We start from the raw sequence: 288,358 nt of genomic DNA, 5'->3' as shown, positions 1-288,358 counted from the left end.
CATGTGATGCATCACCCTATGGTATTGGAGCGGTGCTGTCGCACAAATTCCCAGACAGGTTGGAGAGGCCAGTAGCCTTTGCGTCTCAGTCACTAACCTCAGCCGAGCGCAACTACGCCCAGATTGACAGGGAGGCCCTCAGCCTAATATGGGGAGTAAAAAAATTCAACCACTATCTGCATGGGCAGAAGTTCACCTTGCTGACTGACCACCAACCACTTGTCTCCATCTTTAATCCTAAGAAGGGCGTTCCAGTGGTGACGGCACAACGGTTACAAAGATGGTCCCTGTTTCTAGGGGCGAATCAATATGAAATAGAATATAAAGGCACGAAACAGCATGGAAACGCTGATGGGCTATCACGCCTGCCACTGCCTACTGTGGAGGAAGCACCAGCAGTGGACCCTATCGAGATATTTTATTCGTCTATAATTGAACGATTGCCAGTAACGAACACGGATATAGAGAAGGAGACCCGCAATGATCCGACGCTGTCTCGGGTATATGATTTGACGGTGAGGGGATGGCCAACACATGGCGACTCACTGTTGCCAGCATTCTCATCCAGAAGAGAACAGCTGTCAGTATGCCAGGGGACAGTGATGTGTGGATCCAGAGTGGTGATTCCACCCAAGTTAAGGGAGAGAGTGCTAAATGAGCTACATGTAGGTCATCTGGGGGGAGTGAAAATGAAAAGCCTTGCTAGGGCTTATGTGTGGTGGCCGGGAATTGATCAACAAATCGAAGACCTAACCAAGAGCTGCTCAGGATGCCAGAAGGTCCAAAATGCATCACCACATGCCCCTCTACACCCATGGGAGTGGCCCTCCTCTCCATGGCAACGGGTGCATGTTGATTTTGCTGGTCCATTCATGGACTCAATGTTCTTAATAGCAGTGGATGCTCATTCGAAGTGGCCTGAGGTGATAAAAATGTCCTCAACCACTACAGAGAAAACGATTGCAGTCCTACGGACCATATTTGCCAGAAATGGCTTGCCAGAGCAGATTTGCTCTGATAATGGACCACAGTTTGTGTCCGAAGAGTTTCGAAAATTTATGAGAAGGAATGGGGTAAGGCATTTCACATCCGCCCCGTATCATCCAGCCACAAATGGATTGGCTGAGAGGTTCATACAAACCTTTAAGAAGGCGATAAAGGCCATGTGCGCCGATGAAATTCCACTACAGCATAAGGTGGACAATTGCTTATTAGCCTACCGAAACGTGACACATGCAGTTACCAACTAGACCCCGGCCATGATGTTCTTTAACCGAAGGTTGCGATCTCGTCTGGACTTGCTTAGACCAAATGTGCGAAGAAATGTTGAGGATAAATAATTCCAGCACATCAATGAGAAGCCGACAAGGAGCTTCAATGTAGGACAACCAGTCTTGGCCCGTGACTACCGAACAGAGAAATGGCAACCCGGAACGATATGCACACAGCAGGGGCCATTAATGTACACAGTGGATGTCGGGGAGAACATTGTGAGACGCCACGTTGATCAGACCTTAGCGTCACAGGGACGAGTCAATCCCATGTCTTGCGTACCTGGGGATGAACCCGACATACCAGTAGCATCTACCTCCGAACCAGTAGCAGTGGAACCCGATGAACTAACCGATGAAAAGGGGCCAGAATCGCCTCCGCAACAAGAACAAGAACCTCAGGAAAGGCGCTATCCTGAAAGGATCAGGAAGCCGCCCCAAAGACTGAATCTATAAATGGACTATTGTTGTTTAATGTACATGTTAAAGTGTTCATTTTTATTTGAATATTATGGGTACTACTAATCTAAAAGGGGAGGAATTGTAGTGTATGTACCTTTAAGAGAGAACTACTTTTACAGCTCCTGTGTACTGTAGTACCGGCAGTGACCACACCTGTATATAAGCCTTGAGCATGTCTCTGTACCCCAGTCTTGAGACTACCCTACTCCAGTAAATAACTGTTGATTGTTAAGTTACAGCATCCGTGTGGTTATTGAAAAACATCATACTCTCAGAATCACGGATCTAACAGAGGTGATCGAGAAAGTGATGGTGATGGTGCTCCCTCGACATTGCTGCTCATGTCCTTCTCGGTGGTAGAGGTCACAGGTCTTCTTAAAGTAACTTTGATGAGTTGCTGCAGTGCACTATGTAGATCTACTGGAGCCCCAGTGCATCAGTGATGGATAGGGGTAGATATTGAGTCCAGTGGCAAGGGTATACAAACTGCTGTGTCCTGGATGGTGTCGAGTTTCTTAAGTATCGTTGTGGCTACACCCATCCAGGAGAGTGGTGAGTATTCCATCACAGTCCTGGCTTAAACCTTGTAGATGGTGGAAAAGCTTTGAGGTATTACTAGGTGAGCCATTCATCACAGAGTACCTAGCCTCTGTCTTGTTTTTATAGCCACAGTACTGATATGACTGATCCAGTTCAGCTTCTGGTGAAGGGTGTATAGGGTAGATAGAGAGAAACTTTTTCCTCTGGTGGGGGAGTCCAGAACAAGGTGGCATAACCTTAAAATTAGAGCTAGGCCGTTTAGAGGTGATGTCAAGAAGCATTTCTTCACACAAAGGGTACTGGAAATTGGAATTCTCTCTCCCAAAAAACTGCTGAGTCTAGGTCAATTGAAAATCTTACAACTGAGATTGGTAGATTTTTGTTAGGCAAGGCTATTAAATGTTACGGAACCAAGGCGGGTAGGTGGAGTTACGATACTGATCAGTCATGATCTAATTGAATGGTGGAACAGGCTCAAGGGGCTCTTGTTCCTATGTTCCTATGCTCCTATGTACAACCATCTTGCTTTGCATCAGGCATGATTCCAGATCTGTCCATGACAGATACGTTGGCGATGATGAGGTCAAGCAGGTTATTTCCTATTGTGATTGTCTTACCATCTGATTCAGGTCAGTCTGGTAGCAATGTTCTTCAGGACTTGGCCAGCTTGGTCAGTTTTGGGACTACCAAGCCATTCTTAGTAGTGGTGATTGAAGTATTTTAACCAGCATATTCTGTCCCCTTGCTTCCCTCAGACCTTCTTCCAAATGGAGGAGTACTGATTCATCAGTTGAGGGGGATGGGAGATGGTGCTCAACAGGAGGTTTCTTTGACCATTTTTGACCAAAGGCCACGAAACTTCATTAGTCTGGAGTCAATGTTGGGAACTGCTGCAGACACTTCCACCTGACTATATATCACTGTTTCCCCGCCATCCCCCCACCCGAAATGTTAGTGCCCAGGTGCTTTTAGCACCCCAAAATTGTCGATACCAAATTTTCCCCCCATTACTGCATTCCCAAATCCTTTGAAGACAGACTATTCATGTAAACAGCTATAGTTGCTTACTCCAAAACTTAAACAAGACTTCCTGATGTAACTGTCCTTAAACCCTTTGAAGAATAGGCTTTATTAACAGTTCCAATTTCTAGGGTAGTGGCCAGGCTATCAAATACATCTTTCTGATTGTTCAGTAGAGGAAACATCTCCAAGAGAAACCTATCAATTAATGATGCTCTGGATGCTATAGACTCTGGAACAGTTCCCATGGATTGGAGGGTAGCTAATGTTATCCCACTGTTCAAAAAAAGGTGGTAGAGAGAAACCGGGGAATTATAGACCGGTAAGCCTGACATCGGTAGTGGGGAAAATGCTAGAGTCCATTATAAAACATGTAATAGCAGAGCACTTGGAAAACAGTGACAGGATCGGAGAAAGTCAGCATGGATTTACAAAAGGTAAATCGTGCTTGACTAATCTACTGGAATTTTTTGAGGATGTAACTGGTAGAATAGAAAAGGGAGAACCAGTAGATGTGGTGTATTTGGACTTTCAGAAGGCTTTCGATAAGGTCCCGCATAAGAGATTAGGATTGATTGGGGAATGGCACTCAAAGGGTTGACGGTGGATAGGCAATGGCAAACATTCAAAGACCAAATGGATGAGCTACAGAATTTGTTCATCCCAGTTTGGCATAAAAATAAAACAAAAAAGGTGACTCAACCATGGCTAACAAGGGAAATTAGGGATAGCATAAGATCCAAGGAGAGGACATATAAATTGGCTGGAAAAAGCAATAATCCTGAGGATTGGGAGCAGTTCAGGACTCAACAAAGGAGGACAAAGGGATTAATTAAGAAAGGGAAAATAGAATATGAGAGTGAGCTAGCGAGGAACATAAAAACTGACTGTAAAAGCTTTTATAGATATGTGAAGATAAAAAGATTGGTGAAGTCAAGCGTAGGTCCCTTACAGTCAGAATCAGGGGAATTTATAATGGGAAACAAGGAAATGGCAGACCAACTAAATACATACTTTGGTTCTGTCTTCACAAAGGAGGACACAAATAACCTCCCAGAGATGCCGGGGAACAGAGGGTCTAATGAGAGGGAGGAACTGAAAGAAATCAGTATTTGTAGGGAAACGGTGTTAGGAAAATTGATGGGACTGAAGGCCGATAAATCCCCAGGGCCTGATGGTCTACATCCCAGGGTACTTAAGGAAGTGGCCCTAGAGATAGTAGCTGCATTGCTGGTCATCTTCCAGAACTCGATAGACTCTGGAACAGTACCCATGGATTGGAGGATAGCTAATGTTACCCCACTATTCAAAAAAGGTGGTAGAGAATAAGCAGGGAACTTTAAGCCTGACATCGGTAGTGGGGAAAATGCTAGAGTCTATTATAAAAAATGTAATAGCAGAGCACTTGGAAAGCAGTGACAGGATCGGAGAAAGTCAACATGGATTTACAAACGGTAAATCGAGCTTGACTAATCTACTGGAATTTTTTGAGTATGTAACTGGTAAAATAGATAAGGGAGAACCAGTGGATGTGGTGTATTTGGACTTTCAGAAGGCTTTCGATAAGGTCCCACATAAGAGATTAGCGTGCAAAATTAAGGCACATGGGATTGGGGGCAAGGTATTGACTTGGATAGAGAACTGGTTGGACAGAAAGCAAAGAGTTGGAATTAACGGGTCATTTTCCGAGTGGCAGGCAGTGACTAGTGGGGTACCACAAGGATCGGTCCTAGGACCCCAGCTGTTCACAATATATATTAATGATCTGGACGAGGGAATTGGATGTAATATCTCCAAATTTGCAGACGACACAAAGCTGGGTGGGAGGGTAAGCTGTGAGGAGGATGTCGTGAAATTCCAGTACGATTTGGACAGGTTGGGTGATTGGGCAGAAACATGGCAAATGCACTATAATGTGGATAAATGTGAGGTTATCTACTTTGGTGGCAAAAACAGGAAGGCAGATTATTATTTGAATGGCAATAGATTGGGAGAAGGGGAAGTGCAAAGAGACCTGGGTGTTATTGTGCACCAGTCGCTGAAGGTAAGCATGTAGGTGCAGCAGGCAGTTAAGAAGGCAAATGGTATGTTGGCCTTCGTAGCAAGAGGGTCCGAGTACAAGAACAAGGATGTCTTGCTGCAGTTGTACAGGGCCTTGGTGAGACCGCACCTTGAGTATTGTGTGCAGTTTTGGTCACCTTACCTGAGGAAGGACGTTCTTGCCATGGAGGGAGTGCAGCGAAGATTCACCAGGCTGATACCTGGGATGGCAGGAATGACGTACGAGGAGAGATTGTGTCGATTGGGCTTATACTCACTGGAGTTTAGAAGATTGAGAGGGGATCTCATCAAAACCTATAAAATTCTGTCAGGTCTGGACAGACTAGATGCAGAAAGGATGTTTCTGATGGCCGGGGAGTCCAGAACCAGGGGTCACAGTCTAAGGATAAGGGGTAAGCCATTTAGGACTGAAATGAGGAGGAATTTCTTCACCCAGAGAGTGGTGAACCTGTGGAATTCTCTGCCACAGAGGGTGGTGGAGGCCAGTTCATTAAATATATTCAAGAAAGTGTTGGATATATTTCTTGAGGCTAAAGGGATCAAGGGATATGGGGAGAAGGCAGGGACAGGGTACTGAATTTGGATGATCAGCCATGATCTCATTGAATGGCGGAGCAGGCTCGAAGGGCCAAATGGCCTACTCCTGCTCCTATCTTCTATGTTTCTATGTTTATATGTAAAGTTAAGGCACATGGGATTGGAGGCAAGGTACTGAATTGGATAAAGAACTGGTTGGCAGACAGGAAGCAAAGAGTTGGAATAAACGGGTCTTTTTCCGAGTGGCAGGCAGTGACTAGTGGGGTACCGCAGGGATCGGCCCTAGGACACCAGCTATTCACAATATATATAAATGATCTAGACGAGGGAACTAGATGTAATATCTTCACGTTTGCAGACGACACAAAGCTGGGTGGGCGTGTGTGCTGTGAGGAGAATGCCGAGAAACTCCAGTATGATTTGGGCAGGTTGGGTGATTGGGCAGAAGCATGGCAGATGCGGTATGATGTGGATAAATGCAAGGTTATCCACTTTGGTGGCAAAAACAGGAAGGCAGATTATTATCTGAACAGCAATAGATTGGGAGAAGGGGAAGTGCAACGAGACCTGGGTGTCCTTGTGCACCAGTCGCTGAAGGTAAGCATGCAGGTGCAGCAGGTGGTTAAGAAGGCAAATGGTTTGTTGCACTTCATAGCGATAGGGTTCGAGTACAGGAACAAGGATGTCTTGCTGCAGTTGTACAGGGCCTTGGTGAGACCACACCTTGAGTATTGTGTGCAGTTCTGGTCGCCTTATCTGAGGGAGAATGTTCTTGCCATGGAGGGAGTGCAGCGAAGATTCACCAGACTGATACCTGGGATGGCAGGAATGATGTATGAGGAGAGATTGGGTAGATTGGGCTTATACTCGGTGGAGTTTAGAAGAATGAGAGGGGGTCTCATTGAAACTTATAAAATTCTAACAGGACTTGACAGACTGGATGCAGGAAGGATGTTCCCGATGGCCGGGGAGTCCAGAACCAGGGGTCATAGTCTAAGGATAAGGAGTAAGCCATTTAGGACAGAGATGAGGAGGAATTTCTTCACCCAGAGAGTGGTGAGCCTGTGGAATTCTCTACCACAGAAGGCAGTGGAGGCCAATTCATTAAATATATTCAAGAAGGAGTTGGATATATTTCTTAAGGCTAAAGGGATCAAGGGATATGGGGAGAAGGCAGGGACAGGGTGCTGAAATTGAATGATCAGCCATGATCTCATTGAATGGCGGAGCAGGCTCGAGGGGCTGAATGGCCTACTCCTGCTCCTATCTTCTATGTTTCTATGTTTCTATGCTTACCTACATTTTCCTGACTTTCAATAGAATTTACATCAATACCAAATTGAAATCTTTTCAGGAATCATGCCCAGGTGATTTATGTTAGTTACTCAGAGATGTACGCATGCATCTTTTCCTAACCCTGTTTGGGTTCCTGTAATTCACCCATAATCACCTAAGAAAATTATTTTAGAAAAATTCTCATTTTGTGGTGTGACTTCCCTTGTTGCTATCTTATATCCTCAATCCTCTGATCCAGTTTTACACATCACATTATATTACCATGTCATCTCAATCGTGAGCCCTGTACAAAACAATATGATCAATACCATTTAACAAAGTTGCCAAATCAATCCATTATCAATACATTTTTGTTCATTCCACTTAAACACTTACTAGATCTTTTTTTCTCAAAATATTGTGCCTGAGTCCATTCTATCATTTCAAAATGATCCCAATTCCAGAGAGCAATTCAGTCTGAGATGAGGGGTGTTACTTACCTTCACCACAACAGACTCCCCCAAAAAACTTTCTTCCTTAATACACAGTTTTGGACATGAATCACTTAGACTGGGCATTTTCAAAAATAAAATGTAATTATCCCCTTAAACCTCAGTGCTTGAATGGCAACTCATATTATTGATCTAATTCATTTCAATTTCACAAACAATTATGCCCAGGCTTGGTGGTTTTACAAAACATCAGAAGTACTTGTATTTACATTTGGATGTAAGTATTATATCTTCCCCCTCGATTCCATCCTATTCCCTAGATTGTGATTCCCAGGAGCTAGGTATACCGACTCTCAATATTAAATCATACTCACCATCCACGTATTCGTTGGATGAGTTCACAGCACCAAATGTTAGCATTCAACCTCCTTCCTTCCATGGTTCACAACAACATGTTTTGAGTAAGCATGAGACTTCGTAGTATAGTATATGGAAGACTTAATTGATGCCTGGGTTGAGGGTTCAACCCAACCTGGGTCAGAGATTGGCTTTTCGGTTTCTATATCTTTTGAGCCCTCTGAATTACCATTGAAAACCATGCTCCTTTATACACCATAATATTTTGCCTACATCAAAGGTACATGTCGCAGATAATACTGCATGACATATCTATTCCCAAATCCTTTGAAGACAGACTATTCATGTAAACAGTTGTAGTTCTTTCCTCCAAAGCTTCTTCCCTTAAACAAGACTTCCTGATGTAACTGTCCTCAAACCCTTTGAAGAATAGTGTAGTGTATGTACCTTTAAGAGGAACTATGTTTTTGAAGCCCCTGTATACTGTAATACCAGTGGTGACCACTCGGGTATATAAGCCTGTGTAGCGTCTTGTGTTGTTAGTTCACCTCCAGACTTTGTTCAGTAAACACTTGTTAAATCAACTCCTGCATTCCGTGTCTCCATTAACACACGGATCTAACAGTGGCGACTAGTTAGGAACAAACTTACCTGCAATTCGGCAGCACCTCAAGGGGATCGATTCCTCAGACGAAGGTCGAAGCCAGAAGCAAGAAAAAAAAACTGGTTTCACCAGCTAAACGGGCTGGTGGCAGGTAGTGCACTGATCCTTCCTGGGCTGCGGCGGGCTAGAGCTCGATCGGGTGGCTCTGCAACGGGGCCGGGCAGCGAGTCGGGAAGCAGAAGCAAAGAGAGAGAGAGGGTGGAGCACTCAGGGTGCGGCTGGTGCTGCAAAGCAGGTCGGTGTTCGGACCGAGCAGAGGGAGGGGAAAGTCCCAGAGGGTCCGCTCCACGATGGGAACGGTTCTCCAAGTAACGGAGAAACTATTGAAGCGATATATAAAAATTAAAAAAAATAGAAATACCGCGAAAAGCTGCAGGTTGCAACGGGAACCGCGGAGAACAGCATTGGCAGCAGCGGCAGCGGCGGGAAAGCGCGGGAGGCGCCATCTTAACTCAGCGGGGAAGAAAGAAAAGCGTGGGAGGCGCCATTTTGATCCATCGGGGATGGAGGAAAAGCGTGGGAAGCGCCATTTTAGATTTTCAAGATGCCGAAGACTGGCAATATTACTGCTTTCGATAGTGATATAGAAGATTGGACCACATATGTGGAAAGAGTGGAGGAGCACTTAAACCCAACACCGCTGCTGATAGCGGAACGATTCAAATTCTTCAGGAGGAATCAGCACAAGAATGAAAGTAACGCTGATTACCTCACCGAATTACGAAAGCTGTCAAAGCACTGCCAATTCGGGGCAGGACTGGCAGATTCTCTACGAGACAAATTCGTCTGCGGTCTCCTAAGCGAAGGAACACAGAAAAGACTACTTTCTGAGAAAGATTTAACACTGGACAAGGCTTTCAGTGTGGCTGTATCATACGAAGCAGCAGCAAGAGGAGCTGCAGAGATACAGCAAAAGCCACAGGACTTCGGCACCCATGAAATGACATGGGGTTTCGAGAGATGTTATCGCTGCGGCAGATCCACCCATGACCAGAAGGACTGCTGGTTCAAGGACAAAGCATGCAGGCAATGCGGAAAGATGGGACACATTGCACGTGTATGCAGATCTGGAAAGAAATCCGCTGACAGTAAAAAGGTCAATAAGGAAAAGTACAGAAAGGTACAAATGATGACGGACAGTAGCTCCGAAGACCAGAGGAGCGATAGCGACTCCGGAAACAAGAGACTAAGCTGTCTCAAATTACATAATGTAACTGCCAAAGAAAATTACCAGACCATTTGGGTTACCCTCACGATAGCGGGGTCCTCAGTCAAAATGGAGCTAGATACAGGATCAGCTCTGACCAACATGAGTCGACGGGATTATGAGCGGCTATTTCCGCATATACCTTTGAAAGACACATCCATTGTCTTGAAGACATATACGGGGCAGAAAGTATACCCCAGAGGGAAAATAAGGGTGCCTGTTGTATACAACGGCAATGAAATACAGAAGTTGTATTTATACGTTCTGCAAGATGGTGGTCCACCGTTGTTGGGATGTGAATGGATCAGAAAGATACGTTTAGACTGGCACTCCATTCAGGCACTGACGGTGACCAGTAAGAAAAAAAACGATGATGACGTCATACCTGGACGATTAAAAGAAATCTTGGCTAACGCCAAAGAAGTGTTTCAACAGGAACTAGGAACCCTGAAAGGTGCCACCGCCTCAATAAAAGTGGAAGATGCGGCAATTCGCAAGTTTTTTAAGGCAAGGCCTGTACCAGTACAATCGACTGGTTTTCAGAGTGGCATCAGCTCCGGCTATCTGGCAAAGAGCTATGGAGCAAGTCCTGCAAATGATTCCGGGGACTCAATGCTACCTAGACGACATCCTTGTAACAGGAGAAAACGACAACGAGCACCTTGCCAACTTGGAGCAGGTGCTCACGAGGCTGAGAGAACGGGGCCTACGAGCAAATCGCCCAAGTGTGAATTTTTCCAGAAACAAATATCATATTGTGGCCATGTCATTAACGAAGAAGGGTTGCATAAGTCACCTGAAAAAATTGAAGCGGTCGTAAAGGCCCCAGCGCCTGAAAATGTTTCACAATTAAGGTCGTTCCTGGGATTAGTAAATTACTATCATAAATTTTTACCAAACTTGTCGACGGTTCTGCACCCGCTTAACGCACTGCTACAAACGGGAGTAGTTTGGAAATGGAGCGAAGATTGTAAACGTGCCTTCCATAAATGCAAAGGCTTGATCACGTCCAGGGAAGTTTTGGCTCATTACAACCCATCACTGCCAATCAGACTGGCGTGCGATGCATCCCCTTACGGCGTGGGAGCGGTATTATCACATAGATTCCCTGATGGCTCGGAGCGGCCGATAGCTTTTGCGTCACGCTCATTGAACTCAGCTGAGTGTAACTATGCCCAGATCGACAGGGAGGCACTCAGCCTGGTGTGGGGGGTGAAGAAATTCAACCATTACCTACACGGACAAAAATTTACCTTGTTGACTGACCATCAACCCCTCGTCTCCATATTCAACCCTAAAAAAGGCGTTCCCATTATGACAGCGCAAAGGCTACAGAGGTGGTCCCTTTTCCTAGGGGCACACCAATATGACATAGAATACAAAGGAACAAAACAGCATGGGAATGCTGACGGGTTATCGCGCCTACCGTTGCCAACGGTGGAAGAGGCGCCTACAGTGGACCCAGTGGAGGTGTTCCACTCGACCATAGTGGAATGTCTACCGGTGACAAATTCTACCATTGAAAAGGAAACGTGAAATGACCCGACTCTCTCACGAGTCTACGATTTAACGGTGAAGGGATGGCCAGCACATGGCGAACCACTGTTGCCAGCATTCTCGCAAAGAAGAGAACAGCTGTCAGTGTGCCGAGGAACCTTGATGTGTGGATCCAGAGTGGTGATTCCACCCAAACTCAAGGATAGAGTGCTAAAGGAGCTTCACGAGGGGCATCTGGGTGGAGTGAAAATGAAGAACTTAGCCAGAGCGTTTGTGTGGTGGCCAGGTATCGATGGAGACATCGAAGAAATGACCAAGAGCTGTCTAGGATGCCAGAAGGTCCAAAACGCCCCACCACAAGCCCCTCTACATCCATGGGAGTGGCCCTCATCTCCATGGCAAAGGGTACATATCGACTTTGCTGGTCCATTTATGGACTCAATGTTCTTAATCGCGGTGGATGCACACTCCAAGTGGCCGGAGGAATAAAGATGTCCTCCACCACCACGGAAAAAACCATCACAGTATTAAGGACCATATTCGCCAGGAATGGGCTGCCTGAACAGATCTGTTCTGATAATGGACTGCAATTTGTATCCGAAGAATTCAGGAAGTTCTTAAAAAACAATGGAGTTAAGCACTACACGTCCGCCCCATACCATCCCGCCACCAATGGATTGGCTGAAAGGTTTGTCCAGACCTTCAAGAAGGCCATAAAGGCCATGGGTAATGAAGACATAAATCTACAACATAAGGTAGATAACTTCTTGTTTGCGTACAGGAATGCAACACATGTGGTTACAAACCAAACCCCCGCCATGATGTTTTTCAATAGAAGCCTAAGATGCCGGCTGGATTTGGTCAAGCCAAACGTCAGAAGGGACGTAGAGAACCGGCAATTTCAAAGCATGAATGAAAGGCCAACTAGAACCTTCCAGATAGGTCAACCAGTTTTGGCCCGGGACTACCGTACCGAGAAATGGCAGCCTGGAACTATTTGCACATGACTAGGACCGCTGATGTATACCGTGGACATTGGAGAAAGCATAATAAGGCGCCATGCTGACCAGATCATAGAGTCATCCGAAAAAGGACAACCTACACCACAACACGCCTAGTGATGAAGCAGAGATACCCATAGTATCTACCTCCGATCCGGTGATACTGGAACCAGATGAACCCGACACTGGCATTGAAGCCGAATCAACCTTGCCAAAAGAACCTACTACACCACCGAGGTGTTATCCGGACTGAGTCAGGAAGCCTCCAGAGAGACTGAATTTGTAATTGATTAACTTCAGCAAATGTGTATATTATTGTTCTTGTAAAAATGTTATTTAATGATTACTTAAAATGTTATGTACTATTTATCTAAAAGGGGAGGAATTGTAGTGTATGTACCTTTAAGAGGAACTATGTTTTTGAAGCCCCTGTATACTGTAGTACCAGTGGTGACCACTCAGGTATATAAGCCTGTGTAGCATCTTGTGTTGTTAGTTCACCTCCAGACTTTGTTCAGTAAACACTTGTTAAATCAATTCCTGCATTCCGTGTCTCCATTAACACATGGATCTAACAAATAGGCTTTATCAACAGTCATCTTTCCATACTGTAACTGATGGATAACTCTACCTAAATTTATTACCCTAGCCACTGAAGTTACGCTTTTATCACTCATGGCTGACATCATTACTGTCATGTATTTCTTTGCACAGCATTTTACATATCAGAAGACAAGCTATGCTTTCCTCTCATGACACTTCAAAGCCATCCTGTTTATATTGGAAAGTCTATTGCTCCATATAGGAAGAATTTTGACTGTTAATCATTTAACTCTCCATGATGTCCAACATGGTGCAAGGTCTTGTTGCCCTGCGTTCTCCCCATCACAAGCCTGCCATGTTTCATAACAGAAAGAGGTTCTACTCCTTGAATGTTCATCTGATGTGTGACCACAGCAATAAATAATGTAGGCCGGTGTCTGGTATCGTGGAAATAGTCATGACGCCTTCATACTGCACCAGTCCTCAATCCCCCCCTATCTTTGACCCAGAACAGTGGGTGTCTGGCTGGCTCCTTGGAGACAGGAGGTACCCCTCTACACCTGGCTCAGGACTCCAGAGCATCAGTACAATGAGAGCCACACAAGAATAAGAGTTCTCAGCTGAGGCACAGTGAGCACTCTCGCCTCTGATTCAGAAGGATGTGGGTTCCACTCCAGAGACTTGAGCTCAGAGATAAGTAGGTCAGGGCCTTGAGGGCTCGGCTGCAGACTGCTGTGTCCCTGGGCCAGCTGGATCTGTGGGACCAATAAAAGCACTGGGTCAGAGGTTGTGTAGGGATTTCGCAATAATTTTGAGATTTCCTACAGTTCCGAAGATTGCATTTTGATTAAAGAATACCTGGGTAATATACCTTTAAAAATCCAGGGATCAAAATTGCCACCAGACCGCGTGGCAGAAGACAAAAAGGACTTGAAAAGGCAGCCTGCTGTGTCTGTGAAAAAGGTTCAGTGGAGCAGTCAAACTGCCAATCAACGGCAGTTCAGGGAGTTCCCCTCCCTGCAGCAGACAATCGATGTGTTTACAGAAACTGCTACAATGTTTACCCAAAGGATTAATCACTTGAGACTGCGGTTTCAGTCTGACCACAGGACAATGACTAACCTCCAAGGCTGTTTACTCAAGCAATCAAGGAAATAGACATGCTTTTTTTTCAAACCACGGCAGCTTTATTCAAAGCCCATCACAGACAAGAGGACACATTTAAACTGCAGCTTTATTCAAAGCCCATCACAGACAATGAGGACACATTTAAACTGAAAAAACCCAGTTTAAACGAATGGGTAATTCATCCAAACCCATTACAGACAATGGGGACAGTTTGGATCCCTTTTGTTTAGCCCAGATACATCCGGATTTGGGCAGGAAGGTTTCGGCCCCAAATGGGGTATAAAAGATAGCTTCTCAGAAGCCTCTCTCTCTCTCTCTGTCCTCGCCTCTGTGCCCTCTACAACGTGGGAGCCTGCCTAAAGGAGTGGAGCACCAGCAGTTTACTTTTAAAATACTGGTGTGTTTTTACTTCGGGGCAGTGAAGATCAAAGATTGCAGGGCACGGAGCAGGTGGTTTTTCATTGGTGAGCATATATTTTTCTGGCCCATTACAAGGCAACTTAGAATAGGTATAGGGGTGGGAATTAAGTGGGAATTTTCCCTCGTTGTGTCCGTTTCCTCCTCCCCTATCTAGGTAACAGTGTTGCACTAGCAGATAAGTGCTGTAGTGAATGCTAAGAGTTCTATATTGAAAGTGCTATTAAAAGGGTGTTGCACTAAGCAGAAAGGTGCTTCAGTGGACACTAAGTAGCTGTATTTAAAGTGCTGTTTTTTTTAAGTAAAAGCCACTAAGCAAAGGTGCTGTAGTGAGCAAGGTGTTTCTATATTGAAAGTGCTATTAAAAGGGTGTTGCACTAATCAGAGAGGTACTTCAGTGGACACTAAGTAGCTGTATTTATAGTGCTATATTTAAATAAAGGAGTGTTGCACTGAGCAAAGAGTGCTCTAGTGGACACTAAGTGTACTGCATTAAGCAAAAGTGCTGTACCAGGCACAGGTGTGCTGTATCGATTATTTTAAGTTGTTTCTTTTTTTTTCAATAAATGCTGGTCGGTTTTGCACCCAAACCATGAGTCACGTTTTCTGTCTACATCGCTACCGAATAAGTCTGGCGGTCAGAACCAGGAATGGGGAGCGCTTTGAAACCGCACGGGGGTCCCTGGAGCAGCTCAGAGGCTTCTGACTGGCCAGAGACAATAACCCCAACCCCGCTAGCGTGTGTGCTAATTCCTACAGTTGGCAGGGGAGGAGGCATGCTGTCATCCTGAGAAGGAACAGCATGAGCCTCTCCCATGGAACCAATGCCACTCTACCCTCCATAAATTTCAGCTCACCAAAACTTTGTCGCCCATATCCTGAATTGGACCAAGTCTCGTTCACACATCATCAATGTTCTCTTTAAGCTGCGCAGCCGTGCAGCGTTCTGGAGCTCCCATGCAGCCGGCTCACCGGCTTTTAAATGCAAAAACCGCGCCTGCGTGGATTTTTGAATGGGCCATGAAGCCCCTTAAAGGGGCTGCATGGCCCAAAAAAAGAGGGAACTGTGCTCGCTGACCTACATTGGCTCTCAGTCCAGAAACGCCTCAATTTTAAAATTTTCATCTTTCAGTTCAAATCCCTCCATGGCCTCGCTGCTTCCAATCTCTATAACCTCCTCCAGCCCTACAGCTCTGCAAGAACCTGCATTTCTGGCTTCTTGTACATTCCCGATTTCCTTCAGCCCTCCATTGGCGACCTTACCTTCAGCTGCCTAGGTCCTAAGCTCTGGAATTCCCTCTATAACCCTCGCCGCCTTTCTACCTCTCTCTCCTCCATTAAGATGCTCCTTAAAACCTACATCTTTGACCAAGCTTTTGGTCATCTCTCCTAATATCTTCTCATGTGGCTCAGTGTCAAATTTTGCCTGATAACTCTCCTGTGAAGTACCTTGGGATGTTTTACTATGTTAAAGGAGGTATATAAATGCAAGTTGTTGTTGTCATGGGGCTGAGTCTCTACACTCCCTCTGCTCTGCGTGAGAATAGAATGAAGGAATGCAGTGATGCTCGGGAAGCCCATATCCATGCTCTGCACACTCCTGTCCATGCTATGCTTCATGGATTAAAAGGCCAAGGAGATGCTGGACCCCAGAGCCATGACTGCAGTCTGAGCTCCCAGCAAAGCTGTCAAAACTGTCACCAGAGGCTCCATCATTGCAGTGTTCATAGAAATGACCACTCGCTCCATGGTTGACTGCATGGTCTTAATGCCTTGCTGGCGACTCTGCACAAGCTAAAGATGGCCTTCTCCATGCTCTGTGCCATTGCACATAAGCTCTCTGGCAGGCTGGCCAGTGCACTTAAAAGGTCCTGGTGTATAGGGATCAGTCTTTGAATGTAGACAGTGCCCTTAGGATCTTCATCTCTACCCAGTGCAGCAGGGCTAGAATGCTGTCCAACTGCCTTCTGGATGGTCCCACCCCCCTACCCACGCTCCTGCACACTAGTGCTCAGTGAGTCTCCCAATGTAGATCCTTCTGGCCTATCCTACAACATACACTTAATTCCAGTATCTGAGTTGGTGGTTGCTAAAGTAAAGTCGAGTGATGCAGTGCCATCTTCTGTAAGCTCCTCATCTTCAGGGTGCTCTACATTTTGTTAACCTAAAAGGCAAGAGAGGGTCAATGATTAGGTTTCAGTGTGAAGGATATGTAGAGACATAAACGGCTGCTAGAAGCAGCTGTACATTATAATGCTTAGAGCCTGAGGGTGAGACTTCAGTGAGAAGTGACAGAGCAAAAGATAACTAAGAACCCTGCAGGATGCATCTTCCAGCCTGGCCACTCACGATGCCCCTGACACAACCTATCTCCATGACTGGCTCCACAAGTGGATGAATGGCCTGCCTCCTCCTGTCTTCGATTCCTCTCTATTATTATTTGACAGTTTTTTCAGCAAGAGTGTTAGTGGTCGTCTAGTGAGATGGTTTGAGGATGTGCCCATTAAGTTCAAATAGTGGTACTGGTGTGTGAAGGGCGGCAGAGATGTGAGGAGGTGAAGGCAGTACCAGTGAAGAGAGTAGGAGGTGCAGAGTGTGGTATTAAGAGCAGTGGGGACCACAATGATGGAGCCTCTGGTGATAGCTTTGACAGCTTTGCTGGGAGCTCAGACTGTAGCCGTTGTGGCTCTGGGGTCCAGCATCTCCTTGGCCTTGTGAAGTGTGCTGCAATGAATGGAGGAGAGTGCTAGTACTCGGGGGATGGAAGGGTTGTGAGTGCTCTGACTTCAGGTAGTGTAGGATTATGCAGAGAGTGATGCGAGATCAGAGTTAGGAGTCTTACCTCAGCAACCCTGGTCAGGTCATTAAACTTGCTTTATTGGAGCCAGGTCCATGGGACGATGGACCTGGCACTGACACCCTCTACCACCTGTGCCCGCTGCTACCAAATAGCTTGTTGCGGTATCTTTTTGCTACTTGGTGAGAAGAGGACCTCCCTCCTCCTGCTGACTCTTTCCACCAGGACTTCCATTGAATTAACGGTAAAGCGAGGGGCCCTTGAAACATTTGCTTGTCCTTCCATCTCCTGAGCTGCCTTCAGGTTGCCTGCAGCCAAAGTGCACCTCCCCTTTAAGAGGTGCATGCTGCCTTTAAATAGTGTCAGGAACATCGGAAATTGAAGGCCTCAATTAGGCGAGCTGCAAATCAACAGTGGGATTTAACAGTATTGTCCTACCCATGTGATTTGGCGTGCCCCAAAAACGGGCCTGAATGAATTTCTACCCCTGTGACTCATGAGGCCGGCTGTAACAGAGTTGTGTAGCATGCTGGAGATTGACCTATAGCCAAACTACACCATGGACATGACATTGCCAGTGGCTGTAAAGGTCACCACAGCATTTAAGTGTTATGCCTCAGTCTCATTCCAAGGTGCCACGGGGACATCAGTAACCTCAGTCTAACTGCAGAATGCAGATATATTTGAAGATCCACAAGGACGAGTGTACAGTTGGCTCTACGGGACCAATAATACCCTCTGGAGCCTTGGCTCATGACACCTCTAAGATACTCATGACCAGCTGCCAAGCCCATATAAATGAGGTGTATGCAACTAAGAGTACCATTACTGAACAGACCACAGACACCTTGAAGCTGTGCTTCAGATGGCTTGACAGATTGGGAATGACCTACAATATAGCTTGGCTAAAGTCTGCAAGATCAATGTGGTCTGCTGCATGATATATAACTTTGCGATCCAAAGAGGCATAACTGTGGAGCACCCGGAGGAAAAGGACGACCGATTGCTACAGAGAGATGAAGAAGAAAAGCAGAAGGAACCAGCCGTGCTGATGAAGCCCCTATGCAGGTTTCTAGAGTTATCTGCCAGGCTCTCACTTGACAAGATATCAGAAAATTATGGGTGCATAACCTTTTCTATCTATTAATTTTAAGGTATGGAAAATCAAGGGCAAAGCACCTGCAATTTTCCAATAAATCTCTTGGAGTATGTGAGGCCGTGCTGGCAGCACAGAGCTTTGGAAATCGCTGCCCTTGTTCCATCTGTAAAATTCCCTCACTTAAAACACCTTTGCCTACATCACATTTAGCTGCAAATAAAGTATAGAACCCATTCCTGTCACCTGCTCGTACACTATCTTATATGATACCAAGAATACTCTCTTCACACAATTGAACTTTGGTCCAACTAAATTTGAATTCCCTAGAAGTGACGCGTGTGTCTGCCTACTGTTGAGGACCCAGTGCTTCCCTTTGGTGACAGTAAATGATATGTGTGCTATTGGTCCTAACATTATGCTTCTTCCAGGTGCTCCCTTCACGGCAGGTATCAGTGAGATGGCTGCATGCTGTTTGTCAATGGGGGCCTCTTGAGAGTCTGGTGGAACCCTGCCTCCTTGAGATGGGTTACTAGGTGGCCCAGCTGAAGTTGGAGGGACTACTTCCCATTCCACTTTGTCTCGCATGTTGTGTGCTGTCTTCTTCTGCAAGCAGAGAAGCCAGGTGAGAAGTTAAAATTGTCAGGAGAACATACAATCAAGTTTCATTGTGCAACCCATTGTGGATGTTGTTACACGTGCATGTATCATGGAGCTAGATTGAGCGAAAGGATTTGTTTTCGTGAATGCGGCCCTCAACAAAGTAGGTCCAAGTTATACTGTTAGCTGCTCCAAGTTGTCACACCTGAGCAATATTGTATTGCAACATCCAAGGTTACTAAGGAGACAGGGGAGGGGGATTAAATTTGAAATGGCCAGCAAGCCAAGTGTAACCAATTGTAAGATGATTGATTGCGCCAATGTTAGAATTTATAAAAATGTCACTCGCTTTTTCAGCTGCCCTAGAAGTAGCTGGCCATGCTGAGCTTCTGCTGGCACCCAAGGCAGAACACTTGGCACTTCCCAACAATACTTAACTGATCAAAAAAATCCCAGCCACATGCTGCTAAAGAGGAAAAATATTTGAATAACCAACCATCCAATGCAAATAGAGGCAAAAATATTGGGATTATTTGAAATACCATTAGATGGGAGAGCTAAAATATTGGAGGATAAACTTTGATGGGCTGATTGGCCTCTTTTCATTCCCAACTTCTTATGTTTCTACGTATTTGCTGCATTCTCTCCTGGGTGATAAATGAAAGCTTTTACCGTTGTGTATCTAAAATTGCTTCATTTGATCTGTGCATGAAGAAATGCTACAGTTGTATTGCACAGTCTGGTCAGTTCTAGAGTGCACAGGATTCATTTGCTAATTATAGGTTAATAGTGTAGAAAGATTCCTGCACTCATTTTAACACAAGGCAAAGGTTTTGTAGTGATGGAAGTTGACCCAAAACCTTAATCCCTACCCAACTGGCCGGATTTTTCACCAGGGCTGGTTTGGCACCAGACGAGGGTTGTGCTAGGATTTCCACCTCCCACTCAGACCCCACCTCAGATTGAGCCGAGGCCTAAAAAAGGTCCGTAAATGGAAATGGGGGTGGCGGGGGGGGGGGTCAGAAGAGAGGGAGCAATGCTCACTGCTGGGTCCTAGAGTCATAGAGTTATACAGCACCGGCCATCAAGCCCCGTTTATTCTAATCCCATTTTCTAGCACTTGGTCTGTAGCCTTGTATGCTATTGCGTTTCAAGTGCTCATCTAAATGCTTCTTGAATGTTATGAGGGTTCCTGCCTCTACCACCCTTTCAGGCAGTGAGTTCCAGATTCCAACCACCCTCTGGGTGAATAAGTTTTTCCTCAAATCCCCTCTAAACCTCCTGCCCCTTACCTTGAAACTATGCCCCCTGGTTATTGACCCCTCTACTAAGGGGAAAAGTTCATTTCTATCTACCCTATCTATGCCCCTCATAATTTTGTACATCTCAATCAGGTCCCCCCTCAGCCTTCTCTGCTCTAAGGAAAACAATCCCAGCCTGTCCAGTTTCTCTTCATAGCTGGAGCGCTCCAGCCCAGGTAACATCCTGGTGAATCTCCTCTGCACCCTCTCCAATGCAATCACATCCCTCCTATAGTGTGGCAACCAGAACTGCACACAGTATTCCAGCTGTGGCCTAACTAGCGTTTTATACAGTTCCATCATAACCTCCCTGCTCTTATATTCTATGCCTCGGCTAATGAAGGCAAGTATCCCATATGCCTTTTTAACCACCTTATCTACCTGTCCTGCTGCCTTCAGGGATCTATATACATGCACACCAAGTTCCCTCTGATTCTCTGTCCTTCCTAGAATCCTACCATTCATTGTGTATTCCCTTGCCTTGTTAGTCCTCCCAAAATGCATCACCTCACACTTTTCAGGGTTAAATTCCATTTGCCACTGTTCTGCCCATCTAACCATCCCGTCTATATCATCCTGTAGCCTGAGGCTTCCCTCCTCGCTATTTACTACTCCACCAATTTTCGTGTCATCTGCGAACTTCCTGATCATACCTCCTACATTCATATCTAAATCATTAATGTACACTACAAACAGCAAAGGACCCAGCACCGATCCCTGCGGTACACCACTGGACACAGGCTTCCAGTCACAAAAACAACCTTCGACCATCGCCCTCTGCCTCCTGCCACTAAGCCAATTTTGGATCCAATGTGCCAAATTGCCCTGGATCCCATGGGCTCTTACCTTCTTGACCAGTCACCCATGTGGGACTTTGTCAAATGCCTTACTGAAGTCCATGTAGACCACATCAACTGCACTACCCTCATCCACACAACTAGTCACCCCCTCGAAAAATTCAATCAAATTGTTCAGACATGATCTCCCCCTGACAAAGCCATGCTGACTATCCTTGATTAATCCCTGCCTCTCCAAGTGGAGACTAATTCTGTCCCTCAGAGTTTTTTCCAATAATTTCCCTACCACTGATGTTAGGCTCACTGGCCAGTAATTCCCTGGTTTATCCCTACTACCCTTCTTGAACAATGGTACTATGTTAGCTGTTCTCCAGTCCTCTGGCACCTCCCCTGTGTCCTCTCCCTCCAAAGGGGCCTTCATTCAGAACTTCTGCCACTTTCCTAGAGTTTACTGCCATTTCTCTCCTGGCAATCCCTCAGGTTGGCAGTAGTAAAGGCGGGAGGCAGGGAGAATGGCTGGGTTCCTGGGTCTAACTAGTGAAGAAGCTACTGGCCAACTTCCCTGCTGGGACAGAGAAAGTACGATCCCTGGCACCGGTGGCAGGGCAGGGCAGTGGGAAACCTCCATGTCCATTTCTTTTCGGTTTCTGCCAGTATACTGCCTCATTTTGGACAGTATGGCAGTGGAAAATACAGCTCACAGTTTTCCAGCTAACAGAAACCAGGCAGAGTATTTACTGACAACTGGCTAATTCCATGTTAAATCAGAGGTTGTAAAATCAGAGACTATTAATCTGAGGAGCTACTATATTGATTGATACTTCTCCCGTAGATATATTTATACAAATTGAATTTGTACCAAAATCTGCATAGGATACAATTTTTAACTATCTTAAACAGTCCATCACTGTTCGCAAGACAGTATCAAATGTTATGACAACAGGATGAAGCAAGTTGTCCTGGCTGAACGCCCCATTGTACAAGAGAAAAATAAATGTCAAGATCGCTTCAGGCTTTCAGCAATCAAGTGAGAATGCAGTTTGCAAATCATGGGGAAATATTTCCTCTAGTCACTGTGTGTTAGCAACATCATAAGCATAACAGGAATGTTTTCTGTATCTGCTGTTTTTTGCTAAATTGTAAAGCCTTAATGAAATGTTTATGATTTCGCTGGAAATAGAAATCAGAAGAGACCTCTATCATAAACTTGGTTGTCATGAGCCTCTGTTATATAAAAATAAACATTTCAATTGATCCTTGTAAAAGTTTTATGATGTTACTTAAATTCAGTAAACAAATTTGATCCTTGATATGAACATCTAACAATAAACGCAAATATAAAAAACAAGAAATGCTGGAAATGCAATGGCTAATAACTCAGCATCTGAAAGGGTAAGATAGGTTCAGGGGCCAAAATTCTGGTGGCCAGGGAGAGTGGAGAGCAGATGCTTCAAATGCAATCGGGGAGAGCAGGCAATTCTGTCACCCGCACCCCTACATTTTGGGTTTGTGTCTGCGGGAGTTCCTGGGCAACCCTGGGAATTCCACCATTTACGCCACCGTTAGGCCTAACGGAACTGTTGCTAGCTATGAGGTGGTGTGAATTCTACTGTGGGCCTAGTAAAGGCCCCAGGACTGCACTAGGGAAAGGGAAGTGATCCAGTCACAGAGAGGAAGATAATTTTTAGAATGTCCTGCAAAATGCTTAAGTGACAAGCTGAGACCCATTAACATGTCATAAAAAATGTGAGGCAATGAAAAGATATTAAAAGAACAAAGCAAGTGTGAATAGTCAAAATGGTGAAAATCATGGGGAAAATAACAGAAAATACTGGACTAGGCCTAGAAATTCAGTATCCCCTGAAAAACGGGTGCAGGGTTCGCAATGCGATAGCAATTCGTGCCTGTTTGGAGGACTACAGGCAGCATGTATAATTTGTGCTGCCTCCTACTTTACATGATTGTAGTGTTCAGCCGAGCGCTGACCGTGCTGATGAGTGGCTGAACGCACAGCAGGGGGCCCAAGTTTGTGCGAGGTTAGCTCCAATTAAAGCTGACCTGCAGTACTTAAAGGCAGTCTGCACCTCTTAAAGGGGTGGTGCATTCTGCCTGCACCAGGTGCTGGAACTGCTTATGGAGGCAAGTGTTATAAACAAGAAGACTGAGTAATGGTTCAACAGGCCAGAGAAAGTTCTCAGATGTAGCACTGGAAGCCTTTGTCCAGGAGGTCAAATCCAAAAGAGAGGTCCTCTTTCCACAGGGGGCCAGGAGGCCCTCCAGGCAACTGATAAGACTACAGTGGGAGCAGATAGCCAATGTGGTCAATGCCAGCAGTATAGCCGAGAGGACTTGGACTCAGTGCAGGAAGAAGTTTAATGACCTCACACGAGTGGTCAAGGTCAGCGAATTCACCTTCAAAAGCCATATCTGACCATCTGCACCACTAGCCTCACACACAATCAATGCACCACACCCTCATCAATCACCTACTGAGAATCTCTATCAAACACAACTCATACCTCACATTCATAGCTTCACCTCATCCTCACACACTTACCACTGCTGCAAGCCTCACACCCACATCTCACTGTCAACTATTCAACCATGACAGGCACATCACCCAAACACATTGCACCACAGTCACTGACACATTTCCCTTTCTCTTGCAGGAAAAGGTAGCTTATAAATGGCACCAGCAGCACCTAAATGGCAGGGGACAGACTCGCCTGCATCACCTCACTCCCCTGGGCATTCTTGGCAGGGACATGGCTGAGCCTATGGCCAGTGGCGGGGCCGAAAGAACACAAGATACCGATATCTTCATACGTAATCTCCTTCTCACATCCCACTTCCCCCTCATCCCACAATCTCTTTTGATTTACAACCTACACATGGTGTAAGCACGCACCTCTTGCTTTACCCCCCTCCCCCCACCACAGCCCTACCCGTGTGCCTTTCTCATTTTAGACACCCAACCAATCCAGCCTGCGCAGCCAGTGGTTGAACAAGAAGAGGGAGAGGAGAGTGCAGAAGAAGAAGAAACACCATTACACGATTTCACACTCCCAGCCACCAGCTCAGATACTGACAGTCCATGTACTTTAGAGGATAGGTTAGATGTGGGATCTGCACATGGTGAGACATCAGGCCTGCAGCCAGAGCAAGGGGAAAGGTTAGCTCAGAAGCCAGCTCCCCAGGGGGTAAGGTTGCACACGGGTTCTGCTGCACAGGACTCAGATGAAGACCTCAATGGGGTGGCCTACAGAAGAATACTGATGGGCATGCACAATGAAATGCTTGGTGCATAGGCAGGCCTGCCAGAAAGTAAGAGTCCAGCTCCAGCCTTGCACAGGGCTTTGGACAGAGCTTGCAGCCCATCCTTTCCATCATGGAAGGGCTGGGCAGATCCATTAATGCACTTGTGGACCCAACCATCGTCCCGCATCTGAAGGCCAAAGTCTCAGCTTCCATTGCAGCACAAGCAGAAGCCACCCAATGTCGAAGTGCTCTGCTTGCTGCCATGCAAGCTCAGACTGCTGCCATATACAGTCTCCCCCACTGAAAGTCAGCAGCCTTCCACCAGCCATGCTGCAGCTACTGGGGTTACACTGCATAGGAGCACTAGGATAGGCAAAGGCACCCGCAAGACAGTCACAAAGGGAATGCACAAGGATGATTAGTTGATTTGTTGATGTACTATTGGATGGATTAATGGATAAAGTTTGATTGGAATGTTTGCTTTGTAGTGGTTTTTATTTCAGCATTGTGGCCAAGAGGACACTGTGATGGTCAGTAACAGAGTGAAAGTACCGTGTGGAGCTAATGTTGAATGAGGAATTGGGGTTGCATTCACTCGTACTGCAGGCGGATGATTTGATCACGGACAGCCCGGGCAGAAAGGGGCTGTCTGGGTTACTTTCTCCCTTCCGCTTCCTCCTCTTCCGCTTCTTCCCCTTCCATTTCCTCCTCTTCCTCCTCTTCTGCTTCCTCCTCCTCCTCTTCCTCCTCCTCTTCCGCCTCCTCCTCTGCTTGTTGCTGTATGCCTGGTGGCAAGGGTTGTGTACTCATGATGGCGAGGCTGTGGCGCATGCAGCAGACCAGGACAGATCTTGAGACGCATTTTAGTGATTACTGCAGGGCTCCTCCAGAGTGGTCCAGGCAGCAGAAGCATTGTTTAAGGATGCCAATGGTCTGCTCTATCACATTCTATGTGGCAGCATGGCTCTCATTGCACGCATGCTTCCCATGTGCGGTTGGCTTATGGCATGGAGTCATGAGCCGGGTGGTCAGCGGTAGCCCTTGTCACCCATTAGCCATTCTCTGGATTGTCTTGGTGGCTCAAAGATTGAGGGAACAGCGGACATGCATCATGATTGCTGCCAGGATACCAGGCATTCACCATCATGATGTGCTGAGCATGGTCGCACACCAACTGCACATTCAGCGAATGGTAACCTGTGCCATTGCGGTACATCTCATCATTTATATACAGTGCCCACAAAGCCACGTGCATGCAGTCGATGGCTTCCTGCACCATGGAGAAGTCCGCTATCCTGGCAAAGCCACGTGCATGCTCCGTCTGCTTCTCTCTGGTCAGAGAGAAGACAACAAAGTCACCTCTCCTGGCATAAAGAGCGTCTGTCACCTCTCGTATGCAGCAGTGGATGGCGAACTGGGAGATGTTACAGATGTTGTCTGCTCCAGCCTGGAAGGATCCCGATGTGAAGTAATTGAAGGCCAAGCTCACCTTCACAGCCACTAGCAGTGCTGTCCTTGCCCTGGAGTGAGGCTGCAGGTCTAGTTACAAGAGATGGCAAAGTTCGGCAGCACCTCCCAAACCCGTGACCTCTTCCACCTAGAAGGACAAGGGCAGCAGGCGCATGGGAGCACCACCACCTCCAAGTTCCCCTCCAAGTCACACACTATCCTGACTTAGAAGTATATTGCCAATCCTTCATCTTCGCTGGGTCAAAATCCTGGAACTCCCTCCCTAATAGCACTGTGGGAGTACATTCATCACACGGACTGCAGCGGTTCAAGAAGGCGGCTCACCACCACCTTCTCAAGGGCAATTAGGGATGGACAATAAATGCTGGCCTTGCCACCGACACCCACATCCCATAAACGAATAATACAAAAAGCTCCTTCGTAAAGCATAGACACCTCAGACACTGCTTCTGGCTCAGGCTGAGGTAAGAGAATTGCTCTTGGAAGAACCTAGGTGGGTAAGGCCTTCTGCTGCGAGCCCTTCTCCCCCTCCTCCTCCTCCTCCCTCTCCGAGCAGCTTGTCCTCTTCTTTGCTGCCTCTGCTCTGTCTCCCTGTCATGCTATAGGCCAAGGGGAATGAAACTACAGCACCCATGACTGGGAGCAAGTGGTCTGACAAGAATCCTTAAATTCAGAAGCAAGGCCTTCTCCACTTGCAGCACCATTTCCTGTCACCTCACCAACTTTAAACAACTCTAGAAAGCTCCAAACACTTCCACAAACCTACACAGAGCCAGTAGAAATTAATCAGCAATGAACCTGTAAGTAGGTGATGATCCCTTTAACTTTCACTGGTCCTTGCAGCTGGTGAACACATGTCCAGCTGTGCGAGGTTAACACAGGGCATTTGTTACAGCGTTGAGGACAAAAATGGCAGCGCTGGCGTCAATTCAGCATTGTACACTGACTAGCACCACAATTTGCCTACTCTACACTCTTCTGGTGCACACTCCCAGCACCGGCGCTAATGGCCTCACCAAGATGGCACAGAGCGGGCACTATTTTCATCGCAAAACAACTTTGTGAAATAGTGTAAAATGGGTGATAGACCGAGTAATTACAGATCAGTCTCTCCCCATTTTTATTTGTATTGAAGTCAACGGAGATAATAATCAGGAGCAATGTAAAACGGGCTGCCAACTTGCTACCACCCGTTTCATACTATCACACTACGTCAAGATCTACCCCGGTGATTCATCAGGGGAACCTCTAAGACTTGTTTTAGTGCAGTTGCTTTGTGCCCATTGACATTATGTTAGAGTGCTTTCAATGATTTAAATGCCTTAATGCATTGGTGTTTTATTATATAACATACTATAATGAAAACTAAATATACAAACAAAATAACCATAATAATTCATTCAGTTGAATTGAGACTAAAATTTGTGTTTAAAATAATTTATAATGTGGCTATATTTATTCCTGTAATGGAGACCATATCGAAGGACTTCTCTTCCCTCACTTTCCACCAACATTTTTCTTACATTCAGAAACACATTTATTGGAGAGTAATAACCAAAAGTTATGCAATTGGACTGAGAACCAATTGAGTACACTGACATAATTGGTTTATGCTACCAGAGAATAATGCCCATTTTGTTATTCAATTGAGCAAATACAAGAATCATAGAAATTTACAGCACAGAAGGAGGCCATTCGGCCCATCTTGTCCGTAACAGCCGACAAAGAGCTAGAAACATAGAAACATAGAAACATAGAAGATAGGAGCAGGAGTAGGCCATTCGGCCCCTCGAGCCTGCTCCGCCATTCAATGAGATCATGGCTGATCATCCAAATTCAGTACCCTGTTCCTGCCTTCTCTCCATATCCCTTTAGCCTTAAGAAATATATCCAACTCCTTCTTGAATATATTTAATGAATTGACCTCTACTGCCTTCTTTGGTAGAGAATTCCACAGGTTCACCACACTCTGGGTGAAGAAATTCCTCCTCATCTCTGTCCTAAATGGCTTACCCCTTATCCTTAGACTGTGACCCCTGGTTCTGGACTCCCCAACCATTGGGAACGTTCTTCCTGCATCTAGTCTGTCTAGTCCTGTTAGAATTTTATGGCCTAGAAATTCGGTGGGCTGCGCCACCAGTTAACGCCCAAAGAGGGCACTTAGTGGCTTTAGCGCCACTGGCCACGCCTCCCACGAAATTTAGCGGGGCGCTAATGGCGGCATTAGCCTGTAGCGACGCTTAGCCACCGATGACGTCATCAGTGTGCGCAATGCCCCGCTATCGCCCCGATTGCGATATTGGGTCGCGCCCCCTGCTGTAACGCCGGTCCGGTTCAGGGGGCTGACCTGCGGCGGTAGTGGTGCTAATTAAAGGGGAGGTGCGGGGTGGCCATTTTTTTTGCTGGCCGCCTGCCAGCACCTCCTCGCGCCGCCGTCCACGGCCTCCTGAGCACCCCCCCACCCCCCGGGCAGTGCCGGCTGTGTCCCAAGAGCCCGGCACCTCTTCTCGGTGCCGGGCTCTTTTGCCAGCACTCGCAATCTCTGATCGTGCTGGTGCAGGCCGCTCCCCTTTAAGAAGGGGAGGAAGGCCTGCAGTACCGCAGCACGCCGTGCCGCAGCATGTGGCGCTGCAGCACGTTGCGCTGTGATATTCAGTTTCAGCGCCCCAAGAGGGATGCGGGGCGCCTCGAGCAGCGCCGCGCTTCCGTTTGGGGCGCTGAAACTGAATATCGCGCTGGCGCAATCGGCTCCTTCCGGGGCGGAACCTCTGGTGCCCAGGTGAGCTTGGCGCCCCAAATGGGGCGCCACCGAATTTCTAGGCCTATAAGTTTCGATGAGATCCCCTCTCATTCTTCTAAACTCCAGCGAGTACAAGCCCAAGCTAGCCACCCTAATCCCACTTTCCAGCACTTGGTCCGTAGCCTTGCAGGTTATGGCACTTCAAGTGCATTTCCAAGTACTTTTTAAATGTGATGAGGATCTCTGCCTCTAGCACCCTTTCAGACAGTGAGTTCCAGACCCCCACCACCCTCTGTGTGAAAACATTTCTCCTCAAATCCCCTCTAAGCCTCCGACCAATTACTTTAAATCTATGCCCCCTGGTTATTGACCCTTCTGCTAAGGGAAATAGGTCCTCTATCTAGGCTGCTCATAATTTTATACACCTCAATTAGGTCTCCCCTCAGCCTCCTCTGTTCCAAAGAAAACAACCCCAGCCTATCCAGTCTTTCCTCATAGCTAAAATTCCCCAGCCCAGGCAACATCCTCATAAATCACCTCTGCACCCCCTCTAGTGCAATCACATCCTTCCTGTAATGTGATGACCAGAACTGCATGCAGTACTCTAGCTGCGGCCTAACTAGTATTTTATACAGTTCAAGCATAACCTCCCTGCTCTTATATTCTATTCCTTGGCTAATAAAGGCACGTATCCTGTATGCCTTCTTAACCACCTTATCTACCTGTCCTGCTACATTCAGGGATCTTTGGATATTCACTCCAAGGTCTCTCTGATCTTCTGCACTTCTTAGTGACCTATCATTTATAGTGTATTCCTTTGCCTTGTTAGCCCTCCCCAACCTCACACTTCTCCAGATTGAATTCCATTTGCCACTGTTCTGCCCACTTGACCAGTCCATTGATATCTTCCAGCAGTCTGCAGCTTTCTTCTTCATTATCAACCCCACAGCCAATTTTTGAATCATCTGCAAACTTCTTAATCATACTTCCTACATTCAAGTCCAAATCATTGATATATACCACAAAAAGCAAAGGACCCAGTACTGAGCCCTGTGGAACCCCACTGGAAACAGCCTTCCAATCACAAAAACACCCTTCGAACATCACCCTTTGTTTCCTGCCTCTGAGCCAATTTTGGATCCAACTTGCCACGTTGCCTTGGATCCCAAGGGCTTTTACTTTCATGACCAGTCTGCCATGCGGGACCTTATGAAAAGCCTTGCTAAAATCCATACAGACTACATCAAATGCACTACCCTCATCGACGCTCCTTGTTACCTCCTCAAAAAATTCAATCAAGTTAGTCAGACACAACCTTCCCTTGACAAATCCATACTCTCCCTGATTAATCCATGTCTTTCTAAATGAAGATTTATCCTGTCCCTCAGAATTTTTTCTAATAATTTTCCCACCACTGAGGTTAGGCTGACTGGCCTGTAATTACTCGGTCTATCCCTTTCCCCCTTTTTAAACAACAGTACAACATTAGCAGTCCTCCAGTCCTCTAGCACCACACCTGTAGCCAGAGAGGATTGAAAAATGATGGTCAGTCTTATGTTCATTAATAAATAAACATTCTTATTATGAACACAGCTAGCTTTTGCTAGTTACTTTATTGAGCACATGTGGACAAGGTACAGTATCTGTAGAGGCTTCCATCTTGACTGCTGCCTTGTGGGTAGCCTAGTGCCTCATGGGTAATGTAGTCTTATACATACAGCTATATACAGCTCTACACAGCTCTACGGCTCCACCTAGTGTCCACTATAGAATGACATGTTATTGATCATTACATCCTCCTTTCTTTGAGGTTTAACAAAATCAATATCAATCAACTTTCAAGAAAACAATAAAGATAATATCAGTAACACCTTTGTTAGTGCTCTATGAACATAAACATTTTCAAAACAGTCAACACATTTTCAAAGCTTTACATTGTACTCAAAGATTAAGTCTATCAGGCTTTTTTACTTCACGTGTGGATCTTCTCAACACGGGTAAGTCTGATGTGTCTTCATGAGATTGTTCTGGTGGTGAATGACAAGATGCAGTTGCGGCATTGTCATCAACCTGGTCTTGAATAGTCTCTTGTGTTTTTAGGAGGGAACGGCGGTTCCTCCTGAGAATCTGGCCTTCCTCAGTTCTAACAGTGTATGACCTTGGTCCTACTTCCTCAAGAACTGTAGCTTTCCTGTTCCATGCATCTGGATCCTCAATCCTGACAACATCATCCCTTGTCAATGGTTTTAGAGTTTTGGATGACTTGTCATAGTATGATTTCTGTTTCAGCTTTAACAGTTGAAGTCTCTGTCTCAGTTCCTCACTTTGCTGTTCTTTTGCACAGCAGGGTAGCGTGGTGCGCAACTTGTGACCCATTAGTAGTTCAGCAGGTGAAGAACCACAGTCTAAAGGTGAGGCTCGGTAGCTCAGCAGGGTGAGATAAGGATCAGACTTGCTTTCTGTCACTTTCTTCAGTAGCTGCTTGAGAACTTGAACACCTTTCTCTGCCTTACCATTTGACTGAGCATACAAAGGACTGGATGTGATGTGCTGAAAGTCATAATGTGCTGCAAACTGTTGCCACTCCTTACAGTTGAAGCACGGACCATTGTCGCTAACGGCAATGCTGGGAATTCCATGTCTGGAGAAGATGGATTTCACATGCATTATGACACTGCTTGCTGTGGTGCTTGAGTGCAGCGCCATCTCAGGATAGTTAGAATAGTAGTCAATCACTATTAGATAGTCTTTACCATTTAAATGAAAAAGGTCCATACCAACCTTTTGCCATGGTGCTGTTGGTATGTCAGCTACTATCATTGGTTCCTTTGCTTGTTTGTTTTGGTGTTTCTGACATGTCTCACATTTGCCTATCATGTTCTCAATGTCCTTATTTATGCCAGGCCAGTAAACAGTGTCTCTTGCTCTCCTTTTGCATTTTTCAATTCCGAGGTGTCCCTCATGAATCCTTTTGAGCATGTCTTGACGTAGAGCCTGTGGAATGACTATTCTGTTCTGTTTTAGTAATAGTCCACTTGCGACACTCAATTCTGACCTTATGTGAAAATATTTTGGACAGGAACCTTTTGGCCAACCATGATGAATGTTCTCTATTACTGTTTGTAATATTGTATCTTTACTGTTTCTTCTGCTATCTGCTTTGATTTTGTGTCTGACACGGGCAGCACAGCAGTGACCATACTTACATGAACATCCACGTCTTCTTCAGTAGAGCTCACATGACTCATTGTGGGTACTCGGGATAGTGCATCTGCTAACACTATGTATTTGCCTGGTGTGTAGATCAGTTCAAAGTCATATCTTTGCAGCTTCATCATGAGTCGTTGAATCCTTGGCGACATCTCATTCAGGTTTTTTTTTATGATGGCAACCAGAGGGATGTGGTCTGTCTCAACTGTGAAGGTGGGAAGTCCATATATGTAGCCATGAAACTTTTCTAGTCCAACTACCAAGCCTAGACATTCCTTTTCAATCTGGGTGTATCGACACTCAGTATCAGTCATAGACCTGGAGGCATAGGCAACAGGCTCCCAATCTTCACCCTCTGCTTGTAGCAAGACCGCGCCTAGGCCATCTTTTGATGCATCCGTTGACACTTTGATTCTTTTTGTTGGGTCAAAAAGGTGAGTACAGGTGTGGTTGTCAGCACTGTTTTGAGGTTTATCCACTCTTGTTCATGTCTTTCTGTCCATGCGAACTCATTTGTTTTATGTAGCAGGTCTCGCAGACAGGCTGTCTTGGCTGACAAGTTAGGAATGAACTTTCCAATGAAGTTTATCATCCCCATGATGCGTAGCACTCCTTTTTTGTCAGTGGGTCGGGGCATTTTGAGTATGGCGTTTACTTTTTCCATACCTGGCTCTATTCCTTTACCAGATAGATTATCTCCTAGGACAGTAACTTCCTGGACGCCAAACTGACACTTGGCTTTGTTGAGCTTCAGTCCATTCCGGCGTATGCTCTGTAGCACTTTAGTCAGTCTCTCATTGTGTTCTTTCAGTGTGGAGCCCCAGATGATGATGTCATCAACATAGACCCGAACTCCTTCCAGACCTTCAATTATGTGTTCCATCGCTCTATGGAAGATTTCAGATGCAGTTATTATCCCGAAAGGCATTCTGAGGAAACAATACCTGCCAAATGGTGTGTTGAAGGTACAGTATTTGGTGCTCTCTTCATCCAGTTTTAGTTGCCAAAATCCTTGTGAGGCATTGAGCTTTGTAAAATATCTGGCACCTGACATTTCACTGGTGATTTCTTCTCGCTTGGAAATCTGGTAGTGTTCACGTTTTATGTTTGCATTTAAGTCCTTTGGATCCATGCATATTCTTAGATCATTGTTCTTTTTCTTTACACATACCATGGAGTTAACCCAGTCTGTTGGCTCTTCGACTTTCCTGATGACTCCTAGTGTGGTCATTCTGTCCAGTTCTTTCTTGAGCCAGTCACACAGGGGTGCTGGAACTCTTCGTGGAGCATGTACCACTGGCTGAGCATCCTCCTTTAGCTGGATCTTGTAAGTGAATGGTAGAACTCCAAATCCTTTGAACACATCCTGGAAATTATTCACTACAGAATCCACCGAGTCATCTGGTCTGCTTATGGCACAGTTTATACGGTAGACTCTCTTGACCAGTTCTAAGTCCTCACAAACTTTGTCACCTAGCAGTGAATCAAGTCTTTCAGCCACAACAGAAAACATGAGATGATGCACTTTGTCTTTGACTGTCACTTTGAGTCTGCATACACCTAAGCTATCTATTTTCTGTCCATTATAGTCCTTCAGTAGTACTGACTTTTTCTGTATTTTGGGCTTTTCATTCATATTGTTAATGTCACTCATACTGATTAAGTTTGCTTTTGCCCCAGTGTCTAGTTTCAAGGTAACTAATGCTCCATTTACCTGCAGTGGGATCATCCATTTGTCCTCTTTTACTGCATTAACTTTATGTTCAGCATTGTCCATTTCTGAGGGCTGCACATTTTCTGTATCCTTTTTGATATTGTCACATGACACCATTCCAACAAAAAATGTCTCACTTAAATCAGTGTCCTCAATTACATTAACTCGTTGCCCTTTCTTAGTTTTTACTTTTGAAAAGCATTGTTTGGCAAAGTGATTCTTTCCATTACACTTTGTGCACATTTTTCCAAACGTTGGGCATTGTCTTAACTGGTGTTTGTAACCACAGCGTTTACAATTAAAAATTTCATCCTCCAATTGCTTTTCATTTCTGTTCTGCCCACGTTTCTTCCCCTTGTAGGACACAGCACCAACAGCAGCATTATCACTCATTACAATCGCATCATTATTGATTTCACTGAAAGTCTTCGCGCTTTCGAGCTAGCTCGCTGGCTTGGCATATTTTCACTGCATTTTCCAAATTTAGTTCGGTTTCTCTCAACAGACGTTCCCTGACTTTTTTATCATGAATACCAAACACAATCTGGTCACGAATCATGGATGATTTCAGCTCAGAGAAATTACATGTCTGTGCTTTCAGTTTCAGATCAGTTATAAAGCTATCAAAAGTCTCATTTTGTTGCTGTGTCTGAGAACGGAAGATGTATCTTTCATACGTCTCATTCTTTTTGGGAGAGCAATGTGCATCAAATTTTTTTAGCACATCTTCTAATTTTTCTCTGTTCCCCTCTGGATTAAATACAAATGTATTAAATACCTCTATCGCCTGTGGGCCTGCAACCGTAAGCAGCAACGCTATCTTCCTTGCGTCTGGCTTCATACCGAATCCGATGGCTGCAATGTAGAGTTCGAATTGTTGTTTAAAAGTCTGCCAATTGTAGTTGATTTTTCCTGTGAGTTTCAAACGCTCTGGTGGCTTCAAATTCTCCATGTCGCGTTTCACAATTTTCAGCAGATCTTCACCACCCTGGTACCATCTTATGTTCATTAATAAATAGACATTCTTATTATGATCACAGCTAGCTTTTGCTAGTTACTTTATTGAGCACATGTGGACTAGGTACAGTATCTGTAGAGGCTTCCATCTTGACTGCTGCCTTGTGGGTAGCCTAGTGCCTCATGGGTAATGTAGTCTTATACATACAGCTATATACAGCTCTACACAGCTCTACGGCTCCACCTAGTGTCCACTATAGAATGATATGTTATTAATCATTACAGTCAGAGCCTTTGCTATTTCCCCTCTTACTTCCCTTAACAGCCTGGGATACATTTCATCCGGGCCTGGGGATTTATCCACTTTCAAAGATGCTAAACCCCTTAAAACCCACCTCCCCCAGAAACAGTCCCAATTCCTCAGGAATCTAAAGCTCTCCCTCCTGCACCATCTCTCCAGCCACACATTCATCTGCTCTATCCTCCTGTTTCTGTACTCACTAGCACGTGGCACCAGGAGTAATCCGAAGATTACTACATTTGAGGTCCTGCTTTTTAATCTCTTTCCAAGCTCCCTAAAATCTGCCTGCAGGACCTCATCCCTCTTTCTACCTATGTCATTAGTACCGATGTGGACCATGACCTCTGGCTGTTCACTCTCCCCCCTCAGAATGTCCTGCAGCCTTTCAGTGACATCCTTGACCCTGACACCAGGAAGGCAACATACCATTTGTTCACCTAACTATCGAATCTCTGACCACTATTGCTCTTCCAATCTTCTTCCTCTCCACCTGTGCAGCTGAGCCACCCATGGAGCTGTGGACTTGGCTCTGGCTGCACTCCCCAGAGGAAGCATCACCCACCAGTATCCAGAACTGAATACTGGCTAGTGAGCGAGATGCACTCAGGGGACTCTTGCACTAACTGCCTGGTCCTCCTCTTCTAAGATGACATGTAATTATTTTAAGACTAATAATAAAAAGATTTAAAAAATAGAGAAACACATGTATAGATAAATAACAATATTCACAGCACTAGAATTGCCAGACAGGATTTTCCACCCAGGTTATGCCAGTTTTCTGGCATTATTTGTGTCAGTGGGGACGGAAGATAGGGTGAAGACCTGCTTTGCCAGACATGCGTTGGGTTTGTGCCCTGACAATATTTTCCAGTGGAATAGCAAAATACTGCGGATGCTGGAAATCTGAAATAACAACAGAAAATGCTGGAAATACTCAGTCTGGGACCTGAAACGTTAACTCTGTTTCTCTCTCCACAGATGCTGCCTGACCTGCTGAGTATTTCCAGCATTTTCTGTTGTTATTTAATATTTTCCAGTGGGTGGGATCAGCACTGTTAAAATGCCTGTCTCAAGCTGGAAATCTGAAATAACAACAGAAAATGCTGGAAATACTCAGTCTGGGACCTGAAACGTTAACTCTGTTTCTCTCTCCACAGATGCTGCCTGGCCTGCTGAGTATTTCCAGCATTTTCTGTTGTTATTTAATATTTTCCAGTGGGTGGGATCAGCACTGTTAAAATGCCTGTCTCAAACAGGTCAGCATTTCATTTGGATTCAAATGTGGGGGCATGCCAAGCCTCCAGCCCAGTTTCCACTGTTCTGTCATGCAGGGTGCCTGGCATAAAGAACAGCCATTGTAAATGAACTTTCGGGGTTGCTAGACGGACATAAAAAGAATGTTGTGGAAAGAACACAGCAATTAAAAGTAGTTGGATTTTGGGAATTTCTTAAACTGTTTGTCTTAATTTTTTTTCTTTACACTTAGGTTCTCGTGACTCTTTGTGCAAATTATTCATTCTGGCACCAATGGGTTTCCCAGTGAGAATCCTCTATTGTTGAATGTGTCTGGAAGAAGAGTAGGACCTATGGAGTTTGCCAGGCATGTGAAGCTACACAAAAGATGCTCTATGCCCACTCACTGGTACCCACATACATGTGTCAGCATACAATGGAGCAATGATCTTGTTTTGTCAGACATAATGCTAGTGGAGGCTCCTCTTCGGAAAGTAAAACATGCCAGCAGACTCCCAATAGAATCACGAAGATGTGAATGTCTAACTCGCCATACTGTTGGATGCTTCCTCAGAAGCACCCCAATCAAGGGATCAAGGGATATGGGGAGAAAGCAGGGACAGGGTACTGAATTTGGATGATCAGCCATGATCGCATTGAATGGCGGAGCAGGCTCGAGGGGCCGAATGGCCTACTCCTGCTGCTATCTTCTATGTTTCTATGTTTCTATGTAATCACAGTATGTCATGTTTTCAGTGGTACTGCAAAGGTGATCAACAGCAAGCGTTGCATTATTGGTCATACCTGTGAAGAAGCTACCAATCTTTTCTGCAGACTGTAGCACACATACTTAGCAGCTACTATGGGGAGTTGTTTTGTTAGCTCTGGGTCAATAGAGAGATAGAAGCAGCGTTGCGCCATCTGCTCCAAGGACACCTATGGTTACTAGGCAGTGACAGTAATCGTCAGCTGTGGTCTGAAACTTTGCTACACCTTCTTGCATGCAAGTTAGAATGCTGGCCTATGGGGATGGTACTGTTGAATGACATGGACAGCCACCCTTCTCACAAGTACCTCATCTTGAGTTTAGCAGCCTTCAAACAGTGGGTCAGTGCTAGGCTGCACTGTCACTTGCTTGCACATTAGTGTCTGCACGTAGGATTCCCTTTCCCTTCATTCTTGCCTGTCTCTTCTCACTTCCCTGGCCTTTCAGACTTGCCAAATGTGATGCAATACCTTCTGAGGCTTTCCAAAAGTGTTCTGATTTTTTGGCTCCCTATTATGACATTCACCTTTCATTGACCCATCCCTTTAAATTTGACTTACACAACATTTTCTGCACCCACTACAAATCTTTTCTTTAGATCTATCCAAATTTACACCTGAAGTTATTGGCCCTGAAATTAGGATCGGGAGAATGCCGCGCGTGCAAGCCCCCGATGTGCACTTACCCGGCGCGCTGACATTTGAATCGTGGCCTGCATTGCATTTCCTCTCACTGGCCCGCTTGAGGTCCTGCCGCGCTGTGCATGCGTGACCCAGTGGCGTACTTAGTGCGATGAGCCGGCTGGGATCACGTGAGCACAGGGCAACCAATGGGAGGTTGCAAAAGTTCATTCATGAGTTTGACAGTAAGAGCTGTCAAACTCATGAAAACTCCTGGCCCCAAAACACTACTTCAACTTTAAAGAAAATTTAAAAAAAACATTGCACTACTTAAATGACCCATAAATAACTGTAAAAAACTATTTTAAACAATAATTTTAAAATTTGAAAAAAATTATTATGTAAAAAATCGGGGCTAAAACTAAACTTACCTTACTGTAAATTCTTTAAAAATAATAAACCTGTGGAAATTTTTTTTATAAATTGTATTAATAGACCACTTACCTGTAAAACTAAGTACTTACATGTGGTTTTTCAATGCGTAAAAACCGGAGGCCTTTACACATGCGCAACTCTCTAAAAATAAAGGAAATCCAAGTCGCACGCGCAGACTCCTGCGCGCACGCGTTCAGCCTCTTAACCCCTTGGGTCAGAGGAGAGGAAATGCCGGTTTTCCCCGCATGCGCTGTGCATGCTGAAAACCGGCAATTCCTCCGGGCACACGCGTGAGTACCCCGTCCATACTCACGCGTTGGGAGAGGAATTACTGGGCCAATCTAATGAACTGACAGAGGAAAATCGGGTGTAAAGTCACTGGCTGGAAGAGGCTAACATAGCACTGAAGGGAAATTAAGTGATGCAATGGATTCATGCACTTTGATTGATTGTTACATTTCCAGCTGCAAATAATTTGCTTAATGAGGGAAAAACATGTTCTCATATGTTAGGCATATTCTAACAGTAAGAACGTCAGTGCTCAAATGAATACACTTTACTGAGTGAAAAGCCAAGATCTTAATGCCTTAAATTAAATTACAAGATCACGAGTGAGTAGTTTTGAAAACTGGTTTGTATCGATCTCTTTGGAAACATCATCATTCAAATAAATGCTACATTTGTTTGGGATTGAAGAGTCACAAGTATTGTGTGATCTGTGTAATAAACCAGAACAGAAAAGACTTTTGTATTTTTGTTTTTAAGACTTTGGATTGAAAGAAAATGTCTGAATCCAGTCTGGCTAAATGTTTAGAATAACTGAAGTAATAAGGCCTAATTAGCAATTTTAATACATGTTTCTAATTTGGGTTGAAGTGTTTCATCACTTTATGTTGGCCATTTTTGTATGCCCCAGTGAGTCAGGAGGACTGTGTAGCCACTCTTTAGACCAGATCTTCTCTGATGTGATCACTGGCGGAATAATGGGGGTTGAGGAGGGGTGGGGGTTTTAGAGAGATGATCAATGTCCACCTGACTGAATCGGCACTGACTCCAGCAGATTTTCTGCGATCAACCTCATTTAACTATTTTTGGCAGGTTCCTGGCATTATTCCTGTCTCTACTTGAGGGTTTGCCATCAGGGTGCAGGGTGGGAAATGGCTGCTAAGTAGGATTTGGATACTTGCAACAAATTTAAGGACCCAGCAGCCTCCCAGAATTATATGTTAGCATCTCCAATAATTATGTGAAAAGGTGTTGCTGTGGGACTGTTGATTGATCTCCCTGAAACTGTGCTGCACTGTCGGAGGTGCCGTCATTCAGATGAGACGTTAAACGAAGGCCCCGTGTGCTCTCTCAGGTGGACGTTTAAGATCCCGTGGCACTATTTCGAAGAAGAGCAGGGGAGTTATCCCTGGTGTCCTGGCCAATATTTATCCCTCAATCAACATCACTAAAACAGATTATCTGATCATTATCACATTGCTGTTTGTGTGAGCTTGCTGTGCGCAAATTGGCTGCCGCATTGCCTACATTACAACAGTGACTACACTTCAAGAATGACTTCATTGGCTGTAAAGCGCTTTGGGACGTCTGGTAGCCGTGAAAGGCGCTATATAAATGCAAGTCTTTCTTCTTCTTTCTTTAATGCTTTACATGGATGCCTGTTGCATACAGATGAAAATAACATTACCAAGGTGGTAATGGCAGAAAATACCATGTATGATGTGACACAGTCATTACCACCTCATCCAGTGGAAGTGGCACTAAAAAAAATCATTCCGCACATTGAAGTGGGTGCGATTTGGTATAAAGGTACCCCACACAGTTTCCATTCTCACTCACTCATCATTGCTGCTAAAGTGGTGGAAATTAAAAGGATAACCTTGCCCTTTGTCTCAAGCACATCATTCCTATACAATATGCCATGAAGCACTATGGCACAGATATTGAACAATAGATACTGCAAATCACCAGGAATGCATCATTAGGCTGGCACTGCAAGTGGCAGTAATGCTCAGCCTTGCCCTTAAGTTCTCTGGCTCCACCTTATCCAGGTATACTGTTGTCCTGTGGGGAGGTTGTCCTGGAATAGCCAACAGGCCCATCCTCCTTGCCGGCATCTCATGCAGCAACACCTACACGTTCCCAGCCATCAAACAGGGGATTTGAGCATTACATCACTCCAACCCTTGGCCAAAGACTCAGTTTCTCACATTTGTTGCACCAACCACTGGTATCCTTATTAAATAGATTTTGTAATATTAAAAATATTAGAAGCCTTTGTCAAATCTACAATATTGTCCACATATGTAGCCACACAACCTTAAGTGGCAACATCCATTTAATTTAATCCATCATCTCTTTAAGGGCTTCTTACTTGTGATTTCCTGCACTCCCCCCTGCTCAGCAAGCTCATTGTGCTAGGCCCAATATGGGTCAGGATTGACCCCATATAATGTAAATGGAACTGGCCTGGTTTGGCCTGGGTTATCGCAGGAATAATTGGGCAGGTACTAATAGTGGATAGTGTAGTGCATGTACTTTGCAGAAGGAACTATATTCTGCAGCCCCTGTATACTGCAGTACCAGTAGTGACCACCCCTGTATATAAGCCTGTGTAGTAACTTTGAATAGTTAGTTCCAGTTTGTCTCCACTCAGTAAAGACCTGTTATAACCAACTCCTGCAGTCCATGTCTCAATTACACACGGACATAATACTGGCGACGAGCAGATCCGAAGTTACCTACAGTCTGCACCACCTCATGGGGATCCATCCCTGAAGCGAAGTTGTCAGAGGTCAAGGCCAGAAGGAAGAAAGAAAGAAAGAAATAAATAAATAAAACAATCAGAAGAAACGGGCGTCGACCGTGGGCAACCGCCTCTGATTCATCGGAGTGAAAGATTTGCAGGAGAGGCTGTCGAGAGCGGGGCTTGGTTATCCTGTCGATGGTGTTCCAGCTAATCGGGCTGGTGGCAGGTAGTACACTGATCCTTCCTGGGCTGCAGCGGGCTAGAGCTCGATCGGGTGGCTTTTCAACGGGGCCGAGCAGCGTTGTCGGGAAGAGGAGAGAGAGAGAGAGGGTGGAGCACACAGGGCATGGCCGGTGCTACGAAGCCGGGCAGCGTACAGACCCGAGAACAGTGAAGAAAGTGTCCCGCAGGGTTGCTCCGACGACGGGGAAATAAAAGAAATTAGAAGCGCAGAAAGCCGCGAGGAGCTGCAGTTTGCTACGGGAACCGCGGAGAGCGGCGTTAGCAGCAGCGCGGGGGGAAGTGCGCGAAGACCATAGGGCGTCGCCATCAAGGCATAAAACCCCAGCAACAGCGCTAGCAGCAGCGGAGAAGACGGAAAGCGCGGGAGGCGCCATTTTGTTAAATCGGGGAAGAAGGCAAAGCGCGGGAGGCGCCATCTTAGATTTCCAAGATGCCGAAGACTGGCAATATCACTGCCTTCGATAATGCAATAGAAGACTGGACCACGTATGTGGAAAGAGTCGAAGTATATTGTGAGGCAAACGAAGTAGCCGATGAGAAAAAGGCATCGGTACTACTAAACTTAATGGGCGCAAGAACGTACGGCCTATTGCGGAACCTGATTACTCCAGCCAAACCGATGGCGAAGAGTTTTAACGAAATTGTTGATATCCTGCAGGAACACCTAAATCCTAAACCGCTGCTGATAGCAGAAAGATTTAAATTCCACAGGAGAAATCAGCATAAAGATGAGAGCAATGCTGATTACCTTACGGAACTACGCAAGCTATCAAAGCACTGCCAGTTCGGAGCAGGACTGACAGATACTCTACGGGACAAATTTGTCTGTGGACTCCTGAGTGAAGGAACCCAGAAGAGGTTACTCTCAGAGAAAGAGCTGACGCTAGATAAGGCTTTAAGCGTGGCAGTATCGTACGAAGCAGCAGCAAGGGGAGCTGTGGAAATACAGCAAAAGCCACAGGAATACGGCAACCACGAAATGACACGGGGATTTGAAAAATGTTATCGCTGCGGCAGAACAACCCATGACCAGAAGGACTGCTGGTCCAAGGACAAAATATGCAGGCAATGCGGAAAGATGGGACACATTGCACGAGTTTGCAGGTCTGGGAAGAAGACTAACAACAACAAAAAGGCTACTAAGGAACAGTACAGGAAAGTACAAAAGATGATGGACAGTAGTTCCGAAGACCAGATGAGCGATAGTGAATCCGGGAACAAGAGACTAAGCTGTCTCAAACTTCACAACATAATCGCAAAAGAGGATCACCGAACCATTTGGGTCACCCTCACGATAGCAGGGTCCCAAGTCAAAATGGAATTGGGTACAGGATCAGCCCTGACCGTCATGAATCGACGAGACTACAAGCGGATATTCTCACACATACCCTTGAAAGAGACATCCATTGTTTTGAAGGCGTATACGGGGCAAAAAGTATACCCCAGAGGGAAAATAAGGGTGCCTGTCGAATACAACGGCAAGGAAATACAGAAATTGTATCTGTACATACTGCAAGATGGTGGACCACCGTTATTGGGATGTGAATGGATCAGAAAGATAAGTTTAGACTGGCACTAAAAAGGATGACGACGTCACACCTGGACGATTGTCAAAAAATCTTAGCTAACGCCAAAGAGGTATTTCAACAAGAACTGGGCACTCTTAAAGGCGTAACCGCCTCGATAAAAATAGAAGAGAATGCAATTCCCAAGTTTTTCAAAGCAAGACCGGTACCATATGCAATTCGCCCAGCCGTCGAGGCAGAGCTGGAGAATCTGGAGAATGCAGGCGTGTTATCTAAGGTAGACTGGAGCGAGTGGGCGACACCCATCGTTCCTGTCATGAAGAAAACGTTAAGCAATAAGTCTGAGGAGCCAAGGAAGGTTCGCATCTGTGGGGACTTCAAGGTGACGGTGAACCCAGTCCTTCACACAGTACAATATCCTCTCCCGAGGATAGAAGATATTTTCGCCTCACTATCCAGAGGGAAGCATTTTACAAAAATTGACCTAGCGCAAGCATATTTGCAGATGGAGGTTGAAGAATCCTCTAGGAAGTATCTCACGATAAACACTCACAAAGGTCTTTACCAGTATAATCGACTGGTATTCGGAGTAGCATCAGCTCCGGCGATATGGCAAAGAGCAATGGAACAAGTCCTGCAAGGGATTCCAGGGACTCAGTGTTACTTGGACGACATCCTAGTGACAGGTGACGATGACAGTGAACACCTTGCCAACCTAGAGCAGGTGCTCACTAGACTAAGAGAACATGGGCTACGAGCCAATCGCCCCAAGTGCGAGTTTTTTAAGAAACAGATATCGTATTGTGGCCACGTGATTGATGAAGAGGGGTTACATAAGTCCCCTGACAAAATTGAAGCGGTAGTTAAGGCTCCAGTGCCTGAAAATGTGTCCCAACTGAGGTCATTCCTCGGATTGGTGAATTACTACCATAACTTTTTGCCGAATTTGTCCACAATTCTGCACCCACTGAACACCCTACTACAAACTGGAGTAGCATGGAAATGGAGCGATGAATGTAAGCGGGCCTTTCAGAAGAGTAAAGACCTAATCACTTCAAGAGAAGTATTGGCCCACTACAACCCATCACTACCGATAAGACTGGCGTGTGATGCATCTCCCTACGGCATTGGAGCGGTGCTGTCACATAAATTCCTTGATAGTTCAGAGAGGCCGATAGCTTTTGCGTCACACTCGTTAACTTCAGCCGAACGTAACTACGCCCAGATTGACAGAGAGGCCCTCAGCCTGGTGTGGGGGGTAAAGAAGTTCAATCACTACCTGCACGGTCAGAAATTTACTCTACTAACTGATCATCAACCTCTTGTCTCCATTTTCAACCCTCAGAAGGGCGTCCCAATAATGACAGCACAACGGCTACAGAGGTGATCCCTTTTCCCAGGGGCACACCAATATGACATCGAGTACAAAGGAACTAAATAGCATGGGAATGCTGATGGATTGTCGCGCCTACCGTTGCCGATGGTGGAAGAAGCACCTGCAGTGGATCCGGTGGAGATATTCCACTCAACCATAGTCGAATGTCTACCTGTGACGAATGCAAACATAGAAAAGGAAACACGAAATGACCCGACACTCTCCTGGGTCTATGATTTAACGGTGAAGGGATGGCCAGCACATGGCGAACCACTGTTGCCAGCATTCTCGCCAATAAGAGAACAGCTGTCAGTGTGCAGAGGAACCTTGATGTGTGGATCCAGAGTAGTAATTCCACCCAAATTGAAGGATAGAGTGCTCAATGAGCTTCATGAGGGTCATCTGGGAGGGGTAAAAATGAAGAACTTAGCCAGAGCGTTTGTGTGGTGGCCGGGAATCGATAGAGAAATCGAAGAGATGACCAAGAGCTGTACAGGATGCCAGAAGGTCCAAAACGCCCCACCAGAAGCCCCTCTACATCCATGGGAGTGGCCCTCATCTCCATGGCAAAGGGTGCACATTGATTTTGCTGGTCCATTTATGGACTCGATGTTTTTAATTGCGGTGGATGCACATTCAAAGTGGCCAGAGGTAATAAAAATGTCCTCAACCACCACAGAAAAAACTATCACAGTCTTACGAACCATATTCGCCAGAAATGGGCTGCCTGAACAGATTTGCTCCGACAATGGACCACAGTTTGTGTCTGAAGAGTTCCGGAGGTTCTTAAAGAACAATGGTGTTAAGCATTACACATCCGCCCCATATCATCCAGCCACCAATGGATTGGCTGAGAGGTTCGTTCAAACATTCAAGAAGGCTATCAAGGCAATGTGTAATGAAGACATACCCCTACAACACAAGGCGGATAACTTCTTGTTTGCCTACCGGAATGCAACACATGCGGTTACCAACCAAACTCCAGCCATGGTGTTCTTCAATCGAAGACTATGATGCCACTTGGATTTGGTTAAGCCAAACATCAGAAGAGATGTGGAGAACAGGCAGTTTCAGAATATGAATGAAAGGCCGACCAGGAGTTTTAAGATAGGTCAACCAGTTTTGGCCCGGGACTACCGCACAGAGAAATGGCAGCCAGGAACGATCTGTACACGGCAAGGACCTCTAATGTATATCATGGACGTTGGAGAGAGCATTGTAAGACGCCATGCTGACCAGATTCTAGAGTCACTGGAAAACGTCAATTCCACACCACGATCCGATACACCTGGTGATGAAACCGAAGTACCAATTGCATCTACCTCAGAATCGGGAATATTGGAAGCAGACGAACCCAACAACGACGCTGATTCCGAATCAACTCTGCCAGAAGAACCTGATACCCCAAAGAGGCGTTATCCAGACAGAATCAGGAAGCCTCCTCAAAGACTGAACTTATAATTGCTTAACTTCAGCTAATGTATATGACAACTGTAATTATAAATATGTTATTTAATTATTAATCAAATGTTATGTACTGTTTAGCTAAAAGGGGAGGAATTGTAGTGTATGTACTTTGCAGAAGGAACTATATTCTGCAGCCCCTGTATACTGCAGTACCAGTAGTGACCACCCCTGTATATAAGCCTGTGTAGTAACTTTGCATAGTTAGTTCCAGTTTGTCTCCACTCAGTAAAGACCTGTTATAACCAACTCCTGCAGTCCATGTCTCAATTACACACGGACATAATAGATAGCCTGACTGACACCCAATTGGAGACCCGATTGGAAAATCTATCCTGTAGTATCTCCACAATTAATACAGAATAAGGAGGCTTTTCAACTGTATGATATTATTTATCCCCTGAGCATTTAGTCAAATTACATGAATTTAATCAGTTATTTTCAAAGAATAATGTACCGCACAGAAACAATGCGGGAGGGAGGCTATCTATTATTAATGTCAATTAGTATTGCATTAAGTCTTCAGTTTAAGTCATGTGTTTGCACCTGAACATAACAGATACATGACATAAAACTGGTGAATAAAACCATTCAATTAACCTTTATGCAGTTCAGTTCTTGACTGTCTGATTACACAATCTATCTCAATTCATAATAAATTGATATTATGTCACTATCTGTGGAAATGCCACTTCCATCTAACATTACAGTAACATTTTCATACAGAACATTTGGTAATGTTCATTGAAGTGCTGTCAGCAATAAGCTTTTTAAATCCTTGCTGAGCAATACTGTAAAAGCATCCTAATGCAATTATTTATAGGGTCTTTACAATAATGAGACTAATCAGTTATGACATTGTCACAACTGAAAAACCTACTGAAGCTGCCAGCAGATGAACCAATTTCTTAAGTGTGGCCTAAACTAGCCCAGCTTCTCATAAAAGACTGCCTATGATCTTATTATCTTTGAAAAATCCAACTTTGAATGTCCTATGACTTAAGACATGCCTAATACAAAGCATAATTTCTTTCCTATATCACCTTTAGAAGTTATTTTCCTGTCCCTTAGGCTCCCTCTATTAAATTAAATTGCTATGAGCTATATTTTTTCACAAGAGGAGTTAACTAATCTTTTATAAATTGATTTTTATGGCCCCTTAACAAATTGGCAGTATGCCGATATTTAAGCAGATGATTTTACATAATATATGGCTCTGAAATTCCTTGCCGCTTTCAGTGTAACTGCATTGTTAAGTCAGGGCAAGTGCTTTTTATGGTCAGCTATTGGGGTGAAAGATGCTTCTGCTACTTCTCTGCCACAAAATTAACCCCTCGAATTTCCTAGTGTGATTTGGCCCTTCCCATAATCTGCTGCCAAGTCCACAGCCCTAACGCAGCCTCTCTTTGACATTCAACGGCATTACCATCACCGAATCCCCCACCATCAACATCCTGGGGGTCACCATTGACCAGAAACTTAACTGGACCAGCCACATAAATACTGTGGCAACAAGAGCAAGTCAGAGGCTAGGTATTCTGTGGCGAGTGTCTCACTTCCTGACTCCCCAAAGCTTTTCCACCATCTACAAGGCACAAGTAAGGAGTGTGATGGAATACTCTCCACTTGCCTGGATGAGTGCAGCTCCAACAACACTCAAGAAGCTCGACACCATCCAGGACAAAGCAGCCCGCTTGATTGGCACCCCATCCACAACCTTAAACATTCACTCCCTCCACCACCGGCGCACTGTGGCTGCAGTGTGTACCATCTAGAAGATGCACTGCAGCAACTTGCCAAGGCTTCTTCGACAGCACTTCCCAAACCAGCGCCCTCTTCCACCTAGAAGGACAAGGGCAGCAGGCGCATGGGAACACCACCACCTCCAAGTTCCCCTCCAAGTCACACACCATCCTAACTTAGAAGTATATCGCCGTTCCTTCATCGTCGCTGGGTCAAAATCCTGGAACTCCCTACCTAACAGCACTGTGGGATTACCTTCACCACATTGACTGCAGCGGTTCAAGGGCAATTAGGGATGGGCAATAAATGCTGGCCTTGCCAGCGATGCCCACATCCCATAAAAAATGAATTAAAAAAAAATTAACATGTAATAAAATGAGGTATGCTCTAGCTCAAGTTCCACATAGTCACAACTTCATCATCCAAAAATGTCTGGATGTGGCCTTTCCAGAGGAAGTGGCCCGAGTTGCTTTGGAGGCAGAAGTACATAGAAGAGAGCATCAACAGAATTGTTTCTCAGAGGAGTCCTCAGTGATTGCTGCAAGAGGCATCAGAGCACAAGTGATCACTGAAGTCTTCTCTTCTGTTTAATATAATCTACTTTTGTCACCACTGTTTTAGCTTATTCATTCCCACCTTCAAATAAAGGAATAATCCTTCAATCCAGTACCCAGCCTAGAACATTATAACAGATGAAACTGCTTTGCATTTACATGACCATGCCAGTAGTAATCACCTGATTGAATTTGTCAGCATGACATTTTTTTATGTGACTAAACTCCAAGAATAACATAGCATAACATAGATGCACATTTTTCCATTAATACAACAAACTCTAAAGTGAACACAAGCCAAAGTTCTCTTTCCTGACGCCGTACTTCCCCTGGGTGGCTAAACGTGCCTTTCTTTCTCCTGTTCTAGTGCTTCTGCTAGGTGTAACCTGAGGGCCAGTATTGCGAGAGATGGTTGGCTATTCTTGTACTGCAAAAGGCCCGTGAGACTGAGAGCGCCCTCCTTTCATGGCAGCTTGCTTCTGGCATGAAGTCACTATAGGCTGTATCTCTGGAACTTGTTTCTGGACAGCCTGGAATTTGCCTTTTGCATGCCAATGGTGTGGTGCTCTGAGGGGGAAGGCAGGAGTCTTGGCATGTGCTGCTTTGCTGAACAATGTCAGCCTCAGGCAGGTCTATTCCAGATGTGGCCAATGTACTGGACCCAGGATCAGTATCCCCACTGATTAGCAGGAGGCATAGTCTAATGGTAGCTCTCAGATCCTGAAAACTGTGAAAGACAGCTGTCTGCATCTTGGTCCCTATATTCTGGAGGCCATTACACAGGGTACTGTTTATTTGGTCCCCTGCAACCACCAGAGCTGCAGTCTGTGCTTCTGTGGATGAGGTGGCATGGATTTGTCCCTCAGCACTTCTTAAGTGGGGAGCTATATAGATTCCACTGAAGGGGACACCCACTCCATTGATGTCTACAACAAAGAAAAAACTTTGCTGATGCTGCAGCAAATGAGAGCTGTAGACTCGAGAGTCACTTCTGTCAGTTGCCACTCATCGTCGGAGGCTGACTTCAGAGCCTGCACATAAGTGTGATGTTCCTTTAACATCCTTCTTTTCAGGTGACTATCCATGAGTTCTGAGTTCCACAACTTCAAAGCCATGGGAAGCTTTCTTCTTGCTCTCCACTCGGAAGGTGGTACATCTTCACCCACTCCCCTCTGGCCCCCTTATGCTCTGTGAGTCACCCAGTGCCACATCCTGACTTCCATCACATACTTCCTGCCTAGTGAAAGTATCTGAACTGGTGCGTGGGAGTGAAAAAGCAAGTGATACAGGGGCCAAGATCGAGGGGGCTGTGGCAAGCAAATACAGGGCAGAATGGTGGTCCAGGATGACATCCAGTGATCGTGGGTGATCTTTACCTTCACTTCGTCTCCTACTTCAGCATCATCCTCCTTGGCTAAGTCATCCTCATAGTCAATGAGAAAGAAGTTCTGTCTCTCTTCCTCAACATCATCATCATCTTCTTCCTCCTTTTCCTCATTCTCCATACCCACCCCCATTGTTGTTGCTTCACAGGGGTGCCATGGTGACTATGTAGCGAGTAACTTGTTGCCAAGTGTCCCTGATTTCAACATCTCCCACAGCTAGAGCAGAGTGCATCCCAATCAACTCCACAGTTTGTTTGTCGTAGAAAGTGAGGTCCTTAATATTGAGGATGCCTCCTCTGGTCCCTGCCTCTTATGGACATCAGTCAAGAAATTGGATTTGTGCTGGAAACTGATGCGAAGTGGACGGCATGCATGCCCAAAGACATCGGCCCATGGCTCACTCCAAATTGTCCTCGTCTACATAAAATTGGTGAGTCGTGGACACCAATTGGGTGTCCCAATGCTGCTGTCTGGTTGGTGCCCTAGAAAATTTGTCTGGCTCTAATATGGAGGTGAATGGGAGTAGGGTGGGGGGAGGTGAACGGGAGTGGGGTTAGTGAGCGTAGCCCAGCAACATCTCACAGTATTGCTGTGGAACCATGAGGAGATCTCCTGCTTCTCCTGGATGCACATTCAATATGTAACAAAACATCGACCTCCCTTTTTGTCAGCAGCCTCCAAAGGCTTTGTAAGGATGGCTGGGTCAGTTGCAGACTAAACTTGTAGCACTGAACTGCAGTTCTGGGCCTGAGAGAGTTGGCACTCCATGCCTGTGTCACTTCCCTCCACAAGGCACAAGACATTTTGAGACTTTATCCCATAGTTAATGCTATGCTTACTATATAAGCAGCAAATGGGGAAAAAAGCAAATACAGCGCAAAAGTGATTTTATTGTTTCTATCCACTGAACAAATCACTTTATTTTTCCTGTTTGTTCTCTCTAATTGGTACACTGTAACATTTCCATATTGAATTATCATTGGCCCGCAGGCATCTGTAAGGAATACCTATTATGTTCACATGTGATCACATGCTGAGTTGTCATTGGCCTGCAGGCATCTGTAAGGACTACTATTGTTTTGAAGACCCAGGCTAGGGGTCCTAACGCCATGCTTTTCCCCACTGTGCTGCTATGAGTAAGATCAGACCTAATGCTTAATAAAAGAGTTAAACTGTAATACTCCGTTGTCCTGCAAGTTATTATTTTTGTACAAAGTGTGCAAAACAAGACAGGTACACAATGCTGTACCAATGCCCAAACCACATGAGTGCAAAGCATCGGCGACCTGGCAGAGCAATGAAATATTGATTTTTAACTTGTTCCGTAATATACCTTTGGAGAAAATAGGTTCTTTTGTGCAGTGTTCAAATTTCCCATCTAACAGCACAGTCAATCCGCACTGGTGGCACAAGAGTAGAAAACAGGATCTGTGAAATGTTATATTTTGTGCTTTTTTGGAGATTTATCGGGCTAGAATTAATAGATTAGCAATCCGAGTGGGTAATTTCAAATGCTGACAACAGACATCAGGGAATTCGGGCCTGGGGATCAGCAGGCCCTGCAGGATTGGACAGAAAATTCTGTGGGGCCTGCTGCCCTCCATGCCCAATTCTCGGCATGTGTTCTCAGAGTGTGAAGCTCTGTATCGGGAGTGCAAATTCATAAACTCCACACTATAGTTGCCCAACCCACAGTGCAGATATTGGTAAATTTAGTCCATTTGCAACTTCATGCAGTTTTATGTCCCCCATATAGAATAGCTTATGCAGCGGTGTGACTGACTAATAGGGTTTTTACTGAAGTGGCAATCGTAACATGGAGTGAGCCTTTGGCTTGGTGGTAACATTCCCGCCTCTGGCTCAAAAGGTGCAGTGTTCAAACCCTCACTCCAGACAGTCACGGCAAGTGGAAACCAAAGCTCAGCTCCAGCAACATCCAGCAGGGATACGCGTATCTGGTGGATGTGGGTAAACCCCTCTCATCGTAAGGGTTGTGGGAGCCCATAAAACCCTTCCGCCATATAGGACAAACCACCTAATATAAAGATGGTTACAGCCATGGAAGGAACATTCACATTGTGGCCTGTCAGACTGTTAATCAGCTTATGAATCCTTCCACTACTTCAACACTATTCTCCATGGGAAGAGTGTGAAGATACGAAAACAACAACATCCACAAAATAAGGACTAACGTATTAAATGCAGTGGAAATGAGTGACTCCAAAACACAAACAGAGTCTCTCAGCAGGTTTCAGCTTTATTTGTTCTCCTTTCATACAGTCATGCTGCCTTTGGAACTCGTATTTTGCCAAGATTTTCAGCACGCTATTAACAAAAGGTCAAAATAAAGCTGTCAATAAGGCTGGTACTCGGGTGAGTGAGAGCAACTCCAGGTGGAAGTCCACTGAAGCCTATTCAGCCCCTGATTTAACAAGCCAAAATAACGCAAGCACTTTAAGCTAACTGACTGTGTGCAAGGCTCATTAAACTATCAGAATTTATTCTATTTAAAGCAAAACCCCTTGATGCAGCTGGAGCATCTGAACAGCATTGTAATCATTAAGTGCCTGCTTCAAATGGACATTTTAAGGGAGGTCTGTGAGTAAATTACAGCTTTTCCCCAGGGTGACTCTCTCCTCCTATTATGCCCACACTTTGGCCGGAATTTTCCTTACTTTGGTGGGTCCAGTGTGGCCGGTGTCCATGGTGGGTCCTGATCCCGCTGCTGGTTCCATCCCGCTGTGCAAAATGAACTTACCTTAATGGGGCCTATTAAGCCCACCCAGCGCGTTACCCGGCCCAATTAGATGGAGCGTATCTGGTGACGTCATCCACAACGCATTTTAAGTCGAGATCCTTAAAGGGACCCTGGCCACATTAAATTTAAAGTTTAATCTAACATAGTGGGTGTTGAATCTTTACTATACAACAATATAATAAAAGTTATATAAGTGACAAAGAAATATTTAAATAATATTTGGCCGTATTTTCCAATCAGAGGCTTCCCGCGTGCGGAGGCCGCCAATCTGGAAAAAATCCAAGCACTTACCTGAGGGCTCCCGAGGTGCGTATAGTTCCGATGCTGGGCCTCTCCAACTCCAAGTGCACAGGGCCTTCATATCCCAGGGGCGCATGTGGTTCGCAAGCATCCCTGTGATCACGTGGGCCATGGGGAGCCAATCAAAGAAGGTAATCTCCCTTCTTACACTTGACAGGTAGAGCTGTCAAATATATGAATGGAGATCACCCCAAAAACACTTTAAAACATTAAATAAAAGTTTAAAAAAAAATCACATTTTTAAAATGAGATGAAATTACAATAAATGAAATACTTTAAACAAAAATTTAATTTTTTGAAAAAAATAATTAAAGTTTTTTACAGGGCTAAAAATAAACTTACCTTTTTTTAAAGTATTTTTAAATGATAAATGAGTGAAAAGAAAAATTATTTTTACTTTTTTCAGCTCTTATCCTGGTAAAAGCAGGCCTTACACCTGCTTTTACCAGGCGTAAGAATTCTAAGAGTTTTCTGCAGGCGGAGATTCTCCAGAAAGCAGAACTATCCACCAGCAGAGGCCCTTCTCCAGGGCAGGCATCCAATCTGTCAAGAGCATTCTTGACAGATCGGAAATGCTGGTTTTCAGCGGGTGTGTACACAGTGCGTAGGGATCAGAATATCTGGCCCACTATCATTACGTAATATCACTCCATCCACAAATATGATCAAGAACATCATTTAAAAAGTACATTAATTGGGAAGTTATTGGTGCTTTAGGCACAAATCTATAGACTTTTGTATCAGCAACTGGTACAAATAAAAGATGTGTGCATATAGATAATGCATAAAATTAAGCAGAGTTTAAATGTAATTGTAAAGGGGTGGATTTACAATCATATGCAAGTTCAGCAGAAGAGCTGCGGAATCCCTGACAAACAGTGTAAGTGGTGCTAACAATGTGTTCCTGGGATTTCTGCAGCTCTTCCATTGAAGTTAACAATGGGCAAGTGAGAGAACCTCCGCAGAAATTCACCTTAAAGTCTCAGACTGAAAAATTAAATTAATCATATTCAGGGATTGAAAGCAAATTGAACCAATGGAATGAGTGATGAGAATGAAATTGTTACTGTTGATGACTTGATTTAATGTGTAACTAGACAATCACAGTATATTGTAAGAAAAACCTGACCAGGAACAACACAAACATTTATTTAAATGGTATATATCATTTTCTATAGTGCAGATCAATTCACTGCAATTACTGTTCAGTTGGAAGGCAACAGCTGAGAATATCCAGTTAAAAATGTATTTCCCTCACCATTTACTTCCCTTCAGGAATTTCTGAATTAACATTTACCAGTAGCTTTTCAAGTAGAACAGAATCTCCAACAATCTGTTAGCTGATGTAATCAACACATTTTAATTTTGGTTTGTTATCCATGCAGCCAACTAATCAGCTGGAGCAATGGCCACGGAACTCACGCCTCAGGTTGACAGACATGGTTCCTGAGCTGCGTGAATCCAGTGGCCATGCAGGGAAATTTAAAAAGTAGGGGGAAAGCTCTTAAGTGTCTGTAAAGTACCTCATAATGATTTCAATTGGGTCCCTTGCTGCTACAGGTTGGGTCAGCTCCAGGATGACAGATGCACCTACGGGAAAGGCGCGTGAGAGTGAGTTGACAGTAGGTTCCCAATCCGCTGTCAAAAAATACAACTTTCCCATCTGACCCGCCACCGATTGCGCCTGCTACCTCCATGGAAAATTCATCCCTTTATTTCTGGCATTCCTGATGCTTGGCTTACACATGCCAATCCATCAGTGTCATTATTATGTCCAAGAGCAGTTTTTTGCTCCCAAATAGTGTTGCAGCTTTAAGGGCAGTCAGCATCCCTTTACTAGCTGCTGGTATCCAATCATCCAGTCACAGACCTAGTTACTTTCAGCGATTTATACCCAACCAAACCTAAGCCTTCTGCAATCAATAGGCACTGCAAGACGTGCTGTGCACAGTTTCCTCTCACATTGCACATTTGATTTGTTTTATTTTCTTTAAGCTTGTTTTTTATTCATCTTTTCTTAAGTTTTGATATAGATTATTGATTCTGTGCTGTTTTCCCCTGAAGTAGTAAATATGTGTTAAAGACTAGAATCTCGATAATACAGACCTTCCTGCTGACTAGCTGCTCATTTTTAATGAATCGTTGCCTTCAATCACATATCTGAAATGAATGTGGATAGCTCATTATAAATGTTGCTTACATCTCATGAACCAGCCCATGTGTATAGGTTAAATTCTATTTAGCTGGACAGTTAATTCATGGGGAGAAATCCAGCTCACGGCCATCCTTTATGTGCCTGAAAAATGGTTGGCTAGCAGTTGAAAATCAGGGGCCACCTCGGCTGCCTCATTGACGCCCAAGGCCCACCTGATGCCATATTCAGGCGGGCCTGATCAGCTCGTCTGCCTGAAACAGGTGTAAGGCTGCTTATGTAAGCAAATTGGGGTCTTTTGCTGATAGTAGTACCACGATTGCAAAATTCAGATGCAAGTGAGCAGAGCATGCACAGTGGCAGGAGTTGAGCGGCCTAACCAGTGGTCCTTCAAGGGACTGCTGGAGGCCACTCAAAAAAAGGCTCAGAATATGATGAGTTTTTATTTTTGTGGGCCCTGGTGAAGCAGGAGTGCAACCTGGTGCCTGGCCATTCATGTCCCTCCCTGAGATTGCCTCCCTGGCCCCGCAGAACTAATCTGCCAGTTGGCTGAGCATGGGAGCCGGCTGGTTTCCCACCCTCTCTGACCAGCGAGCAGCAGAGGGACACCCGTTCCACGCCTGCAACGCACCAGCGGCATTTAAATGAGGACCGAAGCTGAATTTGGCTTAGGTCCTCAGGCTGGCACACATTTTGGGCACAAGTCGAATTTCTGTCCACCATCTAATTATTTTTTTGATTTGGACAAAAAGGTTATGTGACGGTGATAATGTATTGTTAAAGGATTGTTATACTTTCCCAATAATTCTTGCAAGCGTCAGCTTACTCCACTGCACTAGGATCAAAATGGGCAACAAAAGGTGCTTTCACATTTAAAATCACAGCCGAAACATTCAATTCTTTCACCATTGACTGCTGTTACTGTAAAGTTGACAACTTGCTTCATTCCGGCAGCAGTGTGTTGACTCAGATTCTCATGGATTTAAGGAGTTGCTGTCAGAATACTAACTTCAGACTGAGATATAAAAGGAAGAGAGCTGCACGATATATGTAGCTAAAAAAGAAAGGTAATTGAAGCACAACAGAAAATGCTGGAATTACACAGCATCAAAAAAGAGAATAGGTAGATTCATCGTGCAGATGGAGATCCTGATCCAGAAATCATTACTGAAGCAACCAGTAACTTGACAAGGAAATGCAAGGATATTTCACATGAATCTGGACTTTCAATCCTTATACAATCTGTACCTTTGCAAAAATAAAGAAAAATATTGGAGCAGTGATGAGATAGTGGCCCCAGCAGGAAAAGGAAATGTTAGGGACATGTATTTTTTGGCAAAAACGAAGTTACTTGCTCCTGGCACTGATATAACCCACAATGACTGGCTCCATCAGTGCCAACACTGGCATAGCATCATATATAAAGAGCTGATACAATGACTGCTGCATTTTGGTCAGCAACTGTTCTTCCTTCCAATTACAGCTGTGGTGGACAATATCTAGCCACATTTGGGAACTATTGCTATTCCAGAGGAATAAAAGCAGCTAGCTGAAATCGGCAACACTGCTGAGTACATTGAGAACGTATGACTGATGTTGACATCTGTTAACCTGATTTCAGGTAAAATGCTCCTGAAACAGTAGACAATGATAAAGGTGAGGTGTAGGATTCACAAAATTGGAACTTATATTAATAAGGGTCAAATGGCAGAAGAGGCCGTGATTTTAAAGGCTGTTTTAAAAGGAGCCCAGAAAAAGGGGCATACAAAATGGCCGCCATACCATGTGACCAGCTTATTGGGACACTTTAAAATGGTTCCTGCGCAACCTCAGACAGATTTGTGGATTCAACCCACAGTAAGTTCTGGAAGCCGTTTCGGAGAGAACGAAACCAGACCCACACGTATGCATATGGATTAGATGCAGATCTAGTCAAGATCGGCCTGGAGACAGAGGCCATCAAAATATTGCTCCAGACAAAAGGGGACAATTTCATATTCATGAGAACAGCACCCAGGACTAGATAACGAGATCAGCAGGCCATTAAAAACAATGGAGGTAATTCCAGACCAGAGATGGGCCTGTTACCAGCCGTTTAAGACATCTTAAAATATAATGGCTACCCCACTGTGCTCGCAGCCCGCCAAAAATAAAACAAAGACTAACCTGATTTTGGGCAGGAAGTGAAGCCTCTGGAAGAAAGGTATATCTGGAGAGACTTTTCGGCAGTTGGGGCAAGCTTGGAGAGGTACACACAGCAGCAAGCTCTCGGGACAGTCAGACACGCTGGGTTGGAGAGCTGGAAACACGCAGCTTGAATCCAGACACCCAGAAGAAGAAGCAGGCACTCGCAGGAGGAAGAAGAAAGCCAACATCGAGAAGGCCGTCTCGAAACCGGCGTTCCGCCCCGGGGAAGCACATCGGGAGATCATTGACCATCCCCGGGCCATTGCCGGAACGAGAGGCCATCGACCCAGCTTGGGAGAAGAAACAAAAAATAAAGGTCCCAAGCGAAGAAACCTTCCAGCCACCCCGGCTCGGGAGAAGAGAGAAAAGGAACCTGAACAAGCGATGGGAGCCAGCCCAAGGCTCCTCTAACCAGAGTCGAGCCGACGATCCTCGACCCCGCCGACATCTAGGCCCGCCAGTGTCCAGCCGCTCCGACCCCCACCTCAGGAGAGAGGGATGGCGCAGCTCACAGGGGCTCCATGATCCACATGGAGACGAAACGCCTGAAAGGACCAAACACAGACTCGATTTCAAAACCTTGCACTTCCTAGTGGGATTGGTGAGCATGTTTCTGGCCCTTCACAATCAGAACTAGATAGGTTTAATAAGGGGGTGGATTTAAGGGTACAATTAACATGAGTTGTTGTCCCTCGATGTTCCGTGTGTTTCCTTATTTCATGATGATCTTTGTAGAGTATAAGATGCCTGTATTTGCTTTAGTTAATACTGTGTCATTATAATTTGTTTGTGTGTTTTTCCCTCCCATGTACTCCCTCATCTGCTTGCATTTGATTTGATAATTTTCCTTATGCAATAAAATTTAATTTTGTTTCATCAAACTTGGTCTACAAGAGTTTTCTCTGCATTGTAGTTCCTGCGCCTAAGTCCAGAGTATAGAATCTAAGGGGTGAGTGGGTCAAACCACTCAAGGTTTTACTGTGCAAGAGAGAGAGGCCTCTAGAGAGAGAAACCTCAGGGAAACCTCTCGAGGAAAACCCCTTACAGAAAATGGCGACCGCGGCAGGACTCTGGCAGCAGGATTGCAATGTAGTAGATCCAAGTTTGAATGGTCGAAATGCAATGGATGAGAGGATAGCGGATTATGTCTTTGGCAAGGTAAATCTCACTAAACAGTGGATTTCCGATCTCTTGCTGGATGGGCGTCCGGTGGACGCAGCCATCAGGTGGACAGAGAGCAAAGAGCTTAAGAAGTCAGTGGAAAAGGCAGTGTGGCTGATGTGTTACAAGAAGCAGGTCCAGATTTTGGACCGGGTCGTTGCAGCACAGGCAGCCAAGATCACAACCCAGGCAGCAGAGATAGAGGAAAAGGCCATGGGTGGGGAAAAACTCATCACAGCGCTTCACGCGCTGAATCAGGAACGCCAAGTGGTAGCTAGTCAACATCAGGCTAGGATAGAGTACCTGGAGTGCCAGGTTGCTGAGGCAAAGATTAATGAAACGAGGATACGGGAGAAAAGCGCCCGCCTCGCACAACAGCTAAGAGCGCAGGAGGAGAGAGTAGTGGAGGTTAAGGCAGCTTACAAGCTAGCCCTCGAGCACGGGTTTGAGAGCACAGACCACGGACCCTGCCAAAAGACCATAGAGGACCTAAGAACGGCCCTGGTTAAGGCAAGAGGCATGGTGTGTCTCGTCAGCCCGAAAGCCAGTCACATGGACTTTTTAAAGGAATCAAAACAGCCGATTCCAGCTGAGGTAATTGTGGTACCAGCCACCGAGCCCTCAGCTCCGCCGAGCTATAGTGAGACTTGGTCGGAAAAGGAGGGGGTAGCGAAAGAGAGGTAGCCGAGGTGGAGTGTGTGGAAGAACCACTGGTCGAAAAGCCGGGACCGGCACCGATGTGTCCCGCTCGGCACCAGAGGTTCGGTCCCAACGCTGCCGATGGTAGTGTCGGACCCCACCAGAACCAGCTCGTGGTGCCCTACGCTGGCCCGCAATTAAGGTCCATGGTGAGCCACCTCACACGACTCACAGTGAAGGGAGATCCCTCGATTCATTTCAGGGAGATAGAGGAAACAGCAGCAATCAATTACTGTGATGATGAGGAACAGGTGAAACTGTTGCTTTTCTCCCTGGATTCCACAATCCTTCAGTGCCTCTCAGAGGATGGTAAGAGGGGACGGAAAGGGTATGCGGATCTCAGGGAGGAAGTTTTAGAAGTAATGGGAGTGGACGACGGTAGTCCGTTCGACCTTGTAGAAGGGACCATGCAGTTATCTGGAGAACCCCCACGGGTTTTTGCAGAAAGGCTGTGGCTAGTATATCGATGCAGCTGTCCGGGTATGCCTGAATGGGCTTTAATGAGCAATGAACAGCGGGTTCATTGGGTCCGTTGTTTGGTTACCAACAGCTTGCAAGAGATACGGGCCCTAGCCAGGTCATGGTTTGATCCCCAAGGTCCCGGTGTCACGGAAGAGACGGTACTCCGTCAGTTAAATGTGGCATACAAGAATTGTAGAGGTCAGGAAACACCACCCCAGAAGGGAAAGGTGCATGAGGCAAAACCCGCAGCCCCAAGTCAGAAGGAGTGGCGTCAGGAGGGGAATCGCCCTGTCCAAGCCAAGCTCAATTGCTACGGGTGTGGGAAGGATGGACATTGGCGCAAGGACTGTAGAAATCCGTGGAAGGATAATAAAGGGAGATTTCCCGCAGCCCAAGCCCAAGCCCAGACCGCCGCCCCAGCAACAGCCCAAACCCAAGCCGTAGCTCCTGCCCCAGCACAAGGAGTCGGTGTAGTTATGGATCCCGCTGTGATAGAATCAATCATAGAGACAATGTGGTCTCTGATGATTTCGCAGGGGAAGATAGCCATGACCACTGGTCTTATCGTTCCCGAAACCCCGATCGCTGTGCCCAAATGACTAGAGCCAGCGCAGCCTGTCGACCTGTGTCCTCTAGAAAGACACGCACAGGAAGGGACCTCCTATAAAATGGAGGAATACCTGCGGTGTCAGGTTGCGGAGGCTAAGTTAGTTGAGCAGGCTTTAAGGGAGGAGAATGCTAGGTTAACAGCGAGGGCTGGCAGTTTAGAGGGTCAGCTAAGGGCTTGTAAATGGTTTCACATCAATCAGTGCAAACTGTTTAAACCGGGTGCTAGAACATCAGCAACCGAAGCCAGGTCTGAGGATAAAGATCCTCAGCCTGAGGCGCGCGATGAGTCACAGACCACACAAGCTGGCGTTGTAGCCTGCTTGGGAGGAGAAGAGGTCCCGCCCACCTGGGGGGAGGTTTCTCCGATGGCCTGGGACTCGGATGAGGAGGGACCCGAACAACAAGGTCCCGCCCTCGACACAATTCTGGAAGAGGTGGAGTATGAGGACGGAGATCCCGCCCACGACTCGAGCGTGGGGGAGGTAGAAATTGGGGGCAGAGATTCTCCACCTGTAGGGACAGGTGAGGAGGAGCCGTCTGCCACAGGCCCAATTCCCAAAGGGGCGGAGCCTGAGGGGAGGGAGCCGAAGCCTACAGTCGTGGAAGAGCCACGGGCTGTGAGAGCTGAAGTCCCACCCGATGGTCCACTCGCCAAGGGAGCCTGCCCAAATCCCAAAGGGGCGGAGCCGGATGGAAGGGAGCCAAAGCCTACAGTCGTGGAAGAGCCACGGGCTGTGAGAGCTAAGGTCCCACCCGAAGGCCCACTCGCTAAGGGAGCCACGCCCAAAGTACCTTTTCGCAGGTCGACTCGAACGCCTCAGCCTGTAAAACCTTGGCCCGATTCCCCCGCTCCCAATAGACGCCGACTTCAGAAATCCTTGAAAACACACAGTCCCCGTTTAGCAGCAAAAGGCTGCGGGGAACTGTAGTGTATGTAACCTGTACTACCTTAAGAGGATACCTTAAGGTGATGGACTACTTTTTGATGGCTCCTGTACATTGTATACCGGTATATAAACCCTGCGGAGCAAAGTGTACCTCAGTTCCGCCCTGACCCTCAATCACTAAAGACCTGTTGACTTACTTCTGTAGTCTGTGTCCTGTTATTCAGTATAACTGCATTTGTAAACACAGACTCAACAGTGGCGACGAGTCTGATCTTACCTAGCGGCAGTTTTGCATCCAAGGAAGCTTCGTCCTCAGAAACGGGTGTCGAAAAAGGGCATCCGCCCTCAACATCCTGCTGGGCACTGCATCGCATGGGAGGCCATCGGGAACCTGGGTTGGTTTTCTGGCCACGAAGTTCAACATCAGTGATCATCCCTTCTACGACAGCGGCGGGTAAGCCCGATCGAGCGGCACGGGGGGGGAAGTCGGCCGAGTTGTCAGTGGGAGAAGGGGAGGGAAAACGACGAAAAGGGCGGAGAACACGACCGCAGCCGGTGTCAGGGGCCGGACTGCAATCGGGGCAGAGACGCGCAGCAGCCAGAAAAGCGTTTATGGCCACAAGGACCGCGGGAGCGGCGGGGCAACAAGAGCAGCAGCGCAAGGAAAATAAAGGACCGCTGGGAGGCGTGGACGGCAACAGCGCGGGAATCGCCATCTTGAGTCGGCGGGGGAAGAAGACAAGTGCGGGAAAAGCCGCCAAGCGTGGGAAAAGCCGCCATCTTAAATTTAAAAAATTTAAAAAGTCATCATATTAAATAATATCCGAAGGGAAAGGAGAAACTCAGCAAGGATGCCAAAAACGGGTAACATCACTGCTTTTGATAATGATGTGGAAGATTGGGCCACTTATGTGGAACGCATCGAAGTTTACTGTGCAACGAATGAGGTACAGGATGATAAGAAAGCACTAACCCTATTAAACTCGATGGGTGCGAAGACGTACGGGTTATTAAGGAACCTTGTAACCCCAGACAAACCGGTAGGGAAGAGTTTCGCGGATATTGTTACGATCCTGCAAGAGCATTTAAACCCCACGCCACTGCTGATAGCGGAACGATTTAAATTCTACAAAAGAATTCAACTTAAAGAAGAAAGCAACGCTGAATTCCTAACAGAACTGCGCAAGTTATCAAAGTACTGCCAGTTCGGAACAGGACTAGCAGACGCACTGAGAGATAAGTTTGTGTGTGGGCTCCTAAGGGAAGGAACCCAGAAGCGACTGCTGGAGGAAAAGGATCTTACGCTGGACAAAGCTTTCAGCATTGCAGCATCCCACAAGGCAGCAGCACGGGGTGCTGCAGAGATACAGCAAAGGCCACTGGAATTCAGCACCAATGAAATGGCATTGGGCGCAGTAAAGTGCTATCGTTGCGGAAGGACAACGCATGACCAGAACCAGTGCTGGTTCAAAGACAAAGAATGCAGGCAATGTGGCAAACTTGGTCACATAGCGAGAGTATGCCGGTCAGGAAAGAAGACCAGCAGCAAAAAGTCACCGCAGGAGAAGTACAAAAAAGTACACAAGGTGACAGAGAACAGTTCGGATGAACAGAAGACGGATTCAGACTCCAGCAGTAAGGAACTGGGTTGTCTGAAAATACATAATGTGGGTAACACAGCAGACCACCAAACTATCTGGGTCATGCTCTGGATAGCAGGAGTCCAAGTGAAGATGGAATTGGACACAGGGTCGGCATTAACGGTCATGAATAAGCAAGATTACAAAAGGTTATTCTCGCACATTCCCCTGAGGGATACGGAGATTGTATTGAAAACATACACGGGGCAAATAGTATACCCCAAAGGAAAGATAAAAGTAAATGTGGTCTACAATGGTAAAGAAAGTCAGAAAATGGACTTGTATGTGTTACCTGATGGAGGTCCGCCACTACTGGGACGGGAATGGATCCGGAGAATAAATGTGGACTGGCATTCCATACAAGCACTGACTATGGATGCCTGTAAGGAAGGCGACGTCAAACTTAAACGACTGTCCAAAATCTTAGATGATGCTAAGGAGGTGTTCCAACAGGGACTTGGAACACTGAAAGGAATTACGGCAACCATCAAGGTTGAAGAACATGCAAACCCAAAATTTGTCAAAGCCAGACCGGTGCCTTATGCGATACGACCTGCTGTGGAAGCAGAGCTGGAAGGGCTAGAACGTTCAGGGGTACTGTCCAAGGTGGACTGGAGCGAATGGGCTACACCCATTGTTCCTGTCATGAAGTGTTCATTGAGCAACAAGCCGGGGGAACCTGGGAATATTCGCATCTGTGGCGATTTCAAGATCACTGTTAATCCAGTTCTTCACACGGTGCAATATCCGCTTCCGCGGATTGAAGATATCTTCGCTTCGCTGTCTGGCGGGAAACACTTCACCAAGATAGACCTGGCGCAGGTGTACCTACAGATGGAAGTTGATGAAGCGTCACGTCAGTATCTCACGATCAACACACATAAGGGCTTATATCGGTATAATAGGCTAGTTTTTGGAGTGGCATCGGCTCCAGCGATTTGGCAAAGGGCCATGGAGCAGGTATTGCAGGGAATCCCAGGCACACAATGCTACCTGGATGACATCCTGATTACAGGAGATAACGATAAGGATCACCTCGCGAATTTGGAGCAGGTGCTCATCAGATTGAAAGAATATGGGCTAAGAGCTAATCGCCAGAAATGCGAGTTCTTTCAAAAGCGAATCTCGTACTGCGGCCACGTCATTGACCAGGAGGGGCTCCATAAGTCACCTGACAAAATCGAAGCTGTTGTCAAAGCTCCAGCACCGGAAAATGTATCCCAGTTGAGGTCGTTCCTCGGGTTGGTTAACTATTACCACAAGTTTCTTCCAAATTTATCCACAGTGTTACACCCGCTAAACACTCTTTTGCAAATGGGTATACCATGGAAGTGGAGCGATGATTGTAAGCGGGCTTTTCAAAAGAGCAAGGCACTGATCACCTCTAAGGAAGTGTTGGCTCACTTTAACCCAACGCTGCCTATTCGCTTAGCTTGTGATGCTTCTCCATATGGTATCGGGGCAGTGCTCTCACATAAGTTACCAGATGGCTCGGAAAGGCCAGTCGCTTTCGCATCCAGATCATTGACCTCCGCTGAGCGCAACTATGCTCAGATAGATAGGGAGGCTCTCAGCCTCGTGTGGGGAGTTAAGAAATTTAACCATTACCTGCAAGGCCAAAAGTTTACGCTGCTGACAGATCACCAGCCGTTGGTTTCCATTTTCAACCCTAAGAAGGGTGTTCCGGTAATGACGGCGCAGAGGCTTCAGAGATGGTCCCTTTTTCGAGGGGCACATCAATATGATATTGAATTCAAAGGTACAAAGCAACATGGTAATGCTGATGGGCTGTCGCGCCTGCCACTACCTACAGCGGAAGAGGTACCGGCAGTTGACCCTGTCGAGATATTTCACTCGACCATCATCGAATGCTTGCCAGTCACCAATGCGGGCATTGAGAGAGAGACCCGAAATGACCTGACACTGTCTCGGGTCTACGACTTGACAGTGAAGGGATGGCCAGCACATGGCGAACCACTGTTACCAGCATTCTCAGCCAGACGAGAACAGCTGTCCGTATGTCAAGGAACATTGATGTATGGAACAAGGGTGATTATTCCTCCTAAATTAAGGGAGAGAGTTCTAAAAGAATTGCACAAAGGTCATCTGGGGGGAGTCAAGATGAAAAGCCTTGCTAGGGCTTATGTGTGGTGGCCAGGTATCGACAAACAAATAGAGGATCTGACTAAAAGCTGCTCAGGGTGCCAAAAAGTTCAGAACGCACCTCCAATTGCACCGCTGCATCCGTGGGAATGGCCTTCAGCCCCATGGCAATGTGTGCATATCGACTTTGCAGGTCCATTCATGGATTCCATGTTTTTGATAGCAGTAGACGCACATTCTAAATGGCCAGAAGTGATTAAGATGTCGACCACTACCTCTGAGAAGACGATTGCAGTTCTAAGAACCATATTTGCAAGGAATGGATTGCCGGAGCAAATATGTTCAGACAACGGACCACAGTTCGTGTCAGAAGAATTCCAGAAATTCATGAAAAAGAATGGGGTGAAACACTATACATCTGCCCCATATCATCCGGCTACAAATGGGTTGGCCGAGAGATTTGTACAAACGTTCAAAAAGGTGATAAAGGCCATGAGTGAAGATTATATTCCACTACAACACAAGGTGAACAATTTCCTAATGGCGTATCGAAACGCCACACATGCAGTGACAAATCAAAGCCCTGCCATAATGTTCTGTAACAGAAGGTTGCGGTCCCGGTTGGATTTGTTAAAACCCAATGTGCGACGGGAAGTCGAAAACAAGCAATTCCAGCATGTAAATAAAAAGGCCACTCGTAGTTTTGAAATAGGACAACCAGTGTTGGCCAGGGACTATAGGGATGATAAATGGCAACCTGGGACAATTTGTGCACGACAAGGACCCTTGATGTACACGGTAGACGTTGGAGAGAACGTAATACGACGTCATGCTGACCAACTTGTGGAATCGAGAACAAGGGTCGACCCCATGTCTACGGCAGAGACACCAGTTGAAGAACTTATTGAACCTGTAGCATCTACCTCAGACTCGAACGTATTGGATGATGTTAAATCCATAGGAGATCACGTGGATGAGTCACCCCAGCAACGGGAACCAGAGATCCCTGAAAGGCGTTATCCGGGCCGGATCAGGAGGCCTCCTCAGAGGCTGAATCTTTGAACAGTTCTTGTGTGTAAATTGTATATATGTTATCCATGCAGTGTATTAATTTGGGGTGTCCACTGTTAAGCTAAAAGGGGAGGAATTGTAGTGTATGTAACCTGTACTACCTTAAGAGGATACCTTAAGGTGATGGACTACTTTTTGATGGCTCCTGTACATTGTAGTACCGGTGGTGACCACACCGGTATATAAACCCTGCGGAGCAAAGTGTACCTCAGTTCCGCCCTGACCTTCAATCACTAAAGACCTGTTTACTTACTTCTGTAGTCTGTGTCCTGTTATTCAGTATAACTGCATTTGTAAACACAGACTCAACAGGAACCAGAACCACAGGTCACTGCAGCTCCGCCACAGGGAGCGGCGAGCTGTAGTCCAGAGCCACAGGTCACTGCAGCCCTGCCACAGGGAGCGGCAAGCTGCAGTCCGATCAGGGATTAGGCAAGCCGCCTGGGGACGGGCGGCGCTGTACATAAGTTTAGTCTAAGTTTAAGTTTAAGGTGTATATATATTAAAATGATTAGAGTTTAAGTAGTTTTAAATCTGCCCAGTATATGTGTTGTTTTGGATCGAGGTCAAAAGACCCGATCATGCCGTCACCTAAGCCAGAATCTCTCAGGAGCCTGGCTATATTGTTTGATTTGTTGCAGGAACCAGGAGAAAGATGAGAGGGATCCTCGTCGCATTCGTGGTAATCGGATGGAGCTGGGCCTATCGGGGCCGCACCAAGGACTCCACCATATACGGGTGCTCTGGAAATAGAGGCCCCATCACGACTGACGGAACCGGCTCACGGGACACTGAAGAGACTGCTGCCTACTTCCATGAAGGGAGATGGCCAGGCTGGCTGGGGTCGAACTCTACTGAATACTCCAGCCAGACGGGGTTTGCATACAGAGAAACATCTCTGATGTGCCCCAGGGTGCGGATCATTGCGCCCAGGATCAGCGTCACCGTGGGCAAGAAGATTTGCCTTGTTTGCAACGGACATGTACCTTTGGACCGCTGGTGGTGGCTGCGCAAGTTGAGCAGCACCATGAAGAACTCGACCGTGGAATGGGAAAGATTGGGTAATAACACCCATCGGACAATAACGGGGGGTTGAGTGTCTGTTGGGACAAATGATGGGAACCAGATGAGGGGATCTACATCTGTATGTGGGGTTCAGAACGCGCTTGCCCCACAGGCGTCTCCATCTTTTTCCAAAGACAGTGGCAGGATGTTGGACAAGGAATGAGGTGGGACATCAGCACACGGGCGTGCGGAGTCCCATACTCACAGATCCCAGTAAACGCCACGGAGCTCATCACCCGACCCCGCAAACCCCTGCCCACAGTTCCAGTAGCTAAAGCCCTCAAGGAAGGGTGCCCCACCACGTCAAAGGGACCCGGGAACAGATTGGTATTGGTACCCACAGGTCAGGTACTGTACCAAGGGGTCCACTACGCGGTGGCTTCGGTGATTTTAAACCTCACCGAGGTAAGATTGCCAGCGTGGTGTCCCAAGGAAATGGAGCAATTATACCAGGTCCTGTTAACAAACATGTTTAAACAGTTTTACGAATTCGACTTTGCCGATGTCGACCAAGCCGAATTGTACACCACACCACATGAGGTCTTGGACAGAATAGGGAGGCAAAGAAGGGGTGCAGTAAATTATATTTTCACAGCTTTTAATACAGGAACTTCCATCATCAACACACTGGATGACGTGGAGCTGCAAACCCAGATTAATGGTTTAAAAACACAGTTAAGAAAGATACTGACTGATGAGAATAAGGTAGTGGGTTCTGAGTTACATGAGGACCAGGCCATGACACTACACTTAAAAGAGATAATAGCGGAGCTGGAGAAACACACCAGAGCGGTAAATGCTCTCATCAGGGAGGATCGGAATGCGTCCGATCAGGCTGCACAGAACGAAGCTTGTGTGCTGTATGGGGCGTGGTTACTGGGCGAGGGCCGCAGTAATCTGGAGGATTTAAAGTAAGGTTTAGTCCCCTCCTGGATCAACAACAAGCACCTCGCAGCCCTCCACCCTTTTGAGAATACATTGAGTCCGTGCCAGCTCAGACTAGCTTCAGAGGCCTACCCAGTCCCAGTGGACTGTGGACGGTCTAATCATACCATTATGGGTATCGTGGTAAGAATGCCGGTGATGGGAAAGACAGCCAAACCCGCCCCGGTATACAGGGTGGAGAACATTGGAGTCATTCAGGGGGGTGCGCACATTCGCTACACGGGGGTCCCACCCTACGTCATTCGATGGGAGCATGCAATGACGGGTACCGACCTCTTGGGGTGCCGGAGCCAGGGAGCACACATCATCCTGTGTCCCCATCACTTGAATGCCCATTCAAAACCACAGTGCGGGTTCAGAACTGCTAGCGCGAAGCCTATAAATTGCACCATGGAGGCAATGGCACAAGGCCATGTGCCCCCGCAGGTGGCATATATAGGAGGTGGGATATACTGTGTCACCACTGCAGCGCCCCACTACCAGCATGGACAGCACGGTTGGTGTCCGGTTAGTGACAGCAGCTTCTGTTTCAAGCCCAGGGCAGAAGTTCAAGTGGCCCAAGAGTGAATTGTCCCCATTCCTGAACCTTCCACTGTTCACATCACTGTGAGAGAGAATTTCACCGATTTGTAGCGATTTGTTGCACATTTTGGATATATCATTCCCCCTCTCCCTGAACACCTCACCAAGATATTAAAAGCCGTTGTTGTTTCACAGAAACACTTTTACACACTGGAGCAGAAGACTTTAGAGATAGGGGCAGACATATTAAGAACATAAGAACATAAGAAATAGGAGCAGGAGTAGGCCAATCGGCCCCTCGAGCCTGCTCTGCCATTCAATAAGATCATGGCTGATCTGATCCTAACCGCCAATCTACTATCACAGAACCATCTCCTGAATCTAACAGAATTAGACACACGAAATAGGAGCAGGATCAGGCTACAAGGCCCCTGGGCCCGCTCCGCTACCCACAGGGCCATGTCCGATCCGAACCTAGACTCATGTCCAAATTCCTGCCCGCTCCCCGTAACCCTTAATTCCCTTTACTTCTAGGAAACTGTCTATTTCTGTTTTAAATTTATGTAATGATGTAGCTTCTACAGCTTTTTGGGGCAGCATATTCCATGGACCTACCACCCTCTGAGTGAAGTAGTTCCTCCTCATCTCAGTTTTGAAAGAGCAGCCCCTTATTCTAAGACTATGGGGACATAGTGACCCCACCATGGTGAGACCTGTTCACTAATATAGAAGTCCCTTCCTGGATTAGGATAGCCTCCCACATTCTTGTAGTGTGCCAGGTTGTCATTGTAGTTTATTTGTTGTTTGTACACTGTAAGAAGGTCAAACACTCACAAAAGTATGAGAATAGAGGGGGATGGAGGGAGCATTATGTGCGGGTAGAAGAAGAGACACCCGTTTAGATTTTGCTGCTTTGTATAAAGTTAAAGTTTTCCCTCCCTCCTCTGCACTATTTTTGATATGTATTCATGTGTATCTTGAATTTTTCGTGTTTGTACTTTATTTTTATTATTGCATTTGAATTAGATGTGATGCCATTATTAGAAGGTAATGTGTATGCACTAGGTGATGTAGGGGTATAAGGACCCCCTCCACGCCTGGAAGTAAGTTGTTAGATTTTTAGCTCCAAGGTATTGCCATCTATAGATGCTTAATGTACACTAGATTTTTCTGAAATGGGAAATGCATGTGTCGTGGGGTCATAGATAGGTAAATACTGGGGATGGTTAGATTGTGGAAAGTCAGAAAATTTTGCTCACCCAGAATTATGATACTTCAACAAGTTACAGTATCATCAGGGGGGAGTGTAGGATTCGCAAAATTGGACTTTATATTAATAAGGGTCAAATGGCAGAAGAGGCCATGATTTTAAAGGCTGTTTTAAAAGGAGCCCAGAAAAAGGGGCATACAAAATGGCCGCCATACCATGTGACCAGCTTATTGGGACACTTTAAAATGATTCCTGCGCAACCTCAGACAGATTTGTGGATTCAACCCACAGTAAGTTCTGGAAGCCGTTTCGGAGAGAGCGAAACCAGACCCACACGTATGCATATGGATTAGATGCAGATCTAGTCAAGATCGGCCTGGAGACAGAGGCCATCAAAATGTTGCCCCAGACAAAAGGGGACAATTTCATATTCATGAGAACAGCACCCAGGACTAGATAACGAGATCAGCAGGCCATTGAAAACAATGGAGGTAATTCCAAACCAGAGATGAGCCTGTTACCAGCCATTTAAGACATCTTAAAATATAATGGCTACCCCACTGTGCTCGCAGCCCGCCAAAAATAAAACAAAGACTAACCTGATTTTGGGCGGGAAGTGAAGCCTCTGGAAGAAAGGTATATCTGGAGAGACTTTTCAGCAGTTGGGGCAAGCTTGGAGAGGTACACACAGCAGCAAGCTCTCGGGACAGTCAGACACGCCGGGTTGGAGAGCTGGAAACACGCAGCTTGAATCCGGACACCCAGAAGAAGAAGCAGGCACTCGCAGGAGGAAGAAGAAAGCCAACATTGAGAAGGCCGTCTCAAAACCGGCGTTCCGCCCCGGGGAAGCACATCGGGAGATCATCGACCATCCCTGGGCCGTTGCCGGAACGAGAGGCCATCGACCCAGCTTGGGAGAAGAAACAAAAGATAAAGGTCCCAAGCGAAGAAACCTTCCAGCCACCCCGGCTCGGGAGAAGAGAGAAAAGGAACCTGAAGAAGCGATGGGAGCCAGCCCAAGGAGGCTCCTCTAACCAGGGTCCAGCCGACGATCCTCGACCCCGCCGACATCCAGGCCCGCCGGTGTCCAGCCGCCCCGACCCCCACCTCAGGAGAGAGGTGTGGCACAGCTCGCAGGGGCTCCATGATCCACATGGAGACGAAACGCCTGAAAGGACCAAACACAGACTCGATTTCAAAACCTTGCACTTCCTAGTGGGATTGGTGAGCATGTTTCTGGCCCTTCACAATCAGATCTAGATAGGTTTAATAAGGGGGTGGATTTAAGGGTACAATTAACATGAGTTGTTGTCCATCGATGTTCCGTGTGTTTCCTTATTTCATGATGATCTTTGCAGAGTATAAGATGCCTGTATTTGCTTCAGTTAGTACTGTGTCATTATGATTTGTTTGTGTGTTTTTCCCTCCCATGTACTCCCTCATCTGCTTGCATTTGATTTGATAATTATCCTTATGCAATAAAATTTAATTTTGTTTCATCAAACTTGGTCTACAAGAGTTTTCTCTGCATTGTAGTTCCTGCGCCTAAGTCCAGAGTATAGAATCTAAGGGGTGAGTGGGTCAAACCACTCAAGGTTTTACTGTGCAAGAGAGAGAGGCCTCCAGAGAGAGAAACCTCAGGGAAACCTCTCGAGGAAAACCCCTTACAGAGGAGTTTACTCCATTACCACCAACATCAACAACACATGGAAGTGTTGAAAACTATCATGAAGAAATTTGTAGATTGGTGAAAACCAAAAAGAGATTGGAGATCTCTCAACATTTTATGTATTGAACAACTACATCTACCAACTATCATTCAAAAAAGGAAGATATGTCCATAATAACAGAGATAATATTTATCCCTCAACCAACATCAGTAAAACAGATTATCTGGTCATTATCGCATTGTTGTTTGTGGGACCTTGCTGTGCGCAAATTGGCTGCCACGTTTCATACATTACAACAGTGGCAACACTTCAAACAGTACTTCATTGGCCCTAAAGTGCTTTGGGACATCCAGAGTTCATCAAATGTACAATATAAATGCAAATCTTTTATTTTCTTTCTTTTATTAATTAATAAATAAAGATGTGCTGTTGTTTTAACAACTATTTAACTGTTATTTTTAATATTTTTAACTTTTTAATACATTGTAACCAGTTATCATTTGTTTTAAACTTTGAACTTTACAAAGTTTATCACCTCTGGTGAAGTTCTTAAACTTAAAGCATAATACTTGTTTCTCCTACCTTATGTCATTTTGCAACTGTGTTAAAAATAGTTCTGACCTAGGGACATTAGGGGTAATTTTAACTTATCCTGCCAGTGGAAAGCTGACAAGATTGGGTCGGCCGACAGCTTTACACCCTAACCAAGTTAAAAATCGGACGGGGTGTAAAACACCCACCTTTTTCCTGCACGGCGGGTTAGGTTAAATTTATTCCCATTGTACAAGAATTCTGGTTTACTCTGAGGTATTTCCACATTTAACAAACATCCATTGAGTATGAATAAAACATATGTTAAGCTGCTGGTCATTATTTCCAGAGTTGACGGCAGAAGGTTTGTAGGCTAAAATTAGAGCCCAACCTCTACAGAAGACAACATCTGTTGTATTTGCTTTGACCAAGAAGGTTTGTTAGCATAGAGCAGGATTCTCCTTGGTTTAAGTTTCCAATTTTGGGTGGTCTTCAGGCAGGTGGGGGCACCCCTGCACAAGTATGGGCAGCCGTGTTTAAAGAAGGCAGTGATGAATGTGTGAAGGTATAATCACATTTTCCATCATTACTGCCTCAGGAAAGGTGGATGTTAGGAACGCTGTATAAAACAGGCATTCAGCATTGCTGAGCAGTGCCGTGCATGTAAAAACATTGAAATGGCCACAGCAGGGACTGAAGTTAATAGAGGTATGATCAATTGCAATTTCTGCAATGCTTCATTGCAAGATGTTCATCAAAAGAAAGAAAGAAGGACTTGCATTTATATAACGCCTTTCACGACCACCGGACATCTCAAAGCACTTTACAGTCAATGAAGTACTATTGGAGTGTAGTCACTGTTATAAATATAGGAAATGTGGCAGCCAATTTATGCACAGCATGCTCCCACAAACAGCAATATGATAATGACCAGATAGTCTGTTTTTGTTATGTTGATTGAGGGATAAATATTGGCCAGGACAACGGGGATAACTTCCCAGCTCTTCTTCAAAATAGTGCAGTAGGATCTTTTACATCCATCTGAGAGAGCAGACAGGGCCTCGGTTTAACGTCTCATCTGAAAGACAGCACCTCTGACAGTGCAGCACTCCCTCAGCACTGCACTGGAGTGTCAGCCTAGAGTTTTGTGCTCAAATCCCTGGACTGGGACTTTGAACCCACAACCTTCTGACTCAGAGGCAAGAGTGCTACCCAGTGAGCCACAGCTGACACTAAGCAACAATAGCAAAAGCAACAATATTGATGTATTGTTGGAGCTGCCTTTCCCGTTAGCTGCTGCATGCATCAACTCCTACAGCAGTGGCCATTTCTTAAGATTACTGTTGCGAACCCATAGAAAATTTGCAAATGGTACCAACCATGTAAAGTTTGATGAGATGAGAGTGACCATCTCAGGTGGGTAGAAAGCTCCACTACTGTAATGTATGTACCTTTAAGGGGGAGAACTACTTTTTCCTGTAGTACCAGCAGTGACCACACTTGTATATAAACCCTGAGTAGTGATCTGTACAGTCAGTTGCAGTTTGAACCCTCATTCAGTAAACACCTGTTGATCGTTCCCTGCAGTCTGTTGTCTGATTATTGAAGGACACAACATTAAGATACACGGATATAACATTGGCGACGACGCAGATTCGAACCTACCTGCAACTCTGCATCAACTCCCAGGGATTCGCTCCTGGAGAACAGTGGAAGGAGGTCGAGTCCAGAAGCACGGGCGTCAACCACGGGCAACCGCCCAGTCATCCAGTGGAGATTTGAGCATCGCAGGGGAGGCTGTCGAGAGCCAGGCTTGGCTTTCCAGTCACGGTGGTCCAGCGAAATGGGCTGGCAACAGGTACTGCGCAGACCCTTCCCGGGCAGCAGCGGCTAGAGTCGACCGAGCGGCACAGAAAAAGGCCGAGCAGCGTCGACGGGAGAGAGAGAGAGGGCAGAGCGCACAGGGCGCAGCTGTTGTTCAGGACCGAGCGGCGTCAACGGGGAGAGAGACGAGAGAGAGCAGAGCGCAGCCGGTGTTCAAGGGCCGAGCAGCGTCAGCGGGGGAGAGAGGCGCGCAGGAAAACGCGAGGTGCTGCCATTGCCATGAGGACCGCAGAGAGCGGCATTGGCAGCAGCGCAGGAGCAGCGCACGAAACCCACAGGGCGTCGCCATTTGCCACGAGGACCACCGAGAGCGGCGTTGGCAGCAGCGCAGGAGATGCCATTTTAAGCCACAGCGGGGAAGAAAGGAAAGCGCGGGAGATGCCATTTTAAGCCAGTCTAACCACACCCAAAAATGCCGAAGAGTGGCAGTATCACAGCGTACGACAATGAAGTCGAAGATTGGACGACATATGTCGAACGTATAGAAGTATACTGCAAGGTGAATGAAGTGCCAGATGACAAGAAAGCACTGGTATTGTTGAATTCAATGGGTGCAAAAACATATGGCTTACTACGAAACCTAGTAACCCCAGAGAAGCCAGTAGAAAAGGATTTTGAAAACATAGTGTCAATCCTACAGGACCACTTAAACCCCACACCACTGCTGATAGCAGAAAGATTTAAGTTTCACAAAAGTAACCAGCATAAAGATGAAAGTAATGCTGAGTATTTAACGGAACTGCGCAAGCTATCGAAACACTGCCAGTTTGGAACGGGACTAGCAGATACTTTAAGGGACAAGTTTGTGTGTGGGCTTCAAAGTGAAGGAACCCAGAAACGGCTTCTATCAGAAAAGGATCTTACGCTGGACAAGGCTTTCAGCATTGCAGTATTACATGAAGCAGCAGCACGGGGCGCTGCAGAGATACAACGGAGACCGCAAGAATATGGCACAAATGAAATGTCATACGGAACAGTGAAGTGCTATCGCTGCGGCAGAGCAACACACGACCATAATGATTGCTGGTTCAAGGGCAAAGTGTGGAGACAGTGTGGAAAAGTAGGACACATAGCAAGAGTCTGCAGGTCAGGAAAGAAAACCAGCAGCAAGAAATCTCCACAGGAGAAGTACAAGAAGGTACATAAGGTGACGGAGAGTAGTTCAGATGAACAGAAGAGTGATACAGACTCCGGAAGCAAGGAGCTGGGTTGTCTGAAACCAAATAATGTGATCAAAACAGAGGATCACCAAACTATCTGGGTCACGCTCAAGATAACAGGAGTCCAAGTGAAAATGGAATTGGACACAGGATCAGCCCTAACAGTCATAAACCGAAGGGACTACAAGCGGCTATTCTCAAATATACCCTTGAGAGATACAAAGATTGTCTTGAAGATGTACACGGGGCAAAAGGTCTACCCCAAAAGGAAAAATAAGGGTGAACGTTATATATAACGGCAAGGAAACACCAAAAATGGACCTATATGTATTGCCAGGTGGAGGACCACCACTACTAGGACGTGAATGGATCCGGAAGATACAGCTAGATTGGCATTCCATACAAGCACTGACTGTAGATGCCAAAAAGGATGACAACGTCACACCTGGACGACTGTCAAAAATGCTAACTGACGCACAAGAAGTGTTCCAGGAGGGACTTGGAACACTAAAAGGCATAACAGCGATGATCAAAATAGAGGAAAATGCAAGCCCAAAGATTTTTAAGGCCAGACCGGTACCTTATGCGATCCACCCAGCCGTCGAAGCAGAGCTGGAAGGTTTGGAATGTTCAGGAGTACTGTCCAAAGTGGACTGGAGCGAGTGGGCTACACCCATCGTTCCTGTAATGAAGAGGTCGTTGAGTAATACGCCTGGGGAACCAAAGAAGGTTTGCATCTGTGGGAACTTTAAGGTGACAGTGAACCCAGTCCTTCACACTGTACAATATCCGCTTCCGCGGATTGAAGATATTTTCGCCTCGCTACCTGGAGGGAAATGCTTCATTAAGATTGATCTGGCCCAGGCGTACATGCAAATGGAGGTAGAAGAAGCCTCGAAACAGTACCTCACGATCAACACTCATAAAGGTCTCTACCAATACAACTGGCTGGTGTTCGGGGTAGCATCAGCTCCGGCTATTTGGCAAAGGGCAATGGAACAAGTCCTGCAAGGGATACCAGGGACCCAGTGTTATTTGGACGACATCCTGGTCACGGGCGAAAATGACAGTGATCACCTCGCCAACCTGGAGCAGGTGCTCACTAGATTGAAGGAATATGGGCTCCGAGCTAATCGCCACAAATGCGAGTTTTTCCAGACGCAGATCTCGTATTGTGGCCACGTTATTGATAAAGAGGGGTTACATAAGTCCCCTGAAAAGATTGAAGCAGTAGTCAAGGCTCCAGCACCGGAAAATGTGTCACAACTGAGGTCGTTCCTCGGGCTGGTGAACTACTACCATAAGTTCTTGCCGAATTTGTCTACCATACTACACCCACTGAACACCCTACTGCAAACGGGGGTACCATGGAAGTGGAGTGACGAATGTAAATGAGCTTTCCAGAAGAGCAAAGCATTGATCACATCAAAAGAGGTGTTGGCTCATTTCAACCCAGCACTACCAATTCGGTTGGCGTGTGATGCATCACCCTATGGCATTGGAGCGGTGCTGTCGCACAAATTACCGGACGGCTCGGAGAGGCCAGTAGCCTTTGCGTCTCGGTCACTAACCTCAGCCGAGCGTAACTACGCCCAGATTGACAGGGAGGCCCTCAACCTAGTGTGGGGAGTGAAAAAGTTCAATCACTATCTGCATGGGCAGAAGTTCACCTTGCTGACTGACCACCAACCACTTGTCTCCATCTTTAATCCAAAGAAGGGCGTCCCGGTGATGACTGCGAAACGGCTACAAAGATGGTCCCTTTTTCTAGGGGCGCACCAATATGAAATCGAGTATAAGGGCACGAAACAGCATGGAAACGCTGATGGGCTATCACGCCTGCCACTGCCTACTGCGGAGGAAGCACCAGCAGTGGATCCTGTCGAAATATTTCATTCGACTATAATTGAATGCTTGCCAGTAACTAACGCTGGTATAGAGAAGGAGACCCGAAATGACCCGACACTGTCTCAGGTATATGATTTGACAGTGAAGGGATGGCCAGCACATGGCGACTCACTGTTGCCAGCATTCTCATCCAGAAGAGAACAGCTGTCAGTATGCCAGGGGACCTTGATGTGTGGATCCCGAGTGGAAATTCCACCCAAGTTAAGGGAGAGAGTGCTCAATGAGCTTAACGAAGGTCATCTGGGAGGGATGAAAATGAAAAGCCTTGCTAGGGCTTATGTGTGGTGGCCGGGGATCGATCAGCAAATCGAGGACCTGACAAAGAGCTGCTCAGGATGCCAGAAGGTCCAAAATGCACCACCACATGCCCCTCTACGCCCATGGGAGTGGCCCTCATCTCCATGGCAACAGGTGCATATTGATTTTGCTGTTCCATTCATGGACTCAATGTTTTTAATAGCCGTGGATGCGCACTCGAAATGGCCTGAGGTGATCAAAATGTCCTCCACCACCACGGAGAAAACTATTGCAGTCCTACGGACCATTTTTGCCAGGAACGGCTTGCCAGAGCAGATTTGCTCTGATAACGGACCACAGTTTGTGTCCGAAGAGTTTCGAAGATTTATGAAACGGAATGGGGTAAGGCATTACACATCCGCCCCGTATCATCCAGCCACAAATGGATTGGCTGAGAGGTTCGTACAAACCTTTAAAAAAGCAGTAAAGGCCATGTGCGATGACGACATTCCACTGCAGCATAAGGTGGACAATTTCCTGTTAGCCTACAGAAATGCGACACATGCAGTCACCAACCAGGCCCCGGCCATGATGTTCTTTAACCGAAGGTTGAGATCTCATCTGGATTTGCTCAGACCAAATGTACGAAGAGATGTTGAGAATAAGCAATTCCAGCACATCAATGAGAAGCCGACAAGGAGCTTCAATGTAGGGCAACCAGTCTTGGCCCGCGACTACCGAACAGAGAAATGGCAACCAGGAACGATATGCACACGGCAGGGGCCACTAATGTACACAGTGGATGTTGGGGAGAACATTGTGAGACACCATGCTGACCAGATCCTAGAGTCACAGGAACGAGTCAACCCCATGTCTCGGCCATACGTACCTGGTGAGGAACCCGACGTACAGGTCGCATCTACCTCAGAAACAATAGCATTGGAAGCTGATGAATCAACTGACAACAGGGTGTTAGAATCGCCTCCGCACCAAGAGCGAGACACTCAGGAAAGGCGTTATCCAGAAAGAATCAGGAAGCCTCCCCAAAGACTGAATTTATAAATAGGCTATTTTCAGTTAATGTTGCATGTTAAAAGTGTTAATTGTAATTAGTTTGATATTTAATTGTTAAATGAGTGTTATGGTACTGTTAATCTAAAAGGGGAGGAATTGTAATGTATGTACCTTTAAGGGGGAGAACTACTTTTTCCTGTAGTACCGGCAGTGACCACACCTGTATATAAACCCTGAGTAGTGATCTGTACAGTCAGTTGCAGTTTGAACCCTCATTCAGTAAACACCTGTTGATCATTCCCTGCAGTCTGATGTCTGATTATTGAAGGACACAACATTAAGATACACGAATATAACAACTACCACATGCCTGCCAGTGATTGTGGCAGCAAGGAAAATCAGGCCAAATGGTCTGAGTTTCCAAAAATTTGTGACTCCACAAAATCTCAATGTTTTGATCATATTTATGGACACTTTGCATTCTCAGAATTGCCCTAACTCTCCTGTAGTAGTTGGCCAAAAAAGCACCTCATTTACAAAAACCTGTAATGCTGCTAACATATATTTTGTTGCTTATGTGGCCAAATAGGTCACTTTTACCCCTGTGCATCCACAATATCTTTTGTATTGTAAATCCTAATTTCGATAGTCTGCTGATTGCCAGCTCTTACTACAATATCTGTTTCAGCATCTATGCGGGAGAAGAACGTACAGCTTCTTACGCTACATTTCAGACAAATTCATTTGTAATAATAAATCAGTTGTAAATATTTGTCAGATTTATATCCTTACATTGACTGCAGCCTGAGTGGTAATCAAAAGCTCTTTTCAAGAGGAGACAAACAGCCTTGTTTACAGATAAGCCCGACTTATACATGCATCATGGAGAGAGAAGTAGCATTAGCAACTAAATTGGAGGCGAGAGGGAGAAATTAAACCATTAAATTATTAAATATTTATACTTATATATCATTCAAGACTCCTGCCACTCACTAGTGTTCATTGGCATACCATGTTCACCAAACTCATGCCAGCCCACCAGACCCATGATCACCAAGACCAAATATTTGGAAAGTGCCTGCAAGTTATATTCCAAATTTTTACATTTATTATCAAGATCACAAGGGGTTTGCTTTCCACTGTTAGAATGCATGGAGTAAAATTCCTATCTTTGTTTCATTTTTAAATGATCACGAATAAAACTGAAGACTCATAATTGTTTTCCTTTGGTGCACTTAAGGAGCAAGAATTTGACGTTATTTAAGCTGGCAAATGGACCGACTTGAAGCACCTGCAATAATGTCAATCAGTGACTTGATGAGCCACTTCAGGGATATAAGTACTGGCAGAAGTCAAACAGGTAGATTATGCACTATGGAAACAGGGAACATTCAGAAAGGCAGGATTGCTGATTCCTCAAGCCCATTTTACAGAAAGGGCTACAGAGCAATGGATGGATGCAATCCTGGGAATCAGCTTTTCTGGGGTTACTAGCCCTATGGCCTGTCACTAAAAGGCTTGACAACAGGTTGCAGAATGGGTCAGTTAGTCTCCACTATCTCACCTACAGTGAAAAAAGGTGAGAAAAAGTTTCAACATCAAGTAAACAACTATAAGATAATATGAGGGCATCAATGAACCTTGGGAAGGATAGAAATAGAGCAGAAACCCATACCTTCCACACCTTTCATTGTAAGTGTTCTGCTGTCACCAGCACAGAACTACATCACGATCCTCTTCCCTGCCATGAGTCCAATTATGCTTTGTTTTTCTTTAACTATCAAAGTGCTGATTTGTAAAAACTTATATGGAAGTAATGTTCAAATATTGTAAAGAGAATACATAAGAAATAACTCAAAGTCAGACAGCTGCATGGGAGGACAAGGTACTTAGGCAAAGGTGGCTGAGCCTGTGTTGTATTTTTTTTTCTGTTTAGTGCCACTGGCTTGCAATATAACATTTAGTAAATTCTGAGCTAATAGCTTGGTATATATTTAGGGCATCCATTTAACAAATATTTGTTTTATAATGGGATTGTATCCAAAGCAAGCCTAAATTAAGTGTGTTTACCCAAATGTCTCTGTTCTCTTATAAAGCAGTACTGACATCTATATATGGGTAACAATCTACCCCATCAGCAGCTTTAATAAAACAAAAGGCTGACTATCCAGGCCAAACAATTTGGTCTATAACAAATGCAGAGGGAGTCAAACTATGGGCAGTATATGTTAGGAATTCTGTACACTGCACCTCAGGAAGGATATTTTAGCCTTGGAAGGGGTTTGGCACAGATTCGCCAGAATGGTATCAGTGCTTAAAGAGTTAAATTATGAGGACATATTGCATTAACTTAGCTTGTATTACTTTGAGTATAGAAGGTTGAGGGGTGACCAAATCTAGGTGTTTAAAATGACTAAAGGATTAGAAAGGGTAAATGCAGAGAAATTATTTCCTTTGGTGCGGAAATCCAGCACAATGGGGCACAATCTTAATTTTAGAGCTAAGTCATTCAGGAATGACATCTGTAGGGGGGTGGCGTGTGCCCAGTCAGCTCTGCCCCTGACTATCTCTGAGCGGTTCGAATCGCTCCCACACACCTCGGTTCTAGACACCGGACTTAGGTATAGGCGGAGATACAGAAAATCGAGTAGACAAATGGCTTGGTACAAGAAACCGTAATTTTATTAAAGACAGAATAAAACACAATCTTACTGAGAATTTCTGATATAATTACAGGCGTTTAAAATTACACTTATTTGGGAATGGGGAACACACAGCACATCGAGGGAAACAAACACATTAAAAATCCTCTTATCCTTATCCCACCCCCAATACCTAACTAGATTAAGCTACGAGGGGCCAGGAATTCATGCTCACCAATTCAAAACCTGTTGATTTAACAGGTTGTGGGTTTTGGGGTTCACTCTTGTTGTCCTTTGGGGTTCATCGTTGTCACGTGGTCACAGGGCGTGGCGATGGAGTTGTTTGTGCGAAGCACCCTCCTTTTCCTCCGTTAACGCCTTTGTTGAGTACTTTGTCGTGATGAGTCTTCTTCAGGCGGTTCGGTCGCCGACGGTTTTGTCGCGGTTGGGGCTCGGTTGGCGGTTTTTACCGTTAAACTGATTTTTCTACCCAAGCTTCGAACACCAGCTTATTCTTAGCTGGGTTTTACCGTCCAAGCATCAAACGCCAGCTTATAACTATGCCGTTTGTCTTGATTTCACTATCCATGCTTCAAACGCCAACTTATTCATTAAATGCCAGCTTATAACTAGGCCGTTTGTCCCCCAATGCGTCTTTCCGCTGCCCTTTTCTGCCTTTACAGGTTTTACCGTTTTTCTCATCTTGTCTCGTCTCATCTCGTCTCGTCTCGTCTGTTCGTAGCCCCGTATGTCCTGTGCGTTTTCAATTTGGGTCTCGTTCTCCTCCCGCGTTTGGCCCCCGGTGTGGTAATGGGCGTCCTTGGTGTCAAGCGGCGCGGGGAGGGAGAAGAGGGCCCACAACAAGACACGAAGCGAGAGCGAGAGGCAGGAGGCAAAGGCCAAGAGAGCGAGAGCTACCGGTGGGCCTACAATTATACCTGGTTCTTCACCCCTTATCTGCACGCCAAATCAGGTCAGTACTTTGTCTAACTTTTGGCGGGCTCGTCTAAAATGATTACAGTCATTTATTTTAACGACTTCTGGGATGGTTGTCTCCGTGTTTAATGGCTTCGATATCCTGGCTGTTTGTTATTTATGAAACTTAATCGGGTTTTCCTGGCTCGGTGGCCACGTTGATCTGTTACCGATTATGTATGCGAGAAGTTGATGACCTCAAGATTAGGGCCATCCTGACTTGATCTGTTTCAAGGTGAAGAATGCATATTCTGTGTTTACCTAGCTGTCTGGCTTTACAAAGTCTTTCACAGATGTATGCTAGGTTTCATTTCAGGGTCTGCCTTTTGCAGGGCCTTGCTTTTAAAATCCTGTCGGTTTTGGTCACGAGGTTTCAGAAGCCATTTTGGGTACCCTTTTTAATAACTTGTCCATACAGGGCCCCTTTATCCATAACTTTAGGGGAATGTGGGAATTTTGAGAACCCTACACTCCCCCCTGTTGATACTAAACTTGCTTTAAGTATCATCCTGACAAGGTGAGCAAAATTCCAGACCCTCCAGAGTCAATCTTCCTCTGTAATTACCTATCTATGATCCCACGACACATGCATTTCCCATTCTGTAAAAATGTAGTGTACATAAGCATACATAGAATAATTACAGCCGTTTACACACATCCAAGCATGCAGGGGTCCAACACCCCTGCACCACTTGGTACACATAAATCTTTATTAAAACAACATGTCGAAAATCTTTATTAAAAACAACATAAGAACACAAAAAAAACAATCTTTATTCAGAAACACACAAAAATTCAACAGGTGTATCTCCCTCCACCTTGACATAATGCTCCTTCCAGGTCCTTTGGTTTCGGAATTCTAGTATTTGAACTTTTCCCTTGCACTGAGTGCACACTAGGTACAATACTATTCCCAGCTGGCAAACCACGAGGATGTGGGAAGCCAGTCTAATCCACAAAGGGACCTCTATATTTTCAAAAATGTCCCACCAGGGTGGAACTACAATGTCCAGTATCTTGGCCCCTATCTCTACCGTCTTCTGCTCCAGAGTGTAGAAATGTTTCTGTGAGACTATTACTGCTTTGAGTATTTTGGTAAGATGTTCTGGGAGGGGGGTGGATTTCGTAGCCGAAATGCACAACATACTTTTGCAGGTTGGTGAAATTCTCTTTTACAGTGAGGTGAACAGTGGAGGGTTCAGGAATGGGGACAATTCATTCCTGGGCCACTTGAACTTCTGCCTCGTGTTTAAAGCAGAAACTGCTGTCACTTACCGGACACTAGCTATACTGTCCATGCTGGTAGTGGGGCACACCTGTGGTGACACAATATGTCCCACCTCCTATATAGGCTACCTATATATGCTAACTGTGGGGGAACATGGTCTTGTGCCATTACCTCCATGGTACAATTTATAGGTTTTGCGCCAACAGCTTTAAACCCGCACTGTGGTTTTGAATAGGCGTTCAAGTGCTGGGGACACAGTATTATGTGTGCTCCCTGGCTCCGGCACCCCGAGAGGTCAGTACCTGTCATAGCATGCTCCCACTTTATGACATAAGGTGGGACTGCTGTGAAACGGATGTGTGCACCCCCCTGAATGACTCCAATGTTCTCTACCCTGTATACCGGTGCGGGTCGGGCTGTCCTAACCATGACCGGCATTCTTACTACTATGCCCATGATAGTATGATTTGAACTTCCACAATCTACTGAGAATGGGTAGGCCTCAGAAGCTAGCCAGAGTTGACACGGGCTTAATGCATTCTCAAATGGATGGAGAGCTGTGAGGTGTTTGTTGCTGATCCAGGAGGGGACTAAACCCTGTTTTAAATCCTCCAGATTACTGCGGCCCTCGCCCAGCAACCATGCCCCGTACAGCACGCACACCTCGTTGTGTGCAGCCTGGTCAGAAGCATTTCTGTCCTCTCTTATAAGGGCATTTACAGTTTTTGCGTGTCTTTCCAGCTCCGCTATTATTTCTTTTAAATGGACCATCATGGCCTGATCCTCATGTAACTCTGAGCCCACTACCTTGTTCTCATCCATTAAGATTTTCTTCAACTGTGTTTTTAAACCATTTATCTGGGTCTGCAACTCTATGTCATCCAGACTGTTGATGACAGAGGACCCTGTGTTAAATGCAGTAAAAACATCATTCCATGCTCCCCTTCTTTTCCTCCCTGTATTTCCCAAAAACTCATGGTGTGTGGTGTACAGTTTGGTTTTGTCTACATTGGCAAAATCGAGCTCGTAAAATTTCCTGAACATGTCTTTCAACAGGGCCTGGTATAGCTGCTCTGTCTCTTTGGGGCACCACTCTGGTAAGTGTACCTCGGTGAGGTTTAAAATCACGGAGGTTACCGTGTAGTGTACCCCCTGGTATAGCACCTGATCCGTAGGCACTAGTACCAGCCCATTCCCTGGTCCCTTGGTGGTGGCAGGGCACCCCTCTCTGTGTGTCCTTGTTGCCTGTGTCATGGGCAGGGGCTTCCGGGCGCGTGCCACTAACTCAGTGGCTTTTACTGGGGCTGGGTAATGTGGGACTGTGCAGGTGTGTAGGTGGGAATCCCATTCCACCCCCTTCCCCTTATCCTGCCATGATGCGGAGAAGATGATGGATATGCCCGTGGGGCAGGCCCATTGTGACCCCCACATACAGACATAAATTCCCTGTTCCAACCCCACCACTTATCCCAACATACGCTAGTCCCTCCTTGGGTCCCCGTGACCGTCCGGTGGGTGTCGTTCCCCATTCATTCCCATTCAGCTTAACGGTCCCCCATGTCTGTGCTCAGCTTTTTGAGCCACCACCACCTTCCCAGGGGAATCTGTCCCCTGCAGGTCAGGCACACGCGTTTCCCCTCAGTGACCCCGACCCGTGAGGCCACAACCTGTACATTGGGGCAGGGGAGGGAGGCCTCCCCGTAGGTGAACCCAGTCTGGCTGGAGTAGCGGGTGGAGTTGGATCCCAACCACCCAGGCCATCTTCCCTCGTGGGAATAGATGGCGGGCTCCTCCGCGCCTTGTTCACTGCTCCCAGCAGTCACAACGGGTGCTTTCTCTCCCGAGCACCCATAGATGTGGGAGTCCTCCACGTCACCTCGCTTTCCAATGCTCATTCCTATCAGGGCGAGTAGGAGTACTGTAGGTGGTGGCCTGTGGTGGTGGCGCGTACGCCCAGTCTGTTATGCCTCTGACTGTTTATGAGCGGTTCGAATTGCTCCCACACCCCTGGGTTCTAGACACCGGACTTAGGTACAAGGCGGCGGTACAGAGAAGACTCGAGTAGACAGGTGGTTGGATGTAAACAAACACCAAGATTTTATTGAAGAGGAAAAATTAATACAATCTTATGGAAAATTACTAGTGTATACTTCTACAGGCAAAAATACAAAAGAATGACTATACTTATACAGGGAATGGGGAACACACGGCACATCGAGGGAAAACAACTGTCTTAACAATCCCCTTATCCTTATCCCACCCTCTATACCTAACTAGATTAAGCTATGAGGGGTCAGAACTTCATGCTCACCAATCAAAAGGGTTTGTTGGACTCAAAACAGCGGCGGGGTTCAGGGTTCGCTCTTGGTGCTCTCTGGAGCCTGCTGTCATCACATGGACTCCGGGCACTGCAAGGGTGTTGTCCAGGTTTGAGTACCCCAAAGTTAAAGTCTCTGTTTGGGTACTTTACCTTGCAGGGTGTGATGAAATGTGTCATTCATCAGACTCTGTATTTAAATCGACTATTGCGGGTTACTGCGCGGTACGATTGTCCGTTAAAGGCACTGTATATAATCATTTTAAACTGTTAATTATGAAGGATTTATGTGTGAGCGTGATCTTGGGCCTGGATTTTCAGTGCCACCACCAAAGCATCACACTCAATTTCGGTGGGACCCAGCCGCCCCTCACAGTGTGCGGTCTGGCTACCCTGAAGGTAAAGCCACCTTCGCTATTCGCGAACCTTACCCCTAACTGCCGGCCAATAGCGACCAAAAGCAGGAGGTACAGCTGGGAGGACAGGCAGTTTATCGCGACCGAGGTAGACCGGCTCCTGAGGGAGCACATTATTGAACGCAGCAACAGCCCGTGGCGCGCCCAAGTGGTGGTGGTGAGGGGTAGCGAGAAGAAGCAGATGGTGATTGACTATAGTCAAACAGTCAACATCTATACCCAACTAGACGCCTACCCGCTACCCCGCATATCCGAGATGGTGAACCAAATCGCCCAATACCGGGTGTTCTCCACTATTGACCTCAAGTCAGCATACCACCAGCTCCCTATCAGACCAGAGGACCATTCGTACACCGCCTTCGAGGCAAACGGACGCCTCTACCAGTTCCTCAGAGTCCCCTTTGGGGTGACGAATGGGGTCTCAGTCTTTCAGAGGGAGATGGACCGCATGGTCGATGACCACCACTTGCAGGCAACCTTCCCCTATCTTGACAACGTCACCATCTGCGGCCACAACCAACAGGACCACGACTCAAACCTCGCGAGGTTTCTGAAAACCGCACAAAAACTCAACCTCACCTACAACGAGGACAAGTGCATTTTCAACACCACGCGCCTCTGCATACTAGGCAGCGTGGCGGAGAATGGGGAAATCGGACCAGACCCCGACCGATTGCGCCCCCTATGGGAGCTGCCCCTGCCCAACACTCCCAAAGCCCTGAAAAGGTGCCTGGGGTTATTCTCGTATTATGCCCAATGGGTCCCTAACTACTCCAATAAAGCCCGCCCCCTCTTGAAAGCATCCTCTTTCCCGCTCTCTGCTGAGGCCCATGCTGCCTTCAAAAGCATTAAGCAGGATATTGAGCGGGCCACGCTACAGGCAGTGGACGAGAACACTCCCTTTCAAGTGGAAAGTGATGCGTCTGACTTTGCCTTGGCGGCCACCCTCAACCAGGCGGGGCGGCCCGTAGCTTTCTTCTCGAGGACCCTCCAGGGGCCCGAGATCAGACACTCCTCCGTGGAAAAGGAGGCCCAAGCCATCGTGGAGGCAGTGCACCACTGGCGGCACTACCTAGCCGGCAAACGCTTCACCCTACTTACCGACCAGCGGTCGGTAGCGTTTATGTTCAATAATAAACAGAGGGGGAAGATTAAAAATGATAAGATTCTTAGGTGGCGGATCGAGCTCTCCACCTTCGAGTACGACATCATATACCGGCCGGGGGCCCTTAACGAATCCCCCGACGCCCTCTCACGAGGGATGTGTGCCAACGCCACCGGGGATCGGCTACAGACCCTCCACAACGACCTCTGCCACCCAGGGGTCACACGGCTGTTCCACTTCATAAAGTCCCGCAACTTACCCTACTCGATTGAGGAAGTTCGGTCCCTGACCAGGAACTGCCGCACTTGCGCTGAGTGCAAGCCTCGGTTCTACCGCCCTGATAGAGCCCACCTAATCAAAGCTACATGGCCCTTTGAGTGGCTTAGCTTAGATTTCAAGGGCCCCCTCCCGTCCGTCGACCGCAATGTTTACTTCCTGAACATTGTGGACGAATACTCCCGTTTCCCAATCGCCTTCCCCTGCCCAGACATGACCAGCGCCACGGTCATTAAATGCCTCAACAGCCTGTTCTGCCTGTTCGGTATGCCAAGCTATATCCACACGGATAGGGGGGCGTCCTTCATGAGTGAAGAGCTACGCCAGTACATGCTGTCCAAGGGGATTGCCACGAGCCGTACCACCAGCTACAACCCCCGGGGTAACGGTCAGGTGGAGCGAGAGAACGGGACAGTATGGAGGGCAGTCACCCTAACTCTAAGGACCAAGGGCCTCCCTATCTCCTGCTGGCAGGAAGTCCTCCCAGATGTGCTCTACACAATACGGTCACTGTTGTGTACCGCCACTAATGCCACGCCTCATGAGCTAATGTTTGTGTTTCCCCGGAAATCCACCTCAGGCGTATTCATACCGTCATGGCTCTCCACCCCAGGTCCGGTACTTTTGCGGAAGCATGTGAGGGGCCACAAGACGGACCCTCTCGTGGAGCCAGTGCACCTGCTCCACGCCAACCCACAATATGCGTATGTCCGGCACGCCGACGGACGGGAGGACACTGTGTCCATAAAAGACCTCGCCCCAGCCAGTAACAACAGCAACAACGACAATGACTACAACAACAACAGCAACAATGACAACAACCACAACAAATATTACCCACCCACTCCACCCACTATTCTTTCATCACCCCCGGAAGAACACCAGCCAACGGTACCCCCACCACCTACTCCTTCAACAACCCCGGTGGCGCCCCCGGCAGAGACCCAGGAGGTCACCCGGGACACCCAGCCGGCACCCGCGGCACCGCAACCGTTACGTCGGTCACAGAGGACTATCACACCCCCGGACAGACTAAATCTGTAGAAGGGGTGAATGTGATGAAATATGTCATTCATCAGACTCTGTATTTAACTACATATATTGTATTGCCTGCTCCGGTGTTTTACCTTGTATTGTATATAGTGCACCGCCCCCTTTCTCCCCATTGGGTGTGTCGGCTCCGCCCATACCTGGCCCTACTTAAGACAAGCCCAGGCTTGTCTTGCAGCAGAACAGCAGAATGCTAGGTGAAGCTAGGTGAAGACACAGGCATCTTTCTTTGCTAATAAAAGCCTTGTTTTATCCAGTTAACTTTGAGCCTTGAAGTTATTGAGGCGCATCACAGGGATGATTCTTCGTCGCCAGCCGACAGTTTGAGTTGGTGTGCAGATATTCGCAGGTCAGCTGAGGCTGAAGGCCCAATAATTTGAAGCCTCCACTCATTTCGTCGTCTCAGTTGGTCTTCTTCAGTCGGTCTTCTTCAGGTGGCCTTCCCTCCGGTGGTCTTCCCTCCTCCCCTCGTCGCGTCCCGCCTCGCCTGGCCTGGATTGCCCGTGTCCGCCCGATGCAGTGCTGGGGCGATTTTCAGATGGTGTGGCAAAAGGCACGGGCAAAGGCCAGGGGGTAAGCGTGGGACGGGGAAAGAGTGGCAGCCACAAGGGCGAGGGGCTGAAGAGCAGAGAGAGAAGAGAAGAGCAGCAGGGCGATTGCTACCCGGGGGCCTTCAATTATACTCCTTTCGAAAACCCTTATCTGCACGCCAAATCAGGTTAGTTTTTGTCTTAATCTTGGCCGGCTATTTTAAATAATGGTAGCAATCCATACTAACTGTTTTTAGATGGCCGGTAATCGCATCTACCGGCCCGATAATTGACTTGTATTGTCATGAATGTTCCTTGATGGGCCTGTCCAGCCTCGATGGCTCTCTTAATCTGTTTCTGATTATATATGTAGACTGCTTGATGGCCTTAACTATAGGCCTAAACTGAATTTAGATTTGTCTCCAATTCGGTCTAATACATAATTCAGTCATGTCTGGTTTCAAAATACAAAGTCTCTCTTCACAGAAAACTGCAGCTTGGGTTTCGATCCACAAGCTGTCTGTGTTGCAGAGTCCATTTTAAAATCCCACAGGCTTTCTGCCACGAGGCACGGACGCCATCTTGGGTACCCTTTTTGATTTAAAATGTCCACACAGGGTCCCGTTTATTAATAACAGCCTTCGGGGAAATGCAAAAATTTTGCAAATCTTACAGTACGCCCCCCTTCATCTTGAAATCCTTTCTTGCAAAGAGACACAAGAGCATATAGCCAGGTCCCAAGGAGATTCTCTGCCTTGGGTGAAGCATAGTCAAGTCTTGCGACCTGGACTCAATATAAACACTCTTAACAAATTACTACTAATTTGAAACTACCCATCACCTTGTATAAACTTACACTAAACGCCCAAACTTAACCAATACCAAACTTAAATTACCTAAATATGTACATCCGCCGCCCATCTCCGGGCGGCCAGCCTAATCCCTGTTCGGGCTGCGGCACACCGCTCCCTTTGGTGTGGCCGCACTGTCCTGTACATTCGGTCCCTCACAGCCTGTGGCTGCTGGCTGGGGACCTCTGCCCTCAGACCGATCCCTCACTCGAGAGGCTGCCCTCTTTAAATGAGGAGCCGGTGATCAAGGCTTCCTTGGCTGGGGCGTCCGTGGGGACCTTCTAGGGGCTTTGGCGGGTGGGGTTTTCTTGGCTGGTGTGCCTTTAACCTGAACCACTGCCCCCTCCGGTATGGTCTGTGGGCTTACCACTACCGTTGACTGGGAATCTTCTTCCTCAGGCTCTACCTCTCCTGAACCTGGGCTAGGGGCAGGTAACTCTTCGCAGCCTGGTGCTATAGGCTGAGGGTCTCTGCCCCGGGTCCCAAATCTGGGTCCGGGGTGGGGTCTTCGCCCTCGGATCCCTCCTCATCTGGATCCAGAAGAGTGGGGGAGAATCCAAATCAGTGGGCGGGATGGCCCCTCCCCTTAAACAAGCCTCAGCGCCTGCCTGTGCAGTCTGTGAACTTGTTCCCGCTGCAGGCTGAGGATTTCTATCCTCAGACCTTACCCCAACTGGCTGCTCTCTCTTCTCGGGCTTAAACAGTTTACACTGATTAATATGGAACCATTTGGTGCGCCGAGGCATCTTAATGGCGTATACCATGGGGCTGGCCTTGTCTACAATGCTGTAGGGCCCCATGTATAGCAGTTCTAGACTTCCTACCCGAGCATAATTGCTCACCAGGACCTGATCCCCTACCTCCCACTCGTGGTGTTTTCAGGGTTCTAACAGCAATCAGTTACTCCGATGTTGCCTTCCCATGTTCCCAGCCGCCTGCCCGTGGAACTGCTTGAGGTGCTCGAAGAGGTTTCGGGCGAACCTGTCCCGGTTTACCTCCCTGAGCTGACCTTCTGTGAGCACCGGGGCTAGCACATGGGTGGGGGTCCGCATAACCCTGCCAGTCATCAGCTCGTACGAGGAGTACCCCGTGCTTTTTGACTGGCTGGCCCGGATCCCCATCAGGACCAAAGGTAGGACCTCGGCCCATTTTCTAGGCGAGTCCACCGTCTCTTTCCTCAGCCTTTCCTTCAAGGTCCTATTCATCCTCTCCACAATCCCTGATGACTGTGGGTTGTGGGCAACGTGCCACTTCCCCTCGATGCTGAGCAGCATCAGGGTATTCTGCATTACCTGCCCAGTAAAGTGACTCCCTTGGTCGGACTCCACATACTGTGGTAGCCCCCACCGCGAGAACACTTCACGGACCAGGATCCTGGCTGTACCCAGAGCTGTGGCTGTTCGGCAGGGGAAGGCTTCTACCCATTTCGTGAACACATCTACCAGGACTAGGCAGTAATTATAGCTTCCCTGGGCGGTGGGCAGGGGCCTGATGTAGTCGACCTGTATCGACTGCCATGGTCCCTCTACCCTCCTGATGTGTCCCATAGGTACCTTCCTTTTGTGGGGGTCGGGGTTATTAGCAGCACACACCAGACAGCTGGTGCAGAACTCGCGGACATCTTCCCTGAGTCCTGGCCACCATCCCGCCTGTTCCACGCGCTGCCAGGTGGTCTCAGGCCCAGGATGCCCCGCTCCTGGACCCTCATGGGCCAGTTGAAGGAATTCCCTCCAGTGCTGCTGTGGTACTACCCATTGTTCTCCCCTAAACAGCATGCCTTCCTTCACAGAGAGGGCTGCTGTGCCGTAAGGGCCCTCTACCCTTTTTCCCTCAGTCACTGCACTGAGGACTGCCTTGAGGACGGGGTCTTGGGTTTGGACTGTCTTAAGGTCCGGGGCTAAAGCTACCCCTGCACTCCCTTGTGTCCCGTCCCTACCTCTGACTGCTGCTATGGATCTGGATCCATATGGGTCCCAGAAAGTGCCTGTGCAGGCACCCTCCCTAGCTAGCAGGTCAGCCTGCTGGTTGCCTTGACTACGGGGTTCTGTGGAGGAATGGGCTTTCACCTTATGGATGAAAACTTCCCCTTCCTCCCCCACTGCAGCTAAGATTTTCTCCAGCAGGGGTGTCACTGTGAGGGGTCTCCCGTCGGCGGAGGTGTATCCACGGTGGGACCAGATGGCCAGGTACTTCGTACATGAATTGCACGTAAACATGCTGTCCGAGCAAATCGTGTATGGGGTGGGGAAGATTTTGGGGTGTGTAACGACGTACACTATCGTGGACAGTTCAGCCTGCTGGGCGCTCATGGTGCTGGGGAGCTTAATTGCCAGGGCAATATTTGCCGCTGGGTCATGTATTGATTTCTTTGTGGGTTCAATGACGAGACATTTATGAAAGAGAATGAGTTTTAATCTAAAGTCTGTTCAACTCTTTCTAACAGCTTTACAGGAGACAGGATGCTTGCGATGCATCTAGAATGAAACTGAAACTAAACTCCACTGCCTTGCTTGTCTCGGTCACATGACCTCTGCTGGTCAGGCGCAAGCAATCAATACATGCAATCATGCTATTAAGGCATCATAATCGAACAGGCAAATACCATCTCTATTTGCTGATATCATTACATCTCCTTTTCTTAAAACAAAAGTATTTTACTTTTAACTAACAACATGTTTTCTTTGTATTAATCTGCATTTTAACTGTAACACTTAATGAACTTACATTATCATTATCATGATCAAGGTTTTTTAACCTTGCTTTGTGTGTTCACATGAAATATGTCAATACACTAGAACTTGAAGAAAGAATAAGATAACATTACTTCCTTCTATAACAATAGTCCTTAAATTTGCTCAATGGGTCTCTCAGGAGGCTTCACGTGTCTTGAGGATTTTCTGATTGATTGTCCTTGAATCTGAGTTGTTGCCTCAGATGATTGGTTCTCAGCTGTGTGATCAGGTTGTTCAACAGTATCAGTCTCTTGACCTGCTGTGGCTGGTCCCATGAGAAGATCTCGACGATTTCTTCTCAGAACAGCACCCTCATCTGTCTGAATGGTGTATGATCTTGGTTGAACTTCACTCAGGACAGTTCCCTTCTGAGTCCATGTGTTTGGTTTGTCTTTGAACCTTACTTGGTCACCAGTGTGGAGTTCAGGTAGGTTTTGTGTTCCTCTGTCATAGTAATACTTTTGCTTTTCTTTCTGTTGCTCTTTGAACTTCCTCACTTTCTCCCCCTCTTTTGTTTTCAGGAGGTTCTCCGGGATGGGTAGGTTTGACCTTAGCCGACGTCCCATCAGGAGTTGGGCTGGTGACATACCACACTCGAGCGGCGTTGTGCGGTATACAAGCATGCTCTGGTAGAAGTCAGTTCCACTGTCTTTTGCCTTGTACTTCAGTCTTTTCACTGTGTTTGCGGGCTCTCCTGGGTCAACAGCTCTGGACAACGTGTCTGCTGTATACATCAGCTTACCCGGTGTGTACGTAACATTCAGTTCATCATAGACTGTCTCTCCTTCGCTTTCCACAACGAGGACTCTCTTTACCAGGTTCAGTCTCTCACAGGCTTTTAAACCTAGTATGGCTTGCACATCCTTTGGCACCACGATTAATGCTAGCGTGTGCTCTCTGTCCTTGTGTGTTACTTTGACAATGCATCTTCCTTTCACTGGTATTTCAGTACCTGAGTATCCTGTCACTTTCACTTTTATTCCATGTATCTTTGGTCTGGGTCTAATTTTCTTAAAATCAGTCTCTGATATCACATTAACTTGTGCTCCAGTATCCAATTTAAATGAAATATGTATGTCATTCACTTTTAGTGTCAACATCCAGCCTCTTTCTTCTTTTTTGTTTTCAGACACAACATCTACATTGAACTCCTCTATGTCGCTTTCATCTACTGCATGGACCTTGCTTTGTTGCATTTGGTTCTTACAGCAACGGGCATAATGGTTGTTCTTCTTGCAACTATTGCATGTTTTACCATATGCTGGACACTTTTTTGGTGGATGCTGTGTACCGCATCGACTACATGTCTTTCGATTGTCCCTTTCATTTTCGTTCGCTGGCCACGCCTCTTTTTTCACATTGCTGCTCTTTTTGTTAAACGGTTTGTATCCATTCTTTCTCACTGCATCCACGTTGCAGCTATTGTCACTGAACAGCTCCTTTGCCTGCGACTTCACAGTCTCTGTAGCCCTACACAGTGCTATGGCTTTTCTCAGGTCTAGATCTTGCTCTCTTAGCAGTCTTTCCCTTAGACCATTATCTGGAATACCACACATTAGTCTGTCTTTTATCAGCGAGTCTGCCAGTCCCCCAAATTCACATGTTTTGCTTCGGTTTCTCAGTTCAGTCACATACTGATCAATAGTCTCACCCGTTTTCTGTACACGTGAAAAATCTGTGCCTCTCAAATGTCACGTTACGTTTAGGTATGCAGTAGGCCTCAAACTGTTCCATTATTTTATCTAGCTTCATTTTGTCTCCATTAGCAGCGAATGTGAAGTTATTATACACTTCCAGCGCTTCATCACCCACGACATGTAAGAACAGTGACGATTTCCTTTTATTACTTTTCTCGTCAGCTCTGATTGTTGATAAATACAACCCTACACGTTGTTTGAATCTCCTCCAATTTTCAGCCACATTACTTGTCAACTGAAGCGTCGCCGGTGGGTGTAAACCTTCCATTTTTCACTTTGTTAGCTATTCTCTAATGGTAAGTAACGATGTTCTCTTTTGGTTTGCTAATCTGTGGAGAGCTGATTTAACTTCAGAGTTTTTCTCTTCATCTCTTTCAGCCACTTCTGACACCATGTATTGATTTCTTTGTGAGTTCAATGACGAGACATTTATGAAAGAGAATGAGTTTTAATCTAAAGTCTGTTCAACTCTTTCTAACAGCTTTACAGGAGACAGGGTGCTTGCGATGCATCTAGAACGAAACTGAAACTAAACTCCACTGCCTTGCTTGTCTCAGTCACATGACCTCTGCTGGTCAGGCGCAAGCAATCAATACATGCAATCATGCTATTAAGGCATCATAATCGAACAGGCAAATACCATCTCTATTTGTTGATATCACTACAGGTCATAAACCCCACACCCCGTGAGTCGCTCGCCAGCAGATACTGTGCTGGAGCCGTCCACATAGATCTCACGGCCCGTGGGATGTATCCCGGCCCGTAAACCTATGTCCACTTCCCAAACCCCTTCTATGGAACACCGGTGGGCTGTTCCAGGAGATACCAAGTTGGCTGCGAGCTTTGGCTCGCAGAGACCCTTCACCTTTAGGTTCATCTGTGAGAGGAGCAGGGTCCAGCGAGCAATGCGGGCGCTGCTCACCATCCCATCCTTGATCCTCCCATCCAGGAGCATCTGGGCGGGTGTGTGATGGGTGAGGAGGGTGATGGGAGACGTGCCTGTGAAGATCAGCGATCTCTTCACAGCCCAATGTGTGGCCAAGAGGTGCCTCTCACAATTGGAGTAGCTCCTCTCCACATCCGTGAGTATCCTGGAGGAGTATACCACCGGCCTCAGCCTGCCATGCCGCTCTTGGAGCAGCACAGCACTCAGGCTATCCCCGCTGGCTGCTACCTCCAGGAAAAACTCTTTCCCCCCATCTATAGCCCCTAGAGCTGGCGCAGTCTGCAGCTCTTTCTTGAGCCTGACAAATGCTGCCTGGCAACCCTCATCCCACGCCCACTCCACTCCCTTGTATAGGAGTCAGAGCAGAGGGGCTGCCATGGCTGCATAGTCCTCAATAAAGTCTCTGCAGTACCCGGTTAGCCCTAGAAACGACCTCACACCCGTGACTGTGTTGGGGACTGGTAGCTCCTGTACCGCTTCCCTCCTAGCCTTATCTATGACCCTTTCCCCAGCGCGTACGGTCAGGCCCAGGAATTTCACCTCCTGCTGGCCGATCTGCGCTTTCTTCGGGTTTACTTTAAAATCCTTTTGCCTGAGCAGCTCCAGCAGTTCAGCCAGCAGTGGGCCATGCTCCTCTCTCGAATCGGTGAAGAGGAGCAGGTCATCCACGAACTGCACCAACTGTCTGAGCTGGCTGAAGCCCATTAAACTGTTCACCATGCACTGATGGAAAATGCTGGGGCTGTTGTGGAAGCCCTGAGGCAAACAGTTCCAGGTATACTGTTGCCCTTTTATAGTAATCTGGGATGTAATGTTTAAGTTATCCACCAGATGGAGCCAAAGATTAAGGTATCACATTCACCCGTGTTTAAGGTAATGGGTCATGTAGTCAATGTCCTGGTACACCAGTTATTAAGGTAATGTGGCATTGCATTATGGGTATGACTCAGAGGTGAATCCTCCATCTTAGCATCGTGAAGTTAGAAATACTGTGTTTTGCTTGCAGCCTGTAAGAGATGTTTCACTGCTACACCATATAATAAACAGTTGGGTTTTGTTCCTTAAGATCTCGCTTCTCTCAGTTTCGGACCTTACTACTCGGATATCACATATTGGCGACGAGGATCAACTGATCACATCGTGATGGAGAAAAAAAATAAAAGAGCGCTGAATAACCGATCATGGCTGCTATGGTAGGAAAGATCTCTGCTTTTGATGTTCAGACACAGACCTGGGATGAGTACTGCAAGGTGCTGATGCATTTCTTTGAAGCAAATGATATAGATTATGTCGGAAAAAGGAAAGCTATTTTGCTCACTTCTGTGGGAAGTCAGACGTATAGTTTAATGAGAAACTTATGCAGTCCTGAAAAGCCTGGAGACATTACATTTGCTAACTTAGTGGCCTTGCTGAAGAACCATTTCAATCCCAGACCAAGTGAGATTATACAGCGGTTCAAATTTAATTCACGGAACAGAAAACCGGGAGAGACTGTATTGGACTATGTAGCGGTATTGAGAAAATTGGCACACGATTGCAATTACAGGAACAACCTGAAAGACATGCTGAGAGATAGGCTTGTTTGCGGGATAATGGTTGATCGAATGCAGAGGAGATTATTGTCCGAGACTGGGCTTACGTATGAAAAAGCGCTGGAACTTGCTCAGGCCATAGAGACAGCGAACCGAGATGTAAAAGAAATACAAGGTTCCGACTGGGCTACTACAGAGCAAGTTGGAGGTCAAGTGGTTGTGCACAAGTTAAATATGCATCAGAAACCACAATGTGAGCATGTAAAGGCATGCTATAGATGCAATGGCGATCACCTGGCGAGGGAATGCAGGTTCCTGGAAGGAAAGTGCCACAAGTGTGGGAAAAAAGGACATATAAAACGTGCATGCAGGGCAAAAGCAATCGTGGAGGAATATAAACCAAAAGGGGGAGGAAATCAAAACCTAGGAAGAGAAGTGAAAAAACAGGGAGCACATCACATCAGCGGAGAAGCTGAGAAAGAAGACGACATGTTCATAATGCATAGTATGGTAGAGAACATTCCAAAAGTGGATTCTATCACTTTGCGACTGACAGTAAATGACTCTAAGGTCAACTTTGAAGTGGATACAGGATGCGGTGTGACCATAATGAACAGGGAGGAGTACTCAAAATTGTGGAACCGTGCAAAAGTTCCAGAGTTAAAGTCTTGCTCTATGCAGCTTAAAACATATACCGGTGAACGAGTGGCGACATTGGGTACAGCTACTGTAACTGTGCAACACAGGGACACCGTGGAACAGCTACCTGTAGTTGTAGTATCGGGTTCCGGACCAAACTTGTTAGGTCGGGGCTGGATACAAGAACTTAAATTAGATTGGGGAGCAATAAATCAAATAGAGGGAGGCAAACAGTTGTCTTTGCAAGAAGTGTTGATTGAACATGAGAACGTGTTCAAGGAAGAACTTGGCACATTTAATGGCCCCCCAGCTAAGATTTATGTAGACAAGGAGGCACTGTCAAGGTTTTTTAAACAACGACCTGTGCCGTATGCCATGAAACCGAAGGTAGAGGCTGAGCTTGACCGTCTTTTGAGAGAGCACATACTGGAACCCGTGAGATGTTCAGAATGGGCAGCTCCCATTGTACCTGTTTTAAAACCGGACAATTCAGTAAGACTCTGTGGAGATTATAAATTGACTGTAAATAGAGTGTCTAAACTAGAACAGTATCCTATTCCCAAAACAGAGGATCTCTTTGCGAATCTGGCTGGAGGGAAGAAATTCACGAAGCTGGATATGAGTCATGCATACTTGCAGATTACACTAGATGAGGAATCCAAGAAGTATGTAACCATAAATACACACAAGGGTTTGTTTACCTATAACCGCTTACCATTCGGTGTCTCATTTAGTCCAGCTATTTTCCAGAGGACTATCGAGGGTGTACTGCAAGGGATCCCACATGTTTCAATCTATCTGGATGACATTCTGGTGATGGGAAGAACCGACCAGGAGCATCTGAGCACTCTGAGAGAGGTACTACAAAGATTGGATAAGGCTGGGTTACAGCTCAAGAGGAGTAAGTGCACTTTCCTGGGGAATGAGGCCATGTTCCTGGGACACAGAGTGGACGCCACTGGGCTCCATCCAATCAAGGAGAAGGTACAAGCACTGCAGGAGGCCCCAGCTCCTACCAATGTGACTGAGTTAAAAGCTTACCTGGGACTGCTAAACTATTATAACAGATTTTTACCAAACTTGTCAACTGTGTTAGCACCTCTTCACAAACTTCTGCTCAAGGAGACACAGTGGCAGTGGGAAGAGGAACAGAGGGTTTCATTTGAACAGTCCAAGAAACTGATGCTGTCCTCGGATGTGCTGGTTCACTACAATGCAGAGAAAGACATCATTCTCTCTTGTGATGCTTCACCTTACGGGATGGGGGCGGTTCTTTCACACAGCTTGGAAGATGGAACAGAAAGACCGATAGGGTTTATGTCTGGGGGGAATGGAGATAGGTGGCGGAGCGCTAACCTTCCGTGCAACGCTGTCCTGGTGGCGTTGTTGGAGCGATCAGGGACGAAGTTTCTGTCCAGGTCCAGCATTGCAGCATCCCACATCCTCTGTGAACAAAGCAAGGAATTGTGGGTAATGAAGAGGTCTGAGAATTAAAGGGGCCATGCAAACTGAATCAATACAAAATAAAATGCAGTGAATCAATACATTTTTCAGCCCTTTCTGCCTTTTAAGAAATATTCAATAATTAAAAGAAGTTCCAATTGTGAATATTCAGCTGTTCAAGCTGAATTACCTTCCTAACCTCAGCAAATGGGAAAACTGCCTCAGCACTAACACAAATGGCTCAGCAAGCCAGTGAAGGGTCACCGAGGGTCTCACACGCAGCATTCCAGCTTTTTGCACAGGGTCAACACTGCCAGAGCTGCACTACCCACAGGGGCCAGGAGGCCCTCCAGAAAGAACAATGTGGGAGTACATCACTAAGGCCATAACTGCCAGCAGTGTCTCCCCCACCACCTGGCTCCAGGGCCCAAAGAAGCTTCAGGACCTCAGACCACTGTCCAGGTCAGTGAATGCAACTTCAAAAGCCATCTCCTATCAACTGCACCACTAGACTCACACACTGCTCAATGCACAACCCCCAATCACTCACCTACCAACAATCTGCACCAATGACGAGGCACATCTCCCATTCCTAGCCTCACCTCACCCACTTGGAGGAGACAGTGCAGGCCATTCTTGGCAGGGGCATGGTTGAGCCCTTGGCTAGCGGCGGGGCTGAAAGGATTCAAGATGCTGGTATCCTCGTACATTATCCTCCTTCTGGCATGCACCTGTTGCTTTCCTGCCCTCCCATCAGCACAACTCCACCCTTGTGCCTTCCTCATTTCACACACCCAAGAAATGCAGCCTGCCCAGCCAGTGGGTCAACAAGAAGAGGCAGCCTGCCCAGCCAATGGGACTGCAGGCAGATGATTCCATCCCGGATATCCCAGCCACAAAGAGGCTGTCTGGGGTGCAACCTTCTATCTGATTCCTCCTCTTCGGCTTCCTCCTCTTCAGTGTTTTCCTCTTCTGCATCTTCCTCTTCCCTCTGCAAGCGGATGCTGTAAATGTGAAATGATAGCATAAAATGCTGGAAATACTCAATTGGTCAGGCAGCATATGGACCTGAGATGTAAATGCTGTTTTTCTCTCCACGGATGTTGCGTGACTTGCTGAGTATTCGCAGCATGTTCTGTCTTCTCAAAGACCTTCATTTACCATCTGAGCCCTTGCAAGCATCCAGCAGCACTCCCTACACACTTAAAAAGCCTTTCACATCTAATGCGGCAAGGCACCACTTCAATAAAATGAAAAAAACAGTCCAAACTCTTAAATTCAAAATTACCTGAATGATGTGTGTGTCCCTTTAAGAGCTGCAGACATGCCACTGTCAGCTTGCTTGCACGTCAAGTTAACCTGGTGTGTTTGCATGTATTGATTACTTATGCCTGACCAGCAGAGGGCATGTGACAGAGGCAGAGTTTAGTTTAGTTTCAGTTTCACTTTAGATGAATCTCTTAGATGGTGTCTCCTGTTTAGCTGTTAACATAGATGAACAGACTTTAGATTAAAGACTTCTCTTTCATCAATGTGTCGTCATTGAACCCACATACAAATCAATACACCCACAACAACAGAGAGAGGGAGAGAACCAGAGGTGGCCCTCCAGTCTTCCGTACTTTGACTGCAGCAGAGGAGGTGGCCCTGGAGGTGTTGAGAGTTTCAGAGCTGATGGCAGTGGGAGACAGAGAGAGGGGGACTTCTCCGCAACCCGGTGACAGAATTACATCTCTTACAGCCACATGGCATACATCAGTCACTCATAAGGTAACTGGTGTCAGCAGCCAGTGAATGTTCATCATGTGCATAATGGTATTGTTACTCATCCTTAATATAACATTTCTAAATAATCTCTTTACTCTCCCACAGGTCCATCAAGAGCCCCCCACTGTCCAGCCGGAGGAGGAAGATGACTCCTCAGAGGAGTTTCCAGTCTCTGAGGGTGCACCGTCAGCAGACCCAAGTGCACCCAGCACCATCGCAGATACACACACCTCGGTGGGTCCTATGAGAGATAGTGTTGTCACCTGGTGTCTCACACTTCACAAGTGAGCAAGAGCAGATGATGTTGACAGAAACAGCAGTGGAAACTCCTCGCCGGAGGGCACAGGATGCTCCAAGCTCTGCTCAGCTGCATGCAGATGCTGAGTCTTGAAGGCCATCGAGAAAGAAGCTGATCCTGGAGCGGCAGTAAGAAATGCAGGAGGCTCTGGCAGGTTTTGCAGCTGCGATGTCTGCAAATGCACAGAGAATGGAGGAGTCCATCTCCAACATGAGCACCACCATGTCATAGGCGATGGCAACGATGTGCTCTTCCATGGTAAGGATGGCCACCTGCATGGAGTAGCTAATGCGCCACTCACATGAGCACATGCTAGCTATGGAGAACAGGTGGCAGAGGCTCATAGACCTCCTCTCTAGGAGGGATCCAAACATAGACTTGGGTCCTCATGGCCCCACTGCTATGCAGCAAGGTGCTCTCCAGCTCCTTGCTAGCAGGGAAGTGCGGGTGGCTCATGAGAGGGATGATGGTGAGAGGGGACATGGAAGTGGGGGCTCCTCTCAAAGTGCTCCCACTTCTCCCCTGTTGCCTCCCGCTCAGTCAGAGCCCCAGATGCTTCCTCGGATCACGATGGCCGAGTCTGCCCCTGCACAGTCACAGGAGGAGCAGTCTTCCGCAGGGCTCTCACAGGCTCCAAACCACAGAGAACGTCCGCCAAAAGTGTCTACGCAGTCGCAGCAAGGAAGCGAGCAGCCTGCCTCTATCTCTGCTGAAGCTACAGGGGTTGCACCTCACAGAAGCACGTGTAAAAGAAAAAAAACACAATCCTAAATGCACATGAGTATGCACATGGGTGTATAAAGAAGTGTTATTGTTAAGGTTCCGTTACTGTTATCACACATATAAATGTATTTATTTTCAACACTTTCCAGTCATGCCCACTTTTGTCTGCTACCTTGGAAGTGGCTTTGTGAGTTGGAGTGAATGGTGAGACATTACGTAACCTGCAGCAATGGGGGTTTGTGTGAAAGGAATGACTTGGTCATTGTAGGGATGCTTTATGGTGTTTTGGCGGGGGTGGGGGGTGGGTGGAGAACTTGGCACAGCATGTGGCAGCCATATGGCTGCATTGCAGGAGGTTCAGTAAATCTGGCCATGAGGCCATGCCTGGCCTCCCAGGCAGCAATGTGCTTCGCCGCTGGTGCCATCTTGACCTCAGGTTACTCCTGCTCCTCCTCCTCATCTTCCAACTGTTCCTCCTCCTCCTCCTCCTCCTCTGAAGAGGCTCTGGGATGTGCGCCTTGCTCCTCGTGCCGCTCTAATCCTCGCTGCTGCGCTATGTTGTGCAGCGAGCAGCATACGACGACAATTCTGGAGACCCTGACTGGTGCGTATTGAAGGGCTCCTCCAGATCAGTCAAGGCATCTGAAGCACAGCTTGAGCATGCCTATTGTTTGCTCTATGACACATCTGGTGGACCTGTGCCTTTCATTATAACACTCCTTGGCCTCATTGCTTAGCCTCTTCAAGGGTGTCATGAGCCACGGCTTTAGTGGATAGCCCTTGTCTCCAAGCAGCCAGCCGGTAAGTGTGTTTGGCAGTGCAAATAGCTGAGGGAGGGTGGACTGGTGCAGCATGAAAGAGTCATTACAACTGCCAGGGAATTTGGCGCACACATGCATGATGATCTTCCTACGGTTGCAGACGAGCTGCACATTGAGTGAGTGTGAGCCCTTGCAGTTCACAGTAATGGGTGATATGAGGATGCCCTGATGGTCACATTTGTGCAGTCGATTATGCCCTGCACCCATGGGAAGCCAGCCAGAGCGGCAAAGACGAGCACCCGCTCAGTAACACTGACTTCATCAGTGGCAAAGTTCACATAATTGGCTGACTTGTTAAACATGGCATCAGTGACCTGTGTGATGCATCTGTAGGTGGCTGACTGCGAACTGTCGCAAATGTCTGCTGCAGATGCTTGGAAGGAGCCTGAGGCGAAGAAGTTGAGGGCAGTGGTGATTTTAACAGCCACTGATAAGGAGTGTTCACCAGGTCATCTGGGCTGCAGGTTTTGCTCCAGTAACTGCAAATATCTGCGATGACCTGGTGCGATGGTCTGAGCTTCCTTTGGTACTGCTGCTCAGCCATGTCCAGGAAGCTCATCCTCTGCCTGTATACCCTGTTTTGGGGGTATCACCACCAGCGCGGTGCAGCCCTACACTGATGCCCTCTCTCCTGTGGAGCATCAGGTCATTGAGGGTTAGGTTGGTGGTGTTGTTGCTGCTGCTGGTGGTGGGGCCCATCTTGGTCTGATTCTGAGGACCAAGGTGATACAGTATAAGCAGCACCCATGCTGATGTAATAGATGGCAGATCAAGTAGAGATCAGAGGACCAATCTGTCAATGCTGTGATAGTCACTAGCAATGTGGTGAGAGTGGCTTCCAAGGTTGCAGAAAAGACTTGCAAACTCTACACACCTAAATCTGTGCACAAAATGGAGTCAGCAAGAGCCTTTCCCTCAGGCAAGTAATGAGGTGTAATGTGGGAGTATTTATGTGGATTTCCATGCTCTGCATTAATGACCTCGCACAATGGCCAATGAGCTTCTGCCTCATATTGACAGACGAGGTTCCCAAACTGTGTGATTCCTGTGGTCATCCAGTAAAAATCAAAAACTCTGGTTAAAAACCCTGTTAAGGGTCTCACAACAAGCACTTAATTACTTCTTTTAGGTCACCCGCCTCTGCCGTTCGGGTCCGTGGCGCGCTAGGAAAGGCGGGTTCCCGACGCACTCACAATTTCAGCAACTTTTACTGTTGACCCACCTCCAAACCCACACGTCGGGCAGCAGGAAATTTCCAGCCTTAATCCCTATTTTAATATCTATACACTATTGTGTCTGTTTCAAATGGGCCGGCTGGAAAGCAGCAAAAGCTGCAAGATGCTACGTGGGAGCCTTTACATACTTCTAAAGCCAGTAATGAGGCTTATGCTGGCCATCAGCCTGTAGTATTCAGCCTTTTCCTTCTTTACAAAATGGAAGCCGCTGCATATCTGGCATGTTAGGCTGCACGCTCATATCACAACAGGTGTGCTTGACCTTTGCACTCCCAATGAAGCCTTGGAAAATTGGCCCTTGGAATTATCCAGTTGAAAAGTTAATCTAAATTTAGTATCACCAATTACAAAACAAATGTTGTCAGCTGTCTTAATTTGATCATCTTAATCTTGACCGCTTTGAGAGCTGGAGGCTGATTTTTCTGTGATGCAACACTAATAGAGTTGCCATTGAATGTGGATCAGGTGCAAGAAGTAACTGCCCACTTATGCACGGACATAAGTAAATGATGTGGTAATGATGTTGTGCTTCCAAAATCCGATCATTTTTGTATGCTTTGCATTAAAAATTCAGTTAGTTAGCGCCTACCGTTAGCTCTCAACAGGAGGCCTTACCCTCAAAGGGTATTCCGAGAGCACTTCTCCTCCCTCCAATTAAGCGATGAGCAGTGTATTAAAAGGCTCTGCTTCACCAAGGAGGTGGTCACAGAACTCTGCCACCTCCTTCAACCAGACCTCCAGCCTCAGATCAGGGAGACCACAGCTCTCTCAGTGTCAGTCAAGGTCACCGTCACCCTCAATTTCTTCGCCAGCGGATCCTTCCAGTCTGCAGCAGGAGATATAGCTAACATCTCGCAGTTCGCCGTCCATCGCTGCATCCGGGAGGTCACAGAGACTCTCTACAGTAGAAGAAGGGAGTAGATTTCCTTCCCCATCACCAGAGAGAAGCAGGATGAATGTGCATTGGGCTTTGCCAGGATAGCAGGATTCCCCATGGTGCAGGGTGCCATTGACTGCACCCACGTGGCTTTGCGATCACCGCATAACAGTCCTAAGATCTTCCATAACAGTAAAGGCTACCACTCACTTAATATGCAGTTGGTGTGCGACCACACACAGCGATGAAGGGATTATTACTAGTCCTAGCCCCTTTAGGGCTACCCCGGATATGGCGTATTCCTCAGACGTTCACTTTCAACTAAAGTTTGAGGTAACCGAATCCTAAAGACGCTTAATTGGGTCTAAAGATCCGAACTATCTCTCCCTAAAGGAAAGGAACAACCTGAAAATGTTACCGTCCTCCAGATAGCACTTTTAATAAGTTTAGCTAGACTGTAACGTTCCGGATATTATGAGGTTCTGGAAAACTCCCCCAGAATTCTGCAACTCCTCACCAAAGAGTGTACAGAGATTGAGTTTGCTAGTTTGATACAGAAGTATTATGTGGGACAATTTTAAAAATATATAGATTTATTAAAGAACCGACATATAATTTGCAGTTGGTGAGTCAATCACAACATTAACAGTTCCAAAAAGAGAAAGCTTTACAATCTTATTATCAGAGATCCTTACTCTCAAATCTTAACTTCGCTACAGTTTTACAGTTCTTAGTTTTCTACAGGATATCCACCAAAATCAAATACAGTACCTTTGATCCCTGAGGTACAAAGAGTTGGAGACATACAGAGCTGCCTCTGAAGTCGAGAATCGCTTTGCCCCTTTACAGCGAGTCTACTATCCCATTTGAGAGTTCAATATTTATACCCTTTTCCAGTGGTATTTCCTTTAAGGTTTTCTGCTGATGTAAGCTAATTATCTCTAGTCATTTTTCTGCTGACCCCTGCAATTCTTACAGTCACCTCAGCTGGTAGCACTACAGAACCATGTCTCTCCTCTAGGTGTTCTAAGTTTATCATAAAAAACAGTGTAACAGCAGGTGCGTTTTACTTGGTATCATTTTTACGAAGGCAGATGTTTGTTACTTTTATGTGCTTCTTTACGAGGTGTAAATTAGAACACCTTGTACAGGGTGAACTATTGTCTTGTTCCCAAAGGTTCAGACTGTCAGGAGCCTTTAACCTTCTGTTTCAATAAGGTTATTGATTCAGTGTCAACAACTATCTTATCTCAATAGCCAGAATGCTATCACAGCTTTTTCATAGTTAGTTTTCTAGATTTCCAGACCCAGTTTGTCATGTTTTAATAAGGCCACAATTCTTTCATAGAATGGTGTATTTTTCTGAATAGGTTATATGGCTTATTCCTTCATAGCGAATCCTCAATGTAAATGCCCGCTATCCTGGCAGAAGCCACAATGCCTTCATCCTGCGCCAGCACTCTTTCAGCCACCACATCAAGCTCGTGGCTGGCTGGTCAGAGACAAGGTCTATCCACTCTGCACCTGGCTCATGACTCCCCTCTGCAACCCCAACACTCATGCCCAGCACTCATATAATGAGAGCCATGCTGCCACCAGGAACGTCATCACGCAGACCATCCATTTGCTCAAGCAACAGTTCCACTGCCTTGACCAATCGGGAGGAGCCTTCCAGTACGCGGTGGAGCAGGTGTCCCATTTTGTGGTGATTTGCTGCATGCTCCACAACTTGGCCATCATGAGGGCCCAGCCCTTGCCACCAGGGATTGCAGGACCACCTTAGGAGGAGGAAGAGAGAGAGCAGGAGGAGAAGGATGAGGAGGAAGAGGAAGACGAAGAGGACTACGAGGAGGAACAGGAGCGAGGGAGGAGGCAGCCACTCAATCGGCCTTCCGGAAGGTCGGTCGTGACCAGCTCATCAGACTGCGGCTCGAATAAATTAAACCCCAGATGCCCGTTGTTCACCACATCCCCATCATTCTATCCCTGTCGCAGGCCATATCACAGCGCTAAGCTGAAATGAGAGAGACCACAAAATAATCCAAACTGAATTAATAAATTTATCAATAATCAGTGAACACATATTTACGCAAGAACTATTCACACTTGTGCAATCCCTTGGTGCCTCTCCTTACTGTGTCTTTGCCTACTCTAGTGCTCCTATGAAGTGTTGGCCCAGTGGCTGCAGCACGGCTGGCGGAAGGCTGCTGAGTGTCCATGCAGGAGACTTCAGATGGCCTTGCAGGACGCCCTCGACCAGCTCTGGGCCTGGAAGGGCTGACTGTAGACTGCATCACCTCAGCATGGGCGGCAGCAATCTGGGCTGGCTGGATGACAGGCAGTGACAAGGCAATGGTGGAGTGTCAGTGGTGGGAGCAGGAATGCTATCAACCTGAGAGATCACAGCAGGTTCCTGCTCCACTGACCCACTGCCACTCCCCCAGGGCAGCACCTCAGCATCACTACCAATCTGTTGGAGCACAGATTACTGGCCTGCTGCGACACTGTGAAAGCCCCGGTTGACGGTAGTAGACCCAGCTACGATGGCAGCAGATAGAGTTTGCGTGGCATCAAGCTTAGACTGCATGAGAGTAGTTTGAGATTGGATGCCACCAAGCATAGACTGCATTACATACTAAGACGTTACATCGCTTCCGCCTGTGCGGCAATGGAAGCTGCCAGATCGCCCATCATACGTGGCATCAGGTCTGGGTCGCCACGGTCTCTCTGGGAGTCTACCATCCTTTGCAGGCTGCAAATGATGGGCTCCATGGTGTGCACAGAGCCTTGTGCAATGTTGGAGCTGGACTCCTCCACACTCCTTATCATTGCCGACAGACTCTCGGGCATCCTTGCCATTGCAGCTATCATCTCCATGTGCATGCCCATCACCCTTCTTCTAAACACCTCCCCATCAAGGTGCTTATCTGAGTCCTGTGCAGCAGAAGTCATGCGCGAACTCACCCTCTGGGGAGCTGGCCCCCGAGTTACCCTTTCTCCCTGGCCTTGCTGTAGCCCACTCATCCCCAGTACATCACCCTGTGCAGATCCCGCTACTATACTAGCCTCTAAAGAATGCGTAGTGCCAGTATTTGAGCTGGTGCCTGCGGGTGAGACATGCAGTGACGCGGTGTCTTCTTCCTCCTCCTCTTCTCCCGCCCCGCACTCAACGGTGCCCTCAGGGACAGGTCCTCAGGTGTTTGCTGATTATCTGAGAGCCCAAGAGTCAGGTTAAAGTGAGGGGATGGGGAGCAGGTAGGGAGAAATGCGTGGAGACAGGATGATTAGTTGGAAAGTGCGAAATGCTTGTGGGGTGAGGGGGAAGTGGGGTGTGAGAAGGAGGAGTAGGGATGAACATACCGTTGTTTCCCCAAGGGGGTCAACTTCACCGGTGGCCACGGCGCCCACCATCTGGTGCCCAATAATCTGCAGCACTCGAGTCTCCAGCTCAGACAGTGGTTGGGTGTCAGCTTGTCCCATGCATGTACGCTCCTGCTCCCTCCTGTTGTGCACCACCTTGGCCTGCAATAGAAAGTGTGTGTGATTGTGGAGCAATGTGTTTGGGTGATGTGCCTGCCGTATTTAAATAGCTGTCATTGTGTGCAAGGTGTGAGATATGGGTGTGAGTGTTGATAGGTACAGATTGTTGGTGGGTGAGTGTTGACAGCCAGTAATGCTGAGAATGAGGCTCTGCCACATCAATGAACCTCCCCTTTAAGAACTGGAATGAGCCTGTGGCAATGATGACTTGTGATTAGGCTGCACCAGATATTGGTCAGCGCTTCAAGTTTAATGCCACTGAGCTAGGCCATTAGCGCTTGATTTAGTGCTCCAATCCTTTCTTTGTGCAATGAGACTTAAATTTGCAGGTAGTCTGAATCATTAGTGCCTGGTGCTAATTCTCAAACTTTTCTAAAGTTAGCACCCATTCCTGGGCTATAATTAATTTCTCCCCCTATGTACTCTTGTACAAAACAGGCTTACTGTTTTGCCAGGCTCAGCTGTTTCAGGTAGAGGTGTTAGTTAAAGGGACTAAACAGGTAAAAAATATTCTTGTTTCTCCTTTGATTTTCAAAATATTTTTGTTTCTGGCCTCTTAACTTGGATATTCTTTACAAAACACATCCCATTTTCAAGCATTGCAGAGTTGGTCTGTCAAGTAAATGGACCGAAACATATAGCTGTCGCAACTTCCCTGCTGTGATCCCACTGTGATCCTGAGCCACCCACCAGATATGTACCCTGCTACATTTAAGTGACAGAAAAGGGAGCCTTATGACAAATGTAAGGTTCATAATACAGTAGAGAACCAAGCTGAACATAGAAAGTACGGAGGAGATCTAAAAAAGTGAATAAGAGGGGCAAGAGAGTGAAAGTGAGAATAACGGCTAACATAAAAGGGAACCCAAAAGTCTTTTATGAAACACATAAACAGTAAAAGGGTAGTCAAAGGAAAGGTGGGGCTGGTTAAGGACCAAATAGGAAATATTCTTGCAGAGGCAGAGGGTATGGCTGAGGTACTAAATGAGTACTTTGCATATGTCTTCACTAGAGAAGAGGATGCTGCCAATGTAATAGTAAAGGAGGAGGCTGTAGCGATATTGGATTAGATAAAAATAGAGAAAGAGGAGGTACTTAAAAGGTTGGCAGTCCTCAAAGTAGAAAATTTACCCGGTCAGGATGGGATGCATCCTAGGTAACTGAGGAAAGTAAGACTGCAAATTGCGGAGACTCTGGTCACAAGCTTCCAATCTTCCCATTGTGTGGAAGTGAGATATAGGTCACCAAAAAACAAGATAGAGAGGTAATTCTGGAAGCTCACAAATCACAACATGAGGGCCAACACCAATTCATACACTTAACTAACCATATACCTCATAAATTCAAAGATTCTGCCTCCCTCGGTAAGATGAGTGCTGTACAGAATGTGGCCAGCATGGCACGTTGATGCTTACCATTTCGTCCTGGCTCAGAATCCAAGCATTTTGGGGAACAATGGTATAACGAGTAGCCAATTCAACACTGCCAGTTTACGTTCCACCGAAATTGAAAGTTACCCCCATATATTTCCCTATTCCCTTTGTAATGTATGTACCTTTAAGGGGGGAAATACTTTCTACAGCTCATGTATACTGTAGTACCGGCAGTGACCACACCTGTATATAACGCTGAGTAGTAATCTGTTGTTTCAGTTGCAGTTTGAACCACGTTGAGTAAGCACCTGTTGTATCGTTCTCTGCAGTCCTTTTCTTATTATTAGATGGATGTAACAGTGGCGACGAGCAAGTTCAAACCTACCTGCAACTCTGCATCACCTCCCAGGGATTCACTCCTGGAGAACAGTGGAAGAAGGTCGAGTCCAGAAGCAGGGGCGTCGACCACGGGCAACCGCCCAGTCATCCAGCGGAGATTTGAGCATCGCAGGGGAGGCTGTCGAGAGCCAGGCTTGGCTTTCCAGTCACGGTGGTCCAGCGAAACGGGCTGGCAACAGGTACTGTGCAGACCCTTCCTGGACAGCGACGGGCTAGAGCCCGACCGAGCGGCACAGAAAAAGGCCGAGCATGTCGACGGGGGAGAGAGAGAGGGCGCAGCGCACAGGGTGCAGCCGGTGTTCAGGACCGAGCGGCGTCAACGGGGGAGAGAGGCGAGAGAGAGCAGAGCGCAGCCGGTGGTCAAGGGCTGAGCAGCGTCAATGGGGGAGAGAGGCGCGCAGGAAAACGCGAGGCGCTTCCATTGCCACGAGGACCGCAGAGAGCGGCGTTGGCAGCAGTGCAGGAGCAGCGCACGAAACCCACAGGGCATCGCCATTTGCCACGAGGACCGCCAAGAGCGGCGTTGGCAGCAGCGTGGGAGATGCCATTTTAAGCCGCAGCAGGGAAGAAAGAAAAGCGTGGGAGACGCCATTTTAAGCCAGTCTAACCACATCCAAAAATGCCGAAGAGTGGCAGTATCACAGCGTTCGACAATGAAGTCGAAGATTGGACGACATATGTCGAACGTATAGAAGTATACTGCAAGGCGAATGAAGTGCCAGATGACAAGAAAGCGCTGGTATTGTTGAATTCAATGGGTGCAAAAACATATGGCTTACTACGAAACCTAGTAACCCCAGAGAAGCCAGTAGAAAAGGATTTTGAAAACATAGTGTCAATCCTACAGGGCCACTTAAACCCCACACCGCTGCTGATAGCAGAAAGATTTAAGTTTCACAAAAGGAACCAGCATAAAGATGAAAGTAATGCTGAGTATTTAACGGAACTGCGCAAGCTATCGAAACACTGCCAGTTTGGAACGGGACTAGCAGATACTTTAAGGGACAAGTTTGTGTGTGGGCTTCAAAGTGAAGGAACCCAGAAACGGCTTCTATCAGAAAAGGATCTTACGCTGGACAAGGCTTTCAGCATTGCAGTATCACATGAAGCAGCAGCATGGGGCGCTGCAGAGATACAACGGAGACCGCAAGAATATGGCACAAATGAAATGTCATACGGAACAGTGAAGTGCTATCACTGCAGCAGAACAACACACGACCATAATGATTGCTCGTTCAAGGATAAAGTGTGCAGACAGTGTGGAAAAGTAGGACACATAGCAAGAGTCTGCAGGTCGGGAAAGAAAACCAGCAGCAAGAAATCTCCACAGGAGAAGTACAAGAAGGTACATAAGGTGACGGAGAGTAGTTCAGAGGAACAGAAGAGTGATACAGACTCCGGAAGCAAGGAGCTGGGTTGTCTGAAACTGCATAATGTGATCAAAACGGAGGATCACCAAACTATCTGGGTCACGCTCAAGATAGCAGGAGTCCAAGTGAAAATGGAATTGGACACAGGGTCAGCCCTAACAGTCATAAACCGAAGGGACTACAAGCGTCTATTCTCACATATACCCTTGAGAGATACAAAGATTGTCTTGAAGATGTACATGGGGCAAAAAGTCTACCCCAAAGGAAAAATAAGGGTGAACGTTATATATAATGGCAAGGAAACACCAAAAATGGACCTATATGTATTGCCAGATGGAGGACCACCACTACTAGGACGTGAATGGATCCGGAAGATACAGCTAGATTGGCATTCCATACAAGCACTGACTGTAGATGCCAAAAAGGATGACGACGTCCCACCTGGACGACTGTCAAAAATGCTAACTGACGCACAAGAAGTGTTCCAGCAGGGACTCGGAACACTAAAAGGCATAACAGCGATGATCAAAATAGAGGAAAATGCAAGCCCAAAGTTTTTTAAGGCCAGACCGGTAACTTATGCGATCTGCCCAGCCGTCGAAGCAGAGCTGGAAGGTTTGGAACATTCAGGAGTACTGTCCAAAGTGGACTGGAGCGAGTGGACTACACCCATCGTTCCTGTAATGAAGAGGTCGTTGAGTAATATGCCTGGGGAACCAAAGAAGTTTCACATCTGTGGGGACTTTAAGGTGACAGTGAACCCAACCCTTCACACTGTACAATATCCGCTTCCGCGGATTGAAGATATTTTCGCCTCACTATCTGGAGGGAAACGCTTCACTAAGATTGATCTGGCCCAGGCGTACCTGCAAATGGAGGTAGAAGAAGCCTCGAAACAGTACCTCACGATCAACACTCATAAAGGTCTCTACCAATACAACCGGCTGGTGTTCAGGGTAGCATCAGCTCCGGCTATTTGGCAAAGGGCAATGGAACAAGTCCTGCAAGGGATTCCAGGGACCCAGTGTTATTTGGATGACATCCTGGTCACGGGCGAAAATGACAGTGAATACCTCGCCAACCTGGAGCAGGTGCTCACTAGATTGAAGGAATATGGGCTCCGAGCTAATCGCCACAAATGCGAGTTTTTCCAGAAGCAGATCTCGTATTGTGGCCACGTTATTGATAAAGAGGGGTTACATAAGTCCCCTGAAAAGATTGAGGCAGTAGTCAAGGCTCCAGCACCAGAAAATGTGTCACAACTGAGGTCGTTCCTCGGGCTGGTGAACTACTACCATAAGTTCTTGCCGAATTTGTCTACCGTACTACACCCACTGAACTGATGTGTGGATCCCGAGTGGTAATTCCGCCCAAGTTAAGGAAGAGAGTGCTCAATGAGCTTCACGAAGGTCATCTGGGAGGGGTGAAAATGAAAAGCCTTGCTAGGGCTTATGTGTGGTGGCCGAGGATCGATCAGCAAATCGAGGACCTGACAAAGAGCTGCTCAGGATGCCAGAAGGTCCAAAATGCACCACCACATGCCCCTCTACACCCATGGGAGTGGCCCTCATCTCCATGGCAACGGGTGCATATTGATTTTGCTGTTCCATTCATGGACTCAATGTTTTTAATAGCCGTGGATGCGCACTCGAAATGGCCTGAGGTGATCAAAATGTCCTCCACCACCACGGAGAAAACTATTGCAGTCCTACGGACCATTTTTGCCAGGAACGGCTTGCCAGAGCAGATTTGCTCTGATAACGGACCACAGTTTGTGTCCGAAGAGTTTCGAAGATTTATGAAAAGGAATGGGGTAAGGCATTATACATCCGCCCTGTATCATCCAGCCACAAATGGATTGGCTGAGAGGTTTGTATAAACCTTTAAAAAAGCAGTAAAGGCCATGTGCGATGATGACATTCCACTGCAGCATAAGGTGGACAATTTCCTGTTAGCCTACAGAAATGCAACACCTGCAGTCACCCACCAGGCCCCGGCCATGATGTTCTTTAACCGAAGGTTGAGATCTCGTCTGGATTTGCTCAGACCAAATGTACGAAGAGATGTTGAGAGTAAGCAATTCCGGCACATCAATGAGAAGCTGCCAAGGAGCTTCAATGTAGGGCAACCAGCCTTGGCCCGCGACTACCGAACAGAGAAATGGCAACCAGGAACGATATGCACACGGCAGGGGCCACTAATGTACACAGTGGACGTTGGGGAGAGCATCGTGAGACGCCATGCTGACCAGATCCTAGAGTCACAGGAACGAATCAACCCCATAGCTCGCCCATACGTACCTGGTGATGAACCCAACGTACAGGTAGCATCTACCCCAGAAACAGCAGCATCGGAAGCTGATGAACCAACCGACGACAGGGGGTCAGAATCGCCTCCGCACCAAGAGCAAGACACTCGGGAAAGGCACTATCCAGAAAGGATCAGGAAGCCTCCCCAAAGACTGAATTTATAAATAGACTATTTTCAGCTAATGTTGCATGTTAAAAGTGTTAATTTTAATTAGTTTGATATTTAATTGTTAAATGAGTGTTATGGTACTGTTAATCTAAAAGGGGAGGAATTGTAATGTATGTACCTTTAAGGGGGGAACTACTTTCTACAGCTCATGTATACTGTAGTACCGGCAGTGACCACACCTGTATATAACGCTGAGTAGTAATCTGTTGTTTCAGTTGCAGTTTGAACCACGTTGAGTAAACACCTGTTGTACCGTTCTCTGCAGTCCTTTTCTTATTATTACACAGACGTAACACCCTTGAATACATAAAAATAATAAAGATGCCACTCACCCTGATGCAATTTTGACTCAGCCATGGGAGTCTCAGCGAGTGCCAGAGCCACCAGAGAAATCCAGAAACCTAACTTAATTTATTTTGTCGTTTCCTTGTGGCCCAGAGAGCATCCCACAAGAAACCTTGGGCCTCCCCCGACTGTTATGCCCATTTCCACCACCACCACCCCCCCGCCCCCCGCCCCCACCCTGAACCTGAATCTGGCAAAAGCCTCCTGCCACTCAAAATTCTGCTCCTACCGGCCAGGTTGTGATTCCTGCTGGATTCGGTGCAGGAGACTAACCTCCAACATAGAAATGAGGCGCGGGAGTTAAAATCTGTCTGGGCCTCATGCAGCACCGGGATGTGAGCTTGTCATTTGTTTTATCCGTTACACCTGCGCCCCGAGTTAAAATCGGGTCTATAGACTCTAAACAGAAGTCCACTTACTGTCAACTCACTCTTGGTGATGGTTGACCCCAGATTAGGGGTATAGTTAATACTGAGGAAGACAGCAAGAATTTACAAGAACACGTGTAAATGGAAAATTTAATAGGCCCGGATTTTGCTCTCAGTGATGAAGGAACAGCTTTTGACATTCACCTCTCGTATAGTTGCCCAGAGACTTTTCTCGGGCTTGTCAGCGGGGATTTCCACTAATCCTGCGTCTGTTTCAGTGCGGCATCATCTCCAGGGGATCTGTAGTGTCTGTGAACAGAGCAAGGAACAGCAAGGCTCTTCAACCAATCAGATTGAAGTATCCTCACTGAGACACGTGGAGTCCAAACCAGGAAGTAAAAAACAGGAAATATAAATTACATTTAAATCATGTACAGGAAGCAAAATAAAGATTGGGAAATAAAGATTTGATTAAGGGGGAAAGATAAAAGAGAGATACAAAAAAGTAAAAAAGTATATATTTTTTTTAAAAATCTGCAACATTAACTTTCTTCTGAGGGAATGAGAAGCCACACTTGTAAAATTATTTTTTCAGGGCCAGCGAGGTTGTTCACCAGTAATTATGACTTATTACACTGTTAAAGCTCACTTACTCCTGAATGCACTAGCCCTAACTTTTTCTGCCATTTTTAGTGCTGGACTAATGGGTAAGTACCCCAAGTTTACACCATTACAATGATTTCAGTGCCAAGTCTATCGGCGAGGACTGCAACAGTGCACCCTGTGGAGGGGCAGGGTATTTCTCACAGCAACTTCTGGATTTCTGCATTTATATACGTATGTGCGGGCACCAGATTTACCCTGTAATAAAGGCGAGTGCTGATAGCCTCGCATTATTATTACAGCAAAATCCGGGCCAATTTCAATGTAGATAAGTGTGAGCTGGTGCATTTTGTTAGGAGGAATAAGGAGGCCACATACACCTTTGAAAATAAGAGTCTAAATGAGGTAGTAGAGCAGCGGGATCTAGGGATAGATACCTGAATCATTAAAAGTAGCGACACAGGTTAATAAGGCCATAAAAATGCAAACAAAGCCATGGGGTTCATTTCTAGAGAAATAGAATGGAAAAGCAGGGAAGTTATGTTAAACTTAAATGGAACCTTAGTTAAACCACACTTACGAGTACTGTGCAGAGTTCTGGTCTCCATTTTACAAAAAGGATATAGAAGGTGCAAATAAGATTTACAAGGATGATACCAGAACTGAGATGTTATAACAATCAGGAAAGACTGAACAGACTGGGGCTCTTTTCAATAGAAAGGAGAAGGCTGAGGGGTGACCTAATAAAGGTCTTTAAAATTATGAAGGGTTTGATAGAATAGAAGATGATGTTTCCACTTATGAGGGGAGTCCAAAACTAGGGGTCATAAAAATAAGATAGGCCGCGAATTTAAAAGGAGGCGGGTTGCCTGGTGGGCAGGTTCCGTCCCCGCTGCCACTTTCAGCCATTCCCGAATTGAGATTTGAATCTAAGTCCCATCATGCGCGCTGACCGGTCCAATGAGTGGGATCGGGTCTGTTAGTCACCTCTGATGATGTCATTGCTGCAGTTGTTTTTAAGGGGCCCATGCAGCCTCAGCCTTTCATTTCTCGTTTCTGCTTGTGTTTGAATGGGCCCAGGCTACAATGAGTGCTGCAAAAGCCAAGGCTGCTCCACGGTTTTATGAGGACTCACTCCAAACTCTTGTGGAGGGAGTAAGAGGGCGCAGGGAGATTCTGTTCCCTCCTGATGGCCGGAGAAAGCCTCCTCAGCAAACAAAAGGCAGCCTGGCTGCACATTGCTGATGAGGTCAGCGCAAGGTCCATTTGTTCACACACCTGGATCCAGTGCAGGAAACGGTTTAATGATCTTCTGCGATCAGCAAAAGTGAGTATCGCATCATACTTACCTTCAATCTGCTTCCTTTCTCTTCTCATCACCAGCACTCTGCTTTGTAAACCTACTCCTCTACATCCCACCTTACCCTTACTTCCCTTGCACCCTTACCTATCCTCTCTCTCTCTGTACTGAATCCCTTCACCATCCTACAATGCACCCCTCACACTCGCTCTCACTGTTATGCAATGACAACAACTAACAATGCACATGGAGGCAGCTTCTTCTTGGCACCTCACTCTATCTTGGTCTCCCTCTAAGCTTCAATGTTATGGATTCTTCACAGTCACTCCATCACTCTCGCTGAAACTCCACTTGTGTCCTTCCTTGCAGGAAAAGATAGCCCACAATAAGAGGGAGAGAGCAAAGACAGGAGGAGGGCCTCCATCCTTGGTGACATTGACAAGTACTGAGGAGGCTGCGCATAAGATTGTGGGAGGTGGCAAGGAGCTGGAAGTGGGGGACAGAGAGACAGGCACACTAGACGAAGCTGGTGACAGAATAGATTTTCCTCCCTCGCATTTAGATTTCATGATTGACTGCAATGGCATATGATGTTCATGGAGATTGACTTTGGCTCATCTTCACAATAGGATGTGTCTGCTACCTAAAAATCAGATGTCTAACTCATGCCTTGCCTTTATTCTCCCACAGGACCATCGATGCCACCCCCCTCCCCACTGTCCAGGAGGAAGAGCCGGACGACTCCTCAGAGGAACCTGCAGCCTCTGAGGGAGCAATGTCAGCAGAAATTAGCGCACCCAGCACCAGCGCAGATACACACACCTCGGCGGGGCCTTCACGACATAGAGTAATGCTGTCACCTGGTGTATCACAACCCACAATTGAGCACCAGCAGATGGTGGAGACAGCGACAGCAGTAGAGAGTCCTCATTGGAGGCCGCAGGGCGCTCCTAGCTCTGCTGAGCTGCATGTAGATGCTGTGCCTCTGGAGCCATCCAGAAAGAGAGTGGTGCTGGAACTCCAGGAACAAGTGCAGGAGTCTCTGACAGGGTTTGCCTCCAGGGTAACTGCGAGTGTGGGGAGAATGGAGGAGTCCATCTCCAACATGAGCACTGCCTTTGTGGAGGCAATGGCGCATGAACGTGTTGCCATGGAAAGGGTGGCAACCTCCGTGGAGGACATAAATCACCAGACACATGAGAACATCGTGACTCTTCTATATAGATGGTCTGCTATGGAAGATAGATGGGCATCTATTGAGGAGAGACACCAGAGGTACATGGACGTCCCATTATGAGGGTTGTCAGTAGAGAAACGGGTCCTCATGGCCCCACTGATGTGCAGCAAGATGCTCTCCAGCCACTTGCTAGCAGTGAAGTGCGGGTGACCCATGAGAGGGATGTTGGTGGTCAACAACCAGGAAGTGTGGGCTCCTCTCCAAGTGCTCACACGACCATGCCACTGCGGAGCCCTTGGTCAGAGCTCCAGAGTCCTCACCCAACTGAGATGGCCGTCTCAGCCCCTGCACAGCCATAGGAAGAGCAGACTGTGGAGGAGCCCTCACAGGCTCCCAAACCCAGAGGACGCCCACCAAAGGCATCTGAGCAGGGGCAGCATCAAAGTGAGCAAGGTGCCTCTACATCTGCTGAAGCCACAAGTGACGCACCCCGTAGAAGCACGCGTAAGAGAAAGTTAACACACAAATAGTCACAAGGGTAGTCACTTGGGTGTTTTGTTCTGTTGTATATTTTCAATTGTCATCCATTTGTAATGATATTAAACAAAAGTGATGGCAAACAGTTGAAGTTCTGGCCTCTGTGTTCTGGTAACTGGAAGTTGCACATTGAGGCCTCAGGGCGACCTGCATTTGTAATGGTGCTGAGAGTGATAGGAAAGCACCTTTATTGGAGAGATAATGTATGACGTGTTAAGAAGGTCATCCACACATTCATAGCCATATGTCAGCCACCTGTGGTTGAAGCGTAAGCTTAGCGAATCTGGCATGGATGAGTGCATCCCTTGCGTGAAGGCCAGCAATGTGCTCGAGTGCTGCTGCATTGGCCACATCCGGCCCTGCAAAGCACTCCTCCTCGTTCTCATCCTCCTCCTCCTCCTCAGCCTCCTCCTCATCCTCTTCCTCCTCCTCTTCGTCCTCCCCCTCTTCTTCTGAGGGGGCTCTGTGCTGAGCCACTTGTTCCTCAGGCAGCGCTAAGCTATGCTGCTGTGCGATGTTGTGCAGGGCACAGCAGACGATGATGATTCTGGACACCCTAGCTGGTGCATACTGCAGGGCTCCACCAAATCTGTCGAGGCATCGGAATCACATTTTGAGCAAGCCGATGGTTTGCTCTATGATGGGGTGCCCTAATGGCCACATGTGTGCAGTCTACAACACCCTGCACCCTTGGGAAGCCTGCAAAATCTGAACAGACAGTTAAAATAGGATTATCCAGGCAGTTAACAAGCTGTTAACTGCCTTAAGAACATAAGAACATAAGAAATAGGAGCAGGAGCAGGCCAATCGGCCCCTCGAGCCTGCTCCGCCATTCAATAAGATCATGGCTGATCTGATCCTAACCGCAAATCCACTATCACAGAACCATCTCCTGAATCTAACAGAATTAGACACACGAAATAGGAGCAGGATCAGGCTACACAGCCCCTGGGCCCGCTCCACTACCCACAGGGCCATGACCGATCCGAACCTAGACTCATGTCCAAATTCCTGCCCGCTCCCTGTAACCCTTAATTCCCTTTACTTCTAGGAAACTGTCTATTTCTGTTTTAAATTTATGTAATGATGTAGCTTCTACAGCTTTTTGGGGCAGCATATTCCATGGACCTACCACCCTCTGAGTGAAGTAGTTCCTCCTCATCTCAGTTTTGAAAGAGCAGCCCCTTATTCTAAGACTATGCCCCCTAGTTCTAGTTTCACCCATCATCGGGAACATCTTCCCCGCATCCACCCGATCCAACCCCTTCACAATCTTATATGTTTCAATAAGATCGCCTCTCATTCTTCTGAACTCCAATGAGTAGAGTCCCAATCTACTCAACCTCTCCTCATATGTCCATCCCCTCATCCCCGGGATTAACCGAGTGAACCTTCTTTGTACTGACTCGAGAGCAAGTATGTCCTTTCTTAAGTATGGACACCAAAACTGTACGCAGTATTCCAGGTGCGGTCTCACCAATACCTTGTACAATTGAAGCAATACCTCCCTATTTTTATATTCTATCCCCCTAGCAATGAAAGCCAACATTCCATTGGCCTTCTTAATCACTTGCTGCACCTGCATACTAACCTTTTGAGTTTCGTGCACCAGGACCCCCAGATCCCTTTGTACTTCAGTACTTTAAAGTTTCTTGCTATTAAGGTAATAACTTGCTCTACGATTTTTCCTGCCAAAGTGCATAACCTCACACTTTCCAGTATTGTATTCCATCTGCCAAATCTCTGCCCACTTACTTAGCCTGTCTATGTCCCCTTGAAGGTTTTTTATGTCCTCCTCACTCACTACTTTCCCCCCCCCATCTTAGTATCATCTGCAAACTGCCTCTCCCGCCGTTTGGTGTCGGGTCAGTTCAGGAGCGGCTGACCCAACACTTGCCAAAGTCGCGTGGAGGCGGGATGGTGGCGGGTTCACAGCCCGTTGGCAATTTTTCCGATTTTCGCAACAGACCCGCCTCCAAACCCGCCCTCTGAGGCCAATTAAATTTGCGGCCTTAGTCACTAATAAATCCAATAAGGAATGCAGGAGAAGCTAGATAAGTACATGAGGGAGAAAGGGATAGAAGGATATGCTGATAAGATAAGATGATGTAGGGTGGAAGGAGGTTTGTGTGGAGCATAAACACCAGCATGGACCAGTTGGGCCTGTTTCTGTGCTGTAAATTCTATGTAATCTAGTCTATTAACCTGGTCAGGCTGGCAATGAAGTTAAAAACAAATTGTGTTGCAGCTCTTGGCAGTGCGTGGGAGGAGGGAGAAATGACTGAACGAGGAATATTAAAAATATTAGTGTAATGCATACTGAAAGCTAGAATCCGTAAGTTTGAAGCTATTTAAAACACTTATTAATTTGAAGCAAGTTATTTGACTTGTGATTGCTAGTTCCATTTAAATCATCTCCAGTCTGCTTTATCCTCAAAGTCTGCAATATATAGGTGAATATTACAGTGTTAAAAGTAAAGAGACCTGTGCCATATGTTTTGAATTCTAACATGATAGCATACTGATAAATTTGGTGATAAAACTATATTGTGACTGATAGTCTTATACTATAAAAGACTTCTTTGTAGACATGGGAACAGCAATGCAGTTCAGAAGTGTACCAGACAATGGCCTAGAAATTCAGTGCCCTTAGCACCGATTTTGCGGCGCTAGAGGGCCTAGCGCTGCAATTGGCGCCGGTTCCTAAATTGCCTGGGGCCCTTCCGCGGCGGTAGACCGGTAGCGCTGCGCCGGCACCGATGACGTCATCGGTGTGCGCAGCGTCCCGGTTGCCGTGGTAACCCGGCCCCAAGCCGAAATTCAGTTGCGGCCGCCTCGCCAGTGGCAGCCGCAACTAAGACTCCGGCAAACGAGTGTTGCCGGAGTCTGCGCCGGCGCTTTAAGGAGGCGCGGCGGCCGGCCGCTTTCCCGCCGGCCGCCTGCCCGCAGCTCCCTCCCCGGACTTCTTCCCCCACCCCCCCCGGAACAGATGTAAGCCCGGCACTTGTCCGAGGTGCCGGGCTCATTTTTGCAGAGATTTGCGCGGGCCGCGGCCGGGTGCAGGCAGCTCCTCCTTAACGGAAGGAGGAGGCCTGCACTTCCCGAGCCTGCCGCACCGCATCGGGCGCCGCAGCGCCGGAATAGCGCCGCAATGCGGCGCGTAGCGCCAGTTTTCAGGCGCAAACAGCCTTCAGTAGCGCCGGCAGCCATTTGGGCGCGGCGCTACTGAATTTTTGGCGCGCACAGCGCGACTTAGCACCGGCGCTAAATTTCCGGCGTTAAGCCCCGGCGCAGCGCAACCTCAATTTCTAGGCCATAGGCCTAGAAATTGGGTTTTGGCTTAGCCAGGGCTTTAGTGCCGGAAGTTAGTGCCGGCGCTAAGTCCCCCTGCGCGCGCCAAAAATTCAGCAGGGCCGCGCCCAAACGGCTGCCGGCGCTACTTAAGGGTCTTTGCGGCGGTAAATCGGCGCTAACTGCCGTTTCGCGCCGCAATTCCGGCGCTGCGGCACCCGATGCGGTGCGGCAGGCTCGGGAAGTGCAGGCCTCCTCCTTCCGTTAAGGAGGAGCTGCCTGCACCCGGCCGCGGCCCGCGCAAATCTCTTCAAAAATGAGCCCGGCACCTCGGACAAGTGCCGGGCTTGCATCTGTTCCGGGGGGGGAGAAGTCTGGGGAGGGAGCTGCGGGCAGGCGGCCGGCGGGAAAGCGGCCGGCCGCCGCGGGGCCTTTAATGCGCCGGCGCAAACACATGTTGGACTCTGTTGCCAGAGTCTTAGTTGCGGCTGCCACGGGCGAGGCGGCCGCAACTGAATTTCGGCGCTAAGGCCCGTCGGCATGGCAACCGGGACGCTGCGCACACCAATGACGTCATCGGTGCCGGCGCAGCGCTACCGGTGCAACGCCGATTTAGGGCCCCAGGGAATTTTAAAACTGGCCATAACTCTGGCGCTAGTCCCTCTAGCGCCTCAAAAGCGGCGCTAAGGCAACTGAATTTCTAGGCCATTATCTCTTCTGTTTGCACTCACAGACACAAGGGCCTAGAAATTGGGTTTTGGCTTAGCCAGGGCTTTAGCGCCGGAAGTTAGTGCCGGCACTAAGTCCCCCTGCGCGCGCCAAAAATTCAGCAGGGCCGCGCCCAAACGGCTGCCGGCGCTACTGAAGGGTCTTTGCGGCGGTAAATCGGCGCTAACTGCCGTTTCGCGCCGCAATTCCGGCGCTGCGGCACCCGATGCGGTGCGGCAGGCTCGGGAAGTGCAGGCCTCCTCCTTCCGTTAAGGAGGAGCTGCCTGCACCCGGCCGCGGCCCGCGCAAATCTGTCTAAAAATGAGCCCGGCACCTCGGACAAGTGCCGGGCTTGCATCTGTTCCGGGGGGTGGGGGGGAGAAGTCCGGGGAGGGAGCTGCGGGCAGGCGGCCGGCGGGAAAGCGGCCGGCCGCCGTGGGGCCTTTAATGCGCCGGCGCAAACTCATGCAAGACTCTGTTGCCAGAGTCTTAGTTGCGGCTGCCACGGGCGAGGCGGCCGCAACTGAATTTCGGCGCTAGGGCCCGTCGGCATGGCAACCGGGACGCTGTGCACACCAATGACGTCATCGGTGCCGGCGCAGCGCTACCAGTGCAATGCCGATTTAGGGCCCCAGGGAATTTTTAAACTGGCCATAACTCTGGCGCTAGGCCCTCTAGCGCCGCAAAATCGGTGCTAAGGGCACTGAATTTCTAGGCCATGATCCTTTAATTAGTCCCACATGGTTCAAAAATTGTATCTGCCTTCAGCTAAAAAACTTAAATATACCAAAAGTCTGAGCGAGCCAGACTTTACGCTTCAGAAAGCTGTAGGTATGGGGAAAGGCAGCTGAAGTTATATGAAGTAACTCAAGAAAGCTAAAGAGTGTCAGCCAGTGGCTCAGTGGGTAGCACCATTTGCCTTTAAGTCAGAAACATAGAAGATAGGAGCAGGAGTAGGTCATTCGGCCCCTTGAGCCTGCTCCGCCATTCAATGCGATCATGGCTGATCATCCAAATTCAGTACCCTGTCCCTGCTTTCTCCCCATATCCCTTGATCCCTTTAGCCTTAAGAAATATATCCAACTCCTTCTTGAATATATTTAATGAATTGGCCTCTACTGCCTTCTGTGGTAGAGAATTCCATAGGTTCACCACTCTCTGGGTGAAGAAATTCCTCCTCATTTCTATCCTAAATGGCTTACCCCTTATCCTTAGACTGTGACCCCTGGTTCTGGACTCCCAGACCATCGGGAACATCCTTCCTGCATCAAGTCTGTCCAGTCCTGTTAGAATTTTATAAGTTTCAATAATATCCCCTCATTCTTCTAAATTCCAGCGAGTATAAGCCCAATCGACCCAATCTCTCCTCATACGTCATTCCTGACATCCCAGGTATCAGTCTGGTGAATCTTCGCTGAACTCCTTCCATTGCAAGAACATCCTTCCTCAGATAAGGCGACCAAAGCTGCACACAATACTCAAGATGTGGTCTCACCAAGGCCCTGTACAACTGCAGCAAGACATCCGTGTTCCTGTACTCAAACCCTCTCGCTACGAAGGCCAACATACCATTTGCCTTCTTAACCGCCTGCTGCACCTGCATGCTTACCTTCAGCGACTGGTGCACAAGGACACCCAGGTCTCGTTGCACTTCCCCTTCTCCCAATCTATTGCCATTCAGATAATAATCTGCCTTCCTGCTTTTGGCACCAAAGTGGATAACCTCGCATTTATCCACATTATATTGCATCTGCCATGCTTCTGCCCAATCACCCAACATGTCCAAATCATCCTGGAGTTTCTCGGCATCCTCCTCACAGCACGCACGCCCACCCAGCTTTGTGTCGTCTGCAAATTTGGAGATATTACATCTAGTTCCCTTGTCTAGATCATTAATATATATTGTGAATAGCTGAGGTCCAAGGACCGATCCCTGCGGTACCCCACTCGTCACTGCCTGCCACTCGGAAAAAGACCCGTTTATTCCAACTCTTTGCTTTCTGTCTGCCAACCAGTTCTCTATCCAAGTCAATACCTTGCCTCCAATCCCATGTGCCTTAACATTACACGCTAATCTCTTATGCGGGACCTTATCGAAAGCCTTTTGAAAGTCCAAATACACCACATCCACTGGTTCTCCCTTATCTATTTTACCAGTTACATCCTCAAAAAATTCCAGTAGATTAGTCAAGCACGATTTACCTTTTGTAAATCCATGTTGACTTTGTCCGATCCTGTCACTGTTTTCCAAGTGCTCTGCTATTACATCTTTTATAATGGACTCTAGCATTTTCCCCACTACCAATGTCAGGCTTACCGGTCTGTAATTCCCCGTTTTCTCTCTACCACCTTTTTTGAATAGTGGGGTAACATTAGCTACCCTCCAATCCATGGGTACTGTTCCAGATTCCATCAAATGTTGGAAGATGATCAGCAATGCATCTACTATTTCTAGGACCACTTCCTTAAGTATCCTAGTGTTGAATCCGTGATTCTTAAAGTATGATGTTTTCCAATAACTACACGGAGGCTGTAACTTAACAATCAACAGGTGTTTACTGGAGGAGGGTAGTCTAAAGACTGACAGTACAGAGGCATGCTCAAGGCTTATATACAGGTGTGGTCACTGCCGGTACTACAGTATACAGGAGCTGTAAAAGTAGTTCTCTCTTAAAGGTACATACACAACACCTAGGATGTAGATTATCAGGCCCTGGGGATTTATTGGCCTTCAATCCCGTCACCTTCCCTAACACCATTTCCCTACAAATACTAATTTTTTTCAGTTCCTCCCTTTCATCAGACCCTATGTTCCCCAACATCTCTGGGAGGTTATCTGTGTCCTCCTTTGTGAAGACAGAACCAAAATATGTATTTAATTGTTCTGCCATTTCTTTGTTCCCCATTATAAATTCCCCTGATTCTGGCTGCAAGGGACCTACGCTTGACTTCACCAATCTTTTTCTCTTCACATATCTATAAAAGCTTTTACAGTCAGTTTTTATGCTCCTGCAAGCTTACTCTCATATTCTATTTTCCCCTTCTTAATTAATCCCTTTGTCCACCTTTGTTGAATCCTAAACTGCTCCCAATCCTCAGGTTTACTGCTTTTTCTGGCCAATTTATATGTCCTCTCCTTGGATCTTATGCTATCCCTAATTTCTCTTGTTAGCAACGGTTGAGTCACCTTTTTTGTTTTATTTATATGCCAAACTGGGATGAACAAATTCTGTAGTTCATCCATGCGGTCTTTGAATGTTTGCCATTGCCTATCCACCGTCAACCCTTTGAGTGACATTCCCCAATCAATCCTATCCAACTCGTGCCTCATACCGTCGTACTTTCCTTTATTTAAATTCAGGACCCTAGTCTCTGAGTCAACTACTTCACTCTCCATCTTAATGAAAAATTCGATCATATTATGATCGCTCCGACCCAAGGGGCCTCGTACAACAAGATTGCTAATTAATCCTTTCTCATTACATAATACCCAGTCTAAGATGGCCTGATCTCTAGTTGGTTCCTCGACATATTGGTCCAGGAAACCATCCCGTAAACACTCCAGGAATTCCTCCTCCACAGTATTGTTACTTATTTGGTTAGCCCAATCTATATGTAGATTAAAGTCACCCATTATAACTGCTGTGCCCTTATTGCACGCTTCTCTAATTTCCCTTTTAATGCCATCCCTGTAGTGTATGTACTTTGCAGAAGGAACTATATTCTGCAGCCCCTGTATACTGCAGTACCAGTAGTGACCACCCCTGTATATAAGCCTGTGTAGTAACTTTTGCATAGTAGTTCCAGGTTGTCTCCACTCAGTAAAGACCTGTTATAACCAACTCCTGCAGTCCGTGTCTCAATTACACACGGACATAATACTGGCGACGAGCCGATCCAAACTTACCTACAGTCTGCACCACCTCATGGGGATCCATCCCTGAAGCGAAGTTATCAGAGGTCGAGGCCAGAAGAAAGAAAAAAGAAAAAAAATCAAACGAACAGAAGAAACGGGCGTCGACCGTGGGCATCCGCCTCTGATTCATCGGAGTTGAAGATTTGCAGGAGAGGCTGTCGAGAGCGGGGCTTGGTTATCCTGTCGATGGTGTTTCAGCTAATCGGTCTGGTGGCAGGTAGTACACTGATCCTTCCTGGGCTGCGGCGGTCTAGAGCTCGATCAGGTGGCTTTTCAACGGGGCCGAGCAGCGTTGTTGGGAAGAGGAGAGAGAGAGAGGGTGGAGCACACAGGGCACGGCCGGTGCTACGAAGCCGGGCAGCGTACAGATCCGAGAAGAGGGAGGCAAGTGTTCCGCAGGGTTGCTCCGACGACGGGGAAATAATTAAAAAATTAGAAGCGCAGAAAGCCGCGAGGAGCTGCAGTTTGCTACAGGAACCGCGGAGAGCGGCGTTAGCAGCAGTGCGGGGGGAAGTGCGCGAAGACCATAGGGCGTCGCCATCAAGGCATAAAATGCCAGCAACAGCGCTAGCAGCAGCAGAGAAGGCAGAAAGCGCGGGAGGCGCCATCTTAATCCAAAGGGGAAGAAGGCAAAGCGCGGGAGGCGCCATTTTGTAAATCGGGGAAGAAGGCAAAGCGCGGGAGGCGCCATCTTAGATTTCCAAGATGCAGAAGACTGGCAATATCACTGCCTTCGATAATGCAATAGAAGACTGGACCACGTATGTGGAAAGAGTCGAGGTATATTGCGAGGCAAACGAAGTAGCCGATGAGAAAAAGGCATCGGTACTACTAAACTTAATGGGCGCAAGAACGTACGGCCTATTGCGGAACTTGATTACTCCAGCCAAACCGAAGGCGAAGAGTTTTAATGAAATTGTTGATATCCTACAGGAACACCTAAATCCTACACCGCTGCTGATAGCAGAAAGATTTAAATTCCACAGGAGAAATCAGCATAAAGATGAGAGCAATGCTGATTACCTTACGGAACTACGCAAGCTATCAAAGCACTGCCAGTTCGGAGCAGGACTGGCAGATACCCTACGGGACAAATTTGTCTGTGGACTCCTGAGTGAAGGAACCCAGAAGAGGTTACTCTCAGAGAAAGAGCTGATGCTAGATAAGGCTTTCAGCGTGGCAGTATCGTACGAAGCAGCAGCAAGGGGAGCTGCGGAAATACAGCAAAAGCCACAGGAATACGGCACCCACGAAATGACACGGGGATTTGAAAAATGTTATCGCTGTGGCAGAACAACCCATGACCAGAAGGACTGCTGATCCAAGGACAAAATATGCAGGCAATGCGGAAAGATGGGACACATTGCACGAGTTTGCAGGTCTGGGAAGAAGACTAACGACAACAAAAAGGCTACTAAGGAACAGTACAGGAAAGTACAAAAGATGACGGACAGTAGTTCCGAAGACCAGATGAGCGATAGTGAATCCGGGAACAAGAGACGAAGCTGTCTCAAACTTCACAACATAATCGCAAAAGAGGATCACCGAACTATTTGGGTCACCCTCACGATAGCAGGGTCCCAAGTCAAAATGGAATTGGATACAGGATCAGATACAAGACCATCATGAATCGACGTGACTACGAGCGGCTATTCTCACACATACTCTTGAAAGAGACATCCATTGTCTTGAAGACGTATACGGGGCAAAAAGTATACCCCAGAGGAAAAATAAGGGTGCCTGTTGAATACAACGGCAAGAAAATACGGAAATTGTATCTCTACATTCTGCAAGATGGTGGACCACCGTTATTGGGACGTGAATGGATCAGAAAGATAAGTTTAGACTGGCACTCCATTCAGGCACTGACGGTGGCTGGTAAAAAGGATGACGACGTCACTCCTGGACGATTGTCAACAATCTTAGATAACGCCAAAGAGGTATTTCAACAAGAACTGGGAACTTTTAAAGGCGTAACCGCCTCGATAAAAATAGAAGAGAATGCAATTCCCAAGTTTTTCAAAGACCGGTACCATATGCAATTCGCCCAGCCGTCGAGGCAGAGCTGGAGAATCTGGAGAATGCAGGCATGTTATCTAAGGTAGACTGGAGCGAGTGAGCGACACCCATCGTTCCTGTCATGAAGAAAACGTTGAACAATAAGTCTGAGGAGCCAAGGAAGGGTCGCATCTGTGGGGACTTCAAAGTGACGGTGAACCCAGTCCTTCACACAGTACAATATCCTCTTCCGAGGATAGAAGATATTTTCGCCTCACTATCTGGAGGGAAGCGTTTTACAAAAATTGACCTAGCACAAGCATATTTGCAGATGGCGGTTAAAGAATCCTCTAGGAAGTATCTCACGATAAACACTTACAAAGGTCTTTACCAGTATAATCGACTGGTATTCGGAGTAGCATCAGCTCCGGCGATATGGCAAAGAGCGATGGAACAAGTCCTGCAAGGGATTCTGGGGACTCAGTGTTACTTGGACGACATCCTAGTGACAGGTGAAAATAACAGTGAACACCTTGCCAACCTGGAACAGGTGCTCACTAGACTAAGAGAACATGGGCTACGAGCCAATCGCCCCAAGTGCGAGTTTTTTAAGAAACAGATATCGTATTGTGGCCACGTGATTGATGAAGAGGGGTTACATAAGTCCCCTAACAAAATTGAAGCAGTAGTTAAGGTTCCAGCGACTGAAAATGTGTCGCAACTGAGGTCATTCCTCGGATTGGTGAATTACTACCATAAGTTTTTGCCGAATTTGTCCACAATTCTGCACCCACTGAACGCCCTACTAGAAACCGGAGTAGCATGGAAATGGAGCAATGAATGTACGCGGGCCTTTCAGAAGAGTAAGGACCTCATCACTTCAAGGGAAGTATTGGCTCACTACAACCCATCACTACCGATAAGACTGGCGTGTGATGCGTCTCCCTACGGCATTGGAGCTGTACTGTCACATAAATTCCTTGATGGTTCAGAGAGGCCGATAGCTTTTGCGTCACGTTCGTTAACTTCAGCCGAGCGTAACTACGCCCAGATTGCCCTCAGCCTGGTGTGGGGGGTGAAGAAGTTCAATCACTACCTGCACGGTCAGAAATTTACTCTACTAACTGATCATCAACCTCTTGTCTCCATTTTCAACCCTCAGAAGGGCGTACCGATAATGACAGCACAACGGCTACAGAGGTGGTCCCTTTCCCTAGGGGCACACCAATATGACATCGAGTACAAAGGAACTAAACAGCATGGGAATGCTGATGGATTGTCGCGCCTACCATTGCCGACGGTGGAAGAAGCACCTGCAGTGGATCCAGTGGAGATATTCCACTCGACCATAGTCGAATGTCTCCCTGTGACGAATGCAAACATAGAAAAGGAAACACGAAATGACCCGACACTCTCTTGGGTCTATGATTTAACGGTGAAGGGATGGCCAGCACATGGCGAACCACTGCTGCCAGCATTCTCGCCGAGAAGAGAACAGCTGTCAGTGTGCAGAGGAACCTTGATGTGTGGATCCAGAGTAGTAATTCCACCCAAATTGAAGGATAGAGTGCTCAATGAGCTTCATGAGGGTCATCTGGGAGGGGTAAAAATGAAAAACTTAGCCAGAGCGTTTGTGTGGTGGCCGGGAATCGATAGAGAAATCGAAGAGATGACAAAGAGCTGTACAGGATGCCAGAAGGTCCAAAACGCCCCACCACAAGCCCCTCTACATCCTTGGGAGTGGCCCTCATCTCCATGGCAAAGGGTGCACATTGATTTTGCTAGTCCCTTCATGGACTCGATGTTTTTAATTGCGGTGGATGCACATTCAAAGTGGCCAGAGGTAATAAAAATGTCCTCAACCACCACAGAAAAAACTATCACAGTCTTACGAACCATATTTGCCAGAAATGGTCTGCCTGAACAGATTTGCTCCGACAATGGACCACAGTTTGTGTCTGAAGAGTTCCGGAGGTTCTTAAAGAACAATGGTGTTAAGCATTACACATCCGCCCCATATCATCCAGCCACCAATGGATTGGCTGAGAGGTTCGTTCAAACATTCAAGAAGGCTATCAAGGCAATGTGTAATGAAGACATACCCCTACAACACAAGGTGGACAACTTCTTGTTTGCCTACCGGAATGCGACACATGCGGTTACCAACCAAACCCCAGCCATGATGTTCTTCAATTGAAGACTACGATGCCGCTTGGATTTGGTTAAGCCAAACATCAGAAGAGATGTGGAGAACAGGCAGTTTCAGAATATGAATGAAAGGCCGACCAGGAGTTTTAAGATAGGTCAACCAGTTTTGGCCCGGGACTACCGCACAGAGAAATGGCAGCCAGGAACGATCTGTACACGGCAAGGACCTCTAATGTATACCGTGGATGTTGGAGAGAGCATTGTAAGATGCCATGCTGACCAGATTCTAGAGTCACTAGAAAACGTCAATTCCACACCATGATCCGATACACCTGGTGATGAAACCGAAGTACCAATTGCATCTACCTCAGAATCGGTGACATTGGAAGCAGATGAACCAAACAACGACGTTGATCCCGAATCAACTTTGCCAGAAGAACCTGATACCCTAAAGAGGCGTTATCCAGACAGAATCAGGAAGCCTCCTCAAAGACTGAACTTATAATTGCTTAACTTCAACTAATGTATCTAGCCACTGTAATTGTAAATATGTTATTTAATTATTAATCGAATGTTATGTACTGTTTAGCTAAAAGGGGAGGAATTGTAGTGTATGTACTTTGCAGAAGGAACTATATTCTGCAGCCCTTGTATACTGCAGTACCAGTAGTGACCACCCCTGTATATAAGCCTGTGTAGTAACTTTTGCATAGTAGTTCCAGGTTGTCTCCACTCAGTAAAGACCTGTTATAACCAACTCCTGCAGTCCGTGTCTCAATTACACATGGACATAATAATCCCCAACCTCCACATTACTGTTTGGAGGTCTATATACCACTCCCACTAACGTTTTCTGCCCCTTGGTATTTCTCAGTTCTACCCATACAAATTCCACATCATCAGAGCTAATATCCTTCCTTACAATTGTGTTAATCTCCTCTTTAACCAGCAATGCTACCCCACCTCCCTTTCCTTTTTGCCTATCTTTCCTGAATATTGAATACCCCTGGATGTTGAGTTCCCAGCCTTGGCCACCCTGGAGCCATGTTTCCGTAATCCCAATCAAATCATATTCGTTTACCACTATTTGCGCAGCTAATTCATCCACCTTATTACAAATGCTCCTCGCATTAAGACACAAAGCCTTCAGGCTTGTTTTTTTAATGCTCTTAGACCTATTAGAATTATTATTTACTGTGGCCATTTTTGATTTAAACCGTTGATTTCTCTGACTGCCACTTTTGTTTTTCTCCTTCCTATCTTTTGCTTTTATCCTTGTTTCCCTTTCCTCTGTCTCCCTGCTCAGGTTCCCAACCCCCTGCCATTTTAGTTTAAACCCTCCCCCAGAACATTAGCAAACACTCCCCCTAGGACATCGGTCCCAGCCATGCCCAGGTGCAAACCGTCCAGTTTGTACTGGTCCCACCTCCCCCAGGACCGGTTCCAATGTCCCAGGAATTTGAATCCCTCCCCCTCGCACCATTCCTCTAGCCACATATTCATCTGAAATATCCTTCTATTTCTACTCTGACTAGCACGTGGCACTGGTAGCAATCCTGAGATTACTACCTTTGAGGTTCTATTTTTTAATTTACCTCCTAACTCCTTATATTCAGCTTTTAGGACCTCATCCTGTTTTTTACCTATATCGTTGGTATCTATATGCACCACGACAACTGGCTGTTCACCCTTCCCTTCCAAAATGTTCTGCAGCCGTTCTGAGACATCCTTGACCCTTGCACCAGGGAGGCAACACACCATCCTGGAGTCTCGTTTGCAGCCGCAGAAATGCCTATCTATTCCCCTTACAATAGAATCCCCTATCACTATAGCTCTACCCCTCTTTTTCCTCCCGTCCTGTGCAGCAGAGCCACCCCTGGTGCCAGGAAGTTGGCTGCTGCTGCCTTCCTCTGATAAGCCATCCCCCTCAACAGTATTCAACAGAAGGTTGTGGGTTCAAGTCCCACGCCAGAGTCTTGAGCGGAGGAAGTGCTGCACTGTCGGAGGTGCCGTCTTTCAGATGAGTTGTTGAACTGAGGCCCCATCTGCCCTCTCAAGTGGACGTAGAAGATCCCATGGTACTATTTGAAGAAGAGCGGGGGAGTTATCCCTGTTGTTCCAGCCAATATTTATCCCTCAATCAACATAACAAAAAAACAGATTATCTGGTCATTATCACATTCCTGTTTGTGGGAGCTTGCTATGCACAAATTAGCTGCTGTGTTTCTTACATTACAACAGTGACAACACTTCAAAAATACTTCATTGGTTGTAAAGCACTTTAGGATGTCTGGTGGTTGTGAAAGGCGCTATATAAATACAAGTCTTTCTTTCTAAAACAGTGAAGTAGAAAAAGAGTGTCAAGAATAAACTTTATTCAGCGTTCCTCGAACTATTGCTCTAGCCACATCCTGAAACAGTAGCATGGGATCTTTTACATGCACCTGAGAGGGCAAAGGGGCCTCAGTTTAACATCTTATCTTGAGATCTATGCTCAATGGCATGCGTCGCCACATGAAGACTCTCGATCTCTCCCTTCAGCAGCACCGACGCACTCTATCTCAAAGCTGTCCTGGTCCACAGTTCCATTTCATCCTTCGCCTCATCCGGCGCTTCAACAAAAAACTTTTTTTCTTCCTTTCAGATGTCAAGGATCGCAAGCTTCAACTCGAACACCAACACCCCTCTGGAACCTTCTTCCCCTTCACTTCTTCCATTCTCACCCCCTGCCGAGTTTTCACTATCCCCTATGACCTTTCCCCTCTCTGAGAAAAAAAGAAAGACTTGCATTTATATAGCACCTTTCACGACCACCCGACGTCTCAAAGAGCTTTACAGCCAATGAAGTACTATTTGAAGTGGAGTCACTGTTGTAATGTGGGAAACACAGCAGCCAATTTGAGCACAGCAAGGTCCCACAAATAGCAATGTGATAATGAACAGATAATCCGTTTTATGTTATGTTGGTTGAGGGATAAATATTGGCCAGGACACTGGGGATAACTCTTCTTTGAAATAGTGCCATGGGATCTTTTACGTCCACCTGAGAGAGCAGATGGGGCCTTGGTTTAACGTCTCATCCGAAAGACGGCAGCTCCGACAGTGCGGCACTCCCTCCGCAGTGCACTGGAGTGTCAGCCTAGCTTTATGTGCTCAGGTCCCTGGAATGGGACTTAAACCCACAACCTTCTGACTCAGAGGCGAGTGTGCTACCAACTGAGCCACAGCTGACACTGAGCGATCAGTTCTCAGCAAAGGCCTGAGTTTCATCCCCTTATGCCCCCATCTCAATGAATTTCAAGCTTGGCCGAGCTCTTTTCCCATCGCATTCGTCTCCGTGCCCACTTCTTTGGCCAGGAGTCTTCCCCCCGCACAGCGGACCCATTCTCCCGCTTTCAGAATTCTATTTCTACCTGGACCCCTCCCTCTGGCCTCTTACCCTCTCTAGATTTTTTCATTGCTAACTGCCGGCGTGACATTGGCCGTCTCAATTTCTCTGCCCCCCTCACTAACTCCAACCTACCTCCCTCTGAACTGCAGCACTCCGTTCTCTCCGATCCAACCCTAACATTGTCAGTAAACCTGCTGACAAGGGTGGTACTGTTGTTGTTTGGCAAACCGACCTCTACCGTGCGGAGGCTGAACGTCAACTCTCTGACACCTCCTCCTACCTCCCCCTGGACCATGACCCCACTACCAAACATCAAGCCATTGTTTCCAAGACTGTCACTGACCTCATCTCCTCTGGAGATCTTCCCTCCATGGCTGTCAACCTCATAGTCCCCCAACACCGCACAACCCACTTCTACCTCCTTCCCAAGATCCATTTTGTGGGAAAAAACATCTTACGGCTCAGAACCAGTGTGCAACTTGAAGGGGATGTGGGTCAAAGAAGCGGTGTTACAGTGTTATAATCCTATCTTCACCCTTCACTCTCTTTGAAAACGGCTTCCCAAAGGGATTGTGGAATTGATAAATTTACCCTTATTTTTGCGAAAGAGCTAAATATTGTGGAATTTATTTGGCAGTGAAAATTATGAGGACAGGTTGCATAAACTTGGCTTGTATTCCCTTGAGTTTAGAAGGTTGAGGGGTGACCTAATCGAGGTCTTTAAAATGATAAAGGGAATCAAAAGGGTAGATACAGAGAAACTATTTGCTCTAGTGAGGAAATCCAGAACAAGAGAGTATAATCTTATCATTAGAGCTAAGCATTTTCAGAGTGAAATCAGAAAGCAATTTTCATACAACAGATAGTGGAAATCTGGAACTTTTCCCCCAAAAAGGCTGCGGATTTTGGGTCAATTTAAATTTTCAAAACTGATATATATAGATTTTTGTTGGGTAAGGGTATCAAGGAATATGAAACAAATGCGGGTAAATGGAATTGAGGTACAGATTAGCCATGATCTAATTGAATGGTGGAACAGGCGCGATGGGCTGTGTGGTGTCCGTGTAGAATAAGACACAGACTGCGGAGAACGGTATAACAGGTGTTTACTCAACGTGGCTCACACTGGAACTGATCTGTACAGATTACTACTCAGTGCTATATACAGGTGTGGTCACTGCCGGTACTGCAGTATACATGAGCTGTAAAAAGTAACTCCCCCCTTAAAGGTATATACTTTACAATTCCTCCCCTTTTAGATTAACAGTACCATAACACTCATTTAACAATTAAATATCAAACTAATTACAATTAACACTTTTAACATGCAACATTAGCTGAAAGTAGTCTATTTATATATTCAGTCTTTGGGAAGGCTTCCTGATCCTTTCTGGATAGCGCCTTTCCCGAGTGTCTTGCTCTTGGTGCGGAGGTGATTCTGGCCCCCTGTCGTCGGTTGGTTCATCAGCTTCCGATGCTACTGTTTCTGGGGTAGATGCGACCTGTACGTCGGGCTCATCACCAGGTACGTATGGGCGAGGCATGGGGTTGACTTGTTTCTGTGACTCTAGGATCTGGTCAGCATGGCGTCTCACGATGCTCTCCCCAACGTCCACTGTGTACATTAGTGGGCCCTGCCGTGTGCATATCGTTCCTGGCTGCCATTTTTCTGTTCGGTAGTCGCGGGCCAAGACTGGTTGCCCTACATTGAAGCTCCTTGTTGGCTTCTCATGGATGTGCTGGAATTGCTTACTCGCAACATCTCTTCGATGCTGCTCGGCCCCTGAACACCGGCTGCGCCCTGTGCGCTCTGCCCTCTCTCTCTCTCCCCCATCGACGTTTGCTCGGCCCCTTGCTGTGCCGCTCGGTCGGGCTCTAGCCCGCCGCTGTCCGGGAAGGGTCTGCGCACTACCTGTTGCCAGCCCGTTTCGCTGGACCACCTCGACTGGAAAGCCAAGCCTGGCTCTCGACAGCCTCCCCCGCAATTCTCGAGTCTCTGCTGGATGACTGGGCGGTTGCCCGTGGTCGACGCCCGAGTCTCTGGCCTTGACCTCCAATCCACTGATCTCCAGGAACGAATCCCCGGGAGGTGATGCAGAGTTGCAGATAGGTTCGAACTTGCCTCGTCACCAATGTGGTGTCCGTGTATAATAAGACACAGACTGCAGGAGAACGGTATAACAGGTGTTTACTCAAAGTGGCTCACAGTGGAACTGATCTGTACAGATTACTACTCAGTGCTATATACAGGTGTGGTCACTGCCGGTACTGCAGTATACATGAGCTGTAAAAGATAGTTCCCCTCTTAAAGGTATATACATTACAGGCTGAATGGCCTATTCTTGTTCTATATTCCTAATGTTATTGCAGTGAACTGCTGTGATTAATGGAGCTCTGTTTATGAGGTATAGATATTATCAAAAATAGTTCATCTGTCCTTTTAATGTTATTAATTAATGAGAAAAGGTTAATTGAATCCTATGCAAAATCTCTTAAAAATTTCTTGCTTTTGCATCTAAATGCAAGATGTAAAACTAACACCATGTAAAATACTAGCATAATCTATTCAAGAATGTGTTAAAGTTACAACATTTTAAAATAAGCAATGGATCTCCCATGGCATCCTTTACAGTAAGTCGGACGATGCGCTGTTTTCTAATATGGGTCCTCAAACCCTGACCACAAATGTCCCGCCCTCTCCCAACAGAATCAAAGTTGCCGCCTCACAACTGGGTTTCGATCCCTCTGTTTCACATCTTTCGCGCTCAACAAAGTGTTTCTCTTTCTCTCAGCTTCCCTCAGGTTCCCAAGACAGTCTTTCCCTTTCCTTTCTCCCCTCTAAGAGTCTGTCTCATGGTCCCCAGTGGACTGGAGAATCAAAGTTTGGCAGTAAAATTAATTTTGTGTGACAGTGCTGGTTTCCTCTGGTTGCATCAAATGTTCTTTTTGCTAATATTTCTTCATTTGAAGTATGATTCGATTGTCTTTATATTAAGGATAGTATGCATTATTGTAAAAACAAAAAAAATATTAATTCAGATTATTTTAAATATACAATTTATATGCTACTTGTAGGGCTGATGCCTAAGGAAAATACAATTATAAAAGTTTCCATTAATACTGCATATCAAACTCAACTCTGTCATACTGATTGGAATTAAAATAATTATTCTTTTTCTAATATTGTATGATAGCGGATGGAATTTGATTGTAATTATTACTACTGAATATTAATGGTTTTAATTGCTTAAGGCTTTTTAAAGAAATTGGAACACGTTAAAGAGTAACACATAACTTTCAGACACTTCTGTAGGTGACTGAGATTGAAAAGCTGGGCACTGACAGCAGTTCATGTGGAAATAAACTGACCAATCATTCTATTATGACCTTCTAGATCACAACATGTCTGATAAATACTCTATTTTAGAACTAAGTTATCCTAAGAATTAAAATAAATGTTATCATGGCAGCCTGTGATTTAGCTGCTACTATAGATGCCATGTGTCCGCACAGCAGGGCTACATGGTTGTGTACTCTTCCTTGAAAATCAAAACAAATTTGTTACAAGATAAAAACTACAACAGTGCAAAATGGTTAAATGAATGATATTGCCAAGTAATCTTATTCACTTAACCGCTCTATTAGTTTATCCATTTGGCAAGAAGCTAACAATGGAATGCAAAGCTGATCATTTGCAATTACAGTACTGTACTATAAAAATGGTCATAGTTATTATAGATAACAAAGCTTCATGCTTTGGTAGCCTTCACTTCTAAGAGATGAGCCATGTCTCTGATCCAGGAGTTGTCTGTTGTTCATTGCACAGCAGGCGGTACAATTCTGTGGCAGCCTGTCTTGTGAAGCTGTGGTGAAGACAGGTCGCCTCTGATGTACATGTGAAGAGATTTACAAACACAGGCTCTGGGATAGTAACTGCTGTGATCCAAATGCCTCAGGTGACTTTGCATCTACATTTGTTGTCCCTTGGGGTATAGTTGTACCGTTACATTTGTGTTGATACCAAGTGGTCCTGGGTGCAAATCAAAGTAAAAATGGCAGTATAATTTGAATCCAATCCCAGTCTGACACCCGAGTGCAATAAAATCATGTGGTATGAGGTACTCACCAGGGGCTGGATTGTTCCAACCTCGGCAGGTCTGTCTCAATCCCAGCCTCCAACTAGATTTTATGTTAATAGGACTTCCTAAGCCTGCCCTGCGAGGTTACCGGCCAATTAATATGAAGCGGATTTGATGACGCGTCATCAGCTGGTTTCCTTAAAGGGGCCATGTCCACATTAATTTTGACAGTTCTGCTGTCAGTGTTCTGCAGTATTGAGGTGCTAAAAACACTGACAAGCACTGCACAAAGGCGCACGGCTGTACCCAGGCTCTCCCATGACTCCCTCCATATGCTTGTCACAGCACGCAGGGAGGTTCTCTTCCCTTCCATGGGCGGAAGACACCTCCCCAGGAGATCAACGCAGCCTGGTTGCACATTGTACAGGAGGGCACAAGCAGGGATGTCATCAGGAGGACCAGGCTGCAGTATCACAAACCTTTCAATGATCTCAGTAGATCACGAAACGTTACTGCAAAGCCACACTCAAACTCATCCTGCTGTGCCACTCATCACATCCCCATCACTCTGCCATCCCTACCCTACTCCTGCACATACTTACTCACACTAACTTACCTTGCACCTCCACCCATCCCTCTCTATCTACATTATCACATCCCCATCTCACTAGCAGCCCCTCACACTCACCCTCATCCTTGTCCAATCATACCAACTATCAACACACAAGGGTAGGCACTTGTGTGTTTTAGCCAATGTTCATGTAAACCTTCTGTCAATGTGTTGTCAAGTATTGAAATCCTTATTGTCACCACTTTGCATTCTTGGACAGATTTGTGTGCACCTTTGAAAGCATGTTAGTGAGTTCCAGTGAATGGTGAGACATAAGTCCCCCCCCCCCACCCCCCCCATGGTGATGAGTGTGAAAGGAATGGCTTGGACATTGTAGGGATGCTTTATGGTGCTGGTGTGGGGTGGTGCCAACCTGTTGCATCATGTGGCAGCCAGGGTGTTCAGTGTTAAGTGAAGGAAATCTGGACATGGTGAAGCCATTGCTGGTGTCCCGGGCAGCAATGTGCACAGGTGATGATGCCCTGTGTCCAGTGCAGCATCAGTTGATTATGGAGAAGATTGGTGTGGATGTTGATGCTGCTGGTGTGCCTGGTGATGCTGATGCTGGGGCTGATCATGTTGGGATTCTGAGGACCAAGGTGAGATTTTTTTCAAGTGCAGATGGAACAGATGGCAGGTGAGATTGAGATGACAGAAGTAATCTGTCAATATTGAGATAGGTTGTTCCAAGGAGGTGACAGTGGATAGAGAGATTATGCCAAACACTTCAAAAGTGCATAAAGCTCAAAAGTGGGTTCCAAATCCTTAATGCTCCAGCTTCCAAGATTGGGAAGTGAACAGCTATGAAATGGTAGGTTTTAGACCACTTTTGCAGCTTTCACCTATTCACAGCAATCCAGTCATTGAGATCACCTTGAGATGGTAGTTCCAAACCAATTTGGCTTTGCATTGTTGTATAACTGCAACTGGTGTAATAAGTTCCCAGGCAGTCCAACGTCTCCAACTTAAAACAAAAGTTAGCAAGTAGCTGACTGTAGAACAGTACTATAGGATATTCTTAGGTGAGATTGTCATACGCTTACCTGACGTGATAGCCTCTCCGGGAACCTCGTTGAAAATCTGGTAAAATGGCAAGTACGTGGGAAAATGGTTCTTAACTGCCTTTTAATAAGCTTCTAACAATCTAAATTGGCTGGCCTGCCGCTCGGTGACACTTGGGAAAACTGACAAGTAGGCGGGTTGACAGCGGGATACCGACCCGCTGTCAATCTTTGTGCAAATGCGTTTAAAAATTTATCATTATAAATAAAAATCCCCTGATCTAGGTTTAGTCACTGAAATTAAAATAATTTAAATTAAGTTCTAGTAGAAATATGGACCCATAGCGCCATCTGTCTCTCAAGAATGGTCCTAGCATAATTTGCTTAATCTAAATGGTCCAATGATGCTGTGATTCCTGTTTTTAATGTTATGTGATTGTCATGTTGCATCAACACAAAATATGTGTTTGACAACACATTGGACTCTCGCAAGCACTGCGGGATCACCTTGAGATGGTAGTTCCAAACCAATTTGGCTTTGCATTGTTGTACAACTGCAACTGGTGTAATAAGTTCCCAGGCAGTCCAACGTCTCCAACTTAAAACAAAAAAGTTAGCAAGTAGCTGACTGTAGAACAGTGCTATAGGATATTCTTTAGGTGAGATTGTAATATGCTTAAGCAAGAAATGTTAAATAGCAGTGGCGATTGGTGACCAACGTTCCTGCTGTCTGGAGGTCACCGGCAGGCTTTTCAATGGAAGATTTCACGCAAATTTTGAATGGGCCGTGCAGCCTATTAAAGGGGCCACGCACCCCCACCCTAAAAAAATTAGGGGCAGTATTGTTGGTCATCCTTTTGACAGGAGAGGTACAGCTATACATGTAGAGCCAAGCCAGCGTGTTACCATGGCAACAGGCCCCACCCTCGCCCATGCACATTGCATTTTATTTTCTTGTCCCATAGCTATCTTTCACTGGAAGAAGAAAGCAAGGTAAAAGAAAAGAGTACGAGGGATCCAGCAAACAGATGGGCGGAGAGGAAGCCAATACTCACATTGGCCAAGCCAGCTTCTTTTCTTGAACTCGTTCTTTCCAATATGCATATTATAAATTTCCATCCCGCCCTCTAATCTCAGCCAAGGCCTCTCTCTCTCCCTCCCCTCGGCTCTGGCTCTGAGCCGGTCCACCGCTCACCTGGTAGCTCTTCACGATGTGGAGCAGGGTCTCAGCACTCTGCTTCCTCCCGCTCACCTGGGGCTTCCGCTGCTGTAGATAGACACCGGCTCCCCCCTCGCGAGCGCACACACACAATTCTAGGTGAGGCAGTGCCTCACTTGTGTTACCTGAGGAACTGCCTCTGTTAAATAACAAACTAACATGATAGAGACTTTAACAGTTTCCAGTTTCCTGGCCCCAACCGCTTCCTTTTCACCATGGACGTACAATCCCTCTACACCTCCATCCCCCACCAGGATGGCCTGAGGGCGCTCCGCTTTTTCCTTGAACAGAGGCCCGACCAGTCCCCATCCACCACCACCCTCCTCCGCCTGGCTGAACTTGTTCTCACATTGAACAACTTCTCCTTTAACTCCACTCATTTCCTCCAAATCAAAGGTGTTGCTATGGGTACCCGCATGGGTCCTAGCTATGCCTGCCTTTTCGTGGGATATGTGGAACACTCGTTGTTCCAGTCCTACCCAGGTCCCCTCCCTCACCTCTTTTTCCGATACATTGATGACTCTATCGGTGCCGTTTCCTGCTCTCGCCCCGAACTAGACAATTTCATTCACTTTGCCTCCAATTTCCACCCTTCCCTCACCTTCACATGGTCCATCTCTGACTCTTCCCTTCCCTTCCTCGACTTCTCCGTCTCCATCTCTGGGGATAGGTTATCAACCAATATTCACCACAAGCCCACTGACTCCCACAGCTACCTGGACTACACTTCCTCCCACCCCGCCTCCTGTAAGGACTCTCTTCCATTCTCCCAGTTTCTCTGTATCCGCCGTATCTGCTCCGACGATGCCACCTTCCACACCAGTGCTTCCAACATGTCTTCCTTTTTTCTCAACCGAGGATTCCCCTCTACTATGGTTGACACGGCCCTCGACCGTGTCCGTTCCATCTCCCGCACTTCTGCCCTCACCCCTGCCCCTCCCTCCCGGAACCACGATAGGGTTCGCCTTGTCCTCACCTTTCACCCCACCAGCCTCCACATTCAACGGATCATCCTCCGCCATTTCCGCTACCTCCAAAGTGATCCCACCACCAAACACATCTTCCCCTCCCCTCCCCTTTCAGCATTTCGTAGGAACCGCTCCCTCCGAGACACCCTAGTCCACTCCTCTATCACCCCCAACAGCCCTTCCCCTTCGCCTGGCACCATCCCGTGCAAGCGCAGGAGATGTAACACCTGCCCCTATACCTCCCCCCTTCCCACTGTCCAGGGCCCCAAACACCCCTTCCAGGTGAAACAGCGATTTACTTGTACTTCTTGCAATCTAGTATACTGTATTCGCTGCTCACGATGCGGTCTCCTCTACATTGGGGAGACCAAACGCAGATTGGGTGACCGCTTTGCGGAACACCTCCGTTCAGTCCGTAATGGTAACCCTGAGCTTCCGATCGCCTGTCATTTTAATTCACCGCTCCATTCCCACTCGGACCTCAGCGTTCTTGGCCTCTTGCATTGTTCCACTGAAGCTCAACGTAAACTCGAGGAACAGCACCTCATCTTCCGATTAGGCGCTTTGCAGTCTTCCAGACTCTATCGAGTTCAACAATTTCAGATCATAACCTCAGCCCCTATTACATTTTTACTTATATTTTTTTCCACCCCTTTGTTTTGGGTTTTCCCTCCCCCCCCCCTTTCCTTTCTCTCTCCCACATGGCAGCTGTCTCTCATTCTGCCAGTACACTTCACACCTAATCCGAGCCATCTTTTGTCTCCACTCGTCCTAGCATTTTCTGTTGTTATTTCGGATTTCCAGCATCTGCAGTATTTTGCTATCCTATTACCATCTCATCTGGTTTTGAATACCTCTTAATGTCTCTTTACTTCTTTTGTTCTATCGCAGTCCTGCCTTCGGTCTATTTCATTTCCTTTCCAGTTTTGAAAAAGGGTTCACCCGAAATGTCGACTCTAATTTCTCTCCACGGATGTTGCCTGGCCTGCTGAGTTTTTCCAGCATTTTCTGTTGTTATTTATTATTAATAGAGAATAGACATTAGTTAAACTAAAAAAAAAAAATCAACTCTTACACTAGTTGATATGGTGAAAGAGAAAATGCATCTTAGAAAAAAGGCTGATGCTGCGGTATGTTAATATGATGTACAAGTGCGTTAAAAAAAATCAGGAATAAGAAAAGGGCATTTGGCCATCAAAGATCATCCCTCTGTTGCATTAACTGTCCCATCAAGGCATCTAATTGTATTTCTAATACCCTCAATCATTTTGCCTTTATTATTACCATAAATGGTAGATTATTGCAAACATTTATCACTGTTTAAGTAGTTTCTCCTGATACCTATTTAAATTTACTTTACACTATTTGCAGTCGTGTTTTGAATTTGGTTTATTTGTCCTTGTAGGACAATGGGATATGTACCCTGGCAAGAATATTTATCAAAGATGTATCCTTAACCCTTTCACCTTAATTTCTTGTCAAGGAACCATCTGGGGTTTATGCCGAAATTTGGCTTGCATCAACCAGTTCAGATTGTATTTGCATTTACACCACCAAACTCCAATCAGCATACACACAAGCTGCCGAGTGACGGAATTAGCTTTTTCTTGCCAAAGAAGAAGCCAGACAACAAGTCATGAACTAACAATTGTTTATTTACTTCAAAATCATAATTAGCAGCACTTACACATAAACATTGAGTATGAAAATAATTAGTAGTTAATTGACAAAATAAATAACAGCTTACAAAGGCAGTTCAGTTATGTCAATCATTCAGCATTAACTGTTTGATGATTATCAATTTACAGTTGAGATCAGTGTCTGAAACTGATAGAAATTGAGGAGATTAATTCAGGATTAGACTCCATAAACAAGTTAACAACTTTAGATAGACTTTAATCAAGCCAGTAGACTGGCTATGTGCTTGTAGTTAGCAATGTTCGCAGTACTTATACGACCTCGTCCTTATGACCTAGCAAAGATAAACTGGTTGCCTCACTGTCCTCTGGGAGGATGGTGTTAGCCTTGAGATGTCAGAATAATGAACCTGCATCTGTAGAGGTGCTACCTGTTCCTCTTGGATTTTCTGTTCCTGGATAAATCCACCTTACCTGCTGGTAACTGCATCTGGGCTAGCTGTCTTAAATCTCATCTCCCTTGATCTCCAGGAAACCTATACATCCAAGTGACAGTTAATCTGGCTGCATCTGACTGGTACAGCCTTAACTGCTGTAATCTCAGTGTCAGAGATGCAATTTCCATCTTTTACAGAGGCAGCCTTCTGCACAGAGACTACTTAAGAACTAAACTGTTTTTTGTTAGAGTCAAAACACCATGTTGTATAGGCTAGATTTTCAAAGAAACCTCAACTCAGTTCACCAATCTGAGTAACACGTTAGAAGACTTCATTCCTTTTGGTGTCAATCATCTCAGTCATGAGTGCCCCTAAATGATGACCCAGATATGTCAGATAGCGATTTCACACCAGTCTCTTCTTATCAAAGGGTATAAAAGAATACTTGGTTAAGAGGTGCCACACTTATCTCTCATAACAAGTTATCTCTGGGCCTTTGGCCTTGATGGTATATGTTTCCCTGGTTTCCGTGAGAATGCCTCTTTTCATATAAGTATTCATGGTTTTAATTAACATTAGCCTTTTTGGTTTCTCCATAATTCACATAAATTACTCCATTTTGAAGACAAAGCAATTCTCAAGGGAACCTTGAAGAATTTTTTGTTATTGTTCTACATCCTGTATGTGAAGAGGGTTTCCGGGATGGATTGTTGATATTCCATTTTTGAAAGCCACCTAGCCCTTTAGACAATGGGTGCCGCTTTAGAAATCCCTCTTTATTTGGCTTTCTGGATGATGAAAGGGGCTAGAATGCAGGGATATATTAGAAGGACTGCTCCTCCCTGCCCTTTCCCTCCCAACCAAGTATAAAAGAAAAAGCTGTACCTCATAATAAATAAACTCCTGGCCTGGTCAGAAAAAGAAAAATACATACTGAAGCTACACTTCACCAAAGAGGCAGTGACAGAGTTGTGCCACATGTTGAAAGATGACAAGCAGCCACCCCCTCACTGCCTGTTGATGAAAAGATCGCTGGAACCCTTTTTTGCCTTGGGCTCACTCCAGGCTGTCACATCAACGACATAATCAATCTGCAGTCCAAATAAGTATAAATCAGGTGACTGAAGTGTTGTTTGCCACAGCAAACAACTTCAAAAACAATTTCCCAGTGGGCAATCGGAAACAGGAGGGGGCCCTGGATTTTGCCTAGATAGCCCAGATGTCATTGTTTGCATGTTCCTGCTCACAATAGTGGAATCTTCAAGAACTGCAAAGACTTCTACTAGACGAATACTAGTCTGTAACAATCTGCACAGGATCATTCAAGGGAATGTTTTCTTTTCTGCCAGCAGTCATAATACTTTTATTTTATGAGAGTTCACTGTGCCTGCACTGTTTAACCCTAGGAAACAAAAAGTGCATGGTTGGCTCCTTGGAAACCAAGGCTACCCACTACGGGCCTGGGTCACGACAGTTGTGCAGTATTTCAAAACCTGAACTCAAGTATAATTAAGTTCATGTAATAACGAGAGCCATCATTGACAATACTAATGATATGGTGAAGCAGAGTTTTGGATGCTTGGACAGATCTGGGGTTTCCTACAGGCTAGTCAAAATGTCATGCATCATCATGGTTTGCTATAACTTTTTATGCAACATAGAAAAATCATGGAGCTCTCACAGACGAAGGCCCTCAGACTTCCAAGGGTGAGGACATATACAAGACTATGGATGTCGTTGTTAACTCCACATTTGCCAGCTGCCGGGGCTGTTTATAAGGATCTGGTTCAGGATTTTCATTACATAATTACACTTTAGACTCTTTGCATGAATAATCTTCGCTACATTTTCACCCTTCCCTCAACACATGCGCTGTCATCTACAGATTTGATAACTCCCAAACAGACAATGCTATATTTTATTTCCCAAAATGGGATCTGCAGGTCTAGTGTATGCCACCCCAGTGCCTCCCTCCTGTGTGTCTGATGTGTTCTGCTACCTAATCTAGTGCTTCTTTGAGCATGTTTTTCCAGTGGCTGGAGCATGGGAGACGGCTGGCAGCTGTATTTCTGTCAAAGACTCAAGATAATGGTGTCCTCCAACTTCTGCAAGAGTCTAAAATGGCCCAACTGCAAAGTTGACAGTTCTTTGACAGCTGCAGGGGAATCCTGCCCATACACACTTTGCAGCATATGTGCAGGCATTGGATGGTGGTGGCAGAAGGATGAAGATGTATTGTAGTCCAGATACAGTGTTATCAGCCATGGCCATTTCATGCCTGCCCCATTGTAGGATACTGTCTCAACACCCCAACTTATCTGCATAATTACTGAAGCTCCCATTATTGTCCGTCTAAATGTAAACGCCAAACCTATCCATAGAGGAAGCAGCAATTATGTCTAAAGCTTGCATGGCAACAATCTGAGCACTCTTGTGAAATGCTGTGACTGGTATTATAGCCTCTGTCATTGGGGGGGGGGGGGGGGGCTAACTGCTTCCTGTTTCTCCTGTGCCTTGCTCCTGCTCACTCATGCTCTGTGAATCACCCAGTGCAAATACCATTGGTGCATGTTCCTGAACTAGTGCTTTACAGGATTAGTGTGAGTGAATGCACCTGTTCAGCGGTGCTTTCCTCCAAGGCTCCTTGGCGCTCAAGTCCCCTTCATGTGCTAAAGCTAGAGAAGAATAAGAGTTAGGGATACAATGCAGCCTTGATAGAAACTAGATGGCAGTTTGCTTTCCACAGAATGACTAAAAAGGAATTGATTTTTACTAACTCCAGTGAGTGAGGGAGGGAATGAATAAATAGGCTTAGAAGGATTATAAAAAGTTGTGCACAAATCCCAAGATGATGCTCCTTTAATCCAGCTTCAAGTCTGAATCATTGTTTGCTAGTGCCTATACTGTATGGTCACTATTAATGGATAGTTTTGCTTCATAAATATATACATACAGTTTCCACTGTAAATCTACCCCCCACCTACCCTTGTGATACCTTGCAGGAACCCCACCACTCAACAGCAGGAGAGGTATAACACTAGCAACATCGCCACAAGATGCATAATTGAACAAGCCATTGGAATTGCTCAGGTTGAGGTTCAGGTGTCTTGACAGGTCGGGAGGCTCTCTGCAGTATTCGCCAGTCAGGGTGTCAAGGATCATTATGGCATGCTGCATCCTTCATGACATAGCGCAGCAGAGAGGACTGGATGTGCAGGAGGAAGGCGGCGCTAAGGACTCATCTGATGAGGGGGACAACGATGAAGTATTACAAAAAATGGTGAAGCAGATGGAGAGCCCAATGCACGGCCAGCAGATCATATTGTTGCCCATGATGCAAAGGATGCTCTAATAGCGCGTAGGTTCAGACTGATGTCAAATAGACCACTTTCATGCAACCATACCCCCTCATACAAACAGTCCTGTAACCCTTAATCCACTGATTCCACGTTTCCCAAGGTGTGACCATCAATACATATCTCCACCTTCCACACCTATTAAATGGAAACCAGACTGTGAAATCGCCATTTAATCACGGGGCACAAGGGAATGAATTGAATTACAAATGTTATGTGCTCCAGAAATTAAATCATTAAAAAAAACTAAAGGAACACCCATCTGTTAACCCTCAGTGATCTATATAGCCTTTCTCTTCCTATTCCTACCACTTCTACACAGCGCTACCCCAGTGGCTTCAGCAGAGATGGTGGCAGACTGCTGTGTACCTTTCTCGCTCTCATGAGGTGCTCGTGGCTGATGACCTTCAGGTGTTGGAGCCTGCGAGGGCCCTGCCACTTTCTGCTCCTCCTGCACTTCTGCAGGGGCAGTCTGGACCAGATGGCGTTGAAGCACCATGTCGGGTATTGATTGAGGGGTTGACAATAGATCAGATGTGCAGAGGTTCGGAGAAAGATCTACACTTGCCTCGTCCGTTCTGCCTCCTCCCAGCCCTGGAGCAGCAGGACAGCAGTCCTACCTATCTGCAGGACATAAGAACATGAGTAGGCCATTGAGCCCTTCGTGTCTGTTCCGCCATTCAATGAGATCATGGCTGACCTGCGACCTAACTCCATATACCCACCTTTGGCCCCATATACCCACTTTTGGCCCATATCCCTTAATACCTTTAGTTTAAAAAAAGCTATCAATCTCCGATTTAAAATTAACTATTGATCTAGCATCAATTGCCATTTGCAGAAGAGAGTTCCAAACTTCTACCACCCTGTGTGTGTAGAAGTGTTTCCTAATTTCACTCCTGAAAGATCTGGCTCTAATTTTTAGAATAAGCCCCCTAGTCCTAGAATCCCTAACCAGCAAAAATAGTTTCTCTCTATCTACCCTATCTGTTCTCCTTAATATCTTGAAAACTTCAATCAGATCATCCCTTAACCTTCTAAATTTTAGGGAATAAAACCCTAATTTGTGTAATCTCTCTTCGTATCTTAACCTTTGAAGTTCGGGTATCATACCTGTGGGGCACTCCCTCCAAGGCCAGTATATCCTTCCCAAGGTGTGGTGCCCAGAACTGCTCACTGTACTCCAGGTGTGGTCTAACCAGGATTTTGTATAGCTGCAGCATAACTTCTACCCCCTTACAACTAGTCTTCTAGATATAAAGGCCAGCATTCCATTAGCCGTTTTAATTATTTTCTGTACCTGTTCATGACATTTTAATGATCTATTACCTGGACCCCCCAAGTCTCTTTGGACCTCCACTGTTTTTAGCTTTTCACCATTTAGAAAGTACCCTGTTCTATCCTTTTTAGGTCCACAGTGGATGACCTCGCATTTAAGAACATAAGAAATAAGAGCAGGAGTATTGCCTACATTAAAATCCATTTGACACAATTTTGCCCATTCACTTAATCTGTTGATATCCCTTTGTAATTTTATGCTTTCATCTACACTACCTATAATGCCGCCTATCTTTGTGTCATCGGTAAATTTGGATATATGACTTTCTATGTCATCATCTAAGTCGTTAATAAATACTGTGAATAGTTGAGGCCCCAACACAGATCCCTGCGGGACACCATTAGTCACATCCTGCCAATTTGAGTACCTACCAAATATCCCTACTATCTGTCTCCTGCCGCTCAGCCAATTTCCTAACCAGGTCAATAATTTGGCCTCAATTCTGTGGGCTTCTACCTTAGTTAACAGTCTCTTATGTGGGACTTTATCAAATGCCTTCTGGAAGTCCATATAAACAACATCCATAGACATTCCCTTGTCTGAATTTTTTGAGGGGATGACTAAAGTAGCAATCAGGTTTGTCAGGCATGACCTACCTTTCACAAATCCACGCTGGCTCTCTCTGATCAACTGAAAATTTGAGGTGCTGAGTCACCCTATCCTTAATGACTCTAGTAATTTGCTGACAGACATTAGGCTAACTGGTCTACCTCTCTCGCCATTCTTAAATAGCAGAGTGACATGCGCAATTTTCCAATTTAAAAGAAACGGTTCCTAAATCGAGAACTTTGGAAGATTATAGTTAGGGCATCTGCAATGTGCTCACCTACTTCCTTTAAAACTCTGGGATAGAAACCATCTGGTCCTGGGGATTTGTCACTCTTTAGTGCCATTATTTTCCTCATTACTGTTATCTTAGTTACGTTAATTTTATTGAGTCCCTGTCCCTGATTTAATATTAGTTTCCTTGCGATTTCGGGCATGCTATCCTCTTCTACTGTAAATACTGATGCAATGTAATTATTCAACGTGTCCGCCATTTCCTTATCATTGACAATATCACCGCTTTCAGTTTTTAAGGGGCCAACATTGCTCCTGACTACCCTCTTTTTCCTAATATAATTGTAAAAATTCTGTGTGTTGATTTTGATATTCTTGCAAGTTTCTTTTCCTACTCCTTTCTTGTAGCTCTTACTATCTGTTTTGTGACCCTTTGCTGTTCTTTGTAACTTTCCCATTCGCCAGGATCTGTGCTATTTTTTGTATTTTTGTCTGCCCGTCCCTTTAGTTTTATGCTGTCGTCCATGGCTGGTTTTTTTGGCAAGTAGAGCTCTTGCCCCTCAGGGGTATAAACTGGTTCGGTATCACATTAAATTATTTTTTAAACATCTCCCACTGATCATCTGTCGTTTTACCCATTAACAGATTTGCCCAGTTTACTGCGGAGTCTCGGTCACATCCCGTTGAAGTTGGCCTTACCCAAAACTAGAATCTTAGTAGCTATTTCGCATTTCTCCCTTCCAAACGCTACATTGAACTCATGTTATGATCGCTATTGGATAAATGTTCACGCACAGTTAAGCTGTTAACTAAATCTGGCTCATTACTAAATCTAATATGGTTTGCCTCCCTTGTTGTCTCTAGGTCATATTGTTGTAGAAAACTATCCGGACACACAAGAAATTCACTACTTTTCTGACAGGTGCTAATCTGCTTATCCCAAACTATATGAAAGTTAATATTCTTTGCCTTTGCTACACACAGAGTGGAGGAGTTCAGTGGCGCCTTGAAAGCCTCCATCTAGTCTGTCTACCACCTTGTCAAATCCGGTAGAGAAGTTCGCACCCAGCGTCTGCACAGCCACCATGTGAGCCTGTAGGCAGGCCACAGCAGCTGGTAGCAGTAATTCATGTGAACACCCGGCTACAATTTCAATGGAGCTCGCCACACGCTCCATGGTAGATTGCAGAATTGAAATACCCTGCGACATCACCGCACATATGGTGGAGTTGGACACCTCCATCCTCTCTGCCATTGTGGACAGCATGCCTAGCAGGACTGCCAGTACCTCACACAGTTTGCTGCAGTGCCTCCAGTATTCTTTTCATTGTTGGCCATGGGGTTCTGCGCCTCTGTCACATTGAGCAGAGCTTGGAGAGGGCAGCAACATTCAACACATACTCTCTTCAGCTATCTCTGCCATCACTCTCTGCTCACGTTCAATTGTGCTGTGATAGTCACCAAGTGTCGTCCCATCTGCCTGACTAAGATGCTCAACCGATGTGCTGGTATCTGCGCTGGTGCCTGCACGTTTCCTGTGACATTGCATCCACAGCAGGTATAAGGTCCTCTGAGGAATCTTCATTTTCTCCAGGCAGGGGCTTGTGGTCTTCGTGCGATAGCCCTGAAGTAGAGAAGAAAAGGATATTGCTTAGTGGTGGTACTTTGTAAATGTTGATATGCACAGGAATCACTCGATCAGAGGTGTTGATGCTCTGAAGTCCACTGAGGGCGACGTTGCCTTGTGGGGGGATACAGGTCTGAAAGATTAATGCTGTCACGCTGCTCCGCTGAATCACCAAGCTAGTCATCTCAATGGTCAGCGTGCTTATGCCACTGATCTCCAGTGCCGCCTCCTCTGCTGGGGAAACTTCTATGATCTCCTATGGCCCTCGACCGGTTCTGGCCCTCTTCCTGGCATCCTGCATTCTTTTCTCCAGCAAGGTGGGGTACAACAGACCTGAGTGGCTCTGAGGAATGTGTGCATCCAACAGATACAGTGCATAAGGTGAAGGTAAGAATCAGGCAGATGCATAAGCTGTGGGAATGGTATGCCTTTGTGGAATGTGGTCACGCTACCACCTCAAGATTTGTAATGAGAATGGATGAGGTCAGATGAGATGAGTAGTGTAGTTACTGGCAGCAGTGGAGGGATAAAGTGGGAATTGAGCATATGAAGGGAGTGAGGATGAGAGGAGGTGCATAGAGAGGAGATTGGTGCTGATGAAAGTAACGTGGGGGGGGGGGGTAAGGAGTGGTTTGAATGGAGTAGGATTGACAAGACAGAGTAAGAGTGGGTGTTTTACATGATTTTGGTGCATATAGACATCTGTTAACCTTTCCTGACCTAGTCAGGTCATTGAACTGTTTGAGGCACTGAATCCACAAATTCATGGTCACATTCCTGCTGCTGACTTCTTCTGGCACCTCCACCCAGGCCTTCTTTGTGGTGGCAGCAGGTTGCTTTTTTTGCTCCTGCGAAACAGCATCGCCCTCCTGGTCCTTAGAGCACAGAGCAAATCAAAGGAAACATCTGCAAAACGGGGCAACCTTCCCTTTTTGCAGCCGTTTTGCACTTCCTACTCTTCTTTCCTCTTTGTAGAAACTTCCTAACCTGTTTCTCCCTTTCAATGCTGCATTGGACCTTTAGGAGAGGCCAAACCTGGAAACAATATTCAAATGAGGACTGGCCGTTAAATTCTGCCAGGCTTCCTCGTAGCACGATCATGCAGGTCCATCACCCGCTACCGCCACCCCACGCTCTATTCCCGTCTCGGGCCCTTTTTCTACAGTTCTGATCTCTAATCCTGGAGTAAATCCAGTCATCCAGTGAGATTAATGCATGTAGTGTCCCTCCACCAGGAGAGGCGAACAGGGTGAAACACACAAAGGTGCCAGAAGAGTATAGGGGAGAAAGATCATGGTCTGATTTGGTGATAATGGTCACACCGCCACTGCAGCAGTTTGTGTAGGCCAGGTGGTGAAAAGTATAGCCAGGCAGAGCGGTTTCACTAAAGGGGAAGGTGTCGCCACCCATGAGCCAAGTTTCAGCCAAAGCCATGATGTCAATATAGTCCACAATAAGGTGTGGTTGGTAAGGGCCTTGTTCGCAATGGTAAGGACGTTCTGAAGGGAAATGCGGAGCGGAGTGACGATATGCAAGCCCCACTTACCCATCACCTCTCTGCTTGCTGAACTACATTGGCTCCTAGTTCACCAACACCTCAAATTTAAAATTCTCACCCTTGTGTTCAAATCCCTCCATGGCTTCACCTCTTCCTATCTCCGTAAACTTCCAGCCCGGCAACCCTCCGAGAACTCTGCGCTCCCCCAACTTTGGCCTCTTAGGCTTCCCCCACTCCCTTCACCCTATCATTGGCAGCTATGTCTTCAGCTGTCTAGGCCCCAAGCTCTGGAATTCCCTTCCTAAACGTCTCCTCCCCTCAACCTTTCTGCTTTTGTCAAGATCTTCCAAAACTCTCTTGATTCAGGAAATGTCTTCTTGGATTGGAAAATTGCCAATGTCATTCCATTATTTAAGAAGGGTGGGAGAGAGAAACCTGGAAATTATAGACCCATTAGTCTAATGTCTGTTGTGGGTAAATTACTAGAATCTGTTAATACAGATTGACTGAGCACTTGGACAATATGAACTGATCAGAGAGAGCCAGCATGGATTGGTAAAGGGCAAGTCATGTCTAACTAACCTAGTTGAATTTTTTTGAGGAGATTACTAACGTGGTAGATAAGGGAGTGTTTATGGATGTTATTTATATGGACTTCCAGAAGGCATTCGATAAGGTTCCACACAAGTGACTGTTAACAAAAATTAAAGTGCATGGAATTGGAGGCAACCTATTGACATGGGTAGAAATTGGTTAGGAGATAGGAGTCAGAGATAGAGATAATGGGTGTGTACTCTAATTGGCAGAATGCGACTAGAGGTGGCCCCCAGGGATCTGTACTGGGGCTGCACCTTTTCAGTACATTTATCAATAACTTAGGCGAAGGAATAGAGAGCCATATATCCAGGTTTGCTGACGACACTAAGTTAGGTGGCACAGTAAGTAGTGTAGATGGGAGCAGAAAGTTGCAAAGAGACATTGATAGATTAAGTGAGTGGGCAAAACTGTGGCAGATGGAGCTCAATGTGGGGAAGTGTGAGGTCATCCACTTTGGACCCGAGAAAGATAAATCAGAATATTTTCAAAATAGTAAAAAGCTACGAACTGTGGAGAATCAGAGATTTCGGGGTCCATGCACAGAAATCACAAAAAACTAGGGGACAGGTACAAAAATAATTACACCTTCATGGAATACAAAGGGATGGGCATTATGCTACAGTTGTATAGAGCTCTGGTTAGACTGCATCTGGAGTATTGTGTTCAGTTTTGGGCACCGCACCTCAGGAAGGACATATTGGCTTTGGAGGGGGTGCAGCACACATTCATCAGAATGATGCCAGGGCCAAGAGAGTTAAATTACGAGGACAGGTTGCATTGTCTAGGCTTGTATACCCTCAACAACAACTTGCATTAATATAGCACCTTTAACGTAACAAAACGTCCCATGGCCCTGGAGTATAGAACATTAAGGAGTGATCTAATTGAGGTGTTTTAAGTTGATTAAAGGATATGATAGGGTACATGGAGAGAAACTATTTTCTCCTGTGGGGGGCAGGGAGTCACCTTAAAATTAGAGCTAGGCTGTTCAGGGGTGATGTCAGGAAGCACATCAACACACAAAAGGTGGTGGAAATCTGGAACTCTCTCCCACAAGAGGCTAGGTCTTGAAAATTTCAGAACTGAGAGATAGATTTGTTAGGTAAGAGTATTAAGGGATTTGGAACCAAGGCGGGTAAATGGAATTAAATACAGATCAGCGTAATCTAACTGAATTGAGTTACAGGCTCGAGGGGCTGAATGGCCTATTCCTATCAACTGCTTTTCAGATTACCTGAAACACAGAATTGTGGATATTAGTCACTAGTCACACTATGTACTGCATACAACAATATGCATTACTGTATAGATCACAACCCAGGTATGCAGGTAATAAAATCCTGCAGAAAGGTACTGCTTGTACAATGAATTGAATTACATTTAACAGTTACAGTAAATGTGAATCTCACCTCTCAAAAGTTTAAAATACATATCTTTTGAAAATGAGCTTCCCAATTGTTCAATGGATATATTCACTACCTGGTACTAAGCCATACACAACAGAAGGCCCCAGCATTCGATCTCTGGCCTGTGAGGAGTTAGATGATCTCAGCTGAGCAACAGCAGGAATGCTGTATGTGGTCTTAGCAACTACAGCGGAGTGAAGGTGAAATAATAAAACTGAGATTACTCACCCTAATTGCAATCCTCCATTGATCCCAGATAGAAAGTACACATATGGAAGAAAGGATCTGGCTCAGCCAGATTGAAGAGTGCGTCAAAACTCATGAGTGACCACTTGAGTGAAGAACAGTACCTGTACAACTGAACCCTAGCATGAGTCAGTACTTTCAGAAGAGGAAGAAAGGGCAGGAAACCTTTTATAACTACATCTCACATTTATCTTGTTAGTGAACAAATAAATGATAAACTGACAGATTAATTGATCTCTTTATGGAGGAACTTACCGCGAAATCAAGTTACAACAGACAAAAGTTCAAAAGCTAGTTAAAACTGAATATGGTTAAAATATTTGTTTACAGATTGTGCCAGTAGAAAATTGAATACATCAAATTTAATTGAGTATTTCATAAGACTGGTACCACAATTGATATTATAGCCTGTAGACAAGGGAGGGATCCATGAACCTCACAACTCAGGAGAGTCAAAAGTTAACAAGTGTATTCAATATTGTAAACTCAAAAGAATAATTCAGCTGTTAACCTAGGTTCAGACACAATTTTACTTTTTGGCCTAAAATAAACCACCAGAATTTAGCATTGCCAAGCACACAGTTTTATTCATACAAGCAATTATTTAACAGTCTTCAACAAAAAAAATGTATGGATAAGCCAAGAGATACCAGGACAAGATCAGGGTCCTCATCAGAAAACACACACGTGCTCACCTACTGCAAGTACAAAATAATTATGAGACACTATCACATTAGAAAAAGGGCAAGAGAAAAATTGCACATCAATAACGAGGCTTGTTCATATAAACATGACAGTTTTACATTAAATCCTCCAGCATCAAATATTGCAGACTGATGCCTCCCATTCACTTCTGGTTACAAAATATTTATCTGCTCCAGGTTCTAAATGATCATTTTCTGTATCACTGGTATGATTTTTTAGATCAAAGCAGCTTTTAATGTACATACATCAGCCCTTGAAAAATATAGCAGCAACTTAAATACCTTAAGATACATGTTGTACAAGAGATCACAGTGTGCAATTGTATTTCAACAGAATTTTCATTCTACAATCTGTATATTTTCAAAATATTCTCAGCATAGATTTTTCCAGGGCTGATCATGCATCGTTATTCCAGAATCTAGAATTCATCTGTAAACATTATAAATTTTACTAGATTTGAAATGGAGCTGGCTGTTTGGGTGGAAACTGTGATTCTTATTCTTGTTGCATAAATCCTGATGATAAACAGCCCTGCAATCTTCACAGGAGACCTTAGAACAGTTCACACAAGTGAACCTTGCACCAGGTTTGTCACAAAATCCACAGCGCAATATGCTAGTGCCCTTGGAACTGGGTAAGCGCTCTTGATATTGTGGTGTGGTAGAAAACGCACATTTCTCTTTCAGAGCAGAACTCACCGAAAGATCATTTTGAACAGATGATGAGCGTGATAAGATACCCACTGCTCTTGGATATTCATGTCTACAAGGGTAATATGTACACTCTCTGGTGTCACGTTGGCACTGGTTACAAAGAACCTTGTCACATTTTTGGCAAGTTGAGGTACCACTGGATATTCCACACATTTGGCACTTCACCAACGCAACTGCGCTAGATGCACTCTCTTTGGTAAGATGTGGAGTCTCATGGTACACACCTCTTAGGTCATTACTTTTTATCAATCTTGTACTATTTGTTGTGTCTGTCCATCTCTGTGGTAAAGTGCTTCTAGGATCTTCAGCTGTGTAAAGATCCAGATCATCATCAAGTGCATGGAAAGAAGTGTTAAGATTGGTTTTGGTTTTGGTTTCTGCTCTCCAGTTATCAGTGGGAGACTGCAAGTATTCCTCCGACCCTCCGCGTGGGGAACTTGACATAGCAAGAAGGGAAGGTGTAGGACGAAAAATCTCATCAGTCATGTCCTCAAAAGAGTCATAAACTGCTTCCTTTTTGCGATGTACAGGTGTCAAATGCATTTTATTTAACTGCTTCTCCATATGATTATCCATATCATCGTTATCTACAGGTGGTGAAGATGTGTACATCAACTGTTTCATGTAATTGTTCGAGAAACGCTCACTGTCCAATCTTCGGAAGTCCATTCGAGCCACTGATGTATGCAAGCCTTCCATCAGTCTTCGTTGTCTTTTTATTGCATCAATGCAACCTCTTACATCTTCTGTGCTAGTCTTTCGTTCTTCGACCACATTAAGCTCTGAAAAACTTTTACTTTTTACTTGTGAACAAATTTCAAGTAAATTCTCACATTCAATTCCAGCCAAGAAGAGTTCAAAAGAAATCAATTTCACACGGTTAGTGTTTACTTTGTTTTTCAGTTCGCATGTTTCCTTTTCATGGTAATATCCTATATAATGTAGGATATTCCAAATATCATCTTCAGACATCGCAGATTTGATATAGTAGACAAAATGCCCCGTGAAGGTCTAGAACAGAAACAGAAGTTGAGTAAGTCATGTTCTTAGCATTTCACACATGCTAACTTTCCCTACATGGTCATTCTTTTTCATGCAGCTTCCTTTAACTGGGAGGGCAAGTTGATACAACTTGTAAACTCATATTAAGACAGCCATTGGATTCAAACTTTAACTTATTTCTCAACTTGAGGACTCAGTAAAATTGTAACAATCTGCAATGTTGTAATTCAATTACTCTGTTCGATGTTATCAAAAACAAACAGTAAAGCTTTTTAAAAAAAAATTTAGGAGGGTATCACAAAGATCTCTTTTCCGCAAAGTATAAATATCTATACCAAACAGGAATTCAAAACATTTAACTATGATAATCAGTATGTTCTTAAACAATGAATGGCCAATGAGGAAAGCTTTTAAAAGTTAAAATCCCAGGAACTCCAAAATATGATTATGTTCTATTTTAGCACGTTGCATAATTCTCACCTCATTACCCACTTTTGACTCCCAACCAGTAAAATATTTCACTAAACATGTGTGTTGGTTTCAATCACACACAATAAAATAATAAAGACAGTTGACTACATATAAGCCTTCCTGAGCAGAAATTTGAGTGCTGTTCCATTCAAGTCTGGTTTGCTCTATCTGACTAAGCAGCTTTGAAGTTGAGCTCCTTAGAGATTAGGCAGCATCATTGTGAAGAGGGAAAAGATAGAGTCAGAAACCAAGAAAATTAATAGTATGTGGAGAACAGAAAAGCCAAGACAAAAACTTGCATTTATATACCATTTTTAGTGTAGAAAAACATCCCAAGGTACTTCATAGACGAATAAATGAACAGATGGAGGCCTTTGTGGGAAGGGGTAGGAGAGGTTACTCGTTTGGTTGAAGAGTTGCAATTTGAGAGGGATTTTAAAGACAAAGAAAGAGGCAGAGATGCAAAGAGGTATAGGAGGGAGTGGCAGAAAACTGGACTAGGACAGTCAAAAGCTCTGCCACCATTGGTGAAACGGATGGAAAGGGAGATGCACAGAAAGGCAGAATCAGAGGCCACAGAAGGAGACATAAAGCTGTAAGAAGTTGCAGAGACTGTGGAGAGATTTGTAGATGAGTGCAAGGATTTAAAACTTGATGGCTGTTGGAGGTTAGAGAGCTAGTGTAGGTAAACAAGGATGGGGCGGTCAGCAAGGAGGACAAGACGATGGCAAAAGAGTTTTAAATGAGCTGGAATTGAGAGAGGCTGGCAAAGAGGGTATTAGAGAAAAGACAAGTCTAAATGTGGCAAAGGCATGGATAGGAATGTTGGTAATAATACAGGAGATTTAGGGGTAGAATTGGGCAATGTTGCAACAGTGGAAATAAGCAGCCTTGGTAATGCATAGTATTTGGAAGATCAGTTCTGGGTTGAATAGGATAATAAAGCTGTGCACAGCTTGAACTGTGCCAAGGAAGCTTCATTTTTATCACGAGTCATGATAGCTTTAGTCTTTCCCACTTTCAATTGGAGGAAAATCTTGATCTCAGAAACATAGAACTTTTTACTTGGAGGAAGCCTTTTGATCCTTCTTGCCTATGCTGAACTTAAGTTCCTTTCGAGGATTGGTTTTACACAATAGTCCAATTTTACTGCTTCCTTCCCATACCATTTTGCATTCTTCAAGTAATTGTCCAGTATCTTTTTGTTAGCTGCAATTACTTTAGCATTGATCACCACTTGTGGCAAAGTACTCCTATTTTGATAAATTTCCCCCTTTATGTATCTAGCCCATATCATAAGACTATGGCCTCTTGTTTTCCATTTACCTACCAATGGAAATCATGTACATATGCCACGCACATTCTTCTCATTTTTAAATACCTCTATCAAATCAGCACAAGAACATACAGCCCTAGCTCTAACCTTTCCTTGTTCCTCAGAATTCGGATTCCTAATCCCCAGTATCATCCTGGTAAACCTGTGTTGCACCTTTCTCCAGGGCATGAGGAGTCCAAGACTACAAAGTATTCCAGACCTGGCCTAACCATCATTTTGTAGTCACCATAACCTCTTTACTTTTATAATCAATCTCTCTTGATATAAATCCTATTTGCCTTCCAAATGGCTTTACCCCTCAATCCTGATCATCTACTTTTAAAGGATGGATTTACTTACAACCTTAAATCCAGTTGCTTCTCCACTGCATTAAGAAATTTACCATTCAATGTATATTTTCATTTTTCCCCCCCCACTCGTGCCCAAAATGCATTACCTCACATTTTTCTGTATTAAGCTGCCCATTCTGCTAACCTGGTTGTGTCCTCCTTTACTCTTCGCGGCTGTTTGCTATTTCTCCCTATTTGCTTTTGTCAATAAACTGATACTTCCCCCTTCACACCCTAGTTCTGATCATTTATATACATCATCCGCAACAATGTTAGACAAGCAGTCTGACAGCAGACACAGCGTGGGGTTAAGAGAAGTGGTCGAAATGTAGAGCTGCAAGTATACATATATAAACTGACTTCATGCTTATGGAATATTACACCAAGAGGTAGCATGTAAACAAAGAGAGAGGGGGCTAAGGATGAATCCTTGGGTAACTTTGCAGATAACTATCCAGGAAAAAACACTACTGCTGGTGACATGCTGGCTATACTGGGACAGGAAAGAGTAGAAATATACAAGGGCAATCCCAGAAAGCTGGACCATGTAGGAGAGGGAATGGAGAAGGATAATGTGATCGGCCGTATCAAACACCGTGGAGAGTATCAGTAGGGCAAGGAATGTACTGCAGTTATAATCAGAGGAAAAACAGGCTGACAGCCAAAATCAGGACAGAATCTGTACTTCTGGAGTCAAGGTTAGCACATGCAACCAGCTTATTTAACTTAATTGCGTCCACAAAGAACTAGAGGACAAAAGCTTGCAGTAGTGGTGGATATGTGCAAGCGACTCGTAGCTAAAGTTGTGCAAACACCTTGGGGGGGGGGGGGGGGGGGGGAGGAGATATGGATGAGTATCTGATTAGGAATGGTTAAAACAATAAATAGAGATGATGGTGATGGAACAGGGTCTAAAAAATAAGGTTGCTGAACTGTTAGGATCTTGGAAACATCATGCCACAGAAGGCAACATGTCAAGGATAAAAGTAGATCTATTTTGCTTATTCTGGAATTTTGTTTGATTTACCTTAGAGAGAGGGATTGAGGAAATAGAAATTCTACAAGAACCTTGAAACAGGCCTTGAAGTGCAATTTTGCACTGAGTTACGAGTTGGGTGAGGAGTGGTAGGAGGAGCTCCCTTGCTTCGCCTTTGTTTTTCCTAACTTTTCACCCTGTAGGAAGAGGCCGGTGACAGGAGCAGCAGGAGAGTAGTGAGTAGTTAAACTCACTTTCGCAGGCTTTTTCTCAAAGGCCGGTCAATCTCGCAGACCGGCGGCGGCGTTCCAGAGCCACGCCACAATTCAAAAAGTGACGCGGGCAAGAGGAAGCAGCTGATTGGGTGAGTACGGCCAGGTGGGTATGTATACTACTCTATAGTTTGACAGTTAAGGTTAAGAGTTTATAAAATTTAGAAGGTCTTATTTTTTGGGGTTATACTTTCTAAGGTCTCTGTTGTGTATCGGGGAGTGCTAGTAACCAAGGGCCCTTGCGTATGTCACTTAATTGTAATGTAATTAGTGGTATTGATTTGATTTAATTTAAATTAATTAAAGGGTAATTCATGGCAGGACAGCTCGGCCCCGTGGCATGCTCTTCCTGCGCCATGTGGGAAATCAGGGACCCTTCCTGTGTCCCTGACGACGATGTGTGCAGGAAGTGTATCCAGCTGCAGCTGACAGACCGCATTACGGCGCCGGAGCTGCGAATGGATACATACTGGAGCATTCGCGATGCTGAGGACATCGTGGATAGCACGTTTAGGGAGTTGGTCACACCGCAGATAAAGGCTGCAAAGGCAGGAAGGGAATGAGTGACCGCCAGGCAGAGTAGTAGGCACAGGCAGATAGTGCAGGGATCCCCTGTGGCCATCCCTCTCTCAAACAGATATACCAATTTGGATATTGTTGAGGGAGATGGCTTATCAGAGAAAGGCAGCAGCAGCCAACTTCCTGGCACCATGGGTGGTTCTGCTGCACAGGACAGAAGGAAAAAGAGTGAGAGAGCTATAGTGATAGGGGATTCTATTGAAAGGTGAATAGATAGGCGTTTCTGTGGCCACAACCGAGACTCCAGGATGGTATGTTGCCTCCCTGGTGCAAGGGTCAAGGATGTCACGGAGCGGTTGCAGGGCATTCTGGAGGGGGAGGGTGAACAGCCAGTTGTCGTGGTGCATATAGGTACCAACGATATAGGTTAAAAACTGGGATGAGGTCCTAAAAGCTGAATATAGGGAGTTAGGAGGTAAATTAAAAAATAGGACCTCAAAGGGTAGTAATCTCAGGATTGCTACCAGTGCCATGTGCTAGTCAGAGTAGAAATAGAAGGATATTTCAGGTGAATACGTGGCTACAGGAATGGTGCAAAGGGGAGTGATTCAAATTCGGTTCTGGGGGAGGTGGGACCAGTACAAAATTGACGGTTTGCACCTGGGCAGGACTGGGACCGATGTCCTAGGGGAAGTGTTTGCTAGTGCTCTGGGGGAGGGTTTGAACTAAAATGGCAGGCGGTTGGGAACCTGTGCAGGGAGACAGAAGAAAGGGAAGCAAGGATAGAAGCAAAAGACAGGAGGGAGAAAAGCAAAACTGTCAGTCAGAGAGATCAAGGGTTTAAATCAAACATGGCCACAGTAAATGATAATTCTAAAAGGTCTAGTGTGTTAAAAAAACAAGCCTGAAGGCTTTGTGTCTTAATGCGAGGAGCATTCGTAATAAGGTGGATGAATTAGCTGCGCAAATAGATGTAAACGGATATGATGTGATTGGGATTATGGCGACATGGCTCCAGGGTGACCAAGACTGGGAACTCAACATCCAGGGGTATTCAATAGTCAGGAAAGACAGGCAAAAAGGAAAAGGAGGTGGGGTAGCATTGCTGGTTAAAGAGATTAACACAATTAAGAAAGGATATTAGCTCTGATGATGTGGAATCTGTATGGGTCGAGCTGAGAAATACCAAGGGGCAGAAAACGTTAGTGGGAGTTGTATACAGACCCCCAAACAGTAATGCTGAGGTTGGGGATGGCATTAAATGGGAAATTAGAGACGCGTGCAATAAGGGCACAGCAGTTATCATGGGTTATTTTAATCTACATATAGATTGGGCTAACCAAATTAGTAACAATACTGTGGAGGAGGAATTCCTGGAGTGCATACGGGATGGTTTCCTGGACCAATATGTCGAGGAACCAACTAGGGATCAGGCCATCTTAGACTGGGTATTATGTAATGAGAAAGGATTAATTAGCAATCTTGTTGTGTGAGGCCCCTTGGGGAGCAGCGATCATAATATGATCGAATTCTTCATTAAGATGGAGAGTGAAGTAGTTGACTCAGAGACTAGGGTCCTGAATTTAAATAAAGGAAACTATGATGGTATGAGGCACGAGTTGGCTAGGATGGATTGGGGAATGTTACTTAAAGGGTTGACAGTGGATAGGCAATGGCAAACATTTAAAGATCGCATGGATGAACTACAGAATTTGTTCATCCCTGTTTGGCATAAAAATAAAACAAAAAGGGTGACTCAACCGTGGCTAACGAGGGAAATTAGGGATAGCATAAGATCCAAGGAGAGGACATATAAATTGGCCAGAAAAAGCAGCAAACCTGAGGATTGGGAGCAGTTTAGGATTCAGCAAAGGAGGACAAAGGGATTAATTAAGAGGGGGAAAATACAGTATGAGTGTAAGCTTGCAGGGAATATAAAAACTGATTGTAAAAGCTTCTATAGATATGTGAAGAGAAAAAGATTGGTGATGTCAAGCGTAGGTCCCTTGCAGTCAAAATCAGGAGAATTTATAATGGGGAACAAAGAAATGGCTGACCAATTAAATACATACTTTGGTTCTGTCTTCACAAATGAGGACACAAATAACCTCCCAGAGATGTCGGGGAACATAGGTTCTAATGAGAGGGAGGAACTGAATGAAATCAGTATTTGTAGGGAAATGGTGTTAGGGAAATTGACGACATTGAAGGCTGATAAATCCCCAGGGCCTGATAATCTACACCCAAGGGTACTTAAGAAAGTGGCCCTAGAAATAGTCGATGCATTGCTGGTCATCTTCCAAAATTCTATAGACTCTGGAACAGTTCCCATGGATTGGAGGGTAGCTAATGTAACCCCACTATTCAAAAAAGGTGGCAGAGAGAAAATGGGGAATTATAGACTGGTAAACCTGACATCGGTAGTGGGGAAAATGCTACAGTCCATTATAAAAGATGTAATAGCAGAGCACTTGGAAAACAGTGACAGGATCGGACAAAGTCAACATGGATTTACAAAAGGTAAATCGAGCTTGATTAATCTACTGGAATTTTTTTGAGGATGTAACTGGTAAAATAGATAAGGGAGAACCAGTGGATGTGGTGTATTTGGACTTTCAGAAGGCTTTTGATAAGGTCCCGCATAAAAGATTAGCGTGTAAAGTTAAAGCACATGGGATTGGGGGTAAGGTACGGACTTGGATAGAGAACTGGTTGGCAGACAGGAAGCAAAGAGTTGGAATAAACGGTTTTTTTTCCGAGTGGCAGGCAGTGACTAGTGGGGTACCGCAGGGATCAGTGCTAGGACCCCAGCTATTCACAATATATATTAATGATCTGGACGAGGGAACTAGATGTAATATCTCCAAATTTGCAGATGACACAAAGCTGGGTGGGTGTGTGTGCTGTGAGGAGGATGCCGAGAAACTCCAGTATGATTTGGACAGGTTGGGTGATTATACTGCACCTGCCATGCATCTGCCCAATGTGGATAAATGCGAGGTTAAACAGGAAGGCAGCTCATTATCTGAATGGCAACAGATTGGGAGAAGGGGAAGTGCAACGAGACCTGGGTGTCCTTGTGCACCAGTCGCTGAAGGTAAGCATGCAGGTGCAGCAGGCGGTTAAGAAGGCAAATGGTATATTGGCCTTCGTAGCAAGAGGATTCGAGTACAGGAGCAAGGATGTCTTGCTACAGTTGTACAGGGCCTTGGTGAGACCACACCTTGAGTATTGTGTGCAGTTTTGGTCACCTTATCTGAGGAAGGGTGTTCTTGCCATGGAGGGAGTGCAGCGACGATTCACCAGACTGATACCTGGTATGGCAGGAATGACGTATGAGGAGAGATTGGGTCGATTGGGCTTATATTCGCTGGAGTTTAGAAGAATGAGAGGGGATCTCATTGAAACTTATAAAATTCTAACAGGACTAGACAGACTTGATGCAGGAAGGATGTTCCCGATGCTCGGGGAGTCCAGAATCAGGGGTCACAGTCTAAGGATAAGGGGTAAGCCATTTACAACAGAGATGAGGAGGAATTTCTTCACCCAGAGAGTGGTGAACCTGTGGAATTCTCTACCACAGAAGGCAGTTGAGGCCAATTCATTAAATATATTCAAGAAGGAGTTAGATATATTTCTTAAGGCTAACGGAATCAAGGGATATGAGGAGAAAGCAGGGGCGGGGTACTGAATTTGGATGATCAACCATGATCTCATTAAATGGCGGAGCAGACTCGAGGGGCCAAATGGCCTTCTCCTGCTCCCATCTTCTATGTTTCTGCAAGAGATTAAATGAAGTTATCATGGTTGTATCCATAATGGAGCAGATTGTACATTGTCTGAAAAAGGAATTCGCTGGTTGGGTTGAATGGCCCTCTCTTGTTCCATGCTTTCTTGCACGTTCTTAATGAGTTTTCAATTATTGGTCAGTGACATGCCATCTGAGCTCTTCTGAAACAACAGTGGGTGTGTTATTACCATCCACTGTCTCTCTGATCTGCAGGAGGTGGTTGTGGGGGTTGGGGGGGGGGGGGGGGGAAAGAGAAGAACAGTCTGGGTTCCTACTACTAATCTATATCTAATCATTACTGCCACAAAAAGTGTGCTTGCATGGGTGATTAATAGTCTGCCCACACTCACTGTCTAACTCACACATGAAGATTAACCAAGCAAATTGTCGCAAAAATCCAACTGGTTCACTAATGTCCTTTAGGAAAGTAAACCTGCAGTCCTTACCCATTCTGCGACTCCAGCCCCACACCAGCGTGGGTCCAAGTTCCATCTGAAGTGGCCGAGCAAGCTACTAAGTTACATCAAACCAGACCAACTAGGGATAGGCAATAAATGCCAGCCTTGCCAGTGACACCCACAGCCCGAGAATTAACTTAAAACATTAATGGATAACTCAATTATTTTAGTGCAAAAATCTTTGAATTGTCTGTAGATTATACATAACTCCTGGTGTGCCTCCAGCGGCACAAACCCATTCTTTAATAATCCTACAAAAACTGGCTGAAGATACAAATTCTAGACCCGTACAGGTCGAGAGATACAGGAAGAGATATCACCAATAAAAACGCCTGGAAGTAGAAAAATTTAATCAGGAAACACTAAATCACAAGGCCAATATTCTGATTTTGGTTCTGCCATGCTCACCTGCACAAAATGTCAACGTATGGAGAACCTGCATCTATTTTTTTTTTTTAAAAACACAAGAAACCTCTACTTTACAACCAAATAAAAGGTGCTTGTAGAGCATGGAACTAGCTTAGACACAGTGGAGTGATGAGGTGACCAGTTTCCTGCTCCATATTATGCTGCAAGAGACCAGCCTTATCATTGCAAAATACAGCACTTAATCGCCACTTTTGCAGCTCAGGTTTCTGCTCCACTTTGTCTAATACCAGTCTTATGCTTCACTTTCTACTTATGTTTAAGAATAGCCTCCCCCCTCCACCGACCCAAACAATGGCATGCATTTTCACCTTATCTCAGAGTATATGCAGTAATACAAGCTCCAAAGTGCATTTCATTGTGTTTGATTAACCAGCTATTAGTCTCCCCGTTTCTAAAGAGCTCCATTTTCTCTTTCATGCTAAACACTTCTTTTCTCAACTTCAAAAGCGACATACATGCTTTAAAAGCAGGGGTGTCAAACGTACGGCCCGCAGAACAGTCCAGCCTGCGGTGTACTGAGCTGCATGTTAGCAATGTGTGGGACTCCTCTGCGAAATGCCCTGGTGCGCAAGTCATGCGTGCATCTGATGGTCCCGACGTCACAGTTACGCACTGGAACATGGTGGCTCAGTGGAGGCACAGTGATTTTGGATGAGTGAGGGTTAGGGCTGGGACTAGGGCTAGCTGGGCTGGGTCGCTTGTAGCTGTGCACGGGGTGCCACACAAGAACATAAGAAATAGGAGCAGGAGTAGGCCATTTGGCCCTTCAAGCCTGCCCTGCCATTCAATAAGATCATGGCCCCTCTGGGGTAGAGAATTCCAAAGATTCTCCTCATCTCAGTCCTAAATGGCCGACCCCTTATTCTGAGACTGTGACCCCTGGTTCCTGACTCCCCAGCCAGGGGAAACATCCTCCCTGCATCTGTCCTGTAAGAATTTTGTATGTTTCAATGAGATCACCTCATTCTACTAAACTCTAGAGAATATAGGCCTAGTCTACTCAATCTCTCTTCATTGGAAAATCCCCCCATCCCAGGAACCAGTCTGGTGAACCTTCGTTGCACTCCCTCTATGGCAAGTATATCCTTCCTTAGGTAAGGAGACCAAAGCTATACACAATACTCCAGGTGTGGTCTCACCAGCAAGACGTTTTTACTCTTATTCTCAAATCCTCTTGTAATAAAGGCCAACATACCATTTGCTTTCCTAATTGCTTGCTGTACCTGTATGTTAACTTTCAGTGATTCATGTACAAGGACACCCAGATCCCCCTGAACAACAATATTTCCCAATCTCTCACCATTTAAAAAATACTCTGCTTTTCTATTTTTTCTACCAAAGTGGATAACGTCACATTTCTCCACATTATATTCCATTTGCCATGTTCTTGCCCACTCACTTAGCCTGTCTATATCCCCTCGAAACCTCCTTGTATCCTCCTCACAACTTACATTCCCACCCAGCTTTGTATCATCAGCAAACTTGGATATACAGGTAGACTATCCTTTATCCGAAAACCTGGGGACCAGCCGAGTTTCGGATAAAGGAGAATTTCGGATTTCGGAAGGTGGGTCGGCGGGGGTCCGCGGGGGGTCGTGCGCACGACTTACGCTGACGCTCAGCGTAAGTCAGTCGGGGTCGGCGGTTGTCGGGGCCGGCAGGGTCGGCGGTTGTCGGGGCCGGCGGGGGGGGGGGGCCGGCGGGGTACGCGGGGGGGGGGGGTCGGCGGTTGTCGGGGCCGGTGGGGTCCGCGGGGGGGGGGGGGGGGGTCGGCGGTTGTCGGGGCCGGCGGGGTACGCGGGGGGGGGGGGGTCAGCGGTTGTCGGGGCCGGCGGGGGGGTCGGTGGTTGTCAGGGCTGGCGGGGTCGGCGGTTGTCAGGGCTGGCGGGGTCGGCGGTTGTCGGGGCCGGCGGGGTCCGCGGGGGGGGGGTCGGCGGTTGTCGGGGCTGGCGGGGTCGGCGGTTGTCGGGGCTGGCGGTTGTCGGGGCTGGCGGGCAGGGGGTCGTGCACACGACTTACCCTTTATCCGAACTTCCGCAACCGGAACCCTCTAAAAACCGAAGGTTTTTTCGTTCAGCGTAAGTCGTACGCACGACTTACGCGGAACGAAAAAACCTTCGGTTTTTAGAGGGTTTCGGTTTTCGGAAGTCCGGATAAAGGGTAGTCTACCTGTATTACATTTGGTCCCCTCATCCAAATCATTGATCTAGATTGTGAATAGCCGAGGCCCAAGTACTGATCCTTGCGGTACTCCACTAGTAACAGCCTGCCAACCCGAAAATGACCCGTTTATTTCTACTCTGTTTTCTGTCAGTTAACCAATCCTCAATCCATGCTAGTATATTACCCCCAATCCCATGAGCCCTAATTTTGTTTAATAACCTCTTGTGTGGCACCTTATCGAATGCCTTCTGAAAATCCAAATACACCACATCCACTGGTTCCTCCCTATCTATTCTGCTAGTTACAACCTCAAAAAACTAACAGATTTGTCAAACACGATTTCCCTATCATAAATCCGTGTTAACTCTGCCCAAGCCTATTATTATTTTCTAAGTGCCCTGTTACCATGTCCTTAATAATATATTCTAGCATTTCCCCTACTACTGATGTCAGGCTAATTGCTCTGTAGTTCCCCGTTTTCTCTCTCCTTTCTTAAATAGTGGGGTTACATTTGCTACCTTCCAATCCGCGAGGGTCAGTGCTGGGACCCCAACTCTTTACAATCTATATTAACGATTTGGAGGAAGGGACCGAGTGTAACATATCAAAGTTTGCAGATGATACAAAGATGGGAGGGAAAGTAGTGAGTGAGGAGGACATAAAAAACCTGCAAAGGGACATAGACAGGCTAAGTAAGTGGGCAGAGATTTGGCAGATGGAATATAATACTGGAAAGTGTGAGGTTATGCACTTTGGCAGGAAAAATCATAGAGCAAGTTATTATCCTAATGGCAAGAAGCTGGAAAGTACTGCAGTACAAAGGGATCTGGGGGTCCTGGTGCACAAAACACAAAAAGTTAGTATGCAGGTGCAGCAGGTGATCAAGAAGGCCAATGGAATGTTGGCTTTTATTGCTAGGGGGATGGAATATAAAAACAGGGAGGTATTGCTGCAGTTGTACAAGGTATTGGTGGGACCACACCTGGAATACTGCATACAGTTTTGGTGTCCATACTTAAGAAAAGACATACTTGCTCTCGAGGCAGTACAAAGAAGGTTCACTCGGTTAATCCAGGGGATGAGGGGGTTGATATATGAGGAAAGGTTGAGTAGATTGGGACTCTACTCATTGGAGTTCAGAAGAATGAGAGGCAATCTTATTGAAACATATAAGATTGTGAAGGGGCTTGATCGGGTGAATGCGGTGAGGATGTTTCCAATGATGGGTGAAACTAGAACTAGGGGGCATAATCTTAGAATAAGGGGCTGCTCTTTCAAAACTGAGATGAGGAGAAACTTCTTCACTCAGAGGGTGGTAGGTCTGTGGAATTTGCTGTCCCAGAGAGCTGTGGAAGCTACATCATTAAATAAATTAAAAATAGAAATAGACAGTTTCCTAGAAGTAAGGGGAATTAGGGGTTACGGGGAGCGGGTAGGAAATCGGACATGAGGTTAGGTTCAGATCGGTCAAGGCCCTGTGGGTGGCGGAGCGGGCCCAGGGGCCGTGTAGCCTGGTCCTGCTCCTACTTCTTGTGTTCTAATTCTGTGTTAGATTTCAGGAGATGTTCTATTCACAGGGATTAGTGGAGACCTCGGGAACAGGCTGCCAGCTAGGAGTCCTTCAAGAGTAAATTGGGCCTGTTCCTGGCTGGGGTGGAGATCACCTCTTACAGAAGGTAAGTACTGCAGGAAATACAGGGACAGAGTGAGCTCCTGGACGAGTTTCAATCGCCTAGATGGGTCGGAGAGGAATTTCCCAGATATTTTCTCCCAAATTGGCCATTGGGTTTTTTAATCTGGTTTTTCGCCTCTCCCGGGAGATCACATGGGTTCGGGTGGGATGGAGAGTGAAAGTAGATTTGAGGTTAGGATCAGATCAGCCATGATCTTATTGAATGGCGGAGCAGGCTCGAGGAGCCGATTGGCCTACTCCTGCTTCTTATGTTCTTATGTTCTAACTGTTCCAGAATCTATGGAATTTTGGAAGATGACAACCAATGCATCCACTATCCCTATAGCCACCTCTTTCAAAACCCTAGGATGTAGGCCATCAGGTCCAGGGGATTTATCAGCTTTCAGTCCCATTAATTTCTCCAGTACTATTTTTTTACCAATACTAATTTCTTTCAGTTCCTCATTCTCGCTAGAGCCTTGGTTCTCCACTATTTCCGGGAAGTTTTTTGCGTCTTCTTCCATGAAGACAGACACAAAGGGCTGGATTTTGCCAGCTGAGATGAGTTGGGAGCAGGACTGCTGCCTTCCAGGTTCTAGTCCCACTCCCAGCGACGTCGGACGATCAGACGCTATTTTCCCTTGATTGGCCTTGTTAAGCCCACCCTGCGGGCTTGCTGCTAATTAAGGGAAAGCTGGCGTTACATCATGACGCTTCATCTGCCGGTTTTCTTAAAAGGGACAGGCCCCATAATTTCTTGACAGATTAATTGTCAGTGTTTGACAGCATTGAGGTGCTGTCAAACACTGACGATCACTGGCCAAAGGTATGCCCTTGAACCCAGGCTCACCAATGACTCTCTCCTTAGGAGAAAACAGATTGCAGCTGCATGCGAGATTGCAGAAGCCATCTGTCAATTCCCCCGATCAGATGAGGCTTCACAGAAGCATCAAATCTTGTCACCTGCAGATACATATAAACAGAATAAAAATATTTCTCACTACATTCTCTCACCTGTCATACTTACCTGTGCACAATTGCACCCATCACACTACCTCTGCAGCTTTCTTTTGCACACTTACACTGCAGCAGACCCACAGCTCGCCTCGTTGACCCTGGCGGGGTTTCCCGACGTCAGGAAGCCCGTATCAGCAGGCTGAAAATGGGGAAAAGCCTCTTAACTGCCTGTTAACAAGCAGTTAATTGGCTCTAATCCCCTTCCCGCCGCTAGGAGACGGGTCCCTGCGTGAGTCAGGGACCTGCCTCCCGGGAGGATGGTTCGGAGGCGGGTTGGGAGCGGGGTTGTGACCCGCTCCCAATTTTTCCCATTTTCCCAGCAGTCCTTCCTCCAAACCCACCTCCTCAGGTTTCCCAGCCCAATGTATTTGTTTAATTTCTCTGCCATTTCCTTACTCCCTATTATATATGATTGGGATTACGGAAACATGGCTCCAGGGTGACCAAGGCTGGGAACTCAACATCCAGGAGTATTCAATAGTCAGGAAAGACAGGCAAAAAGGAAAAGGAGGTGGGGTAGCATTGCTGGTTAAAGAGATTAACACAACTGTAAGGAAGGAGATTAGCTCTGATGATGTGGAATCTGTGTGGGTAGAGCTGAGAAATACCAAGGGACAGAAAACGTTACTGGGAGTTGTATACAGACCCCCAAACAGTAATGCGGAGGTTGGGGATGGCATTAAACGGGAAATTAGGGACGCGTGCAATAAGGGCACAGCAGTTATCATGGGTGACTTTAATCTACATATAGATTGGGCTAAACAAATTAGTAACAATACTGTGGAGGAGGAATTCCTGGAGTGTATACGGGATGGTTTCCTGGACCAATTTGTCGAGGAACCAACTAGAGATCAGGCCATCTTAGACTGGGTATTATGTAATGAGAAAAGAATAATTAGCAATCTTGTTGTGCGAGGCCCCTTGAGGCGGAGTGATCATAATATGATTGAATTCTTCATTAAGATGGAGAGTGAAGTAGTTGACTCAGAGTCTAGGGTCCTGAATTTAAATAAAAGAAACTACGATGGTATGAGGGGCGAGTTGGGTATGATTGATTGGGGAATGTTACTCAAAGGGTTGGCGGTGGATAGGCAATGGCAAACATTTAAATATCGCATGGATGAACTACAGAATGTGTCCATCCCTGTTTGGCATAAAAATAAAACAAAAAAGGTGACTCAACCGTGGCTAACAAGGGAAATTAGGGATAGCATAAGATCCAAGGAGAGGGCATATAAATTGGCCAGAAAAAGCAGTAAACCTGAGGATTGGGAGCAGTTTAGGATTCAGCAAAGGAGGACAAAGGGATTAATTAAGAGAGGGAAAATAGAGTATGAGAGTAAGCTTGCAGGGAACATAAAAATTGTAAAAGCTTCTATAGATATGTGAAGAGAAAAAGATTGGTGAAGTCAAGCGTAGGTCCCTTGCAGTCAGAATCAGGGGAATTTATAATGGGGAACAAAGAAATGGCTGACCAATTAAATACATACTTTGGTTCTGTCTTCACAAAGGAGGAAACAAATAACCTCCCAGAGATGTCAGGGAACATAGGGTCTAATGAGAGGGAGGAATTGAATGAAATCAGTATTTGTAGGGAAATGGTGTTAGGGAAATTGGCGGGATTGAAGGCTGATAAATCCCCAGGGCCTGATAATCTACATCCTAGGTTACTTAAGGAAGTGGCCCTAGAAATAGTAGATGCATTGCTGGTCATCTTCCAAAATTCTATAGACTCTGGAACAGTTCCCATGGATTGGAGGGTAGCTAATGTTACCCCACTATTCAAAAAAGGTGGTAGAGAGAAAACAGGGAATTATAGACCGGTAAGCCTGACGTCAGTAGTGGGGAAAATATAGAGTCCATTATAAAAGATGTAATAGCAGAGCACTTGGAAAACAGTGACAGGATCGGACAAAGTCAACATGGATTTACAAAAGGTAAATCGAGCTTGACTAATCTACTGGAATTTCTTTGAGGATGTAACTGGTAGAATAGATAAGGGAGAACCAGTGGATGTGGTGTATTTGGACTTTCAGAAGGCTTTCGATAAGGTCCTGCATAAGAGATTAGCGTGTAACATTAAAGCACATGGGATTGGGGGTAAGGTACTGACTTGGATAGAGAACTGGTTGGCAGACAGGAAGCAAGAGTTGGAATAAACGGGTCTTTTTCCGAGTGGCAGGCAGTGACTAGTGGGGTACCGCAAGGATCGGTCCTAGGACCCCAGCTATTCACAATATATATTAATGATCTAGACGAGGGAACTAGATGTAATATTTCCAAGTTTGCAGATGACACAAAGCTGGGTGGGCGTGTGTGCTGTGAGGAGGATGCCGAGAAACTCAGATGCAGTATAATGTGGATAAATGCGAGGTTATCCACTTTGGTGGCAAAAACAGGAGGGTGATTATTATTTGAACGGCAATAGATTGGGAGAAGGTTTTGGTCGCCTTATCTGAGGAAGGATGTTCTTGCCATGGAGGGAGTGCAGCGAAGTTTCACCAGACTGATACCTGGGATGGCTGGAGTGACGTATGAGGGGAGATTGGGTCGATTGGGCTTATACTCGCTGGAGTTTAGAAGAATGAGAGGGGATCTCATTGAAACTTATAAAATTCTAACATGACTAGACAGACTAGATGCAGGAAGGATGTTCCCGATGGCAGGGGAGTCCAGAACCAGGGGTCACAGTCTAAGGATAAGGGGTAAGCCATTTAGGACTGAGATGAGGAGGAATTTCTTCACCCTGAGAGTGGTGAACCTGTGGAATTCTCTACCACAGAAGGCAATTGAGGCCAATTCATTAAATATATTCAAGAAGGAGTTAGATATATTTCTTAAGGCTAAAGGGATCAAGGGATATGGGGAGAAGGCAGGGACAGGGTACTGAGTTTGGATGATCAGCCATGATCTCATTGAATGGCGGAGCAGGCTCGAGGGGCCGAATGGCCTACTCCTGCTCCTATCTATATATATAAATCGGTACTTCTGTCATTCTATCTGTCTATCTGTCTGTCATCGCGTGTGCGTTGCGGGTATGCACTCGAAAGTTACAGGGCGTACCTACGCGCGCGTTACCTCCAAAGAAAGCTTACGCTTCCGAGACGGTTTTAAGCGTATTTACGTTTCGGCCGGGCTAAAATTGTGCCCGCGGTATCCCAAAAACCTTCAACATTCCGCTCATTAGCATCTCATTATCCGCTCATTAGCGACAGAGTGACCTCGAGCTCGACCAATCGTACGCCGGGTTGCTGGCGTGTGCCGCCGGGCCAATCGGTGCGCGTGTGGCCGGGATTTATCGTTCTGAACCGAGGTGAGTCGCCGGCACCTTGATTCCAAACTTTTCCTTTCTTTTTCCCGCTTTCTGCGTCTTAAAAAAAAACGTTGCTTTTAAAACACATATTGTTTTTTAAAAAAATGATTTAGAAAGTAATTAACTTATCTAATCTCATTAATTTTCCTACCTTTCCCCGTTTTTCCAGGTAGGCCTAGAAGCCTCGGCGTCTCCTCCGCACCCACGCCCGAGCTAGGCACCTCCCGGCCCCACTCGAAGGCTGGAGGGCCGAGCCTCAGCCCAGCGCCGCTAGGGTGCGCGCGCAGCAGGAGCTGAGACGCGCTGTCTCTCTCTGGCTGGCCGGGGGGCGGGGCTTGCTGAGCGTCCAGCGTTACCCTGGCAACCGGGCCCACGTCTCCCACAGCCGCGATCGGCGGTCTTCACCTCGGGGGGGGCCGCGACCCTCGGGCGGGGGGTGGTGGCCGCGCGCGCAGCAGGAGCAGCTGAGACGCGGCGTCTCTCTCTCTGGCTTGGTCAGCGTCACGGTTACCCTGGCAACCGGGCCCGCCGGCCGAGAGAGACGCCGCGTCTCAGCTCCTGCTGCGCGCGCAATCGGCGGTCTTCACCTCGGGGGGGGGGGGGGGGGGGGGCGCGCGCAATCGGCGGTCTTCACCTCGGGGGGGGGGGGGCGCCCCCGCCCTCCCTCTCCCCCCCCCTTCTCCCCCCTCCCCCCCCGCCCTCCCTTCCCCGCCCTCCCCCTCCCTCCCTTCCCCGCCCCCTTCCCCGCCCTCCCTTCCCCGCTCTCCCCCCCTCCCTCCCCCGCCCCCCCTCCCTCCCTTCCCCTCCTCCCTCCCCCCCGCCCTCCCTTCCCCTCCCCCCCGCCCTCCCTTCCCCTCCCCCTGCCCTCCCTTCCCCCCTCCCTTCCTCCCCCACTCCCCTCCCCTCCGCCCTCCCTTCCCCGCCCTCCCCCCCTCTCTCCCCCCCTCCCCCCCCGTCGCTCTCTCTCTTCCCCCCGTCGCTCTCTCTCTTCCCCCCCAGTCGCGCTCTCTTCCCCCCAGTCACTCTCTCTTCCCCCCAGTCACTCTCTCTCTCTCTCTTCCAACAACAACATTCCCTCGAAAAAGCCTCGGCACCGCCGGGCACTTCAGCTAGTCTTCTATGTTTCTATAATTTTACCTGTCTCAGCCTGTAAGGGACCCACATTTATTTTCGCTAATCTTATCCTTTTTACATACCTATAGAAGCTTTTACAGTGTTTTTATGTATCTCGCTAGTTTACTCTCATATTCTATTTTCCCTTTCTTTATCAATTTCTTGGCCCTCCTTTGCTGAATTCTAAAATCCTCCTAATCCTCAGGCTTACTATTCTTTTTGGCAGCATTATAAGCCTCTTCCTTTGATCTAATACTATCTTTAACTTCTCTTGCTAGCCACGGTTGGACCACTTTTCCTGTGGGGTTTTTGTACCTTAAAGGAATGCATATTTGTTGTAAATTATGTATTAATTCTTTAAATGCTAGCCATTGCTCATCCACTGTCATACCTTTTAATGTAGTTTCCCAATCTACCTTAGCCAAATCACCCCTCACACCTACATAGTTTGCTTTGTTCAGATTTAAGACCCTAGTTTCGGATTTAACTAAGTCACTTTCAAACAACATAAAATTCTATCATATTATGGTTACTCCTCCCTAAAGGCCACTTTACTACAAGGTTGTTAATAAACGCTTTCTCGTTGCACAATACCAGATCTAAAATAGCCACGTGTCCTGATTTTACATTGCGAGCGCCAACCGCCACTGGTCACACCGGGCTGGGAGAGGAGGGAGCGGCGTGTGGCACAGCCTCATTCTCTCACCTCCTCTCGCAGGACAGAAAGCCTTGCTCAGATCTCAGAGTTTCAAGCAGGAACCCAAGCCTGGATTTCAAGTATCAGCAAAGGAACAGCTGGAAGATGAGATTTGAGAGGGAGACCACCTGTCCTAGTGCGAGGATTATGTTTGAGTAACAAGTTTGTAATCATTTTTTGAAGAGCATCTCACTTCATGTATTCTTTTGATTTTAAATGAGTGGAATGATAACAAGATGGACTGAAATATCTTTTTCAAAAATGAAATGTGGTGAATGAATTTGGTTTAATCTCTTGCCTATGCCAATCCTGCATAGGCTGCTTAGAAAGTCAAATTAGCATTGGATCTCAGCTGTTGAAAGTAGATGATAGAAACCTGGATCCCACAGTACAGCTATATGGCATGGCATTGTACAGTAGGTTAGAGTCACAGCACACTGCACATTTTTTTTTTGGGGGGGGGGTGGGGGGGGGCGGGGGGAAAGAAAAAGAGCAAAAGAGAAATTGATAGAATTGAAAGAGAAGCAGAAACATCAACAAATAATTAATCTACAGAATGCTGGAGTTGCATTCTGTAGTTTGAAAGAATACTGGATTTATCAGTGTTATGTTACAACTACACAATTATTATGACTTAATGACAGTAGCATAGGATCTGACGAGAGAACAGCTGAAAGATAGGATTGGAGGGAGACTTGGAATTTTAATGATACACATCTATCTTGGTATCCATTGATATCCTTTTATTTGCACCATTTACTTTACTGATGATGATAAATTTAACAATTCGATGATTTAAAAGTAGTTATTTTGCCTCAGCTGAACCCATGCTACTGATTCATTGGACAAAAACAATTCCCGCCAGCTTCAGTATCTTTCTTACAAAAGAAAATAAAGTATTTTCAAAAGCAAAATTAATTGGGTTTTTTAAACCATGTCAGTAGTCTTCACTGTCCCTTTTGTACTTTCTCTCAAACTATGCAAGTTCTTAAAGCTGCAGCTTGCAACCCAAAATACATGCAGCACCAATTAAGCAGATTACCAGAACATTCAGATGAATTATGAAATGAATTTCTTATTGCTACATGGATATGAATAGAAAGCCCGCATGGCTGATTTGTAAGCAACAGGCAGCTGAGATGAAGGAAACATTCAAAGACACGATGAAGCAAACTATGGTGAGAAATATAGTAAGTACACAGGAAAGTTACATGAAGTTAAATTTTCTGAATTAGCACAGTTGTTGAAAAAGCAGTAACGTTTACTAATGCTCACCACGTAAAGTGATGCTGCTGTTGAGGCGAACTATGTGATTGCCCATGAAATAGCTGGGTCATCAAAACCATTTTATGGGGGAGAATGTTTGAAGTTTGCTGACTGTGACCCACGTCAAATGTCAGAATTGTAGATCGGAGAACCATATAAAATAAGTTTGACACCCCTGCTTTAGAGAGAGTGCAGAGAAGAGCAACAAGAATGATCCATGATCTTTCCTTATGTTCTAATACACTAACCTTTTTATAAAATGCAAAACCATCCAAGACTTGAATGCTGCAGTGCCATGTTGGGATGTCAGTATTGAGGAAGAGAGTATCTTTTCCACTTTGGTAAAGGTCAGGTAGAAGTAGAACAAGTCAGGTGCAGAGTAAGACTCTTTCTAATCAGTGGTTTAACTCCAAATTTTAGAATACTTTCAGTCTGTACCAGTGTGAATTTTTCCCATTTCCTACATATCTTTATGGCCAAGGCAAGTGCCAATTTACACACAATTATGGGCAGCTTTGTACTGTAAGCCTGCAGCCACTAAGAACTTGACGATAGATACCGCCCAAAAAAAGGCTATTCAGTTAATCAAAGCTCATCCCTCTTGAACTCCCCCGATGTCTGACTCAATACCTTATCCGTTAGATTATTAGTATTGTCACTTGCATTTTAGCTACGTTTGTATCCCCAAAAATCAATGATGGGTGGTTGGTGGGGTGGGGGGGCGGTGGTGAGAAAGAGAGCACACCTAAGCCAGTATACTCCATGCTCACTCTTTGATCAGCTTATAACTTGTCCAAGTGCTCGGTCATTATGTTTCTGATGATACATTCCACCACCAGCAGCAACGACAACAACTTGCATTTATATAGCACCTTTAACATAGTAAAACGTCCTAAGGCACTTCACAGGAACGTGATCAAACAAAATTTGACACCGAACCACATAAGGAGATATTAGGGCAGATGACCAAAAGCTTTGTCAAAGAGGTAGGTTTTAAGGGGAGCGCCTTAAAAGGAGGAAAGAGAGGTAGAGAGGTTTAGGAAGGGAATTCCAGAGCTTAGGGCCTCGGCAGCTGAAGGCACGGCCACCAATGGTGGAGCAATTAAAAATCGGGGATGCGCAAGAGGCCAGAATTGGAGGAGCGCAGATATCAAGAGCATTGTAGGAGGTTACAGAGATAGGGAGGGGCGAGGCCATGGAAGGATTTGACAAGGATGAGAATTTTAAAATTGAGGCGTTGCTCAACCAGGTGCCAATGTATGTCACTGATGGGTGAATGGGACTTGGTGCGAGTTAGGATACAGGCAGCAGAGTTTTGGATGAGCTGAAGTTTATGGAGCTTCCTCACAACTGATTTAAAAATCGACAGCTCAACAGTTACCTGGTTTCTCCCTCCCTTCTTAAATAACGGAGTAACATTTGCAATTTTCAATTCAAAAAGGCACAATTCCAGAATCTAGAGCACTTTGGAAAATTATGATCAATGCATCAGCAACTTACTCACTTATTTCTTTTAATACTCTGAAGTGGAAATGATCAGATTCTGGAGATTTGTATATCTCGAGTCCTAGAAACATAGAAGATAGGAGCAGGAGTAGGCCATTCGGCCCCTCGAGCCTGCTCCGCCATTCAATGCAATCATGGCTGATCATCCAAGTTCAGTACCCGGTCCCGGCTTTCTCCCCATACCCCTTGATCCCGTTAGCTTTAAGAAATATATCCAACTCCTTCTTGAATATATTTAATGAATTGGCCTCTACTGCCTTCTGTGGTAGAGAATTCCACAGGTTCACCACTCTCTGGGTGAAGAAATTCCTCCTCATTTCTGTCCTAAATGGCCTACCCCTTATCCTTAGACCCCTGGTTCTGGACTCCCAGACCATCGGGAACATCCTTCCTGCATCTAGTCTGTCCAGTCCTGTCAGAATTTTATAAGTTTCAATAAGATCCCCTCTCATTCTTCTAAACTCCAGCGAGTACAAGCCCAATCGTCCCAATCTCTCCTCATACGTCATTCCTGCCATCCCAGGTATCAGCCTAGTGAATCGTCGCTGAACTCCTTCCATGGCAAGAACATCCTTTCTCAGATAAGGTGACCAAAACTGCACACAATACTCAAGATGTGGTCTCACCAAGGCCCTGTACAACTGCAGCAAGACATCCTTGTTCCTGTACTCAAACCCTCTTGCTACAAAGGCCAACATACCATTTGCCTTCTTAACTGCCTGCTGCACCTGCATGCTTACCTTCAGCGACTGGTGCACAAGGACACCCAGGTCTCGTTGCACTTCCCCTTCTCCTAATCTATTGCCATTCAGATAATAATCTGCCTGTAGTCCCTCCATCAGTACAGCACTGAAGTGTCAGCCTAGATTATGCACTTAAGTCCTTCTGACTCAGGGGATAGTGTGTTACCAACTGAACCAGGCTAATACTACAGAAATATTAAACCAAAGATCTTAGTTTTGTCACTTAAAGTTTACAGTAAGATAAACTTGAACAGTGGAGCTTGAATAAAGGAACTCTATAATTCTTTACATTATCAGCGTTAGTCCCCAAAAAGGAATGACGACCAATATATACAAATACATTTTGTGGTGTGGTACTGAGCTATACATAGCAGAAGGTCCGAGAATGAATCATCGGTCTGTGCTGAGTTAGATGCACTCAGCCTGGCCAGCAGTTGGGGCACTGCAATCGGTTGGTGCTTGGGAAATCAGCTAGAGTTCCTGCTCCTGATTTGCATTCAGTGTCCTCCACTGGAAAGTGTACACTTTAGATAAGAACAGGATCAGGCTTGGTTACAGTGCCCTTCATGGGCAAATAGACTGCTGACACTAATTTGTAGGCTTGCATTTCAAGAATGGCCACCTGGCCGAGGTACTAGGAAGCCAACGGTGGCTGTGGAAATGCATTCCAGCAAGAGTCAAGGCCTTCTGAGAAAATTGGAAGAAAAAAACTACATATTTTCCAATCCAATCTCAAATTCATTGATTTCAAATAAGCGTCCCTCACTTTCAAACTATGTTTTTTTAATGAACTGAACTGCTTTTGCTCTTAGAACTTTTTATGCTGTTTGAGGGGAGTGATGACACGGATGTCCCCCATCCTTAAACACAGGATATGCAGCTCAGTGACCAATCTGATAATAGATGTTGATTGGCATCCATTCTTCAGCTAATCCCGACAATGTTTAAGTTTTTATTTGTTAGGTTTTTGGGTTTTTTTTAATTTTTTTTTTTTTTAAAGTGAATTAATTTGTATTGGTGCAATGCTTTATAACAGACTGAGCTGAAATGATACCCAATTTTATAGACAGCAGCTCGGATTTCCACAGCCAAAATTTTTCCTGGCAAAATTAACTTGTGATGCAACATCTGAACCATCAGCTGGACTGCCAGCTCCTCCCTGTACATGTGCTGGAGGAGGTTACAGAGAAAGAAGGGACAAGGCCGTGAAAGGATTTAAACGCAAACGAGACAATTTTAAATCGGCAGAGTTACTGGAGGCAATTGTAGGTCAGGAAAGACAGGAACGTTGGATGAACGGGACATGATACAGGATAGTGTGTGGGCAGCAGAGCTCTGGATGAGCTGAAATTTACAATTTGGGAGGCTAGCCAGGAGAGCATTGGAATAGTCGAGTCTAAAGGTGACAAAAGGCATGGATGAGCTGGGCTGAGGCAGGGGTGGAGGCGGCCAAAGCAGTATCCGCTTTGGATACTGATGGGGGGGGATGGCTTACCAGGGGAAGGCAGCAGCAGCCAACTTCCTGGCACCAGGGGTGGCTCTGCTGCACAGGACGGGACGAAAAAGAGGGGTAGAGCTATAGTAATAGGGGACTCTATTTTAAGGGGAATAGATAGGCGTTTCTGCGGCCGCAAACGAGACTCCAGGGTGGTGTGTTGCCTCCCTGGTGCAAGGGTCAAGGATGTCTCAGAGCGGCTGCAGAACATGTTGGAAGGGGAGGGTGAACAGCCAGTTGTCGTGGTGCATATAGGCACTAACGATATAGGTAAAAAACGGGATGAGGTCCTAAAAGCTGAATATAGGGAGTTAGGAGGTAAATTTTTAAAAAAGGACGTCAAAAGGTAGTAATCTCAGGGTTGCTACTAGTGCCACGTGCTAGTCAGAGTAGAAATAGAAGAATATTTCAGATGAATACATGGCTAGAGCAATGGTGCCAGAGGGAGGGATTCAAATTCCTGGGACATTGGAACCGGTTCTGGGGGAGGTGGGACCAGTTCAAACCGGACAGTTTGCACCTGGGCAGGGCCGGGACCGATGTCCTAGGGGGAGTGTTTGCTAGTGCTCTGGGGGAGGGTTTAAACTAAAATGGCAGGGGGTTGGGAACCTGAGCAGGGGGACAGAGGAAAGGGAAACAAGGATAAAAGCAAAAGATAGGAAGGAGAAAAACAAAAGTGGCAGTCAGAGAAATCAACGGTTTAAATCAAACATAGCCACAGTAAATAATAATTCTAATAGGTCTAAGAGCATTAAAAAAACAAGCCTGAAGGCTTTGTTCTTAATGCGAGGAGCATTCGTAATAAGGTGGATGAATTAGCTGCGCAAATAGAGGTAAACGAATATGATTTAATTGGGATTACGGAAACATGGCTCCAGGGTGGCGAAGGCTGGGAACGCAACATCCAGGGGTATTCAATATTCAGGAAAGATAGGCAAAAAGGAAAGGCAGGTGGGGTAGCATTACTGGTTATAGAAGGGATTAACACAATTGTAAGGAAGGATATTAGCTCTGATGATGTGGAATCTGTATGGGTAGAACTGAGAAATACCAAGGGGCAGAAAACATTAGGGGGAGTGGTATATAGACCTCCAAACAGTAATGTGGAGGTTGGTGATGGCATTAAAAGGGAAATTAGAGATGCGTGCAAAAAGGGCACAGCAGTCATCATGGGTGACTTTAATCTACATATAGATTGGGCTAACCAAATTAGTAACAATACTGTGGAGGAGGAATTCCTGGAGTGTTTACAGGATGGTTTCCTGGACCAATATGTCGAGGAACCAACCAGAGATCAGGCCATCTTAGACTGGGTATTATGTAATGAGAAAGGATTAATTGGCAATCTTGTTGTACGAAGCCCCTTGGGTCGGAGCGATCATAATATGATCGAATTCTTCATTAAGATGGAGAATGAAGTAGTGGAATCAGAGACTAGGGTCCTGAATTTAAATAAAGGAAACTACGATGGTCTGAGGCGCGAATTAGGTAGGATTGACTAGGGAATGTCACTCAAAGGGTTAACGGTGGATAGGCAATGGCAAACATTCGAAGACCGCATGAATGAACTACAGAATTTGTTCATTCCAGTCTGGCATAAAAATAAAACAAAAAAGGTGACTCAACCGTGGCTAACAAGGGAAATTAGGGATAGCATAAGACCCAAGGAGAGGACATATAAATTGGCCAGAAAAAGCAGTAATCCAGAGGATTGGGAGCAGTTTAGGATTCAACAAAGGAGGACAAAGGGATTAATTAAGAAAGGGAAAATAGAATATGAGAGTAAGCTCGCAGGGAACATAAAAACTGACTGTAAAAGCTTTTATAGATATGTGAAGAGAAAAAGATTGGTGAAGTCAAGCGTAGGTCCCTTGCAGTCAGAATCAGGGGAATTTATAATGGGGAACAAAGAAATGGCAGACCAATTAAATACATATTTTGGTTCTGTCTTCACAAAGGGGGACACAAATAACCTCCTAGAAATGTCAGGGAACATAAGGTCTGATGAAAGGGAGGAACTGAAAGAAATCAGTATTTGTAGGGAAATGGTGTTAGGGAAATTGATGGGATTGAAGGCCGATAAATCCCCAGGGCCTGATAAGCTACATCCTAGGGTACTTAAGGAAGTGACCCTAGAAATAGTAGATGCATTGCTGATCATCTTCCAACATTCGATGGAATCTGGAACAGTACCCATGGATTGGAGGGTAGCTAATGATACCCCACTATTCAAAAAAGGTGGTAGAGAGAAAACAGGGAATTACAGACCGGTAAGCCTGACATTGGTAGTGGGGAAAACGCTAGAGTCCATTATAAAAGATGTAATAGCAGAGCACTTGGAAAACAGTGACAGGATCGGACAAAGTCAACATGGATTTACAAACGGTAAATCGAGCTTGACTAATCTACTGGAATTTTTTGAGGATGTAACTAGTAAAATAGATAAGGGAGAACCAGTGGATGTGGTGTAGTTGGACTTTCAGAAGGCTTTCGATAAGGTCCCGCATAAGGAGATTAGCGTGTAAAGTTAAGGCACATGGGTTTGGGGGCAAGGTATTGACTTGGATAGAGAACTGGTTGGCAGATAGAAAGCAAAGAGTTGGAATAAACGTGTCTTTTTCAGAGTGGCAGGCAGTGACTAGTGGGGTACCGCAGGGATCAGTCCTTGGACCCCAGCTATTCACAATATATATTAATGATCTGGACAAGGGAACTAGATGTAATATCTCCAAGTTTGCAGACGACACAAAGCTGGGTGGGCGTGTGTGCTGTGAGGAGGATGCCGAGAAACTACAGGATGATTTGGACAGGTTGGGTGATTGGGCAGAAGCATGGCAGATGCAATATAATGTGGATAAATGTGAGGTTATCCACTTTGGTGGCAAAAACAGGAAGGCAGATTATTATCTGAATGGCAATAGATTGGGAGAAGGGGAAGTGCAACGAGACCTGGGTGTCCTTGTGCATCAGTCGCTGAAGGTAAGCATGCAGGTGCAGCAGGCGGTTAAGGCGGCAAATGGTATGTTGGCCTTCATAGCAAGAGGGTTTGAGTACAGGAACAAGGATGTCTTGCTGCAGTTGTACAGGGCCTTGGCGAGACCACATCTTGAGTATTGTGTGCAGTTTTGGTCGCCTTATCTGAGGAAGGATATTCTTGCCATGGAAGAAGTTCAGAGAAGATTCACCAGGCTGATACCTGGGATGGCAGGAATGACGTATGAGGAGAGATTGGGTCGATTGGGCGTATACTCACTGGAGTTTAGAAGAATGAGAGGGGATCTCATTGAAACTTATAAAATTCTGGCAGGACTGGACAGACTAGATGCAGGGTGGATGTTCCAGATGGTCGGGGAATCCAGAACCAGGGGTCACAGTCTAAGGATAAGGGATAGGCCTTTTAGGACTGAAATGAGGAGGAATTTCTTCACCCAGAGAGTGGTGAACCTGTGGAATTCTCTACCACAGAAGGCAGTAGAGGCCAATTCATTAAATATATTCAAGAAGGAGTTGGATATATTTCTTAAGGCTAAAGGGATCAAGGGGTATGGGGAGAAAGCAGGGACCGGGTACTGAACTTGAATGATCAGCCATGATCGCATTGAATGGCGGAGCAGGCTCGAGGGGCCGAATGGCCTACTCCTGCTCCTATCTTCTATGTTTCTATGTTTACACAGACGGAAGTGAATGGTGTTTGTGATGGAGAAGCTATGGGGTTAGCTCAGGGTCAAATAGGACGACAAGGTTGCAAACAATCGGGTTCAACCCGAGACAGTGGCATGAGAGGGGAATGTAATCAGTGGTAAAATTATGGAGTTTGTAATGGGGGTCAAAGACAATGGCTTCAGTCTTCCCAAAGTTTAACTGGAGGAAATTGCAGCTCATCCAAGATTGGATGTCAGACAAACAAACTCACAGCACAGAGGCAGTGGAAGGGTCACGAGAGGTAGTGCAGGATGTCATCAGCATACATGTGAAAGCTGACCCTATGACTTCAGGTTACATTGGCAAGGGGCAGCATGTAGACGAGGAGGGGATAGATCTTTGGAGGAGGCCAGAGAGGCAATAGTGTGCAGGTGAGAATAGAAGCCATTACTGGAGATGATCAGATTATAATTGGATAGGTCAGAGTGAAACCAAGCAAGGGCAGTTTCATTGAGTTGGACAATGGAGGAGGGGCATTGGAGGAGGATGGTGTGCTAGACTGTGTCAAAGGCTGCAGAGAAGTCGAGGAGGGAAATGCACCATGCTCACAGAGGATGTTATCTGTGACTAGGTTGAAGCCATTTCAGTGCTGTGGCAGGGGTGGAGGCCTGACTGGAAGAATTCAAACATGGAGTTGCAGGAAAGATGGGCATGGATGTGGGAGGTAACAAGTTCAAGGACTTGAGTGGAAAGAGGTTGATGATAGGGCAGTAGTTTGCAAGCACAGCGGGTTGAGGGCAGGATTTTTTTTTTTTTTTTCTTCGAGGAGAGGGATGATGACTGAGGCATGGGGGAAAAGTGCAAAAGATGACAATGGATTGCCATAGATAGAGAAGGAAAGGGAAGGAACTGAGAGAGCTCCTGACAAAAAGCATGGATGAGCTGGTCATACCATGAAATGCACATTATAATGGCCCAGATTTTGCATTAATAATAAGTGAGGCTATCAGCGCTCACCGTTATTATGAAGCAACTTCCGGAGTCCGCACATGCGCAGTTAAACGTAGAAATCCGGATGTTGCTGTCCATGTTGCCCTGCTCCTCCACAAGCTTCATTACACTGGTACCTCGTCGATAGACTCGGCATTGAAATCCACGCAAGGGCGTGAAGTTGCTGTACTTGCCTACTAAACCAACCAGAAAACGTTTGGGCTGGTGCACTCAGATGTAAGTGAATTTTTAAGAGTGTGATAAGTCATAATTACTGCCAAACAACCTCCCTGGCATTGAAAATTTAATTTTACAAATGTGGAGTTTCATTCCTTCAGAATTTAATTATTGTTGGAGATGTAAAAAAAATTATTTTTAATTTTTCTTTCTGTATCTTATCTCTCTCTCTTAATCCCATCTTTCTTCCCCTCTCATTTTGCTTGCTGTACATGATTTGACAATGAATATTCTAATTTATACCCCCTGGTTTAGACTCTGCATGTCTCAGTGAGGATTTTTCAATCTGATTGGTTGAAGAGCCGCACTGTTGCTTTCACAGCTCACACGCCACAGATCCCCAGTGGAGGCCACTGCGCTGGAAATGATCTCTAAGTACCAGAGGTTGTCGCTCAAAAGCACGTGAAGAGTCTGTGGGCAGCTACAGGCGTGATGAATGGCGAGCACTGTTCCTTCGCCGCTGACCACAAAATCTGGGCCATTATGTAATAGCAATCTGCTGCTGGATTCGAAGCTTCTGCTTGTAGCGCACTAAATGCATTTAGCCGGTTCTGTACGCCCCGAGAATGCAGGCACACAGAACTAGCTCTGCCTCAACATCCAGGTCTGCTGTGATCAGACAAACACGTCAAATAAATTATAGTAAATTTTAGTTTAAATGGATATATTGAAACTCTAGGAACTTCACTAATTTAAAAAAATGCTTCATATATTGTGCAATGTTTAAATTGAATCTATCAATAGCTTAAGCTATGCTGTGTTTCTGTAAAATTTGATCCAAGGTCACCCCATCCCCTCCCTTGCCCAGAACTTAAGTGACCTGGGTCAACATCTGATGTTCCACAAAACATGTGCAGCAATCAAGTTTCTCTTTTCGCACAACAAAGCCCAGGGTGCCGAGAGAGACTGGATTCAATATGAATCAAAATAAGCAAAGATCACACGTGCAGAATGCACCTCCCCCTTCTCCAAGACTAGAGCATCAAAAAGGTTACAGTGTCTCAAATGTTCATTTGTGAGCAGTTCAGTTGAACAAGTTTTTATTGAATTCCATTTTGAATCTGTGTTACAGTACAGCTTTCACTGTAAATCATTAGAATACAAGACTTTTCAAACACTTCAGTTAGACGGGTCAACCTCTCCCCTCCCCCTCAATATTCTTTCTTTCCCGAAGATGATAACTCATGCTGGCAACAGTACCTCACTGAAATAATTACTGCATGTTCCAGCCTGAAGCTGATATTCCCCCCTTCCTAGCCCAAGGACACCAAGGCCAATTGTAGTACCTGTACCACTTAAATCAGCTAACACAGCACAAGTCAACTATTCAATCTGGAAACCTTCATACTCTATATAACTCAGTGCTACATTTGCACAATAAATCCTGGACCTGGTACTTTGAAATTAACATTCAAGCAGATCCATTCCTATGATATGGCAATCAGACTGTAAATGTTCCTATTATAAATCAATAAAATTTGCATTAGTAATGGATTCTGATGATAAGTTTACAAGTCATTTAAAATGTTGCAGTCTATACAGCATCAACACTTTAAATCTGAAAACCATATTGGCATCGGTTTGTCCTGTATAGCCGGTCTAGAGAAAATATTCTGCTTCCACCTTCAAAAATCTTCGGAAAAAAATTCTCAAGATTTAAAGAATTTTCTTAATTAGAAGACACTAAGCTGCTTAAGACTGTGTTTTACAATGCAAATGATAGCTTGTGGAGTTTTTGTTCACATAATGCACTGACTAAAATATGTCTCTAGCAAACATTATAAATATCCTACAACGTACGTACACAAAGCAAACTGCAACTAATGCTTTTGTTTAAAAATGTTAAAGAACCTAGCACCATTTATTTGTAAAAATTTCCTAGTAAATCCGTTCACAGTTTTTAATTTATAACCTACCTGCCACCAAACTATCTCAATGTATGAAATTGTCTACTGTACCTTTATCGTTTTAAATTCTTTTTTCCAGGGATATAGAAAGAGATTAGTGCAGAAGGTTTCCAGAATTCCAAAGGCAGTGAGAAGTGCACTTAAACTTGATGTTCGGAGCATCGTCAAGGCATTCTCCACCATATCATAAAATCTAAACACCTTAAATCTTTCACTGGACTCGTGGCGATATAAATCAAGTAAGGATGTAGCCGTCTTCTTAAGGCCTGCATCATCAACTATGTAATCCTTTTCACTCAATTTTAATTCACAAATCTGTACATATTTCCGAAACAAAGTGTCTCTGATTTTATTTGTATCCATTAGGAACAGTTTGTGTGGGACACAGTTCACCACAACTGGTCCATGGCCTTCCTGTTGTTTTCAGACTGGGAGTAGTTTCTAGATTACAAATCACTGATGCCAGGGAAAGTGATGCGCCTAACTGTAACATGAAAGGAAGACAAATAATTAGAAATTAAACTATGACACATTAACGCAAATCACTACTAGATAAGGAAGGGAAAATGGTAAATAAAACTGTTGAGGATATGCTTTAATCTATCAACTGCTTGTTGTAAAATTATACAATAAAAATCACCTCTCGAAGGGAAAATAAAAGCAAAAATCTAATTCTTGTGAATATGCAGTCATAAAAAATTGTATTTATATCAGAAAATTAACCAAACCAGACTGAAATGAATCATCAGCACACTACTTTATATATCAAAATAAATAATAGTTGTAAAGGAAAAATGTCAAACTGGAATTCAAATGCTTACAACCAATTCTTTTTTTTTTTTTTATAAACAGTACAAATATACAATAATGGGATTTCCAGAATATTAAGAACAGAAAAGTGTTCAATAAATTCTCAAAAGTAAAGTCAGTTAGGTTCAAAGATGACTGTGCTGGTAAACATCAGCACGCTGTAGGTTCTTTCTATCTGACTTAGTGGAAAACCCAAGCCTATAGTGTAGTCATATTTTCTATGAGGTGTACATATGTCTGGTTTTCCCAAAATAATGTCAAGAACATTTTTTTTAATTATGCCGTATATGTTTCAAATTGCATTTCAGTTAAATGGAGTACAAACATGCCAATATATTTTTATATAAAACAATAACCTCACTCTTGAGCAAAACTATTTCTTACGGCAATCTCTACTTCTATAAAAACAAAAAACTGGTTGCACAAGGGCCACATATCTATCAAGGATTGCAAAAATATTGCAATTTTTTACCTCTGATGCGAGATATTTAAGCATATCCCACATAACTGTTATTATTGAAAAATTTCAAACACATTTGCTCTAAAGTTTAGATGTAATTTAAAAATTATAGAACAAAGCAATTTACCCCATCACAATGTTGAATTTTGCCATATATTTCTTGTTCAAAATTAGTGCAAAAATATTTACTCAGCAGTCCTAATTAATTCCTTAATTATACATATCAGTATAGAAAAGAACTTCAATAAACTTCAAGCAGCAATTAGCTCATCTTTCTTCTCCAAGATGTTGATCAGGCAAAAAGGAAAAGGAGGTGGGGTAGCACTGCTGGTTAAAGAGATTAACACAATAGTAAGGAAGGATATTAGCTCTGATGATGTGGAATCTGTATGGGTAGAACTGAGAAATACCAAAGCGGCAGAAAACGTTAGTGAGAGTTGTATACAGACCCCCAAACAGTAATGCGGAGGTTGGGGATGGCATTAAACGGGAAATTAGAGACGCGTGCAATAAGGGCACAACAGTTATCATGGGTGACTTTAATCTACATATAGATTGGGCTAAACAAATTAGTAACAATACTGTGGAGGAGGACTTCCTGGAGTGTATACGGGATGGTTTCCTGGACCAATATGTCAAGGAACCAACTAGAGATCAGGCCATCTTAGACTGGGTATTATGTAATGAGAAAGGATTAATTAGCAATCTTGTTGTGCGAGGCCCCTTGGGGCGGAGCGATCATAATATGATCAAATTCTTCATTAAGATGGAGAGTGACGTATTTGACTCAGAGACTAGGGTACTGAATTTAAATAAAGGAAACTACGATGGTATGAGGCGCGAGTTGGGTAGGATTGATTGGGGAATGTTACTCAAAGGGTTGACAGTGGATAGGCAATGGCAAACAATTAAAGATCGCATGGATGAACTACAGAATTTGTTCATCCCTGTTTGGCATAAAAATAAAACAAAAAAGGTGAATCAACTGTGGCTAACAAGGGAAATTAGGGATAGCATAAGATCCAAGGAGAGGACATATAAATTGGTCAGAAAAAGCAGCAAACCTAAGGATTGGGAGCAGTTTAGGATTCAACAAAGGTGGACAAAGGGATTAATTAAGGAGGGGGAAAATAGAGTATGAGAGTAAGCTTTCAGGGAACATATAAACTGACTGTAAAAGCTTCTATAGATATGTGAAGAGAAAAAGATTGGTGAAGTCAAGCGTAGGTCCCTTGCAGTCAGAATCAGGGGAATTTATAGTAGATGCATTGCTGGTCATCTTCCAAAATTCTATAGACTCGAACAGTTCCCATTGATTGGAGGGTAGCTAATGTTACCCCACTATTCAAAAAAGGTGGTAGAGAGAAAACAGGGAATTATAGACCGGTAAGTCCATTATAAAAGATGTAATAGCAGAGCACTTGGAAAACAGTGGCAGGATCGGACAAAGTCAACATGGATTTACAAAAGGTAAATCGTGCTTGACTAATCTATTGGAATTTTTTGAGGATGTAACTGGTAAAATAGATAAGGGAGAACCAGTGGATGTGGTGTATTTGGACTTTCAGAAGGCTTTCGATAAGGTCCCGCATAAGAGATTAGCGTGTAAAGTTAAGGCACATGAGATTGGGGGCAAGGTACTGACTTGGATAGAGAACTGGCTGGCAGGCAGGAAGCAAAGAGTTGGAATAAATTGATCTTTTACCAAGTGGCGGGCAGTGACTAGTGGGGTACCGCAGGGATAGGTCCTAGGACCCCAGCTATTCACAATATATATTAATGATCTGGACAAGGGAACTAGATGTAATATCTCCAAGTTTGCAGGCGACACAAAGCTGGGTGGGCGTGTGTGCTGTGAGGAGGATGCCAAGAAACTCCAGTATGATTTGGACAGGTTGGGTGATTGGGCAGATGCAGTATAATGTGGATAAATGCGAGGTTATCTACTTTGGTGGCAAAAACAGGAAGGCAAATTATTATCTGAACGGCAATAGATTGGGAGAAGGGAAAGTGCAACGAGACCTGGGCGTCCTTGTGCACCAGTCGCTGAAGGTAAGCATGCAGGTGCAGCAGGCGGTTAAGAAGGCAAATGGTATGTTGGCCTTCGTAGCGAGAGGGTTCGAGTACATGAACAAGGATGTCTTGCTGCAGTTGTGCAGGGCCTTGGTGAGACCACACCTTGAGGATTGTGTGCAGTTTTGGTCGCCTTAGCTGAGGAAGGATGTTCTTGCCATGGAGGGAGTGCAGCGACAATTCACCAGACTGATACCTGGGATGGCAGGAATGATGTATGAGGAGAGATTGGGTCGATTGGGTTTATACTCGCTGGAGTTTAGAAGAATGAGAGCGGATCTCATTGAAACTTATAAAATTCTAACAGGACTAGACAGACTTGATGCAGGAAGGATGTTCCCGATGGCCGGGAAGTCCAGAACCAGGGGTCACAGTCTAAGGATAAAGGGGTAAGCCATTTAGGACAGAGATGAGGAGGAATTTCTTCACCCAAAGCGTGGTGAGCCTGTGGAATTCTCTACCACAGAAGGCAGTTGAGGCCAATTCATTAAATATATTCAAGAAGGAGTTAGATATATTTCTTAAGGCTAAAGGGATCAAGGGATATGGGGAGAAGGCAGGGACAGAGTACTGAATTTGGATGATCAGCCATGATCTCATTGAATGGCGGAGCAGGCTCGAGGGGCCGAATGGCGTACTCCTGCTCCTATCTTCTATGTTTCTATCAAACAGCTGTATATTTCCAATTTATGTTTTAATGTCTACTGGCTAGATTAGTGCTTCGATATTTCAATAAGGCAAGCTTCAAGCCAAATCTTTTTTGGGGAAGAGAACATTGTTACCGTATACCAATACGATATCTGTCACAACTAAAACATCAACTTTTCCCTCATTGGTAGTGAACTTCATGATTTGTACCAGCTATATTTTTCAAAACAATGCAATTTTTCAAATTTCAAATTCAGTTTCAGCAATCTTTGTTCCTGAGGCTCAATGGTGTAACTACCCAACAGGGAAGGGTATTAACTTGCTGGCAACACAATATTAACAGTCTGTAATTAAAAAGAAAACAGAAGAGTAACAAAACAAACCACAAGGAATGAGATGTGACAAGAGATACAGGCAAAGGATGTGCAAGAATGAAATACCTGTATTTATATTTCAAAATAAGAAACAGCTCACACCACACAGCAGCAAAGTCACAAATGAGCTGTGAAAGTCATCTGCACTAATGAAATATAGAAATGGGTATTTTTGGACATTAATTACTTATTCTATTTATACCACAAGTTTGTAGAATTTATGTATCAAGTACTATTTTTCGTTTTATTTTAAATCTTGAAAGCAGTTAAGCTCACACCACACATTTCACTATCCATAAAGTAAAGTAAACAACAATTTTTAGAGCTTTCAGTTGAACTGTGCATAACTGCAGTCAATACATACAAGTGGAACACAATGGCCCTGAAATTGTGGTCTCCATGACGGTGGACTCTCAGAGTACGCCGTCGTAATCCATTTGAAAGGCCCCGCAACTTCCGGATTTCCGCTTGTGCGAAATCCGAAACTTGCGATCTGGCAATGTACAATTTGACAGATCATCCGAACCACCTGAAAAATTAGTATTGCTGGCGCAAAGTTGGGCTATTTGCCCAACAATTGCCCACACAACTCTTACAGTTGGTAAAAGCAGGTGTAGGACCTGCTTTCATCAGCGTAAGGGCATATACAAGGCTTAAATAAAACATTTAAAAAGCCAAAATTATGCACATACACTTTAAATGAGTTTTTGCAAATATTGGCCCAGACTAAGATGTTTAAAATTATCAAGAAATATATTTTTTTTATTGAGGTTGCTGCAATGAAGGAACTATTGAATAAAATTGCAAATCAGTACATTTATATTTTAGAATTCTGTACATTGTACAATTATTTGGGGGATTCCGCTGCATCTCATTAGGGGATTCCCTTCGTAAATGACTGCAATGGAATCTTCCTTTGTCATTGGAGGACCAGGCCCACATGATCCCAGGGAAGCTTCCAAACCGCCTGCGTCCCTGGGATTCATTGGCCTTTACGCTGCCGTACGCCTGGAGGCTCAAGACTGCAACTCTTCGCAGCCTGGACGCCAGGAAGTAGGTTCGGATTTGTTTTGCAGGTCAGAGGCGTACTCTGGAGGTACGCCTCCAACCGCAATTTCTAGGCCAATAAAAAGAGCACTATAGTCTACATATTGATATTTCTGCAGATTTTTACAGTTTATCAACATTTTATACTCATATCAATTAGTAAAGGTTGAGGGAATGGTACAGATTACACAGCCCCTTTCAATAAGAATATTTATTAACCAACTCCTTTACATTTATTTTGTTACCAATGCAATCAATCTCAAAATCCTGTCTGAAACACAATCTATTCAAATTGATGAGCGAGATGCTTTTCCAATATCAGTATTAAAGCTGCTTCAAACAAATCAGAAATACATTTAGGAAATCTCACATCTAACACATGTCTGTCGTACTTCAAAGCATAAACTGTTTATTTATATTAAAAAATCAGTTGTTTACTGTTGGTTTTTCAGACTCTGAATATCTGGTCCTTGAGTTGTGCCTATTTAGACCACATTCCCATAGGATGTGCTTGGCAGTGGCCTTAAAGGTCGGGCCAAATTAACCACTGCTCCGTTTTAACAACTAAACATCACAAATGTGTTCCAGACTATCTTGGGAGCAATGCCACAGATCTGCTACTAATTGGTTACTGAATTATGTGGTATACAAATTATATCTCTGTCTACATGCTCCAGCATCCTTAACCCTAGCCTAAAATTCTAACAGGACTAGACAGACTAGATGCAGGAAGGATGTTCCTGATGGCCAGGGAGTCCAGAACCAGGGGTCACAGTCTAAGGATAAGGGGTAAGCCATTTACAACAGAGATGAGGAGGAATTTCTTCACCCAGTGAGTGGTGAACCTGTGGAATTCTCTACCACAGAAGGCAGTAGAGGCCAATTCATTAAATATATTCAAGAAGGAGTTAGATATATTTCTTAAGGCTAAAGGGATCAAGGGATATGAGGAGAAGGCAGGGACAGGGTACTGAATTTGGATGATCAGCCATGATCTCATTGAATGGTGGAGCAGGCTCGAGGGGCCGAATGGCCTACTCCTGCTCCTATCTTCTATGTTTCTATCTGCGAAAACTGGACACCAAAACTAGGTTCTTCGAATTGGTACGGCTGCAAATTCAACAGGTTAAATCGAAGCTATGCTCTGATATATAAAATATATTCGTCAGAAGGCAGGACTCTCTGGTCCAACAAAGATTAACTGCCCCTATCAACGTGTAGCCATTACACTTTCAAAATTACCAAGATTTCATTTTGATCGACAAATCGATTCTTCGTCATCACAATTAGACTTTTTGCATCAACTTCCTGGCTGCTCAGTTTAGTGCTGCGTTTTACGTGCACTTCTCTTAAAAATGAAAACACCGATGGAGGTTGCACTGGGCAATGCCATTTCTGCCGCTCCAGAAACAAAAATATAACGCTGGCTACTGGAACACTACACATCCACATTGAGTCACAGCAATGCTATGTAGGCCCACTGCCACTTGAATCAATGTACGCTGTCCTCTAATGTGACGGCGCCATCTTCGATTCATCAAGCAACACTTGCACCTCAATTAAGTCATTTTTTTTCACCCCTGCTGTTCATCGCTTTCTCGCCACAGCCCCGCGTATGGCCGTGTTATAAGGATGCCAGTTATAAGATGGGGCCAAGTGGCGGACTCACCGTGCAATGGTATCCATTGAGGAATCGTTCCCGATCAGACTCACGCACCTCCACCACCAGCAGCAGATTGCCCTCACCGCCTGTTCGCCCTCTGATTGGCTATCGCCAACTTCCGGGTCCGCGAGCTCTTGAAGGCAGTTAAAAAAAACAAGGGCCGGCGCGTCTGCGCACTAGGCTGGCGAGATGGGGGGCAGGGTAACCGTCAACCCAAGGCCGGCGCGCTTGCGTACTAGGCTGGCGGAGGCCGCCGACGAACTGACAACGGCGAATTTCATTTCTGGTAAGTTTATCATATACGTCCCATCCTTTGATAAGGCCTTCCGATATGTATTTAATTTTAATTCACTCGTGAACATGCCACTATATTTATGCGCAACAAGCAGTCTGTGAGGGAGCTTCCTTTGAGTAAGCAAGGTGTGCCAAGCGCCCCTCATCCTCAGCGAATACACAAAGGTGAATCAGGCCATTCAGCCCAACCAGTTCGTGCCGGCTTGTGCCCTCCACGCCAGCAAATAGTTAATACCCCTTCCAAAACAGTTTTTACAAGTTTAGGGCCTGTTTTAGATATTCTCTTGGCTAAAGTGCTGCTGGTGACTCTCATAAGTGTTCTGAGCGTCTTGTGTTTGTTTAGGCGTGTGTGCCCATGCTGCCCAATATCTAACTAGACATTTCACAACTCAGGATGTAACAATAATACTCCCTTGTGACCTGAACTGCTTACCTACCTTACAAGAGTGACCACACCTCAGAAGTACTTAATTGGCTGTACAGAGCTTTGGGATGTCCTGAGGTCGTGAAAGGCTCTATGGAAATGCAAGTTCGTTCTTTTCTTTCTATTTGTGTCTTTCCCACATGCTCCTAGGACCCCAGCTATTCACAATATATATAAATGATCTAGACGAGGGAACTAGATGTAATATCTCCAAGTTTGCAGACAACACAAAGCTGGGTGGGCGTGTGTGCTGTAAGGAGGATTCCGAGAAACTCCAGTATGATTTGGACAGGTTGGGTGATTGGGTAGAAGCATAGCAGATGCAGTATAATGTGGATAAATGCGAGGTTATCCACTTTGTTGGCAAAAACAGGAAGGCAAATTATTATCTGAACGGCAATAGATTGGGAGAAGAGGAAGTGCAGCAAGACCTGGGTGTCCTTGTGCACCAGTCGCTGAAGGTAAGCATTCAGGTGCAGCAGGCGGTTAAGAAGGCAAATGGTATGTTGGCCTTCGTAGCGAGAGGGTTCGAGTACAGGAACAAGGATGTCTTGCTACAGTTGTACAGGGCCTTGGTGAGACCACATCTTGAGTATTGTGTGCAGTTTTGGTCACCTTATCTGAGGATGTTCTTGCCATGGAGGGAGTGCAGTGAAGATTCACCAGACTGATACCTGGGATGGCAGGAATGACGTATGAGGAGAGATTGGGTCAATTGGGCTTATACTCGCTGGAGTTTAGAAGAATGAGAGGGGATCTCATTGAAACTTACAACATTCTAACGGGACTAGACAGACTAGATGCAGGAAGGATGTTCCCGATGGCCGGGGAGTCCAGAACCAGGGGTCACAGTCTAAGGATAAGGGGTAAGCCATTTAGGACAGAGATGAGGAGGAATTACTTCACCGAGAGTGGTGAACCTGTGGAATTCTCTACCACAGAAGGCAGTGGAGGCCAATTCATTAAATATATTCAAGAAGGAGTTAGATATATTTCTTAAGGCTAAAGGGATATGGGGAGAAGGCAGGGACAGGGTACTGAATTTGGATGATCAGCCATGATCTCATTGAATGGCGGAGCAGACTCGAGGGGCCGCATGGCCTACTCCTGCTCCTATCTTCTATGTTTCTATGCTCTCATGTGCGCGTCTCCAGGGCTATTCTCCTGGATCCCCTTCCTGCACAAGGGTATTAGACCTTTCTCATCAGCCCTCACCCTCAATACTGTCAGATGCCAGCACTCCCAATACCGCCGGTCTCTGCCTCCCATGCTGCACCCCATGACACTCTTTACCAGTCTGTCTTCCGCACTCCCCTCCCACCCCACCTCCCACCAGAGTCCATCTCTCAATGATCAGAAAACTTTAGATGCAACCCCAGTACTCCTTAACTCCAGAACAATCCACATGCTCTGAGCGTGAAACTTCTCTCACCAATGCCCTAGATCCTAGAACCGTCCCCAGTGATCCTCTATCTTTTTTCTGTGGTCTCAAAACCTGAGGCTAGCCTCAAAATGTTGTTAGAACCTGAAAAGCCCTCCCCGGTACTGACAGACCTTGGACCCCTTTTCCAGTGCTCCCAACTCCCAGGGTGACCCCCCAGTGCTGATAAAACAGATAATGCTACTTGGTGTAGCACCCTGTTCATATAAAATCACTGATTCACTGTGAGCAATGCCACAGGGGATCTGCTAGTGTTAAGTAACTTTGTTGCTTTATAGCCTGAGACTTGGTTTGATGTAGAGTATACATTGTTCCATCTCTTGCGCTCTAGGTCACATGGTGACATGCCCTATTCCAGTAAGTCAAAGTGGCAAGCATGAGAGCATAGAAACATAGAAGATAGGAGCAGGAGTAGGCCATTCGGCCCCTCGAGCCTGCTCCGCCATTCTGTGTTCGATCCCTGGGTCTCTCTATATTTACCTAGATATTGGGTGGGAAAAAGCAGATTCTGGTTCATAGTGGATGCGAGGTCCATTTGCAAAAGTGTGTGGTGATGCTGAACCCAAAGAGAATATCTAGCATAAAAATGCAAAAATATAAAAGTTACTTTTTTTTGCTTCAATTTTTCCCCACCCCAATACTTTGTTTCTGTTTAAGTGCCCAGCTCAGCTTTGTCTTTCAAGTGGGAAATTTTAAAAGTAAGCTCCAGCCAGTTGGTTGGGACTGCCATGACCATCCCAGACAGTGGTTCTGCCAGCATGAATAACTGCCGAACAATTTTTACATTCAGTTCCTGTGTACTACAGCACAAAAAGAACAAAAACTGCAAGACAAATTAATTATTAACCTTAATAGGGTGCCAAGAACAAAAGGGAGAAATTAGAGGAAAAGGACATCAAAGCTACCGTGAACAACGATAGGAAATGAGACGGAGGAAGCATCAAGACTGTTGAGAGTGGTGGTGAGAGAGCAGTGGGAGGAGGTTGGTTGAGGAGATGAAAATGCTGCCATCTGCACTTGTAACCTGCTGGTCTGGAGTGAAGGGGATAAATGTGAGGTTATCCACTTTAGTGGCAAAAACAGGATGGCAGATTATTATTTGAATGGCAATAGATTGGGAGAAGGGGAAGTGCAAAGAGACCTGGGTGTTCTTGTGCACCAGTCGCTGAAGGTAAGCATGCAGGTGCAGCAGGCGGTTAAGAAGGCAAATGGTATGTTGGCCTTCGTAGCAAGAGGGTTCGAGTACAGGAACAAGGCTGTCTTGCTACAGTTGTACAGGGCCTTGGTGAGACCGCACCTTGAGTATTGTGTGCAGTTTTGGTCGCCTTACCTGAGGAAGGACGTTCTTGCCATGGAAGGAGTGCAGCGAAGATTCACCAGGCTGATACCTGGGGTGGCAGGAATGACGTATGAGGAGAGATTGTGTCGATTGGGATTATACTCACTGGAGTTTAGAAGATTGAGAGGGGATCTCATCAAAACCTATAAAATTCTGTCAGGCCTGGACAGACTAGATGCAGGAAGGATGTTTATGATGGCCGGGGAGTCCAGAACCAGGGGTCATAGTCTAAGGATAAGGGGTAAGCCATTTAGGACTGAAATGAGGAGGAATTTCTTCACCCAGAGAGTGGTGAACCTGTGGAATTCTCTGCCACAGAGGGCGGTGGAGGCCAGTTCATTAAATATATTTAAAAAAGAGTTGGATATATTTCTTAAGGCTAAAGGGATCAAGGGATATGGGGAGAAGGCAGGGACAGGGTACTGAATTTGGATGATCAGCCATGATCTCATTGAATGGCGGAGCAGGCTCAAAGGGCCGAATGGCCTACTCCTGCTCCTATCTTCTATGTTTCTATGTAAAATGTCCAGGTGCCAAAAGTATTTTCATAGTCTCAAGATTTAATAGTCAATGAAGAAAGGGAGCTGGAAGTCTTATGGAGAAATGAAAAACCAGTACTGTCAGTAGCCAGTCAGCCTCATACACAATACTTTCTGTCCAAGTGCAGCAATGCTAGGCTGTCCCAGTCCACTTTAACCACCTGCAGAAAACCACCCATACAGCACCATTAACTTTCCTGTTTCACATATCAGCCGTTCTGTGGTTTGTCAAAGTGAAGTTGACAGTTGTGTGCTGTTACCTGATCGCCACCAGGAACTGGTTGAGACTGCCCTTAAATAGGATCCTTACAGCCAATAGATAGAGAGCCAATTTCCCTTTCCTTTCCTTTCCCTTCCCCTCCCCTCCCACATGGGCACAAAAGAGGCACTGCGCCTGGATGTAAGTGAGTCGCCTCGTATTTCGGCTTATCATTATGCAGTGGGCATGCCCCAGGTGCACATGTCAGCCTTCAATTGAGTGACTGTCGACTGAGCAAAGGAAGTTCAAATGCTGTTGTAGGCCTTGCTATCTTTCCTCTGGGCTTCCGTGGCTTTGCTTTTATTTTTTGACATTGTGACTCTGCACAACCTCTTTGAGCTTCTTCTGTATTATCATTTGCTACTATGTTTTGGATGTTTGCAGTTAATTTCGGGTAAGCACAAGCAGTAGAAACAGGGCCTCTTGTTTTGATAAGAAGATCCTTGATTTGGTTCTTCAAGAAGTGGAGGAGAGTGTGTAGGGTTTTTAACTCTCTCTTTACTGCTTTAGGGTACCATGGGGTAAGGGTCAACCAAGGATGAAAACCTTTCTAAATAATTGGTTTCATTTACATTAAAATGCAACAGTTTTACAGATAGAGATCTTTACAACCTTAGTGGTACAACTGGAAACTCCAAATGATCAATTTTTCTGCTTTGGGAGACTGAGGGATTCATTCTTCATTAACATCCTTCTTTGTCTCTGCTTCTGGTCTGTCTCTTGAACATACCAAAATGGCTGTTTTATATCACTCATTCTTGCTGATGCAAAACAGTTTGCTAATGTCTATAACAGTTTCTTAGTACAGTATTCCAAATCCTAGATAGGCAGCTGTCTAATCTTTAACCTTGTCCTTATCTCCACTAAAGTGCACCAAGTCTCAAACACAGCAGTTAGTTAGTAAGGCTTGTTCCACTAACCATATAGGCTGGGATTCTACGCTTCTGTGCTCGCTGGCCTGCGATTTTCCACCCATTATAGCGAATAGGAGAAAAATTGCAGGCTGGCGAATAGAGAAGTAGAAAATCTTAGCCATAAGGTGAGAAACTGTGACTGATGGTGTGCAGCAACAGTTGGCTGATCTTCACATGCATCAACAAGGAGGTGACTGAAGACCAAAGAGAAAGGTATAAGCTATGAGAAAGCAGGCTTCCTCCATTAATGGAAAAATTGAGATAATTTGTGCTGCCAGTCTTGTTACATGAGTGGGTCCTAAAGGAAGATGGAAGTAGGTCCAAGGAATTTTGGTAAAAAATCAAGAGCTTAATAGAATCTCAATGACAAAGGTTATACTCTGGGTTGTTTCTGAGCTAAGATGAAAGAATGCACCTGTGGTCTACTCCTGATGTCATATTTTTGTCCAAAAAATAGAATTTGCCAGTCATTGCAATCGAATTGGAATTATTGAATAATTCACATTAAGCTATTTTTAATTGTCGGGAGTAAACTATATTGCCCCAAAGGTGACATTGGCTGACCCCGTGACGTACAAGTGTAGCATGTAGAATCCAGGGCAAAAGACTGAAGAACAAGGCTGCTGACAGTAATAGTCCTGGAGCCAACATCTAGTTAAGTATGAAGTTGTAACACCCACCTTACCTGGAAAAAAGGGTTGAGATTCGTATGTGATCGAGCAAAACATATTTTAAATCCGCGGTACATATCAAAAGACCATTTTCTATAAAGGGGTGCTACGATTTCATTTGTTTCGCCACTTTTCACAAATTGACTTATTGATTATTAGTTGTACAATCCAGTGCGGACCAGACTGCGTTTTACCAAAAAAGTACATTGTCCAATGTCTTTGCCTCGGTTAAAAGCGATGGGGAATGTGGTCACGGACTTAATATTTTTAAATCTATATACTTCAACACAAAAAGGAAGCTCGAAAGTTCTCTTGCAAGTTTAGGTTCAGTAAATACTGCACCGGAAGTGTTTGCGCCTCAAAAGGCTGCAATGGTGAGTCGTGGCCCTCCGATAACTGGGAGGCGGTGCTGCCTCCTTTAGGCTAGCTAATTATCATTACAGTATTGTTTCTTCACCTCTCTGTATTCAGGGTCCCGCCTCCACTTGACGTTATCCATTTGCGGAAACGGACGGATAACAGCAGAAATGGCGATGAACTGCAAAGAGGACGCGTCGCGTCGTAAAGATACAACAGGGGATGACAAAGAAGCTTTAACTTGCCCTGTTTGCTTAGAAATTTATGAAAATCCCATGCGAGTCGAATGTAACCACATGTAAGAAACAATTTTGCTGTGATGTCGTTTATTTTTTTATCACGTCAGAATACGTAGCCAAAGTTTATGGGTTTATTTAAACTCGCCGAATTATATCTGTGTTATTATACGGTATAACTCAAATTACAAAACGTCTGTTTTGTTTAATGAAGATGTTTCAAATAACTGACATTCAGGCGGCCGTCGTGAGTGCGCATAATACTCTCGGTTTCGTTTCTGTGATATACTGGGTTTGCGAAGGATTTGGGGAACTGTAGTGCTTTGCTTCCTACTCTAATTCATAACATCTAATAATATTGCAATTACTAGAATGATAACAGCGCTGCAACCGGATTAAACATTGCAGGTGAAAGTTATAACTATAATTAAGTGCATTGTAGTCTAGACATAAGGAACGAACGTTTTACTGTACTCTTAAAAGGCCTGTACAAATTACTTAATCTGCCTTTTCTCTGGCTGCTTTACCACATGATAAGGGCTCAGTGTGACCCTGAAAGCTCGTGACTATAACACTTCAATTATTAATTGTTATATATTTTACAAGTGTATGGGTGAACTTCCATAATCAAGAAAATTACATTGTCATGTTTCATTTTTCAACAGACACTGCGTGCCCAGAGACTGCTCATTCTCCTTAACTCCTTGTGAGGAGAAGTGCAAGACTGGTCTTGATTGACTCACCCTTGGGTGCTTTTTTCTCCCTTGCAACTCTGCCTTGGGATGTTTTTCTATGTTACAGGTGTTATATGAATGCAAGTTGTTGTTTATTGTTCTTCAACCATTGCATCACAAACAGATCAACCTCAGCCAATGATCACATCAACATGAACCTGATCTTTCTAGGGCAAGTAAATGTTTCTGTGCTGCCATAACATTGTGTCATAACACACATCATCCATTCTCTTAGGCAGTCCCTCGGAACCGAGGATGACTTGCTTCCACGTTAAAAATGAGTTCGCAGGTGACTGATGAGTCCAATGCGGGACCGACAGTCTCTGTCACAGGTGGGGCAGACGGTGGTTGAAGGGGCAGGTGGGTGAGGTGCTTGGGTTGACATGCGCTCCTTACGCTGCCTGCGCTTGGCTTCTGCTTGCTCCCGGCAAAGAGACTCAGTGTTCGGCGCCTTCCCGGATGCTTCTCCTCCACTTTGTGCGGTCTTGGGCCAGGGATTCCCAGGTGTCGATGGGAATGTTACACTTTTTCAAGGAGGCTTTGAGGGTGTCCTTGAAGCGTTTCCTCTGCCCACCTGGGGCTCTCTTGCCGTGCCGGAGCTCCGAGTAGAGCGCTTGTTTTGGGAGTCTCGTATCAGGCATGTGGGCAATGTGACCCATCCATCGGAGCTGATTGAGCGTGGTCAAAGCTTCGATGCTGGGGATGTTGGCCTGAGCAAGAACACTGACGTTGGTGCGCCTATCCTGCCAATGGATTTGCAAGATCTTGCGGCGCGTTCGTGGTACCTCTCCAGTGCTTTGAGGTGCCTGCTGTATATGGTCCATGTCTCTGAGGCATACAGCAGGGCGGGTATCACTGCTGCTCCATAGACCATGAGCTTAGTGCCGGGTTTGAGGTCTTGGTCTTCAAACACTCTCTTCCTTAGGCGACCGAAGGCTGCACTGGCACACAGAAGGCGGTGTTGGACTTCGTCATCGACGTCTGCCCTTGTTGACAGTAGGCTCCCGAGGTATGGAAAGTGGTCCACGTTGTCCAAGGCCTTGTCGTGGGTTTTGATAATCAGGGGGTAGTACTGTGTGGCGGGGGCAGGTTGGTAGAGGACCTTTGTCTTAAGGATGTTTAGTGTAAGGCCCATGCTCTCGTACGCTTCGGTGAAGGTGTTGACAATGGTTTGGAGTTCGACCTCCGAGTGAGCGCAGACGCAAGCGTCGTCTGCATACTGTAATTCGACGACAGAGGATGGGACGACCTTGGATCTGGACTGGAGGCGACGGAGGTTGAACAGTTTCCCATTTGTTCTGTAAATTAGCTCCACTCCAGTGGGGAGCTTACTGAGGGTGAGATGGAGCATTGCAGCAAGGAAGATCGAGAAGCGCGTTGGTGCGATGACACAGCCTTGTTTGACCCCAGTTCGTACGTGAATTGGGTCTGTGGTGGAACCGTTGGCCAGGATCACGGCTTGCATGTCGTCGTGAAGCAGGCGGAGGATGGTGACAAACTTTTGAGGGCAGCCGAATTTGAGGAGGACACTCCATAATCCCTCACGGTTGACAGTGTCGAAGGCCTTTGTGAGATCAAAGAAGGCCATGTACAGCAGTTGGTGCTGTTCCCTGCATTTCTTTTGTAATTGATGTGCGGTGAAGATCATGCCCATTGTGCCCCTTATCGTCCCCTCGCCCCCCTCCCGCCCTCTCGCCCCCCCTCCCGCCTTCTCCCCCGCCCACCACCTCTGTGTTTTTCACCTGTGCACATGCTCTCGCTTGGGTGTGCTGTCTCTCTAACCCCCCCATGCATTCTTGCTGCCTTTCCCAATCTCTCCCCCTTTCTCTTTTTCCTCATTGCTTGCTGGCCATGTTTAATATGCAGTTCTAATTTATGAATAACTCATTATACACAGGGAGACCGCTTGAGTTTTTCCTGGGCAGAGGATATTAAGAGGATACACAATGTTCCACAAAACCATATCTGCACCACACCTTGTATAGGACAACGTTGCCCAAGGCTGCCTTGCTTTTCCAAGGGAACTCTTCTGTGCGTCAGCTAGGTTGTTGGCAACCAGCAGGGACAACTCGTGACAAAGTTCATTAGCAGTTGCAGCCACTATTGTGGAACAGATTTGTGATTTGGGACTCAAGATTGGTATCTCCCTTGTATCTTTCAGTTATGGAACCCATAGTGCAATCCACTGTCCCTTTTTTAAATTGCTGATCTTTTGACTTGAAGATCATTTTGAAGATTTTTGCAACACTAGTATCTTTTTTAACCATATAGTAATTTTAGAATATGAAGCTAGTAAAATATTGATTTTAACCACTATAATTTGTTTTTTCTTTTAGTCACAATGTTAAAGAACTGCTTCTGACCTTGCATCAGCTATTTTAGCTCAATAATTTCTAAACTTGTTTTTCATTAGATTTTGCAGCAATTGCCTGTTCGCGTTACAGAAGCCAAAAAAGCCAATTTGTGCAGTGTGTCGTTCTCCTCTGAAAGGAGCAACTAGAGCTATTGAAATTGAGAGAAAACTAGATGTAACTCCTACAAGCTGCAATGGTTGTGGAACTCAGGTCAGTAGTACCTGCTGAGGTTGGTAAAGGGAAATGTTGGATGATTTGACTCATCTCTAGTTCACTTCACTAACTTCGTATCCAACCTTTTTGAAATGAAGTTTCGATCCAGTATGGCACAGGGCAATTTTCTTCTACTTTGAGCCCAGGGTACGCTTACTTCCCCGGCACAAAGCTGAAACAAAAGGAGCAGAGAGCTCACTTTTCTCAGACCAGAGTATCTGAGAGGGGCTGGGAGCGAAGTCCTGGAGCCAGCAAAAGGTAGGTGTCTTTTTAAGAGGGCCAACTGCCTTCTAGTTGCTATTTTTTGGACAAAACCAGTACATTGGGCGGGCCTATGCCGAAATACAGGTGAGCTTAAGTCCGGTGAAGAACACATAGCTGCACTCTGCCTGATTTGCCCCATGTTATCAATGCTGGAAGCTATCTAAATTGTCAGAGTACTCTGTTTAATGCATACCTCTTTTTATGTTCATTTTGGTAAACTATTGAGAAATATAAATGCCCATGACCAAGATGCCATTCATATACTGTACTATTTTACTATAATGGTAATGAGGTGTATATTGAGGTGCACACTAATGTAAAACAAATAAAGATAATTTTATTTAAGGCATCTGTGCCCTCGATTTTCCAGCCAAACTGCAAATGTTGCCTGAAGGTTTTGGTCACTGATCTGGCATTCAGTTCCATTAGAGCAAGTAACGTACCACTTATCTGTTATGCAAATAGGTCATATGCAGCAGGATGCGTCAGCCTGAGGGTAATATAGGGTTCACATTGTCTCTGACTTGAAGCTGTTGCTGAGAGCATGCAATTTTATTCTGCATTTTGTTTTGCCTTTAACTACTGTAACTTTTTCAAATTGTTTTAATCCAGGTTTATATGAAAAAGTTGCGTTCCCATAATGCAACATGTGCAAAATACCAGGAGTTTATTTCTGAAGGCGTGAAAGCATCCATGAAGGATCAGCATCCCAGCCTTAGGTGACTATATTTAAGTATTATGGGTTCCTCATAATCGTAAGTCACAGCTATTGAACTGCATCCTTTTTTTTTCCAGATATGATCCTTTGGTGGAGACTTAAGCACGTGAAATGCATTGCTTTTTAGACTGTATTTTGTGTTTGCTGTTTGGATGTTGGGCAGATGTTCTTTCATTGGTCGATGGTGCTTGCTATGCCTCTTATAGTTGTAGAGTAGTTATTTAGTTTGAGTCATGGAAGCATTTTAAAGCCTCAACTAAAAGTAAAACAACTATAGACTGGACATCAGTAGCACTGGCTGTTGTCATTGATTCTTTAAAGCACTCCCATCTCTAACATATTTCAAATTCACATTGAATCTAATAAATTTCCCATGGCATTGCTTACAGGTAAGTTTGGGGTATGGAGTATGTCTGTTGTTAAACATTACCTGTACTGAAAGGATGTTGCCACTTTGTTTATATTGAGGTCTTGTTTCTTAAGGGCTACAATAGTCTGATGAGGTGGGACTTGGAACATTCGGGAGCAGGCTTTGAGCCAGTGAAGTTGAGATCAGACTGATTCAACTGTGAATAGAAATTATAGCGCAGAAGGAGGCCATTCAGCTCATTGAATCAATGGTAGCTCTTCTATTAAGCTAGCTACTATAATCCCATTTCCTTGCTAATTCCCAAAAACCTTTTATATTTACTTATACAATTCCATTTCAAATAGTGCTATAGTCTCTGCCTATATTGCCACTTGTGGTAAAGCTGTCCATGTTCTAATAACCCTCTGAGATTTCCGTGTGCATCGTGTCTACACCCCTGTTACATTTATAATTGCCTGTGCCACCTATAGGTGACGCTGTAATAGGGTTTCCCCATTTGGAGCACTCAATTTCATGTTTTTCAATCACTAAAGTCTGTGGGGTAGTTCTTAACTTTGTGTGATAGTGTGAAATGGATGATAGTGAGTTGGCGACCTGTTTTACATCTCTCCCAATTTTTATTTTCATGGACTCACTATCACCCGTTTTGTACTATCGTACAAAGTCTAGATCTACCACTGACTCTGCAATTGCCGATTAAAAAGCTTTGCGTAAGTCTGCATGTTGTTCTAGGCTTTGACCACCGGATGCTGCTGTGGAGCAAAGATGTCTGAGCTTTTTCTTCACTTCTGATGCTTTCTTAATTTATTTTAAAACTGCTCAGGCTGTAAAATTTAAATCATGCTCTTTATTTTAATTCTTTAAAATATTTTCAGGTTTACTTTAGATGTTCCTTTTCCCCAGCTCTTTAGGACAGATGAGGATCCTGCTCTGCCTCTCCTTCCATTCTAAACATGACTGCTGAGCTTTCTGCTCCTCCTCGGCCTCCATTTTTCTATGCAACCGCTGGTTACCTCCACCTTTTGCCTCATTCACTCCTGTCGTGTCCCCCCCCCCCCCCGGCCACTCTGCCTACTGTACCACCACACTGCTCACACTGTCCCCCTTATTGCTTCTCTTGGCTCCAGTACTGCAGTCCTCAGTCACTTTGAACAAATAATTCCTGCCCTCTTACTCCACTTGAGTTTAGGACTCTGCTTATTCTTGACTCCCATGTGCAGTGCCATAGGATGTTTGGCCATGCCCTGAAATGCATACAGGCCATGCGGTCTGCTAGTGGGAATGGTCTAACTAGGGTTGAACTTGTTGGTTTTAGCCTTGGGAGCAAAGACATTGGAATGCATCGACAGTGGGATGAGGAAGTATTATGGTAAGCTTGAAGGCGGAGAGTTTTGTGAATTTTTTTTTAATGTTAATTATATGATTAGTTTTAGAAACATATAGTGGGGTAGTGGACTTAGCATTGTTAATTAATGGCACAGAATAGTTTTTAAATAGAATGTGATTGGATCGAATTAGAGATGACACTACAGAGATGATTCCAGAATCTGGTTGAATGCATAATATGTTCTGGGAATTGATTGATTGAAGTTCAGGAATATGATTATAATGAAAGTGGTTATATGATGTTACTGATGGAAGAAATTCTACAAAACGCATACACAATATTTTTATATAACCATAATACGTGCCTAGCTGATGTTTTCTTTCCAACTTTCATGAAAGACCTGCCTCATGCTGTGGTATGCTTCTGGGCCCCTAACGAACCTAGACTAGTTCGACAAGGTTATTTGACTGACGGTTGGACAGAGGAATTACAGCCCAATCCAGTCTTTTTTTAATTTAACATCCACACGTGTACTTTCTAGCAGGGATCATTCAATAGCAGTTAAGAGTAACGCTGCTGATTATATCCCTCCCTCCCTCTTCTCCCCCACCCACCTAACACCAGCCCATCGCTAATTCAGAGCATAAAGACAATTGTAGCACTCCAGCTGCTGCGCCAGTTAAGATCAACTAATTCTGGACAGACTGTAAATCAAGCCTATGCTCTTCTGCTCCTGAAGGTTTCTTTTGGAAGTGCTTTTCTGTAACTTAACGCAGCTTTCAATTATATAAAGTGCAGAAGAAGATGAACTCCAGAGTGTTACGTTGTGCCTCTCTTTGTTTTTCAGCAGCGTACCCAATCGCTTTACTTTTACCTGTCCATTCTGCAGTGCAAAAAACTTGGACCAAGATGGCCTGGTTGAGCATTGTATTACAAGCCATACAGGAGAATATGGAAGAATGGTAAGATTTTTTAAAAAGCACTTATGTAGAACAGGTCAACTTATATACTTCAATGATATCAGTACTCCCTGTTCCCGAAGGCACCAATTTATTCTAGGATATGGTTTAATTAGCCCTTCATTACAATGCCCAAATCATTCCTTATGTGAGTGTTGGCAAACTATTATTGTGGAGGCATTGCAACTAATCCAGTCCTGTCCTTGCACTCTCTCCAGATGTCACTAACAAGAAAGATAGAAAGACATAGCGCCTTTCACGACCAACGGACGTCTTAAAGCGCTTTACAGCCAATGAAGTACAGTTATAAAGATGGAGCGGCCTAGCCTTTTGTTGTTTGTTTCACCCACTCTTTAGCAAAGGAGCATTGAGGCCAGCTGTAGTGCTCCGAGCACTTCCTCAGCTGAGATCAGCACAGACCAAAGATCAAACATGGGATCATCCTGGTCTTGTGGTACGGTATCATTCCTGGCCACGTATTTGCCCTCTAAGCCATCAGGGTATGATAAACTACAGTTGTAAGTGTTTTTACTTAATAATCAGTTGTGGGTTCCAACTGTAAAAATAAATTAACATTAAAGTAAAATTTTAATAGATGCTTTGACTTCAAAATCTAGGGACAGTTTTTAGGTTTTTTTTGCATATCAAGTTAAAGGAGGTAAACCATTCGATTCACCCTTATTTTGAAATATATTTTATATTAAACACAGAATAAACTGTTTGTGACATGCTCGAGCTTCTAAAAGCTCAAGGTAGCCTCCAAATCTGCAAATTGGATACATCTCATGCCTTCAGCACTTGGCTGAATCCTCACACTCTCTTTGTGCATGCTGTGGAGCAGAGTAAGCTATCCAAGTGAAGTTTGAGTGAATCACAAAATTATTGCCCTGAATTTTCTGACGGGAGGCCGCCCCACCGCCCCCCCCCCCCCCACCCCCGACCCCCATCCCAGTTGCGCCACGTCTCTGCCTCTTCCGGGAGTTTCATCCGTCAGCCATTCATAATGCAAATGCCTGGCAGGAGGTGGAGCCGGGACGGGCAGTCCTTAAGCTAGAGGTTCCCATTCCTGAGCTTCAGTCAAGACCCAGTGTTAAAATGGCAGTCGCTATGCTGAATGACTGGAGACGTACCGGGCTCCACAAGGGCGTATGTGGCCCTCCCCGTTTGGGCCCAGGCTAGGTAAGCAGCCTGTGCCCTCAAAGAATGTAGTATATATTAAACTGAACAGATTGACCACCCACCCCCCCCCCCCCCCCCCACCCACCCACCTTGCTTAGGGGAACGTTGCTGGGGTTGGAGTGGCTGGGGCCCCAGTAACATAACAAAACCAGAATTTTCATGGGCATGGGATAGACAGGCGGCAGAGATTCGTCTCACTTGTGACAATTTTAATGTGGTGCCTTCCCACTGACCCTACAAACTCCGGTTGGGCATAACCATCAGGTTAACATGAGGAATTTTGAGGCCTCTTTCTTGAGGGGGTGTGGGTGAGAGAGAGTTCTTCAATATTTGTTGGCAGTGTGGGGAAAAATGTCCTTGCTAATATTCCAGTAGGGTATTGTCTCCATATATGTCACTTCTAATTTGGTAGTAGATTGCTAGAATTTACTATCTTCAGTGTATTAGAACGGAATTTGCTTTTGCACTAAGTGCACACTTTTGTTGTGAATCATTTGAAGGATGACGGGATGAATTAATATTTGTTTAAATACTGTTCAAATTAGTTTTATGCAGCTCATGTCTCCTTAGAGTTTTCAAATTACCTTTGCATTCCATTTGTTTCTTACCAGGTTTGCCCAATTTGTTCCTCCATGCCATGGGGTGACCCAAACTTCAAAAGTGCAGACTTGATACAACATTTGAAAATTCGTCATAAATTTTCATACGATACTTTTGTGGTATGTACTTTTCAGTTTCAGGAAACTTAAGTGTAAACAAAAAAATCCCACTTGCACTGGGATCCTGCCTGCGAGAACTTCAGTCTCTAACCCAAGTGTACTGTCTAGGACGGGGAGGTTCCTTCATGATTGTTTGAATGGTACTCGTGCCACTAAGGGCGCAGCTAGGAAACCCATCGTGCTGAAAAGGCTGTAACGTCCAACCGAAGACTGGCATGGCTGGGAGGAAGGATGGGGAATGTTGGTTCCTTCCCTCCCCTGAAAGATTGGAGGTGCTCCCAATGCCCTCTTTGCATGGAAGTTGCCTAACAATCTGCTCCTGATAAACTGGACTCTTCTTCGGGAGGTCCAGACCACCAAGGGGCCCCACATCTGCTAGGGGTGCTGGTCAACAATGCTCCACTCTGAAGCCGGAGATACATGAATTCCCAGAAAGGCATTTTTCCTGAATGAACAGCTTTGTTTGGAGCAGGTGGAGGGTGGTAGGTTCAAGGCCCACTCCAGAAACTTGAGCACAAAATCTACGCTGACGCTTCTTTGCAGTTGTGAGGGAGTGCTGCACTGTCAGAAGTGCCGTCTTTCAGCTGAAACGATAAACTGAGATCCCGTCTGCCCTCTCGGGTGGATGTAAAAGATCCCATGGCACTATTTGAAGAAGAGCTGGGGAGTTCTGGTATTCTGGCCAACATTTATCTTTCAACCAACACCACTAAAACTGATGATTTGGTTATCTTGTTACTATGTGCAAATTGGCTGCTGCATTCCCTACATTACTACTGTGACTACAATTCAAAAGTACTTCATTGGATGTATAGAACGTTGGGACATCCTGAGATCATGAAAGGCGCTGTATAAATGCAAGCTTGTTCATTTGTTTGGTCTTTAATTTGAGGCTCTCTAAATTGTCACTGCTTGTCCGACATCCAGTACTGGATGAGCAGAAATATCCTCGAACTTAATATTGGGAAGACCAAAGCCATTGTCTTCGGTCCCTCCACAAACTCCGTTCCCTAGCCACTGACTCCACCCCTCTTCCTGGCGACAGTCAGAGGCTGAACCAGACTGTTCGTAACCTGGGTGTTACGTTTTACCCCTAGATGAGCTTCAGGCCACACATCTGCGCCATCACTATGACCGCCTATTTCCATCTCTGTAACATCACCTGACTCCGCCCCTGCCTCAGCTCATCTGATGCTGAAACCCTCACCCATGCCTTTGTTATCTCTAGACTTGACTTCCAACGCACTCCTGGCCGGCCTTCCGCTTTCTACCCTCCGTAAACTTGAGGTCATCCAAACCTCTGCTGCCTGTGTCCTAACTCACACCAAGTCCTGTTCATCCTAAACCCCTGTGCTCACTGATCTACATTGGCTCCCAGTTAAGCAACGCCTTGATTTTTTTTTTTTAATTCTCATCCTTGTTTTCAAATCCCTCCATGGCCTCGCCCTTCCCTATCTCTGTAACCTCCTCCAGCCCTACAACCCTTCGAGATCTCTTCGCTCCTCCAATTCTGGTCTATTCAGCATCCCCAATTTTAATCGCTCCACCATTGGTGGCCATGCTTTCAGCTGGCAAGGCCCTAAGCTCTGGAATTCCCTCCCTAAACCTCTCCGCCTCTCTACCTCTCTTTCCTCCTTTAAGAGGCTCCTTAAAACCTCCCTTGTCATCTGCCCTAATATCTCCTTATGTCACATTTTGTTTGATAACCCTCCTGTGAAGCGCCTTGGGATGTTTTACTACATTAAAGGTGCTATATAAATACAAGTTGTTGTTTGGTTTTGAGGCCCACTTTGGATAAACTTCATCGTGTCAGTCACATGAGAAGCTGGATCTGGGCTTGTAGTACATAAGAACATAAGAAACAGGAGCAGGAGTAGGCCATACGGCCCCTCGAGCCTGCTCTTCCAACAAATCTCCAAAACTGAAACCCTCAACTACAGCTGTGCGATTTGTACATCTCGACTACAATCTCTACTATCGAGTTACTTTGCAAATGATTATACATAAATATGCACTTTTTATTTTACAGGATTATAGTGTGGATGAGGATGAAATGCTGCAGGAAGCCATTGAACTTTCTCTGCAGGACAGAAGTATGAGATTCTAGGTTAAGTACCAGCTTTTCTGGCAAACAGCAACACCTGAAGCTCCATTCTATGATTACTGCTACTGTAGCAGTTTTATATGTGTATAAATCTATCTTGTGCACTTTTGATGATTCTTTAGTTATAACACTTGTAATGGTGATGAAAGAAAAAGAGAGAGAGAGTTGTACTTGTACTATCATAAGTCTACCATCATCATCAATATGGTCCTCTAGGATGCAATTGGGTTATATAAGTATAGGGCATACTAAAAATCATATGGAGGTTGCATTTTATCAAATAGGATATCCTCTGTCTGAGGATTATAATAGCACTTTAATCATGATGTTTAGAAATGGATATATTTGCTTTTTGATTAAAGTCCAGTTATACTGCCATGTAATGTCATTTGTGTTTACAGTTAGCTATTTCGAGCTTTTGGAAAGACTAATAAAATATTAATTGGATTTCACGTACATTGTGATTTGGTCAATACTTTTTCATTCTTACTGTTTACATGTTTAAAAGCTGCATGTTCCCATGATTTCATGGCAATCTCAACCTCTTAATAGTAACAAACTCTAAACTAGTGTGTTTATCTTGTACGAAGCACTACCATAGAAAACAAACTGTCACAAGTACCGGTTCTTGTCCATTATTACCCAAAACAGCATTTATCTCAATATTTGTAACACCATTTTCAGAATGTCTGGTATAGATAGTAGAGCTGTCAACATTGGGCAATGATAAGAGTAAAATTTATGACCAGTGAGAGTAACACGCATTGTAAACCCATTTAAGCTAATGAAACTATGTATACTTTATAGGGTGTTATACATCCAAATAAACAAAATGAGTTACTCCCTCCAAAAGAGTAACATTTGGCAGGTCTAAAGAGGTAGTTTCATTGTGCTCTAAAGACTGCTAAAAATCTAGCTAGGCTTCGCAAAAAATTCATGAGTTTGATGTAGAAGCAGTTACAAGAAAGTAATATGCCTGTGTCATCTCTTCTGCTTGTATACAGAAATATTAATATAATAAACAGAGAGATTACTTGCCTTTAGGGTTGCCAACTCTAGTTGGATGTATTCCAGGAGGTTACCTCATATGACCTGCCTCCAAACACCCCACCTCCACGCTCCCGCTATTGATCGTCTGACACACCCACCTTCGCAGTGCACCACCTTCCCATGCCTGTTGGAAAGCAAACAGACTCTTGGTTACCCAATTGGATGATTCTTGACTCTCAGTAAAAACAGCCTTTATTCCCATCTCCAATATTTTTTATAACTAATAATAAACAAAAGTGTTCAAAGAAATAGAAAGCAAACACTTTTAGTGCCCTTTTGATTTTTCTCCTGGGTTGCTTGCAGCAGTGTCCAGGAGATTAATCTTTAATTCCTGGAGATTCCAGGGTAATCCTATTGGTTGGCAACCCTACTCACCTTTCATAGACTTTGCCTTCAAAGAGGCATCCTCTAAACACTGGTGGAGTGAGCCCATGACCTAAACTATCACTAAACAAACCGATTTATGTTAATGTGACTGTAGAAAGAACTTAACTGATTTTCTTGGACTGCAAAACAAAAAATCTTAAATTCTTTTTCGCACAGTTGAAAAACCTGTCCACATGATTTAATGGCCATCTGTAACATATCCTCTGTTTCTTCGTGGTAGTTGTGATTTATTTATAACTCTTAAAAGTTTGTCTCTGCTACAGATAGCTACTCAGACTCAGTGGTGTCAGCCACTCCCTTAATTGGTCTGTTTCTTGTGGAAGTTGACTCCTGCTCTATACTTATTAGTACAGTAGTGGGATCCGGGTGTGTTGTGGACAGGATCTCCGTGCCCGCACACGTGTACTCCAATCTCTCCAATGGCAGACTTAGTTAACACTAGGCGAGACGAGGTTTGGTTTGGTTCGTAAGCTGCTTTATTCCACAGTAGGCAAAACATATACGGCACTGAATTATAATGAGAGACACTTGGTACAATCAGTACAACTTCTGTTTGCATGCTATTACCAAAATAAAGAACACTCAAGCACTTGCCAACTTTGGCAGGTCATCTTACTCAATAATATAAAAGATAAATCTCTCTGCATCCTATCCTCTAACCAGCTTTACTTCTTTTCTTCCCAAATAGCTGTAAATTTTGCTACTTAAATAATAAAATGAACTCATAAGGGCAGAATGTATGATTTGAAAATGGTGACTAAATTACATCTGTGCACTCTGGTACAGTTATTCCCGATCTTCTAACCCTGCTTCACCTGAAGACTACACTTGATCTTGCAATGCCACAGGAGATTGATTAGTCTAAATAATATTTCTGTGTTGTAAATGTAATCCATGTAGTGTGTGGGCTCTGTTGTATAAGTCGGATGGTGCGCTATTAACAATCCCCTGTTTGCGCGTTGACAGGCTATATATTTCCAGGGTAGGCATAATTAGAATGTTGTGGGCGGTGTGGATATTGGGCTGGATCTTGCGGTAGAAATAGCTGTGAGGCTAACAGCGCTCATTTATGTGGAAATCGGACAGCAACTTCCAGCATCTCGCGGGAATCATGAAGTTGCTGTCTGAGTTGCCCTGCTCCTCCAAAAGCTCTGCGATAATGGTATCTCCCTGAGATACCATTCAAATACGTTGAATGGCGTGACGTTGCTGTACTTTTCCTGATATATACGAACTAAACTCGCCAGAAAAGTTAGGGCTTGTCCATTCCAGTGCAAGTACATTTTTAATGGCGTGATAGTGCAAGTACATTTTTAATGGCGTGATAAGCAATGTTCCCTCTTTTTTCATGCACGATCCCTTTGAATTTGCTGCACAGCCGTGCATGCGTGGTATCTTTTCTGACGCCCACAGCTGACGAGCGGTCTGCGCAGGACCTCCCAATTGATGCGCGGTCTTGCGCCCGTGCATCTTCGGGGGAACATTGGTAATAAGTCTTAATTACTGCCAAACAACCTCTCTGGCACTAAAAATTAACTCTTACAAGTGTGGATTCTCATTCCTTCAGATTTTAATGTTGGAGATTCTAAAAAAAAAAAAAAATTTTTAATGTACATTTTATTTTACTTTTTCTTTGTCTCTTTTATCTCCCTCTCAATCCAAATCTTTCCTTCTATTCCTCTTTCTATACCTGATTTGACATGGCATTAACTGTTCTAACTTACACTTCCTGGTTAGACTCTGCACTGCTCATTAAGGATTCTTCAATCTGATTGGTTAAGGAGATACACAGATGTTTGCCCTGTTCACGGGTCCCAGATGCTCTGTAGTGGGCACTGCACTTTTTCGATAGTTGACTGATGGGAACTTCCAGTGCAAAAACCCATAGAGAGTCTTGTGGACAAGTGCGAGTGTAATGAACAGCTAGTGCTGTTCATTCACTGCTGACCACAAAATCTGGCCCATTGTCTCATTGGCAGCTTGCTGTTAATGGACAGGAAACCATGTGCTGTTTAAAGGGGCCTATCTATTTTAGTCAGCAAAAGGGGTTAGTGCAACATCGTACAGTCATGTCCACTAGTACTCATTCCAGCAACTGGCCACCCTGATTTACGGATGGGGCAGTAGGAATATTATTGCAACAAATGAAGTGGAGACAGAAGGACCTCTTTCTTACAAATCATCTTCAAGTGGGGAGACAAGTGGCTCAAGGCACTTAGCAGGAGATTGCAACACCTCTTCATGCCAATTGCATTATTCATCAGACCTGGAGGGAGTTCCACAAAAAGTTCAGTGACCTTGAGATGTGCCAAGGTAGGAGGGCCCTACCATAACCTTATATTATTGATATGCATTAAGTATGCATGACATGTCCGGTTACTCCCCACCCACATAGTCTTTATACAGAACGGTACAGTTCATCCTTCCCTTGTTCCCCCAACAACTTTTTCTACTGTACTGCATGTTCCTGGAATAATATCCTCTATGGGCTGCATGGTAATTCCTGGGTATCACTATCCTAATTTCATTTTTTCAAAACTTTCTACTGTTTGCAGGAAGAGGCTGCGTAATACCAGAGGGAGAGAACTTCCCATTTCTATTCTCTTTCTTCCTGAGAAAGAGACTATTGAAGAAATGGGTGGGAAAGTAGCAAACTTCCGTTTTTTTCTCATCGTATTTTTTATAGATTCACTCACTCACTGGAACCAAACCACATGCTAAAGCACATGTCAGTCACTGAGCAGAAAGCTACATTTCAAGAGTTGTCATGAAGACAGAATTGTAACACTTGTTCCTCTTTCTCCAGGTGTGACGTATAAAGTTGAGTCAGGATCCAGGGAAATGGAGGAAGCCAACACTGCACAGCATGCACTGTCTATCACTCACCTGCAAATAAAAGTGGAGGTATATCGAAATACAGCTTTTGAGAGTAAGGTTGAGGAGAGGGCCCTAGTTGAGAGACAGAGAGGGAGGTGGTGTCTGAGGAAGAGTAGAAACTAACTTGCTGGAGAGCTAGAGGGGTTGATTTTCAGTGTGCCGTGAGGCGGGCTTTTAGGCGTGTGGGGGCAAAAATCCTGAATTCGGGGGTCCCGACACCATCCCACCCAAAACCCGCCTCCACGTAAGTTTCAAAGGAGGCGGGTACCCGCCCCGCACTGGGGCCCGCCTACCCGAGGCGGGAAGGGATTAGTGCCAATTAACTGCCTGTTAACAGGTAGTTAACAGGCAGTTTTTAGCCTAATCCCTATTTTGAGGGGTGTCATGTGGGATTCCCGACGGCTCCAAACCACGCCAGGTTAGAGCAGGTGGGCCGTCGGGTTGAAGGACTTGGAGGGGTCGCGATGTCGGTGTTCAGGTGAGTGATGGGTGCATAAGTGCAAAGGTAAGTGTGTTTGGTGTGTCTAAAGTGTGTAAAGAAGTTTAAATTACCTGTACTTACCTTAACAGCCTTTCTTCCTCTAGGTTTCGGGAGTCCATCACTCAGCCAGCACTGAAAGCAAAATGGCTGCGAGCTGTCAAAAGTGACAGCCTTCAGCTTTCATTGCCGGTGAGAGTTCCAACTGAGTCTGTGTAGAAGGACTCAGGTTAGAAGTCAGACTGTCAGTGTTTGACAGCTTCAAACAGCTGTGAAACACTGATATTTCATCTGTCAAGACCACTTGACAGATGAAATTTCAGTCTGTGATGTCACCTGTTGCCAGGTGGCCCTTAATTGGCCTGCTGAGCCCGCTGGACGGGCTCAACAAGGTCAATCAAGGGAAAATCGCGTGGATTGGCCGGACATCAATGTAGGCGGGACTAAAACCCGAAAGTTGTAATCCCGCCTCCTTCCCGACTGCTGAATGAAAATCGACCCCAGAATGTCTCCAGCCTTAACTGACAAGAACGGGAATCTAGATCTTGGGACCTGCTTTCTGAACATCAAAAATTGCTGCAGGCATCGGAAACTGTGCTAAGCAACCTTCAAAAAGTTGCAGCTAGTGTGGAAGTGTTGACAACTGTAGGTGGGTTATGTCGATGCACAGAATCGGAACACCACTGTCCACCAGGAAGCATGTGACAACTCCAGAGACATTGTACCTAAGCTCTAAGGCCAATCATAGCATTAAAACTCAGATGACTGCCATCAAGATGAAGAGTTTCAATGTGCCATAGGCTGTCTCCGCCACCTTAGACAGGCTTGGTGACTGCTGGGTAAGTGTCATGGATTAAGGCTTCAACAACTTAATTGCTGCCATTGGGTCTGCTTGCAGATCAGTAGGTAAAGTGAGATGGTGCCTGTGGTATCTTGAGGTGGCCATTGTTGTGTATGTAATATGTGTGCTACTTTAAACCTATGGACAGGACTGCACTACTTGTAGGGCATAGTGATACGCAGTACCACTCCTGGCCATAGGGGTATAAATAGTACTGTGGGTACTGATCTCCCCTCAGTTCCCGCCTGTGGGCATGAAGTAAAGACCTACGTGTAGTCCCTACCTCCAACCAGTAAAGACCTGTTTGAGTTATACGTTTAAGTCTTTGTGTTAATTGTTCAATACAATACACATACTTAACACTGGCGACGAGTCAGGTTCTTACCCTGCGGCAGTTGAAGAGAGGTTTCAAACCTCACCACCCCACTAGAAGCGACAGGCTTTAGGACTCTGAAGCCTCCATCAGCGACTGAGCACTGGAGTGCAGCAGCCATCCTGACAGCTTCCAGCGACTGACAGAACTCTTTCTGCAGTTTCCTTGTTCAACCTAGGTGGTGGGGTAAGCCGTGCAGCGTTGGCTGCAAAGACAGGGCTGGGGAAGTCGGAGGAGATAAGGGCCATCGATCGCGATCGGAGATAAGGCCGGGCCGCTTTCAAGTGCGAGAGCCGCGGTGCACAGCGCGGGCTATCGATCGCACAGAAGATAAGGGCTGAGAGCCGCTTCGGTCGGGAGCCACTTCGCGATCCAGCGATCGCATCCGCTGATAAGGGCCGCACTCGGGCGATCACGGCGAAGATAAGGGCCGCACTCGGGGGCTGAAGGGAGACGGCGTCGGGGGACGGGTGAAGACCGCCAAGCGCGGGAAAACCGCCATTTTGTGGGCGGAGGACGACGGCAAGAGCGGGAAGCCGCCATCTTTGATAACAAGTAAAGAAAATAAAATCTGAGAAATTGCAAATCTACAATGCCTAAACACGGGAATATTAGCACCTTTGATAGTGACCTCGAAGATTGGGTCATATATGTTGAAAGAGTAAAAAATTATTGTAAGGCCAATAAAATTTGTGACCAAGATAAAGCTCTAACATTATTAAATTTAATGGGTGCGAAGACATACGGGCAATTGAAACACCTGTTATCACCAGATGAACCGGCGGATAAGACGTTCGATGAGATTGTTACTGTCCTGAAAGATCATCTAAACCCCACGCCGCTGATGCTAGCGGAACGATTTAAATTTTACGACAGAAGGCAGCTACAGCATGAAAGCAATGCTGAATATTTGCTGGAATTGCGTAAATTAGCGAAATATTGCCAGTTTGGAACGGGACTGACAGATGCACTACGAGACAAATTTGTGTGTGGTTTATTTAAACAGGATACACAAAAGCGACTGCTCGAGGAGAATGAGCTGACGCTTGAGAAGGCGGTCACTATGGCAGCAGCACACGAAGCCGCAGCGAGAGGCACGGCAGTAATGCAGCTACGGTCACCGGAGCTCAGTGCACACAAATTGGGTGTGAGTTCTGGCAAATGTTATCGTTGTGGAAAGACAACGCATGATCAGAACCAGTGTTGGTTTAAAAACCAAGAATGTAGAACTTGTGGTAGGCTTGGACACATAGCTAGAGTATGCAGGTCAGGGAAGAAGACCAGCAACAAGAAGTCACCGCAAGGAAAATACGCAAAAGTACACAAGGTGGCCGAACAGGAGTCCGATTCAGACGCTAGCAGTAATGAACTGGCTGGCTTAAGCAGTATTGAACTGGCTAGCTTAAGGGTACTCAACGTTGGTAAGGGTGCAGACCTCCAGACAATTTGGGTCACTCTTCAGATAGAAGGAGTCCAAGTAAAACTGGAATTGGACACTGGATCGGCATTGACGGTCATAAATAAGAAAGATTATGGAAGGTTATTCCAACATATTCCCCTACAGGATACGGAGCTCATATTGAAAACATACACGGGGCAAAGAGTGTACCCCATCGGGAAAATTGAGGTCACAGTGGTCCACAAGGGCGAAGAAAGTCAAATAATGGACTTATATGTGCTATCTGAAGGAGGTCCTCCACTACTAGGACGGGAGTGGATTAGGAAAATGAATATCGACTGGCATTTCCTACAAACAATAATGAGTGAGAACTCGGTGAACATAATCAACCCAGACTCTGGAACTGATGATGGTAAGACCAACCCGTGTGCAAAAGACAAAGTTTCAGCACAGAATTCCACTGAGATAGAGAATTCTGAGTCTGTCCAGTCTACTGACATGCACATTTCTGAGGGACACCGGGCTCGAACTCAACTCCATTTCAAACTGCAACAGCAATTAGAACAAATGATTCGCCGTTTTGAGCAAGAGATGAATGCGACGAAAGAGTTCTTTGATATAGAGTGGGAACATCTGGAAAGACAACAGAAGCAGCTGCTGGGGCAAATGGAGCAGGAGCACACAAAACGTCTGATGTCAGAGGAGTTAACGGTCAGCCAACTCCTGCATATGCTGAAGGACAGGACTCTGAAATGGGAAAAACTTGAACACGAACTTCAATATTCAAACGAAAGGGGTTCGGAGCTCTCAAAGGTTATTGGAAGAGCTGAGGTGGCAACACAGACTGAGATGACTGCAACAGAGCAGCCCTTGGATGCCAAAAGTACGCTGACTCACGTCAACGTAGAACAACAGACCGCTGAAACAGCTGCTCCGGTAGAGGGATTGAATAGTCCGATCAATCAATCTCCAAAAGAAGTTGAAGTAGTAAAATCTCAAATGAGGTCATTAGTAAACGACTTGCTGAAAGCCCAGAAAAAGCTGGATGAAGAGGTACGCATGAAGAAGTCTCTTCAGGAAAGATGTCTGGACTTGGAACAAAAGCTGGCTAACGCCCAGCTGGGTATGGAGGAAATAGAAGACCCTCTCGCTGGCCTAGATCAGGACGACACCGAATATTACCATGACCTATTGAGTGACACTGAATATTATAGTGACCTGGTCTGCCCAGCTTGTGATGAAAACTCCCAAAGTGCAGAAATCAGGATGAATCACTTAAAGTCTAAGGAACATAGGGAGATGGTGGCGCTACAGCTGGCAGCTGACAGGGGAGCCCAGAGAGTCTCTAAGAAGCAGAAAAGGAAAAGACGAAGCAGAAGATGATAACCATCTGAACCATTATCACCCCTACCAGATCACACACGTGGTCCCTCCGAACGGAGCCAAATCAGTTCGGAAGTTCAAGCTGTTAAATCCATGGAAGGACTATTGAATGAGTCACTCCAGCAACGTGAACCGACTACACCACAGAGACTGAATCTGTGAACTATTTTCCGCAGAGATTGAATCTGTGAACTGTTTTCCGCAGAGACTGAATCTGTGATCTGTTTTGACATGAAGTTATCTATGTATCTATGTTATTCTGTTATGTAAACCTGAAGTTATATATGTATATATGTTATTACGTTATGTTAAATGGGGAGATGACTGTAAAGCTAAGAAGGGAGGAATGTTGTGTATGTAATATGTGTGCTACTTTAAACCTATGGACAGGACTGCACTACTTGTAGGGCGTAGTGATACACAGTACCACTCCTGGCCATAGGGGTATAAATAGTACTGTGGGTACTGATCTCCCCTCAGTTCCCGCCTGTGGGCATGAAGTAAAGACCTACGTGTAGTCCCTACCTCCAACCAGTAAAGACCTGTTTGAGTTATACGTTTAAGCCTTTGTGTTAATTGTTCAATACAATACACATACTTAACAGCCATAGATGGAGACGGACACCGGTTAACTCCGTAACATGGTTTAATCAACTCTTGCACATAAAAGCTTCTGCCATGAGGCAGCAAAAACAAAGAGTACAACAGTACAGATCAGACTTAACTCGAGAGCAATTGCCACAGCACCACCTGGTGGATCAGGTTACTCATAACCTCCCAGGTTACTACACTCCTCCCCCCTTAAGATTGCCGTATGCAATTCTTAAACAATAACCCTTACTAGGTACTACGTTTTAATTAACCAGTATGCTCTAACCATGGTTAACCCCTGACTAATTTAACAGGTTTGTATAAGTCTTTCTGGTTGCTTGCGAATCCTTTGTGAACGTCTTAATTCCACTTGTGGTGGATTCTCAGATTCATTCGCACTTGAGATTGGAGTAGTCTCTGATGTTGGTTTTACTCTGTCCTGCTGTGGCCTGGCAGTACCAGTGTCCACTGGCACCTTATAAGCCGTGCTGGGTCCTGGAACAGCCTCCTCTACTGCCCTTTGTTCCATCTGAGGCAGTTCCCCCTGCTGCCGGCTGAAAAGCTGATCCACATGCCGACAAGCCCCTCGACCATCCCCTAGTAACACGGAGTACGACACAGGTCCTGTAATGTCCTGGTATCCATTTAGGTCCATAACCGAAGTTCCGGGTGTACACAGAGTCCCCTATGGCGAAATGGCGAGCTTTAGTATGTTTGTCATGGTACGCTTTTTGGTTTGTTTGTTTTGTCTCAACCTTGCTTTTGAGATCTGGGTGTATCAGGTCTAACGTGCACCGCAACTTTCTCCCCATCATCAACTCAGCCGGAGAAAGCCCTGTGGTAGCTTGGGGTGTTATACGATAACTAAACAAGGCTCTATTGAGCTTGGTCTGCAGGGTGTCACCTGAGCTCTTCCTCATGAGCTCCTTAAAAGTCTGCACGGCTCGCTCGGCTAACCCATTTGAGGCTGGGTGATATGGAGCCGAGGTGACATGTGTGATTCCATTCCTTACCATGAATTCTTTGCTCCCTTCACTAACAAAACACTGCATTGTCGGATACAATCATTTCTGGAAGTGCTGAAGCTGTTCCTGAGACAATTCAGTGTGGCATCAGTCGTTGCAGAGCTCACTGGATAAACGTCGATCCACTTTGAGTGAGCGTCAACCAGCACCAAAAACATTTTGCCCATAAAAGGTCCCGCATAGTCTATGTGCATTCTCCTCCAGGGTTTGCTGGGCCACTCCCAGGGATGGAGTGGTGCCCCGGCAGGTGCTTTCCTCTGTTCCTGACATATAGTGCATGACTTTACCTTTGACTCAATTTCAGCATCCAAGTTAGGCCTAGCCAGTCCTTTCATTCTAGTCATTCCTGGGTGCGATTGATGCAACTGTTCCATCAAAGTAGAGCGTCCCCGCTCTGGGACTATGATGCGTGCTCCCCATAGCACACATCCATCTTGGACACTGAGCTCGTGCTGTCTCTGTCTGTACGGCGCGAACTCCGGTCCCTCACGGTGATCTGGCCAGCCTTTCAACACATACTCATGGACTCTTGACAGAACGGGGTCCTTGGCTGTCCAGCCCTAGATTTGCGCTGAAGTCATCAGGGGACTGATCTCCTGATCCAGCATCAGGACGTGCTCCTCGGGAAGTACTGCGAGGAGATTTTGAGAGGGGCAGGCGGCTGAGAGCATCCGCGTTCCCGTTTTCCTTGCCGGCTCTGTATGTGATCACATATTCATAGGCTCTTAGTATTACTGCCCATCTCATTATTCTCTGTGATGCCATTTGAGGCACCACTTTCATCTCATTCAGTAAGCTAATAAGAGGCTTGTGGTCAGTACTGATTACAAACTTCCTCCCATATATGTACTTATGGAATTTCTTTACTCCAAATATAATGGCCAACCCCTCTTTATCAAGCTGTGAATAGTTCTTTTCCGCAGCTGTGAGCGTGCGTGAAACAAACCTGATGGGCCTTTCTGCTCCATCTGGCATGCGGTGGGCCAACACTGCCCCCACTCCATAGGGTGATGCGTCGCAGGACATTATCCGCTCCTTCTTCTCGTCGTAATGCACCAACACCCTGCTGGACTGAAGTAGCTCCTTTGACTGCTGAAACGCTTTCGCTTGCTCTGGCCCCCAACGCCATGGCTCCTCCTTTCTCAGCAGTTTGTGCAGGGGTGCCAGCAGCATCGATAAGTTTGGAAGAAACCGGTTATAATAATTCAGGAACCCTAGATAGGCTTTCAGTTCAGTCACTGAGGTGGGTGCAGGTGCATCCTGCACTGCCCGCACTTTCCCTGGTAATGGATGGAGGCCTGTGGCATCCACCCGATGTCCCAGGAATGTAACTTCCTTCTCCATGAAACTACACTTACTCCATTTCAGGCGTAGCCCCGCCTCTTCCAGCCACTATAGCACTTTGTCCAGTGTTTTTAAGTGATCCTGATCGTCACTTCCTGTTAGCAGAATATCATCTAAGTACACGGCCACCTTTGGAATGCCCTGCAGAATGCCCTCCATAGTCCGTTGGAATATTGCTGGGCTAGAACTGACACCAAATGGTAACCTGGCATACGTGAACAGCCCCTTGTGCGTGTTCACCGTGACAAACTTTTTTGATTCTTCATCTAGCAATATCTGCTGATACGCATGACTCATGTCCAGTTTGCTGAATCTTTCTCCCCCAGCGAGCGATGTTAACATGTCCTCCATTCTCGGAATGGGGTACTGTTCCAGTGATGATACTCTGTTCACTGTTAACTTATAGTCACCACACACCCTTACGTTACCGTCGGGCTTCAATACCGGGACTATTGGTGCCGCCCAGTCTGAAAATTTCACTGGTTCTATTACTTTGTCCCTTAGCAGGCGATCTAGTTCCGCCTCAACCTTGGTTTTCATTGCAAAAGGTACCGACCTTGGTTTAAAGAAACGAGGCGTGGCATCACTGGCTACATGAATCTTGGCTGTGGCTCCCCTTAAGGTGCCCAGTTCGTCCTTGAACACTAACTCATGCTTCATCAGCACTTCTTGCAGTGCCTCTGTACTGTCCTCCATTTTATTCATTGCCTGCCAGTACACACTCAACTCACTGATCCACCCTTGCCCTAACAGGTTTGGCCCTGACCCTGCTACCACTACCACCGTAAGCTCTTTGGTGACTCCTTTGTGTTCCACTTGTACTTCGGCCACCCCCAAAATGTCCACCTTCTGTCCTGTGTAGGTTTTGAGACTAATGAGGCATGTACCTAGCTCTGGTACTTTTGCTTCCCCCCATAGCTTGGCGTACTCAGTCTGCGACATTATGGTTACACTACATCCGGTGTCAATCTCAAACTTTACTTGACCTCCGTTCACTATCAAATACTGAGTGAGAGGGGGTACGTTGGGCCTTGAAGTGTCTATACTGTATACAGTGAAAACCTCCTCACTAGACTCACTAGACTCTTCCTCCTCTTGTATGTAATTTGCCCGCTTTGTGTACTTCTCCCTCCCCCCTTTTGCATGCTTTGCCCCTTTAGCACTGCTTCTCTCACTCACTGCCCTTTTACAGACTTTCTTTAAGTGCCCTATTTTTCCACAATTGTGGCACTTTGCCTTTGCAAACCTGCAGTCCTTTGCATAATGGCTCGTCCCGCCACATCGGTAGCAATCCCCAACCCCGACTGGTGGACTTTTCGCGCCAGCTTCCATCTTGAAAACAGCTCCTCCCACTGGTTTACTCCATTTCTCCTTGCTCATACTGTTTAAGTCCTTAATGTCCTTGTTAGCCGTCTCCATGGCTTGTGCTTTTTTAAGTGCCGTCTCAAACGTTAATCCTTCTTCTGACAGCAACCTTTGCTGTATACTGTCGTCGTTAACTCCGCATACTAGTCTGTCCCTTAACATGACTGTGAGCGCATTTCCAAAATTACAGGCCTGTGCAAGCTTCCGAAGCTCCTCCACATACTCAGTAATGCTTTCTTCCGGCCTCCTAATCCTCGAATTGAATTTCCATCTCTGTACTATTTCACTAGGTTTCGGATTGAAATGATTCTTTAGTAGACTCACCAACTCGTCAAAAGATTTTTCTCCTGGCCGCTCCGGGCTCAGCAGATTCCTCATCCGTGTATAGGTTTGCGCTCCCACACAACTCAGCAAAATGGCCCTTTTCTTTTCAGCACTGTCCACCTCGTTTGCCATAAAGAAATGGCTCAGTATTTCAATATACTCCTCCCAAGACTGCGACTTGCTGTCAAAAGGTGCCACGGAGCCTACCGTTCCTGCCATCCCTGGAGTCTTCAGCCAAAAAAATCAAACTCCGTTTCGACTCCCGCGGCCTAGCCTTGTGCTTTTCCGACTAGTTTGCTAACCAACCCGAGCACCTCTTCCGAATACTCCCTAACTATGACTGATCCACCAAAACTTTTCCGTCCTTTATCCTCGTCGCCATATGTGGTATCTTGAGGTGGCCATAGATGGAGACGGACACCGGTTAACTCCGTAACATGGTTTAATCAACTCTTGCACATAAAAGCTTCTGCCATGAGGCAGCAAAAACAAAGAGTACAACAGTACAGATCAGACTTAACTCAAGAGAGCAATTGCCACAGCACCACCTGGTGGATCAGGTTACTCATAACCTCCCAGGTTACTACAGTGCCCAGTATTAAAGGAATGTGTGGTATGGGCATGGATGATGTCTCTTAGAATAACAATGTGTTCTTCGGTCACCTCCCCCCCACCCTCCCGCCCTCGGTTACTGCACATGCGCAAGGAAGTAGGCAAGATCCGCTGTCTCAGCAGTTGCCAAAAGGTCAGTGTCGCATTTCAGGATTGTTTGACAATTTTTCCACAGAAAGAATTTGAAAAGAGCTGTATTTAAATGTTGGCTTTTTAAAGCAAAGTACATTCAAACAAGCTTAACAGAAAATGCACAGAGACAAAGGGTGGTTAAAATTCCAATGAGCGATGCACCAAAGCTGTTTCTGCAAAGACCGAAAATAATCAATTCATCAGCTTGTATCAATAAACACCTCAAGTTCATTATGTTGGGGAGTTGCTGCTCCCTGGCACTCAGCAGGTGTTATCTGGCATAGGCCTGCCCCTCAAGTTATGAACAAAGGAGATAAAAATAAACACAGATACACAACAGAAAGCTGTTGTGCACAAGCTCAGAAGGGAGTTCAAAGTTATTTTGTTTATGTCAAGCAAGGTGGCCCACAAATGTGGGGAAGTGTCGAGTGTTCATTTTAAAAATTATAACATGACAACGAGGTATACTTACTGAATTAAGTGAGTTCAATCATAACAGTTGCTCTGTATGTTCACTTGCTGTCCGTTTAATGTTTTGTTCAGGCCTCTGGTGTCAGTTGCTCCCGTAAGCAGATACCAAGTCCCTCACATGTCAGACTTGACTTGCATTGCTCAATGTCTAGTTTTATGGTAGCATAATTCAGGGAAACTGTATCCCTCTTGATACATGAACTGGATATTAGGGGTAATTTTCACATGCACGGGTGCGTGAAACGGGTTTGCGATCGACTGCTTGTTATACACCCTGTCTGATTTTCTTTTTCATTGACTTCAAACATAATTGACTAAAAGGTGTGAACCTACTGGCATGAAATACCTCATTTGTGCATAGTGTATCTTGGACTACAGAATTTATTGTATTGAAGATGAATGCCACTTGTGAATCTAGCTCTGAGAAAAAAATAACGTTGGAGCATTTTTCTTGCAACCAGTAAATTCCATAATTTCAATACTAATTTTTTTGATCAATCCGGTGTCTGTCATGTACAGAAACTCATTACTATGCTTAATAATTTTCAAAGCAAACTATTGAGGAAAGCCACATAAGAGTTTCTGTGTATACTGTATTCGCTGCTCACGATGCGGTCTCCTCTACATTGGGGAGACCAAACGCAGATTGGGTGACCGCTTTGCGGAACACCTCCGTTCAGTCCGTAAGAGTGACCCCGAGCTTCCGGTCGCCTGTCATTTTAATTCACCGCTCCATTCCCACTCTGACCTCACCGTCCTTGGCCTCTTGTATTGTTCCACGGAAGCTCAACGTAAACTCGAGGAACAGCACCTCATCTTCCGATTAGGCACTCTGCAGCCTTCCGGACTCAATATCGAGTTCAACAATTTCAGATCATAACCTCAGCCCCTATTTCATTTTTTCTTGTAATTTTTCCACTCCTTTTCCCCCCCCCCCTTTCCTTTTGTGTTTCTCTCACACCTGGCAGCTATCTCTTGCCCTGCCAGTACACTTTACACCTAATCTCAGCCTATTACCACCTCGTCTAGCTTCTAATCTCTTTTACTTCTTTTGTTTCTTTTATTCTTTTGTCCGATCGCAGCCCTGCCTTCGATCTAGTTTCTTTTCTTTCCAGTTTTGAAGAAGGGTTCGACCCGAAATGTCAGCTCAAATTTCTCTCCACGGATGTTGCCTGACCTGCTGAGTTTTTCCAGCATTTTCTGTTGTTATTTCGGATTTCCAACATCTGCAGTATTTTGCTATCGTAAGAGTTTCTGTTGCCTGATATGTGGTGCACATTTCCCTTATAGGTACATCCCCAACGTGCCTAAGGCCAGCTTATCTTCAATGAAATGGAAAGGAAAATCGAACAGGGTGTGTAACAGGTGGCCGATCTGCAACCGCCCATGGCCAAAGTGAAAATTACTCCCAGCATGCCTTTTGCACATGCCCTTGCCTTCTCCAATCTTTGTAGATGGGCTAGCTTAGCAAGACGAGGTCAGAATGAAGCATTAAGTTGTTTTATTTCTCAGACAGCAAGTGCAAGTTACAGAGCAATGGTTATAAATTATCTCACAATTCAATCAGTACAACTTCTCTTCGCATAATATAAAATAATGAACATGCATGCTTCCCCACATCAAAAAATAAAATTAATGTTGAAAATAAATAAAAGCAGGGCAGATAAAGAATGAGTTGAAGGGAGGATGAGGCAAGAGGAACAGTAGAAATATATTAATCATTTTTAATTCAAATTGTGTTTTATGTACTATTTTAGTTATAGAGTTAAAGGTGCTCCTGATGTTTGCCTGGGCCGTAAGCTCTGGAATTCCCTCCCTAAACCTCTCCGCCTCTCTTTCCTCCTTTAAGACACTTAGAAACTACCCCTTTGACCAAGCTTTTGGTCACCTGCCCTAATTGGCTTGGTGTCAAATTTTTTGTCTTATAATACTCCTGTGAAGCACCTTGAAACGTTTTACTATGTTAAAGACGCTATATAAATACAAGTTGTTGTTGTTTGAGTAAATTTTTTACTGTAAAATTAGTGTTATTTTTAGTGACGCATGTCAGCCCAAGCAGAAAGTAATTTCTGTGGACCTGTCGGGAATCTAAACGTCAAACGAACCAGTTTAAATTATCCCATAATCATAGCAGTGACAACAATAGACTTTACTTTTGCTTTTTACTACTTTAACATATGACACCCAGGAGGCGTATTGGATACTATTATGGTATTTATCCGACAGGTTAAGTGATGATGTAATGCAATTTATTATTTGTGCATAATTCAGTCCCCTCTGCCTGTTGGGAATCTGACGGATATATTTATCCAACTTGTACCACTCAACTGAGGAAATACCAGTGGAAATAAGGCATCAAGATAATGATGTATCACCACATTTCTATGCATTTCCTTAGGATTTTTTTAAAACTTCTTGTTTCCAACTCAGATCTTGCTACAAATATCGATTACTAATGAATCTATCATAGCATTGCTCCGAGGATAGGGTACTTTCTAATGAGAGTTTTCCACTATATATCCCAATGAATAAATTGCCATGGCATTACTAACGGACATAAATAACTTCTTGTAGCTGTGCCTGTGCTTCTTTTCCTCTCTTTAATTCTTTTTGTGTCACTTTCTATTTTTATCTTCTCTTTTTCTCCCTGCCTCTTCTGTTTGTCTTCAGTCACCCTGTGTAGCTTTCACGCATGTTCCTGTTACCTTTCTCAGATCCAAGGGTATGCAGGAAAATGGGAGGCAAAGTTGCAGGTGGGGGCAAGGGTAGGCTGTTGCAGAGTATTGCAACATAGACAATTGAGAGGGTCTGAGGGATTGCAGTTAGGAGGAAGCAAGGAGTTGGGCGTGAAACATGGAAGGGAGTTGGTGGAAGGGTCCCTGGTCTAGGAGGGATTTAATGCAGTTTGGACCAAGGATGGGGTGTGGCATCAGTCCGTTGTGGGAACACTCAGTGGGCCAAGACAGACTGGAATGGCTCGGGATGGGTTAGGAATGATTCTGGATGATGGGGGCAGACCACTGAAAAGAGCATAGGATGCTTGTTGAGTCACACCACTAAAGGGAGCATGTCCGACCAAGGCACTGAAGGGAGCATGGGAAGAGGGTTGAGTCAGGCTGTCAAAGGAAGCTTGGGATCTGGCCATGATGATATGAACAGAGGCATCAACAGAATAAAAATAGGTACCAAAGCCTGACGCAGTAATTCAACCTCGAGCCAAGTACTCCAAATTTAAATACAAGCTCCTAACATAAGGAGGTCTCTGCAAGAAAAATATTTTCCAGGCATTCAAAGTGCCATAATTGAACTTTGAGTATTCAGAAGCATTTTATTCTGAACTGCTTAATTTTTTATGAGTTTCTTATGTTATAAATGTAACTTACAAGGGCATCTTTAGATAGCTGCAAAATCACAATGGTGGCTCAAACACGGTTAACAAAGTTATTTGGGGATTTTTTATTACCAGTTTGGGAATAGTAGCTTTGGAAAAAAAATTAACCATTTGATTGCTCAGTTTTTTGGTGCTTACTCATTCCCGATTGGTACTTACTGGCTGAATTTTTTTTATTTGTTTATGGGATCTGGGCGTCTCTGGCAAGGCCAGCATTTATTGTCCATCCCTAATTGCCCTTGAGAAGGTGGTGGTGAGCTGCCTTCTTGAACCGCTGCAGTCCGTGTGGTGAAGGTACTTCCTCAGTGCTGTTAGGGAGGGAGTTCCAGGACTTTGACCTAGCGATGATGAAGGAACGGCAATATATTTCTAAGTCAGGATGGTGTGTGAATTGGAGGGGAACTTGGAGGTGGTGGTGTTCTCATGTGCCTGCTGCCCTTGTCCTTCTAGGTGGAAGAGGGCGCGGGTTTGGGAGGTGCTGCTGAAGAAGCCTTAGCAAGTTGTTGCAGTGCATCTTGTAGATGGTACACACTGCAGCTGCTTTTGATTTTTTCATGTTTAATCAATTAGATAATTAGTTGAAATGAGCACAGATCTGTTAAGTTATCAATTACTCATTTTTGCCCTACATGTTTATAATGCTTTTGAGATGTGATGCCCTGAGATGTAATCTTTTGATGTCTGACACCGCAGAGACCACATTTTTAGGCGAGATGTCTTTGAAAGGTGTGCTGTGAAAGACATGCTAGATGTAAGACCTTTAGTTATATAATGTGGCCAACAGTATGATATAAAAATATGCATATATCATGCTGGCCATAATGCTCTTGTGAATTCATAATCAGCACATGTGAAGAGACGCTCGGTCACTCAACCAGGAAACACCAAGACTGGTTCGACGAGAATGACCAGGAGATCCAGGAGCTAATAAGCCGCAAGCGCAAAGCATTTCTGATCTGGAAACAGCAACAGAACTCGAGATCAAGAAAGCAGCTCTACAGAAGCCTGAAGGCCGAGGTCCAACAAAAAACTCGCGACCTAAAGAACAGATGGTGGGTGGAGAAAGCGCAGGAGATCCAGCAGCTAGCCGACAACCACGACGTGCATGGATTCTTTAGCGCAGTCAAGACCATCTACGGCCCAAGCACCCAAGGCCCTTCCCCACTGCGGGCCAAGAACGGAGAGGTACTCATCAAGGACAGGGAAGCAGTCAGTGCCCGCTGGAAGGAGCATTTCGAAGATCTCCTTAACCACGACTCTGTCTTCGACATGAGTGTCCTCGACCCCATCCCACAGCATGGTACCCGCCACCATCTCAGCACAACCCCAGCCCGGCATGAGGTTGAAAAGGCCATCCGGCAACTGAAGAACAACAAGGCCTCAGGAGCAGATGGAATCCCCGCTGAGGCACTAAAGCATGGCGGAGAAGCTCTACTGGTGCGAATTCATGAACTAATTTCTCTTATCTGGAAGGAGGAGAGCATGCCAGGGGATCTCAGAGATGCCGTAATTGTGACCATCTTCAAGAAAGGTGACAAGTCCGATTGCGGTAATTACAGAGGAGTTTCCCTGCTATCTGCCACAGGGAAAGTCATTGCAAGAATCCTCCTCAATCGCCTTCTCCCAGTGGCCGAAGAGCTCCTCCCAGAGTCGCAATGCGGATTCCGCCCACTAAGGGGCACAATGGACATGATCTTCACCGCACGTCAATTACAAGAGAAATGTAGGGAACAGCACCAACCGCTGTACATGGCCTTCTTTGAGCTCACAAAGGCCTTCGACACTGTCAACCATGAGGGATTATGGAGTGTCCTCCTCAAATTCGGCTGCCCTCAAAAGTTTGTCACTATCCTCCGCCTGGTTCACGAAGACATGCAAGCCGTGATCCTGACCAATGGTTCCACCACAGACCCAATTCACATACGAACCGAGGTCAAGCAAGGCTGTGTCATCACACCAATGCTCTTCTCAATCTTCCTTGCTGCAATGCTCCATCTCACCCTCAGTAAACTCCCCACTGGAGTGGAGCTAATTTACAGAACAAACGGGAAACGGTTCAACCTCCGTCGCCTCCAGTATAGATCCAAGGTCGTCCCATCCTCTGTCGTTGAATTACAGTATGCAGACGATGCTTGCGTCTGCGCTCACTCGGAGGTCGAACTCCAAACCATCGTAAACACCTTCACCGAAGCATACGAGAGCACGGGCCTTACACTAAACATCCATAAGACAAAGGTCCTCTACCAACTTGCCCCTGCCACACAGTGCTGCCCCCCGATTATCAAAATCCACGACAAGGCCTTGGACAATGTGGACCACTTTCCATACCTCGGGAGCCTACTGTCAACAAGGGCAGACGTCGATGACGAAGTCCAACACCGCCTTCAGTGTGCCAGTGCAGCCTTCGGTCGCCTGAGGAAGAGAATGTTTGAAGACCAGGACCTCAAACCCGGCACTAAGCTCATGGTCTACAGGGCAGCAGTGATACCTGCCCTGCTGTATGCCTCAGAGACATGGACCATGTACAGCAGGCACCTCAAAGCACTCGAGAGGTACCACCAATGCTGCCTCTGCAAGATCCTGCAAACCCATTGGCAGGATAGGCGCACCAACGTCAGTGTTCTTGCTCAGGCCACCATCCCCAGCATCGAAGCTCTGACCATGCTCAATCAGCTCCAATGGACGGGTCACATTGTCCGCATGCCCGATACGAGACTCCCAAAACAAACGCTCTATTCGGAGCTCCGGCACAGCAAGAGAGCCCCAGGTGGGCAGAGGAAACGCTTCAAAGACACCCTCAAAGCCTCCTTGAAAAAGTGTAACATCCCCACTGACACCTGAGAATCCCTGGCCCAAGACCGCACAAAGTGGAGGAGAAGCATCCGGGAAGGCGCCGAACACCTCGAGTCTCTTCGCCGGGAGCAAGGGGAAGCCAAGCGCAGGCAGCGCAAGGAGCGCACGTTAACCCAAGCACCCCACCCACCCGCCCCTTCAACCACCGTCTGCCCCACCTGTGACAGAGACTGTAGGTCCCGCATTGGACTAATCAGTCACCTGCGAGCTCATTTTTAATGTGGAAGCAAGTCATCCTCGGTTCCGAGGGACTGCCTAAGAATTCTTCATTAAGATGGAGAATGAAGTAGTTGACTCAGAGACTAGGGTCCTCAATTTAAATAAAGGAAACTACGATGGTCTGAGGAGCGAGTTGGGTAGGATTGATTGGGGAATGTCATTCAAAGGGTTGACGGTGGATAGGCAATGGCAAACATTCAAAGACCGAATGGATGAACTACAGAATTTGTTCATCCCAGTTTGGCATAAAAATAAAACAAAAAAGATGACTCAACCGTGGCTCACAAGGGAAATTAGGGATAGCATAAGATCCAAGGAGAGGACATATAAATTGGCCAGAAAAAGCAATAATCCTGAGGATTGGGAGCAGTTTAGGATTCAACAAAGGAGGACAAAGGGATTTATTAAGAAAGGGAAAATAGAATATGAGAGTAAGCTTGCAGGAAACATAAAAACTGACTGTAAAAGCTTTTATAGATATGTGAAAAGAAAACGATTGGTGAAGTCAAGCGTAGGTCCCTTATAGCCAGAATCAAGGGAATTTATAATGGGGAACAAAGAAATGGCAGACCAACTAAATACATATTTAGGTTCTGTCTTCACAAAGGAGGACACAAATAACCTCCCAGAGATGCCGGCGAAGATAGGGTCTGATGAAAGGGTGGAACTGAAAGAAATCAGTATTTGTAGGGAAATGGTGTTAGGAAAATTGATGGGACTGAAGGCCGATAAATCCCCAGGGCCTGATAATCTACATCCCAGGGTACTTAAGGAAGTGGCCCTAGAAATAGTAGATGCATTGCTGGTCATCTTCTAGAACTCGATAGACGCTGGAACAGTACCCATGGATTGGAGGATAGCTAATGTTACCCCACTATTCAAAAAAGGTGGTAGAGAAAAAGTGGGGAAATATAGACCAGTAAGCCTGACATCGGTAGTGGGGAAAATGCTGGAGTCCATTATAAAAGATGTAATAGCAGAGCACTTGGAAAGCAGTGACAGGATCGGACAAAGTCAACATGGATTTACAAAAGATAAATCATGCTTGACTAATCTACTGGAATTTTTTGAGGATGTAACTGGTAAAATAGATAAGGGAGAACCAGTGGATGTGGTGTATTTGGACTTTCAGAAGGCTTTCGATAAGGACCCGCATAAGAGATTAGCGTGCAAAATTAAGGCACATGGGATTGGGGGCAAGGTATTGACTTGGATAGAGAACTGGTTGGCGGACAGAAAGCAAAGAGTTGGAATAAACGGGTCATTTTCCGAGTGGCAGGCAGTGACTAGTGGGGTACCGCAAGGATCGGTCCTAGGACCCCAGCTGTTCACAATATATATTAATGATCTGGACGAGGGAATTGGATGTAATATCTCCAAATTTGCAGACGACACAAAGCTGGGTGGGAGGGTATGCTGTGAGGAGGATGTCGTGAAACTCCAGTATGATTTGGACAGGTTGGGTGATTGGGCAGAAACATGGCAAATGCACTATAATGTGGATAAATGTGAGGTTATCCACTTTGGTGGCAAAAACAGGAAGGCAGATTATTATTTGAATGGCAATAGATTGGGAGAAGGGGAAGTGCAAAGAGACCTGGGTGTTCTTGTGCACCAGTCGCTGAAGGTAAGCATGCAGGTGCAGCAGGCGGTTAAGAAGGCAAATGGTATGTTGGCCTTCGTAGCAAGAGGGTTTAAGTACAGGAACAAGGATGTCTTGCTACAGTTGTACAGGGCCTTGGTGAGACCGCACCTTGAGTATTGTGTGCAGTTTTGGTCACCTTATCTGAGGAAGGACATTCTTGCCATGGAAGGAGTGCAGCGAAGATTCACCAGGCCGATACCTGGGATGGCAGGAATGACATATGAGGAGAGATTGTGTCGATTGGGCTTATACTCACTGGAGTTTAGAAGATTGAGAGGGGATCTCATCGAAACCTATAAAATTCTGTCAGGCCTGGACAGACTAGATGCAGGAAGGATGTTTCTGATGGCCGGGGAGTCCAGAACCAGGGGTCATAGTCTAAGGATAAGGGGTAAGCCATTTAGGACTGAAATTAGGAGGAATTTCTTCACCCAGAGAGTGGTGAACCTGTGGAATTCTCTGCCACAGAGGGCGGTGGAGGCCAGTTCATTAAATATATTCAAGAAGGAGTTGGATATATTTCTTAAGGCTAAAGGGATCAAGGGACATGGGGAGAAGGCAGGGACAGGGTACTGAATTTGGATGATCAGCCATGATCTCATTGAATGGCGGAGCAGGCTCGAAGGGCTGAATGGCCTACTCCTGCTCCTATCTTCTATGTTTCTATGTAAGAAGATGATAAAAATATGCATATATCATGCTGGCCATAATGCTCTTGTGAATTCCAGTTAGTAAAGTTTATCATAGTACTGGACTGATCTTGACCTATCATTTTGTTGAATATGAAGTTTTCATTTGTTGTACAGCAGCTTTGTGTAATTTTATAAATTATTTGTAACAGAAGAAACTGCGCCAGAACTTATTACCAATGCAGCATATGACAGCCAACAGATAGATCATTGTGCTGCTGTAATTACATTTAGTCATGAGTTATTTCAGGAGTCTATTGAGTATAAATGGTTCCATAAGCAACAGATATCAGTGACTTTTAATTTTTTTCACTTGCATATCAACAACGAATGACAATTTATACAGAAAACACCCCAAAGTGCGTCACCGAGAAGAAAGCTACTGTGGGCAGTAATGGAAGAGTTTGGAGTGCTGACTGGCGCGAGTTCTAATAGGCGATACCATCCCACCACTCCTACCTCCATTTGTGATGTCATTTTTGCAAGGGGCAGCGCACATGAACTGCCTGCAACCCTCACCCCCCAGGAAACCCCAGAGCTTCTCAAATGTAGCAAAGACCCAGCACAACTGGATCCCACCGCAAATTCCACTGCCACCTGTGTTAATTGTGCTCTGAATCCACCTAAAACATCACTCATTTTCAAGGTCAGTATTTTTAAGCTGAATATATTTGCCTGAAACAGCACACTAGAGGGAGCTTTGACACTAACGTTAGAATGTTAGATATTTGTAATTATAAGTTGGCTCCTAAGAAGAAATATACAGGCTGACTTCAATATAACGAACCCTGCATAATGAACAGTCGGTTTTAACGATCCTAATGGCAAGACCCATTTTTTTCCCAATGGAAATCAGCCCTACTACAATGAACATTTAAGCAGGATCGACCTGGCTACAACGGTGGAATTCAAGCTGAGGCTAATTGAAAGATAACCAATTGTAGTATGAATCCCGCATTTGTGGCCTGTTAAGGCACATCTGCATGCAAACTGAAATGAGGCAACTGCAATAAAGAAACAGGCATGTGTGAAGATAGCGAGTAAGAGATTTTCTTTGTCTCTGAAAACAAAACTTCAAATCATCGATGATTTGGACCATAAAGGAAAATCGCAAGCCACAATCTGCAAATAACTCTGCTTAGCATAGAGCACTGCTACAATCGTCTGGGTCAGCAGAGGAAACATCAAGACTGCTATCGTCGTAGAACGTCGATCCAGAGAAAACAAATCCACACTGTGGCTCATGAAGATCTTGATGAAGGAGTCTATTGCTGATTTAAAATAATTAGAGAGAGTAATAGAACATTATTGAATCAGTGAGATTGAATCGGGGAGAGGATGAAAACATGGAAGGCACAGAACCAGTTATCCCTTCACTGGATGACTTTAGCAAGGCATTGCCTGGAACTGAGGATCTTTTTGAACTGGTTGACAAGATAGAAACAGTGTGCATTGAGAAAAGCATGAATAATATGAAACCGTGTACACTGTATAGCTTTTTTAACATAAAGAACTGATGTTTAATTCAAATTGGTCATTTCTTTATTTTTAAGATGCAGCAAATCGCCAAAAACTACGATAGTGAACACCCTGGGTTCATTATAGTGAAGTTTGCATATATACAATATACAGGTATATACATAATATTGAAAAGAAAAGCAATGTTATTAAATATATAACTTTTAGTATAAGAATTTTATCAAGCTAATCCTTTCACTTCTGCTTGCCTCAGTCTCATAAAGTGGGGCATGAAAGTTGAACAGAGTCTGAAGAAAATTGCAATATGACTAAACTTGTTCAAAAGCAAAATGCTGCGGATGCTGGAAATCTGAAATAAAAACAGAAAATGCTGGAAATACTCAGCAGGTCAGGCAACATCTGTGGAGAGAGAAACAGAGTTAGCGTTTCAGGTCGATGACTTTTCGTCAGAACTGGAAAAAGTTAGAGATGTAACAGGTTTTAAGCAAGTACAGAGGCAAGAAAAGGGGGAAGGAGAGGAAAGAACAAAAGGGAAGGTCTGTGATAGGGTGGAAGGCAGGAGAGATTAAAAGACAAAAGGAATGATGGCGCAAGGCAAAAAGAGATGGTAATGGGACAAGTAAAGAAACAAAAGATGTGTCTAGAGGAGGTGTAAATGGGAATAGCAGAAACATCAACAGCTGCCAACCGAAAAAAGCATCAAAAGCTGCCATTAGAAATTTGATGCCACCTTTTGGTGCAAATCTGCACAAATGTAATTGCAGAATTTCAATTGATCATTTTATAGAATGTAACTCACAGTATTTTAAAAGGATGCATTAATTTCAATACAGTTAAGCTGCTGAAACTGGGAAATCATTGAAATTATGAAAGGGCTTGTTTTTAACAACAGTAATGTGTCTGTTGGGATGCTGTGTTGAAAGTTTCCTATTAAAGAAAGAAAACAAAAACTTGCATTTATATAGCGCCTTTCACGACCACCGGACGTCCCAAAGCGCTTTACAGCCAATGAAGTACTTTTTGATGTGTAGTCACTACTGTAATGCTACTTATTATGATATAGAAGCCTAACATGATCTTTTCACATTTTATGGTTATGTGTGTGTCAAATTTAATATGGGAGAGGGTTTAATTTTATTATTGAGAATATTATCTGCAGCATTGAAAATTATTCCCAATCCAGCTGAGAATATCAATGGAGATGTGCAATACCAAAAATAACCAGTAGATGTCACCATTGGCAGTATCTGAAAACCAATAAACCTGTTCCATATCCGTAACTGTAAAAAAAAACTCCATGCAGTATAATAAAGTAGTCCAATTTTATTAAATAAATCACTGTTAAGATCCAATTGGCAAAGATTATTTTGTCAGTACAAATAATTCATCAATTGGTTCATTCTGTGAATTTCCCAACCTTTACAAAAGTGAAAAACCTTCCTGTGATAATTGCAGTTATTAAAACTAAATTGCTGCACCAAAAGATATAAGGAAAATAGCAAAGAAATATGTGTTTTAACTCGACTGTGATTCCATCTCATTAGCATAAAGCTCAGATTCTTTCGATTATTTTATAAACAGTATGCATCTACTGGCTTGAAACACCTCATTTATGCCTGGTGTATCTTGGACTATAGAAATGATCGTATTGAATATGAATGCCACTTCTCAATTCTGCTCTGGGGTTGATAATGAAAAAAATTCTAGAACATTATTTTGTAATCAGTAAATTGGATTATTTCAATATTACATCAATATTAAAACATTTCGATCAGTCTGACATGCACAGAAACCCATCACTATGCTTAATAATTTGCAAAACAAACTATTGAGAAATCTGCATAGTGGAGTTTCTGTTGCCTGATATGGATGGGGTGCACATTTCCATACCCAACATGGCTTAAGGCCAGCTTAACTTAGACACAGTTATCAAGAGTTATGGTTTGCAGACCCCAAAATGAGCACAGGAGTAATGGGCTGGTGTTTAACCAGCTAGAACTATGCGGCTTACCAGCACAAAGCACTGGTAAGTTTCCTGATGCTTGTCCACCTACGACCTGTTGGGGTGTTGGGTTGTAATGGGTCCCATCAATGAGCCAGGCTGCTGGTCAATCATCAGTGACACCATAGACTTGTCTGGGCTCAAGTACTGGATGACCAAGCCTGTCACAGAGCATTAAAGAGCATTGATTTAGTTCCAATCTCCCATTGCCAGTAACCATCTTGACCCCAAAGAGACCCTGCTCATCCCGACCCACCCACCCACACACACACCTACTTGGGCATCAGAAACTGAAAATTGTGGGTTTGAGCTCTCACTAGGCAGACAGCGGATATGAGGATCATCTCAACATGAAGTATATTGTGAGTCCATTGTTGTCATCCTGCTCACTGCAGGATGAACACTATTATACCACACTTGGGAACAGCCAGCACTCTATTCCCCTGGTCAGTCCATTGATGAAAATGGCAAATGGAGTGAACTCGAATCCCAATGAGTCTGTCAGCAACTGAATTCTTTCAGAAATACCTGAAACTCCCTTTAGGATGCCATGGTTGATGAAGACATTGAACAATATAATGGACAATCTACGACTTTCCCTCACTGATCTTTTGACTGAGAATGTTGTGTAAAGCTACAGCCTACCATCTGAATTCCTCAAGAAAACGAAATCCAGTCTCCTGCTTTATAAGGACAGGCCACCTCTTAGTAACTTGAAATGCCGTTTGTATCTGAGCAATGAAATTATGCTAAATATTAATTAACCAAAAGTGTAATTGAACTGCAACATTACACCATTTTATATTTACATGCTTGCCCGTTTCAGAAAACCAACAGATTTCTGCACATTGTTTTTTTTAAAGAAAACTATATTGGATAATGCTCGAGAATAATTACCTATCCTTGATGTGTTCACGAAGATAGCTTCGTTAAACGGCCTTCCTTTAACTAGTATTTTCTCTTTAGTTTTATACAATCCGATTTTAGAAAAACGTTAAAACTAGCCCAATTAAATTGTTATTATAATTATACCATTTTAAGAAACTCCTTTTTGAAATGCTATATGGACCAGACACCTTAAAAGGGTTGCTCGAGATTTCTGCAGCCACCTGCCATGAAAAGAGTTTTGACATCGTGTCAAACTTTGGTATCACCTGAATGAAAAAGAAAGAACATCTTTAATAATACTGGGATTATCTGAAGATGCCTTAGTTAATCCGGATATTTTTTTTGGCGACGCTGATTCAATGGGTTAACCTGGAATCTCCTCAAGCACCTGCCCTGAAGGCACGGACTTTCTCTGCAGTTGTATCCACTCCAGCCCAAGTGCCCCTCATCCGAATACCTTTCACTGCCTGCACCTGTCCTGAAGCTTTCAGCCTGTCTCATCTGTCCTCGCACCTGGATGACATCACCAGCACAACGCCAGGCAGGTGCATCCTGTCCCGACACGTGGCTCGGAGCCTGGGGGGACAATGTCTTGGAAGAAATCTGAGTCACAACAAGCCAGTGTTTTGTTTGTCTGCGTGGAATTTTGTACGTGCCAACAACTCCAGAGAAGAATCACTTACTGCTCTTTAAACAAGCGAGATGGGACTTGCATGGCACCCCTAGTATTATGCATATTTTGCTCTTTGAATTCGTGTTGTAAGCGGAAAACAATAACACCACGCCGGTTTAGCTTGGACGGCGATGTACTATCTTCAGTTCAAAAAGTTGAATTCATGTTTGCAGAAAATAAAGCCCTTAGCTTTTACAAGAATAATCTGAAAGCGTCTCGCATTCAGAATCGCGCCGCGCATTAAATCTATTGTTATGCCTCCAGCAAACTGTGGGCTGCATCCAGCAGATCAGCAGAGAGGAAAGACATTTATATGTAAAGCATAAGGAAGAATGCAGTTCGCTTTTCCAAGTCTCAAACACAATTGCGACATCATACAAGTGTTTGCGATGGGTTTCCAAACGCAATAACCCAAACATTCATGTTATTGTTAAATAATGGTCATCTGCTTGTATTGTTAACGGCACAATCCTGCACAGTGTGGAGCTCGGCGGCGCACAGGGATGCTCTGGGCCTGATCTGGGTTCCCGCAGTAAATTACCTGCCGAACACCCGTGTCCTGCATTCAGATTTATAACTTTGTACAGTTGCCAAGTGGCAGAAACGGAGGGGAGGGCGACGGCGCAGCTATCCCGCTTATCTATGCGCTGCGCAGACTTACGGGAGGAACTACACGCCTCAATTTACAGTTTCCTTTTTTTTCCTCCCAAGGAATCTAACACATGCAGTCACGATTCCCAAACCAAATAATCAATGCCCGTCGCTTTGCGCCGTATAGAAGTTCGCAAAGAGCCCAGGCAACTTTGAATAGAGATTTGACAAAGTGACAACTGACACAGGACTGGGATCTGCAGTTCAAAACTGCCAACAATCAGTTCCCAGGCAAGCTGGCGGAGAATTCGACTGGGCTTATTCGTGGATTAGTAACTAGACCAGTGAGAGATTTCTTACCCTATGCAATATTAAACACCTCGCGTTTGGAATTAAAACCGAGGAGACTCCTCAAAAATGTTTGAATTCTGGTTATAATCAGTCAACTTGCTTTTAGCCATTCCTCTCTTTCAGCGCCCATTGAACTTTAAATTGAACTTTAATACCCGAATGCATAATCTGCAGTAAAATGCCCAATCTAATTAATATTTGTGAGAAGCAATTTGGAGCTCGTTCAGTTGCTGAGCGGCTGTGAACTGTTGCTTGTGCTAAGCGCTTGTTCCGGCAGACAATGGACTTCGATCGGTCCGTTAATGTCAGCCGGTCTTTCTCGGGGAGTCTGTGCAGTGAGATCCTGAGGTTTGCAGCTTTGCACCAACACCTGTTGGGAGCAGATCCTGGAGCTTAAGCTCCTCCTCGTCTCTCGGCTTCCCCTGGTCCCTCTCTCCGATTGGATGGCGATGGGACAAATGCCAGTTCCTCCTCCTCCTCCAGCCGGCTCCAGGACCCAATATTTACACCAGATCGCGCACATTTTCCACAAGTGGGCTCACTGCATTAAAAGGACGAGGTGGATTGAATCGAGGCAGGCACTCGCTGTTCAAACAGGACTTGGAGAATTTAGGCAACCCGGAATCTCATCAAGATGCCCAGGTCCTTTCTTATTAAGAAGCATTTCTCGACCAGCAAAAAACCCAACTACAGCGAGCTGGACAGCCAGACAGGTAAAGGGACCGTGTGAGATAATCACATTGGCGACATTTAGCCTCTCTTTTCGGGTTTGTTAGCGACCAATGATATTTTGATTTATTGCTACAACTATGGATGTAGTTTACTCCAGAGTAGTGAAGCGTCAATGTAAATGTACCACGTTGCCAAGTGCAGAGGGTGCTTTGGGCTGTGTGAACACAGACTGCAGCCTCGTTAAAGTTAGGATTAGCAACAAAAAAATCTTAAAGCCTTTGCTTGGGGGCATGTTAATGTGACTGTTCGATAGGCAACATCGATATGACCTGCACAAATGTTGTTGCTTCCGATTTATTATGCGATTTTTGAAAGTAATAAACTCAGATTTGATAAATCTGGGACCCGTGGGCTGGTTTGTTAACTGGTCCGTTTTGTGTCAGCAGAGCGAGCAGCTCGGATATATTCCCATTCATTGATGCTCATGTTCTTGTTGATTTCAGTGATTATCTCGCCATTCCTTTATGAGAAGTATCCGATCCCAGTCATCCCTCAGCCTGAAATCCTCAGTTCCGGAGCTTATTACCCCACCATCGTGTGGGACACGGGATTGATCTCCAGCCTCTGCTCCGCTGAAATCGAAACGAACCTTTCCGGTGTGAAAAGCGACCCCCCTTCGGCGGACAACCCCAAACGACGCAAACCTCACGACCTCGCATCCCTGTCGAGCGAGGAAGAGGACGGGAAGACATCGGACCCTCCCAGCCCCGACTCTTCGGCAACAGAAGCCGAGAAATTTCAGTGTAATCAGTGCAACAAGTCCTACTCGACTTTTGCCGGACTCTCCAAGCACAAGCAGCTACACTGCGAGACCCAGACCCGGAAATCCTTTAACTGCAAGTACTGTGAGAAGGAGTACGTGAGCCTGGGAGCCCTGAAGATGCACATCCGCAGCCACACGCTGCCCTGCGTTTGCAAAATCTGTGGCAAGGCTTTCTCCAGACCCTGGTTGCTGCAGGGACACATCCGCACACACACTGGTGAGTATTGCAATCCTCGGGCGCGGCTTCCAGCAAGTCAAAGCGCTTCTCAACTTTTCTTCCCCACGAAACCGGTGGGAGATTTAACCGCTCGTGTAACTTGTTAATCCGGCAATTTCCAGCCGAAGTGGCATTTTCTCGACGTTTTACTCCACTTTGAAGGTCACAAACCGATAGATGCTTATGCAGCAGATCACGTTAGTCGAAGTGAAACTGACCTGTACAAGCCCGTGCAGCCTAAATCTGAAGTGTTATTTCAAGATTATTTAATCTACCGTAGTGAGAAAGAAATATGAATGAACATACACACACACACACACATCTCTGGATTCGGTTCTGTGAAATATTCCATTACAGTTGCCCAAACTTGTATTTTATTTAATACTTGTGCGAGTGTTTACGATTCGTGCTTTTTGCTATGCATGGTCATTCTAATAAGTGCAGGAAACCCACTCTTCCCAATTTATTTGAAGTTTTATATGCTTAGCGCATTTCGCATACTGATATATAACTTACTCCCCTTTGAATCAGTACAAAAGACACACATGGTGCAATAAAACCACCTTTCAGCCAAAACATTGTTGGTGGCTTTCCAGACTGCGTTTTTGTTCCATACATTGTCTCCAGCAGCTAAAAGAGGATGTTCTTAGTGGGAAACAAAAAGACCCTGTTGTGATTCTTCGTTTCACCACTATTGCATTTAATTCTTTTTGAGTGGTGGTGTTGTCCTGCGGAGGGCCATGTATGTGAATGGTTGACAGACATGGGGCAGGTGCATTGATGTAGCAGTGCAGTTTGTACAGTGCACCTGTTACAGTACACTGCAGGCACAGCTATAGACTCCAGCTGTCACCTATTGGGGCCATCAGTTTTAAATACAAGAATTATCACTTTTCACAATGCAGCCTCTCCAGATCTATTTATCAGCCTCTGGCATGGGTTAATTCCCACTTTGTTGTTGATTTCACACCTTCTTAAGTAACAGCAAATGCCCTCAAAGGAATTAGTTAAAGAAAACTTTTTTCATTTTAGCCTGGTAAATTGACCTTTAATCACAGTTTCTTTGAAGAGGCAATTCTAACTCCCTCCCCCCTAAGGACAGATGGTTTACTTGTTTCATATTTTGCTGAAGATTTAATATTCAGCCTTATTTTATTGTTGGTTCACCAATGTACTGTTTAATTAGCCCTGTGAAATGCATCTAATATATTATATAATTTAGAACATACTGAGAGAACAGTATGAACAATTGTTAATATAACTCAATATAACTATTTTCTATCGGAAAGTATGTTTGGCTGCATTGGCCTCAGTGCAAGAATCAGCATTTCAAAGATTAAATGATTGGTTTTAACTTGTTTCAATTTTCACCCTTTGTCACTGTCCAAAATATTTATTCATTACCATATATGTGTTATATCTTGGGTTAAAATAGAACTGAAAAGACATAGTTAAAATAAATGCATTTTTTAAATAAGCTTTCCAAGTAAGTTTATAAGAACAAGAGAAACTTGAAGGAATCAATTAACCTCTGAAAATTCATACAGTTGCTTATTTTTTTTCTGCACTTTTTTTTAAGGAGAGAAACCCTTTTCCTGCCCTCATTGCAACAGAGCCTTTGCAGATCGATCCAACCTCAGAGCCCACCTGCAGACTCACTCAGATGTCAAAAAGTACCAGTGCAAAAACTGCTCCAAGACTTTCTCCAGAATGTCTCTTCTTCACAAACATGAAGAAACAGGATGCTGTGCAGCTCGCTGAAAAAAATGGTCTTTCAAAGCAAGAACTTCTGTGCATTTCAGCCCATTGCATATTGGTAACAGACTGAATCTCGTTTGTTGGCCTACATCGATTTTTATTTATTACTATTAGAACATAAATATTAACACTCTGTTTTTGTATATCAAAGCTACCACCTTTTTGGGGGAGGACAGGACAGGCTGGCTCTTTTAGGGACTCCTTAAGGGATCTCAATAACATTCAGTATTTGATTCAGTTTAAACCACCAAAAAAATATTGTCTTTTATGGTGTAACTATGCAATAAAATGTCTTTTTCTGAGGGCTGCTGGCATAAAATGTTCTCGGTGAAACAATGAAGCCCTGCAATGTGTAATGATTTGTGCAATGGGTTTAACAGACATGACTTGCTATTTGAAACAAAATTCCTGTTTACGCGCAAGCTGTGTGCTGAAGCACCTGTTAATATGAACCTTAACAACTGCTTTTCAGTAGAAGTGTAACTAATGGCAAGCAGTTGTCACATGTTACAATGCAGAGCTTAGATAAATGCCTGACTATTGACAGGTGTATGCCAAAAGACTTTTTATGGCTATTGACAGGTGCCTGGTGAATGCATCTTTTTCTATACAGTGTTTGTACACAATTGTCACAATATATATTTGTTTACATTACAAGGGTACACTGGTATTACTCTTTGTATACTGTAATTTTTTACGTGACAGTTTTGTATTACTGAGACTTTAACATGTACATTATGTAAAGAATATGTAATAAAATTTTTACATTTAACAATGTGAAGTATTTCATGGAGGGTGTGTAAGAAATATTAGTAGGTCACCTATTTATTACATGTCCGATAATTCAAACAAAATGCATGGATCTAATATTCCAAAATACATTAAAACAGACAGTATAGTTCAACTATATAACATATTTGATTGATAATTTCTTGGGACATTTAAATTCTTTTGTTAACTGGCATGGAAGGCTTAGGGCCCACCTGTGTAATGGCTGTAATTTCTAAAGATTGAAAGATGTTTCAGTTTCTCCTTTTATATGGATCAACACGGGATAAAAACCTTTACTAAATTATACTTTCATAAACACAAGTTAAATACTAAGTTTAAAAAAACAAGCAGATCAGTAAATATAATATTGTCCAAGTCACGTTTCCCATTTTATCAGCTGAAACAGGTTGGTTGCAATCCTGAGCACTAGATTTGAGTAGGTTATGCTTAACCAACATCCAGTTAATTTTTAAAGATTTAATTCTGAGTTCCCAAGAGGAACAGTAAGTTTTGTTCATTCTATATCACTGCCAAGCTGCCTATCAAATAAAAACACTTATTTAACTCATAGCAACCAATAGCATTGTTATATTTTACAATGTTGTGAGGTTGAACTTACATAATTGGTTAAAAGAATTTACTGACGCAAACAGCCCCACAGCTGGAAGCCATCAATAGCTTCTTGGGAAATGATGATGACTGATCTCAATTGTTCGTACTGGAAGAGCGTTAAGAGTTCACAAAAAAAACCCGTATTATTGGACCAGCTTAACTCCGCCCTCTTGTGCACCATTCTCCCTTTTCTCCGCCATTGGCAGCTGTGTCTTAAGCCACTCACTCTCTGGAATTCTCCCTAAATCCCTCTGCCTTTCCATCTTACTCTCCTCTTTAAGATGCCCCTTTAAAACCCAATTCTTTTAGTCAACCCTCCTAATCTCTCTCCTTTGGCATCTGTTTCCCTCACGCTTCTAGGAAGTGCCTTGGAACATAAAGGCACCGTATAAATGCAAGTTGTTGTAAGAATGACATTGCTTATATGCACCACAAAACTAATTAAACAATTTTACCTAACAGTTGATAAAAAAAACTCACTAGTGTAATGATTGAAGATCCTAATTGCAGATAATTTTATATTATTGACTCAGAATATGGAGATATAATCAATTATGTTTGAATGCAGTGTATGAATGTGATGCAGTACTAAGAAATAATTCATCTGAAATAATGAGAACTCTAGTCCTACTTATAAGTCACAGAGAAATGAATTAGATTGGAAAAGTTACAAGTAAAAGGAAAACTGTATTGAGAACTAAATTATATGAAAGAAACAACTACTGCAATGGTGTCCTGGTAAAATACAGAAAACTGTCCTTTATAACAATGCAAGAGTTTACCTATGCCTGAACCCTTGTAAGAAAGAAAGAAAAAAACTTATATTTATATAGCTCCTTTCTTGACCTCAGGACATCCCAAAACACTTCACAGCCAACAATGTATTTTTAAAGTGTAATCACTGATGTAATGTAAGGAAAAGCATCAGCCATTTCCGTACTGCCAGGTCCCACAAACGCCAATGAGATAAATGACTAGATAATCTGTTTTTTGATCAAGGATTAATGTTGGCTTGGACACTGGAAGAACTCCCTTGCTCTTCTTCGAAAAGTGCTGAGATCTTTTATGTCCATTTGAGAGGGCATACGGGCATTGGTTTAACATTTCATTTGAAAGATGTAATGTTTGTTTATACAAGACAGCACTGCTTTCCCAGTGGGCTTGCTGCTTACAGGAAGGCGGGTTGGGTGAAATCAGAGGGCAGGTTACCCCAGAATGGTTTTGCATTGTGTATGGGTCTGGTAGGCAGGGAAATAAGTAAAATATGGTAAATAAATAAATAAGCATAACCATCAGTTTACCTGGTAGATCTTTTTTGATAATTATGATAGTTACCATATTCCTATTTTTACCATTGATAATGCAAAAGGATATCACACTGCATTTTAACTTAAACACAATGATATTCATTGTTTACTGAGCATGAAAACCAACTCCATGGCCTAAACATTTGAAAATTATGCTCCAAATGTACAAAAATATAATTTAATAAAAAATCACTTAACAAATCACAAATTACACACAATCCTCTCTAAAATCACTTCTTAGATATCCCCTGTGTTGGCTGAAAAGCCTGTGTTTCACCAGTCTTTCCTCATAACTCAGACACCTGACACTGAGGGCTGGGCTTTCTCAGCGGTGGCGGGAGAGCTGGTTTCTGGATTCCGGTCCCACTCCCGCTCCCGGCTGCAGCCGTTTTGTCAAAGGGATTTTCCCTTGATTGGCCTTGTTAAGTCCGCCCTGCGGGCTTCCCAGCCAATTAACAGGAAGTGGGTCTGATGGCGCCGGTTTCCTTAAAGGGACCACAGCCACATTGAGTTTGACAGTTGTTCTGTCAGTGTTTGACAGCATTGAGGTGCTGCAAACACTGACAAGCACTGCACAAAGGTGGATGCTTGCTCTCCCATGACTCCCTCCATATGCTTATGGAGGGAGTCACAGCATGCAGGGAGTTTCTCTTCCCTTCCAAGGGCGGAAGAGACCTCCCAAGGACACCAACGCAGCCTGGTTGCACATTGCACAGGAGGCCAAAAGCAAGGATGTCATCAGGAGTCCCTGGTTGCAGTGGCACCAACCTTTCAATAATCTCAGTAGATCAAGAAATGTTACTGCAAAGCCACACTCAAACTCACCCTGCTGTGCCACTCATCACATCCCCATCACTCTGCCTTCCCTACCCTACTCCTGCACATCCTACTCACACCAACTTACCTTGCACCTCCACCCATCCCTCTCTATCTACATTATCACTTCCCCATCTCACTAGCCACCCCTCACACTCACCCTCATCCTACTGCAAGCATACCAACTAACAACACACAAGGGTAGGCACTTGAGAGGTTTAGCCAATGTCCAGGTGAAGTTTCTGGTAATGTGTTGTCACACAGTGAAATCTATATTTTCAACACTGCCCCTACCTGGACAGATTTGTGCGCACCTTGAGAAGTGTCTTACTGAGTTCCAGTGAATGTTAAGACATAACTTCACCCCCCACCCCCGCTATAGTGATGCGTGTGCATGGAATGGCTTGGACATTAAAGGGATGCTTTACGGTGCTGGTGTGGGATGGTGTCAACCTGGCGCATCATGTGGCAGCCAGGGTTTACAGCATCAAGTGAAGTAAATCTGGTCATGGTGATGCCATCGCTGACCTCCCGGGCAGCAATGTTGTCAGGGGCTGATACCCTGTGTCCTGTGCAGCATCAGGTGATGGCGGAGAAGGCTGGTATTGTTGTTGGTGTATTGGTGTGCCTGGTGATGTTGGTGTTGGGGCTGAGCGTGGAAGGATTCAGAGGACCAAGGTCTGATTTTTTCAAGGGCACTGATGTTGCTGCAATAGATGGCAGCTGCAGGTGAGACTACAGAAGCGATCTGTCAATGGTGAGAGAGGTTGTTCCAATGAGGTGGCACTGGACATACAGTTGGCTCTAAACACTTGCAAGCTAAAGACATCTCTATATGTCTTACAAATGCAGTAACCAACAGTTTCTGAGCTCTGAAACTGACCATCTTCAACATGGCATCCTTTATACCACTTCTGCAGCTGTCAGGTTATCAGATACATCAGAGCAGACTCAACTCACGCCAGGTTGAGCTGGCGTGTTCCCCGAGTGGCGGGGAACCTGTGGGGGAGGACATAAAATTGTAAGGAAGGCTCAAAATACCATTAAATTGGCTCTCAACAAGCCATTTAATGAGCTTAATTGTCTCCCCCGCCGCTTGGTGTTGGGTCAGTTCTCCGCTGACAGACCCAACACCTGGGAGACTCGTGGAGGTGGGTTGACAGTGGGTTTCATACTCACTGTCAATCTTTGCTATTTTGACAGCGGACCCGCCTCCAAACCCGCCCTCTGAGCACCGGCAAAATTCCGGCTTGAGGGTCAGTCTTCGCTGTACTTCCTCCAGAGTTTGAATGTCTCTTTCGTTCTTGGTGACCACAACTGGATGCAGTATTCAAGGTGTGGTCTGACTAGAGCACTATACAATTTGATCTTTACCTCCTCTGATGAATATTCTATTATTATAACTGTGTGGTTCAACATCCTATTGTCCTTGTTGATTGCTGATATACATTAGTTGGGCATGTTTCGCATGGACTCTGCTAAGACTCATAGGTCTCTTTTAGCTCTGCCCTTAGTTATTTCACCATTCGTGGAGTGCACGTTGTCTATTTTTCCTTCCTATGTTTAGCACTTTACATTTAAAACTGTGGTGATTTTTCTTCATTGCTTACAGAGAAACTGTAGGAGATTGTGGATATGTATTGGCTTTGTTGCTAAATTTGATAAATTATCTATATAGTTGTCACAATGACACAAAGGCACTTTTCCGCTCACTTCCACCCCCAAACTCACAAATTCTTCTTCCTCCAACCTCCAACTGGCTCTCTTCTCCCCTCCCAGTTACTGCTGGCATTCTTTTCTCCTTCCTGCTAGTTAATGCTGATAGTCTTCTCCCTAACCTCTCAGTTAATGCTGGCACCCTTCTCCCCTGCTTCCTCAATGTCATTCCCAGCTTTTTTCCTGATACTGATCCTGCTGTTGCTCCAGGGAGTGTAACTCTGCTGTGGGTAGGAATTTCTGCTCTCACAAAACTATTGCAGGAATTTCCACCACAGCACAGTTCCACCCTTGGAGCAACCTATAGAAGTCGGAACTGGCACTAAGGGGTGGAGCTGGCAGCAGTGCTGATTCTCACCAACAAATGCGTACAGTTCACATGGATATCCTGGGCCATTCATTAAGCTGCCTCTTCTCTCACTTGCTGTCACAGGTTGGATGCTAGATTTCTTCCCTCACTCACTTCCTTGCTGTAAGGCTGCTTTTTCCTCACTCCTTACCCTAGCCCACCTCCCCCTCACTCTGTGCCCTGTTGCTAGAGCTGCTATCTTCATCCAGTGGTGTTCAAGGCTCTCCAAATATTTCTCTTCATCAGCCCAACACCCACCCGCAATGCAAGAGTTTACATTAAATATGTGTGCAGCATTTTTCAGCAGTTGGATAAGGAGCTTTCTCTTGCACATTGAACTGTGGGTACTTCATCTGCTATAGCTGCTTGTTACCTTAGGCAATTTAATTGCTCTCTGTCCCATTATCTGGGAGTGGTATTCATTTTTTTTGCAAACATGAACAAGTAGACACTGACTTCAAAATGCTGACTGTCCATGTGAAATGTATTGATCATCACAGTTGAATCTACTTGACTACACTCCAAATGTACTTCATTGGCTGTAAAGCGCTTTGAGATGTCCGGTGGTCATGAAAGGTGCTATATAAATGCAAATCTTTCTTTAAAAGCAAGGTTCATTTTAAACAAAATATTGCTCTTAAGGCTCCCCAATTGGCTAGTGTATAAAGGCACTACCCAATATAGTACTAAGCCATGGATACCAGAAGATCCCAGATTCAATCTTTGAGTTAGCTTATCTCAGCCAGGGCAGCAGTTGGCATGCTACAATTGGGCCCAACATCGCTAGGCTAAAGAGAGAAATAATTAGCCAGGGTTCTCACTCCTGATCGCTATCTTGTGATTCCAGTTGAAAGTGCATGTGTGGATGCTGGGGAGGGCAGGATTGAATTGCTCAAATCATTGTGAAGACTCACATGAGTAACAGTTCCTTGAGCTGAATGCTGGAGAACTGATGGTGCCACATCAGAAAAAGTCAGCACCTTCAGGAAAAGAGGCAAGGAAAGCAGGGAAAATTGGGTTGGATGGGAAAAGCGCCTCCCATATTGGGAACCCATTAAAAATAATATTCTTAACTAAATTGATCCTGTTAGAAATTTATACTTCCACGTGGCCCCTTTAACAGGCTGCTCAAAATTCCGCACATGCGCGGTTTTACTATTTAAAAGCCGGCTGACCGGCTGCGCAGGACATCCAGCGCTGTGCGGCTACATGGCCGCGCAGCTTAAAGGGAACATTGCTCACCATTACGCTCTTCTTTCTGTCTCTTAGCCAATTTCATATCCAAGCAGCCATTGTCCCTTTAATCCCATGGGTTTTAATTTTGCTAACAAGTTTATTATGTGGTATTTTATCGAAAACCTTTTGAAAGTCCATGTGCACAACATCAACCGCACTACCATCATCAAACCTCTCCGTTACTTCATCAAAGAACTCAGTGAAGTTAGTCAAAAATGATTTGCCTTTAGCAAATCCATGGTAGCTGTCATTTATTAACCCATATATTTCCAAGAGCCAATTAAATTTGTCCCAGATTATTGTCTCTAAAAGTTTACCACCGCCGATGTTATGCTGACTGGCCTGTAGTTGCCGGGTTTATCCCTCTCCCCATTTTTTGAACAAGGGTGTAACATTTGCAATCCTCCAGTCCTCCAGTCCCATATCTAAGGAGGATTGGAAGATTGTGGCCAGAGCCTCCACAATCTCCACCCTTACTTCCCTCAGCAACCTAGGATGCATCCCATCCAGACTGGATGACTTTTCTACTTTGAGGACTGCCAACTTTTTAGGTCCCTCCTCTTTATCTAATTTTATCCTATCCAATTTCTCTACTACCTCCTCTTTTACTGTGACATTGGCAGCATCTTCTTCTTTAGTGAAGACAGATGCAAAATATTCATTTAGTACCTCAGCCATGCCTTCTGCGTCCAAAAGATGATCTCCTTTTTGGTCCCTAATTGGCCCCACCCTCCCTTTGACTACCCTTTTACTATTTATATGTTTATAAAATACTTTTGTGTTCCCATTTATATTACCAGCTAATCTATTCTTATGTACTCTCTTTGCCCCTCTTATTTCCTTTTTCAGTTCTCCTTTGCACTCTCTGTATTCAGCTTGATTCTCTACTGTATTATGAGCCTGACATTTCTCACAAGCCTCCTTTTCTGTTTCATTTTAATCTCTACATCTTTAGTCACCCAAAGAGTTATAGCTTTAGATGCCCTTTCTTTCCCTCAAGTGGGAATTCAAGAACTCTTTAAAAAAAACTGTTACAAAAATGATGATGCATATATGATGGAACCACATGAATCTTAAGCTTTTATTGGTTAAAACACCAGCCTTCGGACCCTGTTTGCAGCCAATCAGGGGTCAATTTTCAATTATGTGGTTCCCACTTCCAGAATACAAAATGGGACCGGGAGACTCAGGAAAACAGGTAAGTATCTCATTCTTAAAACTGCTTATTTTAGTTGCTCAAGATTAAGGCTGCACTAAGAACACTAGTTCTGATATCTGAACACTTTCATTACTGTAAATAGTAACATTTATTTTAGTACGATGGTGCATGAGCTGAGAACTTTAAAAGATTCTCCTGTTCCAGGTAGTTGGAATTCCCTGGACTGGTAGTCTACGGTTCAAATTAAATACATTTGTAGGAATAGTCGATGTTGATGCTGTCAACAAAGGAACTGGCTTTGACGAAATTATCATCACTCACAGTACAAAACAATCTGAATTAACACAGAGTTGTACTAATAAGATTGCTGAACGGATTTTTCTCCTTTTAATTGGGTTACTTCAGACGGCTGGGAACCAAATCAAGGCAAATCAAACCAATCTAAGTAAACAATATGATCAGCACAAAATTCTCAAAGCAATAAAACCCAATAGAAATAGAGAGAACAATTAAAAATCAAATAGTCATTCAACTTAATTATAATTTCTTGGAACAGTTTGATTTTAACATGAGCATTATGGTCCTGCTTGCAAAACCGTACTATGCAATTTTTAAAACCAAAGGAAATGTGATTAAACAGCTGAATGCTAAAATGCCTCATTGGGAGAAGCCTTGGTTTAAAAGTCTGCGCATGATGATACGTTAGCTGCTTCACATCCATTTTGAGGTGTAAATTGCAAGCCTCGGTAATTAATGGCGTAAACAACAATGAACGTAACGTGTTCCAAAGCAGGTCGACCTAGTTTGCTGTTACAGTAAAAGTCATCAACCCTGCGCTCTCAGCCTGGAGCCATTCTTAAGGGGAGCACGGGTCACGGCATTGTCGCTACCATATTGTTGCCCCATGTCCAACCTGTGGTCCCTTCAAATGCAGTTCTCCACTGGGAGTACAGGATCGGTGAACATACTCTTAAAATTTATCAAAATTCTTTGCAACCATCTGATTATTTCCGTTTGAGTAAGACACTTCATTTTACTTATTGTTTACTTCACATTCTGCCCCACGTGGGTTTCACTCTCCCATACATCACTCCTTATTTACTTTTCTATTTTTTTTCTATTTTTCTTCTGTTGATTTTTGGGAAATATTTATGTTTGAACAGGAAAATCTGATATTATCAGCAGTGGACAGGCTATGAGGAGTTATTCAGCGTGACAATGTAAGAAAGCTGAATTAACATACACAGTTGAGACAACATGATGGTAGAAGTCTCTTGGTTGACAACTGAATTTCTGCTGATGGTAATTTAGCTCTTTCACATGTCAGGTTCAGTACCCTTGATAATGTCATCAGCACTCCCTATTTAAACAAAAACATTCAAAGAATCAACAGAATTAGTCAGAGAATAACAAAAGAATGTTTGATTTTTAAAAGGGGCATTGATTGATGCTGAGACTCCCCCTTTAAAAGGGGGAACCTAAGTTTGACTGGTAGTGATTCTCCAGCGATGAAATGAAAAAGGGACTGCTATAAATAACGCGACTTGGCATTGTTCAATTTTAATTCATAACTGCTTAATCATTTAAAAATATAACTGGTTTTCAAAAAAAGTTCAGAATTTAGTCATTTTTTTTTAGAAATTCCATGAAGAATAATCAATTAACAATATCTACTCCAGTGTCCATTAAATTATTTCATAACTGAGTCTAAACTAAAACAATACAAAATGATTTTTCTCATAAAATATTAAGAAATATAATATTTTCTAAGAAGCTAATAATGAAAAATGATTTTACTCTTGTAAAATATAATCAAAAATATTATTGTCTAAGAGGCTACTATATTCTGTTGTCGTGTAAAATTTGTAAGGATTAAAAAATGAATAAACTGGAAAAAATGTCCCACTTCCCATATGTTTTAGTTCAGCAATGTCCCGAGAATGGGAAATTATTTCGTGCATCGGAATGCTATGCTTTGATCAGGGAAATGTTCGCATCAGCAATGTTTGGTGTTGACTTTAGTCAGCAATAAACATTTTATTAAAGTATTTTTTGCAAAGGTTGTGTGAAAGAAAGAATGTATATGTTTTGGAAACTGAAAGAAAAATTTATCCTGGCCTCTAACAAACTTATCCTCAATTTCTAATAAATGTAAATTATTACAACTAATTTGTCAACTTACATCAAAGAGCTGCTAAGTAAAACATAGCCAAAATCCAATAATAAAGTTGAATAGAAAAAATAAAATTAATAAATATTCAATCTAACAAATTATTTTCTAATTAACAATGCTACGTGCCAGTGTATTTTTGTACTGAGAGTAAATTCTGCTAGGAATCCATCATAAAGTAACATTAAGATTATAAAGTGCATTGTGGTATGCATGGACTATTTTTCTACAATGCTTTCAAATCATTTACATTTCTTTTTAATGTTTACATGCTGTATTTTTGTAGGAATTTCAATGCCATCGGATACTGATTTAAAAAAACCACAGGAAGGAAGGAATTGTAATTTCCAACTTTGTATGTAATTTGCATTCAAGTATATAATTTAAGAGCACAATTACACATTTCCCATAAATATAGTTTGTGGGGGTTCTGATCACTTGCAAATCATTTTTGGCTTTGATAATTGATGTACTTTCTGAACTATGTCCGGTGCATCACTCAGTCCATGAAGGACTGTGCTATACTGTATCTGTGATTCTACCATTACCCATTATATGTTGACAGTCTTGATGATTTTCTTCCATAAATATTCAATATTGTGCTTTTTTTTTGTTCTAATAACTATGGCCATAAAATTATTCTGTGGAATTCTTAGCAGAAAACTGTGTTAGTTTGGAATCTCTCTCACTGTCCTCTTAACAGAGGTGTTAACCCATTTATTTTAAATGAGTTAAACACCTCTACTCAAATAGCAGAGAGAGTAATTTCAGACAAATGTGTTGCGCGTTGATATACTGGTATCCCTCAACATGACTTAGGCTGATGTGTTTAAAAATTAATGAAAAATTACTTTCTGTTCAAAATAATTAGCATGTTATGTTAAATTTAAGGCTCAGAGACCGAGAATTCCCTTTGTGCATCTGTGGGGAAAAAAATCAGCTCTTTCCACAGCATGCTTTTTTTCTCCCCTCCACTGCTAGCAAGGGTACAAGGAAACCTATACACAGACTTAGGAGAAGGGGATGTACATGTGAGTAAGTGTTAGTGCTTGTAATGTAATCCTCACTAATCCTGGTTATGTGTGCAGATAAGTCTACATTGAACTCATTTCATCTTTGCACATTACTTACATCATCTAAATCTTAATTAAAAAAACACTTTATTTCCTGTAAGGACAGAAATCTAACCAGCCTTTTCCATGTTTTATTTTTGACCGATGACATTTTGAATTGTAAATTTTGATCATAATAGCAGACATTTTCATAGAATGTACCAGTACTCAGTTAAATCATATTGGACTTGTTCAAATATCCTATAAAAATTGTTTATGAGCTCCTCAATAGTTCAGTGGATAAATGCACCATGTAGTGTAGGCCTGAGCCAGACAGACTAGCAAGTCCAGGATAAAGCAGCCCACTTGATTGGCACCCCATCCACCACCTTAAACCTTCACTCCCTCCACCACCGGCATACCGTGGCTGCAGTGTGTACCATCTACAAGATACATTGCAGAAACTCGCCAAGGCTTCTTCGGCAGCACCTCCCAAACCCGCGACCTCTTCCATCTTGAAGGACAAGGGCAGCAGGTGCTTGGGAACACCACCACCTCCAAGTTCTCATCCAAGTCACACCCATCCTGACTTGGAAATATATTGCCAATCCTTCATCGTCGCTGGGTCAAAATCCTGGAACTCCCTCCCTAACAACACTGTGGGAGTACCTTCATCACATGGACTGCAGCGGTTCAAGAAGGCGGCTCACCACCACCTTCTCAAGGGAAATTAGGGATGGGCAATAAATGCTGGCATTGCCAGTGACGCCCACATCCCATAAATGAATTTTAAAAAAGATCCGTGGTTTGTGCTGAGTTAGCTAACCTCAAGCAGGATGGTATTTGGGGACCTCAGCCAGGTTCCCACTGCACATTGCTATCCAGTGACTCCTGCTAGAGAGCCTGCCCCTGCATGTGTGGATGTTGAGTAAGAACCCAAGAGTGATGCCCCACAGTTGACACAACTCACTATTTATAAGCAGTGGCAGCTTGATTATAATAACAGAGTTGCTGACACCTGTGGAATTGTACTCAAGAGGAGAGGAAGGGAAAACTGGGAAAACAGTTGGTTAGGATAATACCGGAGGTGTAAATTATTGTTCTGCGGCAATTCAGAATAACATCTATATCTTGAAAATGTCTACTTGCTACAAAAATGCCTGTATGTGAGAAAAGTATTTTAATGAAGTCACCACAATAATGAATTTCCTAAAGTCTAAGGGATATATTCCGCTCTGTGTGCAAAGATAAAGGAAGACTTGTTTACTAAACTGTCATTGAAAGTTTAGTAAAATATTTTTTCTTTAACTTTACAAAGAGTAAAATATATTCCTGAATGTTTGTTAAGTTTAAATATGAATTCCATCCCAAGTATGATTTCATACAAACAAACTCGGTAAAATATCCCTTTGGTTTCAGTCACATGTGCATTGTGTATCAGCTGCAAACCATCTCACTGGTGTTGTTTACAGTTTAGCTCTGTGTTTGGAAATTCAAACTGAATGGAAGGCACATAAATCTAAAATTTGGCTTCATTGCAAACTCTGAGAAGCATGACCCGCAAAAGGAAATAACCTCTTTTAAAGCAAGGGCACAGTGCCTTAAAAATGCATTCAGACTAAAGACAGATTGTGCGCACTACTTAACTCTTTGTATTACATCCACTTTGCAATGTTTTAATTCACTTCTGTTACAGTAGTCAATTTTAAACTTACCTGCAAGTTTGTTTGCACCAGTGTCAGCTGTGGCTCAGTGGATAGCACACTTGCCTATGAGTCAGAAGGTTGTGGGTTCAAGTCCCATTCCAAGGACTTGAGCACAGAACACAAGGCTGACACTCCAGTGAAGTGCTGAGGGAGTGCTGCACTGTCGGAGGTGCTGTCTTTTGGATGAGATGTTAAACCGAGGCCCCGTCTGCTCTCTCAGATGGATGTAAAAGATCCCATGGCACTATTTTGAAGAAGAGCAGGGGAGTTATCCCTGATGTCCTGGCCAATATTTATCCCTCAGCCAACATAACAAAAACAGATTATCTGGTCATTTTCACATTGCTGTTTGTGAGAGCTTGCTGTGCGCAAATTGGCTACCGCGTTTCCCACATTACAACAGTGACTCCACTTTTTTTTTAAAGTACTTTGTTGGCTGTAAAGCGCTTTGCGATGTCCGGTGGTCGTGAAAAGCGTTATATAAATGCAAGTCTTTCTTTTCTTTCTAAGGGCAGTGACTTGTTTACATCGCTCTCTTTTATAATATTTCAGTTGTGTGTTAGTCTCTGGGTTCTGTTGTGTAATGCAGAGACCTGATTGCTAGTGAATGCAAGCATAAAGGATTAGTTCCTGATGTTTACTTTATGGAAGCAGGTACCTTTATCCTGGTTGCCAATTTGTAGCCCCACATTTTAGTGGGTCTATAGTGCTGTTCGTTCCCTATATGCTGGGCTGTTTTAATTATGCAGTGCACCTAACAATGAGGATCTATTGTACATTCATCTATACAGATGGTAATTTTCAACCTATATCTATACAAATAATTTTAGTTATTAGTTACTAGTGCATCTTTAGTCCCACCTCCCTCCAAATCCACTCGATTTTTCAGCTATATATCTTTTATTGACAGGTTAATAATGGCAATATTAATATACCTGCTGCCACCATCAGCAATGAAGGAAAACCTCTCTAATAATTTGATAAACAACACATTTAATTTTGACTTTGGTCACATTAGAGGAGGATGAGTGTTAAGTCTGTGTGTTATAGTGAGAATTACTACACAGACCACAAGAGTAAATTCAACAGGTCTTTACTGGTTGGAGGTCGGACTAAACTGAATACAATATTATTACACTGTGCTTATATACCGGTGTGGTCACCACCGGTATTACGTATACAGCAGCCAAAGAAAGTAGTACCTTTCTTAAGGTGGACCAGGCTTAAGTTCTCTTAAGGTGGAACAGGTTACATACACCACAATCCTCCCTTTTTAGCTTAACAGTCATATCCCCAAATAAACATAACATATATACATATATAACTTCAGGTATAACAGTTCAAAGGTTCAGTCTCTCAGGAGGCTTTCTGATTCGGCTTGGATAACGCCTTTCAGTGGTCTCTGATTCTTGTTGTTGAGGTGCCTCCTCTAGTTGGTTGCCAATGTATTGGGTGTCATCATCATCAAATACATTCTCGGCCGAGGTAGATGCTTCAGGTTCATGAACGTCTTCCACAGCTGTCTCTGTCACAACCATGGGTTCGACCCTTGCTCTCGACTCTACCAGTTGATCCGCATGACGCCTTATCACATTATGACCAATATCTACGGTGTACATCAGAGGTCCTTGTCTGGCCCGGATTGTTCCGGACTGCCATTTGTCATTTCCATAGCCCCTTGCCATCACTGGTTGTCCTACATCGAAAGTTCGAGTGGTCTTGCTGTTAATATGCCGAAACTGTTTGTTTTCCACTTCCCTCCGCACATTTGGTTTTAACAAGTCCAACTTGGACTGCAACCTCCTGTTATAAAACATCATAGCAGGACTTTGGTTAGTCACGGCATGATCGGCGTTTCTATATGACATCAGGAACTTATCGACCTTGTGTTGCAGCGGAATCTGATCATCATTCATGGCCTTAATAGCCTTTTTGAATGTCTGGACAAATTTTTCAGCCAACCCGTTTATCGCCGGATGATATGGAGCAGAGGTATAGGGCTAGATTTTCAGTTGCTTGCGCCAGCAGTTAGCGCCTTAAGAGAAGTGATTTTCGGGCGCTATGCGTGTAGCGCCTGGGCGCAGCGCAGTTTGCGCCCCGCCCCAAATTAAGTTGCCCGTTAGCGCCGGCGCAAAGTTTAGCGGCCGCCCGGATGCGCGCGCAGAAAATGACGTCACATCCTCGTGCAACGCCCTTTGGCCGCCCCGAATCCAAACTTCAGTCGGGCCGCCCCATTGTGCGCCTGGCGTCCAGAGCGTTTGTAAAATGGAACGCAACACACCCTGGGGAGCGCAAATTAAAGGGCACTCGTACAAAAGGCACTCTGCATGTGTTGTGTGGAAGTAAGCTGTGTGTTGTCCTCCTCCTCCTCCTCCTCCTCCTCCTCCTCCTCCTCCTCCTCCTCCTCCTCCTCCTCCTCCTCCTCCTCCTCCTCCTCCCCCTCCCCCTCCCCCTCCTCCTCCTCCTCCTCCTCCTCCTCCCCGTTTCTCCCCAGACTTTGCATTTGAAAAAAATACATGCACCCTTCCCCTTTACGAGCTCACTGGCACCAGAGTGTCTGCCGTGCGCTGCGCCCGAGCTCGGGTGTTGTGCTCTCCACCGCCGGCTTAGCGCCTAAAGATACTAGTGGAACGCCTCTTTTAGCGCTCCACCAACCTCTTAGGGCGAAGCCACTGAATTTCCGGCAACGGGGCGCTACTTTGGGGCGGGCGATAACTTCGGGCGGGCGCTAAGCTTAGCGCCCCAAAACTGTCTATACTGAAAATCTAGCCCATAATGTTTAACTCCATTCTTCTTTAAGAATTGTTGGAATTCTTCCGATACAAACTGTGGTCCGTTGTCCGAACAGATCTGTTCTGGCAATCCGTTCCTTGCGAATATTGTTCTTAACACCGCAATTGTCTTTTCTGAAGTAGTGGTATTCATCTTGATGACTTCTGGCCATTTGGAATGTGCGTCCACCGCGATTAGGAACATGGAGTCCATGAATGGACCAGTAAAGTCAATGTGTACGCGTTGCATGGGGCTGAAGGCCATTCCCATGGGTGTAGCGGTGCTATCGGAGGTGCATTTTGCACTTTTTGACACCCAGCACAGCTTTTCGTTAACTCCTCAATCTGTTGGTCAATACCCGGCCACCATACGTAAGCCCTAGCAAGACTTTTCATTTTAACTCCCCCCAGATGACCTTCATGTAGTTCTTTTAAAACTCTTTCCCTTAACTTGGGAGGAATAATCACTCTTGTCCCGTACATCAAAGTACCATGGCAGACGGACAGCTGGTCTCGCCTTGCCAAGAATGCCGGTAACAGAGGATCACCCCGTGTTGGCCATCCTTTCACTGTCACCTCGTAGACTCTGGACAGTGTCGGGTCGTTCCTGGTTTCTCTTTCAATACTTGCGTTGGTGACAGGTAAACACTCGATAATGGTCGAATGAAATAACTCAACAGGGTCAACTTCCGTCGTGTCTTCATCTTCAGGTAGTGGCAGGCGCGACAGGCCATCAGCATTGCCATGCTGTTTCGTACCTTTGAATTCTATCTGATATTGATGTGCCCCTAAGAAAAGAGACCATCTCTGGAGACGCTGTGCTGTCATCACCGAAACACCCTTCTTAGGGTTAAAAATGGACACCAACGGTTGATGGTCCATCAGAAGTGTGAATTTTTGGCCCTGTAGGTAATGATTAAACTTCTTCACTCCCCATACAAGGCTAAGGGCCTCCCTATCGATCTGCGCATAGTTGCGCTCAGCGGAGGTCAATGATCTGGATGCAAACGCGACTGGCCTTTCCGTGCCATTTGGCAATTTATGTGAGAGTACTGCCCCAATACCATATGGAGAAGCATCACAAGCCAACCGAATAGGCAGTGTCAGGTTGAAGTGAGCCAACACTTCCTCTGAGGTGATCAATTCTTTGCTTTTGCGAAATGCCTTCTTACAGTTTTCGCCCCAGTCCCATGGTACCCCTTTCTGTAAAAGAGCGTTCAACGGATGCAGCACCGTGGATAGATTTGGCAGAAATTTATGGTAGTAGTTAATTAATCCTAGAAACGACCTCAACTGAGAGACATTCTCCGGAGCGGGAGCCTTTACAACTGCCGCTATCTTGTCAGGAGACTTATGAAGCCCCTCCCGGTCAATGACATGACCACAGTATGAGATCCGCTTCTGGAAGAACTCACATTTCTGCCGATTTACCCTAAGTCCATACTCTTTCAGTCTGTTGAGCACCAGTTCCAAGTTAGCGAGATGCTGTTCATCACCATCACCTGTGATCAGAATGTCGTCCAGGTAACATTGTGTGCCTGGAATTCCCTGTAATACCTGCTCCATGGCCCTCTGCCAAATTGCTGGAGCCGATGCCACACCAAAAACCAGCCTATTGTACCGGTACAACCCTCGATGCGTGCTGATCGTGAGGTATTGGCGTGACTCTTCTTCAACCTCCATCTGCAAGTACGCCTGCGCCAGGTCTATCTTGGTGAAGTGTTTCCCGCCAGACAGTGAAGCGAAAATATCCTCAATCCGTGGAAGCGGATACTGCACCGTGTGAAGCACCGAATTAACGGTGATCTTGAACTCTCCACAGATGCGAACCTTCCCTGGATCTCTTGGCTTATTGTTCGCAGGACGTTTCATAACGGGAATAATGGGCGTAGCCCACTCACTCCAATCTACTTTAGACAGTACCCCTGAACATTCTAGTGCTTCCAGCTCCGTTTCAACCGCAGGTCGTATTGCATAGGGTACCGGTCTGGCTTTAAAAAATTTTGGTTGTGCATGTTCATCAATCTTGATGTTTGCCGTAATTCCTCTCAGTGTTCCCAGTCCCGGCTGGAACACCTTTTTAGCCTCATTCAATATTCTGGACAATCGTTTAGGTTTGACAGCTGTTTCCCCGGAATCTACCGTTAGTGCTTTCAAGGAGTGCCAGTCCATATTCATTTTCCTAATCCACTCCCATCCTAGTAGTGGTGGACCTCCTTCAGGTAGCACATATAAGTCCATTACTTGGCTTCCTTCGCCCTTGTGGACCACTTCTACCTCTATTTTTCCGATGGGGTACACTCTTTGCCCCGTGTACGTTTTCAATATAATCTCCATATCCTGTAAGGGAATATGTTGGAATAAGCTTCTGTAATCTTTCTTATTCATGACCGTCAATGCCGATCCAGTGTCCAATTCCATTTTTACTTGGACTCCTGCTATCTTAAGAGTGACCCAAATTGGCTGGAGGTCTGTATCCTTACCAACGTTGTGTATTCTTAAGCTATCCAGTTCATTACTGCTAGCGTCTGAATCTGACTTCTGTTCAGTCAAACTGTTCTTTGTCACCTTGTGTACCTTTGCATATTTTCCTTGCGGTGACTTTTTATTGCTGGTCTTCTTTCCTGACCGGCATACTTTAGCTATGTGGCCAAACCTGCCACACGTTCTGCATTCTTGGTTTTTAAACCAACACTGGTTCTGATCGTGCGTTGTCTTTCCACAACGATAATATTTGACAGAACTCAAACCCAATTTGTTTGTACCTAGTTCCGGTGGCCGTAGCTGCATTACTGCCGTGCCTCTCGCTGCGGCCTCATGTGCTGCTGCCATAGTGACCGCCTTCTCGAGAGACAGCTCATTCTCCTCGAGCAGTCGCCTTTGTGTATCCTGTTTAAATAAACCACACACAAATCTATCTCGAAGTGCCTCTGTCAGTCCCGTTCCAAACTGACAATATGTTGCTAGCTTACGTAATTCCATCAAATATTCAGCATTGCTTTCATTTTGCAGCTGTCTTCTATCGTAAAATTTAAATCGTTCCGCTAGCATCAGCGGCGTGGGGCTAAGATGATTTTTTAGGACAGTAACAATCTGTTCGAATGTCTTATCCGCCGGTTCATCTGGTGATAACAGGTGTTTCAATTGCCCATATGTCTTCGCACCCATTAAGTTTAGTAATGTTAGTGCTTTACCTGTCTCAGGAATTTTATTTGCCTTACAATAGTTTTGTATGCGTTCTACATACATAGCCCAGTCTTCTATATCACTGTCGAAGGCATTAATGTTCCCATGTTTAGGCATCGTAGCAATTTATCGTATTTTTAATGTTATGTAAGATGGCGGCTTCCCGCTCTTGCCGTCGTCCTCCGCCCACAAAATGGCGGTTTTCCCACGCTTGGCGGTCTTCACCCGTCCCCCGACGCTGTCTCTGCTTCGCCGCGGCTCTCGCGCCTTCAGTTTCCCCAGACGCTGCGCCTTTAGCCCGAATGCGGCCCTTATCTCCGGTCGCGATCGATGTCCCGCGCTGCGCCTCTCGCTCGAAAGCGGCCCGGTCCTTATCTCTGGTCGCGATCGACCTCACCGCCCTTATTCCTCCGTCTTCCCAGCCCCGTCTGTACAGCCAACGCGGTTGACTTTCTGTCGCGTCGCTGCCTGGCTTACCCGCCACGAGGTAGTAGAAGAAGCTGACAGTCGCTGATGGAGGCTTCGAGGTCAGGATGTCTTCTGCACTCCGGTTGCTCGATGCCTGCCGCTCGACGTGTCTTCCCGTAGGTGATGAGGGTGGAAACCTCTCTTCGACGTCCTGTCTGTGGACGAAGTCGCCGTGGAAATTACTGCAGCAGGGTAAGAATCGGACTCGTCGCCACTGTTAAGTCTGTGTGTTATAGTGAGAATTACTACACAGACCACAAGAGTAAATTCAACAGGTCTTTACTGGTTGGAGGTCGGACTAAACTGAATACAATATTATTACACTGTGCTTATATACCGGTGTGGTCACCACCGGTATTACGTATACAGCAGCCAAAGAAAGTAGTACCTTTCTTAAGGTGGACCAGGCTTAAGTTCTCTTAAGGTGGAACAGGTTACATACACCACAATGAGAGCAGCTAGAAAATACATTTAATTAATAATTAATAACTTATGCAGGTAGAAAATTTCAAATGCATCTGGGGGAATGTCTGGGCCCTTATTTTCAGGCTTTCATATGGGCCATTCATTTGTGGAGTAAAATAACAGTTCAGTAACTATAACGGTAATGTTACTTTATGTGCCACGCCATTAAGGGTCAATGCCCCAAAATTACTTAATTTATTGATTAGTTTGATTTTTTTTGTTGTAAGTATATTCTTCATTTCCTAAATGTATTTTCCCCATCATGTTTTCTCTTCTTGCCTTCTGCTAGTCAGTATGACTTATCCCCTAGCTCAGGGGGTAGTGTATTCTAGGCTGAGAAATTATCCATAGATAGCATTAGCCCTGCTCTATGAGTAGCCAGCAAGTTTTCTCCCCTGGAGAGAACATTTCACTTCCATAGAGTATCCCAGCTGAGAGCTGATTAAGCTTACCCGAGTCAGGTAAATGATTTTAAGTGACGGGCTGTCTTGGGACTTTAAATTATAATTTTTTTATGTGGAAGTCAAGTACTCACTGCTTGAACTATTGGATTTTGCGTTTTCAGAACTGTAAATAATTTGTCATCTTTCTACTTGAATCAGAGGCCAGATTGTTTCAGTATTTCCTGCTATTATAATAATACAAACTATTCTCTGACAAAGCATGGTGGTGCAGAACGATGATACTGTGGCAATGGGAAACAGCCTGTGTCCACAATTGTCCACACAACACCTCTCCATCCCATCAGGCAGAAGCACAGAGCAGAGGCCTGTGACTTTCACAGAGAAAGACAGACGGGAAATCAGACAGTGAATCATCCCAGGCCATTCCTGCATATGTCATAGTAGCAGATTCACAACCAACACTGACAAGAGCCTGGGAAGAAATTGCCCACATTCTTGGCTGGAGAATGGTGGGTGGTTTGAAAGAAAGAAAGACTTGCATTTATATAGCAGCTTTCACAACCACCGAACATCTCAAAGCACTTTACAGCCAATGAAGTATTTTTGGAGTGTAGTCACTGTTGTAGTGTGGGAAATGCAGCAGCCAATTTGCACACATCAAACTTCCACAAACAGCAATGTGATAATGACCAGATAATCTGGTTTTGTTATGTTGACTGAGGGATAAATATTGGCCAGGACACCGGGGATAACTCCCCTGCTCTTCTTCGAAATAGTGCCATGGGATCTTTTACGTCCACCTGAGAGCACAGACAGGGCCTCGGTTTAACGTCTCATCCGAAAGACGGCACCTCCGACAGTGCAGCACTCCCTCAGCACTGCACTGGAGTAGAGCCTAGCTTTCTGTGCTCAAGTCCCTGGAGTGGGACTTGAACCCACAACCTTCTGACTCAGAGGTGAGTGTGCTACCCATTGAGCCTCAGCTGACACCAGAAGGGATGTAGAGACGCAGAGAGAAATAAATAAGACATTTCCATCCATTTTCAACATAGCAACCAACTCCTGCTTTACAGTAAAATCTGTACTGTTGTTGTTCTGAGGGCAAGTGTGGTCAGAAATGTATTGTGTGTGCTGATACAATTCAGATCCCAAAATCGGTTATTGCATTAAGGGCTGATTCTCTGAATGTGTGCTTCTGATGCAGAGCTCCACTGGGAGCACATATTCACAGGAACTCTCCCCAGAATATTTCATTCACTAATTTTAACGAAGGAAGATCATGGGGAATGTGAGCACAGGTTCAGAAAATCAGATCTTTAATTGCAAAACCAAAGCCCTTGTGCTGGACCTTCATTCTTCTTAACGACTATTGTTCACATCAGCCTTGTGTCACGTGTGCTTTACCTGCCATGGGCATATTTCTTTTAACATGCCTGACTTAAGCTCCATTTAAAACAATCCTTCAATCATTCCTAGCACGACTCCAATGGGAATCAAAGACATGCATTTGTTAGTTATCAGAGAATGATTCCACATGGTTTGCACTAAGGACACGAACGGGGCTAGAGTTTTTCAAGAGTTAAAGCTGATTATTGAATTAATCATGCTGTTTTTGGAGACAAAGCCTCCCTGAATAGATTTCTTCTGCGTGAAAGTTATACAATTTTTTTTGTTTCTAAGTATAGTAAAATGATATAAAATTGTTTCATCACATTTATGTTATTCGAAATAGAAGTGAGCAAGTTGATTTGCCTTGAGCACTTGTGAAGCGTTTGGCCCTTTCAGATAAAGAACAACATCCTGTCCATAGTCTTGGGGACTGAATGGCATTCTGGGAGAAGGCAGTGGGGCGAGACTGCCCTTTAGTTACTGGTGCTTAGGTTTAAGGCCAGAGCAAGGGTGGCCTGTTACTTCACATCGACTTCCAGACCACACATGTGGTATGAAATATCCTTCTCCCCAGAACTGTCAACTTTCAATCTAATTGCCACCAAAAATGCAACTGGAACTAGCAGTAGTCATAACACATAATCACAGTGAGCTTTATTCTAACTTACTGTAACCACTTACAGCACTCCACCCTTCTTCACCCTGGGTATGATCCCACACTAAGTGTATACATGCCAAAACATGTTTATAAACTCCACATTGCTATGTGCTGATACATGCTTTCCCTTAAATGTAATACCCGATATTATACACACTGCATCTTAGTCTGTTAACAGAAACAAGATTTCCACTTCAGCTCTTGTTAAAACCATTTCCAGACCTCATAAAATATCTTAAAGAATAATTGTTATTGAGGTCTTTCTTTCCGCAGTCTTTATTCTCTTCCCCTTCCCTATAGGTGTCCAGCTCTGTTTTCCTGTTCCAAGGCACAGCAGTACTCCTCTGTGACTCAATCATATAACAGGCGTGTTTTGCATTGGGCAAGCCAGACGAAGTGTTATTTCTGTCAAGCTAGGCTTCACTGGCTATTAATATAACTACCTTAAAAAATCTATAGGTTCACATGCAACAAGATGACAACCTTACATACATCCTAATCCAATCCTACTAGAAATTGATCATTCAATCCAATTAGTTTTAGTAATGTGCAAGGATAGCAACTTGAAAAAAATTGATTTAGCCTATGTTGTTTAAAAGATTTCAATCAGTTGCTATGGTGACAGAAATGCAATTACAAATGGTCACTGAATTAGTGAAATCTTACACCAGCATATAGTTATTACAGTCATTAATGATGTGTTTGTGTGATTATAATGATGCAGCTCCATTTTATTTTATTGGTCTTGCGACTCCATGTTTCATCACAGTATTGTGATGTGAAAACTGTCTGTTAAATGTTCTTCCATTAGTGACGATATATGATGTTTGCAGTAAACTGCTCTGAAGAGAGCAGAGGTGCGGCTAGCATTGCACATTTAGTGATTTGTATCATGCCCATGTGTGGACATCAGGTGAGGATAGAATTGGGCTCACCTATGCTCTGACGTACAGTCAAATAAACTCAGGCTGTATGGGTTAAACAAAACAAATTGGCCCATTGGGAAAAATTCTGATGTGTTACTTAGACCCGTGGAACCATTCCCCAGCGGAAGTTAACATTAGAGGAGAGGAGAGGAGAGGAGGAAAGAGGAGAAAGCGGGGGAGAGTGAACAACAATTCTTGCAGATCACTCACCTTGATAGTATTTTCCTTTTTTTTGTCATGTCCATAACTTAGGAAGAAATTTCCCTTTTAAGTTCCTGCACCATGTAAGGATGTTGCCTCTGTGCTACACAGACAGAATTTCAGTGAGCTGATATGAAAGCTTGTTGGAAATATATTTAATTAGGTAATTCAAAATTAATTTGACAGCTCAGAATAGCAGCCACCACATCAAGGTAACTTTTTGACATCACAATAGGGGAAATTGCACGTTGGGTCATTGTTGGTACTGACACACAACATTTGATTATAAAGTTAATTTAGAGCATTGACCAAGCGTTTTTAAGTTCCAAATTTGGGTAAGAAAAAGACCTGCTGACTGGGGGTAGAGTGCAGGAACAAAGGAAGGCCAGGGCATTTTCTCCGAGTAGGTCAGTCAAAAAATTGATGAAACTAATTAATATGTGATCAGTGGATTTTAGCCAAAGCTGTTAACAAACTAGCAACCACAGTTGTGTGAAGAGAATATTTTAAGTTTTCCATTTATTGACAGTATGATTGATTACTCATTGATAGGGTAAAGGCTAAGATATCTCTGGGAAATATTATATTCATAGGAACATAGAAGAATGGAAAAGGAGTAGGCCTTTCAGCTAATGTTCCCTCTGATTTTTATTTTTGGTGCACGGTCCCTTTAAATTTGCTACCCGGTCGCGCATTCGCGGTATCATTTCCAGCGGAACAGCTGGTGAGCGGCCTGCGCGGGACCTTAGGGGGAACGTTGCTTTCAGCTTCTCAAGCCTATTCCACTATTCATTTGGAGCATAGTTGATCAACCCTGTTTTATTATTTTGTGTCAGCCAGAGGCTCAGTTGGTAGCACACTTGCCTCTGAGTCAGAAGGTTGTGGGTTCTAAGTCCCACTCCAGAGACTTGAGCACAAAAATCTAGGCCGACACTCCAGTGCAGTACTGAGGGAGTGTTGCACTGTCGGAGGTGCCGTCTTTCAGATGAGACGTTATACCGAGGCCCTGTCTGCCCTCTCAGGTGGATGTAAAAGATCTCATGGCACTATTTTGAAGAAGAGCAGGGGAGATATCCCTGGTGTCCTGGCCAATACCAATCAACATCACTAAAACTGGTCATTATCACATTGCTGTTTGTGGGAGCTTGCTGTGCGCAAATTAGCTGCCGTTTCTCCTACATTACAACAGTGACTTCACTTCAAAAAGTACTTCATTGGCTGTAAAGCGCTTTGGGATGTTCAGTGGTCATGAAAGGCACTATATAAATGCAAGTCTTTCTTTTTATCCGTCTTTGCTCCATATCCCTTGGTACCCTTACCTATCAATCTCAATTTTGAAAACTTCAATTGACCTAGCATCCACAGCCTTTCCCGATTTCCACTATCCTTTGTGAGAAAAAGTACTTCCTGATTTCACTTCTAACTGGCCTAGCTCTCACTTTATGATTATGCCCCCTTGTTCTGGATTCCTCCACCAGAGGAAATAGTTTCTTTGTATCTACCCTATCCAATCCCTTTATTATTTTAAATACCTGGATTAGATCACCTCTCAACCTTCTAAACGCAAAGGAATACAAACCAAGCTTATGCAATCCGTCCTCATAATTTAACCCTTTAAGCCCCGGTATCGTTCCTCAGACATGCAATACATGCGTGAAACAGATTTGAAATAACATGAACCACGAACCTATTCATATAGGTGAAATGTATACATCAAAAACAAAACGAATTCAGAAAGATAAGGCATTAACCAACAACAGAGCTATTTTGCATTTCTAGGGTGGTCCTCACATACAAGAAGACATCTCTGAGCATTTTACAGGTCAGTGAATAAACTGCCAATTAAAACAAAACAATCAACACTTAGTTTTGTAACACAACCAAATATAGCTCCCAATTATCAGTGGTAACCACAACAATTTGCATTTGATGTAGTAAATTTCCCAAGGTGCTTTGCAGAGGCAGAAGGAAGCCACGTATTGGTAAGAGAAGAATTATACACTACTGAAGGCAAGGTTGAAGATGTAGGATTTTGATGAGACATTGGATGTTGGGGAGAGTGATAGAAAGGATTTAGGACCCAGCCCTGACGGCTCTTCCACCGATAATGGAACAGAAAGTGGGGAGGGGGAAAGGTGGGGTGCAAAGGAGGGCAATGAACTGCATTGGCTATAGGATGTTGAAGAGACAGGGTAGCTGTGGAGGGATTTGTAAACGAGGATGAGGATTTTGATTTTCATGCGTTGGAGGACTAGGAGCCAATGAAGGCTGCAAGGGCAGGAGTAATAGAGGAGAAGAACTTGGCGCAAGTTTGGTTGTGGGGAGTGGAGTTTCAACAAATTGGGCTTGAGGTGCTTCACAGCGGTGTAAGGAAAAGAATGAATGCCAAGTTTAGGGGGTTTGTCCAAAAGCCTGATTAAAAAAAGGTGGGTTTTAACGGAGGAGGAGGAGGAGAAGAAGCAGAGGGATTTGGGGAGGGAATCAAGAGCATGAGGCCTAGGCAACTGAAGGCATGGCCACCAATGATTGAGTGAAGGGAGGCAGAATTGCACAAGAGTCAGAGGAATGGAGGGTTCAGAGGAGGGGATTTGTAGAGCTGGAAGTACTTGTGAGGCCATGGAGAGATTTAAACAGAAGGATGTGAGTTTTAAATTTGAGACACTGGGGCACATAGCGCTAATGCAGATCAGTCAGGAAAGGTGTAACAGATAAGAGTGGAGGCAGGCAATATTGTACAAGTGAGAATAGTTGGTATTAGTAATGGATATGATATGAAATTTGAAGCTCATTTCATGGTCAATCAGCACACTAAGGTTGTACACCATTGGGTTCAGCCTGAGCAAGCAACTGATGAGGGGATGCCGTCAGGGGCTGAGATGCAGAGTTTTCAGTGGCAGCTGAATGATACGACTTCAGTTCTGCTGAAGTATGTTGGAAGAAAGCTCTGGCTCACCCATAACAATGTCAGACAAGCAATCAGGAAAACACAATCATGCCCATGGAGATTAGGGTGATGGTGGAGTGAGAGAACTGGGTATCATCAGTGACCATGAAGCTTTCAGATTGTTGTTAAAAACCCAACTGCTTCATTAATGTCCTGTAAGGAAGGAAACCTGCCGTACTTACCTAGTCCGGCCTATACGTGATGCCAATCTCACTCAAGGTGGTTGCCTCTTAACTGCCAGAGCATAGGGCCTAGTCAGTTGAAGATTCAAGATTCAAGATTCAAGATCATTTTATTGCCATATGTAACTAGTACAATGGAATGCTTACTCCCCACTCACTCCCACAATACAAGCATATAAATATAAAAGCAAAAAGTAAAAACAAGTATAAATAAAAACAATAAGCAAATAAGCAGAAAGTAGAGCAATAACAGTCCAAGTTGCAGGATATGATGAATAGTGCAAAAAAGCCTCAATTACCACTGGAAATAATAGTAATGTAATATGATAAATATATGGTAATATAAATATAATATATATATTTACATAAACATATAACTATAATATGTGGGGCAGTGCGGTTAGCAGTTCAGTAGGTGCACTGCCTGTGGATAGAAACTGTTCTTAAACCTGCTGGTCCTGGTTCGGATGCTGCGGTACCGACGTCCGGACCGCAGGAGGGAGAACAGTTTGTGCCCAGGGTGATTGGGGTCCTGGATGTTGGAGCGGGCCTTGTTCCGGCACCTGGTCTGGAAGATCTCCTCTATGGACGGAAGTGCACACCCGATGATCTTTTCTGCCGTATTCACCACTCTCTGGATGGCTTTCTTTTCCTGTGCAGTGGTGTTACCATACCACACACTCGTCATGACACTCTCTATGGTGCCGCGGTAAAAGTTCACAAGCCACTGTGTGCTTATGCCGCATTTCCTCAGGCACCATAGAGGGTAGAGGTGCTGGTGTGCCTTCTTCAGCATAGCCTCAGTATTATGGTTCCAGGCCAGGTCATCAGAGATCTGCAGTCCCAGGAATTGGAAGCAACTGACGACTTCCACTGGTGTCCCGTCTATGCTGATGGGGCGATGGTTCCCTCGGTGGCTTCTGAAGTCCACTAATGGCGGCGTGAAAGGGGGTGGGGAATATACAAGAGGCCAAAGTCAGAGGAACGGAGAGTCTGGGTTGTGGGTAGTTGTAGGGCTGGAGAAGGTTGAAGAGATAGGGAGGGGCAAGGCCATAAGGGATTAAAACACAAGGATGAGAATTTTAAATCTGTAGTGTTGGGAGCCAGCAAGGAGAGGGGTAATGGATGAATGGGACTCGGTGCGGTATAGGATACAGGCAGCTGAGTTTTGGATGAGGTAAAATTTATGGAGGGTGGAGAATGGGAGAGCTGCCAGGAGAGCATTGGAATGGTTGAGTCTGGAGGTGGCGAAGGCATGGATGATGATTTCAGCAGCAGATGAGCTGGAGTGGGGTGGAGGCGGGCAGTGTTACAAAGGTGGGCGTTAGCGCTCTTGTGATAGCGAGGATATGGAGTCGATAGCACAGTACGGGATTGAATAGGATGCCTATAGAGTTAGCTACCTGAGAATGTTGGTGCACTATCATGACTTAAATATAATAGTTCAGACTTCAAACATCAAAATGTACATACATATCTTTAATTCAAATTTTCCATTGCCTGCAACTTTCACAGACAAACAATTCAAATACATAATGACATTTTAAACAGAAAAACTCCAATCAGCCAGCTACATTTGTTGTATGAGGGCAAGTTTGTGGATATTGACCACAACAGTCATGCAGGAAAATGTTGTGGAACATGCCTTTGTAATTGGGGCAGTAAGCATAGTAATTTGGACATGCAGCATTTCCTCTAGACAACTACAAGTATGTGGCTGCCAAATTCATAAAATGGGAATGGAAAAAAATGTTTGCTTATAGTTTATTCACTTCACAGAAGCAGCCACTTATCAGATATTCACTTCAACAAATTGGACTTTAAGATAAGCAAACCCATTACCTTCGCATGAAGTCCTGTTCCAGGTTAGAATCCGGTTTCTTCCTTGGTGTATAGCATTTCACACCAAGTGTGTTGTACACAATGCAGACATAGATTGCAACTCTGTCCTCTGTGGAGCAGATGCTTAAGGGGGAATGAGTTTGGTGTTTCATTATACTACTTTTTAATGGCTTGAAAAATAAATGAGCCATAAACAAGATCCCTTGGGATCTTGCATTTTGCTACAGGTAAAGGGAGCTTTCCACTTTGTGAGAAAAGCCCATGATTAGTAAATGGGGCGATAGGACCCATTTGGTGACCACCTTGTGGGAACATCTGCAAGAGATTAGATTGTCACTGCTAATAAAAGAAAGAATTCAATCAACTTAGCTTGCTTAACTCCCCAAAGAGGGTTTGAACAGAAGAAGTGTTTAACTGCAAAAGACCATGACCTTAGGTGAGTTTTTAACCATATTCTGCTGTCTTTGATTTAAACAGCAGTATCCCTTTCCGAAAAGTACATTCTTGTCAATTTCACAAATTCAAACTTGGCCAACTTGAGATGTGCATGTCTCTGGGCTGTTTTTTTTTATATAGTAGGTATGTCAGAAAATCTTCAAAGAGAAAGTAATAGTGACCCAAGTGTCACTTTAGAAAATAGATATTGTCTACTAAGACAGCCTTCAAAACTACAGGGGACAGAGGTCATGTAAGATGCCATAAGTGGTTAAAGCTGTAGTATCGCTTTTCAATAGACCACTTGTTAATTTCATATATAGAAATTAAAACAACCAGTGATCTCTATGGAGTCAAGCTGATAAAAAAAACATAGTGGTCAGTGGATCAAATTACAAAAATGAAATGTACCTTACAGCAGTTAAAAATATCACAGAGAGACAATGGTCTACTATAAGCCTTGTATTTTACTTTATTCATTCTTGGGATATGGCCGTCACTGGCAAGGCCAGCACTTATTGCCCATCCCTCATTGCCCAGATCTGATACAACTTAGTGGCTTGCTAGGCCACATCAGAGGGCAATTAAGAGTCAACCACATTGGTGTGGGACTGGATGGAGTCACACATAGGCCAGACCAGGTAAGGGCAGCAGGTTTCCTTCTCTAAAGGGCATCAGTGACTAGTTGGGGTTTTTTTATGACAATCAGACAGCTTCATGGTCACTTTTACTGACACCAGCTTTATATTTCCAGATTTTTAAATAACTGAATGCAAATTGTGCAGCTAAGAGCTGTCTTCAAAACAGCACTTATCAGCAAAAACAAATTGCACCCTATCAAGCAGTTCCAAATAATTGTGGTCAGAAATGATGATGGGGTCTGATTTCTACAGTGTACTGGTCTTCTTTACACACAGTACCTTGAATATTTGACAAGCCTGTGATTGAATATGAAGAGAATAAACGGCAGTGGGACAAAATATCGGGAAAGGGATGCTGTCTGTCTGTTTAAAAATGCATATCACACTGCAAAGTGAGAATCGTTACATTACACTTAGGGTGTAGTAACACAGGAAGCAGATCATGTTGCCTAGAATGGCCTCAGGGTCCTCCCTGTGATATACCAAGCAGCCCATTATTCAACAAGCATGTTGGAACTCACAAAGTATCACTTCAATTAATTGAAGTGTATTTTCTTTTTTTTTGGATTAAAAATAAGAATCACATGCTTTGTAATATAATCTTTCAGTGCCAGGGTGGAGAAATAATTTTAAAGGAAAGTCTAATAAAAATAAAGTTGTTTAACTTAACTCTGTAACCTCCTCCAGTCCCACAACCTTCGAGTCTCTGCGCTCCTCCAATTCTGGCCTCTTGTGTATCCCTCATTTTAATCGCTCCGAAATTGGCAGCCATGCCTTCAGCTGCCTGGGCCCTAAGCTCTGGAAATCCCTCCCTAAACCTCTCCGCCTCTCTACCTCTCTCTCCTCCTTTAAGATGCTTCTTTAAGCCATATCTCCTTATAGAATCATAGAAATGTACCACATAGAAGGAGGCCATTCGGCCCATCATATCTGTACTGGCCAAAAAAAAGCTACCCAGCCTAATCCCACTTTCCAGCTCTTGGTCCGTAGCCTTGTAGATTGCAGCACTTCAAGTACATATCCAAGTACTTTTTAAATGTGATGAGGGTTTCTGCCTCTACCACCCTTTCGGGCAGTGTGTTCCAGACCCATCACCACCCTCTGGGTCAAAAAATTTCTCCTCAACTCCCCTCTAATCCATCTACCAATTACTTTAAATCTATGCCCCCTGGTTATTGACCTCTCTGCTAAGGGAAATAGGTCCTTCATATACACTCTATCTAGGCCCCTCATAATTTTATACACCTCAATTAAATCTCCCCTCAGCCTCCTCGGTTCCAAAGAAAACAACCCCAGCCTGTCCAATCTTTCCTCATAGCTAAAATTCTCCAGTCCTGGTAACATCCTCGTAAATCTCCTCTGCACCCCCTCTAATGCAATCACATCTTTCCTGTAATGTGGTGACCAGAACTGTACGCAGTACTCTAGCTATGGCCTAACTAGTGTTTTATACAGTTCTAACATAACCGCCCTGCTCTTATATTCTATACCTCGACTAATAAAGGCAAGTACAGGAAACTTTGTGCTATCCGGCACCCACGGGACCGAGCTGCTGCCGTTGCCTAAAAAGTGCCGTACTCTCCAGAGTTAATGTTGAGAGATACGGAGATTCTTATCTCCGTATTTGACAACAAACACTGTTGCTTAGCAACAGCTTCTAAACACTCGGGTGTGGCCCTAAAGCTCTGTAGCTGAAGCTGCTGCTATAGCTACAGACCTTGCACAGCTTGACTGTTCAAACAAAGCAAAAAAAACAAACAAAAAGAATAAAAAACGGCTGCTGATTTTTGCCGGTGGCTCCAGATTGCCGGATAGCTCACCTCCGGATAGCACAAAGTTTCCTGTATCCCGTATGCCTTCTTAACCACTTTATCTACCTGTCCTACCTTCAGGGATCTGTGGACGTGCACTCCAAGGTCCCTCTGTTCCTCTACACGTCTCAGTATCCTACCATTTACTGTATATTCCCTTGCCTTGTTAACCCTCCCCAAATACATTACCTCACATTTCTCCAGAATAAATTCCATTTGCTAGTTTTCTGCCCACCTGACCAGTCCATTGATATCTTCCTGCCACCTGTTATACGACATATCCGATATCAGTTCTATTGAAGTCAATGGAAACGAATATCGGCGGTGGGTTGGTGGGGGAGGGGGGGTGGCGGGGGAGCAGGGGCTGTATAATGGACGGCCAATCCGATACCGCCTGTTCTGCGTTACTGCCTGTGTCTAATTTCACTCCCACTGCTTGTTAGATAGTGTTTTTATTCACAAGTCACCTCAGTCACTTTAGTGTAAAATGACAATAACCCTTTGCATATTAGTGAAAAATAAGTGGAAATGCTGTAAGTTTCTCAACTCAGAGTGTAATTATGTTTTACATCATGTTATCATTTTCATAGACAACTGGATGCCACATCAAGTATTTACTAGCAACAGTAAGCTTTGTAGGTATTGCAAAACTTAGTTTGGCTTATAGTTGGATCCGTCTGTGTCAAACCTCACTGACCTTTTGAGTCTCGCTGATTTTTGTTGTTCTTATAGTCTTCCCAAAAATATGTCAAATCTCACTGCTTAAAAAAAATGCTTTGATACGTAGCTTTGTGTGATAATTCAAATCTTATACTGTAATAAGAAATTAGATTTAGCAATTGATCAACTCTACTGTTTGAATCAAAATATTATGGGGGTTCTTTGCTATGCCTAATAATCTAATTGAAATACATTTTTGAATATGACAATACTGGTAAAAATGTTGCCATGTACTTGCCTTACGGCCACTTGGATGCATTTCCTGTTTGGCTGCAGACTGCCAAGTTTATTTTTTTTAATTTCTAAGTTTTGTAGTTCTTGATGCAAGTAATACTGCATAAATAAAGAGGGATATAAAAGGTTGGCTTTACATTTCAGTATTTCCTGCCTTTGCATATACAGTATATCTATTCTACACAACATACAATGAAACAGCATGACAAGGCCTGTCAGCAAGTGCAAAGAGAAAAGACAAGTTAAGATTTCAGGTGTGGTCCCTTCATCAGCTACTGACGGACCTGCTGTGCAATACCAGCATTTTATTGTTGCTTCAGATATCCAATATTTGCAGTTTTCCTTTTCATTTGTATGATTTTTTACAGTGTACAGTAGCTGCTATGCACCACCTGATTAAATTCTGGAACACATCAATACATTTGCACTGCTTTCTCCTTCAGTCAGGCACTAGGTCATGCTAAACTTATCCTTTTGCTGGACATCTCGTCAAATGAAAAATTCTGAGAAACAAAACAAGTAGCGAGTTGTCTTTCCTGCCTCTTACAAAAGTACAGGATGTTCTTTCTATTCCTTCCTCCCCTCCTAACCACCCCCCCCCCTGTCTCTGCACCTGCTTAATATCTGTTACATCTCCAGCTTTTTCCAGTTCTGATGAAGGGTCCCAGACCTGAAACGCTAACTCTGTTTCTCTCTCCATGGATGCTGCCTGGCCTGCTGAGTATTTCCAGCATTTTCTGTTGTTATTTCAGATTTCCAGCATCCGCAGTATTTTGCTATTATATATGTGGTTGAAACCTGTCAGGAATCCAATCCTGTCAGGTTTTAAAATGGGTTTTCCAGCAGGCAGCTACAATTTCTCTGCAGTGCTCCTTTAGATTCTTACTATTTTATTACCTTTTCCCTATATAGTATATTAGCACAGAACAAGACACTCTACATCAATTTCAAATATATATTGAAGTTCATTAGCAATAATAAAAGAAAAAGAACAAAAGCAAAATACTGCAGATGCTGGAAATCTGAAATAAAAACAGAAAACGCTGGAAATACTCAGCAGGTCAGGCAGCATCTGTGGAGAGAGGTCCATGAACTTTCATCAGAACTCAGAACTGAAACAATGGCCCAGAAATTCGGGTCTCCACGGGTGAGTACGCATGGGGTACTCACCCGTAAGCCCAATGGAAGTGCCAGTTTCGTGCATGCACTGCGCATGCGCGGGAAACCAGCACTTCCGTTCCCCTGAAAGAAGGGGTTCAGAGGTGGAACGCGTGCGCAGGAGTGGCAGCGCGTGTGCCTCAAACTTACGTTTCTTTTGCAGGTTTTCCTGGGAGGGTAAGTCTCCAGGAGTTACACTTTTAAAAAGCAGGTGCAAAGCCTGCTTTTTACAAGGTAAGTGGTGAATTAATTAAAATTAAAACATTTTTTCCACAGGTTTATTATTTTTAAATACTTTAAAGAAAGGTAAGTTTATTTTTAGCCCTGTTAGAAAATAAAATTATTTTTTTCAAAAATTTAAATTATTGTTTAAAATAGTTATTTCATGTAATTTACAGTTTATTTTAAAAATGTGATTTAAAAAAAAAATTATTTGAAGATTTAGTGATGTTTTGGGACTTATAGTATTTATAGGTTTGACAGGTCTTCCTGAAACTTATGAATGAAGCATTCCCTGCCTCACGTGATCCCAGGGGACGCATCGAACTAACTGCGCCCCTGGGATACGCAAGCACTGCGCGCCGGCAGTTGGAGGAGGCCCAGGATCGGAATCCCACGCGGGCCCACAGCTCAACGGCCGGCGCGCTAGGTAAGTGCAGGTCGGGGGCAGATGCTGCCGAACCTGCTGAGTATTTCCAGCATTTTCTGTTTTTATAAAAGGAAAGGAGCCTGCCATTAGACTAGTGTACTAACATAGTGCTTCCCTCATGTGGTCGCCATCATAATTTATCTGGTCCCTTGGTTATCTTTCCTAGCTGGCCATTCATCTTGGGTGACCCTAGACTGTGAGACTTGGATTTCCCTCCACTTTTCCAATTCAGGCAGGATAACAGCAGAAACTGCAGGATAATGGGAAATGAAGATAGAGAAGTCGAGGAAGGGAAGGGAAGAGTTGGATATAGACCATGTGAAAGCGAGGGAGGGGTGGAAATTGGAAGCAAAATTGATGAAATTTTCCAGTTCAGGGCAAAAGCAGGAAACAGCACTGATACAGTCATCAGTGTACTGGAAAAAGAGGTGAGGGAGGGGTCCTGAATAGGACTGGAACAAAGAAGGTTTCACATATCCCACGAAAAGGCAGTCATAGCCAGGACCCATATGGGTTCCCATAGCGACATCTTCTATTTGGAGGAAGTGAGTGGAGTCAAAGAAGTTGTTCAATGTAAGAACAGGTTCAGCCAGGCGGAGGAGGGTGGTAGTGGATAGGAACTGGTTGGGCCGCTGTTGAAGGAAGAAGTGGAGGGCCCGCAGACTGGGGATGAGGCTGTAGAGGGTCTAGAGACGGTTAGGGCCAGGAAACTGGTAAAGTGGTGGTGGACTTCGGAAGAATCGTGGATGTTGGTCGGCAGAGACTGGATAAGGGGAGAAAAAATAGAGTCGCGATAGGAAGAAGTAAGTTCCGTGGGGCAAGAAACAATGGGCTGGATTTTGATACTGGAGGCGTGCAGGAGGCGGGACTACAACTTTTGGGGTTGTAGTCCCGCCTCCATCGAGTTGTGGCCAACCCATGCGATTTTCACTTGATTGACCTTGTTGAGCCCACCCAGCGGGCTCAGCAGGCCAATTAAGGGCCACCTGGCAACAGGTGATGTCACAGATTGACATTTCATCTGTCAAGAGCTTTTGACAGATGAAATATCAGCGTTTGACAGCTCTTTGAAGCTGTCAAACACTGACAATCTGTACACTAAGTTAATTCCTTCCTCTCAGGCTGATTTAGAGATCTCTCCAGAACAGAAAGCTGAATGCTGCAATTTTTGACAGCTCGCGGCCATTCTGCTTTCTGTGCCGGTGAGATGAGGGACTCCCGAGACCTGAAGGAAGGAAGGCTGTAAAGGTAAGTAAAACTTATTTAAACACTTTAAACACACCAAACACACTTACCTCTGCACTCATGCACACATCACTCACCTGAACACCAGACATCTCAAACCCTCCAAGCCCTTCAGCTCGACGGTCCACCTCATTAACTTGGCGTGGTTTGGAGCCGTCGGGAATCCCACACTTCAGGGATAAAAATAGGGATTAGGCTAAAAACTGCCTGTTAACTACCTGTTAACAGGCAGTTAATTGGCACTAATCCCCTTCCCGCCTCGGGGAGGCGGGTCCTAGCACAGGTCAGGTATCCGCCTCCTTTGAAACTGGCATGGAGGCGGGTTGGGGGCGGGATGGGTTCGTGCCCCCCAATTTCACGATTTTAACCCCCCACGCGCCTACAATCCCGCCTCAACGGCCCAATGAAAATCAAGCCCGATGGGTCTACTAGGGCAGTCCTGTTTGTGGATCTTGAGAAGGAGGTAGAAACAGGCTGTGTGGGGTTGGGGGCTATGAGGTTGGAGGCCGTGGGGTTAAGATCTCCAGTGGAGACGAGGGTAGTGATGGTCTGGGAAATTATGGCTTGATGTTTAGGGGTGGGGTCGTGGTCCGGGGGTAGGTAGGAGGAGGTGTTGGAGAGTTGGCGTTCAGCCTCCACAAGGTGGAGGCCAAACAACAACAGCGCTGTCCTTGTCAGCAGGTTTAATGACAATGTCATGGTTGGACAGGAGAGAATGAGTGCTGCAAGTTCAGAGGGAGGTTGGTTGGAGTGAGTGAGGGGTGCAGAGAAATTGAGACAACGATGTCAATGGAAAGATCAGGAGACAGTAAGAGGGCAGTAGCACTGACTACTTGCTTTGAACTGAAAACAATCAATTTAAGATTAAGGAGTTCGATAACATGTGCAAATGAATTGTGTCCAACATTTAGATGAGTTTCATGAAACTATCATTTAAATTTGATAAACGTTGTTCAGCTGTGAAAGACAGTTTTGTTTTTCAGAGAAACAAAAGTAAAAGAGGCTGGAAATCTGAAATAAAAGGCAGACGCTGCCTGACCTGCTGAGCGTTTCCAGCATTTTCTGTTGTTATTTTTATTTTCAGTATCCCAGGTTGAACTTCAAAGGGTACAAGAGATACACTTCAGGCAGTGCACACCCAGTTCTCTGACATCTCCTCCTACCTCGCCCTGGACCATGACCCCACTACCGAACATGAAGCCATCGTTTCCAGGACTGTCACTGACCTCATCTCCTCTGGAGACCTTCCCTCCACCAGCCGCCAGCTTCATAGTTCCTCAACCCCGCACAACCCTCCTTCCCAAGATCCACAAACAGGACTGCCCTGGTAGACCCATCGTTTCATCCTGTTGTTGCCCCACGGAACTGATTTCTTCCTATCTCGACTCTATTTTTTCTCCCCTTGTCCAGTCTCTTCCCATGTACATCCGTGACTCTTCCGACACCTTCCACCACTTTAACAGTTTTCAGTTTCCTGGCCCTAACCATCTCCTTTTCACTATGGACGTCCAATCCCTCTACATCTCCATCCCCCACCAGGACAGCCTGAGGGCTCTCCGTTTCTTCCTGGAACAGAGGCCCAACCAGTCCCCATGAACCACCACCCTCCTCTGCTGGCTGAACTTGTTCTCACATTGAACAACTTCTCCTTTGACTCCACTCACTTCCTCCAAATTAAAGGTGTTGCTATGAGAACCCGCATGGGTCCTAGCTATGCCTGCCTTTTTGTGGGATATGTGGAACACTCTTTGTTCCAGTCCTACTCAGGTCCCCTCCCTCACCTCTTTTTCCGGTACATTGATGACTGTATCAGTGCCGTTTCCTGCTCTCGCCCTGAACTAGAAAATTTCATTCACTTTGCTTCCAATTTCCACCCTTCCCTCACCTTCACATGGTCCATCTCCGACTCTTCCTTTCCCTTCCTCGACTTCTCTGTCTCCATTTCTGGGGATAGGCTATCGACAAATATCCACTATAAGCCCACTGACTCCCACAGCTACCTGGACTACATTTCCTCCCACCCCACTCTATTCCATTCTCCCAGCTTCTTCGTCTCCGTCGCATCTGACGATGCCACCTTCCATACTAGTGCTTCTGACATGTCTTTCTTTTTCTTTAGCCAAGGATTTCCCCTCTACCATGATTGATATGGCCCTCAACCGTGTCCGTTCTATTTCCCGCACTTCTACTCTCACCCCATCCTCTCCCTCCCAGAACCATGATAGGGTTCCCCTTGTCCTCACCTTTCAACCCACCAGCCTCCACATTCAACGGATCATCATCCGCCATCATGTCCTAGGGGGAGTGTTTGCTAGTGCTCTGGGGGAGGGTTTAAACTAAAATGGCAGGGGGTTGGGAACCTGAGCAGGGAGACAGAGGAAAGGGAAACAAGGATAAAAGCAAAAGACAGGAAGGAGAAAAACAAAAGTGGCAGACAGAGAAATCAAGGGTTTAAATCAAACATGGCCACAGTAAATAATAATTCTAAAAGATCTAAGAGCATTAAAAAAACAAGCCTGAAGGCTTTGTGTCTTAATGCGAGGAGTATTCGTAATAAGGTGGATGAATTAGCTGCGCAAATAAAGGTAAACGAATATGATATGATTGGGATTACGGAAACATGGCTCCAGGGTGGCCAAGGCTGGGAACTCAACATCGAGGGGTATTCAATATTCAGGAAAGATAGGCAAAAAGGAAAAGGAGGTGGGATAGCATTGCTGGTTAAAGAGGGGATTAACACAATTGTAAGGAAGGATATTAGCTCTGATGATGTGGAATCTGTATGGGTAGAACTGAGAAATACCAAGGGGCAGAAAACGCTAGTGGGAGTGGTATATAGACCTCCAAACAGTAATGCGGAGATCGGGGATAGCATTAAAAGGAAAATTAGAGAAGCGTGCAATAAGGGCACAGCAGTTATCATGGGTGACTTTAATCTACATATAGATAGTGCTAACCAAATTAATAACAATACTGTGGAGGAGGAATTCCTGGAGTGTATACGGGATGGTTTCCTGGACCAATATGTCGAGGAACCAACTAGAGATCAGGCCATCTTAGACTGGGTATTATGTAATGAGAAAGGATTAATTAGCAATCTTGTTGTGCGAGGCCCCTTGGGTCGGAGCGATCATAATATGATAGACTTCTTCATTAAGGTGGAGAGTGAAGTAGTTGACTCAGAGACTAGGGTCCTGAATTTAAATAAAGGAAACTACGATGGTATGAGGCGCGAGTTGGGTAGGATTGATTGGGGAATGTCACTCCTCAAAGGGTTGACAGTGGATAGGGAATGGCAAACATTCAAAGATCGCATGGATGAACTACAGAATTTGTTCATCCCAGTTTGGCATAAAAATAAAACAGAAAGGGTGACTCAACCGTGGCTAACAAGGGAAATTAGAGATAGCATAAGATCCAAGGAGAGGACATATAAATTGGCCAGAAAAAGCAGTAAACCTGAGGATTGGGAGCAGTTTAGGATTCAATAAAGGCGGACAAAGGGATTAATTAAGAAGGGGAAAATAGAATATGAGAATAAGCTTGCAGGGAACATAAAAACTGACTGTAAAAGCTTTTATAGATATGTGAAAAGAAAAAGATTGGTGAAGTCAAGCGTAGGTCCCTTGCAGTCAGATTCAGGGGAATTTATAATGGGGAACAAAGAAATGGCAGACCAATGAAATACATACTTTGGTTCTGTCTTCACAAAGAAGGACACAAATAACCTCCCAGAGATGTCGGGGAACATAGGGTCTAATGAAAGTGAGGAACTGATAGAAATCAGTATTTGTAGGGAAATGGTGTTAGAGAAATTGATGGGATTGAAGGCCGATAAATCCCCAGGCCCTGATAATCTACACCCTAGGGTACTTAAGGAAGTGGCCCTAGAAATAAAAGATGCATTGCTGGTCATCTTCCAAAATTCGATAGACTCTGGAACAGTACCCATGGATTGGCGGGTAGCTAATGTTACCCCACTGTTCAAAAAAGGTGGTAGAGAGAAAACGGGGAATTACAGACCGGTAAGCCTGACATCGGTAGTGGGGAAAATGTTAGACTCCATTATAAAAGATGTAATAGCAGAGCACTTGGAAAACAATGACCGGATCGGACAAAGTCAACATGGATTTACAAAAGGTAAATCGTGCTTGACTAATCTACTGGAATTTTTTGAGGATGTAACTGGTAAAATAGATAAGGGAAAACCAGTGGATGTGGTGTATTTCGACTTTCAAAAGGCTTTCGATAAGGTCCCACATAAGAGATTAACGTGTAAAGTTAAGGCACATGGGATTAGGGGCAAGGTATTGACTTGGATAGGGAACTGATTGGCAGACAGAAAACAAAGAGTTGGAATAAACGGCTCTTTTTCTGAGTGGCAGGCAGTGACTAGTGGGGTACAGCAGGGATCGGTCCTTGGACCCCAGCTATTCACAATATATATATTAATGATCTGGACGAGGGAACTAGATGTAATATCTCCAAGTTTGCAGATGACACAAAGCTGGGTGGGCGTGTGTGCTGTGAGGAGGATGCCGAGAAACTCCAGTATGATTTGGACAGGTTGGGCGATTGGGCAGAAGCATGGCAGATGCAATATAATGTGGATAAATGCGAGGTTATCCACTTTGTTGTCAAAAACAGGAAGGCAGGTTATTATCTGAATGGCAATAGATTGGGAGAAGGGAAAGCGCAACGAGACCTGGGCGTCCTTGTGTACCAGTCGCTGAAGGTAAGCATGCAGGTGCAGCAGGCGGTTAAGAAGGCAAATGGTATGTTGGCCTTCGTAGCGAGAGGGTTTGAGTACAGGAACAAGGATGTCTTGCTGCAGTTGTACAAGGCCTTGGTGAGACCACATCTTGAGTATTGTGTGCAGTTTTAGTCGCCTTATCTGAGGAAGGATGTTCTTGCCATGGAAGGAGTGCAGCGAAGATTTACCAGGCTGATATCTGGGATGGCAGGAATGACGTATGAGGAGAGATTGGGTCGATTGGGCTTGTACTCGCTGGAGTTTAGAAGAATGAGAGGGGATCTCATTGAAACTTATAAAATTCTAACAGGACTAGACAGACTAGGTGCAGGAAGGGTGTTCCCGATGGTTGGGGAGTCCAGAACCAGCGGTCACAGTCTAAGGATAAGGGGTAAGCCATTTAGGACAGAGATGAGGAGGAATTTATTCACCCAGAGAGTGGTGAACCTGTGGAATTCTCTACCACAGATGGCAGTAGAGGCCAATTCATTAAGTACATTCAAGAAGGAGTTGGATATATTTCTTAAGTCTAAAGGGATCTAGGGATATGGGGAGAAAGCAGGGACAGGGTACTGAATTTGGATGATCAGCCATGATCACATTGAATGGCGGAGCAGGCTCGAGGGGCCGAATGGCCTACTCCTGCTCCTATCTTCTATGTTTCTATTTCTGTCACCTCCATTGTGATCCCACCACCAAACGCATATTCCCCTCCCCTCCCTTCTCCTTTCAGTATTCTGAAGGGACCGCTCCCTCCACGACACCCTGGTTCACTCCTCAATCACCCCCAACACCCCCTCCCCTTCCCACGGCACCTTCCCATGCAAGTGCAGGAGATACAACACCTGCCCTTTTACCTCCTCCCTTCCCACTGTCCAGGGCCCCACATACTCCTTCCAGGTGAAATAGCGATTTACTTGTACTTCTTACAATTTAGTATACTGTATTCGCTGCTCACAATGCGGTCTCCTCTACATTGGGGAGACCAAATGCAGATTGGGTGACCGCTTTGCGGAACACCTCCGTTTAATCCGCAACTGTGATCCCCGATCTTCCGGTCGCCTGTCACTTTAATTCTTCGCTCCACTCCCACTCTGACCTCTCCACCCTCGGCCTCTTACACTGTTCCAACGAAGCTCAACGTAAGCTCGAGGAACAGTACCTCATCTTTCGATTAGGTACTTTACAGCCTTCTGGACTCAACATTGAGTTCAACAATTTCAGATCATAAACTCTGCCACTATTTTTTCACATGGCAGGTGTTGATGATTCTGCCATTCCCATTTACACCTCTTCTAGACTCAACTTTTGTTTCTTTACTTGTCCCATTACCATCTCCTTTTGCCTTGCACCATCATCCCCTTTGTCATTTAGTCTCTCCTGCCTTCCACCCAACCACAGACCTTCCCTTCTGTTCTTTCCTCCCCACCCCCTTTCCCTGCCCCTGCACTTGCTTAAAATCTGCTACATCTCTAACTTTTACCAGTTCTGACGAAGGGTCATTGACCTGAAACGTTAACTCTATTTCTCTCTCCACAGTTGCTGCCTGACCTGCTGAGTATTTCCAGCATTTTCTGTTTTTATTTCAGATTTCCAGCATCTGCAGTATTTTGCTTTAGTGCACACACAGCTCTTCAGTTCTCCTAAGTCCATTGGGATAGAGGTTGAAAACCATGTAATGTTTAGATGATATGTCATATATAAGCTTTATGTTATATACGATATCATCTAACCTGGTCCAGGTTCAGTAGTACTAAGAACGTTAGTGCTGCACTGAGTTTCTTATTATTTTTGTACACCTGAGGATGTGTAAACTAAGCATTCTGCAATCAAGTTAAATCAATTGGAAGGAAAGAAAGAAAGAAAGAAAGAAAGAAAGACTTACATTTATATAGCGCTTTTCACGACTACCGGACATCCCAAAGCGCTTTACAGCCAATGAAGTACTTTTGAAGTGGAGTCATTTTTGTAATGTGGGAAACGCGGCAGCCAATATGCGCACAGCAAGCTCCCACAAATAGCAATGTGATAATGACCAGATAATCTGTTTTTGTTATGTTGATTGAGGGATAACTTGCCACTTTTAATAAACCTGATTTGTAGTTTATAGCTCAGTCTGATCAAGTGTTTATTCTTCTGTTTTTTGAAGATGAGAGGCTTGTATCAATTTAGTGAACTAATTACAGCAACAAAGGTTTCTACTCAAGCCCTGAGCCACGCTATAATAAAATACACTCATTTCTAAGGCGTGAAGAAAAGGAAAAGTGATGCTGGGTTTCCAGTGTCTCAGCATGAGTAGAGCCTCTCAAACACAAGCCAAAAGTCTCTGACCTCAAAGCAGGATAAATTTTCCTAATTGTTGCATTATGTTGACTTGCACTCTCAAAGTAAAACTTTAAGGAGGCTACTGCTTATTTCATTTAATGAAACTGGCCCATCTTGTTTGTTTGTTTGAGCATCAGGCGTCTGTGTGGGCTGTGGCAGAAAAGGTCTTCAAAGGTTGTCCACATCTGTATCCATTTATCACTTTCGTTAAAGTGGTGTAGTGCACTGACAGGTGGAGATTAGAAGTCGTCAATGAAAACTTTTTCAGCATCATTTGTAACAAGGTGCACTGCATGACAGATAATGAATATTTAGCAGGTGGAAGAGTTCCACCCTTAAGCACATTAGGATTCCCAGATATACCTCCAGGAGCACATATTATGGGGATCATTTTAACCTAACTTGCTGGGCAGAAATCCCACAGGATCGGTTTTACACCCCACCCAATATTACTCTCCGTTGACTTAAATGGAGAGTTATATCGAGCAGGGTGTAAAAGCAGCAATACCCCCGATCCTGTCAGTTTCTTGATGGGCAGGTCCGGTTAAAATTGCCCCTATTATATGTCTGTGATGTATTTTAATTTATTTGGTCTATCAGATTACTACCGCTGCTGTGATTTTGATTACATTTTGAAGTTCTGCTGCTGCAGATGTTCATTCAGCTGGATGATATTTCCCGTTTTGTACTTGCTGCCAACCTTTTTAGCTAAAGTTACTCGATTCTGGCTTTATGCTCTTCAATGTCCAAAGCACAAGCTGGACTGTCTGAGACATCAAAAATAGAATCGGAAAAACATGGTCTGCCGAGTTTATTATTGTGGCCATTTTGATTTGAAGATTCCAGTTAAGAACAGGATGCTCTAACTAGATGGGAGCAGCTGTTTCCTTAGTAACGTCGACCTTGAAATTGGATAGCGCCCGATTTGGGTTGTGATCCCAGTGCTGCGCACGCTACGTGTGCCCAATAACCCAAGCAGAAGGCCCATGGGAAATTGGTCTGCTGTCCTCATTAGGATAGTACTGGTGATCTGTGGGCCCCCTCTGCAGATCACGGAGGGCAGGGAAACGGCTTCGGCTGGCTCAGATGTCGACCGAGGTCCTTAGGTGCGGAGAGGGAGGTCACCGCAGGGGGGCGAGCGGTGGCTGGCAGCGGCTCGTGGTTGTAATGTGGAGGCGGGAGGAGCACGCCTGCCCTTCCTGGCTCCTGTAGGGGGTTTTGCACAGGCGTATTCGGGTCAGTCAGCTTTGCCTCTGACTACCTTCCTTGAGCGGTTCGAATCGCTCGCCCCCTGGGTTCTGGACACCGGACTTAGATACAGGCAACGATACAGAGAAGACTCGAGTAGACAGGTGGTTGGATGCAAACAAAACCAAGATTTTATTGAAGAGGAAAACTGGATACAATCTTATGGAAAATGATTAGTGTACACTTCTACAGGCAAAAATTACAAGAGAGTCATAATAATACTATACTTATACAGGGAATGGGGAACACACGGCATATCAAGGGAAAACAATGAAACAATCCCCTTATCCTTATCCCACCCCCTATACCTAACTAGGTTAATCTATGAGGGGTCAGAATTCATGCTCACCAATAAAAAGGGTTGTTAGACTCAAAACAGCGGTTGGGTTCGGGGTTCGCTCTTGGTGCTCTCTGGAGCCTGCCATCATCACGTGGGCTCCGGGTGCTGCAAGGGCGTTGTCCAGGTTCGAGTACCCCAAAGTTACAGTCTCTGTTTGGGTACTTTACTTTGCAGGGATGATTCTTCGCCGACAGTTTGAGTTTGCATGAAGATAGTCGCAGGCCGGCTGAGGCTGAAGGCCCGATGATTCGAAGCCTACCCTCAGTTGGCCTTCCCCAGGTGGTCTTCCCTCCTCCTCCCCTCATCGCGTCCCGCTTCGCCTGGCCTGAATTGCCCGTGTTCGCCCGACCCTGTGTCGGGGCGAGTCCAGATGGAGTTGGAGAGGGCACGGGCAAAGGCCAGGGGGTATGCGCGGGACGGGGGAAGAGCGGCAGTCACGAGGGCAAGGGGCCGAAGAACCGGGGAGCGGCAGTACCGACAGCAGCCGAGCAGCAGTTCCTTCTTCTTCTTCTACTGATTGCTACCTGGGGGCCTTCAATTATACCTTCGTCGAAAAACCCTTATCTGCCCGCCAAATCAGGTTAGTTCTTTGTTTTATTTTTGGCGGGCTAGTTAAAATAATGGTAGCAATCTACACTGACGGGTTTTTAGATGGCCAGTAATTGCATCTACCGGCCCGATAATTGACTCGTATTGTCCTGAAAGTCCTTGATGGGCTTGTCCAGCCTCGATGGATGTGTTTAATCTGTTTCCGATTATGTATGCAGACTGTTTGATAGCTTTAACTGTAGGCCTCATTGAATTCAGATCTGCCTCTAATTCGGCCTAATACATAATTCACAGTTTGTCTGGGTCCCAAACCACAAAGTTCTTTTCACAGGAAACCTGCAGCCTTAGTTTTGATTTACCTCAAACTGCCTGGGCTGCAGAATCCATTTTGGAGACCCGTAGGCTTTCTGCCATGAGGCACGGACGCCATCTTGGGTACCCTTTTTAATTTCAAAAGAAATGTCCACGCAGGGTCCCTTTTATCGATAATAACCTTCGGGGAAATGCACAAATTTTGCAAATCTTACACTCCACATTCAGGTAAGTAAAAAACTTTAAACTTACCTTTACGGTGGCAGCCTCCAGCGGGCCCTTCAAAGGCTACTGTGTGCCTGAGAAAACAGACTGCAGCACGCATGGCGCATGCTGCAGTCAGTCATAAACAAATTTTACAAAGGCACTTTAAACAGATGTTAGGCCCTCAATTTGCATGAACAATGGGCCTAACACCCATTTCAGGAACCCAGGATGACTACAGGGTGCCCTAACCAATAAGGTGTGTGATGCACTCCATTGTGGACTTCTTCTTTCGTATGGTAGTAGCAAAACAAATCAAACGTCAATATTTAAGTTGGATATCCCGGCCAAAGTTTGCGGTGTAACAGTGTGGATATCTTGTAGACTGCCTGCAAATTTCCTCTGAGGGCAGTGCTCAATGATCTGTTCCAGAGTCTGATCAGGAGCTCCACGGTCTCATG

The 288,358-nt window shown here is 45.1% G+C and overlaps 3 protein-coding genes and 1 pseudogene across 4 annotated transcripts; 2 read left to right on the top strand and 2 right to left on the bottom strand.

Annotated features, from left to right (window-relative positions):
• Positions 1-47,762: 47,762 nt before the first annotated feature.
• LOC147108632 (uncharacterized) lies at positions 47,763-150,143 on the bottom strand (annotated as a pseudogene).
• spata2 (spermatogenesis associated 2) lies at positions 141,506-192,737 on the bottom strand. Of its 2 annotated transcripts, none has more exons than XM_086005328.1 (3): positions 192,632-192,737; positions 185,602-186,034; positions 141,506-155,218 (listed from the first exon to the last, which is right to left on the bottom strand). In XM_086005328.1, the coding sequence occupies exons 2-3, from the start codon at positions 185,911-185,913 to the stop codon at positions 153,920-153,922; spliced, it is 1,611 nt and encodes a 536-aa protein (XP_085861454.1). In that variant the 5' UTR covers positions 185,914-186,034; positions 192,632-192,737; the 3' UTR covers positions 141,506-153,919. The 2 variants fall into 2 exon arrangements, with proteins under 2 accessions (XP_085861454.1, XP_085861455.1); XM_086005329.1 differs by lacking the exon at positions 192,632-192,737 and adding an exon at positions 192,205-192,492.
• Positions 192,738-192,745: 8 nt separating this feature from the next.
• LOC147108630 (E3 ubiquitin-protein ligase RNF114-like) lies at positions 192,746-210,492 on the top strand. Its single transcript, XM_086005330.1, has 7 exons — positions 192,746-192,911; positions 198,978-199,161; positions 202,247-202,397; positions 203,277-203,383; positions 205,927-206,041; positions 207,829-207,936; positions 209,966-210,492. The coding sequence occupies exons 1-7, from the start codon at positions 192,815-192,817 to the stop codon at positions 210,041-210,043; spliced, it is 840 nt and encodes a 279-aa protein (XP_085861456.1). The 5' UTR covers positions 192,746-192,814; the 3' UTR covers positions 210,044-210,492.
• Positions 210,493-239,853: 29,361 nt separating this feature from the next.
• On the top strand, positions 239,854-243,718 carry LOC147108629 (protein snail homolog Sna-like). The gene is made up of 3 exons (XM_086005327.1): positions 239,854-240,186; positions 240,649-241,185; positions 242,765-243,718. Exons 1-3 carry the CDS (start codon positions 240,108-240,110, stop codon positions 242,944-242,946), a joined length of 798 nt encoding a protein of 265 aa, XP_085861453.1. The 5' UTR covers positions 239,854-240,107; the 3' UTR covers positions 242,947-243,718.
• The last annotated feature ends 44,640 nt before the right edge of the window (positions 243,719-288,358 follow it).

The sequence above is a fragment of the Somniosus microcephalus genome, chromosome 13 (assembly GCF_052327205.1).
Source record: "Somniosus microcephalus isolate GS21.2 chromosome 13, FLI_Smic_1.0, whole genome shotgun sequence".
Classification (NCBI taxonomy): Eukaryota; Metazoa; Chordata; class Chondrichthyes; order Squaliformes; family Somniosidae; genus Somniosus; species Somniosus microcephalus.
This window is presented reverse-complemented; position numbering and strand designations above follow the sequence as displayed.

Excerpts from the sequence above, each read along its gene's own strand:
- spata2 (XM_086005328.1), bottom strand. The coding sequence starts at position 185,913 with ATGGATACAAATAAAATCAGAGACACTTTGTTTCGGAAATATGTACAG. Across the intron at positions 155,219-185,601 it reads AAGAATTTAAAACGATAAAG|ACCTTCACGGGGCATTTTGT; the intron begins GTACAGTAGACA and ends TTTCTGTTCTAG.
- LOC147108630 (XM_086005330.1), top strand. The coding sequence starts at position 192,815 with ATGGGGGGCAGGGTAACCGTCAACCCAAGGCCGGCGCGCTTGCGTACT. Across the intron at positions 192,912-198,977 it reads AACGGCGAATTTCATTTCTG|GGTCCCGCCTCCACTTGACG; the intron begins GTAAGTTTATCA and ends CTCTGTATTCAG. Across the intron at positions 203,384-205,926 it reads GATCAGCATCCCAGCCTTAG|CAGCGTACCCAATCGCTTTA; the intron begins GTGACTATATTT and ends TTTGTTTTTCAG.
- LOC147108629 (XM_086005327.1), top strand. The coding sequence starts at position 240,108 with ATGCCCAGGTCCTTTCTTATTAAGAAGCATTTCTCGACCAGCAAAAAA. Across the intron at positions 240,187-240,648 it reads CGAGCTGGACAGCCAGACAG|TGATTATCTCGCCATTCCTT; the intron begins GTAAAGGGACCG and ends TGTTGATTTCAG. Across the intron at positions 241,186-242,764 it reads ACACATCCGCACACACACTG|GAGAGAAACCCTTTTCCTGC; the intron begins GTGAGTATTGCA and ends CTTTTTTTTAAG.